General features: G+C 50.5%; 13 protein-coding genes across 43 annotated transcripts in view; 6 read left to right on the forward strand and 7 right to left on the reverse strand.

Annotated features, from left to right (window-relative positions):
* The first annotated feature begins 585 nt into the window (after window positions 1-585).
* Window positions 586-5780, forward strand: RUNDC3A (RUN domain containing 3A). The gene is made up of 10 exons (XM_059489086.1): window positions 586-752; window positions 2229-2344; window positions 2483-2616; window positions 3224-3309; window positions 3434-3523; window positions 3602-3682; window positions 3781-3946; window positions 4136-4293; window positions 4445-4582; window positions 5092-5780. The coding sequence occupies exons 1-10, from the start codon at window positions 646-648 to the stop codon at window positions 5270-5272; spliced, it is 1257 nt and encodes a 418-aa protein (XP_059345069.1). The 5' UTR covers window positions 586-645; the 3' UTR covers window positions 5273-5780.
* Window positions 5781-5882: 102 nt separating this feature from the next.
* On the reverse strand, window positions 5883-12341 carry SLC25A39 (solute carrier family 25 member 39). Of its 4 annotated transcripts, XM_059489091.1 has the most exons (12): window positions 12245-12341; window positions 9547-9655; window positions 9397-9456; window positions 8887-8931; window positions 8134-8243; window positions 7944-8011; window positions 7708-7832; window positions 7394-7567; window positions 7191-7300; window positions 6974-7055; window positions 6804-6893; window positions 5883-6724 (listed from the first exon to the last, which is right to left on the reverse strand). In XM_059489091.1, the coding sequence occupies exons 2-12, from the start codon at window positions 9641-9643 to the stop codon at window positions 6606-6608; spliced, it is 1080 nt and encodes a 359-aa protein (XP_059345074.1). In that variant the 5' UTR covers window positions 9644-9655; window positions 12245-12341; the 3' UTR covers window positions 5883-6605. The 4 variants fall into 4 exon arrangements, with proteins under 4 accessions (XP_059345074.1, XP_059345075.1, XP_059345072.1 ...); XM_059489092.1 differs by lacking the exon at window positions 8887-8931; XM_059489089.1 differs by lacking the exon at window positions 12245-12341 and having other exon boundaries at window positions 9547-9791.
* Window positions 12342-26577: 14236 nt separating this feature from the next.
* On the forward strand, window positions 26578-69843 carry MAPT (microtubule associated protein tau). 12 transcript variants are annotated; one of them, XM_059489071.1, is made up of 17 exons: window positions 26578-26728; window positions 44508-44596; window positions 45846-45932; window positions 46924-47010; window positions 48433-48498; window positions 50824-51645; window positions 53614-53660; window positions 54550-54708; window positions 56666-56792; window positions 57258-57308; window positions 57713-57978; window positions 61291-61383; window positions 61531-61623; window positions 64714-64795; window positions 64947-65059; window positions 66448-66580; window positions 67100-69843. In XM_059489071.1, exons 2-17 carry the CDS (start codon window positions 44551-44553, stop codon window positions 67102-67104), a joined length of 2277 nt encoding a protein of 758 aa, XP_059345054.1. In that variant the 5' UTR covers window positions 26578-26728; window positions 44508-44550; the 3' UTR covers window positions 67105-69843. The 12 variants fall into 12 exon arrangements, with proteins under 12 accessions (XP_059345054.1, XP_059345051.1, XP_059345055.1 ...); XM_059489068.1 differs by lacking the exon at window positions 66448-66580; XM_059489072.1 differs by lacking the exon at window positions 66448-66580 and having other exon boundaries at window positions 57815-57978.
* A 341-nt stretch (window positions 69844-70184) lies between these two features.
* KANSL1 (KAT8 regulatory NSL complex subunit 1) lies at window positions 70185-139106 on the reverse strand. 3 transcript variants are annotated; one of them, XM_059489059.1, is made up of 15 exons: window positions 138743-139106; window positions 127709-129077; window positions 92010-92151; window positions 88565-88669; window positions 85074-85189; window positions 83537-83726; window positions 80456-80621; window positions 77426-77608; window positions 76967-77125; window positions 76532-76683; window positions 75217-75332; window positions 74574-74631; window positions 74095-74207; window positions 72627-72873; window positions 70185-72186 (listed from the first exon to the last, which is right to left on the reverse strand). In XM_059489059.1, the coding sequence occupies exons 2-15, from the start codon at window positions 128992-128994 to the stop codon at window positions 71908-71910; spliced, it is 3312 nt and encodes a 1103-aa protein (XP_059345042.1). In that variant the 5' UTR covers window positions 128995-129077; window positions 138743-139106; the 3' UTR covers window positions 70185-71907. The 3 variants fall into 3 exon arrangements, with proteins under 3 accessions (XP_059345042.1, XP_059345041.1, XP_059345043.1); XM_059489058.1 differs by having other exon boundaries at window positions 75217-75335; XM_059489060.1 differs by lacking the exon at window positions 76967-77125 and having other exon boundaries at window positions 75217-75335.
* A 9292-nt stretch (window positions 139107-148398) lies between these two features.
* Window positions 148399-172329, reverse strand: CDC27 (cell division cycle 27). 5 transcript variants are annotated; one of them, XM_059489375.1, is made up of 19 exons: window positions 172106-172329; window positions 167623-167698; window positions 164970-165117; window positions 163859-163984; window positions 162852-162949; window positions 162220-162374; window positions 161884-162098; window positions 161263-161377; window positions 159190-159305; window positions 158970-159069; window positions 158607-158814; window positions 157511-157680; window positions 156095-156247; window positions 154581-154789; window positions 153691-153808; window positions 153334-153462; window positions 152561-152635; window positions 151659-151839; window positions 148399-149734 (listed from the first exon to the last, which is right to left on the reverse strand). In XM_059489375.1, the coding sequence occupies exons 1-19, from the start codon at window positions 172130-172132 to the stop codon at window positions 149652-149654; spliced, it is 2502 nt and encodes an 833-aa protein (XP_059345358.1). In that variant the 5' UTR covers window positions 172133-172329; the 3' UTR covers window positions 148399-149651. The 5 variants fall into 5 exon arrangements, with proteins under 5 accessions (XP_059345358.1, XP_059345357.1, XP_059345356.1 ...); XM_059489374.1 differs by having other exon boundaries at window positions 157511-157683; XM_059489373.1 differs by having other exon boundaries at window positions 159190-159323.
* Window positions 172330-176740: 4411 nt separating this feature from the next.
* Window positions 176741-181696, reverse strand: LOC132084277 (myosin light chain, embryonic). Its single transcript, XM_059489347.1, has 7 exons — window positions 181529-181696; window positions 180703-180730; window positions 179976-180125; window positions 179268-179441; window positions 178792-178869; window positions 178041-178084; window positions 176741-176948 (listed from the first exon to the last, which is right to left on the reverse strand). Exons 1-6 carry the CDS (start codon window positions 181613-181615, stop codon window positions 178056-178058), a joined length of 546 nt encoding a protein of 181 aa, XP_059345330.1. The 5' UTR covers window positions 181616-181696; the 3' UTR covers window positions 176741-176948; window positions 178041-178055.
* Window positions 181697-184451: 2755 nt separating this feature from the next.
* On the forward strand, window positions 184452-189603 carry LOC132084276 (parathyroid hormone/parathyroid hormone-related peptide receptor-like). Its single transcript, XM_059489344.1, has 13 exons — window positions 184452-184523; window positions 185397-185502; window positions 185900-186010; window positions 186128-186252; window positions 186391-186485; window positions 186783-186957; window positions 187297-187450; window positions 187599-187659; window positions 188196-188262; window positions 188500-188598; window positions 188846-188983; window positions 189069-189110; window positions 189283-189603. Exons 1-13 carry the CDS (start codon window positions 184452-184454, stop codon window positions 189601-189603), a joined length of 1566 nt encoding a protein of 521 aa, XP_059345327.1.
* A 2120-nt stretch (window positions 189604-191723) lies between these two features.
* DDX42 (DEAD-box helicase 42) lies at window positions 191724-207814 on the reverse strand. Of its 3 annotated transcripts, XM_059489399.1 has the most exons (19): window positions 207773-207800; window positions 206907-207063; window positions 205809-206035; window positions 205047-205197; window positions 204409-204470; window positions 203384-203420; window positions 201825-201974; window positions 201499-201603; window positions 200821-200940; window positions 200270-200446; window positions 199647-199775; window positions 199325-199424; window positions 199073-199120; window positions 198496-198593; window positions 197384-197660; window positions 196685-196911; window positions 195377-195487; window positions 194779-194880; window positions 191724-194245 (listed from the first exon to the last, which is right to left on the reverse strand). In XM_059489399.1, the coding sequence occupies exons 3-19, from the start codon at window positions 206027-206029 to the stop codon at window positions 193070-193072; spliced, it is 3291 nt and encodes a 1096-aa protein (XP_059345382.1). In that variant the 5' UTR covers window positions 206030-206035; window positions 206907-207063; window positions 207773-207800; the 3' UTR covers window positions 191724-193069. The 3 variants fall into 3 exon arrangements, with proteins under 3 accessions (XP_059345382.1, XP_059345381.1, XP_059345383.1); XM_059489398.1 differs by lacking the exon at window positions 206907-207063 and having other exon boundaries at window positions 207773-207814; XM_059489400.1 differs by lacking the exons at window positions 203384-203420; window positions 205809-206035; window positions 206907-207063; window positions 207773-207800.
* A 67-nt stretch (window positions 207815-207881) lies between these two features.
* Window positions 207882-218315, forward strand: CCDC47 (coiled-coil domain containing 47). 3 transcript variants are annotated; one of them, XM_059489046.1, is made up of 13 exons: window positions 207882-207982; window positions 210137-210402; window positions 210524-210631; window positions 211135-211309; window positions 211492-211613; window positions 212157-212222; window positions 212950-213051; window positions 213876-213986; window positions 214290-214375; window positions 215069-215127; window positions 215640-215749; window positions 215920-216087; window positions 216717-218315. In XM_059489046.1, exons 2-13 carry the CDS (start codon window positions 210142-210144, stop codon window positions 216795-216797), a joined length of 1449 nt encoding a protein of 482 aa, XP_059345029.1. In that variant the 5' UTR covers window positions 207882-207982; window positions 210137-210141; the 3' UTR covers window positions 216798-218315. The 3 variants fall into 3 exon arrangements, with proteins under 3 accessions (XP_059345029.1, XP_059345030.1, XP_059345028.1); XM_059489047.1 differs by lacking the exon at window positions 207882-207982 and adding an exon at window positions 208135-208153; XM_059489045.1 differs by lacking the exon at window positions 207882-207982 and adding an exon at window positions 208355-208555.
* A 947-nt stretch (window positions 218316-219262) lies between these two features.
* On the forward strand, window positions 219263-231009 carry STRADA (STE20 related adaptor alpha). Of its 6 annotated transcripts, none has more exons than XM_059489051.1 (12): window positions 219263-219310; window positions 219860-219939; window positions 220908-220965; window positions 225721-225823; window positions 226309-226430; window positions 226540-226648; window positions 226766-226889; window positions 227322-227493; window positions 227997-228101; window positions 228249-228490; window positions 229168-229210; window positions 229597-231009. In XM_059489051.1, the coding sequence occupies exons 4-12, from the start codon at window positions 225772-225774 to the stop codon at window positions 229747-229749; spliced, it is 1122 nt and encodes a 373-aa protein (XP_059345034.1). In that variant the 5' UTR covers window positions 219263-219310; window positions 219860-219939; window positions 220908-220965; window positions 225721-225771; the 3' UTR covers window positions 229750-231009. The 6 variants fall into 6 exon arrangements, with proteins under 6 accessions (XP_059345034.1, XP_059345033.1, XP_059345035.1 ...); XM_059489050.1 differs by having other exon boundaries at window positions 219860-219915; XM_059489052.1 differs by having other exon boundaries at window positions 219263-219285; window positions 219860-219915.
* On the reverse strand, window positions 231002-236038 carry LOC132084078 (E3 ubiquitin-protein ligase RNF113A-like). The gene is made up of 10 exons (XM_059489054.1): window positions 235939-236038; window positions 235492-235568; window positions 235288-235392; window positions 234678-234785; window positions 234297-234406; window positions 234003-234109; window positions 233425-233514; window positions 232740-232833; window positions 231836-231942; window positions 231002-231452 (listed from the first exon to the last, which is right to left on the reverse strand). Exons 1-10 carry the CDS (start codon window positions 236036-236038, stop codon window positions 231373-231375), a joined length of 978 nt encoding a protein of 325 aa, XP_059345037.1. The 3' UTR covers window positions 231002-231372.
* A 1976-nt stretch (window positions 236039-238014) lies between these two features.
* On the forward strand, window positions 238015-248515 carry LIMD2 (LIM domain containing 2). 2 transcript variants are annotated; one of them, XM_059489139.1, is made up of 5 exons: window positions 238015-238144; window positions 244099-244235; window positions 245889-245933; window positions 246326-246465; window positions 246894-248515. In XM_059489139.1, the coding sequence occupies exons 2-5, from the start codon at window positions 244194-244196 to the stop codon at window positions 247051-247053; spliced, it is 387 nt and encodes a 128-aa protein (XP_059345122.1). In that variant the 5' UTR covers window positions 238015-238144; window positions 244099-244193; the 3' UTR covers window positions 247054-248515. The 2 variants fall into 2 exon arrangements, with proteins under 2 accessions (XP_059345122.1, XP_059345123.1); XM_059489140.1 differs by lacking the exon at window positions 238015-238144 and adding an exon at window positions 242276-242314.
* Window positions 248516-250062: 1547 nt separating this feature from the next.
* The window catches only part of MAP3K3 (mitogen-activated protein kinase kinase kinase 3), a 33980-nt gene continuing 6821 nt past the window's right edge, over window positions 250063-277221 (reverse strand). Inside the window, exons 3-17 of the mRNA XM_059489138.1 lie at window positions 275747-275836; window positions 274457-274497; window positions 271417-271516; window positions 270693-270806; window positions 269355-269475; window positions 265327-265460; window positions 264485-264546; window positions 264026-264093; window positions 263703-263795; window positions 262689-262880; window positions 259978-260126; window positions 258111-258242; window positions 257345-257474; window positions 256487-256664; window positions 250063-254092 (exon numbers count right to left, since the gene is read on the reverse strand). Of these exons, the coding sequence (XP_059345121.1) occupies window positions 253864-254092; window positions 256487-256664; window positions 257345-257474; window positions 258111-258242; window positions 259978-260126; window positions 262689-262880; window positions 263703-263795; window positions 264026-264093; window positions 264485-264546; window positions 265327-265460; window positions 269355-269475; window positions 270693-270806; window positions 271417-271516; window positions 274457-274497; window positions 275747-275836 (1833 nt within the window). The 3' untranslated portion in view covers window positions 250063-253863. The remainder of the gene's footprint in view (window positions 254093-256486; window positions 256665-257344; window positions 257475-258110; window positions 258243-259977; window positions 260127-262688; window positions 262881-263702; window positions 263796-264025; window positions 264094-264484; window positions 264547-265326; window positions 265461-269354; window positions 269476-270692; window positions 270807-271416; window positions 271517-274456; window positions 274498-275746; window positions 275837-277221) is intronic.

Consider the following 277221-nt stretch of genomic DNA (forward strand, 5'->3'; position numbering starts at 1 on the left):
AAAACGGGGATGGATGCAGGGCAAGGCAGGGGGTGCTGATCTGAGCCTGGGGTGGGCAAAAACCCCTCAAAACCCCGTGGGGTGGGCAAAAGACTCCCCCAAAAACCCCGTGGGGTGCCGGCGGTGGGCAAAAGACCCTAAAAAACCCCGTGGGTGCCGGCGGTGGGCAAAAGACCCCCAAATCCCCGTGAGGTGCCGGGGGTGGGCAAAAGACCCCCAAATCCCCGTGGGGTGCCGGGGGTGGGCAAAAGACCCCCAAATCCCCGTGGGGTGCCGGGGGTGGGCAAAAGGCTCCCCAAATATCCGGGGGTCGACAAAAGACCCCCTAAACCCCGGGGGCGCCCCCTCCCCGCGGCTTCACCCAGCAGTGTCTCGCCACGCCGGGAGGGACAGGGGGGGACCCACGGGGGGGACCCCGGCCCTCCCCTCCCTGCCGTGCCCCCGCCATCCCCCGGAGGGAGATTTGGGGGGCCGGGGGCGGGGAGAGCGAGCATCCCTTTGGGGGGGGGGGCGGCGCACGGCCCGTGGCGTGGGCACCGGCGGAGCAAAGCGAGCGCGGAGCGGGGCCCGCGGGCCGGGGCCGGGACCGGGGGGGTCCCCACGGGGGAAGGGGCATCGCCCGCGGCCGCGGCGCCGGGGCCGTGCATGGAAGCGAGCTGGGTGCCGGCTGCCATGGCTCTGGGGCTCTCCTCCAAGAAGGCTTCCTCCAGGAACATCGCCGTGGAGAGGAAAAACCTCATCACCGTCTGCAGGTGGGGGGCACCGCGAAATGGGGAGGGGGGGCGAGAGGAGGAGAGGAGAGGGGGGAGGGAGAAGCGACCACCGGCGCTGGGGATGGAGGGGATGGGGGGCGGGGAGGGGCCGTGCTGGGGAGGGCTGGGGGGTTCATCCCTCCCCCCCGCCGCCCCCTCGCCCTTTTGGGGGGGTTTGTTGCGGCTGCGGTCGCTTTTTGAGGGGGGGAAATTCACGTTTGGAAGGGGGAGGAGGAGGAGGAGGATGGGGATGCGGGAAAGGGGGGGCGCGGGGCCGCGGGGCTGCTGCGGTGCGGGGTTCTGGGGGTTCCAAGGGGTTCCAAGGGGTTCTGGGGGTTTCCAAGGGGTTCCGGGGGGTTCCGGGGGGGCTGTGGGGATCTACAGGGGCTGGGGGAGGGTCGTGAAGGGGGAGACAGAGGGCGGGGGACGCAGTGACAACATGGAGGCGGCCGGCGCGGGGATGTCGGGGGCCGCCGGGGATGTCGGGGGGATCTGGAGGGTGAGGGGGGCGCTGGGGGCAGCGGGGTGCGGGGGGGGGCTGGGGTTGGGGACCCCCATGCGGGCGGGGGCCCAGGAAGTGACGTCAGGGCCCCGGAGCGGCGGGGATGGGGGATGAAGGATGGAGGATGAGCGTTGTCATGGAGACTCGCGGCTGGACCGGGATGGGGGGGCAGCAATGGGGCGCAGGGACGGGGTCTGGGGGGCTGGTGGCTCCTGCCGGGGCGCGGGGGTGCGGTGACACCCCCGGGGGCCCGGTGAGGGGCTGGGGGTGCTGGAGCCTGGCCCAGGGCCGGGGGGATGTGGGAGGTACCCGGGCCTGGGCAGCCTGGCAGGGACCCCCAGGGCCTCATTTGGGGTCTGGGGACCCCAGGGCTCCTCAGCGTGGCACGGAGCACCTCCACACCCCACTGCCATGACATGGGCACCCAATGGATCTCCTTGCCATGGCGTGGGGGCACCTAAAGACCCCGTTGTCACCACGTGGGGACCCTCTGGATCTCCACCAGGACTCCTCCAACTGCTGTGCCATGAGGCACCCGCAGCCCTCAGTGCCAGGATGGGGACACCCTCCAGCTGCTCCTCCAGGCAGCTGTGACCCACAGAGCCCACAGAGGGGGCGATGCCCCCTGGCAAACGCCTGCCCCGTGCACGGTGCCTGGTCCATGCCCTGTCCTCGCTGTCGCTGCGCCCCGAGCACGAGCGGCCGGGCGGAAGGGGAAGCCATCACCGCCCGCGCACGGCCGGGAGGAAGGGGGCCTTTGTTCGCCCTTCCTGGCCACTTGCACGGCGGGGAGCAGCGGGGTCCCTGGGGACGCGGGGACAGGGGGGTCACCGAGCCACAGCCCGGCCCGACGCCCTCTTCCCGCTGCCGGGAGCGGGAGCCAACAGCTGCAAAAGAGCTTTGCTGAAAGCCCCGAGCCTGCCAGGGCTGGGGGTGTCCCCTCCCTGCTGTGACACCGTCCCCTCCCTGGCCAGGTTCTCGGTGAAGACCCTTCTGGAGAAGTACACGGCAGATCCCATCGATGACTCCTCTGAGGAGTTCGTTAACTTCGCCGCCATCCTCGAGCAGATCCTCAGCCACCGCTTCAAAGGTAGTGCTGGCCCCAGGGCTGTCCCTGTCACATCCCCGTGTCCCGTGGTGGATGGGGACACAGCAGGGAGGGTGTCCAGCTCTGCTGGAGGGGCTGTGCTGGCACTGCAGCCCCTGAGCAGCCCGTGGGTGCCCGCAGGCCCTGTCAGCTGGTTCAGCTCTGATGGACAGCGCGGGTTTTGGGATTACATCCGCCTGGCCTGCAGCAAGGTGCCCAACAACTGCGTCAGCAGCATCGAGAACATGGAGAACATCAGCACCTCCAGGGCCAAGGTTGGGAAGGCACCAGCCCTGTCCCTGTCCCTGTCCCCTTTTCTATGCCTGTCCCTGTTTCCATTCACTCCACCCTGACCCTTGGACATGGACCCATCTACATCCCCACCCCATCCCATCACATTTACATTCCCACCTTCATCCCCATTCCCACCCCATCCCCATCTCCATCCCATCCCCATCCCCATCCCCATCCCCATCCCCATCCCCATCCCCATCCCCATCCCCATTTCTATGCCTGCCCCTGTTTCCATTCACTCCACCCTGGTACATGGACCCATCTACATCCCCATCCCATCCCATCCCATCCCATCCCATCCCACCACACCCCATCCCATCCCATCCCATCCCATCCCATCCCATCCCATCCCATCCCATCCCATCCCATCCCATCCCATCCCCACCCTCTGTCCCCCCACCTTGCTCCCCTCCCCTGCCCTCCTGCAGCTCCCTCCCACACCACAGAGCCCCTTGGGACACAACAGCAGCTGTGGCTCCCCATGGTACCAAAAAAGGGGCTGAAAGCCACTCCTGGGGGTGGGTGGGGATGTGGGGACCCCCGGGGCAGCCCCCCACCCTCAGGAGTGCCCGGGTGCTGCCTCGCAAGGGCCGGGCGTGGATCCGCGTGGCGCTGATGGAGAAGCGAATGTCCGAGTACATCTCCACGGCCCTGCGGGACACTCGCACCACCAGGTGAGCAGCCCCGGCCCTGCCGGCCACGGCCACACCTGCACCGGGGTGTGTGGGGGTGCTGGGGTGGGTTTGGGGGTGCCAGGGTGGGTTTTGGGGGGCACAGCCAGCCGTGTGCTCCCCACAGGCGGTTCTACGACGACGGGGCCATCATGCTGCGGGAGGAGTCCACGGTGCTCACGGGGATGCTCATCGGGCTCAGCGCCATCGACTTCAGGTAGGGACAGGTGGCACAGCGGGACCCCTCAGTGACAGCCTCGGGGTTCCCTGACCTTCTCCTGCTGCCTCTGCTCAGCTTCTGCCTCAAGGGAGAGGTGATGGACGGTAAAACGCCCGTGGTCATCGACTACACGCCCTACCTGAAGTTCACGCAGAGGTAGGAGCTGGGCTGCCCTTCCTGGGCTGGGGACCCCCCTGTCTCTGCCCCAGCACCCTGAACCCCTGAGAACCCTGCTGAGCCCCCACAACCCCCAGCTATGACTACCTGAGCGAGGAGGAGGAGCGGGGCAGTGTGGAGAGCAGCACGAGCGAGGACAGCTCACCTGAGCACCCCTACCTGCCCCTGGTCACCGACGAGGACAGCTGGTACAACAAGTGGCGCAAGATGGAGCAGAAATTCCGCATTGTTTATGCCCAGAAGGTACCAGGCTGGGGCCATTGGGGTGTCAGCTTCCCCAGGACGCTCCAGCCTGGAGCATCTCTGTCTCAGTGGTGCCCTCAGCCTTTCATCCTGCTGCTGCGGTGACCCAGCCGCTCCCTGTCACTCTGCATGGCCCTGGGGACACTGGGGTGGTGGCAGTGGAGCACCACTGATGGTGGCCTCCCACAGGGGTACCTGGAGGAGCTGGTGAGGCTGCGGGAGTCGCAGCTGAAGGACCTGGAGGCGGAGAACAAGCGGCTGAAGCTCCGGCTGGAGGAGGTGATGGTGCAGAACCAGCTGGAGAAGAGGGAGCTGGAGGGCGTCATCCTGGAGCTGCAGGAGCAGCTGTGAGTGGGGACCCACTGCCGGGGGGCTTGGGGGGCTGCCCCACAGGCCCTGGGTGTCCCAGTGCCCCACACATGCCATGGGCCCTGTCACCCAGCAGGTGCCCAGCACTGGTGGCTGTGCCAGGCGCTGAGCCCCCGCCTTTGATTGCAGGACGGGGCTGATCCCCTGCGAGAACCCACAGCTGGCCCAGCTCTCCAAGGAGATGGTGACACCCCTGGTCAACCAGTGGCCCTCCCTGGGGACCTTCAATGGCAACGAGAGCGGCTCGGACAGCAAACTCTACAGAAGGTAAGCTCACGGTGAGGGCAGAGACCTGCCAAGCGCCCTGCCCTGCCCCGGGGGGGGGACACGGGGTGAGGGAGGGGCAGAAGAGCTGTGCCAGCCCCGGGGGCTCAGAGCTGTCCCCCCTGCAGGCACAGCTTCGTGAGCACCGACCAGCTCTCGGCCGAGAACAGCCTCAGCTCCGACTCCCAGCGCCTGGGCGAGGGGCAAGCGCGAAGGGGAGCCCTGGGGCCTTGGGTAAGACCCCCGACCCACCATAGGGCGCCCCCGGGGCCCAGCACGTCTCCCCACATGCACCTGGTGTCAGGACCCTCCAGCAGCCCCCGGGGCTCAGCATGCCTCCCCCCGTGCCCCCCGTGTCAGGACCCTCCGGCAGCCCCCTCCTCGTGGTTGGGATGCTGCCCCAGCAGCGCAGGGACACCCCGTCGCCCCCGGAGAGGCGGTGCCTGTCCCCCCGGGGTGGCAGGGCAGGGACACGAGCCCGAGCCCCCCGTGACGCCCCTCTCTGCCCGCAGGGAAGGACCCCACGCCCTCCATGCTGGGGCTCTGCGGCTCCCTGGCCTCCCTGCCCAGCTGCAAGTCCCTGGCCAGCCTCAAGTCCAACGAGTGCCTGGTGAGCGACAGCACGGAAGCCAGCCCGACCCGCAGCCCCAGCTGAGACCCCCGGCCCCCGCGCCGCCCCCCGGCCCCGCCTGACGGCGCAGGACTGACCGAGCTCGGCCCCCCTCGCACCCCGGGCACCACGAGGGACTCGCCGCTGATCCCACCGGGGAGGCTGGGGACGGGCAGCCCCCTCCCCACCGGGAGACCCCACCCTGGACCCCGGCTGGAGACACGGACCTGCTGGGATGGGGGTGCAGGACTGGGGGAATGGACTGTGCCACGGTGGGGGGACAGTGGCAGTGACAGCTGCTGGGGAGTGAGGGGGGGTCGGGCCAGGCCCCTCCCAGGGTGGGGGTCTGTCGTGGCCCCTCTGTCCGTCCTGCTCAGCCCCCGGTGCCCACCTGGCCTCCCCCAGCTCCCCTGCACTGTGGGGGCCGCCTGCCCCCCTTGCAGCAGCATCCCCACAACAGGGGGAGGACTCTTCTTCCCCCTTCCTCCCCGTCCTCCCCTGGGTTTTGAGTTGTTTTGGGTGATTTTGGTTTTTATTTCTGCCCCATCTGCCTTGTTGGAGCAAAAGGAATCAATAAACGCAGCAAGCAGAGCTGGCCTGTCACCCACCTCCCCAGCTGGGAACAGACCCCTTGTGCCCCCCTGCCACAAGTGTCCCTACAGCCCCCCAGCACACAGAGAGAAATCCTTCCACTAAGAGACAACTATTTTATTTAAGAAACGAGGAAAAGTCCCCTCCATGAGTCCCAGGGTAAGGAGGGCAGTGCCCAGAGCTGGGCAGGGCCCTGCAGTGGAAGGATGGGGCAGGGGGGCCACAATGGCCCCCCGGAGCAGCAGTGAGGTCTGTCCCCACACCGGGTGGTCTGACAGGGGATGGGGACATCCCGAGTGGGAGGAGAGGTCCAGAGGCAGGGAGGGGGTCCTGACGTGTCCCCATGCCATGCAGAGCCAGCAAGGCGAGGCTGTGTGTGAGTGATGGTCAGGAGGGGCAGATCCCCAGGCAGAGCAGGGCTGGGGGGCCCAGGCAGGCAGAGAAGGCCCCGAGCTCTGGGGTTTGGTCCTTGCCACAGCCCCAGCTGCATCTCCTGCCAGGCCAAGTCTCCTGGGACACCCCATCCTTGCCAGAGTGTCCATGAATCCAGCAGCAGCATCTGTCCAGCCCCAAGGGATGGGTGTGGGGGGCTCCATATCCCCCCAGTGTCACAGCAGCAGGCACAGATGTCCCCAGAGTGGCTGGGACAGGGAGTGGGGCAGGCTGGCCCTGGCTCCGTGTGCGGGCAGCGGGAGGCAGAGCAGGAACGAAGGCACTTGGGCTCTGCACGGCCGAGTGCAGATCCCTGCTCCTGGGACACCTGGCTGGAGCAGGGCTGGCACTGTCCCCTGGGCACGGCCACGGCCAGCCCTGCCCCAGGCCTGCTCACAATCCCCGCAGCTGCTGCTCCTGGTTCAGCTTCTGGAAGAAGCTCTTGCCAAACTCATAGGTGCTGATCATGATGGCGCAGGCAGGTGCCACCTTGATGACACGGGGCAGGAACCCTGCAAGGACAGCACTGTGAGCCCTGGGGTGACACCAGGGCACCCAGAACCCCAGCAGGGAACCAGGGCACACCCTCACCTGCAAACAGGCCCCGGGTGCCAGACTCGGCGCGGATCCGCTGCATGAGCAGCCAGGTGGAGGAAGGCTTGGAAGGCCTGGAGGCTGTGACTGTGGGGAGAGGGGAGCAGGTGAGGCTTGGGGGGCACCCCTGGGCAGTGCTGGGTGCCCCCCTGGAGCCAGCCCCTCACCTGGGTGCACCTCACTGTTTCCCAGCTCGATCTGCCGATGCGTTTTGACCACGTCGAAGGGCAGCGTCAGCACCGCGGCCACCTGTGGGGTTGGCACTGCATGGTGAGCCAGGACCTGGCGTTCCTGCCCAGTGCCAGCTCTGCTGTCACCTCCCAGCCCCACCCCTCCCTCCCACAGGCGCCAACCCCCCAGGGAGCCCCAGCATCCCAAACTCACCGTGCCAGAGATGGCCCCGGATGCGAAGCTGACCGTGAACGTGGACCCGTCCAGCCAGGCCTGCCTGCAGAGCCACGACCTCACCAGCTCGTAGTTAAACCAGTACAGAGCTGGGGGAGAGGGGACACCAGGGCTACCACTGGGCACCCCCCAGCAGCACAGGGCTGCCCTGGGCCCCCACACCCCAGTGCCCCCCAGCATACCCGAGAAGGGGACGTCCCGCAGCACGGTGGGTCCCCAGCCCCTCCAGAGGGACAGCCAGCCGTCCTGGGCCACTGCAGACTGGATGCACACACGCAGCTCGCGGTAGCTGAGCTGCCGGGACTGCATCTTGGTGCGGATCAGCTCCAGGGGGCTGATGACTGTCACAGCACCCACTGCAACACAAGGGACACGGGGAGTGAGCTCTGTCCGCTCCAGCGGCCGTCCCAGAGCCACCAGCACCGTGCCAGGAGAGCCAGCACTGAATGTGGGCACTGAGCGGGCATGGGGGACCCCAGAGAGGAGGGGCACTCACGCCTGGCCAGGGCCCCAGCCAGCAGGGGGATGTAGTGGTTCCAGCTCCCCACCCGGGTGCGCAGGTAGTCCCGGAGTTGGTCGTAGGTGGTGAAGTAAATGACGGTGGCTGGCACGGCCATGACCCTGCGAGGAGGAGAAGGGCAGTGAGGGGCACAGGGCCTCCCTGGGGGCTGGCAGGGAGCTTGGGACCTGTATTCCTGGGCAGGTGGTAGCAGCCAGAATCCCCAGACTCACAGGGTGGGGGGCAGGCCGCTCCACAGAGATCTGATGCCCTCATTGCGTGTGATCTTCACAAAGGCATCCTGGGGAGAGAGCGGAGCACCAGGGACAGCAGTTACAGGTGGGAGAAGGACAAACAACCCCCAGAAAACACCCTGATACCCCTCTGGGGTGGGGAGGCCCTGGCCATGCCTGGGGCTCCTACCAGCGTGCCAGTGAAGTGCCCAGGGGCCTTGTACCAGGCGGTGCAGCTGCTGCCGTTCTGGCAGACGTACAGGTGGTCCATGAGCCCGTTGCAGTAGAGGAAACACTTCCCTGAGGAGGAAACAACAGCACTGCCATCACACAGGAGAGCCTTCCCCTCTGCCCCATGCCCTGCACACCTGACCCCAAAGCTGCCACATCTTCCAGGAAGGAGCCAAACCCTCAGTGCCTGAGCCCAGTGCGGACCAGCCCGAGACCAGGAGAGGAACAACCCTGCACAAGGGTCTGATCATGGCCAGAACCAGGGCCATGGGGACACCCAGCTCCATGGCAGGGGTGGGCACACAGCAGGACCCACTGCCAGCACCGGGAGAGGGTTTATGTCTCACTTGGTCTTGGCTCTGCTGCCTTGGCACAGTGGGGACGTCAGCACTGGCCCCTCCACTGTGCTCCCAAGCCAGGCACAAGGGACACCAGTTAGGAAAAATCCAAGGGGACTTTGATGTGGCAGCAGGACAGAGTGACAAGACCACACACAGCCAGGCCAGCTGCACAACAGATCCCCATAGATGAGGCACAGCCAGCCCCAAAGCAGGGCTGCAGGGCAGCCTGGGCTGGGGACAGTGTCAGCCCCCACAGTGCAGGGATGTCCCCACAGCCAGAGGAGCCCAAGCCACCACCAGTGGAGAAGCAAACCAGGATGAAGGCTTGGGAAAGCAAAGCCACTGGCAGCAGGAGCCCCCGGCGTACTCACATGTGGCCGGCTGAGCGCCCCAGGGCACTGACTGCGCTGCCAACACTGAAACACACAATGGGACACACTGAGCAACCACAGGGGACACGCCACCACCCGGGGCTGGGCGGCAGGACAGCTCTGTGGGTGACTGCATGCCCCCACAGCCACTTCCCAAGCAGTTCCTATTGTCACCAAACCAGTCCCTTGGGGCCAGCCCCAGCCCAGTGACCACACAGGAAGGGGCAGAGCCCAAGGGGAGCAGCATGGAGACTGGAACAAAGGGCAGCAGCTGCAGCAGGCTGAGCCTCTGGAGGGCTGGGGGCTGCCAGGCACGGGGCTGTGAAGGGGCAAGGACAGAGCCAAGCACCAGCCCAGCTCCCCCAGCAGGGCCCCCGGGCCCGTGGTAACCTGCCACCTCGCCATGGCCCCACGCTCCAGAGCAGAGACCCTGCCACCAGCTGTGCCAGCTGAGACACCCCTGCCAGGGGACTGGCTGCAGCCCCCCGCCCTGCCCCTTTGGAGGGTTACCTTTGGAGAAGGGGGTCCTCTGGGCCTGCAGCCGGATCTTCACCACGTCCAGTGGCGTCACTGCAAAGACACCAAACACACCATCCCTTAGCCGTGCCAGCCCCGTGCCAGCCCCCCACCCTGGCACCCACCTCACCACACCATGCTCACCGAAGAGGGAGGTGAGGATGGCCCCTGTCCCCGAGGCCAGCATCTGCTGCAGTGGCGTGATGCCCCCGCCGGGGCTCGGTGCCAGCTTCTCAGCCATGGCACTGTCCCCCTGCAATGCAGAACAGAGGATGCTCCAGCCTGGGGGGTCCCTGTCCAAGGGTGAGGTCCCCTGGAGCCCCCCCAGCATCCCCAGCCCAGCAGAGTGTCCCACAGGTGTCCCACGCCCGCCGTGCTATCGCTGCAGCACACGGCACCGAGGGCCCCCCACAATCAGCGTGGCCTGGGGGGGGACAGGGACTGGCTCCCAGGGCCAGCCCAGCCCTGATAACGCCCCCTGGCCCCACACTGGCAGCAGGCCCAGCCTGGCTGCAGAGGTGGAGACAGTCCAGCCTTCCATGTCCTTGGGGAAGGAGGACTGTCCCCTCCCTGCACTCGGAAAATTAAGGAAAGGAAGGAACAAAGTCCAAAGACCAGCCATGCTGTGACGGTGACAGCCTCCCCAGCTCTGGCTGGGGTGGCAGCAGAGCCCAGGGCAGCCAGGGCAGGACACCAGTGAAGGGGAGATCCCCCTCGTGAGTTTGCAACAAGAATCCCAGGAAGGGTTTAGGCATCTGAAACCTCCTGCCCGGTCCCGCTGGGCTTGGCAAGGCTGCAGCCTCCAGGGCTGGTGTGCTGCCCTCGGGAAGCAGGGGATATCACACCCTTCCCAGCGAGAAGGATGTGGAGAAATGACCCTCGGCACATTCAGCACCAGCTGCTCCCCCTCGCTGCGGCCTGGGGATCATTATGACGCTGGGACAGGGCCATAGCAGGAGAGCTTCCAGGCTCTGGGAACCCAGGGTTCTTTAAAGCCTGGGAATGCAGCAAAAAACCTTCACCATCTGACTCATCAATTCGCAAGGTCAGAGAAGTCATAAATCTCTCCTTTATGGGCTCAGGAATTGTTGGGTGACCAAGGCTGCAAGTTGGGACAGGTCTGTCCTGAAGCCACACGTGCCAGCCCCCCCGGGAGCTGGGTCTGTCCTGGCACAGGCCCCAGCCCTGCTGGGAGAGCTGGATCCATCCCAGCCCTGCCCGTGTGCCAGCCCCACGGGGAGCTGGGTCTGTCTGAGCCCACACCCTGCAGTGCCCCAGGATGTGGGCGCTCTTTGGGCACCCATCACGCCGTGGCAGCGTGGCACGTGCCCCGCTGACCCCACAGCCATGGCAGAGCCGTGCCACGGGCAGGGCGCTGCCTCCGGATCCTCGCCGTGACCCAGCCCTGCTGCTCAGCCTGACGCAAGCCAGGGGAAATCTCCTGCTCCCAGCTCTGCCCCACCTGATAAACTCTCTCCTTGTGACGTGCCCCAGCACAGCCCCGCTGCTGGTGCTGGGCACTGGGGCACCTCCGGGGCTTCCTGTTTGTGTCCAAGCTCCCCTCTCAGCTGGGAGCTGCTCCCTTTTCTGTGCAGGGTAAAATACACCCCTAAAGCCAGAGCCCTAAAATATACCCCCAAACCCAGAGCCCTAAAATATGCCATTAAATCCAGAGCCCTAAAATATACCCCTAAATCCAGAGCCCTAAAATATACCCCCAAACCCAGAGCCCTAAAACATGCCATTAAATCCAGAGCCCTAAAATATGTCCCCAAACCCAGAGCCCTAAAATATACCCCCAAACCCAGAGCCCTAAAATATGCCATTAAATCCAGAGCCCTAAAATATGCCCCCAAACCCAGAGCCCTAAAATATGTCCCCAAACCCAGAGCCCTAAAATATGCCATTAAATCCAGAGCCCTAAAATATGTCCCCAAACCCAGAGCCCTAAAATATACCCCCAAACCCAGAGCCCTAAAATATGCCATTAAATCCAGAGCCCTAAAATATGTCCCCAAACCCAGAGCCCTAAAATATACCCCCAAACCCAGAGCCCTAAAACATGCCATTAAATCCAGAGCCCTAAAATATGTCCCCAAACCCAGAGCCCTAAAATATGCCCCCAAACTCAGAGCCCTGCTCTGCCTGGCCTGTCAGTGGGGCTGGCTATGGCACGGTGACAACAAGGGGGAAAACAAAATTAATGCGAACAATTCCCAGGGACGGGGCCTGCGGGGGAGCCCAAGGGGCTCTTGCCGGGCTGGAAGGGCCCAGCTGAGTCCAGCCCCGAGCCTGAGGGAAATCCTTGGCCCTGGGCTGCTCCAGCCTCGGGGGGTTGAAGCGGGGTGCCCACCTTGCAGCCCGGGGGGATCCCCTCCTGCTGGGGCACAGAGCGCTCTGCCAGCAGCAGGGACAGCGCTGCTGTGTCCCCGAGCAGCCTGGCCTGGGGCAGGGACAGTTCTGCTGTGTCCCCGAGCAGGGACAGTTCCTCTGTGTCCCCGAGCAGCCCCGGCCCCCCATCCTGGGGCCGAGCCCCTGCGCGGTTTCTCCCCCTGCCTGGAGCCTGCGGCCCCCTGAGGGGTTCGAGCCCCCCAACACAGGGCTGTGCCCCCTCCCCTGGCCCTACACCTCCCTCTCCAGGATCTGCAGGCCCGGGGTGCGCCCCCTCCCCGTGAGGGGAGCCCGGGGGTCCCTGCGGCCGCCTCCACGCCCCCCCCCCCGCGGCCGCACGAGCCCCGACACCGGGGGAAACTGAGGCAGCGGCCACGCGTGCCGGACCACGAGCGGGGATGACGTGGGGGGAACGGGGGTGTCGGGGGAAGTGCCGGGGGTTCCGCCCCACCTGCTCATTCCAGCCAGGCTTGGCGCGTCCCTCCGGGACCGGGAGGCGGCTCCGCGCCGGCGGCGCCTTTAAGGAGCCCCATGGGCGCCCCTCGCCCTCCGCCGCGCTTCCGCCCGCCCCGCCCCGCGCATGCGCAATGAGCCCCGCGCACCACTGCGCCCCCTGCCGGCCCGGGGGGGCCGCGGCACCCAGGAACAGCTGGGACAGGGAAACAGCTGGAATAGAGAAACAGCTGGGACAGGGAAACAGCTGGAATAGAGAAACAGCTGGGATACAGACACAGAAACAGCTGGGATAGGGAAACAGCTGGGATAGAGACACACCTATAACACAGAAACAGCTGGAATAGAGAAACAGCTGGGACAGGGAAACAGCCGGAATAGAGACACCTGGGATACAGACACAGAAACAGCTGGAATAGAGAAACAGCTGGGACAGGGAAACAGCTGGAATAGAGAAACAGCTGGGACAGGGAAACAGCCGGAATAGAGAAACAGCTGGGATAGAGACACACCTAGAACACAGAAACAGCTGGGACAGGGAAACAGCTGGAATAGAGACACCTGGGATACAGACACAGAAACAGCTGGGATAGAGACCAGCCTGGGATACAGGCACAGAAACAGCTGGGATAGGGAAACAGCTGGAATAGAGACACACCTAGAACACAGAAACAGCTGGGATAGGGAAACAGCTGGAATAGAGAAACAGCTGGGACACGGAAACAGCTGGAATAGAGAAACAGCTGGGATAGAGACACACCTAGAACACAGAAACAGCTGGGATAGGGAAACAGCTGGAATAGAGAAACAGCTGGGACAGGGAAACAGCCGGAATAGAGACACCTGGGATACAGACACAGAAACAGCTGGAATAGAGAAACAGCTGGGACAGGGAAACAGCTGGAATAGAGAAACAGCTGGGATAGAGACACACCTAGAACACTGAAACAGCTGGGATAGGGAAACAGCTGGAATAGAGAAACAGCTGGGACACGGAACAGCTGGAATAGAGAAACAGCTGGGATAGAGACACACCTAGAACACAGAAACAGCTGGGATAGGGAAACAGCTGGAATAGAGAAACAGCTGGGACAGGGAAACAGCTGGAATAGAGACACCTGGGATACAGACACAGAAACAGCTGGAATAGAGAAACAGCTGGGACAGGGAAACAGCCGGAATAGAGAAACAGCTGGGATAGAGACACAGAAACAGCTGGGATAGGGAAACAGCTGGAACACAGATACAGCTGGAATACGCAAACAACTGGAACACAGAAACAGCTGGAATACTGACAGAGATGGAATACAGAAGAACCTGGGATTCAGACACAGCTGGAATACAGACATAGAAACAGCTGGAATAGAGAAACACCTGGAATAGAGAAACCCCTGGAATACAGACACACCTGGGACACAAACACCTGGAACACGGACACCCGGTACACACCTGGTACACACCTGACACACGCCTTGTATGTGCCTTGCACACCCACCGTGCTGAAGCCCTGGGGCTCTCACCCTCACCATCCTGAGCCCACCGGGGTTGCACGCTTGTCGTGCCAGGGCCAGCATCAGGCTGGGACACGGGCACTGTGCCGTGCCAGGCCTAGTGCCACTGTGCTGCCTGCAGAGGAACAAAGCCTCTCAGTTCCCAGAGCACTGTGAGCATCACCCAGCATGTCCCCGTCCTGTGCCGCGCTCCCTGCAGCTCCGCCCGGCCCTCTGAGCAGGGGGTGAGTGCCCTGCTGCTCCCACCTGGGCCTGTGGGAGCTGGCATTAATGCTGGGGGTCTGGAACCCCATCTCTGCTCACTGCAGGCCCTCACGTGGAGCCCTTCCCTGTGTTGGGAGCGCTGTGTTTCCCATGGAGAGCACCAAATCCTTCCGGCTGAGGTGCTGATCTCCCTGAGGGGCTCTTATTTCTGCTTGTAGTTAAATTCGGGTATTTTCTCGGGAGGAGTTTCTTCACTGAAAGGGTGATTAGGCATTGGCAGGGGCTGCCCAGGAGGGTGGTGGAGTCTCCATCCCTGGGGGTGTCCAGGGAATGGCTCAACACGGCGCTCAGTGCTCTGGCCTGGTTGATAAGGTTGATGGGTCGCAGGTTGGGCTGGATCATCTTGGAGGTCTTTCCCAACCTCAGTGGCGCTGGGAGGGTGGGAGGGAGCCTGGTGCCGTCAGCCCCTCGCTGTAATCTGGGCTGATGACAGCAGATGGCTCCCGAAGCCCCTCGGAACCCCGCCCGGACCCCCGGCAGCACAGCTGGGCTGCACAGCTGGAATGAATGAGATAACAGCTCCAGGGCTTCGTCCTTCAGGAGAGCCCCGCAGGCCAGAGCTCCTGGTGACTCGTTCGTGTGACAGCATCACTGCAGGAGCTGCTGTGGTGCTGTGTGATGCAATCCCTGCCTCGGAGCCCGCTGAACTCCTGCCCTGACAAACTCTGATAAACCCTGAGCTGGTGCCCATGGCCTCTCTGCTGCCCGGGCAGTGCCATCCTGTGGGAAGGACGGAGCTCTCAAGGACAGGTGACGTGCAGGTGCCACAGCAGCTCTGCCTGTTGAACAGGAGCAGCTCAGGGCTCGGTTTGCAGTCTCAGGGTGTTGGAATTTCACCTGTTTCACCCAGAGATGTGCCCCGTCCCTTTGCAGAGCTGGCAGAGCTCTGCTGGCTGCTCTCCTCCAGGAATGAAGGCCCTCCTGGCACCTCTGAGAGCTGTCAGCAGAGGGGGAAGCCAGTGCTGGGAACTGCCCTTCCATGGCACCAGGTCCAAGGGAGTGTTGGCTTTAAGAGATGTGAGCCCAGGAGCCCGATAATTCCCACAAGGTCCCGTAAGTGAACACATCCTGTGCCTCCCTGATGAGTCAGCTCTGCCTCTTAGAGACACGGGCTTTAAATGGTCTGAGAGCCTCTTGCAGCTGGCGATTTAGAGACGGAATAATGATTAATTAAAGATATGTCTGTCCTTAGGGGTGCTGGGTCTTGTATCTTCTGGTTTAGGCGCTGGGCTTGGTGTGGCTTCCGCACAGCTGAAAAGAGACAGGAATAAAGTTTTCTCAGATGGGCTGGGGTCAAGAAGGACCAGTGAAAGATGGTTTAAGCGCCTTGATTTTTTTTTTTTTGGGTCTCTTCATTTGCTAAAGAGGTCAGGGTGAAAGGGTGAGTTTGTTTACCCCGAGCTCAGCCCTGCTGAGGACCTGGCTGGCTCTTTGTGCTGAGTCACGGCCCGCTGGCCGCCTGCGCTGCCCAAGGGAACCTTTCTGTCCCCAATTCACATCCTCGCAGTCCCTGCAGTCCTTGGCAGGCTGGGCAGGGTGAGCCGTGCTCCCATTACTGCGGAAATGAACTGTTCAGTCACTGTCTGTGAAGAACGCCATACACTTGTTTGCAAAATCTTTAAAAGTTTAATAGTAATAAAATGGTTTAAAAAATTAGTAACACAGAGTAACAACAATTTGGACAAATTGAATTAGGACAATATGAGACAATAAAAACAAAGAGTTACGGACGTCTCGGTACATTTTTCTGGGCACCACGAGCCCGAAGAAGGACCCACATTAACAGGGGATTAACCCTTAAAAGCAACAGCCTGTTGCATATTTATACATGATGCATAAATTCCATTCAAATACAGGATCGTCAACTTCTTCCTCCGAATCCTAACAGGACCTTCAAGGCGGGATTGAAGTTCGTTTCCTCTGATAAGAAGGCAATAAATTCCCTTTCTCTGAAAGATTCAGGCGTCCCGTTGCTGCTACCTGGCTGCAAGCCCTTTCTTTTAAACAAAGCACCTTACATAGCACCGTTTCTACTTTAACAATTTTTATCACCTAAACCCATATTTAAGGGAATTAATACAGCATCACTTTCTAACACTACGCACATAACATCCACTTCAATATTTGCCAAAAGCCAATCACAAAATACACGCGTTTTTCACCCTGTCCAGGCTGAGAGTCGTGCCTGGTTTGCGGGGAAGGAGCCGGCTGAGCCCTGGTCCCGATGATACTGGGGAGGTTTGCGTGAGCCCTGCTGGCTCTGTCCTGCCGTGACGCTGCTTGTGTAACGCTGCTCGCAGCTCTTACGAAACCCAGCCGGTGTCCTGGGCCAGAGCGCTGCTCTGTGTGCCCGGGGCTCCTCACCGGGCAGGGTCACACCTGCTCTGTCAGCTCTGGAACCATCCAGCCCCTCTGGTCGCATCCAAAATCCCGCTCCGAAAGCAGTTAGCCCAGTTCCTTAATTTAAGTGAACTTTAACGCCCAGGTTGCAAAAGGATCCGGGTAGTGCTTTAATGGAATTAAGCCAGTGCAGAATTGGAGTATTTGCTTCAGCCGGGATCATTATGGTTTTGCAAAAGCCAGGCTTAAGCTGAATTAAGTGACTCAAATGAAGCAGCTTGTGGCCAGAGGAGGCCCTAGGGACATCAGACTTGTATAACCCAGAATATAACCCAGAATTTCTAATGCAGGTGAGACCTGCAGAGTGATGTTCTGCCTTCTGTGGCACCTGCCAGGGAAAACCTTGGTCGTTATGAAACAGGGGACAAATCTCACCCGGGAGGTAAATAAGCCTGGTCTTAGGGATGAAGATACAGGTAGACCCCCATGGTTTGCTCCCTAAAGGATTCCTTTATAATTTTGTGTTAAAATAGTTTCCTGGGAGGAAAATAAGCCTGGTCTTAGGGATGAAGATACTGGTATGGAAGATAAAGACCCCATGGTTTTGTTTGCTCCTTATAAAGGAATCCTTTAGTTTTGTGTTAAAATAGTATACACCTAGCAGCAGTATGGGCCAGGAGTGTGGAGGAAAGAGGAGCCTGGCCTCAGAAAAGTAGGAAAAATTCCCAGATACGTTTTCCAACAAACAAAAGCCCCTGTGAACACGAGGAAGGTACAGAAGAGCTCAGTGCAGTAATTAAACTCTGCATCAGCTGTCAGCCTGCTGCACATACAGGTAAGAGATGTGCCCTTAGAGAGCTTCTCTGCAGTTCCTTTCAGCTGGGGCAGGATCTGCTGATCGCCACGAGCTCTTCCCACCCAGGGCTGCACTTTGGGACTTGGGCTGCTCCAGCAGTTCTGGAGACATCTCAGCATTGCTGCAGCAATTGGTGCATTTCACTCTTGGCTATCCTTTGCCAGCAGATCTAAACGGCCTGGATGTGGCTGTGCCTGGCTCTGGCTAACCATGCCTCACTGCCCAGCCCAGGATTTCTTGGATCCAGACAGGATTTGTGCTGGGAACCCAGGCAGATGTAAGTGGGAATGGAGGTAACTTCAGGAAGACAGAGCTGCTGTCCCACATTGGGCTTGAGCTGCTTGCACTGCAAATCATCTTGTTTTCAGTTGTCTCACAAGGACGGATCCCCTTGTAGCACTGTAGTGTTTGTTTTACAATTCCCAAAGCTGTGATAGATTTTTGAGGGGAGACGTGTCTAATCTAGGAAAATTCTCCAGCTAAATTACAGTGGGTACTCTTTAGGCAGTTTAAAAATGGGCAGAAAAGAACCATTTCTCTGGTTTCTGATGGCTTGCCTATTACTGTTGACCCGAAAACAAAAAACCCAACTATCTCATAACATTGCATGTTCATAAATCAATTTTTTGTACAATTCTAATCTGTAAGTTTGCCGTTATTGATGCTGTAGTAAGAGAAGAGCTTTGACACTCCATAAAGCTTTATTCCAAACCAAGACAGATCATTCCCAACCTGGTCTACTTTAAAAAGCAGACTGGTGTTGCATGTGTGGGCTCCTGGAAAGACCTGTTTGTCCTTGATTTGCACCTCAGTGGTTGTCAGGAAAAACTGAAAACTGTATCCTACCCTCCTGCAGTTTCTCTATTAAATGCAATTATTAGGGATAGTAACCATCTTAACACAAGGTACCAATTCTATCGAGTGATCTCCGCTGTGTCCTCAACACTCCCCGGCCCGGCAAAAGCAGCAGCGGCGCCGGGCCGTGAGCGGCGGGGGCATCGCGGCAGCGCCCCCTGCCGGCCGGGGCGGGTGCGCAACCCGCTCCCCGCACAGAATGGGGCGGCCGAGGGGGCTGAAGGGCTGATTAGCAGTACTGAAGTGGTGCTGAGCGGATCCTGAGTGGCTTTGAGATGGTGCTGAGCAGATAATGAGTGGTGCTGAGGTGCTCCTGAGATGGTGCTGAGCAGATACTGAGTGGTGCTGAGGTGCTCCTGGGATGGTGCTGAGCAGATACTGAGTGGTACTGAGGTGCTCCTGGGATGGTGCTGAGGTGCTCCTGAGATGGTGCTGAGCAGTTACTGAGTGGTGCTGAGGTGCTCCTGGGATGGTGCTGAGCAGTTACTGAGTGGTGCTGAGGTGTTCCTGAGATGGTGCTGAGCAGATACTGAGTGGTACTGAGGTGCTCCTGGGATGGTGCTGAGGTGCTCCTGGGATGGTGCTGAGGTGCTCCTGAGATGGTGCTGAGGTGCTCCTGGGATGGTGCTGAGGTGCTTCTGGGATGGTGCTGAGGTGCTCCTGAAATGGTGCTGAGCAGTTACAGTGTGGTACTGAGGTGCTCCTGAGATGGTGCTGAGCACATACTGAGGTGCTCCTGGGATGGTGCTGAGCAGATACTGAGTGGTGCTGAGATGGTGCTGAGCGGATCCTGAGTGGTTTTGAGATGGTGCTGAGCAGATAATGAGTGGTGCTGAGGTGCTCCTGAGATGGTGCTGAGGTGCTGAGCAGATACTGAGTGGGGCTGAGATGGTACTGAGGTGCTCCTGAGATGGTGCTGAGGTGCTCCTGAGATGGTCCTGAGGTGCTCCTGGGATGGTGCTGAGGTGCTCCTGGGATGGTGCTGAGGTGCTCCTGGGATGGTGCTGAGCAGTTACTGAGATGGTACTGGGATGGTGCTGAGCAGATACTGAGATGGTCCTGAGGTGCTCCTGGGATGGTGCTGAGGTGCTCCTGGGATGGTGCTGAGGTGCTGAGCAGATACTGAGTGGTGCTGAGATGGTACTGAGTGGTGCTGAGGTGCTCCTGGGATGGTGCTGAGCAGTTACTGAGTGGTGCTGAGATGGTACTGAGGTGCTCCTGAGATGGTGCTGAGGTGCTCCTGGGATGGTGCTGAGCAGATACTGAGTGGTACTGAGGTGCTCCTGGGATGGTGCTGAGGTGCTCCTGGGATGGTGCTGAGCAGATACTGAGTGGTGCTGAGGTGCTCCTGAGATGGTGCTGAGCAGATACTGAGTGGTGCTGAGGTGCTCCTGGGATGGTGCTGAGCAGTTACTGAGTGGTGCTGAGGTGCTCCTGAGATGGTCCTGAGATGGTGCTGAGCAGATAATGAGTGGTGCTGAGCAGATATTGAGTGGTGCTGAGCAGATATTGAGTGGTGCTGAGGTGCTCCTGGGATGGTGCTGAGGTGCTCCTGAGATGGTGCTGAGCAGTTACTGAGTGGTGCTGAGGTGCTCCTGGGATGGTGCTGAGCAGTTACTGAGATGGTACTGGGATGGTGCTGAGCAGATATTGAGATGGTGCTGAGGTGCTCCTGGGATGGTGCTGAGCAGTTACTGAGGTGCTCCTGAGATGGTGCTGAGGTGCTCCTGAGATGGTGCTGAGCAGTTACTGAGTGGTGCTGAGGTGCTCCTGGGATGGTGCTGAGCAGATACTGAGGTGCTCCTGAGATGGTGCTGAGCAGTTCCTGAGTGGTGCTGAGGTGCTCCTGAGATGGTGCTGAGCAGATACTGAGATGGTGCTGAGCAGTTACTGAGTGGTGCTGAGATGGTGCTGAGCGGATCCTGAGTGGTGCTGAGGTGCTCCTGAGATGGTCCTGAGATGGTGCTGAGCAGATAATGAGTGGTGCTGAGCAGATATTGAGTGGTGCTGAGCAGATATTGAGTGGTGCTGAGGTGCTCCTGGGATGGTGCTGAGCAGTTACTGAGTGGTGCTGAGGTGCTCCTGGGATGGTACTGAGGTGCTCCTGGGATGGTGCTGAGCAGTTACTGAGATGGTACTGGGATGGTGCTGAGCAGATATTGAGATGGTGCTGAGGTGCTCCTGGGATGGTGCTGAGCAGTTACTGAGGTGCTCCTGGGATGGTGCTGAGCAGTTACTGAGTGGTACTGGGATGGTGCTGAGGTGCTCCTGAGATGGTGCTGAGGTGCTCCTGGGATGGTGCTGAGCAGTTACTGAGTGGTGCTGAGATGGTGCTGAGCAGTTCCTGAGTGGTGCTGAGGTGCTCCTGGGATGGTGCTGAGCAGATACTGAGTGGTGCTGAGGTGCTCCTGAGATGGTCCTGAGATGGTGCTGAGCAGATAATGAGTGGTGCTGAGCAGATTCTGAGTGGCGCTGAGGTGCTCCTGAGATGGTGCTGAGGTGCTCCCGAGATGAGCAGTTACTGAGTGGTGCTGAGGTGCTCCTGGGATGGTGCTGAGGTGCTCCTGGGATGGTGCTGAGCAGTTACTGAGTGGTGCTGAGATGGTGCTGAGCGGATCCTGAGTGGTGCTGAGGTGCTCCTGGGATGGTGCTGAGCAGATACTGAGATGGTGCTGAGCAGTTACTGAGTGGTGCTGAGGTGCTCCTGAGATGGTCCTGAGATGGTGCTGAGCAGATAATGAGTGGTGCTGAGCAGATATTGAGTGGTGCTGAGGTGCTCCTGGGATGGTGCTGAGGTGCTCCTGGGATGGTGCTGAGGTGCTCCTGAGATGGTGCTGAGCAGATACTGAGATGGTGCTGAGGTGCTCCTGAGATGGTGCTGAGCAGATACTGAGATGGTGCTGAGGTGCTCCTTGGATGGTGCTGAGATGGTGCTGAGCAGTTACTGAGTGGTGCTGAGGTGCTCCTGGGATGGTGCTGAGCAGTTACTGAGTGGTACTGGGATGGTGCTGAGCAGATATTGAGATGGTACTGAGGTGCTCCTGAGATGGTGCTGAGGTGCTCCTGAGATGGTGCTGAGCAGTTACTGAGTGGTGCTGAGGTGCTCCTGGGATGGTGCTGAGCAGTTTCTGAGTGGTACTGGGATGGTGCTGAGGTGCTCCTGAGATGGTGCTGAGGTGCTCCTGGGATGGTGCTGAGCAGTTACTGAGTGGTGCTGAGATGGTGCTGAGCAGTTCCTGAGTGGTGCTGAGGTGCTCCTGGGATGGTCCTGAGATGGTGCTGAGCAGATAATGAGTGGTGCTGAGCAGATTCTGAGTGGCGCTGAGGTGCTCCTGGGGTGGTGCTGAGGTGCTCCTGAGATGGTGCTGAGGTGCTCCCGAGATGAGCAGTTACTGAGTGGTGCTGAGGTGCTCCTGGGATGGTGCTGAGGTGCTCCTGGGATGGTGCTGAGCAGTTACTGAGTGGTGCTGAGATGGTGCTGAGCGGATCCTGAGTGGTGCTGAGGTGCTCCTGGGATGGTGCTGAGCAGATACTGAGATGGTGCTGAGCAGTTACTGAGTGGTGCTGAGGTGCTCCTGAGATGGTCCTGAGATGGTGCTGAGCAGATAATGAGTGGTGCTGAGCAGATATTGAGTGGTGCTGAGGTGCTCCTGGGATGGTGCTGAGGTGCTCCTGGGATGGTGCTGAGGTGCTCCTGAGATGGTGCTGAGCAGATACTGAGATGGTGCTGAGGTGCTCCTGAGATGGTGCTGAGCAGATACTGAGATGGTGCTGAGGTGCTCCTTGGATGGTGCTGAGATGGTGCTGAGCAGTTACTGAGTGGTGCTGAGGTGCTCCTGGGATGGTGCTGAGCAGTTACTGAGTGGTACTGGGATGGTGCTGAGCAGATATTGAGATGGTACTGAGGTGCTCCTGAGATGGTGCTGAGGTGCTCCTTGGATGGTGCTGAGCAGTTACTGAGTGGTGCTGAGGTGCTCCTGGGATGGTGCTGAGCAGTTTCTGAGTGGTACTGGGATGGTGCTGAGGTGCTCCTGAGATGGTGCTGAGGTGCTCCTGGGATGGTGCTGAGCAGTTACTGAGTGGTGCTGAGATGGTGCTGAGCAGTTCCTGAGTGGTGCTGAGGTGCTCCTGGGATGGTCCTGAGATGGTGCTGAGCAGATAATGAGTGGTGCTGAGCAGATTCTGAGTGGCGCTGAGGTGCTCCTGGGGTGGTGCTGAGGTGCTCCTGAGATGGTGCTGAGGTGCTCCCGAGATGAGCAGTTACTGAGTGGTGCTGAGGTGCTCCTGGGATGGTGCTGAGGTGCTCCTGGGATGGTGCTGAGCAGTTACTGAGTGGTACTGGGATGGTGCTGAGCGGATCCTGAGTGGTGCTGAGGTGCTCCTGGGATGGTGCTGAGCAGATACTGAGATGGTGCTGAGCAGTTACTGAGTGGTGCTGAGGTGCTCCTGAGATGGTCCTGAGATGGTGCTGAGCAGATAATGAGTGGTGCTGAGCAGATATTGAGTGGTGCTGAGGTGCTCCTGGGATGGTGCTGAGCAGTTACTGAGTGGTGCTGAGGTGCTCCTGAGATGGTGCTGAGCAGTTACTGAGTGGTACTGAGGTGCTCCTGAGATGGTGCTGAGCAGTTACTGAGTGGTACTGGGATGGTGCTGAGGTGCTCCTGGGATGGTCCTGAGATGGTGCTGAGCAGATAATGAGTGGTGCTGAGATGGTGCTGAGCGGATCCTGAGTGGTGCTGAGGTGCTCCTGGGATGGTGCTGAGCAGATACTGAGATGGTGCTGAGCAGTTACTGAGTGGTGCTGAGGTGCTCCTGAGATGGTCCTGAGATGGTGCTGAGCAGATAATGAGTGGTGCTGAGCAGATATTGAGTGGTGCTGAGGTGCTCCTGGGATGGTGCTGAGGTGCTCCTGGGATGGTGCTGAGGTGTCCTGAGATGGTCCTGAGATGGTGCTGAGCAGATAATGAGTGGTGCTGAGCAGATATTGAGTGGTGCTGAGGTGCTCCTGGGATGGTGCTGAGCAGATACTGAGATGGTGCTGAGGTGCTCCTGGGATGGTGCTGAGGTGCTCCTGAGATGGTGCTGAGCAGATACTGAGGTGCTCCTTGGATGGTGCTGAGATGGTGCTGAGCAGTTACTGAGTGGTGCTGAGCAGTTCCTGAGTGGTGCTGAGGTGCTCCTGGGATGGTGCTGAGCAGATACTGAGGTGCTCCTGAGATGGTGCTGAGCAGTTACTGAGTGGTGCTGAGGTGCTCCTGAGATGGTGCTGAGCAGATACTGAGATGGTGCTGAGCAGTTACTGAGTGGTACTGGGATGGTGCTGAGGTGCTCCTGAGATGGTGCTGAGGTTCTCCTGAGATGGTGCTGAGCAGATACTGAGATGGTGCTGAGGTGCTCCTGGGATGGTGCTGAGCAGATACTGAGATGGTGCTGAGCAGATACTGAGGTGCTCCTGAGATGGTGCTGAGCAGTTACTGAGTGGTGCTGAGGTGCTCCTTGGATGGTGCTGAGCAGTTACTGAGTGGTGCTGAGGTGCTCCTAGGATGGTGCTGAGGTGCTCCTGAGATGGTGCTGAGCAGATACTGATGTGCTCCTTGAATGGTGCTGAGATGGTGCTGAGCAGTTACTGAGTGGTGCTGAGGTGCTCCTGAGATGGTGCTGAGCAGTTACTGAGGTGCTCCTGAAATGGTGCTGAGCAGATACTGAGTGGCGCTGAGGTGCTCCTGGGATGGTGCTGAGCAGTTACTGAGTGGTGCTGAGGTGCTCCTGAGATGGTGCTGAGCAGTTACTGAGTGGTGCTGAGGTGCTCCTTGGATGGTGCTGAGCAGTTACTGAGTGGTGCTGAGGTGCTCCTAGGATGGTGCTGAGGTGCTCCTGAGATGGTGCTGAGCAGATACTGATGTGCTCCTTGAATGGTGCTGAGATGGTGCTGAGCAGTTACTGAGTGGTGCAGAGGTGCTCCTGAGATGGTGCTGAGCAGTTACTGAGGTGCTCCTGAGATGGTGCTGAGCAGATACTGAGGTGCTCCTGAAATGGTGCTGAGCAGATACTGAGTGGCGCTGAGGTGCTCCTGGGATGGTGCTGAGCAGTTACTGAGTGGTGCTGAGGTGCTCCTGAGATGGTGCTGAGCAGTTACTGAGTGGTACTGAGGTGCTCCTGAGATGGTGCTGAGGTGCTCCTGAGATGGTGCTGAGCAGTTACTGAGTGGTGCTGAGATGGTGCTGAGCGGATCCTGAGTGGTGCTGAGGTGCTCCTGGGATGGTGCTGAGCAGATACTGAGATGGTGCTGAGCAGTTACTGAGTGGTGCTGAGGTGCTCCTGAGATGGTCCTGAGATGGTGCTGAGCAGATAATGAGTGGTGCTGAGCAGATATTGAGTGGTGCTGAGGTGCTCCTGGGATGGTGCTGAGGTGCTCCTGGGATGGTGCTGAGGTGCTCCTGAGATGGTGCTGAGGTGCTCCTGGGATGGTGCTGAGCAGATACTGAGATGGTGCTGAGCAGATACTGAGGTGCTCCTTGGATGGTGCTGAGATGGTGCTGAGCAGTTACTGAGTGGTGCTGAGCAGTTCCTGAGTGGTGCTGAGGTGCTCCTGGGATGGTGCTGAGCAGATACTGAGGTGCTCCTGAGATGGTGCTGAGCAGTTACTGAGTGGTGCTGAGGTGCTCCTGAGATGGTGCTGAGCAGATACTGAGATGGTGCTGAGCAGTTACTGAGTGGTACTGGGATGGTGCTGAGGTGCTCCTGAGATGGTGCTGAGGTTCTCCTGAGATGGTGCTGAGCAGATACTGAGATGGTGCTGAGGTGCTCCTGGGATGGTGCTGAGCAGATACTGAGATGGTGCTGAGCAGATACTGAGGTGCTCCTGAGATGGTGCTGAGCAGTTACTGAGTGGTGCTGAGGTGCTCCTTGGATGGTGCTGAGCAGTTACTGAGTGGTGCTGAGGTGCTCCTGAGATGGTGCTGAGCAGATACTGAGGTGCTCCTGAAATGGTGCTGAGCAGATACTGAGTGGCGCTGAGGTGCTCCTGGGATGGTGCTGAGCAGTTACTGAGTGGTGCTGAGGTGCTCCTGAGATGGTGCTGAGCAGTTACTGAGTGGTACTCAGGTGCTCCTGAGATGGTGCTGAGCAGTTACTGAGTGGTGCTGAAGTGCTCCTGGGATGGTGCTGAGGTGCTCCTGAGATGGTGCTGAGCAGTTACTGAGTGGTGCTGAAGTGCTCCTGGGATGGTGCTGAGGTGCTCCTGAGATGGTGCTGAGCAGATACTGAGGTGCTCCTGAAATGGTGCTGAGCAGATACTGAGTGGCGCTGAGGTGCTCCTGGGATGGTGCTGAGCGGATCCTGAGTGGTGCTGAGGTGCTCCTGAGATGGTGCTGAGCAGTTACTGAGTGGTACTGGGATGGTGCTGAGCAGATACTGAGGTGCTCCTGAGATGGTGCTGAGCAGATAATGAATGGTGCTGAGATGGTGCTGAGCTGATCCTGAGTGGTACTGAGATGGTGCTGCGCAGATAATGAGTGGTACTGAGGTGCTCCTGAGATGGTGCTGAGGTGCTCCTGGGATGGTGCTGAGCAGTTACTGAGTGGTACTGGGATGGTGCTGAGCAGATACTGAGATGGTGCTGAGGTGCTCCTGGGATGGTGCTGAGGTGCTCCTGGGATGGTACTGAGGTGCTCCTGAGATGGTGCTGAGCAGATACTGAGTGGTGCTGAGATGGTGCTGAGCAGATACTGAGTGGTGCTGAGGTGCTCCTGGGATGGTGCTGAGCAGTTACTGAGTGGTACTGGGATGGTGCTGAGCAGATACTGAGATGGTGCTGAGCAGATACTGAGTGGTGCTGAGGTGCTCCTGAGATGGTGCTGAGGTGCTCCTGGGATGGTGCTGAGCAGATGCTGAGTGGTGCTGAGCAGATGCTGAGCTGGCGCCGGGCGGTGCCGAGGCGCGGCCGCTCCCCCCCGAGCCGCGCTGCCGCCATCCCCACGGACGCTGCGGGCCGTGCCCCTCCGCAGCGTGTGCGGGGCGCGTGGCCGGGCGGAACTGGGGATGGGAGCGGGCGGCAGGGCTGGGCGAGGCGGTGTCCCGGGGGGGGGGGGGGGGGGGTCGGTGTGTACCGGGTGTGAACCGGAGCTGGGTGTTTAGCGGTGTGTGTACCGGTGTGTACCGGAGCTCCATGAGTACCGGGGCTCGGTGTGTACCGGGTGTGTACCGGAGCTGGGTGTTTACCGGTGTGTTTACCGGTGTATGTACCGGGTGTGTACCGGTGTGTACCGGGGCTCGATGCGCACCGCGGCCGCCGCAGGCCGGAGCGGGCCGGGCCGGGCCGTGAGGAGCGGGGGCATCGCGGCAGCGCCCCCTGCCGGCCGGGGCGGCGCGCGCGCCCCCGCTGCCCGCAGACAATGGGGCGGCGGCGGCGGCGGCGGGGGCGCGCGCGCGGGCGGGGCGAGCGCTCCCCGCGAGAGGCGGGGGGCCCGGGCGGCTCGGCGGCGCTCCGCGCACGCGCGCGCGCGCTCCCGCCCCGCCGGCGCGGCGAAGGTTCCGGAGCCCGCGCGCGCCCCCGCCCCGCCCGCGCCGCCGCCGCCGCCGCCGCCGCCGCTGTCACCGTCACCGCCACCGCTGTCAGCAGCCGGCTCCGGTGCGGACACCCCCGCAGCAGCGGCAGGTACGGGGAGGGGAGGCTGCCGTGGGCTGGAGCGGGGCGCTGAACCCCCGGGCGCGCTCTCCCTCCGCCGCGTCCCGCGCGGAGAACGGGGAGGGGGGAGAGAAAAAAAACCAAAAAAAATCAATCAAGCCCCGAGAAGCAAAATCCGTCCATTTCATCCCAAAAGCGAGGGGAGGGGCGTGTCCCGGTGCCGGCGCCCCGGGGCTGCGGCAGCGCGAGGCGCGGCCCCTGCGGCAGCGCGGGCGGCCGGGGCAGGTGCGGCAGCGAGGGATGGAGGGATGGACGGATGGATGGATGGATGGAGGGATGGAGCGATGGAGAAGGGCGGGTTTGGGGCTTGCTCCCCGCTTTGCGCCCGTTTCGGCCCCGTTCCTCCCGGCAGGTGGGGCCGGGGCTGCGGCAGGAGGGGCGGCAGCGCGGGGCCATGTTCTGCAGCCGCCTCGAGGGGGGAGGCAGCGGTGATTAAAAACGGCAAATTAATCAATAATGGCAAACCGTAACGAAAAAGCGTTTCGAATTAAAAAAAAAGGGAAAAAAGGAGCTGCACACGCCCAGCCCTAAATTTTGCGTGGGGGGAAGCGTTATTGAGGTCACGGCACCCCGGCGCTGCCCGGCTTTGTTGCACCCCCCGGTGCCCGTGTCGAGGGGTTCGGTGTTTAACGTGAGCGGGGTGGGTCCCATCCTGTTGAATCCCGGGTGTTTTCCAGCCCCAGGATGGGGATGCCCATCCTCGTGGGTTTGGGGCTGGGATGGGGCTCCATGCTGGTCCCTGGATGTGCCGGGCACATCTCAAGCATCCCAGTGCCATGCTGGGATTGCCCTTGTCATGCTGGAATTGCCCCCTTGTCCCTTCCATCTGCCTCTTCCCATGCTGTCTCTTCTTTCTCGTCCCCAAATCCCACCAGGTGGGGCATGGAGCTGCCCCCCCCTTTCTGGGTTTCGCCTTTTTTACCCGTGCTTGTTGGGTATTTCTTTATTTTAAATATAACTTAGCTGGGAAAAGGGAAGTTTCCTGGCCAGGTGTTTCCAGGAGCACACACCTGCCCTCCTGCCTTGGAGCAATTCACCCTGCAAGGAGCAGAAACAGCTCGTTCCAGGTGAGGGATGGAGATGCCTGCCTGCATCCCCAACTGCCACACGAGCACAAGGGAGGCTTGGCTTAGGGAAGACGATTTCTCCTGGTGTTTTTGGACACCTAGAAACGCAATCCTGCAGGGCAGCTGCCATCACTTCAGAGGGAGTTTCTCCTTCCATTTGCTGCGGTACCACCCCGCGAGGTGCAGCTCCATTTGCTGCTCGTGCTGGAAGGAGCAGCTGAGATGAGCTAAGCCGTCACCATTTGTATGCAGAGTATTCCCGAGCTTCCCCGGCGTGGATGTGGGCAGATGTTGGATGCCTGTGTGAATCAGTGGAACAGAATTTGCTGCTGAGGATCGTTAATGTGCCTTGTCCAGCAATGGCTGCCTGCTTCCATCCGTGGAAGGGGTTTTGGCTCTGCTGCCAGCACCTCACATTTGGGGTGTTTGATGGCTTTCAGTTTTCTTGGCATTATTTTTTTAGGGTGGTCAATCAGAACAGGTCTCAGTTGGGCGTTTGCAGGCTGCTCTTGAAGGGGAGAAGAATTAAAACCTCGTTCTCTTTAGGAGTCAAGAATTGCCTAACCCAGTTATGCTTTGTTCGCTCTTGAAACACAAAATGCTTGGTTTTCACCCCAAGATGAGCAGCTTAAGGAGAAAAGAAAAGTGTTGGCTGATTTACGTATGATTTGTAGAGGATTTGAACATAGAATTGTGGAATGGTTTGGGTTGAAAGGAGCCTTACCATGTTCCATCCCCCTGGCATGGGCAGGGACATCTTCCATTAGACCAGATTGCTCCAGCCTGCACTCCAAGCTTCCAGGGATGGGGATCCGCTGGCAGATGGTTCACACCTGATTAAAGTATTGCATTTTCTCATTCTTGGAGTAAGGTGCAGGTGGGGTTCATTTTTTGAGACCCGGGGAACGCGATGCCCATCCCACAGATGGTGTCACAGATCAGAGAGGGATGTTTATCCTGCAGGGATTAACTGGGGATAGCGGTGTTGGGAGCTCTGTGTGCAGCTCCCTGAGCAGGGGATGGGTCCAGCCCCTGCAGGTGCAAGTGCAGGTTTGGTGTCTCCCTCTGTCTAGCACTGTGTGAAGTATTTACAGCTCTGGCTTCCAATTCGGGTTTGCTCACCCTTCCCACTCCCCTGTATCCCTTGCTGCCCTCAGCCTCTGCCTTCCCAAGGTATTCCATCCAAACTGTCCCATCCCCTCTGTGCTTAAAGAACTGCACCTTCAGGAGGACCAAGCAACTGTATTTATTTCACTTATTTTATATATGAAAAGGGAATGCTGTAGCTTTGTCATTTCCTTCCCCAAAAACCGTGGTAAATTCTGCTCCCCCGGGCAGTCCTCACAGGATAAAAAAAGAGAAAAATGTGGCACTGTAGCTGCCCTTTCTCGGTGAGGAAGAGCTGGGTGTAGCCAGTCAGGGATGCTCGTGGCACGCTGCTGAGGTGGGTGTTTCATCTTCTGCCTTTTGTGCTCCTCTGCTGCATTTCAGAGAGCCGTGTTCCTCGTGGAGTGCTTGTTGATCTGTGCAGCACCACGGGCTTTTTTCCAGCGTTTTCCAGGCGTGGGGTTTGGGTACCACTTTGCTGGGCAGTGCTGAGGGTGCAGCAGCAGGGATGGAGGGAATTTGTGTCACCTTTGTGTCCCCACGTGCAGTTTGGGCTCCGCAGCATTGCAGGGCTGATGGAACGGCCACGTTGGGAATGTTTTGGAGCTGATGTCGATGCTGAAGCTCCTGAAATGCTGCCTCCATCAGCACGGGAGTGACAAATTGTCCTGACACATCCTGCAGCACAGCCGTGGCTGGTGGGCCCGTCCTGGTGCCGGCTGTGCCCACCCCAGACCTCCACACAAATCCCTCTGGGTTGGCAGAGCGTGGAAAATTGGATCACGAGGCACTGGCTAAGGGGAAATGCTCAGGGTGGCCGGTCCCTTTCTTCCCAAAAGCAAGATTATTCAAAAGCTGGAAGATCTGAGTTTGTCTCGAGCAGAATAATCTTATTTTGTCAGCGCAGCCTGCTGATGAGGCTTGGCTGTGGTGCTGGTGTCCTTTGGGGCAGTGCTGCTAATTTAGCTGTAGGAATGCTCTGACACTTGATGAATGAGTCCGGGAGGAGCCAGGGCAATGGTTTCCACCTGGCTCCCAGTGTTTTCCAGTTTGCTCAGTGGGCTTGTGGCTTGGCTGCTTGACTCCTAGGCTGTGTGCTAAGGTGAGGGGCTGGATTGAGAGGTGGGAGCTTGCAGTGCAGTGCCTGGGGCTTGTGGCGTCCCTCTGGGAGGATGTTGGGGCTGCTGGAATGTGGCAGCAGGGTTTGAAAGGAATTTAGGGGGGTTGTGGCTCTGCACGCAGGTAAAGCAGCCAACCCTGAGCAAGATGGGCATGGCTGATGCCTTCTGGCTCGTTCTGAGGTCTGCAAACCCACGAGTGTGTGGAAAAGCACTGAGAGCCCTTTCTTGGAGCAGAAGGGGCCTCTCTGGCTGTGTTGGAGTAGCTGAGGGGATTGTTCCCCTCTGTACCTGTCCTGCAGCACGGGGAGCCCCAGCTCAGCATCCTGGCTGTTCCCAGCCTCAGCTGAGAGGAGCAGCAGCTCTCTGAGGGCCTCTCCCTCCTGCTGCAGTGGCTGGGCTGGCTTTCTAGGTTTTTCTGCCAATGCAGTGTAATCTCTTCCTACCTCAGGGGCTCTGCTGGCTGGGCTGTGCTGCTCAGGCTCCAGAGCTGGCTGGGTGGTGCCTGGGGCTCACCCCAAGGGCAAATCCCAGGGCTGGGGATGCTCATCAGTAAATTGGGCAGTGCTGGGTGCTGCCTGCCCGTGGAGATGGAAAAGGAAGCGATTGCAGAAGTGGATTGGGCTGCTGGTCCTGCAGAGCAGCACAGAGATGTCCCCACTCCCCTGGCAGGAGGATTAGGGTGAGTGGTCTGGGGCAAAGCAGGGTGGGCTTGGAGAAACCTCCCTGAGCACCAGGATTAGGGTGAGTGGTCTGGGGCAAAGCAGGGTGGGCTTGGAGAAACCTCCCTGAGCATCAGGATTACTGTGAGTGGTCTGGGGCAGGTGGGCTTGGAGAAACCTCCCTGAGCACCAGGATTAGGGTGAGTGGTCTGGGGCAGGTGGGCTTGGAGAAACCTCCCTGAGCACCAGGCTGGCTCAGATGTGCCTTGCCAGAGGTGCAGCCCCCACGCTGGATCACTGCTGGATCACTCCAGGGTGATGTGGAGCTCCTGCTCTGTGCAGGGCTGTTCCCTCCTGGCTGCTCAGCATGAACAGCCCTCAGTCCCAAGCTGTCTTTGCAGCTCACCCTAGGATGTGCTGGATGCAGCAGAATTGGGGCCCTTTAGGAAAGCCCTTGCGAGGTTTGTAAGGTGGGTGAGCTCTGCTGTGAGGGACTGAGTGAATCCGAGTCTCTTTTGGATCTCCCTCCTCCATCTGTGAGCTGGAGCTTTGTTTTACACTGAAATCTGCTGGTTGTAGGCTGGGTTTTTTTTAAGTGCCTGTGGAAAGCATGTGTGGTTTACACTGGAGTCTGGAGGAGAAGTATCTGTGCCTTTAGACTTGAGTGGGTTTTCTTTGCAAGTCTAATGAGCTTTTTTGCTCCTCAGAAATCAATCCGCTGGTTTTCCCTTTTCTTTCCTAGCAGACCAATTAGTGAAGGTGGTCATAACACAGGGCCTGGCTCCTGTTTTCAGCGTCTCTTCTTTAAATACCCAGGGAAAGGGAGCACCAGGGGATACCTTCTGTGCAGCTAAAAGGATTATTGCTGCACTTGGGCTAATTATTTCCATCTTTGCAGCCTCTCCGCTCTACCTGCCCTGACCTCTCTGCCTTCCCTCCGTGCTGTGCTGCAGAGCAGTGGGATTTTCTCACTTTGGCCAGGGGTTTGTCCCCAAGAAGAGCTCAGGTGTGTTTGGACAGTGCCCCCAGGCACAGGGTGAGACTGTGGGGATGTCCTGTGCAGGGTCGATGATCGATTTGGTCCCTTTCAGATGGGGATATTCCATCATCCTGTGATCCCCAGCTCCGGGTGATGCTCCAGGCAAGGACAGAGGTTGGTGTGGGGCGTGGAGGGGCAGGAAAAGCTGTGTTAACTCTTCAGCACATCACGAGACGCGATGAAACCACTCGTATTGAGGGGTTTGAATAGCACGTGTGGGACTTGAAGGGCTTTGTGCCACTTATCAGCTGCACTTTGTGGCTCCCCCGCAGCCCCTGCCCCGGGCTGTCTGCCTGGAAGTGCCAGATGTAATTTCAGATGGATTTCATCAGCGGCTCGAGTCAGTTGCCGCAGAATGAAATTCCATGAGGTGTTTGTAAATGACTCGAAACATCTAAAGAAGCCTCTCCTGTGACTCCTGAGGACATCCAGCTCGGCCTGTTTGGGGAGGGCTGGAGATTCGCTTCTGAGATAAACCAACTGCTTTCCGTGCCCCGCGAATGAGAGTTTGCGCTTCTGAAGCTGAAATTGGCGCAAGTAGGGGAGGTGTTCAGAGTGGTTAAATTGTTCCCTGTCCTAGGAAACATTTTATCTTTTCTTTGATTAAAGGTTACTTCAATCCAAGGTTTGTTGGCACGGTCTCAATGGGGAGTGTGCGTTGTGCTCAGAAGCAGCTCTGCTCCTTCTCTGCGAGAAAAAAATGTCATTTCACCTGGGCTTCCTGGGGCAGGAGCACATCTGGCCAGCTGTGCAAGGTCTCAATGTGGAGCGTGTGTGGTGCTCAGAAGCAGCTCTGCTCTCCTTCTCCGTGAAATGGAAATTTCACTTCACCTGGGCAGGGGGCACATCTGGCCAGCTGTGCAAGGTCTCAATATGGAACATGTGTGTGGTGCTCCTTCTCTGTGAAATGAAATGTCATTTCACCTGGGCTTCCTGGGGCAGGGGGCACATCTGGCCAGCTGTGCACGTTCTCAGCCAAACCACGAGCAGACCAGCGCTGCCACACTCAAATTGAGAGGCCAAGTGATGGGCAATGAGGCTTGTCCTGCCTGACTGCTGTGGATCTCAGGATGAGCCTCAGGCAGACGGAGAAGTGGCTGTTCCTGCTTTTTGCGTTAGTTGGAGATCACGGGATGAGAGGAGAGAGGAGACTGTCCCAAGAGAAGGGATAATCTGCAGGGATTCCTTCCTGGAGGTTGCTCTGTGTTTGTGCCCCCTCAGGGTTATGTGAGGAGCCTTTGTATAAAAATGACATTTATATCTGCAGCTGTGCTTGACTTTGGTATGGTGACAAGAGAAGGGGATGTAAGATTTGGAAATGTGGCTGGTGCTGACCCACCTGGTGCAAAGTGCTGACTCCTCCCTGCAGGAGCCAGTGCTTCATTACCCTCCTCAGATCCTGTTTGATGGGCTGAGAGTGGCTGGGATTGAGTTACCTGTGTGCTTTAAGGTGAGAGGAAACTGAGTGATGTGGCAGAACTGGAGCTTGTCGTGCTCTCTGCTGGCAGCTGTAGTTTGTGGTGTTCGTGAGCCCAAAGCTGGGATTTAATCCAAAATCAGAATTGCCTTTTGTGGTTGATTTTCAGCTCCCACCGACTCAGAATTCAAGGGCAGATTCCACCCTGAGCAAATTCTGCCCTCTGAAGTTACTGCTTATGTGTGGTTTTACCTCCTGCCTCATCAGCATGACAAAGGGTGCTGCCTGGAGCTGCCTGGAGGGATTTGTACGAGAAGCTTTTAACAATGGACGTCTCCAAATTGGACAGAAAACTCCACGGTTTTCCCTCAGCATTTCCCGGTGTAATAATGGACAGCCTGGCAGGCGTGAATAGGCAGAAAAAAATAAATTGCTGTTGCGGGGGGGGGGTGAAAAGGAAAGCAGGTAAAATCTGTTCAAACTATGGCATGGCTTGGAGTCACTGCCTGGGAGAGCAGATTTAGAGAGGATGGGACCAGAATGAAGATATTGGGACCAGAATGAGGACGTTGGACAAAGGGAGTGACTCTGAGGTTTGTGGAGCCCTGCAGGTTCTGGTGGTGGGTGGGTGATCCAAAAAGAGCAGCTGTGAGCAGGAGGAGTCCCTGGTTTTGTTCTCATCCTGAGCAGCATCTTGGGCACACCTGGGCCTGCTGTCCTGTCTGCTCTCCTTGCTCATCCATCTCTCCTGCTCCTGCCCCCTCACCCTTCCATATTAAACCCTGCCTGGCAGCCCCAGCTCTGTGCTGGTGCTTGCCTGAGAGCATGGTGGGGACCCAGCTCCGTGCAGAATGTGGAATTCCAGCATCAGGAATTGCTGAGCTGCCTCTTTGTTTCATGATTTTGGAGCTTACTTTGCCTGAGTTCTGCTTTTACCCCCCCATGTCAGTAGTAGCTGGATTACTTTGCCAGCTCCTCCCTTCCCCCTGGTTCCTCCAGGCAGGAGGTGAAGAATGAATACTCTTTAATGTGAAGGCACTTTTTAATGCCTAATCTCTCAAATATGTCACTGCTTTTGTGTCTAATAGCAGGGCTTATTGTCAGGGCTGTCTGAGGCCCGTGCTCAGCTCCAGAGCAGGTTTCATTACCCACTGCTGCTCACCTTAGCAGAGGAGTTTTGGACTTTTGGGCTTGTTTGCTCTCTCAGCATCCAGGAGCCTCTCCTTTTTTTTTTCTTAAAGGGAAAAATCCTGCTGTGGCGTTTGTGGTGTTTGTGTCCAGGTGAGCAGCACCGGGGAATGCCAGGCTTGGGAGGGAGCTAGGAGTAAAGTGACTTTTTTGTGTAACGATTGCTGCAGCCAGGAAAAAAAAGCCGTGAATGCCTCTCCTCAGAAAAGGGGCAGCTGTGTGGGGTGGGTGAAGCTTTTGGCTCGGTGGGGACAGCAGAAGGCTCCTGCCTCCCTCGATAAGGGATGACAAAGCCGTGGCTTTAGGTGTGGCCGGAGCCTCTCCAAACAGGCTGGCTCCATTCATCCACGATGAAAACAAGCAGCGCTGACACACCAGCGGCCCTGCATCTTCCAGCCTTTGTTTTAGTGACTGAGAGAGAGCCCGTGACCCCGGGGAACGTGAATGGAGCCCTGGTGAACCGAGAGCAGGAGCGAGATTATTTTGGGGCAGGAGTGATGCTGGGAGGCAGGCGGCCCCTTTGTACATGGCACACATGTGACAGCAGAGCTGCATTTAGAGCTGAAAGAGGATAAAATCCCCGAGGAGCCTGATTGCACCTCGTTTATTTTTAACTAATGTACTGGGGGAGATTGAGCTGGAATTCTGAGACTTGGGGCAGGCTTAAATTCGGACAATTTCGCTCATCCCTGTGAGGGGAAAGGTTGGCACCAACTGGGCTAATTCCTGGGGAAGATGAAGTGCATGTGGATTATGATTTTTTTTTTTCAACTTTCTCTTCCTTTACCCTTTGGGTTAGGAGGGGAAATAATGGTTTTACAACTCTTAGGCTGAATTTATGGTGCGTGTTCCCATGTGGACTGTCACTTAGTCACAGTGCCTGCATCTGCTTGTGCTCAAATCTGCTCGTCGGCCCCATAAAACTAAAATCAAGACAAGACAGATTGCTGCTTGATTGTCATCCCAAGTGGCCCAAACTGGGCAAAGACCAGCTGGGGAGAGACATCCAAGAGCTCAGTAGGGATGTTTTGGTATAAAGGTTTTTATTTGCTGTTCATCCTTACTGTAAAACCCTCGTTTGTCCTGTGCCTCAGCACGAACTGTGCTCCCTTGTTAGGAGAAATAAAGGTACAAATGCAGCTACTGTCGGGTTTTTGTGTTAGAAGGAAGAGCTCTGGCTCTCAGATTCTGTGATCTTGTGCAGGGTGTGGGGAGCCACAGCCATCTCCCATCACAAGTCCCTTGCTGTTCATGTCATGCAGAACATGGGCAGAAACAGTCACTGGTGCCTTGTTGATCCTTGTGGGATCAACAGCTCCTGGGAGCAGGGCTGGAGCTCCCAGGTGCTGCTTTTGGGGTGCCCACCTGCTTCCCCTGGGCTGGCATGTCCCTGTCCCTCCCCTCCCTGTCAGAAATTGAGGATTCTCTCATCCCCACACTCAGCTCTCCTGCTGATGTTTGTCTGTTTGTTTGTTTTCTCTCTTGAGCTTTTCCAGATTAGGCTTCCCCCCCCCCCCCCCCGCGTTTATCTTCTTACTGACCTGATAGAGATTTAATAAAAAAATGGAGCTTTTTGTTTTAGTAAATACAGTTGTGAACATTTTAGGGAACAGCGTTTTTCTGCTGTTATGCAACAACATAAAAAGCAAAACAGAGACACTTGATGAATGTCCTATTGTTTGTTGTCTTTTGGCACTAAAGAATGAAAGATGATGTTGAGGAAACACACTGTGACTTTTGACCTCATCTGAAGGGCCTCTGAGTCATGAAAAACAAAAATAATTCAGCAGAGCCAGACAGGAGCTAAAACAGGCGTGACAGAGCCTGCTCTGGTGGCGTGGTGGCTGCTGGGGTGAGGACAGGTCCTGCTGGAGCCCCGAAAACTGGTGAGATCTGACGTGTTTGCTGCTTTCTAGGCTAAGGAACCAGCGTGTCGGGAATGGCTGAGCCTTCCCTCTGTATTTACAGAGTGTCCTGGTGAGCTCCTGCTGCATTCCAGATCTGCCAGTCCCCCTGGGGAGCTGGAGCTGGGCACGGGGGCCAGGGACTGGCTGGTGCCCAGTTTGGGGTGTCAAGTGGCTGGGAGTGATGGCTTGGTGAAATGAGGACAGTGCATGGAGTGTAGGGGAGGCTGGAACTGGGCTGTTCCAGGCTGGGAATGTTTGTTCCAGCCTTGCTGCTGGACACCCTGTCCTTCCCCTCTGCTCCTCTGGGATGTGTCCCTGATACAGCACCCTGGAACCCACTGCTGCAGTCAGCCTTGGATCCTGCAGGAGGAAAGCAGGGATGGGATCCTGCAGGGATTGCAAAGCAGGGATGAGATCCTGCATGAGGAAGGCAGGGATGGGATCCTGCAGGAGGAAAGCAGGGATGAGATCCTGCAGGGATGGGAAAGCAGGGATGGGATCCTGCAGGAGTAAAGCAGGGATAGAATCCTGCAGGAGTAAAGCAGGGATAGAATCCTGCAGGAGTAAAGCAGGGATGGGATCCTGCAGGGATGGGAAAGCAGGGATGGGATCCTGCAGGAGGAAGGCAGGGATGGAATCCTGCAGGATTAAAGCAGGGATGGGATCCTGCAGAGATGGGAAAGGAGGGATGGGATCCTGCAGGAGGAAAACAGGGATGGGATCCTGCAGGAGGAAAGCAGAGATTGAACCCTTCAGGAGGAAGACAGGGATTTTACCCTGCAGGAGGAAAGCAGGGATGGGATCCTGCAGGGGAAAGGCAGGGATTTTACCCTGCAGGAGGAAAGCAGGGATTTCACCCTGCAGGATTAAGGCAGGGATCCCTGGGGAGCCTCACCTTGGCTTCTCCCCTGGGACAGGATTTCTGTGGCTGCCAGAGCCATGCCAGCCACGGTGGCGTGACAGTAGCTGCAGCAGATGGTGCCGTTGTCATCGTTTTATTTTCTATCTGTGTGCTGAAACAGCTCAAAAATAACTTCACATATGATGGCCCAATCCATGGAGAATGTTTTCCTGGCCCTGAGAAAATCTCCTGCAACATCAGTGGCCACAAGGCTCTCCTGGTTGTGTCTCATGTGCTCTGGCTGGGATTGCTCACTAGGCTGGAGCTGTGGCATGAAGAATCTTTCATATTTAATATCTTCATTACTGTGGCAGCATTGAATATTCACAGAACTTCTGTCAGGGTGCAGCAAACGTTGTCAGCACTGTGAAATCAAAGAAAGGGGAGCAGCTGAGATCAAAGTAAGCAATAAACACACACCTTGTGTCTCGAAATGTCTTTTTCAAGCCTGAGGCAAAACTTGGTGGGGCTCAGGTGCAGCTGGGTGGTGGCTGGTGCTGGCAGTTTTTGCAGTCCAATGCAGACTGTTTGACCCACGGTCCTGTGAGGCTGTTCCCTGTATATCTCATTGACAGGGTGACTTTTGGGGTATTTCTCAGCTCTTTGATTGGCTGAATTACGTTTCAGGGAGCTCAGGATGGGTGCAGCAGTGCTCAGTGCCCTCCCAGATGGGCTGTACTGGGGGAAATGGGGGTGCTCTGAATCCACCAGCCTGGCCCCGCCTTGGGAGCTGGTTTGGTACCCACTGGAGCATGAAATAAGTTCTGTCAGCTTGTTTCTGGCCTCGTGTTAATGAGGAAGATTGTGGTAGCCATGAGACCCTGCTGGCCACAGGAGCTGCCCTGTGTTTGTGAGGTGGCAATTGTCCCCAGAGCAGGTGAGCCCTGCCTGTCCCCAGAGTGCTCTGCCAGCAGCTCTGTCCTGGGCACACCCCTGACACTTCCAGTGGGCCACACAGGGGAGTGTGGCAGTGTCAGTCGGTGGGGATGGATGCTTTTCTGCTGTCCTCCCTTCAGGCGGTGCAATCTCTCCAAAAGCCATTTCTGCCTCCTCACGGTGATGTTTGCCAGCCAGGGTAAAGCAGGCACTCGATGGGGCAGAGCAGCTGCTGTGCCATCCATTGTCCCAATTCATTAAAACTCCAGGGACATTTTTGGGGAATTCTTTTCCCTCTCCCCATCCCTTTTGGTGGCTGGGGCAGCAGTCTGTGACTCTGTCCTGGTGCCTGGTGTTGCAGCCACATCTGGGCACCATCCCAGCCTTGGGAAGGCAGTGCTGGGGGAATATATCAGCCTTCCAGCACTTTCTGTGCAGTGAATAATGGCTGCTACAAGCCCCAGAGCTGTCGAGCCTGCCTTAAACCTGCAGCAGCAGCGGGGAGGAGGCTCTGGTTTGCAGCAGGTTGGGATGGGAAGAGTCAAAGGGAATTAGCTGGTAAATAAGATCTGCCTTCTCTCTGATCCGCTCTACGTGTTCAACTGCTTAAAGGCTTCCCAAGCAAGCAGGATTTTGGGGAGGAGGAATTTATCCCCCCCATCGACCATCTCGGGGCTCGGCGGAGCTGCAGGATGCTGTAGCAGGGGGTGGGAAGAAGAAATCCTCAGGCAGAGCCTGGCAAATCCCTGCCAAAGAGGCTTCTCTCCCCTCTCTGCAGAGAGCCTGCTGGGCACGCTGGGCTGCTTTAAAACTGCTGCTGCCTCCTTTTGTGCTGCCACCTAAGCCCTGCTGAGCAGAGCTCTAATCTACCTAAACTCTGGGCACTTAGGGGCAGCCTGATTTTCGTATCATGTCGTGGAATGAGCTGGGTGATCCGGAGTGCCAGCACCTCCCTGGGCCGTGCCCACCCTGAAATGCCCTCTGAGAGCTCACGGGGAACGCTTGGGGGCTGCACTGGTGCTGGGAAAGGTTGGTCAGGCCAGAAGTGAGAAGGAAATAAGGAATGGGTGGAAGATGAAGGAAGGAAGATCCATTTAATGCCAGGAGATGCTGCAGGTGGAAATGGAGATGCTCAGGCTTTGAGGTGAAGGTGGAGCAGGTCACAGCTGTTTTATTGGGGCACAGAGGGGACGTGCAGGCAAACCCATTCCCCTGTCCTGCAGCTCAGGCCGTGGGCTGGGGTTTTGTGCTGGATAATCTGGTCTCTAATTGCTACCCTGCCCCGAGGCAGCTGCTGAACTGGGCCTAAGCTGATTTGGGACGGCAAATTCTGTTAGTTTAATGCTCAGCAGCCCTGAGGAACTTACCAGCATGTGAGCGAGTGTTCCTTGGCTTTTCTCTGGCCACGAGGCTGCTCTGGGGACCCCCGTGGTGACCCTGGCAGGGCTCTGGGCTGTGAGCAGCTCTGATTTGCAAGGGCTGTGTTGGGGGAATGGAGTGACAGGAGAAGGAAATGGGTGTCCGTGCTGCTGTGGTGAGACTCCTGTGCCCCAAAAGCTGTTCTGCTGTGAGCCCAAAAACCATCTCGTGTCTCTTTGAAAAGTGTCCGGCCCCTGGAGAAAGGGGCAAAAGTTTCACACCTCCAAGGAGTTACTTAAACTATAATAACTATTAAAAAAAAGAAAAAAGAAAACATGCAATTTTGGGACAAGTTCTTTTGCAGCTCTGTCCTGTTGCTGCAACAGGCATTATTTGCCTTTGAACCTAAAAGAAGTTTTCCATCCTCTTGAGTAGATATCCTGAAATTCCATGTAATTTCTCAGCTTGCTGCATATTAGTGCCTGCAATTAATGAGATCATCGTTCATATTCCTTCCTCTGTCAGCTTCTGGGAAGAACAGTACTTGGAGAAGAGCACAAAGGAGATGAAAAGGAAGTTGCTTATGAATTATGAACAGCCTTTCAGGCTGATGTTGTTTCACGGTGCTGTCACTCTGTTTTAATTATGTAATTCAGACGGAATGAAGCTTTTCTAAAGCCCTGTTTGTGTTTGATCACCTTTCAGAGGTAACTTAGCTTAGCTCGTGTTTGTTGAATCTTCATTTTTGACAACAAGAGCAAGTGCTTTGTGCCCCTTCTGATTAAATAATGGGGAGGGAAGATGCTGAGCAGGAGACAATAGCCTAGAGGCTTGGGAGTTACCTGGGTGATCACTTGGGTATTTTGTGGATATTTTGTGGATATTTTATCAGGTTTTTGTGGGTATTTTGCGGGTATTTCGTGGATATTCTGTGGGTATTTTGTGGCTCCATGAGGGGTGGAGCTGCATGGGAGTTACCTGGGTGATCACTTGGGTGTTTTGTGGGTATTTTGTCGGGTTTTTGTGGGTATTTTGTGGATATTTTTTGTGGGTATATTTTGTGGGTTTTTGTGGGTGTTTTGTGGGTTTTTGTTTTTTTTTTGGTATTTTTTTGTGTATTTTTTTTGGGTATTTTGAGGGTATTTTGTGGGTATTTTGTGGACATTTTGTCAGTTTTTTGTGGGTATTTTTTGGGTGTTTTGAGGGTATTTCGTGGGTTTTTTGTGGGTATTTTGTGGCTGGCATGAGGGGTGGAGCTGCTTGGTGGGGCAGTGGTGAGTCCCAGAGTGCGCAATCCCAGCCAGCATCTCCCCGGGTGTTTCACCCTCCTGCTGCTGAAATTTCCTTTTCCTTTTCCTTTCCTTTCCCTGCTTTTTCCTGCCCCTGTGCCCCAGGGCCCCCGCAGCACCCGCAGGCAGCTCTGCCAAGGCCGGGTTTATTTTGGGCTGGGCTGTGTAAATCGAGCCCCTGCTCCAGCCTTGTGATCCCAGAATTGTCCCTGCCCTGCTTGGGGACAGTCCCGGCCGTGTCCCCTGTGCTGTGCCCACTGAGGGGCTCTGGGGGGCTGTTCCCCTCTCCTCTGTGCCAGGGCTGGTGGTGCCTGGCACAGATTGGGTGCTCCCGGACCTGCCCTCTCCTCCATGGGGCACCTTGGGCTCACCTTGTCCGCGGCCCCGGGGTTTATCTCCCTTCCACTTTGTGCCCAAGGGTTGAGAGTTTGGGCTCTGAGGGTGCTGGAGGCTTTGTGTGGGGATTTTGGGTTCCCCAGGGCTCTTCTGGGATGTCCTGGCTGTGCCCAGCCCTGCTGCCTCTTTGCTGTAGGGCAGGAATTGCTGCTGCAGTCTGGATGTGGGGCTGGGGACCGAGAGCGCCTTTGGGCTGAGCTAATTGTGGCCTTCCAACGTCTATCTGGGAAATGGGAATATTGAAAATATTTCCAAGGAGCTGCTGTGATGGGACAAGGGAATGGATTCAGACTGAGACAGTTTGGAGTAGATATTAGGAGGATTTTCTTCCCTGTGAGTTTGGGCAGGCTCTGGCACAGCTGGGGCTGCCCCTGCGTCCCTGGCAGTGCCCAAGGCCAGGCTGGACACTGGGGCTGGAGCACCTGGGACAGTGGAAGGTGTCCCTGCCATGGCAGGGTGGCACTGGGTGGGCTTTGAGGTCCCTTCCAACACCAGGAAGTCTGGAAAATGAGAGGTTTGGAGGAGCTGTTAATTATGGGATGGGCTGTTGCTTTTTAGATAGTGTCCCTGGTTAAGGAGAATGGTTCTGCTGGGGGTGGATAAGGTTCTTTGGAGGGTTTGTGCTTTATCTGCCATGAGGAGGGTGCTGTTCAAGTTTATCTCTGTGCAGCTTTCTTTGCTCTAATTATGCATCACTGAGCCATTTCTTCAAGGCGGGGCTGGTTTTACATTTTTAAGAATATTTTAGAATATTTTTTTTTTTCCCCCTTGATGTTATGTTTTTCTCTGAGAAGGATTTCCCCTTCCCCCATTCAAAAGGAAAAACAAAGAGGATTATCACTGTGGGCTTCTTTCAGAATTTTCAGTCCATCTTTGAGAACGGGAATTTAGAATTTTAATAAGATATAAATTCTCTCTGGTCATAGGAGTTCGTTACCTGAGTGAAAACCCTAGGCCAAGCGGAGGCTTTCCCTCCCTCCCGTGCCAGCTGGGGATGGTTTTGCTCCCTTCTGAGGGTGGCTCAGGCACGGGGGGCTCTCAGGAGCAGCATAGGACGCTGTGCTCCATCTGCTGGGAGATGTTTCTGCTCTCCAGAGCCATCCAGGCCCCTGTGTCTGGAGGAAGGGGCACTGGGGCGTTCCCTGGGCTGCAGCTGGGCTTGAGGTGCCCCCAGAGTGTTTCAGTGATGGACCTGCATGCTCTCAGTCGTGTTTTCTCCCCTGTAACAGGGAGGCAGCTCTTGCTCTCAGATTGTCTCTGAAAAATTAATGTCAGCGTCCTCCCGAGCTGCATTGTGCCGTGCCATGGCGGGAGTGGGGGCTGGCCCTGAGCAGGGACAGGCAGGGAGCAGCATCCCAGCTGCTCTGCACTGCCCTGGCCCTTCCTTTGTGCTGCAGAGCCCTGGCACTGGCTGGCCAGGGCAGGCAGGGGACGCCAGCCCTGCCCACAGCAGCCTCTGCTGAACCACAGCACCAGGGCTGCAGCCCTGCATGCCCAGAAATGCAAGGACATCCCCAGGCTGCAGCCCTGCATGCCCAGGAGAAGTGCAAGGTTTCCCCCAGATTGCAGCCCTGCATGCCCAGGGGAATTGCAATGTTTTCCCTGGGCTGCAGCCCTGCATGCCCAGGAGAAATGCAAGGACATCCCCAGGATGCAGCCCTGCATGCCCAGGAGAAGTGCAAGGTTTCCCCCAGATTGCAGCCCTGCATGCCCAGGGGAATTGCAATGTTTTCCCCTGGCTGCAGCCCTGCATGCCCAGGAGAAATGCAAGGACATCCCCAGGCTGCAGCCCTGCATGCCCAGGGGAAGTGCAAGAACTTGCCTTGGCTTCAGCCCTGCATGCCCAGGAGAAGTGCAAGGTTTTCCCCTGGCTGCAGCCATAGAGAATTGCAATGTTTCCCCCAGGCTGCAGCCCTGCATGCCCGGGAGAATTGCAAGCTTTCCCCCAGGAGAATTGCAAGGTTTCCCCCAGGGGGATGCTGTCCTTGCAGCCAGCACATGAACCTTCACCAAGCAGTCCCCTCTGCTTGGTGCCCCAGGAAATTGTCCAGAAAGGCCAGAAAGGACCAGATGTGGGCAGACACCTGAGTGCTGGTCTCCAAAACACACCTGGGAGGGAGTGAGGAGAGGAGGCAGAGTAAGGAAACAGCATCATTTAAATGCAGCACAGCAGATTTGGGTGTTTTACACTCAGGTTTGTGCCTAGGTTGCTTTTTAACACTATATTTTAGCATTTCAGTGCTGTAAATAATATCAAGCATCAGCAAAATGAGGCCTGGATATAATCAATATGATCCTTTCAGCACTTGGCAACCATATATCCAAATAATTAGGGCCCACCAATTAGAGCAAAAATTAGATACTTAATTCTTTCTTATTTTATCCCTCCATTTTTATGGGTGATTTCATTCCAGTGCAGCCTTGGTTCTCCAGTCCTGTCCAATGGCTTTGTAGCTGTCTAAGGCAGTAATTAAATTGCAGAGTCATCTTGCTAAGGCTTAAAAAAAGCCGGGTGAGAGATCTGGTTACTGGCCCTTGTGTGGTTCCATACATGCAGTTAATTTATTGCCAGCAGACAAAACCACAAGTTTCCTCCTTGCTGCTGGAAACCTGAGCTCCACTGCTGAGCATGTGATCACTCTAATAGCTGATTATTAATCACTGCCGATGGCTGTAATTAACCAGCTCTTAGCTAAAAGCTCTGTCTGTCCATCCAGCACAGAGCACCCTGCACCGGGGGCAGATAATGGTTGTTGGAGGTTTCATTTCCTTTTGCAGATCGAGGGCTGGGAGGTTTGGCACCTTCCTGCTCCCACCCCTGCCCTGTTTGCTTTGCTCTGTGCCATGCTGGGGCTCTCTGAGCCCTGCAGGAAGGGTTTGGGGTTAGAGCAGGGGCTGTGCTGTCCCCTCACAGCCACAGCTGAGTGAGCCCCTCTCCCCAAAGAGTCCAGAATCCATCCTTGGATAGTCCTGGTGTCCCCCCATCTGTCACTTCTGGGTGGTTTTTAAGGTGATGGGTGTGTTGTGGTAGCTGTGTATCCCTGCTGGTGTGCCCACAGGGGTGGAGGGATCCCCTCCCACAGCAGCATCACCCCTCACCAGCAAATCCAGCTCTTGGCAGACTGGTTAAACTGGGAAATGCAGAGTTTGGAGCGTGCACAGGAGTCAGCCAGCACTTACCCTGCTGCTCTCAGGGGCAGAGCTGTGCCAGAGCAGCGTCCTGGGTGCACCAGGGTGCTCATTTTGCTTGGCACATCTTAAATACTCCTGGAACCTGAATGCAGCTGGCAGGAGCTGCCTCTGTGTGTGCTGTGAGGGATGCAGTGACTGGCACATGCTTGTGCAGGACTGCCCAGACCTTCCCTTGGCTCCTCTTGGGTCAGGTTTTGCCTAATGGGTGTCAGTTTTTACTCTCCTTTTCAGGTACCTTTGCTGAGAGGTGGCAGAGCAGCCTCAGGACACCACCATGATGGAGGATCACGCACCTGGCCAGGAAAAACACTTCTCGTCAGGTGAGCACGTCCAGGAGGTGCTGAAGGACCTGCCTGGGCCAAGGAGGGAGAGGGAGAACACCCTGGTGGTGTGAGGGGACCTTGGAAGGACGCTGAGGGTCAGCCAGGGCACCACAGGGAGCCCACAAGGTGCTCCAACATGCGCGGTGCTGGCAGAATGCTGCTCGTGGATCTCACTGTCCATGGAGCAGAACAAGCCCAGCCTAGGGGGGATCCCACTGCTGCAGCTTTGCGAGTGTGTGCTGGTGTCCACTCCTCAGTTTGCTCAGGAAGCACAGCGCTGGTTTTATGTGGGGTGATTTATTTGGGGTCACTTATTTGGGGTCACAGCTTGCTGCCTGCTTTCCTCACCTGCACAGGGACCTGGGGACAGCTGAGCAGGGAGCTCTGGGAGTGGGGGCCATGACAGAGTCCTCCTCACCGTATTTCAGACCTGCATTCCTTCAGAAGCTTTTCCTTTCTCATTCCACCGTGCTCCACAGCTGAGCTTGGAAACCCGCACTGCCAGCAAACCTGGTGGGACTCACTCCTGGCTATGCTCCATGTAAACATCATCTTAATTTCCTTTTCTTGAGGTGCTTTGGACGCCTCTTTGGCCAGATAAATGGATGGCCTCTGTCCTGGAGAGCATCCAGAGCCTCCATTCGTCCTGGCTCTGCAGCACTGCGGTCCGACAGCTCCTCTCAGCTTGTCTCACACACCACAGGCTCACAGGGATTTCGCTTCTTCTTCCCCAAATCACTTTTCCCAGCTCTCATTATTTGATTTGCCCGCACCCTTGCTGAGGGGAGACTTGTGCCTCTTGCCCTGCTCTTCCAGAGGACTTTTGCCACCGTTTCTTGGCACAGAACATTGTCCTGCTCCAGCCCTGTCACAACCACGGGCTGGTTTGCAGTCCTGGCAGTGCTCAGCCTGCTCTGGGAGGGAGGGAGGGAGAGGACAACAGAGGCTCAGAAGCTGCACATCTTTCCTCCTTATGTTGCTGAGATCTCCTTGCCTGCTTGTGCCATGCTTTGCTGTTTCTGCCTGCCCGGTTCACCGGGCTTTTCTTTTGTTTCCTTTTGTTCCTTTTGGTGGTCACCCTGGTGCTTTTGGTTGGCATTTTCACGCTTTGCTTGCTTTAAGCTCAGGTGGTTTTCACTCTCCAGCTGCAGCTTCTTGCAGCTGTGGCTCTGGGCAATGAGAGTTGGTAACCCCAGGCCCCAGGTGATAGCCAAGGACCTGTTGTAAGTATTTGAATGTTTTCCAGGCTATCCCCTTCAGATACCAGTCGATGATGGATCGGATGAGCCTGTTTCTGAAACTTCTGACGCTAAGAGCACCCCAACTACGGAAGGTGGGAGCTCTTTGACTTTCTGCTTGGGAACCACCATGGATGGGGTCGTGGTCAACCTCACCACAGAGTCCCCGTGCCGTGTCCTGGTGGGGTTTCTCAGGAGGAGAATCCCCTTTGTTGGTCTCGTCGCCAGTGGTGTTTGAATGAGGTGGATGAGGTGCAGAGTGGGCTGGAAAGCAGAAAGGTGAATTGTTCTCAGGAAGATGCTGGTGGTTTGTGTCCTGCAAGGCCCTGGCAGTGCAGTCCTGTGTGGAGTGACACAGCTTTGTGTCACTGTGCCCCCCAGGTCCTGAGTGCCTCGTGGGTAGAAAGGCTCTCATTCCAGAGACTTGCTCACTGTTGTAATTACCTTCACTTTTTGCTGCTTTAATCCCAAGAATCTGCCTTTGGAGAGGTGAGGTAGAGGCTTTAGCTTGCAGAATTGTTCTGAAAGGAAGGAAGGCTGGGCAGAAATGCTGAGCAGTCCCAGCCCTGTCCCACTGGAGGCGTGGGCTGAGTGATTGTTGGGAAAGTGCCTCAGGAAATCAGGACACAGAACCCATCTGGTGCAGGAGGGGATGTTATCCTGCTTTGCAGTTGGAGTGGGGCTGCCAGGACGAGCAGCCAGGTGGAGCTGGGTGTCCCTGTGTCCCAGAGCACGGTGCAGCCACCCTGGGCTGCTTGGTGCAGTCAGGGGAGCTCTTCTGTCCTGCTCCAGCCCAGCCGTGTCTCCATGCAGGATTGCTGCGCACCGGGGGCTGCTCTCAGGGCTGGATTTCTGGACAAAAAGGCCAAAAATCCTTCAGAAGCCTAGGGAGAACATTGTGGCACACTGTGTGCCAGGGGGCAGCTCACGGTGTCCCCGTGGCTCTGGCTTTGCTGTGCCATGCTCAGTTGTTCCCTCCACCAGCTCTGAGTGCTTCTCTGAGCAGCAGAAAGTTCTTCAGGCCTGTCCTGGCCTCCAGAGGGCTTTGCCCCCCAGCAGCTGTGTGAAAGCTGTGTTGTTTTTCAGATGCCACAGCACCTTTAGTGGAGGAAGGAGACCACGAGGAGCAGGGTGGTGCGGAACAGCACGGGGAGATCCCAGAAGGAACCACAGGTGAGGGAGACCAAGGTGCAGCTTCATCTCTTGCTGCAGGCAGAGCAGAGAGCTGGACTGGTCGGTGCTGTGAGACAGCACCACCAAACCTCTCACAGGGACACTGCTCCCGGTGCTGCTTCCTTCTTCTGCAGAGCATTCCTCACTCAGAGCTGTCCTCTTGCCTTCCCCCATCCTCGGGGAGCTCGCAGCCTTTTCTTCTCTCTTCCTCTGCTCCACATCTGACCATCCTTCTGCCTGGTGGCTCTGTGGTGGCTCTGGCTCCCACCTCCAGGCTCCCACCTGCAGTTCTGGGTTGTTGCTGTGCCAGCAGCCCCTGGGTGCCTGTCCTGCAGCTCCTGGGCTGTGCCCAGCCCCGCGGGTGTCTTTGGAGTGGCAGGTGAAAACCAGGCCACTGCAGCAGCGCTGTTGAGGGTAATGCAGAGGGAGTGAAGGGACTGATTCAGCCCTGTGGGCACTCACTGCACCTGGGCCTGGTTTTCCAGGGAAGGACGGGGCCTTCCAGAGGCAGAGCAGGGAGTGACTGTGGCAGTGCTGTGTGTGGGAGGGCAGGTCTGTGTGTGAGAAATGGGGACGTGTCCCCTGTGCCATAGCCAGTGGAAGCATCAGGCAGGACCTGAGAAAAGCAGCGGGTAGAAAAGGGCTTCTGCCAGGGCCAAGCACTGAAACAAACTCACAGCAGTGAAATCTCTGCTGCATCCACTCCCCGAGGTGCTGGCCGAGCCCTGGGCTGAAACACGGGGGCTCTGGTGCAAGATCTGACTGTCCCAGTGTATCCTGAACTGCTTGGAAACCAGAAGAAGTGCTAGTGTGACTGGAGAAGTGTGGCATACCAATATCACTGTTTAAGCTAGTTTGAAGGTAGCCATAGAATAAACTGAAAAAAATGCTGGTGGAGACAAGCCATCATCACTGTGAAGAAAACCATGCTCCTCTGATGTACCTGTAGTGCTGAAATTCAGGATTTCTCTAGATTTGTGTCAGGCTTGGAATTGCTGGTCTCACACAGCCTTGGCAGGGTTCACAGGTGGGTCACAGACACCAAAGAAGGTGAGCTCAGGTAAGAGACATTCACGGGAGTGCTGCTGGCCATGTGGAGGCCGGGTGGGGGTAGAAGAGGATGTGCATCCACGAGTTTCCTTGCTCCTTAACAGCCTGTTTTCTGCCTGGAAGAGCTTGTGCTAACCTGCCATTTAGGATGTGGAAGCTGGTGAAACACTGCTCTGCTCTGTAGAGCAGGGGCTGAACAGATCTACCCAGATCCATCGTCGGTGTGGGGAGATTTCCTTTCTGTGGTACAGCAGAGATCCTGCTCCTTCTGCTGGGCAGCCTCAGCAGGGAGGCACATTCCTCCTCCAGGCACTTCACCTTAACTCTTGTTTTGACCATGTTTTTCCCCTTCTTTCTCCGGCCTGGGAGCAGCTGAGGAGGCGGGCGTGGGAGCCACTCCCAACCTGGAGGACCACGCTGCAGGAGATGCCACTCAAGGTGGGTGAATTGTCTGCCACTGGCACCAGCTGGGGCTGCCCACGTGTGCAGCTGGTTGGTGGTGCCTTGGGGGTTCTGTTCTGTGAGGAAATGCTGTGCCCTGCTCTGCAGCTGTCCAGTTCTGCCTGTTCCTGGCAGAGCAGGGCCGTGCACACGCGGGATGTTCCAACACACTCATTCCAGCTCCTCATACACCACATTTCCCTCTCAGATGGCCAAAGTCACGGTGTTTGTTTGTCCAGCTGTAAAACCAGGGCGTTCTCCAGGCTGGGAAAGCTGATGGACAGAGCTGGGATGTGCTGGGGCCGGAGGAGCTGCTCACATTGAGCAGAGGCAGTGCAGGCCCTGTTCTCCCACATGAAACCAGCAAATTGTTTAATTACTGTGACTTTGCAAAGTAAAACAGGACTCAAATCTGCTCACTCTTCCCTAACTTCCACATTAAGGGAGTTTTCTCCTCATCCCAGTCTTTGGGAATGTGGGTGAGGAAGGCAGGCCTAGTGGGCAGTGAGTGTTCTGTTCTGTTCTCACAGCATTCATTTTGTGTCTGCTTGGAAGGGCTGAAAATCACCCAGGGACCATTTGGCTACCTGGAAAGTTTCTCTTGACTCCCCTCAGTTCAGACTTGATGGAAAATTGGTTTTCCCAAAGCCCCCAGTGCTGGTTTGATTCCATGGGGCAGACTTAGGGGTTGGGACACCCTGTGCTGTTTCTGTCCTGCCTGCACTGCACCCCACAGCACTAATTTATTGTGCTGCTTAAAATCTTACTCAAAAGCCATTTTGTGAAGCAGTTTGCTGTGCAGCAAACACAACAAATGCAGTTCCTCTTCATGGCTCCATTAGTGCACTTAGACATCCATGTCTTTTACAGAAGTAAATAGGTTTTGCCTTCTCAGCTCAGGGCAGAATTCAGGTTGTTGCTTCTTTCCACACAGAGATGAGCACAATTCTGTGCACTCTGCTCCCTGCAATTAGAATAAAACCTTTGCTTGCCTGGCCAGTGGTTTTTGGACTGTCGGCTCTTCTAAATATGAAATAGTGGCTCCATTATAGAAAAGAAATCAGGATTGTTAGTGGAGGGGTTGAAGTTCTCTCTGCCCTGGTTTTAGTGCTGTTTCTCACCAGGTTTTTACCAAGCCTTTTCTGCCCTGTCCTGGCATCTTTCAGCTGTCACATACGAGCTTTGGTGTGGTTGTTTCACTTAACTGTGATGTTCTCTTTAATTAGGAAGGACACTGATGAAAGACCAAGTCGGTCTTGACTTCATCTTTTCTTATTTCAGTCTTGTTTGTTAATCTGCCAAAGCCACAGTTGTGATCTCAGGGCTCTGATTTAGGCTCTGTCCCTGATCAGTGCTCAAACAAAGAGTCCTTGAAGCTGAACCAGCTCATAATGCAAGAGGCACATTCTGACAGGGCTGGTGGCTCCAAAGCAATGTTCCCAGGTGGATCCTCCATTGCTCAGGGCATCTTTCCTTCATCTGGTGGGATTTCCAACAGGAAAGCTCCAGCTCAACTGGAAGATCTGGCTTCATGCAGCAGTTGTTGGGTGGGATTGTAGAGGTCTGTGTCACGCACAGAGCAGTGACAGAACAGAATCCCCTCTTCCACACACACACACCATAAAAGAAAGGAGAATCAGACAAATCTTGGACAAATCTTTGTCTCTGTGGCCTCAGGTTCTGGGGCTCAAATGTCACCCAGCCCAAGCGATGGCAGAGCAGCAGCACTGGAGCTCTCGGGGGTCCCAAACTGCTGTGGCTGCAGCCACGTTCTTCTCCCCAGTCCTTGCCCTGCTCTGGCATGGCATGGGAGTGCCCTTCCCAAGCTCCTGGGCAGTGGGAATGATCCAAGGGCAGAGCAGAGCTTGTTTGAGCTCAGAAGCCAGGGCTGTGTGTGCCTGAGCATCTCCCAAGGGGAGGGGAGGCCAGCAGGGCTCTGTGAGGTCAGGAAGGAGGGCAGGGCTCTGGCCCTTGGGGCAAGAAGAGGTGGGCACTGACCACCAGACTGATGGCCCAGAGGTGGCGTTGGGGAAAATGGGAATGTTCCTGTCTTCTGGAAACCACTACAGCTCGACCAGCTCAAGCAGTGCAGGGTGAACCCAGCAGGAGTCTGATCTCAGGTGCTGTTCCTGATTCCCGTGGGGATCAGAGCTCTCTAAAGGCACAAGCCACTCTAGGAGTGAGTTTTCTGTTCAGTGTGTGGGGGGGTGGGACTCGCTTTTACCCTTGGTTGCCAGTGGAAATGCTGAATCTCTCCCGTTCCGTGATGTTTGACATGCCTGTGCTAATTTCTTGCCCATGCTTCACACCCCACGTCTCCAGCTCCGGGCGAGCCGGGCTCTGCCAAGCTCCAGCCTGGCCCTCAGGAGCGTGTGGGAGAGGCAGGGAAAGGTGCCAGCCAGCCCCCAGAGCAGGGGCTGGGCCCTCAGCAGCCGCCCCTGCCCCGTGAAGCCAAAGCTCCAGCAGCAGCTCCCACCAGGATCGAGGTTACCATCCCCATCCCCCTGGACATGTACCAAAGCTCTGGAGGCAGCAGTGCAGAGCCAGAGCTAGGCCTGGCAGGAGCAGGAGGCACAGGTGACCTCAAGGATGGACCTTTGTGTGCCAGAGCCACCATCAAGGAAGGCTCTGGTGGACAGGAGAGGGATGAGGGCCGGGATGTTGATGAAACTCCTGGGCAGGGGTTGCCTTCCCTCGTGGATCAGCGCGTTTCTCCGGGACCTGAAAAGGGCTCGTGGCCAGCAGCTGCCCAGGAGACTCGTGAAGAATCTGATGGAGAAAACAAGTCCAAAGGTGTCCTCAGAGACACCCCAGGAGAGGCACTTGTGGTCGAAGCTGAGTCACATAAAGCAGGAGAGGACCAAGAGGAGAAGCGAGAGCTGCTGGGGGGAGAAGGAGGCGCAGACACCCCCCTGCCAGAGCCTTCTGGAAGTGTCCCCCAGAAAGAAGCTGAGCCCAAGGAGGGAGAAGACTCTGGGCCCGTGCTGGAAACAGCCAAACTCGCTGCTGAGGCAGAGGATGGTGTGAAGGATGAAGATGCTGCCCTGGGAGAGGCTGTGCCAGCCTCGGGTGCCCGCCGGCCGCCCCGGAGGAAGCCGGGTGGGATTGCCACGGACAAGGGCAGCCGTGTCCCTCTGCTCAAAGGTGTGTGCTCCAGCACTGCAGTGCTGCCACCGGGGCTGCTGCTGCTGCTGCTTGGAGCTGGCCTGGAGCTGTGACTGACCCAGAGCGCTGCTGCTCCCTGCCTGCCCTCCCTCCTCACTCAATCCTGGCCTGGATTGACAGACCCCCTGTGCTGCGGTTCCCCGTGCCTTGCATGGTGCTGCCGTGTCCCTAATCACGCTTTTTTCACCTGTTTTTTGTTTTGATTCCCTTGGATCTGTTGGGTGGGCGCCTTAAGTCCCACCTGAGAAGAGGAGGACGCGGACGTGGCTCTGGCATGGTGGCGTGGGGCTCACCTGGCGTGTGCAGCTTGTTCCAGCAGGACACGTGCCATCTGGTTTGCATGTCTGCTCCAGTAACTCTTGGGGCCGGCTTCCCTAAAGAGGAGGGAGGAGGAAAACAGGCAAGGATGGCAGGTCTAACCGTGGAAAGGCTCCCACGCTGCTCCTGTTTCTTGTACTTTCCCCTTGTATATCGCTGCTGACGGCTGCTGGAGGCAGCAGGGCCTTTTCCCACTGCCAGGCATGTCCATTGCTCTTCCAAAGCATCCTGCTGCCACCCCAGCCCTGGATGGGTGTCCCTGGGTGTGCCAGCTCAGTGCTGGCTCTGGGGGCTCGGCAGGAGCTGCCTGTGAGGCATTGAAACACTGTGTGGGGCTGGGAGGGCAGCCTTGGGTAGAGCTTTGAGCTCACCGCTCAGTGCTCGAGCATCCCTTAGACCTTTCCCTTGTGTCCTCCACCTCTCCTGGGTTCAGGAGTGTCCCAGGGGCCCAGCTCAGTGGCCAAAGGCAGGTTGCTGTGAGCTGTGGTGAGGAGCCAGGGCAGCAGCACACGACACGCTGGTGTCTCACCTGTTGTACCTCAGCCCTGGCTCTCCAGAGCAGGTCCTGGGGGCAGCTCTGCCTTTTCCCCCAGCTCCACACATCCCACAGGCTGGCTTGGCTGCTCCCATTGGCCTGGGGATGCTGCTGGGCTTGGGGCTCAGGCAGGAATTGTGGATGGAGCTTTTTCCCCCGGAGCCAGAGCTCATCACTCATTTCTCCTTGTTCCCTGCGGGATCTGCAGTGTGCAGCTTCCCTCGTGGGCTGCAGGCACTGGCATGGCTTGCACTGGAGCCTGGCACCACAGCAGGGTGGGGAGGCACTGCCCAGAGCCAGCCAGCCTCTGATTCAGGAGGAGAAGTTCAATTATTTAATGGTCTTTCCCTTAAAGGCAGAGATGCTTGGTGGCTGCTTGGCTCCAGTTCAGCTGAATTTGGGAGGGCTCAGGGCTGGATTAACAGCATTCATGTCATCAGCAAAGGGCTGATCCCCCAGGATGCGTTTCCCAGCGCTGGGGAGAATATCAGCAGCTTCTCCTCCCAATTAGTTGAAGACGGGGTGGAAATGGCTTTGTAGTGAGTGCCTCAGAGTACAAACTTTATCCCCTCCCCATTCCTGATCTCCTAATTAGAGTGACCCAGGTGGAAGGGGCACGGTGCTGGGAGGCAGAGAGCAGCCTGCCAGGAGAGGTGGGAATTATCAGCAGCCAGGGATAAAAGTGCTCTGCAACACCAACTGAAGGACCCCTTAAACGAGATCACAGCGCTGCTGGACTGGGGCTTCCTCCAGTTTGGGTCCCTGTTTATGTAATTGTTAGAACAAGTGGGTGTTCCAGAGGGTTGAAGGGAACTTTCTGTGCTGAACTGGGTGGATCCTGCAGGAGCTGGGTGGAAATCTGGGCGGAATTCTCCCTCACAAACCTCCCTGGTGTGTCTGGTCCCCAGTGCTGACTAACACAGCATCATCTGCCGGCTCAGAAATGTGATGTGGAGTAGTGCAGGGATTTGTGCAGGAGGCGGTGACACCGTCACATCTCTGAGAGCTGTATTGAGGGGCAGGGAGCACCCCCAGCAGGGTCTGGAGTTTCTGACCAGTCCCAGGAGGTGTAACTGTGTGTTTCCATCTGTCAGGTCGTGCTGACAAGGAAGGGACCGAAGCTGATGAAAAGAAACCCAAGGTAAGCTAAAAACCAAAACCAGGGGTGACACCTGTCCATGTTCTGGCTCCTCTCCTGCCCTCCTGCCTCTCAGGAAACCTCCCCATTATGTTCCATTTTTCCATTTGTTTCAAACAATAAATTTGTTTTTATTTTTCCTTCCCTCCCCTGGGTTTGGATGGTGCAATCCATGGGTTCTTTGAGGGTGAGGAAATGATCCAAATCTGAATCAAGCACGTGGCTCATGGGCTCGGGTGGGAGGTTGGAGAAAGCATTTTATCAGCCCAGGGCTGAAAAGCAGCAGCTGACCTTGGGGCAGGCTCAAAACTGCACTGGGGACAAGCATAACTGTGAAAAGAGCAAAACATGGAATTAAAACATTAAATTAAATAATCCAGATTGTAGAATACCCTGAGTTGGAAGGGATCCACAGGAATCATCAAATCCAGCTCCTGGCTTGCCCAGGACAACCCCCAGAAAGATGCTGTGTTGTGCTGTGGGTGAGGAACAGAGTTTAGTAATGGGCAAATCCCAGAAGTTAAACAATATCTGTCACTCTGGTAATTTGGAGGAGGTTTAGCTCAGCTGGCCATTATCCTGGTTAGTGCCTGGGTGGGATAATGGACAAGCTGAGGGGAAAGGCAGCGGGTGAAGAGTTAAAAATGAGGAATAGAATCACTTTCTAACACTAAAATTGGTTATTTCTCTATGTACAGCCCTGGCAGTCCCTACCCCACACCCAGCTCTGTATTGCACCTTCTAATCCCATTTAATGTCGCCGATGGATCCCATTTTATTTCCCTGCCATGCTGATTTTCCTTTGTTGGTTTTTTTTGTTTGTTTGTTTGGTTTGTTTGTTTGTTTGTTTTTTTCCCATTTCATTTCATCTCATTTCATTTCTACGTCCAAGAAATCCTCACCTTGCCCTGCCAACCCCTGTGGCTCCAGTGCCCCCATGCAGCACGCAGCCCCTCCGAAAGCAGCGCCCAGTGCCTCCAAAGCACCCTGCAGCCCTGCCAGTGCCACCCCCCGGCCTGCCAGCACAGGAATGCAGGAAAGCAGAGCCAAGGTAAGGGACAGAGGCCAGGGCAGCACCTGAGGGCGTTCCTGGCATTCCTGGCTGCTGCAGGTCCCTCCCTGTCCCTGGAGAGGGGAATGTGCTCCCTGCACCCGGGTTTGGTGCTGGGAGGGCACAGCACACAAAGGGCTCCGTGCTGCAGGTGTGCCCCCGTTCCCCTGTCCCTTTGTGCCCCTCCTTGTCTGGCAGCTCTGTGTCTGTGTTTCACAGGTGGGTTTGAGCTGTGCCAGAGCTGCAGGTGCTGCACATTCCGTGGCCAGTCCTGCAGGGTGAACAGAACCTCAGAGCTTTCTCCCTTTGTGCCATTCAGGCACGTCAACACACCCATGGGGAAGGCACAGGGGGTGCAGGCCACACAGAACCTGGAATGGTTTGGGTCAGAAATGAGATTAAATCTCATCCAGTGCCACCCCTGCCATAGCAGGGACACCTCCCACTGTCCCAGGGTGATCCAAGCCCTGTCCCAGCCGGCCTTGGGCACTGCCAGGGATCCAGGGGCAGCCACAGCTGCTCTGGGCACCCTGTGCCAGTCACCGATGCTGTATTTTTACATATATGCATTACATTACGTACATAAATACATAAATACAGAATTTATCTTCTGTACAAAATTTTGGCAAAACGGGTGAAACCAAAGGATGAAATTCAGAGAGCAGAGGTGTAGCCAAGACAGGTGTGAGGGTGCAGTGCATGGCATAGCTAAAGCCAAGGGCTCATCTGGGAAAGGTCACAGCCTTTCCTGTGCCCTGCCTGTGGATTTGGGACACAAGGTGTGAACAGGCACATTCCAGGTGTGGGGAATCCCAAGGAAAAGTGGGAGGGGTGGCAGGCCATCCCTGGCTCTCTGATGCCAGGGGTGCCAGCCTGTCCCTGACGCCCTGGTGTGTCCCCAGGGGTGGCACCCTGTCCCTGGCTCTCTGATTGAGGGGTGGCATCCTGTCCCTGGCTCTCTGAGGGGTGCCAGCCCATCCCTAGCTCTCTGACTGGCAGGTGCAATCCTGTCCCTGACGTCCTTCTGTGTCCCCAGGGGTGTCACCCTGTCCCTGGCTCTCTGAGGGGTGCCAGCCCATCCCTGGCTCTCCGATCCCAGGGGTGCCACGCTGTCCCTGACTCTGATCCCAGGGGTGCCAGCCTGTCCCTGACATCCTGCTGTGTCCCCAGGAGTGCCAGCCCATCCCTGGCTCTCTGATTGAGGGGTGTCACCCTGTCCCTGACTGTGTGACTGAGGGGTGTCACCCTGTCCCTGACTCTGATCCCAGGGGTGTCACCCTGTCCCTGACATCCTGCTGTGTCCCCAGGGGTGCCACCCTGTCCCTGGCTCTCTGAGAGGTACCAGCCCATCCCTGGCTCTCTGATTGAGGGGTGCCACCCTGTCCCTGACCCCCGCTGTGTCTGCAGGGGTGTCACCCTGTCCCTGAATGATCTCGGGGGTGTCACCCTGTCCCTGAGTGATCCCAGGGGTGTCACCCTGTCCCTGAGTGATCCCACAGGTGCCACCCTGTCCCTGAGTGATCCCAGGGGTGCCACCCTGTCCCTGACTCTGATCCCAGGGGTGCCACCCTGTCCCTGAGTGATCCCAGGGGTGCCACCCTGTCCCTGAGTGATCCCACAGGTGCCACCCTGTCCCTGAGTGATCCCAGGGGTGCCACCCTGTCCCTGAGTGATCCCAGGGGTGCCACCCTGTCCCTGAGTGATCCCACAGGTGCCACCCTGTCCCTGAGTGATCCCAGGGGTGCCACCCTGTCCCTGAGTGATCCCACAGGTGCCACCCTGTCCCTGAGTGATCCCAGGGGTGCCACCCTGTCCCTGAGTGATCCCAGGGGCGCCACCCTGTCCCTGAGTGATCCCAGGGGCGCCACCCTGTCCCTGAGTGATCCCAGGGGTGCCACCCTGTCCCTGAGTGATCCCAGGGGCGCCACCCTGTCCCTGACGCCCGCTGTGTCCGCAGGGCCCGGAGGCGCGCGGTGGCTCCAAGACGGGCTCGGCGCGCGCGGGGCAGGCGCAGCGGAACTCCACCAACGCCACCCGCATCCCGGCCAAGACCCCCACGGCCCCCAAGACCCCTCCCAGCTCCGGTAGGTGACGGTGGCAGCGTGTGCTGGGCGCTGGGTGCTGCCGCTGGGCAGTGCCAGGGGTTCATGGCACACCTGGCGCTCTGAGCCCTCCCTCAGTGCCTGTGCTCCTGCAGTCTCCGGTGCGTAGCCGAGGCCAGTTGCTTTGTCCTGTGGGATTTCCTCAAATCTGGAAGATTTAGGCAGCTCCGTTTTTTTTTAAATCCATCTGCTCGTTTTCTCTCTGATGATATTCACAAAGGGCAGGGGCAAGAGGATCAATTCTTCGATTACACGAGTGGAGATTAGCCAATTATGCTCAGAGAAGAAAACCCCAGAAAGCATCAGGCATTGTGAATTTCCATTAAAATGGTGCATTTCACTGGATGTATACGTATATTTCGTACTTAACCAGAGCTGCATAAAACCTTAAATCAATTAATTTTCCAGCTTTATTATGTTTAAGCATCTTTCTCATTCACTAAACAGGCAGAAAGGAGCAGAAAAAGCCACCTCCTGCAGCAGCAAAGACTGAGAAAGGTGATGTTTAAGGGTCTTCTTTTTTTCTTTAATTTCCTTTTCAAATTGGGGACAGTGCTCAGCGATCAGCCTTAGTTAATTGCAGAACATAATTTTGTGAAAGCGCTTCCAAATTTCTGATAGAAAAGTGGTTCTGAGTGTCTTTTGTCTGTAATTCGCCGTGCCACGCTCGGGTGGGGAGTCTTACTGAACGATCCAGGCGGTGGAGACCATCTTCCTTCTGGGATAATTAGGAAATTGCCTTTAAATCGCAGTTTTTGCCTTCAAAACGGAGTAGCAGAGAGCGCAGCCAGCAGCCTCCCCCCGCGCTGGGCTGTTGGGTGGGCTCTGGGACGAGGCAGAGCAGCCCCCAGGGGCAGCAGGGGAGGGGTCCTGACCGGGGCCGTGCTCTGTGCAAACTGCAGGTGAGCAGCCCAAGTCTGGAGACAGAAGCGGTTACAGCAGCCCCGGCTCCCCCGGGACTCCGGGCAGCCGTTCCCGCACCCCCTCTCTGCCCACCCCACCAGCCAGGGAGCCCAAGAAGGTGGCAGTGGTCCGCACGCCCCCCAAGTCGCCGGCCTCCGCCAAGACCCGCGTCCCGCCCGCCGCCGCGCCCATGCCCGACCTGAAGAACGTCAAGTCCAAAATCGGCTCCACCGACAACCTGAAGCACCAGCCCGGAGGTGGCAAGGTAAAAACGCGGGCTCTGCTCCTGCTCTGGGGGGGACGGCGTGTGCTGGAGGCTCCCTCTGGGCTGGCACGGCCTCGCCGGAGCTGCAGCGCTGGGCATGGGCATGGGCAGGGCTCCAGCCTGGCTCCGCTCCTCCTGGAGGGTTTTTGGGGTTGGAATTCCTCGCTCAGCTTGGCCTGCAGTTCCTTGCTCAGCTCATGGAGAGCTCATGGTGAGGATCTCATGAGGGAATGGCATTCCCTGGTGGTGCCAGTGCCCAGCAGGCTGTGAGCTGCGGCCCTGAGGGGTGGCAGGGTCAGGGCTGTGTTTCTCAGTGCCACCCTGTGCCCGCAGCAGGGCACAGCAGGGTCTGTCTGCTCCTTCTGAGGGTCTCGGGCTCGGACCCCACATTTTGCCCACATTGGGGTTTTGGATCCAGCTCTGTTGGCAAGGTTTTGGGTTGTGTTGTGCCACCAGGTGCTACACAGTGCAGGGTGGCACGGCCAGAACTGGTGGCACTTTATCCTTTCAATACTCCCAGAAAAGTTGTTCAATGAGCAAAGTGACCTCTGGGCTTGGGAATGAGGGTCTTGGGTTAAATTCTGCAAGCCTGGCAGGGGACAGTGCCTGTCCTGGGGTGACACTGCGTGTCCTAGGGTGGCATTGGCTGTCCTAAGGGTGGCGCTGCTTGTCCTGGGGGTGGCACTGCCTGTCCTAAGGGTGGCACTGCCTGTTCTAAGGGTGACACTGCCTGTCCTAAGGGTGGCACTGCCTGTTCTGAGGGTGGCACTGCCTGTCCTAAGGGTGGCACTGCTTGTCCTGGGGGTGGCACTGCCTGTCCTGAGGGTGGCACTGCTTGTCCTGAGGGTGGCACTGCCTGTCCTAAGGGTGACACTGCCTGTTCTAAGGGTGGCACTGCTTGTCCTGGGGGTGGCACTGCCTGTCCTAAGGGTGGCGTTACGTGTCCTGGGGGTGGCACTGTCTATCCTAAGGGTGGCACTGCCTGGCTGCAGACCTTGCAGAGCCACAGCAAACGTTCCCTGAGTGCTGTGCATGGCATTTTGTGTGAGCAGGTACCTCGGTGGCTCTGGATGCCCCCCTTTGGCACGGGGGGGAGGCTTTGGGCTGGCTCCTCTGCATCCTGGGAAGTGGCAGCCTGCTTCTCCATGGCCTTTCCAGGCATTTCCCACCGTGGCTGGCACGATTCACTGGCTCTGTGCCACCATCCAGGGGGGCTCTGGAGCCTGGGCAGGGCTCTTGGTCATGAGACAGCAGCACATGAGCGCAGAGTCCTTTTTTGGGGGGGCTCAGCCCTCCTGCCCACTTAGCACAAGACATGGGTTTTTCTTCCCACCCCCACAGACCCTGCTCTCCAGGGATTTTGGAAGGAACCCTTGTTTACTGGAAAACAGTTAAATTATTTGCTTGTTCTTTTTAAATCCAGCTTTTACAAGTTGCTTTTTTTTTTTTTTCCCCCTCTCTGCCTCTCTGTTTGTTGTTGTTGCTGAAAGAGTAAGGACAGCTGAATGTGGGACAATCCCTCGCTCTTTGCAGGGCAGAATGGCTGGATGCTCTGCTGGGGATTCTGCAGAGTGCTCCCAGCAGAAAGGCTGCGGCTGGAGCAGAAGGGGCTGATCCCAGACATTCGATTTGAGGCTCAGAAATGGGTTTGGAGCCTGCTCTCCGTGCAGATTCCAGGCTGGGCAGGCAGAGGAACAGCCAGGCCAGGTCTCTGCTGTGCTGCTGCTTGTCTGAGCCCTCGTGCTGTGGCTGCATCACCCCGTGTGGCTCTGGCACAGCTGGGCCCTGATTTGTGGATTAGGTGATGTAAACTGGGACAATCCTGCTGGAGGCACACACCAGCAACCATGGTGCTCCGTGCTGGAGAGCCTGGGCACTGCAGGGAGCTCTCCTGGCAGAGCAGGCTGGGGCTGGGATGCTGGATGGAGCCCAGGAGCCTGCCCAGCTCTGGGGAAGGTGCCACCAGCAGTGTCTGTGCCCGCGGAGGTGACACTGCTGGGGACTCTCGTGGTGCCTCTCACCTGTGGGCTGTCACCCGCATTTCCACCTGTGGGGGCTGTGCAGGCACTCCGGGCTGTGTGGGGCAGGAGCAGGGGTTGTCTCCACCCTGGGGCTGTCTGGAAGAGCTGCTCAGGTGCCTGAGGTGGCTCCAGGGCAGCTCCTGACACAGCCAGGGGGGGAAACAAGCCCTGGGTGGAGGCAGCTTTGTGAGCACAGAGATCAGCGTGCAGGGAAGGCTCTGGGGCTGCAGAATGTCCTAACAGTGGTGCCCATGTGGCCCCAGCCCTTCCCAGCCCCACTGCCACCCACCAGGGACGTGTTAGGAATGTGCCACAGCACTGGGGTGGGGCTGCATCCCTGGGATGGGGCTGCATCCCTGTCCTGGGGCTGCATCCCTGGCATGGAGCTGCATCCCTGGCATGGAGCTGCATCCCTGGCATGGAGCTGCAACCCTGGGATGGGGCTGCATCCCTGGCATGGAGCTGCAACCCTGGCATGGAGCTGCAACCCTGGGATGGGGCTGCATCCCTTGGATGGGGCTGCATCCCTTGGATGGAGCTGCATCCCTGTCCTGGGGCTGCAACCCTGGGATGGGGCTGCATCCCTGGCATGGAGCTGCATCCCTGGCATGGAGCTGCAACCCTGGGATGGAGCTGCATCCCTGGCATGGAGCTGCATCCCTGGCATGGAGCTGCATCCCTGGCAGCATTTCTGGCTTTCTCTTGGCAGCTGTGGAGGGAGTGTGAGTGCAGAGCAGAGCTGGGTGTCCCTTCCCAGTGCTGGACACTCAGCTCCTGCTCCCCAGGATAAATTCTGTTTGCCCAAGGCCGGGTGTGCCTGGCCCAGAAGGGAACTGTGGTACCAGGCATGGAGCTGGAGCTGGGCAGGCGTTTTTCTCTCAGCTCCATCCCTGGTCATTCCACTGGTTGTGCAGGGGCTGTCTGTGATCCCTGCTGGGGTCTCTGGGCCCTGCTGGTGCCCCAGCCCTGCCTCCCAGTGGGTTTGCTGTGCTGCCCATTGAGTTCCTGCTCTGTTCAGTGGAAGGATCCAGGCTGAGCTGTTTGCTGGTGTTTAGCCTGGTACCCAGGGCTGCAGCACTCCCCAGCCTGTCCAGTCTCGAGCTATGACCTGCCCACCTCCACCTTCCCTTTCCAGCCCAGGAACAGACAAATCTGTGCAGCAAGGCAGAGATTTAGGTTTTTCCTTTTTGCTGCTGGCGCTGGAAGGCAGGTTCCTGGTTTTAGGGCTGTAACACATGGTCAAGCTGCAGATGGTCATGTTGTTTCTCACGCTCTTTTCTGGCTACTAAAGGTGCAGATAATTAATAAGAAGCTGGACTTTAGCAGCGTTCAATCCAAGTGTGGCTCAAAGGATAATATCAAACACATCCCGGGCGGAGGCAGTGTGAGTACCTTCACACTTTCAATGCTCTATCTTAGTGCTGATGATAACTGGCATGTTGTGTACACTGAACTGCCAATGCTATCTGCAGTGTCCCTGCCAGCAGATAGCTATTGGTGACGTGCAATGACTCTTTTCTGGCTACCAAAGGTGCAGATAATTAATAAGAAGCTGGACTTTAGCAGCGTTCAATCCAGGTGTGGCTCAAAGGATAATATCAAACACATCCCGGGCGGAGGCAGTGTGAGTACCTTCACACTTTGAATGCTCTGTAATAATCCTGATTTTAGTGGCATGTTGTTACACTAATCACCAATGCTATCTGCAGCCACGCTGCTGTCACATAGCCATTGGGGACGTGCTGTCATTTAACCCCTTTAACCCAAAAATGAACCCTAACGAGTCCTGGACATGCCTGCCATGGACAGAACTAACTGCCCCATGTCCAAACCACGTCTGTAACCAAAGATCCCAGTAACCCCAGGGCTCTGCACTGCCTGGAAGCCTCCTGGGCTGTGGGATGGGCCCTTGGCACTGGGTGATGCAGGAGATGGGTAGGTTTATGAGCAGACCAAGTCCTCATTGCTCAATGTGCTGCTAAATTGGACATGATCCTGCCCAACATGTGAACGTGCCCGTTCCCATCAGGCAAGTATGATCCATGCAAATGTTGAGTTTCTCCTTGCTAATGAATGTGTCCAGCAGCGCCCACGGGGGCTGAGCCTGAAGTATTGTTGAGCTAATTGATTTGAGCACTGGCATTTCCAGCTGTTCCCACATAAATACCAGACTCAGCTTTCAGTTACTGTGCCAGAAACCTGGAGAAACTCCACAGAGGTCGGTGGGTTTACAGTTTGGGTCCAGGAAAGATGCTGGGCTGAGAAAGGCACATCCCTGAGGCCCCAGGCTGTGTCACTGGGGCTTGTGGGGCCTGCTCTGAAGTGTTCCCCATGGGTTTTCCTTGATCTCTGTGGACGCCCTCCCTGAGAATCTGAGCCTTGCAGAAGGCTTGGCAGGTGAACACAGGGACACAGCTGGATTTGCAACCTCTGGCTTAAATTTGGGGTCACTCTGCAGCTCCCTCCCAGGCCAGAGGAGCTGCTGTGCAGAGCTCAGAGCCCTGTGAAGCAGTCCCATGGTTGTTCCTGTTCCTTGCTCTGGGCTGCCCAGCGTGAGCTGGGCCAGGAGCTGGTGCTGGCCATGAACCCCCAGTGCTGTGGCTGGTGATGAGCTGGTCCCTCCTTCACAGAGCTCACACCGTGGGCCTTTGCAGCTGCTCTGGGTTGAGAATTACCTGGATTTTCATCTGGGGGCTGAGATCCCTCCCCAGGCCCTGCCAGAGCTGAAAACCCCACGGGCTCTGTTTGATCTGGCTGCAGCAGCCCTGGGAGCAGCAGGGGCAGTGTCAGGCTGTGCTGGCCCTCCTTGGGAGGGGGCAACAAGAGAGCCCAGGGCCTGAAACCCACGGCACAGCCCCTGCTTCCCTGGCCTTGGTGCCTGGGCTTTGAAGCTGTGGCTGCTCTGCCCAGGGCATGCCTCAGGCAGGAGTTGGCGTTGCTGGCGCTGAGGGTGGCATCCCCAGGTCTCTGGCACTGCTTTCCCAGGCAAACGGCTCTGTTCTCCTTTTTCTTTCCTGCTAAAGTGGGAAGGATCCTTCTCTGCTCGCCAGCAGGATGGGAAGGGATGACAGAGTCCTGTCTGTCACAAAAGGGACTGGGAATGAGAGCACAAAGTTCCATTAATTGCTGATTGCTCATTCTGGCAATGAGAGGACTTTCAGTCCCAGGTCTCAGTGGCGCCTGAATTGCTGAGAGACCCTTCAGGGTCACAGCTGGGATTACAAAGGCCCCAGCTGCCCTTTTTGGGTCTGTTTCCTGCTTTCCAACCAAATCCAGCTCCTCTCCTGCCCAGGTGCATCAAACCTGTGACCTTTCCCTGCGCTGTCCCCACGTCTGTGTCACGGTGTGCTCCCAGACCCTGAGGGGTTGCTTTCCTCCCTCTCTGTCTCCTGTCAAACGTGCCCTTTGGTCTGTGTGAGCAGCAGAGACAAGGCAGGGCAGCAGGGCTCTGTGCCTGGGGCTCTTGCTCCTGTTCCTGGCTCCAGGCTGGGCTCGGGGTTGTTTCTCAGGGCTGTGACAATCACTGAGGGTGCTGGGGCCAGCTGAGGACTGCAGGATGCACCTTCCCCTGGGGCTTTGGTGCTGGGATGGGGAGCGGTGGATCCTGGTGATGATCTGGGGGCTGTTGGGAGGAGCAGCTCCTCTCACAGCTCCCTTTGGTGCTGGCCCATCCTGCTGGGGCTGCTGAGAGCATCACACTGCCGGGGAGCACAGAGAGCAGCAGATGCTCCCCGGGGAGGCCAGGCTGTCCCCAGAGCCACCCTGAGCTGTGGATGGTGCCGTTTCTCCTGCCCAGCCCCACTCACCCAGCAGCAGCTGCCCCTCGGGGCTGGGGGAGCCCCCACCAGGCTCCAGGGGGACCTGGGGGGCTCTGGGGGTGTTTTGTCCCCCTTGTCTCCTGCTGCTGCCCTGCGTGTGCCTGCCCCGAGGCTCCTCCCTGCTGTGTGGCTGCTGCCCAGCCCTGCAGCCCCGCGCTGTCCCTGTGTCTGTCCCGTGTCCCCCTGTCCGTGCCACGAGCGCTCTGGGGACGGGGGGGGATCCCTGCAATGCTGGAGCCCAGCTCAGAGACATCGTGGGCAAAGCACAGCAAAACAGGGCTTGAATGTCACAAAATGCTGTTGTGGTTCAATACTTTATAATTGCCATTTTGATTTCTATGATGTCAACTCCAGATATTTAGATTTTGCTTTGCTTTTTTTTTTTTTTTTTTTTTTTTCTTTTAACCCTTATTTCCATTACAGCATTTTTCAGAAATGCATATTTTGGTCACTCTTTTGAAAGTTCTGTGCACATTGATCATTTCTGTTCTTTCAGTTTTTGTGGACATAAGCTTTATGTTTTACACCAGAAAAGGTATTTATTTTTTACGTTTTTCTCTCTGGTATATCTCCTCCTTTTGGATGATGTGTATGCAAATCTTAAATTAATTACCACTCCACTTTCTCTCTCACTTCGAGCACTTAAAAATTGCCTCTACTCCCCCCTCTGTGGAGAGGTGATGTCGTGCATGCTGACATGTTAAGAGGCTCCTGCACACGGGCATTAATGATCTCCCATTTCTGATGGCAGTTTCTTTGGTGTCATTAATCCTCCCGGGGCTGGAGCTGTCCTTTCCCTCCAATCCAGCTCAGGTGCTGCTGTGTGTTGTGCTCCCCCTCCCCAGCTGCCCGTGCTGGCCACCAGCTCATCCCCTTCTCCTCTCTCCCACGGGCAGGTGCAAATCGTTTACAAGCCAGTGGACCTGAGCCATGTGACATCCAAATGTGGTTCCCTGGGCAACATCCACCACAAACCAGGTACCCCTGGGGCTCAGGGGGGTGTGAGAGGGGCACAGGGCTGGGCAGGGGCACAGGGGGTGAGGGAGGCAGTGACTGCAGCACCCCAGTGAGCCCTGCAGTGCTGGGTGCTGCCCCAGCTCCTGAGCCACCTCTCACCCCTCTCCTGCAGGTGGTGGCCAGGTGGAGGTGAAATCTGAGAAACTGGACTTCAAAGATAAGGTGCAGTCGAAAATCGGGTCCCTAGATAACATCAGCCACGTCCCTGGAGGAGGCAATAAAAAGGTAAAGGGGCCCTGGGGACAGGTGTGTGCTGCTGTGGGTGTGAGGGGACAGGGGACAGAGTGGTGGCGCTGCCCAGGATGGCCCCTGAGTGAGCACCAGCCAGGGGCAGCCTCTGCTGTGGTTTCCTGCTCTCTCTGCTGCCTCTCAAGATTTTTGTGTCTCAAACCCTTCCCACCAAGTGTCACCACCAGCCAGTCCCATGCTGTGCTGCTGCTGCTGCTGTGACACAGAGCTGGCAGCTGCAGAGGTGCAGCATTAAAGGCTCAGCTTTATTTAGAGCAGGTGACTTTGCTGCAAACTGGCCCTTCAGGAGGTGATTTCTCCCTCCTGACCCAGGGCTCTGTGAAGGGAGGGAGTGTTTGGGGGATTAAATGGAGAGACAAAAGGCACTCGGGTCAGGGAGGTGAGCTGGGGCTGAGCTGTTCCCACCCAGGCTTTGATGGTGACTTCAGTGAGTCTTGGCCAAGCAAAGCAGCCCCACAGCCAGGCTTCAAGGCCACCGAGTCCCCAGCAGCCAGGGGGTGAGGACATCAGGTGAGCACAGAGCTGAGATCCAGCCTGGCCACACGCAGGGTTCAGCTTCCCCGGGGAAAAGCGGGTTTTGTCTTGCTTGTTTTTGCAGCACTTTTGTCTCAATGGGAGGGGAAGGTTCTGTTTCAGCTCCCGTATTTTGGCACTTTGTTCTTGGCCACGTGTTCTCTGTGCAGCTCCAGCTCTCACGTCCAGCTGGCCTCTGACTGCGGGACCGCTTGACTTCCTTACCCTTCTCTCTGCCGTGCATCAGCTCCCCTGTGCTTCACTGAGCCTTTTGCATCGGTTTTGTGATCCAGTGATGGCTCTGTCGCATCCTGCCACATTCACTGGGCCATAGTTTGAAGAACTTGCCCTCTGCAGGGGAGTTTTTTGAGTTTCTTGGCAAGGCTTTGACCCAGCAAAGCCTGCTCCTCCCCTGCCTAAACCTGGAGGAGGTTCTGGGTGTGACTGAGTGCAGCTGCAGCTCTGCTGCCCCTTTCCCATGTCCCCAAGCCCCCTCCTTGCTCTGTGACACACAGATCCACACTGGGACTCACAGTCCACAGATCTTTGGGCTGAGCTCTGGTTCCTGTGCTGGGTGTGCCGTGAGGAGCTGGGTGCTCTGTGCTCTGCCCAAGTCCCTGTGCTCTCCTCTGCTGTTCCTGGAGTTTTCCTCCCTGGCTCCAAAGGCAGCCACTCTTCTTTCTATGAGTCAGTGAATGGCCCTGTTTTTCAGATCTTTTTCTCCCCAGTTTTCTATTTCTTTTCTATATTTTTTGTCTTTTTCCTTCTGGCTGGCATTTCTTGGATCATGGTTTTTGTTGCTGATGCATTTTTTGCCCCCCACTGCCCTGGGTGGGTTTCTTCACCTATAGAGAGAGAAAGGCAAGGAAGACAAGACCTGGACCCCGAGCCCAGACCCCGCTGGGCTCCAGGCCCTGGTGCTGGAGCCACTCAGCCCCATGGAGAGCCAGCCCCCAGCCTTGCACTCGGCTGGGGAGGGCACCTGTAAGTAGCAAACCAGATCCAGGTCAGCGGGAGAGGGGTTTGGCTCCTGGGAGCAGCTCCGTGGGCTGAGGGGGAGCTTCATGTGCCACGTGCCCCCATGATCTCTGCCAGGGGAGTGGGAGCAGCCCAGGTTGTGCCCTCTGGAGCCAGGACCTTGCCTGGGGAGGATTTGGCAGCATCCAGGTGCTCAGGTCCTGCTGTCGTGGGGAGGATTTGGCAGCATCCAGGTGCTCAGGTCCCGCTGTCGTGGGGAGGATTTGGCAGCATCCAGGTGCTCAGGTCCTGCTGTCGTGGGGAGGATTTGGCAGCATCCAGGTGCTCAGGTCCCGCTGTCGTGGGGAGGATTTGGCAGCATCCAGGTGCTCAGGTCCTGCTGTCCCCTCTGGTGCCACACCGAGGCCTAGGGCACTGGAAACACTGAGCTCTGCTGCCACCTCTCAGCAGCCGTGTCTGAGTGCACACCTGGCAGGTCCCCCTGTCCCCTGGCCATGCCCCTGACCACCCTCCTCTCCCTCACAGATTGAGACTCACAAGCTGACCTTCCGCGAGAACGCCAAAGCCAAGACCGACCACGGCGCCGAAATCGTCTACAAGTCCCCGACCATCTCCGGAGATGCCTCCCCGCGCCGCCTTAGCAACGTCTCCTCCACCGGCAGCATCAACCTGGTGGACTCCCCCCAGCTGGCCACGCTAGCCGACGAGGTGTCCGCCTCGCTGGCCAAGCAGGGCTTGTGATCGCGGCGCGGCGGCCACCAGGAGAGAAGACGAGGAAAGGAAACGAAAAAGAAAAGAAACAAAAATAATAATCTGGCCTTCTTCCTCTGTTCCTTTTACAGCTGCTTCCCCGTCCCTAACTGGTTAATGATTTAACCTGCTTTTACTGTTCATTCAGCTCTAGCTCCAGGACTTCAAAATCAGTGACACTATGAGGTACAAAACCTCCTCTCCCCCTGCTCCTCGGAGCGCACAGCCCGTCCCGTCGCGTCCCCGCGCTGCCCCCGCTCCTGCCCTCGCTGTCCCAGCCCTGCCCGGGGCCCCGGCGAGGCGGGGAGGGGGCCCGAGGGGCGGCCACAGCAGCCCGGGGCAGCGGGTGGCGCTCCCGGGACGGGGCTGTGACCCGGCCCAGCCCGTGTCCCGCCGCTGGCCAGGGCTGCGGGGAGGCGCCCTCCCTCCCTGCCTGCCTCCTCCCCGCGTTAAATTTGCCTGCTGATTTGGAAGAAACCTTTTGTTTTTATTTCCGAAAGCCGAGATGTGTATGAAGATAACGGCCAGGTACCCCCTAACCCGCTCTCAGCTCCGGCAGCTGGAGTCCCGGCGAGGCCGGGTGCCCGCTCCGAGGGGCCCCGGGCGGCCGTTCCCCTCTCCGTGGCTGTGCTGGAACCGCTGAGTGGATGAGTAGAGGCTTTTCCCCATTCCTTTGGCAGCCCCTCGTGTCGTAGAGTAGATTTGTCTGTATATGCTTGGACCGTGCCAGGGTGATTGTTTTCATAAACGAGCATGTGTTTGAAAAATAAATGCTGTAAGTAGTTTTGAGCTGCCCCGCGCCGGCTCCGGCCGTGCCCAGCCCCGGTGCCGCAGGAGGAGCCCGGCACCGCATGTCTGCCGGAGGAGGGGCACCCACAGCGCCAGGGCTGGGATGGCTCCTGGATATGGGTGCAGCTTGTGACATTTTTGGGTTGTTCTTTTTCTTTCCCTGCAAGGTCAGCTCAGCGATGGCGGAGGTGGCAGCTCCATGGCTCTGCTGTGCCGGTGGCAGCGGTGAGACCCCGGCAGGACGCGGGGGAGGCGGCAGCAGCTGCCCCGGCCCGGGGCCAGCGGCTGCTCCCTGGCACTGAAGCCCCTTTGCGGGCGCTCCCCGGTGCGAGTTGGCAGCATCTCACCCCTCACACAGCACTGACCGCCCCAGCACACTCGGGGACAGGAGCCACTCGAGTTATTGCTTTGGCTGCTCCTGTTCCTGTGGCTCCCTGGGAGCACGAGGGGTCCCGTGGCTGTCCCTGCCTGCCCCTTCCCTCTACAACCAAAGAGGCCGAGATGCCACCAGAGCAGCTGTGTGTCCTCCTGCCCTGTCCTCCTGTCTCCCCCAGGGGCCCCAGCCGAGCTCTGGGGGTTCAGCTGGAGCTGGGAGGGCAGAGGGGCCCCTGCACCCCGGGCTGTGCTGCAGGGAAAGCCGTGCTTTCCCAGCAAGGGCTGCAATCCTGGTCCGACAGGGCTGGCGGGGGGTCAGGGCCCCTGGTTGTCCTTGGGGTGGTGGCTGGGTGCCACCGAGGCTGCCAGAGCAGCTGTTCCTGGGCAGAGCAGCAACTCCTCCCCGGACAGGACCTGTGGGAGCTGTGAACCCCCTGTTGCCCCTGTCCCTCTGCAGGGCTGGGCTCCCGCAGGCCTGGCTGTGGATGGACGTGGTCTGGGGGGTCCAACCCTTCTCTGTGCAGCCCCAGGAGCTGCTTTGTTGCTGGGGAGAGGCTGGTCCAGCAGCACCATCGTGTCCAGCTTGTCACTCGCTCCGTTCACTTGACTCCATGATTGTAAGACTCTGTGCTCCGTCCCTGACTCTGTAGCGCTGTAGGAGCCGCCGCGCTTTTTGTCCTTTGTAGAACGAGCAAGTTGGGAGAACCCTCAAAGCATCACCTCCTTACCCCTCTGGGCTGCAGGACGGGGTAGCTGAGCTCGCCCGTCCTGCGCCACCCCTGTCCCCTCTGTGCAGCCCCTGAGGGACACCAGCACCCAGGCTGGGATGGCCTCGGTGTGCAGTGAGCAGCCCCTTCCCACTCTGAGTGTCCTCAGCCCCGCTCTTGTTCCCCCCGGGGGCTGTGGGGAGCCAGGACAGCCCTTTACAGCCACCACGTCACCCGCTGTCCCCTCCAGCAGCCCGAGCCACGTCCCCTGCCCCAACCCTGCCTTCAGACCCAGGCCCGAGGCTCCGGCGAGCAGCCGGACACAACCCGACCCCCGGCTTTTCCTTTACTCCACACACATCTTGGGTCTGAAAAGGGTTAAAACCGGCACTGATTTAAAACAAAACAAAACAAATCGTATTTCTGCACTCCAAAAGATTCTGCGTGTTAGCCAAGGTCGGTGCCAGCCTGTGTGGTGTTGGCAGCCCCGTGCCCCCCGCGCCGGGGAGGGGAGGGAAGGTTTGATCTCAGCGTATCATTCTAGCTTAGCTTCTGTCTGTGGGTGTCCATAGTGTATCGTGTGTTTAACAACTGGTTTACACTGTTGCCGTAAAAGTGAATTTGGAAATAAAGTCATTACTACGATAATGGTAATTGGCACCTCTTTTGCATGGGGGGATGTGGGGTGGGGGATCCATCCACAGAGTCATCGACAGGGGCAGGGATTGGGTTCCAATTTTTTACTTTTTAAGCTCCCACACTTCTGCCTGCTGGAGCCAGAAAGGACATAACAGTGCTTCCCTGGAGGAGAACCAGCAGCACCCAGTTAACCCCAGAAATGTAAAATAACTCCCAATCCCAGAATTGTAAAATAACATCACACAGCAAAAAAGAGGCCACTGAAACGCAGGAGGGAAGCAGTTGATCTGAGTGCACTGAGGGCCCCTTCCCTGTCCCAGCCCAGCGTTTCACACTCATCAAATGGAATATTACATTTTAATTTTTTTTTTAATCTTTTCTTCTTTTTTTTTTTTTTATAAGCACATTTGTGCTTTGCCAACAGAATCAAGACATTAACAAAGATCAGCTTCTCGGAAGAAAAGCATTTCTATATAACAAGGACATTACACAGCTCAAAGCAGGAAAAGAAAATATTTACAAAATACAAGGTGGGTTTTTTTTTTGTGTAGTTTTTATAATGCTAAAAGGGTTATTCAGAATTTTCAACCTTATAAATAGAAAAGCACTTCTGCAGAGGGATATGGTAGCGCCGTTGTCTGTTGGGTTTTTGTTTTAAAGAAACAATGACGGATCCTTTAACCTAGAACAGAACCAAAACCACGAGATCATGTTGAAAATTGTGAAAACCCCGACCATGAAGCAGTTCAGCGACTATTCCTTTACGATTACAAAATGGAAAAAAAAAAAAAAAAAAAAAAAAAGTCCTTTGTATTTTTTTTTCCCGTTTTTTTTTTTTTTTTTTTGGTGATGTGATTATACATAAGACAGGCACAATGCTAGCAACAGGACAGGGCCCAGGAGCCACACCGTCGGGAGCGGGAAGCGTGACACGGGGACGGTGCGCGGGGTCCGGGATCGCTGCGGGTGCGGAACCGGGCGGGAGGGGACGGGGAGGAACAACGAACTGGGCTCAAACTCAAAGACCTGTCAGGAGGGGGCACGGCGGGCGCCCCGAAATGAAACGGAACCGGCACCGGAGCTGGGACGGTGCGGGAGTGGAGCGAAGCTGTGGTGACCCCGATCCCCCACCAGGAGCTGCCTCCATCCTTCCCTCTCTGCGCCCTTGTCTGACACGAACCCACCTGCGGGACCCCCGGCCCGGCCTCGCTCACAGCTCCCCCAGCCCCACCCCAAAGGGCATCATCCAAGTGCTCCGGGAATTCTGCTCCTGCTCAAAGCATCGGGGGCTCCTCCCCTCCCTGCCCTCGCCACACGCCCGGTGTGCACAAGGTGCTTCCCCCCAACTCCCACCCCTGCCATGCCAAGCTGAGTGTGGAGCAGCCACAAGGTCCCTCCTTTCCCCCTGCCAGGAATGCAGCCAGAGCCAGGCTGCTCCAAACCAGGGGAGAAGGAAAGGGAGAGGTGTCCCCAGGGGCAGAGCGAGGACCAGGGAGGGACAGAATCCCCCCCTTTGGATACCTGGAACTACAACCTGGGGCAGGAAAACGCAGGAGGGTGAAGTGCAGGTGGGCACTCTGCAGGTGAGGACAGCCAGACAGTGAAGGTTGCAATCCCAAGACATCACTTTTCACCATTAATTTCACTCCACTAAAACCTTTCAGGGTGGGGGGAGTGGGTTAAGAGAAAACGACACCCTTTTGGTGGGAAAAACTATCCCTGAAATCTGCTAGTCAGCTAAATCCTGTGCTCTAGTTTTATACACCTAAAGGAGGGAGGAAAAGGGAGGGGGTCTGGTGGGCTGCTCCCCTCCCGAGGCTTCACTCCGCTGGGAGGAATCTGGGGGCTCATTCATGTGACGAGGAAACATGGAGAAGGAAAAAAAAAAAAAAAAGAAACAAAAAAAAAGAAAACAAAAAAAAAAAAAGAAAACAACAGTTTCTAAACTCCTTAAATTCACTAAAAACTGTGAAAATTCCCGGCAGGATGTTTGAATATCAAACGCAGATTTTGGAAGCTTTAATGCCAAGAGTTAGTTCTGTGTGTTGGTTTGCTCATGTCTCCCGTGTGTCTCTATCTGTGCGCTGGCCGCAGGACTGCGGAGCAGGAGGAGGAGGAGGAGGAGGAGGAGGAGGAGGAGGAGGAGGAGGAGGGGGGGGCCAGCGGGGCTCGGCTCTTGAGGCTGGGCAGGCTGGGCGAAGCCGAAGTGCCATCGCATTCCCGGGAGGATTTGCTGCCCGACGTGCGGCGGGTGCAGCGCGAGAGCCGGTCCTGGGGGTCGGGCTGCTCCTCACACTCCGTCCGGGGGTCGTACGAGAGCGGGAAGGTGCGGCGCTCCCAGGGCTGCACGGCCTGCGGGAGGGAGAGAGGAGTCACGGAAAATCCCCGGAAAATCCCCAAAAGCTGCGTGCCCTCACTCCCCGCACGGATCCGGAGCTCGGAGCTGCTCCTGGTGCGGGTTCCCAGCTCGGAGCAGCGTCTGGGAAGCTTCAGCAGATGTGGAGAGGACACGGAGCCAGCTGCTGGCAGCGCTTCCCGTGCCCTGATCCCACCCGGGCCAGCGCTCAGGCACTGCCCACAGGCGGCTGCCAGGCTGCTCCCCATATCAGGATCACCCGTGTCCTCACACCAGGGTCACCTGTGGTGCCATGTCTGCCTCCCCACACCAGGGTCACACCAGTGTCCCCACACCCAGGTCACCTGCAGTGCCACACCTGTATCCCCACACCAAGGTCACACTTGTGTCTGTCCCCACACCTGTGCCACCTGCCCTGGCCGCAGCCAGCACCCACCTGCTCGTCCAGGCCGGCCTCGGGCGTGGAGCACCGCGTGTCCTCGCTGGACAGGAGCCGCAGGGAGTCCCGGGACAGGGGGGTCAGGGGGGCACAGAGCAGTTCGGGGCTGATGGGGCTGCGTGGTGAGTGGGTGTGGGACAGCTCCAAGTGGGAGTGGTAGTTGCCCACCTCAGGGGATGCTGGCTGGGGAGTCGAGGGGTTCCCCAGCTGGGGGGTTGTCCGTCCGTCTGTTGATCTGTAGGACCTGAGACAAGAGTAGGTTTGAGAGCCCAGCCGTGCTTCCCCTTTGCTGCCTGATCCTACCCCAGGATCCTTTTGCCCTGGGAATGCCCCAGCCCAGAGATAAAATCCACCCAGGCCCATCCCTGCCCCATTTCAGTGTCTGGGCGCATCACTGGTGCTGCTCTCCTGAGGTTCTGTGTCCCACACATCTCCCACATTCCCAGTGCTGCACAAACACCACGATCAGAAGCTCCCTATGGAATCAAAACTCTTCCAAGTGTTTCCCCCTCCTCACAGCAGGTGACCCCTGGCAGCAGCTCAGGGACTGAGTGCAGGGAATCAGCAATGCTGGAAATGCAGCAATTTCAGCAGCTGGCAGTGGGAGGAGCACAGTGAAACCCTGAGACCTCAGATCTCAACCAAGAATTACAGAAGTCTGAGCTCTGACACAGAGTCCAGATAAAAAGCCACAGGCTACAAGCAGAGAAACAATAACTGAGTTCCCAAATCCACATGCAACTCTCCAAGATGAAATGCAACAGCAAGTGGCCATCAAGGACTTCATAGGTAAGAAATGGGCTAAGGAAACAGCAGAACATCCCACTCTCCAGGAGCACTGGGAACTGCAGCTGCAGAGCAAATACAGCAGCAGCACCAAGTGGGTTTGCCACAGGCCAGGTTTGCACCTGCAGGAACCCCCACAATGGCAGAACTGAAACCAAAGCAGCATTGAGGGCAGGGACAGAGCTGTGGCTCTGCCCCAGAACAAAGTGACTCCAGGCAACCAAACCCTGGTGATGGAACTGAGAAGAGCAAATCTCTTCTTGAGCACGTTTATGGTGAGATCAACAGCTGGGAACAGTGGTGGTTTTAGACACCCACCCACTCATAAAGACACAGCAGGAAGGGAACTGAGTGCCCAGTGCCAGTGTCCCTGATCCTGCAGAACGATGGCATTGCAAGCCCTGTGCCTTCCCCTGGACTCTGGGCTGGCACAGCATCTCCCACACTTCTGGAGCAGCAGAAATGTGGAGGAAGCACTTGGTGCAGCTGTCTGCAGCCAAACTGGGCTGCGGCTTCACCCCCACCTAAGCAAGGCTGTGCCCCCTCCCACACGGGGCTCCTCAAGCTGGATGACACCAAACTTTGCAGCACCAGCAGCAGCTTTCAACCATTTGTACGAATCCCAGTGAGCACCCAGTGCTGGGCATGTGGCCCTGAGGGCAGGAGGGCAGGGCTGTACCTGCTGCCCCGGCGCTGAGGGGGGACACTCGTGCTCCAGAGCCACCGCGCCCGCTCCATCTCCTCACACTTCCCGTGCCGAGCAGCGAACGCTGAATCTGACAAATCCTCAACCTGGAAAGGGAAGGGCAGAGGGCTTGGTCAGAGCTTTCTTCTGTAAAACAACCATCTCTGTATAGTTTTTCCAGCAGTAGTTGCAGTGAGAATTTAAATGTTTATCATTGTGTTGTAGAATGTCCTGAGTTGGGTGGGAGCCACAGGGATCATCCAGTGCAGCTCCTGGCCCTGCAGACACCCCAACAATCCCACCCTGTGCCCCAGAGCTTGTCCAAACGCTCCTGGAGCTCTGGCAGCCCTGGAAAGGCACCGACCCCAGCTGTTGGTTCCCTGCTGAGGTCCCTGCCTCTGTTACCTCCACAGACACTGCTCATTTACCACCAGCCTCATCCCACATTAATTGGGAAATAAAATCCTTCTTACCTCCTCGTTGTCCTCCTCAGGGTTGGTTTTCAGAGCACTGATATCAACTTCACGCCAGCTGCAACATAACCATGGGCATCACTCAGGGCACAGCTAGAACCAGCTGCACATCCCCCTCCCCTCCCAACACTGGCTTCTGGGAAAGGGAAAATTCCACCCTGCCATCAGGAGCAACACACTTAGGCTCAGTTTGAAGCACCAGACCTCCTCGGTGCTCTGGTAGCACAGCTGGAGCTCCCCAAGGGCAGAGGAAGCAGAGCAGAGGCTGCTGCATTTCCTTCTCTTTCTCCCACACACTCCCTCCTGCCCTGCTGAAACGGGCCAGGGAAGAGCAAAGATGAGCAGGAGTAAGATAGAAGGAAGTTGGGGAGAGGCAGAACTGCAAGGTTAACCCAGCCCAGGCAAGAGCTGGGAAACCACTGGGACCTTTGACTTAGCAGCAAGACAAGGAGACAACCAGGACTGACTTTAAACTGAGCAGAACTGAGCTGAGCAGTTGGCTTTGATGGCCAAGGGCCCCTCACAGAAAACACTCCCTAACTTAGCCAGTCTCCAGCAATGGCATGATCAGTTTTCCAACCTTTCCCTTATTACCAAGAAGAAGCAAAGCACTGTGCTTTCCCCTCTGGGGCTGGGGCAGTACCTGGGGGTGAGGATCTCCTTGTACTGCAGCTTCTCCACGCGGGTGGTGGCAGCCACGGACATGGGGATGACGATGTTGTTTATGTCAAAGGAGCTCTCACCCCTCCTCCTCCTCGGCTGCTGCAACAGGGAGAACCATGTGAGAAAGGGATGTGGGGTCTGGCACGTGGGAAAGTCATCACAGGAAGTCATTGATGGGAAGAGGACAGAGTGACCTTGTCTGACCTACGGACACTTCAGAGCCAACATCAATTTGCATCAGACTAGAGATCTCCTACTGCTTGCTCCAAGTCCTCTCCCCAGCCCAAAATCTACAGCAAGGAAACCCAGATCCCAAGGATTGACCCTGTGGTTGGGGAGCCCCCACAGACCCGCAGCTGCCTGGGACGCTTCAACACAGGAGCTCCATCCCTGAGGCCAGAGTGTGGAGCCCAGGGCCTGGAATCCTCTTGCTGAGGGAGGGAAACCTCTTCATCTGGCATTTCTGAACGAGCTTGTGAAAGCACAGCAGGAAAAGCAAGAGAAAACCAGGGTGTGTGTGCAGAGCCAAGGAAAGGCCTCCTTGAGGTGTCAGAGCTGCTGAGATGGGCTGTCCTCTCCAAAACACCAAGCACACTCAAGCTGAACCACCACCGGGTTCTTCTGACACCCTGATGTCACAGCTGGTGATGGAACAATTGAATTCTGCAGTGAAGGAACCCAGTGGGGACCCAGATGCGCCCATGGCAACAAGCCTGGAGCAGGGGGCTCAATGAGTCCTGCTCTGCTCTCCCTGGGTCACATCCAGCTCAGGCTTTGGCCCCCGCTACCAAATGGGGGAATGGGGCGGGGGGCAGAAAGAAGCCAAATCCTTCACTGGACACCTGTGAGCTCAGCAGAATTCAGTCTTTCATTGAAGGGCTTCTGCTGACGTGGGAGGGAGGTTCTGCTCACTCACAGAGCTCATGAAGGTCCCACACCCTGCCACCCTCAAGCACTGTGGCAGTCTGAGTGTGCCCCAGAAGATGGTCAGAGTTCAGAGACTGCTGGAGATGGTGCACAGGTGGAAGATCCCCACTACCACTGCTGTGCCCTGGCCCTGTGACCCCAATCCCATTCACAGCATAGTGACACCGAGGGGAACATTCACCAGCAGCTGCTGAGCTGATGGTGAACCTGGAATTGCAGCACAGCCAACACACCCAACACCCACCCAGCAACCCCTACAGCAGCTGAACCAAAGGGTCCAGTGTGGCAAGAGGAACAATGAGCACTCCCAGCCCAGAATCTGTGTAGCAACTGAGCCCAGAAGCCCTGGGAAGGCAGCAGATACTCACAGCAGTGCCAGAGGTGCCCTGGGAAGCAGAGCTGGCGGGAGCAGAGCCCTCGGAGGAGGTGGAGAGCTGCCGAGCTATGGGGCTGTGAGGGGTGGGGGTCACAGCTGCTGACAGGTAGCTCGGGCCACCGACGTCCGTGTGGTGCTTCAACACTGCACAGGGAGGGGGAGAAAACGAACAACAACATTAGCAAAAAAACCCAGCCCACCCGAGGGGTGGCGGTGGAAAGGACCATGTGCACTGAGGAGCACTTTGCAGGAAAGAGAAGCACCTTCTGAGGGGCTGCCCTGGGGAAGAAGCAGGTTAGAGCACACGAGGCGTTGCTGTGGTGGCGGCTCGGCCCGAAGCAGTGCGTGCCCCCTTCTGTGGGGCAGAGAGGCTGGGGATGCAGCAAAGCCCAAGCTCCCCCCGAGACGCCTGCCCCTGGGGGCCTACCTTCACTCCTCTCAGATGAGCAGTCTCGCAATCGCTTTTTGTCAAAGGCAGGAGGCTGGGCAGAGCGCTCTGGCGCTCTCTCGGCCTTGGACACGGCCGAAAAATCGTCTAAAGGCGGCCTGTGTGCCTTGTCTGCTTGGGCTTTTTGATGGGAGCGCTCTGAGGAGGGGAACAGAGAAAGAGCTATGAAATGCCTGCTTTCACCTCTCTTTCTGCTGGCACAGGAGACTCGGGCACAGTTTGCCCACACCACGGGGGTGGCTGGGGAGGTGTGCTCAGACCTGTGGCACTGCTGTGGGCATGGCTGACACCGAGCACGGGGAGGTCCCTACAAACCTGAGCTGCACCTGCACACAGCTCACCTGCAGCCCTGCCATAGCCCTGCCTCACCCCTGGGAGCGGGACAGAAGGGCATCCTCCTCCTCCTCCTCCTCCTCGTGGGGCAGGGGCAGCACTTACTGGCCGCGGTGAAGAAGGAGTTGACCAGCTTGTGGCGGTCCTTGCGCGCGGGGTCAGCCAGGCTGGGGGGCACGGGGGCTCTGTGCTTCAGCGACAGCTTCTTGGGGGCTTTAGTTTTCTCGTAGGGCTTGTTCTGCCACTGGGATTTCAACATGCTCTGGAAGTGCAGGCTCGTCGGCACATCTGCAGGGGGACAGAGCATTAATTGAAATTAATCATGCAACAAAGAGCTGTGGCCCCATCAGCCTCCCAGTAAGAACAGCCCCTGATGAACACGCAAGCACAGATTGTCAGACCCAGGCTTCCTCACACTCTCCCCACGTTCAGGAAGGACCTGCAATAGGTCTCAACATTTCTAATCTGCAGGTCTTTGTGAAATTCCTACTGGATTCACAGCCCAAGCATATCCTGGCAAAGTTTTCTAAGTCAGAAAACTCTAGTGTCTTCACCTCTGTAAGTATCTCATGTGGTGCTACCTCAGATTTGACCTCAAAGAATCTGACGTATCTCAGCACCAAATCTGGGCTGGAAGAGAGAAATTCAGCCTAAATCCTCAATTTCAAGTCAAGCCAGAAGCCAGCCAGGCACTGCAGCATGTTAATTTGCCTGATGTGGCACCTCAGCCATGAGAAATTGTGTGCGACCACACCTGAGAGGCCCCAAGAGCAGGAGGAACCCCTGGCTGGTAGCTGGACCCCTGTCCAGTATTTCCCTCCCAATTTCAGGGACTGGAAAGCCCCAGCAGATCCAGGCAGGCAAAGAGGATGGAGCTGGCAGAGCATGGGCTGGAGCTGGGGGGGACTTGGCTCCCTGGAAAAAGCCAGGACAGCTCCATTCCAAGTACCCTGGTGGTTAAAGCTGCCAGCCAGCCCCTTGCTAAGGAAGGGCAGTCACAGGGTGCTGGCAGTTCTCTGGCCATCACTGCTGCCTGTGGGGACATGTCCCAAAAACCAGAGAGGGGCCAGGCCAGTCCTTTAGGGATGCTGCCATCCACTGGGGCGGCCAGACTTGGGGAAAATGGCCTCTGCTCTCTGCTCATCTTTTGCTTTCTCCTCCCAGCTTCCATCCCACACCATCTGTGGAAGGAGGGGACAGGTTGAAGGGAGGGGGAGCAGGCCAGGACAAAACGCTGCCAGCAGGAATGGAGTTCTCTGCTGGTTTGGCAGCAGTGCCAGCATCCCTCCTCCCCCTGCTCCTCGGGAAGCAGTGCAGGGCTCCCAGGGACCAGCAGATGGCAACCACAGTGAGCCCAGCGCTCATCCTCCCTCCAAGGTTATTACATCATCCAAAAATTCCCAGCGAGAAATCAAACCAGAAAAAAAAAAAAAAAAAAAACAAAAAAACCCCCACACCCTGAAAGGAAGGGGACAAAGAGGACAAAGCACAAGGACAAGGGTTCAAGGCCTCGCTGGCTGGGTCCTGCTTGCCAGGGGAATAAGTGAATAAATGATCTTTTCCTCCTGCAGTGCCTGGCAGTTTTGCCCTTGGCAAACTGCTCTGGAGATCCCGGCTGGCACCCAGAGCCGGCTCAAAGTGAAAGTCAGCACATGCTCACAGCTGTGCCCTGGGCAGCAGGAACCCTCAGCGAGCCCTGCACACCCTGGGTTCACCCCACAGGTGTGCAGAGACACCTCAGAGCACACCAACAGCACCAGGCACTGCCATTTCCCCACCTGAACATGTTACCTGCCTCTCCTCTAGGACAGAAATCACCCCCATCCCAAAAATCAACCCTAGCCAACTGCTTGAAGCATTAGTGAATAAATAAAGTTCACCAGTACTGGATAAAAATGGGGTTTCCTGCACAGGTGTTTAAGCTTTACACCAATTAGTTTTAAATCCAAAGTTTTTTAATCTTATGCAGCCAGAACTGATCTTCTGCCCTGTGAGGCAGCTGCAGGGAGCTCTGAAAATGGGAAGAATATGGGATAATTTGCCTGGTGCCTCTGCTGCAATAGCACCCAACAGGTTGTCTCCCCATTTCCCAGGATATTTGATTTACCACTATAGAGGATCACAAGTGCTGTGAAATCACAAAATAAATTCCTGCTTCAGGAGTTCATTAAGCTCCTTGAGCACTCCTGATCAGAGCTGTGTCTTTGGGAGGGGAGGGATCTAGCTAAAAATAGCCCCAATTTACTATTTTAGTCTGGTTTAAATATAGTGCTAATGAAAGAGGCCACACTAATTGCTCCCAGACACTCCCTGCATTTCCCACTGTCACAAAAAGTTTGTGAAAAGCTGAAATTTAAACCCAAGCACACACATTAGCTCAGTGACTTATCCCAGAGCAACCATGTGACACCTCCATGGGAAGCCAGGCCACACACCTTCCTGCCAGCATGAGAATCCCAGAATGGCTGGGGCAGGGACACCTTCCACTGTCCCAGCCTGGCCTTGGGCACTTCCAAGGATGGGGCAGCCCCAATTTCCCACCCCAAGCAGCCATGAACTCTCACCAAGGGAAGAAACCATGTGATCCAATCATTTCCCAACTCTCCTGATAAAAGCACCAGTTGAAGAACACTCTGGAAACTACTCTTCCCTTGGGAAAAGTCCCTACACATGGAATTTGTGAACAGCCCACGGTCAGAGCTGGTTAATTATTCCTCTCTTAATGCTGATTAACCCTGAAGCTGTAACACAGGAAATTAAGTGTCCTAACAGGAACATCCCCTCTTGCTGTGCCCACCGAACCATGGAAGATCATTTTCAATTCCTCACGAGGTCAAAAGGATTTCCTGTGACGAACCAATCCACAAATCATTCTACAGAGATGGACAAACTCATGGAAGCAAATATTTCCCAAGTGGTTCAGAGCCCCAGAGGCAGGTCCCAGGAAGACTCCCACGCCTTGGTTTCACTGCTGTGAGTGAGGCTGCAGGTTGAGATTCCCAAAACTCAACAGAGCCCGGGTGTGACCTCCTGATCTAGCCAAGGCTCCCATCTCCAACCCAGCTGCAGATGAACAGGTTTGGCTGTGGCCCAGCAGATCTGCCCCTCCCCAGAGGCAGCAGGAGCCGTGCTCACCATCTGGGAATGACAGGACAGGATGGATGCAGGAGTCCAGCTGCGAGAGGCGCTCCAGCAGGGGGGCATCGTACTGGATCTCCAGCGTGCTGGGGCTGCGGCTCCCACACAGGGCACACGAGGGGTTCACGTCGCAGCTGCAGCGCGCCAGGCTGCCACGCTGGGCCTGAGGGGACACGGGGACACGTCACAGCCAGCCCAGGGACAGACCGCGGTCCCCGGGACAGCTCACTGAAAACACCCAAAAAGCAGCGTAATTGTCTGAACGTTCCTTCTGCATGTATATATAAATACATACTGTACATGTATATAAAATAGCTAAAATCAACCTGTATTTTATAGACTATAGCTACCTTTGATTATCAATAAATATATAATAAATTCATTTTATTTCTAGATTTATTTAGATAAATAAATCTAGAAATAAATCTAGAAAATTTATCTAGATAAATCTCTAGAATTTGTTATTAAATAGCTGCTACGTGACATTTTAAAACACTGTCAAATTATTTATAATACTAAATAGCTGTTATGTGACATTTAAAAAATATTGTTTAAAATTATACTTATTATGCGTAATATATATAGTATATTCAATATTAATTATCTACATTCAATATTAATTATATAGTATATTCAATATTTATTATATTCAGTAGTATATAGTATATATAGTACATTCAATATATAGTATATTCAATATTAATTATATAGTGTATTCAATATTAATTATATATATAATATGCAATTTATATATATATAATTTATATACATATGCACACATACACACAGCCCCTTTTTTTCCTCTTGTACAGAATTTATATATATATATAGATAATATAATTAATATAGGTAATTATTATATATATAGATAATTTTTTTAAATATATATATATATATATATATACACACCCTTTTTTTTCTACCTTGTACAGAATGTGTTAATTTAGTTTGGCCTCACGAGAGGATGCTTTCACTTTGCATAAACACAACTGAAAACTACGACTTACCAGCACAGACAGTTTAACAGCTGCTAAATTTGACTAAAAGTGTTTAATTTTATCTAGGTTGAAACCTCATTTATAAAAACCATGAGGCAGCACAATTCTGCTGTCAGAGAAGGGGCAGAGAAGCCATTTTTAGTTCCAGTGGGTCAGAGCCATCATTATATGCCAAGAGCTGACACTTGCAGGGACATCTACAGAGTGACAAAGGTGGTTCTCAACCTTGTTCCTTAATGCAGGACAGAGTCACAATTCACAGATTTATAGACTTGATAAAGACTTAATTTGTGTGAAACCACTGCAAGCAGACACACAACTGGATATAAACTCCATGCAGAGAAAACAACCCCTGATTCCCCACCAAAATGGAAGAATGGATCAAACTGGATCCTGCAGAAGCCTGTTCTGAGTCAGAATTATTCAAATAATTTCCATGAATGACTTGAAGGATGGGAGAAAATATCCACAGCAAATAACACTACACTGGGAAGGGCTGCTTGAAATAAAGATCTGGAAACCCACTCCTGGTTACAAACTTAGAGAAATTATTTAAAATAAATCACATGTAATTCACTGAGGGCAAATGCAAGAAGCAAAGGCAGTGCCCAAAGAGGAGGAAGGGGTAACTGAGCAGTTATGCTGCTACCTCTGGAAGTTCTGCCCAGAGGATGTGGAGGTTGTGATGGATCCAAAAATGAGCATGAATCAGCAGTGCTCTACCACTGCTGGGAACTAATTATTTAATAAAAAATAATAAAGTTTAAGCCCACAGGGCTTTCTAACCAGGATGGCTGTGCAAGGAGAGAAGCAATCCTGCCACTGCCACTCTGCCCACGTGTGAGCTGAAGGGCTGCCCCCAGCTTTGGGCACAAAATCCCTTAAGTGTGTGCACCAAATTGTGAGGAAAACAATAAAAACATTACAAGATCAAAACCTCCACAATGCAGGTGGCAAAGTTCAATCCACAGCCACTTTCTGCTGGGCAAGGGAGTGGAGGGAACTGGACATGGCATTTCTGGAGCACAACTTGGCCATGACTCAGCTGTCTCTGGAATGACTGGAGGAGGGCTCAGAAATCCCCTGCTCTCTGCTGCTTTCATCCCTGGAACTGCTCTTCTGAACCATCTCTGATTACCAAATGTATTTGATGATGACAACAACAAAGATCTAACACAGAATTTACAGCCAATTCTTCAAGCACTGAGTGCACAAGGCAGCATCCACCACGAGAATGTTCAGCAACTTCCAAATCACTGAAGATCCTGCAAGTAATCACTGCAGAGCTCTCCCAGAAATACCCCAGATAAAACTGAAGATAAGTGATCAGTTAAAGCTGACTCAGCTGAGGAAGAATCTATTTTGCTCAGAAAAATGCTGCTTTTGGAGCTTCTCTTTAAAACATCCGCAGAGTGAAAACCCCCCAGCCCTTGTGGGAAATTTAGACTTGAAACACTTTGTCTCAAAGGTAAGTGGATTTTTGCCATTATGGTTCTGCATGCACAAATAAAGATCCTTATTTCCTTCATTTCTCACTATTTTCCCTCCAACTGACAGTTTATGGTATTCCTAAGAGAAAATAAAAAGAATTAAACATGGCCCTTCTTCATGCAGGCAATAAACTGCATTTCCATTGAATGAATTCTGCATTAGGGAGAGGAGTATAAAAAATAGTAATAAAGAAAACAAAACAGGAAGAGACAGGGCATTCATCCCACGTATGCCTGGGATGAATGTGGTTTTCCCTTGAGCAGCAGCAATGAGTTCCTGGGGCTTTGCTAATTCCTGTCTCAGAGTTAAGGTTTCCTGATACTTGACTTCTCAGGGCTTCTTTCTCCTGCTCAGACTGTGCCACACTGACCTACCTGGCCTTGAGTTCACCTCAGGTTGGTTGGCTTAAGAAAACTCATGGGTTCAGCATCTTCCCTCCCCAGTGACAGCAAAGAAAAATCTTCCAACCCGTTACCACCTTCTCCTTTGTTTTTCCAACAGCCTTTACAAGCCCTGCTGTCCTGCTCTTCCTTCCTGTTGCTTTCTCCATCTTTACAAGACAAATAAGAGCAGAAAAGACCCGACTGACCTTTTTGGAAAGGGGCATGATGGTGCTGGGTCGGACGAGGCGCCGCTTCTTGCAGCTGAGGACGGGGCGGGTGCGAGCGGCCACGCACGTCCCGTCCGCGGGGACCAGCGACAGGCGCTGCCTCTTGTGGAGCAGCTCCTCGGCCTCCTGGCCATCTCCCTGAGCGTGTTCTGCCAGGCCAGGCTGCAGACTGCCCCACAGGAGAGGAGAACAGGAAAACCCCAGTTATTCACACAGCAGGTTCGTGGTTTTCACCTGAGCGAACACTCCAAGCTGAGTTTGGAGCTCTGCAGCTCATGGCACAACAGGATTTATTAAACCAACTCCATTTTTTGCTTTTACTTCTGTCACCTTCCACTCTCCCACGACTGAACCTTTGACCAAATACCTTTGGAAGCTCTGAACAAAAAAAAAAAACCACTGAAATCCACAGAGCAAAAGCCACTCTAGACCAGAACAGCTTTAACCCTAGAATTCAGCTTCCTCCAGAATGAGAGTTTGGGGAATCTTTAGACAAGAGGTTTTCTGAGTCTAAATGCCAGAGAGCATATAATTTTATAGAAAAAATATTTAACCCCAATGTAAACTTGGTTCTGATGGATATTTGAGATCTCTACCTGTGCCAGCTCCCAGCAGTGACCCCAGAAAGGTGCAGAGTTAACATCAACCTCTGCGAGGCACAAAGGCTGCAGCAGCCCTGGCATCAATGCCCCGTGCCCCGAGCAGATCCCAGCGCAGCAGCACCTCATCTACAGAACCTTTTCATGTCTCTTCTGCAAGTGTTTCATTTCTAAAAATGCAAAACATTAAAGCCCTGTGGTCCAAGGCTGTGCAGTTCAAAGGCTACAGGGATACAAAGGGCTCTGTTACAGCCTGCAGTGTTCCAGCTGCAGCCACGGGCTCCTTGATCTGCTCGCATTACATCGGTGCAGGATCCATCCCTCCCTCCCTCCTTCCCCTTTCCCCTCTCTTTTTCCCTGCCTCCTCAAGGCACTGAGCAAGTGCAACGTTTTTCAAGGGTTTTCAAGTGGTTCAACCCTGTAGCATCAAGGAATGTCTTTCACTTGTTTTCATTTACCCACTTCAAGACTTTGTCAACAAAAGCAGCCCGGAGAAATGAAGAATTTAGGAAGTTTTACTCCCCAAATCAACGGGATTCCTACATAACTCCAATAAAGTGGGTCAGTGGTTACAGATAATTCTGCAAGCAGGGCATCAGTACCTTTGAATCACACAATTTGCAGATGTATTAAAACTACTCATAAAGAAACAAGTTTTGCCCATGCTCAGTGCACAGCTGCCTGCAGGGCTTGTTCATGTAAACACAGCTCCGTTTAATTCCATTTTCAGCAAAACAATGCAGCAGAAAACCTCAAGCAAGCAATCTCCTCCAAAATGTTTCCAGGCATGATCTACTACTGTACTTTTTTGAAAAAAGACACCATCTGTACCATTACCAACCAGCTACAGCCTGGCTTCCAACGGGACATTGCAAAGATCATAAAAGCAAACTCTTCCAGAATATCCAAGAGCTTACGTGTTAATAACTCCATTGACAGGTCTTGGTGCTCCACAGGGCTTGGTGGGATGGGATTCAGGAGTATTTGCAGCAGAAATTCCCAAGCTTTCTAGGGGCTGGGATCCAGACACACTCTAAGGAAGGGTGAGAAAAACAGAAATAAATAAAAGCTTCTTGAATAGCCACAATTAGTATAACTGGGTTCTGGTTGAGGATTCTGCACTGTAGCCATGGATTTCCACACAGGACTTCAAAGCAGGGTTCAGAAGTCACTGTATGAACAGGAGAGCAGGGACACAAGGAGATCTTAAGGAGAGCAAGAGCATGGATACATGGCAGCTCTTTCATTGCAAGATCCAAAGGACTTTAATTCCCCTCAGGCAACCAGGAGCATGAAAGGCTGAGGGCTTTAAGGAGATTTTAGCATTTTGTCTCCATGGTGCAAACAAGTTCATCACCACCTGTAAAGCTCTGCAGTCTCTCCTGCAGTTTGGTTTCTGTTCTGAGCCATGTGGCTGAAAGCTCCTGCCGAAGCACTTTGGGGCAAAACAGGGAGGGAGGGAGAGGGGAACTGACTTGCAAAACTGAATTTGCATTTTAACTTACTACCTGTGCAAACAGAGTCCTAACAGCATTTTAGGGAGTGTTTTAAATGAGCGTGAACCCAGGCTGTGGGGCTGGGATGGGAGCAGGGCGAGTCTGTAACTCTGAAAGTGCTGCATAAACACAAAGCTGGAAATACCTTTTTGGTAGAGCAAAGTGAGTAAAAATTGAGTTAAAAACACTGTGCTCCCCAATCCCTTCTGCCTGAGGCTCTGCAGGGAGCAGCGGGATTGTCACCAAGCCTCCAAGGACACAGTGGCCTTGTACCTCCCACCAGTGACATTCCTGCTCCCCACCCTGCAGCCCACCAGCGTGTCCAAACCTCTGGCATTCATCACCTTCAGCCCCTCCCATGCAGCCCCCTGTTTCTGGTGTCAGACATGCTCCTCCCTGGGGTTAAACTTCATTTCTTCCTCTGTGTGGTACTTCCTACACTCCCTGCCCTGTCCCTCGCTGGGGTTCCCCCTTTGAGCACACACAGTGGTGATGTGGTTCAAGCACCAAGAAAAAAAGGCAAAAGCAGAGCTCTGACACCACACAGATGGTCAGCCAAGCCCCCTGCTTGGCCCTGACTCCATCCCAAACCCATCTGGACTGTGGTGATTAAATCTTCCCAGCAAACACCCCCCAACTCAATAAACAACAAAGCCAGGCCATGGCACTGCTGGATTAACGGTTTCCAGAGGAGCAGACACCTGAGTCACCCAGGGAAGGGCTGTTTTTAACAACTCACACAACTTCTGCCTGGGCCTGCTTGAGGAACTTTGCAGGGGTTTTTACACTTCTGCTAAAAGAGATGTTTCTCCTATGGGGGAGCAAAGACAGGATGAGACCAACTCTGCCACGCAGAGAGACAGAGGAGCGAGATCAGCTCACACCTGAGACATCAGGTAAACCCAGCAGCCCAGCCAGGTGAAGTCATGCAGGAGCTGAGCACTTTCCCTCTGCTTTCCAGAGGCTTGGCAGGGCTGAGCCTCCACGTGACACCCGCCAGAGGCACCCCTGGTGCAGCAGGGCGGGTACTCATGACTCATAAGCTCTTTTGAAATCCTTTATTTTCTTCTACAGAAAGGGTCTTAAAGGAGAACTTCTTCTCCAAGAGCTTGCTCTGTCTTGGTGGCTCAAGATAGGAACAGAGGGACTCAGCTTCCTGTGGAGAAGCTGGAAAGATCAATCCAATGTGTATTTATCAGGAGCAGCCCAGGCTCCCTTTATCACCCTGGGATGGGTGTACCCAGCACACGAGCAGAGCCAACACCTCCTGCACTCTCACTCTTTGCCAGCTCCTGGTGCACCTCCCAAGGCCGTGCTGTCCTCCAGGGCTGCCTGGGATCCAGAGCAGCATCCATAGCACCAGGGTCACACCCTGCTCCTGACTGAGCTCCTCTATGAGCTTTGGGTCTGCAAGTCCAGGTCCTTTGGATCCCTTTGGAGGGTGTGGAAGATGCAATTGTAGCACATCTGCTGTTGCACATCAGGGCAGGAAAGCAGCTGTGTGCAGATAGGTCATGGGCCAACACCAGGAATGTCCCCTGAATTCCAAAAAACCCTAACAAAAGCAGGCAGGTTCAGACCTTCACCTATTACTGGAAATATTTAATTAGGGGGCAATATCAAGCGCAGCCCCTCACTAGACAAGCAATCCAAGGAACCAAAATCAACAGCCAAGTAATGTCTTCAGGGCTTCATGTCATTTCCATCTTCAGACAAAACTATTTATTCACCCACTGAGCTTCCATTTCCCAGAAGATATTCCCAGGCCTTATTTGCAAAGCCCTTCCCTCCACTGGTGATAGGATTAGTTCCTCTGGGGATTATCAGCCCCATCCCACGTAGGAAGGCGATGCCCAAGGACACGGATCCGAGGCACTCACGGGAGGAGGAGATCCAGGGGAGCTGGGCATGGGACAGGATGGATTCCTCCCTCTGCTCCACGCTGCAGATGTGTCTCTAACCCTGCCAGTTTGGGGGGAAAGGCCTGGAGGGTGCCAAAATGATAAGCAGCTCTCCAGGAAAGGCCCAGGAGATCCCTTTCCAGTAAGAGCCCTCAGTCTCTGGGTAATCTCTGGCTGGAGCAGATCAGGGCTCTGACTCAACATCCTGCCCTAATGAGCAGCCCTAATTAAGCACAAAGCCAGGGGCTGGGTGCTGGAGGCGGCAGTTCCAGGGGTGACACTTCCAGCAGTGTCACAGACAAGCTGGGAGTGTGCAGTGATGTGGGAGTCCCTGTGCAAGGAGAATAAACACCCTTTCCTTCCTAAGAAGGCACACAGGGCGGCAGGAGTGGCCACAACAAAGTGCCAAGTAGAACCTGCACAAGTTTCAGGGACCACAAGTTGCAAACCCTCCATTTTAATGCATTGCTGCATCCCCCAGGATCCAAGGCAATCACAGGCAGGATGAACAGTACGATCAAGCCTTCAGTCTGTGCCCTACATTTCTGTATTAAATAATACATACCTGGCACTCTGCATAGTTTCCAGTGCATCTCACTGCAATCACTAGTGCCCTTTCCAAGGGGGAATGCTCAGATGCTCAGGCAGATATTAAATAGCCACATCTTTAGCAGCCTTTGCTAATCATGCTGCACTCAGTTTGAGGTACTTTTTTTGCTGGAGGGAACGGATTAGTTAGGATTTTGAAGCTTCACAAAATGCTAATGCATATTACAAAGGTACCCCCAGGAACTCTGTTCTAAAAGGTGTTTAAATCCTATTGTTTATTAACCCCAAAACAACACAGGAGGGGGTGAGCTGCAGACCAAGATCAGTGATTCCCACCTGGAGTCACGGAGAGGAGCTGCCCATGAGCCCAGTGCCATGGTTTGAGCATCCCTGTGCCCCACAGCTTGAGGGATGAGCTTTCCCTCCCCAGACTGGAGCACTCAGCCCCACGCTGGCACTTACCAGGCGCTCAGCCCCAGGCTCCAGCCTGACCTCAGCTCTAACAGGACGGGAGGAATCATCTACTGCAGGGTCAGGGGGCGAAGCCTCACCAAGAACTATCAGCCCCTGCAAGAGAGGAACAGCAATGAACTGCAGATCCTTTGGTGTCCACAGGGAAACTGCACCCTCATTGTCCCCCACACCCCCATGCTGAATTCCTTCCCACCACGGCTTCCAGATGTGATGCCAAAGCCAATCCCTGCTGCCTGGCCTGCCCTGGCATCTCAGCTGAACTCAGAGAGGGCTGGAGCCAGCTCACAGCCTGTCCCCATCCTGCCCTCCCCTGCAGAGGGGAAATTGCCCCACCAAACAAACAATTCTGAGCTGCTGATGAAAATGAACCACCTTGTTACTCTGAGCAGACTTCCCCCTGCCCCCCAAAAAGTGATATTTACAAAAATTCAATAAGGAAAGAAAGAAATTGCTATAAACCTGGTGGGACAAAGCACACTGTCTGAGCACTGTTTTATCAGGTTTAACAGATGCTGTTCTGTTTCTGTTTAACTGAGGCTTAACCTAAAGGCAGGACTGCTTTGCTCTCAGAACAACACAAAGTGAAATAAAATCATTGTAATTATGCATATTCTGGGCTATATTATAACAAAGCAGGGCAAAATGTGCACGGGATCAGGGAGTTGATGGAACCTATCAAAAAGAGCTCAGGACAAGGACAAGCCCCAGCGAGCAGCATCTGGTGAAACGAGGAACTGTGAAGGGGCTGCTCAGATCAAGAACAGGCAGATCATCAATTCTGGAGGCTGCACAGTGTGTCACAGCAAAGTGAGCCTGGAGGGAACCTGGGCATGTTATCTGCAGAGAGGACACAGCCACAAGGCTTCCCTGCTATTTTTAAGTGTCTGCAAACAGGGTATTCCACAAGCAGCTCTGAGCACACGCTCCCTGATTTGGTGTTTTCCTCCCCTTCTCACCAACTGAGCTGATGTGAATGTGCTGAGAGCACAATTCCTGCTGAGACTCCCAGGCAGCAGTTTACCCTCAAAACACAGGGTTATTTTTGACTGCCTCGTCCTTCCCTTGCTTTGATCTCACACAGCAATGTGTCTTTCTTGAAGGGTACACTGGGATGTAAACTCTAACATATAAAGGTAATTAAACTAAAAAAAGAATGTAATAAAATTTCTCTGAACTTTAGAGCTTGTAGAACTCTGAATTCCTGCAGCAGCTACATTTTAACCTCCTTATGGCCCAATCAGCTGGAGTTAAGTTATATTGATAGAAAAAACAAGGTGTTTCCAAATTCTTTAACTATTTTCCTCGTACAATTTGAAGCCAAATCCATTCCAACAAGCTCCTGTGTTACTGAAACACAGGGCTGTTTCTCTAGTCTCCTATTCTTGTTCCAAGCTCTTTTAAGATGTCTGTAGTTTTTCATTGGTGCAAACAGAATCTGTTTTACAACATCCCAGAGCTCAATGACATCAAGATAACAGCTGGGTGCAAGAATAATCTCCAGCAAGCTCTATCAGAGATGGGGTATGTGATACTCATGGTTCAGACCTTTTTCTTCTTCAGGCAGAACAGCCACTACCCAAAACTCTTAATTTCTGAATGCCTCTGCACCTTAAGCAACATGTTTTATCTTGAATTCATGTACTGGGGTATCACAGGTGAGTTTTGGTTTGAACAAATCAGAGATGAGCCTGTTGGCCAGAACCTCCTTTCAGACCTTGAAGCAGCCTTATAAAAGCCCAGGGGATGCTTGTAACCATTATCAGGCCATTTCATGAGCCTGTCAAGCTGCCATAACCTGGTGAAAGCCCTGAACCTTCCACATCATTACATGAGTTTTCTCATTTTTTAACTTCTACCATATAAACCTTCAGCTATTTTGTATTTTGTACTTAAAGCCATGCTGCACTGTCAGCTCTAAGACAGAAGGAAGATGATTCTTTCTGAAGAATCATTCATTTGCCCACTCCCCAGAAGCCTTCTGCCCTAATCTCAGTAATGGATTCTGCTCACAAGCCGTGCTCTTCCACCTACTCATTTAGAGCCCTCACTCACTCAATTAAGCCTGTTTTTCTGCACAGCTGCATCAAAGTCCAGCCTCCCTGCCCTGCTTTCTACCCCCTGGAAGCCTCTCCCCACCACCCCAGAGCAGCACACATCTTGGGAAAGGCATTTGCCAGGCTGAATTCCTGAGGATCTCTCAGTTGATGCAATACCAGGGGCCTTCTTGCCACAAACTCCAGACATTCCTTCCTCCAAGGCCTGACATTTAGATGTGCATGCCTGAACAAGTCTCCATAACAATCCCTTCCTCATCCCTTCTCTGCTCTCCCCCATTCTCCCACCATCTGAGAGCAATGCTAAAAAAAAAAAAACCTTCCACAGAGAAAGGTCAGCACCAAAAAATGATCTTTTTTTAAGGAACAGACTCAATTTTAAGCCTGTTCAGATAGCATCTGAACTAACTTCCTCCACAGGCCACTCCCTTTTCCACTAAATCTCAGCTGTTTTTATCCCCATCCTCAGCTACTCCCAGAAAGAAAATGGGAAGGTTTTAGAAAAATATCAGAGAGAAAGGCTTGAGTGATGGGGAACAGCATCACACATGCAACAGCACCAAAGACTGACTCTAAAGCAAGGTATTGCTCCCTTCACGTTATCATACTGAACCAGGGACAGGAATTACACTCAGCCCATGCCAAACTGCATTACAATTAGTCACAGCTTTGCAATCTGCTTTGGGAGAGAGGCAGGAGGGAAAAGTATCAGACTTCACATCTGCACTCTCTGGTGTCAGAGGGAGCCATCAGGAGGCAAAGCAGAAGCACAGTGCCCAAAGGCCTCCTACCCCATCCCATCCTGCCCTATCCTGCTCCATTCCTGCCCTGTCCTGTTCCATCCTGCTCCATTCTGCCTCATCCTGCTCTATCCTGCTCCATTCCTTTTCCATCCTGCCCCATCCTGCTCCATTCCTGCCCTGTCCTGTTACATCCTGCCCCATCCTGCTCCATTCCTGCCCCATCCTCCTCCATTCCTATCCCATCCTGCCCTATCCTGCTCCATCTCACTCCATCCTGCTTCATCCCATCCTGTTCCATTCCTGCCCCATCCCACTCCATCCCTGCCCCAGCCTCCTCCATGTTCTGCTCCATCCTGCCCCATTCCACTCCATCCTCCTCCATTCCTGCCCCATCCCACTCCACCCTCCTTCATTCCTGCTCCATCCTGCCCCATTCTGCTCCATCCCATCCCGCCCCATCCCATCCCATCCCATCCCATCCCATCCCATCCCATCCCATCCCATCCCATCCCATCCCATCCCATCCCATCCCATCCCATCCCATCCCATCCCATCCCTACCCCATTTCTGCCCCATCCTGGCTCCATCCTGGCTCCATCCCATCCCACCCTGCCCCGGCCCATCCCCACCCCTCACCTTGTTGGCTCTGATCTGTTTGTAGATGTCCGTCTGCTGCCGGATGCGGTACTCCAGGTCCGACACGTGGGCCTGGAGCCAGTTCCAGCGGCTGACGATGGCGGCGCGGTCTGCTGCCCACCTCCACTCTGCCCTCCGCCTCCTGCAACACACACACACACTTATTCTCAGCGTGGTTTGAATTACACAGCACACAGAAATCCTGGAGAACTGACAGACAGAGCAAAAGCTGCGTTCTGGATGGCAGGACTGATACCATCTCACCACTGCTAATAATTACAGAGGAATTACAGATGTGCTGCAAGGGCCGTGTGTCTGCAGAGCAATATTCCAACATCTGCTGGCACCCACTGACTCAAGTCTTCAAAAAAAGTCTCTGGCATCAGTCCCCAAATCCACCTGAACACAGCTCATACCATGTGGCCACAATTAAACCTCAGTGACAAGTTCACAACCGCCACTGCTGGGGTTTACAAGGTGGAGAGGAACAGGGCCAACCTTGCTGCTCCCTGCAATGGTGTGCTGCAAAGCAACCCTGATTTCTGCATCTGATGGATAGACCAAGCAAATAAAGTAGCCAGGAAATAAAATCAAATGTAATCAAACCACCCTCAGTCCCTACTGCTGCACTCCAGGGCAGACAGGAACACAGAGATGGTGAGGAATGGATAAATCCACAACTCCACTCTCCATGTTAAAAGCCACAGTATCATGAAAATATACCCTAAGCACACTGATTCCTGTGGATAAACATTAAGGTTTCCCAGAAAGGAGGAAAACCCCGATATGGTGTGGAAACAAAGCATCAGCAGAAAGTGCTGACAACTCCAATGTTGCTGCACAAAGCCTTTGCCACATCTGGATGCTTAGCAATTAAGAAATTAATCACAAAATAATTCCCTTTGCCCATCTCCCCCCCTCCTTCTGTGGAGGAATTTTGAACCAGCCAGAGCATGTGGGGCAGGGGAGCCACAGCAATGTCCAGATGTTTCCTCCAAAATCAAACCAGAAAGTCTTCTGCTGAGATTAACCCATTTCAGAGCTGAAACCAGCCACGACAGCACAAGCAGCACGAGGTAAATGAGGTTTTGTACTGAGGCAGCCCCAGCTGCAAAGATGGGAAGAAGCAGAAATCGAGTTCTTCAAAAAATCTGCACCTCCTGGCCCTCTGACCTGATTCAGGCATAACTGCTACCAAATGCACTTACCTAAAAATGAAATAAATACAGAAAAGTCCCAGGGTTATTACAAGTTTCAAATCAACCCTGAAAAGGAGGAGTTGGTTGCTTCAAACTGCAAGTGAAACTCCTGCATTTAGAACAAGACACGTTATCCATATTCCTGCTGGACCCTTGGCTGTCCCTGCAAAGCCACGTTCCCACAAAGAGGCAACAGCAGCCACCGCCTTCTGCCCTCCCAGCCTTCTCCAAAACACCTTCAGGGGTTCAGATCTTTCCCTTTGTAAACCCAGATTTCAGCAGTTTGCTCTTTGGGGAGCCACAGAGCCCTGGGAATTTTTAGAAGGAAGTTTTTAGAATCAAATGCTGCTGAGAGTACACCCAAAGTGCCAATTCCCTAAGTTTGCCTCTCCCAACATTACAAAGCACCTCTGCCTGCTGGAACACTGGCCTGTGCTGATAAATACAGCCTATTCTTTTGCTCAGATTACACAGAAACTGAGATTAAGTATGAAAAGAATAGTTTAAAACTCATTTAGTTTCTTAAGTGCCATGGCAGCACACAAGCAGCAGCAGACCTGCTCCTCACCTTAAAATCAGGACACATCCTAGCCCAGAAAAACCCACTGGATTTGAACCAAAAATAACCCAAGGAAGCGAAACACAGGAATGCACACTTCATCCTCTGACACCCTGCGGCAGCACTGGAGGAGGGGAAGAGCAGAATGATGGCTCAGCCACACTTTCCAAAACAGCACCCAGTGTAGTGGCTCTATATTTAGAACTGAGCCTTTCCCAGCTCGGTCCCACCCTTCCCTGCGAGGTGCTGGCAGCAACACCATGGGATGGATGTTTCCTCATGGGATCAGCTCTGGGACAAGGACCCACGGATATTCCGCAGCTTTAATGCCTCTACAAGCATTTGTGAAAATGATTCTTTTCTTGTCTAGCTTTAGAAAGGAGCAACCATGCACACAAAGCAGAGTGTGATGTCCTGCAGTGACCACAGGGGATGTGAAACCTCCAGTTGCTCTGGGGGAGAGGAAAACCCTGAAAATCCTTTCCTTTCTGTCTAAATCTGAACAGAGCCTACAAGGAAAATGGAGAGGGACTTTCCACAAGGGCACAGTGTGACAGGACAAGGGGGAATGGCTTTAAAGTGATAGAGGGAAGGGTTACATTGGATATTGGGAAGAAATGCCTCTCTGTGACAGTGGTTACACCCTGGCACGGGGCACAGGGATTGCTTAGTTCCATCCCCTGCCATGGCAGGGACATCTCCCACTGTCCCAGCTGCTTTCAGCCCTGTCCAGCCTGGCCTTGGGCACTGCCAGGGCTCCAGGGACAGCCCCAGCTGCTCTGGGCACCCTGTGCCAGGGCCTGCCCACCCTCCCAGGGAAGGATTTCTCCCCAATATCCAATCTCAGCCTCAGTTCCAAGTTCCTCAGGCAGCCCATCCGCCCACCAGCCCATGCTGCTTTCTGCTGAGTCCATGCAGCTGAATTCCAACCAGGCAGACAGAGACAGCCCCAGCAAACGGAGGGAATTAGAGATTAGCAGACTGATTTTTCACCAGGAGACTGCCCTACTAAAGGCCCAGCTGCAAAGTGAGCAGAGCAGGCCCACCAGCTGCTGCCAAACCATCCTGGTAATGACATGGAGCAGCAAGGAAAAATGGAGCTAGAACTGATGATTTCAGAGCAGAAAAAAGTTACAGGCTGGAGGGGAGCTACAGTATCAGATCCACCTCTAGGAATCAGCAGAATGAATGAGAAACAGCCTGGAGGGAGGCTGAAACAGGGTCTGGAGGGAGATTGCTTCTGCCACTTCAAGCACTTGAGCAAACCCAAACCATCTTGATGTTCAATGAGGAACAACAGGTCACGCTGCAAAAAACAGTAAATGCCAGAAGAGAGAGAAACTCAACACAGAAACACTGAGGAGCTGTGCAGGCAGCCAAGCAGGCTGAGAGCTGGGACAGCCATGGGAGGGTCCACTGGAACCAGAAAATGCCTTTGGCACTGATGCCAGGAGGTGGCACAGCCCAGGGCAGCTCCCAGAGCTCGGACACTCACAGATTAATGCCACAACATGAGGCAATAAACTCCAGCTTTCCAGGCACTTCCCACATGGTTCCCATCCTCCACTGTGTACTGGTGTACTCCCAGGGGCTCTGCTGTCCCCTGGAATGCAGTCACCTTCCAGGGCAGAGGCCACGCTGGATTCACTCTCCTCTTTCCTGCACAGCTTTGGACAGAGGAAATCATGTGAGAGTGATGAGACTTTCCCCATGGGACACCCAGCTCAGCCTCCCTCACCTTCCAGAAGCAAACTGGGAATGTTTCAGCCCTTCCCACAGAGGAGCCTCACCCTGGCATTGGGACAGAGCCCAGAGGGTACAGGATGGGACCTTTCTTCAATAGGACAACCAATTCAGCTGCTATATTCCACTTTGCTCATGTCCCTGTATATTCTTCACATTCATTCTTCAGCTCACCAAAGTTTACTATTATTATCATTATTATCATTTTTTGGATCAATGCAAGACCAGATCAGCGTGTGGAGCAAGAGTTAAAGCTCTGCCAAACCCACTCCCATGACTACTCTGAGGGAGGAAGAGAAAGCCCCACAAGGCTCGAGAACAATCTCATTAGCTGCTCGTAACATTTCTGCCTGCAAAGAAGCCAAAGTGAACAATTTGTTCAGCTCAACACCCGCCCCCAGCCCTGGACAGAACCATCAGCTTTGAAGGGCTCTTTATTCCCAGCATGTGCTCGGCACTCTGCTCAATCTCCTTCCAACCTCCCCTTGGCTCATTCATTCCCATATTCACACAAATCCAGGACCTCCACGGGCTGGGAGTAAAGGCTTATTCCCACTGAAAAGCCCTCACTGCTCAGGGAAAACTTGGGAGCACAAATCCTAAAGCATGAGCAGGGCTGAGCCAAGCTCCTGCCCCAAGACAGAAGTGCCCAGTTTCTCAGCAGTAAACTGAAAATCACTGGTTTTATTTTTTTTTAATTTTCCTCCTGTTTGTAGCTCAGACAGCCCTGCTGGCTGTGAATCACCCCCTGCACAAACGGTGCCACCAGCCCTTGCTGGGGTCTGCAATGGAGGTAAGGTCCCAGCTCCAGAGCACTGCCCAAGGCTGGACCAGATGGTCTCAGAGGGCTTTTCCAACTGAAAGCACTGCAGGACTCTGTGCAGGTGGAATCCACAGCCCCAGGTGCTACACCAGGCTGGTGACACAGCATCCCATCCCATCCCATCCGCCTCGGGGTCGGGATCCTGCCCGGAGCACCAGGGTGACTCACGGGGACACTGAGTCACTCCTGCCTTCCCCAGCCCATCCACAACCCCCGTGCAGACACTGAACCTCGAGAGGACAGGCAGCGGCTCCCACCAAGGCCTGGAAATGGCAGAACGCTCTCTCAGAAGTTCTTCTGTGCTGTTTCAAATCCAAGTGTCCCACATCTTCACACCATGACATTTATGCACTGCCCCGAGCATTTATTCAGCTGACTGTCTGAAAAACAGCCATTCCCAGCTCTAGCTGCTCTTGAGCCCTCAGCAGCAACAATTGTTCTGTGACAATAGCCAATAATCAGGATTTTATTCTTGCAGCTATGCCAATGCAATACTTTGGGCCATGTCTGAACCCTGTTTGGCACCCATGGACAAAGATGTGAGGAGAGAAGGGGAAGGTGAAGGACAGGAGCTTGGATCAGAAGTGTGGTCACCACCAACTGCCTGTTACACCAGGAAAACCATCTCTCCAGAGGCTCAGCAGAGCAGTCAGCTGAAAAACGCCATGTTTTGAGGGAATTTATTGTGCCCATTTTTCAGTATAGTTCTCCACACCCTCATGGGCACAGAGGCAGGCAGAGCAGAGCAGCTTGAACTGTTTGTGTGCAGACTCTGCCTGATCGCCATCACGCCAGAAATTAAGGCAGTTTCTTACTCCCTTGCAGCTAAATCCAGGAATGAAAAGGTGACACTACACCAGGCACCAAAGTTTGCTCCAACTGTGTTCAGTTCATTGAGAATTTTCCCCTTAAAGCTCTGGTTAAAGATGCTGTTCTCAACATTACAAACTATGAACCAAGAATGCCCACTTTTCCCTCAAAATGCCTAAAATACAATTGTACAAACTTACAACAAACATCTTCCAGAAGCACATCCTTCTTTTTGCTGAGAAGGACATCAATATTATAATTTTGCTTTATCAATATGATAATTTTGCTAACAGCAGCTTCCCAGCAGGTCTGGGTTGTATCATTACCTTTCATAGACCAAGATTTTTCACTAGGAGTTAAAACTCTTCTACAAGAAAGCACAAAGTGGCAGAAGCACAAAGCCAAGGTGGGATCTCACCAAGAGATTTATAACTTTTTTCTGGCAAACTCAGGAGCTGAGAGCCAGTGACTCCTGTTCACTAAGAGGATACAGCAAGCGATGACAGAGGTTTGACATCATGAGCACAACCAGCAACAAACGCAGGCCATTATCTTGAATATTGCACTTCTATCCTAAAGCTCTGCTTGCTGCCAAAGCAAAGCCCCAGCAGAGCAAAGCAGCTCCTGGTCTCCCTTCATGAGATCACCTCACTTGGCAGCATGGGACGATGTGACTTTCTGGACTGCTGGAAAACAAGCTTCCCTGAGAATAATGCCATTAAAACATCAAAGAAGAGAAGGAAGGGGGTGTTCAGCGTTCTAAGCTCTTCAAACAAAACTGAGCACAACAGAGAGGAGACAATTACGGCACAGAGTAAACTGTTGGAGAAGTTATTACACTTGTACCACAGCAAAGCCCTTTGTATGCAGCAAATAGAGGAGTTTGGTGTCCAAGTGGGGGAGCGCTCGCTGCAGCCCATTAGTGCCACAGTCCCCGGGGAACAAGAATAGAGACTATGCAAATCGGGATCCATTGTTAAAAGGGAAAATTTATTTCACATTCCTGAGCAGCAGTGTTCCTGGAGCATAACAATTGGAGAGGCCCTTCTGCTGAGTACGGCACATTTTTATGCTCCGCAGTAAATCAATATTCCATAATACAGAAACTACAGAAATTACAGCCAGGGTGAGGATGGCAGCCCTGAGCTTTGGTGAGCAGCACCAACACAACATTGTGTCAGAACAGGACTTACCTGGGACCTGCTTTCACTGTTCAGGAGAGTTACTGAAGCAGAATTTACGGAAGGATTCTCAGGATGTTAAAGCTTCCAGCTCATGCCATAAGGTGAATGGCACCGACAAAGGTGTTTCCTGACTGTGCTGCTCTCGATCTGAACAAGTGCCACCACACCTGTCTCAGTGTCCTGAACTTCCCCACTTGGGCAGTGCCAGCAAAACAATCTCACAATGAGACAGCCAGGAAAAAAAGTGGAGTTAATCTCAAAGCAAAGAGCTCTTCCTTGCAAGAGGGGAACTGACTATTCCTTCAGTATCTACCAAACTTCCCAACAACAGAGCTCACTGCACACTGACAAAGGATGCACAAACTTGTTTTCAGCTCAGCCACTTCTGATCACTGTCACTCCAGGCTGGAAGTGAGCAAGGCAACAAATAAAACCTGCTTTCATTTTCCTCTTGGTTTATCTCACAGGAGATAGAGCCTTCCTCTCAGCCCCCACCCAGTAAACACTGACAGAGGAGGGAGCAGCATGGATACTCCCATCTCTCCAGGCATGAAAAAGCAGCTTCAGTCTCTTCACTCCTCATTATGCAGCCGTTAAGACCTGAGGTCAAAGGGTGTTTTGTCATGGCTCATGGGGACCAGGGGGGCTTTTGTTTAACGCCACAGGTTCTGCAGCCCAAGATCAAAATGAAGCTTCGGGATAAGTGATTACACTGAAACAGGCTCAGCTCCAGGCCTGGGAAATTTCTGCACTGCTGGGATGACCTCACCCTCCTTATCTGCTCTTTCATGTCCTGGGAGGAAGAGGAGAGAGCTCAGCAAACACGTCTCCAAATGCAGAATTCTGACACTGTGTTCCTGAATGCAGCTCTAAGATCACAAAACTACACTGCTCTCTACCTGGAACACAAAAGCTCTAAACCCTCCTCACAGAAGTCTCCTAAAAAGGTTTTTTCCCAGTTTTCCTCACAGTACATTAGAGCAAGGAGGATTTTAAGCCCACACAAAGTCATCAATCAAGAAGTCCAGAGAAGTTTTGACTCCCCATCTCTGGAAATGTTCAAGGCCTGGGGCTCGGAGCAACCTGGTCCAGTGGGAGGTGTCCCTGCCCATGGCAGGGGGGTGAGACTGGGTAAGCTTTAAGGTTCCTTTCAACCCAAACCATTCTATGATTCTAAAAAATATTTTTGCTTGAACCACATAATGACATCAGGACAAACCAAATAGAAGCCAGGGAAGATTTCCAGTAGGAGCAGAAGTTCTCAGCAGGGCCAAACATGACTGAAATGGGCTGGGCTTGGAGTAAAGGAGAATGCATAGTGGATTTTAGGGGACAAAGCAGCACAGAAGCATCAATGCAATACTGCATCAGAGGTATGAATTCACCAAGCAGGTGCAGTCCCAAGGCTCCCTGCCTTCCAGGGGAGCAGCAATCTGCTTCCCAGCCTTTGGGAGAGCACTGGGAGCAAGTTCCACGAGCACAACCCCACTCAGGGGCTTGCCCTGATTTCCAAGCCTTCAATCCCAGCAGCTTCAGAGTCATAGCAAAAATGAGATTTCCCTTTCTTTTTTGGCTTGAAGCATGGGGAGGTCATCCCTGTTCAAAGCACCAGGAACACCATGTCTTTTAGGGAAAGAGAACACCCAGTGATGCAGATATTTTCTGTGGCGCTCTGCTCATTTGCAGCCCCTCTTAGCACAAGTCCCCACCCCAGCCTCTCCCAACACAGTTCCCAGCAAAGATCACCTCTTCAGTCCAAATCAGAGCAAGAATAAAGCTACACATCAATATTAAATCTGAAGGTCATTTCGTCAAGGGAAGGGGCAGCCGTGCTATTTCTGGCACCAATCCAAGGAAACTTTCCTCTCTCAACCCAAAGAGCCATTCCAGTTAACACAGCAATAACACATTTCTGGCCTCCAAGCCCTTTATCTAAGAAATGGGATAATATAATCCTGGCTGAAGGACTGCTGCATAGTACAGGAGCATGGAAAAAGTCCAGAGAGAAATGGAAAGGGAGAGCAGGAGACTGGTGTGAGTCACGCTATGCTGGGTTTTGCCTGGAGCCAAAGAAATGGTGGAAAGGGGACATGGAGTATGGGGATGGCATGGGCAGGGAGAAGGGCAGCTGCTCCCAGCCAGGCAGCACCAGAGGCAGCACATCAGAAGGTAAAAATGATGGATTTAGCATTGTGCTCCACTGCAAAGATGCAGAAAGATTTCATGGTACTGGATCAAATCTGAGACTGACATCCCAGGGGGAGCTGCTGGTTTGGGGTGGGTAAACTGGGGGCACAGGAGCAAGGAGCTCTGCCCAGAGCTCTGTCCTGGGGGTGGCTGGAGATGGCCAAAATAAGGCTGTGAAAATCCAGTTGTATTTCCATGAGAAGAAAGGAACAATCTGCATTGTTCGGCCACGTGAAACCCCTTTTATCAGCCACGCTCTGGCACACAAAGGACTGAAGAAACACTGGATTCAAACATCAAATGGGAGCCACAAAAGAGCATCTCTGCTTTCTAAGAAAGGGCTGAGCTCTGACCAGGTGGAAGAATCTTCCAGAAGAGCAACTCTGGCCACTAATGAAGGGTTTTCAGGGAGCTTCCCATCTCATCTGCATTCAACCACCAGCACATGGTGTCACTTCCCTCCGCTCCTCATCACAGCTTTGGCACCAATGGCTGTCTGTCAACACCCGTGAATTTCTCAGGCATTCCTGGCTCCTTTATCAAGTTTTCCATCATTTAATGAATCTCATTTAATAAATCTGCAAATCCCTCTGCATGGTCCCAGAGAGCACAGTTTAAGAGCCACTATTTCAGCCTGAACTACCTTCTGAACGTGTTTGCCAGAAACAATTTTAAACCCCAGCAGTTTGTGGGCAGTAGAGAGGAGCATTTCACCCAACACACGGCAGAGGTGGCACGAGCTGGAGGCTGGAGCTGAACAACAAATGTTGGGTGATTTACTAGGAAGTGATGGAGACAAAAAGGAGCCACTGGGCAGCTCCTCTGAGGGCTGCAGCTGATGCTGTGGGTCCCAGCCTGGCAGGGGATCTGCCTTTGGGACAGGGACCGAACCCTCTCAGGTGGCTGAAGGGGAGCTCAGCTCCTGCCAGAGCTCCACCTGTGCCCTGCTCTGCTGCCAAACCATCCCTCAACACAACCCAGCGAGCGCCCTGTGAAACAAGGGCCTCCCCCAAACAGAGCTGCAGCCACAGGAGGCCTCTGCTGCTCTGGGCTCACAAAGGCCTTAATGTTTAAACGTACAGATCCCCTATTTACTGTGCTGAAAAAGGCAGGGAGTAATTCAAACCCTGGGAGCACAGGAGCGCTGGAGGGGGAAGGAAGGGGGATCTGGGTGAGGCTGCAGAGCTGGGGTGGTCGATGCTCACACACTGAAGGCTGGGGTTTGGACATGACCCATCCAAATCACGGACCCTGTTTGCTGCACGGGACCCTGAGAGAGCCCCCAGCACAAGGACAGCCCCACCAGTGCCACTCCTCAAGGACTCCTTGCAGAAGGGTTTACACAGTGACTCTGGATGATGAATGAACTCTGCAGAGTCCAAGCACATAAAGTCACATGTGAACATGCATTTCTCCTACAGAGCCAAAAGGCACTGGCCCACAAGAGAGAACACAGAACTACCACTGAGAGCACAGTTAAGGGTTAACTCCAGGTAGGCTCCAAGGAGGAAATCCACATCTCACCTGGGAGAAAAGCAAAGAACAAACAAAAAGGAAGAAAAGCAAGAAGCTGATAGCAGAGTCCATGTTTGTGTATCCGTGGAGGGAATCTAATTCTTATTTCCTACATCACAAAGGAAGCCTTTCCCTTAGGGAATAGGACACTGCTGAGGTGGAATCCTGACTGAGGGCTCTCATCCATCTTCTGCAACGTGGCAGAGCAGGGGGGAAGAATAAAGTCTTACAGTTTAAAAGGCCCAGAGCTGGGCCCCCAGCCCCACTCTGCTAATTCCCTGCTCCATCACAGATCTGCTGTTCGATCCTGGCCATGGTACTTGACATCTTTTTCTCATCTATTAAATGGCCAGAGGAGTTCTGGCTCACGGTCAAGAGGCTCTGTTATCTGTGGGGTATTTATTGTCCCAGGCACAGGATCACTTTAGAGTGGAATGGTTTTAGCATCACAGAAGACATTCCACTGTAACCATCAATTTACTACCCTCTCTCTTTTCATTAATTAAACACTGCCAAAAAGGCTCCCTCTGATCAGACCCACACTCCCTCCCAGGCACAGGGGAGGTGGGTGAAGAAAAGCAGAACAAAGGGAGGGGTTTCACCTTGTGGCATCTCTGATCCTATAGCTGCCCTCCCCACTGCCAGGCTCTTCTGGAGCAAAATATGTGTCACAGACACACACACACACACAAATTTAGGAGTGATTATATGGGTTTCATTTCATTTATTGAGATTAAAAGCAAGGGGTCAGCTGCAGGTTAACAATGCACTCATGTAGTAACTCTGTTGTTTGGGCTTTTTATTAGTTTAGCTACATGAGGCATCTTCAGTGTGAATTTGGGGAGCAGGACTGAGCAGCTGTTCCCATGTTACAACTGTTACACCCTCCTGAATGTTTCCTCCTTCTCTCCCTGCAGCTCAGGTTCTTCCCAGAGACTCTGGCTATTCCCTAAAGCTGGGGAAAGGACACGCTGTGTTCAGCAATTCTTTTTGTCCCCTTGTGCTCCATTTTCTTTCTTCAATGTCTCAAAAAAACAGAAGAAAAAACAAACCACAAACAAAACTCAAAAAGCTGCAGCTATTTCTCCCCTTTAGTAATCCTGAATATATTTATTATCACGTCTGACCTACAAAAGAAAAGATGACCTGATCTACAGAAGCCTGCATCAAGCGTTATTTTGCCTTTTTGCTGTTTTGTTTTTAAAATCCACCCTTCCCCCAGAGCTCTGATTTTGCAGCAGTTGAGACTGGACAAATACTTCTGAAGGAAGTGGCAGAATTTCCTAGATGTATCTGCTGAGAAAGCCTCTACCCAGAGGCACCAGGGAAACTGAGGAGGTTTTCAGAACGCTGCCATCCCTTCACAGCCACCTCTGCCTGTGGAACATTCAATTCTGGGCAAAATAAATGAGGCTGGGCAGGAGCAACCTGGTCTAGTGGAGAGTGTCCACTAGAAGGGGATGATCTTTAAGGTCCTCCCAGCCCAAACCATTCCATGATTCCCCAAAATCAGGCCCACCCACGCTGTGTCTCAGCCCATGAGTGCCAACAGCCATCACACTGCTCCTGGGCTGAGTTTGGGACCAGCTGCAGCAAATCCAAGCCTTAATCCTTGCACATGAGAAAGGAGAGAACGCCAGGGCAGGAGCTGAGGCTGCTGCTGCTGCCCACGACAGGTGTGGAGGCAGAACCTGGATGGGTGACAGGGCCTCAATGAGCCCCTTCATGCCCGGCAGTTCTGGGACAATGAAACCTCTGTCCAAAGCCTCGGAAATAAAGTTCCTCTTTGTGAGAGTTGAACTCTGACAAGCAAGAGCTGCAACCCAAACCCGACTCCACCTCCTGCCAGGACTCAGACAAATCCCAACCTCTGAGTTTGTGCTGTGTCCTGCCTTGCCATGACCAGGAAATTCTCTGCACAGCCCCAGTGTGAAACCACTGAGGTGTCACCAGAGACACCCCCTGATCCCAAAGGGCTGGAGCTGACAAACTGAACAAAGGGGAACGGGAAATAAGTCTGGTCACAATTCCAACACTCCTCTGCAGCCACTGCAAAAGGGGTTGTGCAAACATATTTCATAAATAGGTCAGAGAAATGAAAAAGCAGATGACAGACAGATGGCACGGCAAAAGGAGACGAGGAGGAAGAAGGGGGCAAGACCATCTGAGCCAAGAGAGGAGCAGCCAAGGAATTCTTCAATGAAATCCCAGTTGGATTAAACAGCTCCATGCTCCAAACTTTACAAGAGGTAAAACACAAATAGGAAGTCCACTTTATTTTCACAAGGACCCCATAGATGGAAATCACACCTCCAAGCAGCAGATGCTGTTCACCTTCCAACACCTCAAATTCAGATCATTCCTGGGAATGGAGCCAAAGTGCCCTGGTAATTAGGGTCTAAAGGACAGCATGAATTAAGGGCACACCAGCTTCAATGCTAGCAAAGCTCCCACTAGCACCAACACAACCTTTGTACAAACTTTACAAGAAAAACATCACCTGGTGTGTGTTAAAGGAAATTATTGTACCGGAACATTTAGTGATCCATCAGACTTTATCTCATCTGCAGACACGAATCCCAGAATGGTGTGGGTTGGAAGAGACCTCAAACCTCACCCAGTGCCATCCCTGCCGTGGGCAGGGACATCTCCCACTGTCCCAGGGTGCTCCAAACCCCAATGTCCAACCTGGCCTGGGACACTTCAGGGATGGGGCAGATGCAATAAACCCCTCTCATGGCAGAACCAGACATGCCAGAACTGCAACACACTTCGTATTTCCTGTACACATTAAGTTTCTCCACGTCTAAAACTCCACATATGTAGCATAAAATGTGTTTAAATGCTTAAAGATAACTCTCTTTGAAAAAATCTTTGGTACTCGACAGGTTCTTGACCAAGCCATCAGCACGGTTCTCACCCACAGAGCACACAAACCACATCCCAGATGATGAGTAACTGAAAGGACAGACCAGGAACAGGAGGCATTTTGAGTAGTTTCTGCAAAACAAAAATCTAAATAAACCTTGATTGAAGGAACAAAAAGTAGTGAGATGCATCACTGACAGCAAGATGGTTCACTGATACTGACAGCAAAAGAGAGCATGAAAACACTCTTAACACTTCTGACTGTATGCAGCTGACACAAAAGAATATAGGGCAGAATTGTAGTATTGGAATTTATGGGATTTTTTTAAAGATGGAGAGAAAAATGAGTTTGGATCACTAAGGAAAAGCACTGTTGGATTACACCACTAAGAAGCCTTCTTTAAAAAAGAAGGGAGGGGTGGTAAATGATCTATCAACAAGCCAGAAAATTTAAAGTAAAGTTTTAAGTAAATGAGAACAGATTTAAAAAGCCATCACATCTCCAGTTCAAATTCAGGCTCTGTTCAGATGGCAAGAGGCTACAGGATCACACCCACAAGAATCTGGGTTTGCTCCATGGCTTCCCAACCCAACAGGCAAGTGAGGAAACAAGAACTGATGCCTACAAGACCAACCTAAGCAGGAAAAGAATGGTTTCAAAAATCCATTCCAGCTCAAGCAAACAAGCCTTTACTCAGCTAAATCAGCCTCCACAGTGATGTCTTCTCACATAAATGATCTCATCTGGCCTTATGATCCAAGGCAAAAACAAGTATTCTTGACACCAGCTCTCTGAGCTTGCTTGCTTTCTTTTCCTGCCAGTTCTCTCAGGATCATTTTGTCTTCTCCCAGCAATGTTTCTGTCCCATTGCCCAAGGCCCTGCACCACTCCATCCATGTCCTGCTCCTTCCAGGCCAGCAGCTGGAAGATCAACACACACCATGTGCTTGTTCAGGAGAATTTAAGCACAAAACATTTTCAGTCCCAGCAAAGTGTCCCCAACCACCAGCACCCAGCAAGTACTCACAGCACTCAAACACTCAGCCCTGCTCATTCTGGTGTGGTTCAAAGAGCCAAGTGTGTGGATCACTCCGTGGAACCAGCCCCATTGTGACAACCAGAGCTCAGCTCTGCACCCACAGCTGGCAGGGAGGAGGCTTTGGACCTAAACACCTTTCAAGAGATGCTCAGGCACAGCCAGAAGGTGCATCTGCCCCTCCAACCTGGAAATCCTGCTGGAAGGGGATGAGGAGCTCACACCTGCTTCACACATTATTCAGAGGACAATAAAGAAACTAATTATGTTTGGAAAGTCACAAGTTATTTATAGCATGACAGCAAATTTGTTGCCAGGAGAGCTTCAAGCAGGTCAGGGTTACAGTCCTGCAGTCACCTGCACAGGACAGCCTAAAATACCTGGACTGGCCTACACTTGAAATAAAACTGAGTTCAAACACAGCTAGGGCCTTAAAAGCAATCCTCCAGCACGTATTTGCTAAAAATCTTAATGGAAACATCATTTAAAGACCTTTATCAGAAGAGACAGAGATAAGGGTCATGTAACCTGTGGGTGTCTGATTTAGTACAGGTGAGCTAGGCAGGGAGACATTCAAACACATCATTAGAAAACAGGGAGGTGGAACAGACTCAGAACAAGCACCTCCTCTTGCAGCAATGCCAGTTCTTCACCACAGCTCCAGGCGAGTCACCCTCCCAACACCCCAGTCAAAACTCTGAATCACACCCTGAGACAAGAGCAAACAAGGAAAGTGTCCAGCCCCCATTCACTAGGGAATCTGATTACTCACATTGTCCTGCAGCTAATGGAAAAAGAGACACGGTGTGACAGAGGTGACACAGACAGACCTGCAAAATCAGTGCTCAGTTTTCCCTCCAGCACCCGCAGAGCAACCCATCACCAGCATCTGCCTCCCTCCCTTTCTGCTGCTCACTCTGTTGACAAAACCCAGAGCCTTTAAAGATGTATTTAGTAATAACTGAACTGGTTTTTTTTAAAGGAAAATGAGGCCTCTGTTGATTTCACAGGGCAGGACAGGCCGCGCCCATCTTCAGCTGTTCTTACAGAAAACGTGTGCAGAAACATTATCAATTAGATAATTGATCAATTGACAATGCAGCAGTGGAGCATCTCTGCATCTGCTCTCCATGCACTTCACAAAGCTACAGAACAGAAAGAGGGACAAAAGTGAGGGAATGGGGAGGGAATTTAATCAACATCAAAATTTATCATGCAGAAATTCTGTTCAATCGCCTGCTATTCCATGATGAAGAGAGCTCACCATGCCTGTCTCAAGACAAAGTGGATAAATCCTGGGGCAGTGAGTAAAACCTGTGTTTTTCTGTGTTTCAATGCTTCTCCTGGATATAGTCTTCCTTTATAGGACAACATCTTCTGCTTCACAACTGAAAAACCAAGAAACTAATTGCTTCAAAACAGCAAAGAATTCCAGAGTAACTATTCCAGACTTTACAATGCTGGTAGGAATAAATTCTCAGTGAATATGGCTTCAAAAAGCACCCTGTGCCCTCTCTTCCTCTTTCAGCTCGCTAAAATAAGACTTAAGAGGAAATCTGCCAAGACACCAAAGAAAAAGCCCACCTCTTCTGCTAAGGGAACTAAGGGAAGCAACAATAACCCTCAGCAAAAGCACAAAGATAAAGGTTTTTAAAGCTGCACCGCAATCTGAGGGAGCCAGGAACGGTTCTCAAGGATATTTAACACCCCATGAAGGGTCCTCCTGCCCTGGGAATGACAGCAGCTCCAAGCTGCCCAATCCACACAAAACAGCAGAGGGCCTTCTGCAGGTCCTGACAAAGGTATCTGCAGAGTAATTCAAATTTAAAATATTTTAAAACAAAAATAATAAAAAAAAATAAAAGTAATAAAGGAAAAAGGAAAAGGCTGTGGCTGCCCCTGGATCCCTGGCAGTGCCCAAGGCCAGGCTGGACAGGGTTTGGAGCAGCCTGGGACACTGGGAGGTGTCCCTGGATGAGCTTTAAGGGCCCTGCCTACCCAAACCAGTCTGGGATTTTTTTATTCTGTAACTGTGTTTCCTTCAGCTACTCAGCTCACCTAATTCTGCCCTTTGCCTGACTAGATTAAGTAATTACCAGCAGCGTGGCAGCAATGGGAGGACAGTGGTTTCTGGAACATGGAATGATGCCAGAAAAGCTTTGGGATCCAGTTCCCAAGCAGAGGGAGGGGAAGCTCACTGCTGCCTCATTTCACAGCAATGACATCAGCCTGAGCTCCCTGGAAATCTGAAGCCTCTCTCCAGGAGGATGGATCAGTGCTGGGCTCAGAGCGGTCACGGGGCTGCTGAGCACATCAGGTGATTCACACACAAAAGGGATTTCATCTTCCTCCACCACCAGCTATTTATTCATATATCAGACATTTATATCATACTTGTTACTGTGCGTATAGATATATATATAAATTATTTTATACATATATAATTATTATATATATAATATAACGTCTCTCATGACTGAGTAAACATCACCTAGAAAAGTTTAAGGCTTAACTGCCGGGTTAGTTCATGTTTGTGCAGTGCTTTCAAGATTAAAACACTCTGTGTGCTAAGCATTATCATCAAGTCTAAGAAGGGCAGACTTGGCTCTAGGAGAGATACTAGAATTACATACACACAAATTAAAACACTTGGATTCTTTCCAGACCAGATCACTCCGATTTTGTCTTTCTGCTTGTCAGTACACAGCTCCACAAATGTCTGCTTTTTGGAGACATGGGGCAGAAATCCACACAGTCAAGTTCCTAAAGGCAAATAATATCACAAACCATTCCTAAATGGCAGAAGATTATCCTCAAAACAAGAGGGAAAAGAAACAACCTCATTTTTGTCATGGGATACCCACAGAGCTTGAAAAGTCTCAACTTTAAGGCCCATAAAATTTTTCTGACCTTCACAATGAGACACCAAACCCCTTCAATGAGAAACTTTAGCGAAAGAAAAGATCTAAAAGATTCAACCAAAGTATTATATATAAAACATTGAACATTTATATAAATATTTATGTGTAGTAAGTTCCAAATCGAGATTCAGGCAAGAAGCAATCAAATAAGCTTCCAAGTTTCCACAAAAAGCATGGCAGTCTCATGGAAAGCCACAGCAAGTGGCTCCAACCAAACACCCAGCTCAGGTCTCCTATCTGAACAAGCCTCTCTGTATTGTGCTGGCAGCTTCTGGAACAGAGTTTAGTCTTTAATCAAAGTTTATTTTCCTCTTGCAGAACACTGAGTACTCACATATCAAAAGCCTTGACAAAATTCCTAGGGCTTCACATTTTTCTTTACTCCTAATGAAAACCAGCCTGGCTGGAGCTGTGAATCTTGTCCTTGTTACTGTGATTCCCAAATCCTGGGATATGGGGCTGCTGCTCTGGGTGCCCTGGGGAGCATCTGGGCACCACTGGCGTGGCTCTCACCCATCCCAAACAGCAGCATGGCTTTATCCTCCTGTGCAAAATCCACCAATTTATGTCACCACAAGTGACACCACAAATGTTTTGCATGTTTGAACCCCAAATTTGTGATTCAAGCCCTCCCCATGGACAAACAGGAGCCATCCTTGGCCTCATGAGAATAAAAAGATGCTCAAGTATTTCCAATCACAGCAAAAAGAAATAGTTGCTGAGGCCACAAATTCCAGCTGCAAGAGTTACTGAGAGACGTATTAACACTGATTTTCCCAGAAAGGTGTGCACCAGTGAAGGATGTAACAGCTTTTATACATTCTCACATGCAGAGAGACATCCAAGTGCTCATGGCACCATTTAAGCATGGTTCTCTATAAAACAGCTTCACTACAGACTCTCTGGTGTTTAAGAGGGAAAGAGCTGTGAAGTAAAATCTTCCCCACGCAGTAAGAATGCAGATATCACAGAGTCTCTCTCCCATATGGATTCTGAACTGTCTACTAAGGAAATTAAAAACTACCCATTAAGCTTTCCTTCTCTGCTTTCAGAGAAACTGGAACAGAAGCAGGGGACTGGCTCTACCCAACAGCTCCAGAGCTGCTGGGGAAAGGTGAACACACAGCTTTGGGGTATTTGGCAAGGCGAGAGCAGAAATAACAGCAATTTATTTCAGGAATGATCAGAAGCACTTTGAGCCATAAGAAATCATCCTCCCAACAGCAGCACCCCCATCACGTGCCCAGTGCATCCTGCAGGACAGAAATTCCTGCTGCGTGGAAGGGAGGAGAATCCACCATGGAGTGCATGGAGTTCAATCTGTGCTGGCAATTCCCAGGAGCTGCAGCTCTCAGGGAGGAGGCTGTTAATTCAGTGCACTGCCAGCTCCAGCAGCCTGGCACACCATGTACCCCTCCTTCAACTCCACACCAAAGCTCCCTGTGAAAACGGGAGATTTAACAGGACACACATGCACAAATCTTCCCCCTGTGGAAACTCGGCTGCTATAAAGGGAGACCATGTTCTGTTACCTGTTCTGAGAATTCTGTCTCCCAGTGACTAAAAACTCCACAAAACCACTCAAATGCCACTGCCACCCTCCTCCCAAATTCCCCCACTCAGGAGCACATCAGGTGATTCACATCCTGATCTTTTTCAGCTTCCAACTGCACCCAGATCCAGAGACTCCCACAAAAGGAATGGGGAAGCCATCAAGTTCAGCTGAACACTCTCCAGGAAATAAAACCTTTGCCGGGGTCTTATTAATTATTTTGACAGGCAGTATTTCTTGCATCAAGATCTTTGCTTTTATGTCCTAGGAGTTAAAGGGATGTCCAGTCTTTATGTCCAAAGTTAGAGCCCAGGTATTTGAAAGAGGTGGTGTTTGAGACCAAGAAGATGACTGATTAGCAGAATTTTTGGGTTTGTTGTGTGTCCCCCAAAAGGACAGAGAACTAGTAGCCTCTCTCCCAAACATCAGAGCAGTAACAAAAAGAGGATTAAAAATGACCAGAATTTTAATAGAAGAAATCTTAGTAGAAGAACATGTCTGTAACTGGAGCACATTACAGTGAATGCAAGAAAGAACTGCAGAGCTGCAGTCTGGATGGTCTGATTTTAAAAAGCACACAACTTCAAAGCACTGAGATATGTTCTGCCATGAAGCAGCACTGAACTTGGCTGCCTTCCCTCCTCTCTCCAAACAGCAACAAAGCAACTCTGTTCTCCCCCAGCAGACAGCAAACACTGGCACATATTTGCAGGGAGACACCTGTTAGGGCTGCGAGAGCTCAGGGAGTGCACAGAGGTGGCCACAGTGACCCAGTGAACCTCAGAGCACCACCGTGGCTCTTTTTGATCCCAGCTCTTCCTCAGCTCAGTGCAAGCAGTGTTACAGACAGCACAGATGCTTTGTGTTCACCAGGGAAGAGTTACAAGAGGATGTTTAGGCACATTCCACAGATAAAGTCTTACCTCCCAGAGCAGCACTTTCCCCTTATTTCCCTAAGGAAAAAAAAAACAAAATGCTGCAAAACCCACTTGGGCTTTGGTCAAGGATAATTTATACTTATTTTACTTTAAAGAATCATCTGTGCATGCAAAATATGCCAACTATTCCTGCTAAGAGCCTGTGAAAGCCTCATCCTTGAGAATATGGGGCAACAGGCAATGCTGTTATAAATGCAGCTTGAGACACAGAACATGCACAGGCAATATTTCCTCTCCAGTATATCCCCTTCCATTTACAAGTGTAGCAGCAGATGCCTTCAGAGTCTCCAGTTTGGAAGAAAAAAGGGGAGAGTAAGGCTGATGTGAGCTAAAAAGCAGCAGGTTTTGGGCAAAACTTTCCTCCCCAGAGACACCAGTCCATGATATAGGATGTTGACCTTCATAAGGCAACAAAGAACTCATGGTTTACGTCCTTTGATATAAAAACAGAAATTACAACAAAAATAAAAGCTCCGAGAAATCTATTGGACCTTATAAACAAAGTCCTGGACAAACTAGTAACTGCATTCAGTTTAATTTATTAAGAACAAAATAATTTGCAACCACTTAATTTCATCAAAAGGCTGACTAAGCAAGGCTTACAGGCTGTTTTCTTACTGACAAGTCCCATCTTTAAAAGCCCCTTTATCTAACAGCTCTCTGCTTTTGCCACAGCAAGTCAGAAAACTGAGATAAAACACTGGTGGTGCAGAAGCCAGAAACAAAGCATCAAGATACAGGAACTGAACCATGTTTAAACATTTTGCATCCTGCTATCCACATAAAGATAAAAATGCTAGAAGATGTTAAACCTTGTGTTTCAAACTTTAGAACAACCTCTAACCAACATGGATGAACTCTACCACACACATTAAGATTCCATATTCAAGCTCTCAAAACACGCTAGCTTTTACCCAGTGACCTACACCTCACCTCCTGCTTCTCCTAAAATCTGCTTTAATAAAATTCTATTAAGATTGCATTGAAAAAGAGACTGCAGATTTCCTCCTTGCAGCCAAGAAACTTAACCATACCTGTAGCTACAGAGATGAGAGCAAGGGCCTCAAACTGCTGGGGTCTAAATCAGCACAGAGGCTTCTTTAAAATGTTGGTTGGTGTGTACATACACACACACACTCCAAAATGCTTTCAAGCCTTTCAGAACTCACCATAAATTCACACAAATCATTCACAATTCCCTATAGCTTAAAAACACCAGAAGATATAAAAAGGACTGTACGTCACATGTGAAAGAGAAAACAAAACCATTTTATTTTGGAACAGTCGGATTCAGCTGCTGTTTGGGAAACACATAGTCAATTCCATTTATTTCTGTGACTCAGGATTCCTGCAGCCTGCTTCTCTTCCCAGAGATACCTGAGTTATCCCTTCAGCATTTTCCAGCTTTTTGCTGGGCTGTTACACAGCTTTATGTGACCACAGTCCTGCAGCTCATGCCTGATGATTAACACAATCCTGCAGAAGAGCAGAATGCTGCTGATTCTTTGTAAAAGAGCTCCCCAGAACGCAGTATTAATTTAATCTCATTTAAAACAGATTCAGCACTTCATTCTGCAAGGGAGAGATGCTTCCTACTACGTCAAGGCAGCGAGCAAGAAATCAAAATAATGAGTTCAGAGCCACATTGCTGGGTTCACACAGACTGGAATTCCATAACGTGAAAGAATAAACTGCTGTCTTGAGCAATTAAGCAGCATTTTCAATTCACAAAAGTACAACCTCCTTGGGTGTCACTAAACACCACACTGATTCCAAGCAACTCAGCTGCTCTTAATAAAAAAAAAAAAAAAAAAAAAAAAAAAGAAATCCGATTTCTTGCTGGCAAGGTGAGTTACTGGAAGGCTCTTTCCTTGTCAAGGACAATGCGGGTCTGTATCGAGCAGACGTGGCAGGTTTGCCACTGCTACACGGCTCCTCCCTGTTGTAAAGGCAAACAGGGGAGCTCCTGCCTCACCTGCAGGAGCACGGGGAGGGACAGGGAGGGGAGGCAGCACACACAGGCTGGGAAGGGACAGACAGCAGCAGGGAACCATGCCCTTGACACCCAGGGCTGATTTTCAGCTCCTCTCCCTCCCTACATACACAGCCCTGGGAGGAGGAACCTCTGCAAAGCAATAACCCCCATGTAGCCATGGTATTTTGTGAAAAATCCTTTCCTTAGGGTTTTTCCTCCTGAGGCCTCAGGAACAAAATGTAAGCAATGGTTATCTGCTGCTGTGGGATGCAACAGGTGCATCTGGGATTGGTCTCATGTGGTTGTTTCTAATTAATGGCCAATCACAGTCAGCTGGCTTGGACTCTCTGTCCGAGCTACAAACCTTTGTTATCATTCTTTCTTTTTCTATTCTTAGCCAGCCTTCTGATGAAATCCTTTCTTCCATTCTTTTAGTATAGTTTTAATATAATTTATATCATAAAATAATAAATCAAGCTTTCTGAAACACAAAGTCAGATCCTCATCTCTTCCCTCATCCTAAGACCCCTGTGAACACCATCACAACCCCAGAGCTGGGGCAGCCCAGGAACCCACACCAGCAGCTCTGTGGGGCTGTGTCCCTGCTGGCACTTTGGGGATGAGGCTCTCTCTGCTCTGCCCCAAAACAGCCAAAACCTCACCCAAGAAAGTTAAATTGAAACCAACGCATCAAACTCCCTCTGGGATGAAAGCCAACACTGCCCCATCTGAGATACCCAACTCCATGGTCCACAGAGCAGGGGAAAAGGGAGAAGCTCTTCTGTAAGATCTAAAGAAGATGAGAAAGCTCAGGGTAAAAGGTAGAAAGAGAAGCCATGGGAACAAGAAGTGGTGAGAAAACACCAAGAACTGAAGTATTTTAGGCTATAAAGAGATGTTATATCTTAATTGTGTCTGTGAGGACACATAAAAATGGCCTGTATCCCCCCATTTCAGCCATATTTCCCAGAGCCAAATCAAAACCACCTTTCTGTACCACCCCCATCCCTCCAGAAGTGATTCATGTCACACACTCTGTTGGCTGCTCCACCAGAAATTTATTTTTCTTGGATAGATTTTCCTCAGCCCTTTCAATCAGGTTCAGCCAAGACACACTCTCTACTCCAGGACTTTTCACAAGGACTAGATAATGCTTGTTTCATGCCAAGACACAAGGCAGGAGACAGAACAAAAGTATCTGCAGAGCAATCAGGCCACTTTCTACCTTCTGAGCAAACTCCACTGCATTTCAAGTGCCACAGTTTGGAGCACCTCATACTCTAATTTTATTTTCATGCTGTGTGAAGTCTGCAATAAATATCCAGCATTTCTATAAGGAGTTGGAAAGGGAGAACAGACAGAGAAATATCAGTCTGCTTCTTTAATTTGGACCCTTTGCAACCAACAGTTGCAATACTGGGCGCCAATTTGCAAGAATGGATTCTTCCTGAAGACAGGATATTTTTAGAAGATGTTTTGATTGGTGGCATTGAAACATCTCATCCAAGCAGCAGAGCTTCCATCGTTATCCCAAATCTCAGTCTCTCAAAAAAATCAAGACATCAATCTCATCAGGAGGATTTTTTATCAAAGATGTGTTCAGGAGGGTTTTCCTGTTCTTTTGGGGGAAGAGGGAGTGGGAGTGAATGGAGCATTACTCACCCTGCAGTCATCACTTTCTAAGAGTTGGGTTTTTCTAGAGATGTGAATACTAGGCCTTTTTTTTCATTTAGTTTTTTTATTTACAAGCAGAAACAAAGCATGTCACACTCACATATCTAAAAGCCAGCTTAAGAGCCAAAAAACTGAACTGGGGCAACTTTCAGTAAAATAATAATCCATGAGGAAAGGCAGCAAACGAGAATAGTTTGGAGTATTACAACATCATCCAGACCTGAACGCTTGGAAAAACTAAAAATGGGTTCACACAAGGAACAGAACAGAGGTTCTCAACCTATGGGGACTTTATAAGAGCGCTGCAAAGAGGCTGAGAGCCCTCCAAGCCCCAGGGATGCTCCCCATCCATCTGAGGGTACCCCAACCTGAGCTGAGGGTTCCCTGCTTTGGGACTGCATCCTTCCCCCAGCCCATCCAACTCCCTGCACGTGTCAGAAGAAAGCCAACAACACATGGGAGGTTTTCAAACACATTCACAAACTCTGGAGCCAAGAGTTTCACAACAAAAGCCAACACAAAAGTCATTGTAGCAGGAACAAAGAGCCGTGGCTGCGAGTCCATTACTGCACAGCCTGCAAGGGTCCAGAGGGCCAAGCAGGACCTGCAGCCAAACCATTACACATCTGCACCTCCCCACATCTAGAGGATTCCCAGCTCTGGAACAGATATGAGTTTTTTTTTTCATTAGAAGAGCTGGAATGAGCTGTGGTAAGAACTGGAACTGTGATCAGCCAGTGTAGCTCTGCACTGTCAGCTCCCTCAAAGGGCCAGGGAGTTCATGACTACTAGAGAGGGTGGGATTTTTCCATCTAAATAAAAAAAGAGCCTTGGTAAAAGGGAAAATGTCCCTCTGAAATCATCACACAATCTTGTGCAATAAATGCAGCTTTAGAAGTGACACTGCCCAGCTCTGAGCTAACAGGCAATTACAGTGACTGGAAAAGAGAGATTTTTGCATGGATTTCTACATTCTCCATGACCTCTCTGTGAAAGAAGACAACACTTTTCCATCAGCTCTCTGCCCTGGTGTGTGTCAAAACCTGATCAGAGGTTCGATGGAGATGATTAATCCTGGAGGGGGCTGGGCAGCTGCTCTGCTCTCTCTGTGGCAGGGAGGAAGAGGAGGAGGAAGAGGAAGAGGAGGGGAACTGCCTGTCTCCTGTCTCAGACAGCAGCATGAGCCACAGCTAAGGAGATAACCACAAATTCTCAGAACCCCCTTTATCCCACCAAGTATCAGCTAAATAAATAAACCAAGATGCTTTTGGACAAGCTACTCTCAGAGATGAAGTGAAACCCAGGAGAGCTCCATTACTTCAATTAATACTCCCATTTGTACCAGGTCAGCAGTTCCCAAGGGCAGCCAGGACAGACACATCCCACTATTCCTCATCCAACAAAATCCCCAATGGCTGGGCAATGAGCATCCAACTCACTTTAAAACTCCAGCAGAGCTCTGTAGGACCCAACAGTAGAAAAAGAAAAAGAAGGGGAAAAAAGATAAAAAAGAGAAAAAAAGAGAAAAGGTTTCCCCGGATACGCTTTCTTGAAAATTTTAGTTGCAGTCTCTCAAACTGGAAGGAAAATGACACAGTTCTACAGAATGACAGAATGGTTTGGGTTTGGGAAGGGGCCTTAAAGCCCACCCAGTGCCACCCCTGCCACGGCAGGGACACCTCCCACTGTCCCAGGCTGCTCCAAACCCCATCCAGCCCGGCCTTGGGCACTGCCAGGGATCCAGGGCAGCCACAGCTGCTCTGGGCAGCAAAGTTTTCTCCCATGCCTAATAAACTGAAGTAAAACCAATTTTTTTTCTCCCCAGTATGACAACTGCAGCAAGCCCAGAACAGGAAGATCACTTTACATACTAGTTTGACTAGCTGAAAAATTCAAACACCTACATCAGAGAGGGAAAAAAAACTCCTACCAGAAAGCTCCAAAAAAGAGGAGGGGGGGGGAAACTTCAATTATGTAAGGCAAAGACTGAAAGTAGCCAAGTGCTCTGCATGCAGATGGTTGTTAACAAGCAGACAAGAAGTAGATGAAAGGGGTTTTGAGGAATGCCACGACATCAGAGGAAAACAATAAAGAGAGGATTCCTCCAGTAACACTGGGCTCCAGAACAGACCCTCATTAGTGGGGACCACCTTGTTAGGCTGTGAGGGGCTGCAGAGGTTCCCTCCCTGCTGGAGTCCTGCAGTCAGTGCTGCTCCGAGCATCATCTACAACCAGAATCCTCACAGGCGTGACAACAACGAACAAAACACCCACTGCATTTCCTCCTCATCCTCCTCTTTCAAGGAGCTGCAGGACTGAGCACTACAAAGTTTTCACTCTGAGCATCTTTTTATTGTGGGAGCAAAAGAGGCACAGGGGTCTGTGCAGAGCTGGGTGATCCTCTTCCAACTCCAGATATCCTGTGATAATTTTCACTAAAGCCATTAAAACACTCAATCAAGTCATTTTTCCTTTAATTTTTCAGAGAGGAGCACCTTGTCCTAGTACACAAATTCATTGCCCAAGCACAAGAAAACATTGGCACAACAACCAACCCAATTTGCAGAGCAGCTAATCTGATCAGGGCTTACCTGTACCCAGCCTGGAGGGCTTTGGTTTCAGGAGTTTAACATAATCAAAGCATGCCTGGTACAGAGAGAAAAGGGGGGAAAAAACAAAGGCAGAGCTGTGCCACTGACAACTGGGATGGGTCATGAAAATTTTCTCTCCTCAGAGGATCCCATTTTGAAATAAATACTATCTCAAGAGGCAGCATGCAGGAGAATTAGCTGCAAAAGGAAACGGAACTCTTTCCGTTCAAGACCTGGCCATGAATACTCGAGGAGGGGCACTGGGGCAGGTCTGACAAGTGAAAGATTCACACAAAAGAGTGAACCAGCACAGAACCGCTGTAACTGGAGACAGATGTAATTCCAGCCTGTTAGGAAGAATTTAAAATGCAGGAAAAAGGCAGCCAAAAATAAGAAAAACCAGCAGTTACACACTTCATAAACCAGGTTAACATCTAACACACAACACAATGCCAATCAGAGCCTTCAGGTAAGATTTTTTTTTACAAGTATTACTTATTAAAAGTAGGCTTAAATAAGTCAGAGTTAAGCTGGTTCGGGCTTCCTGCCCATTTCCAGAGGCAGGGAGAGGGGGATGGTAGGGGGAGAGAGAGGGCTGAGTATGGAAAGCAGTCTTTAGGCACAGTATGAATCACCACACTGAGGAATCTTCCTCAAGTGGCTGGCTACTACTCAAACAGATTTATTTTATTTAAAATGGGATGATTTTGACCAATACGCGCACAACGATTCTTGGAGAAGTCATTACACGACACTCAGCTGTGTCCATCACAATGAAAAATACTTGAAAATTAATTTGTATCAATTTAATCCACCCTGATGTAGGAACAGTGGTTAATGCCTTGGGAGATTTCCTAAGGTGCTTTGTTTCTTAACATTATTTTCTGCTGTCTCAGTATAAACAGCACCTTGCCTTTGACTTTCAGAAATCTCTGCTAATGGCAGGAGAGCCCCCTACGACATGAAAGGAGCAGAGAGAGAATAATTTTCTTGTTTTAGCCTGAGACAGTAAAAGGCAACACCACAAAATGTTGCATACATGGAGCAAGAGCCCTGCAAGTGGTTCTGCATTCAAAATGCACATCTACAGAAGGCTGATTGTCTCATTTTTTTGAAATAGCCAGCATGGGAACAGCAGAAGTCACATGGAGAAGGGCTCCAATTCACACAAAAATAGGCAGATTTAGCTGCTGCGATTTTTATTCATGCAACTGGCCCAGCCTAGGAATAGCAACGGCTGCTGAACAGAAATATTCTGCCCCTGGCCACTGGGATGGGGGAGAAAAAAGTCACTAGAACAGGAAGAGCCATCACCTCCTGCATCAAAGCACAGGGAGCAGGAGCTGGGAGCACAACAGGTTAATTTTGTCAGAGCAGAGCCAGGAGCACTGAGCACTGAAGCACCTTCCAACCCAGGTGTGCCCTGCTCAGACAGATCCCTGTCGCGATTTCTGTCCATGGCACCACAAAAAAATCCTCTCTGGTTCCCTCTCAGGAGTGGAATGGATTTGCTAATGCAACATCACCAGCCCTCAAACAGCCAAAGCTCAGCCCTGGGTATTAAAGGGGAGCCACCAGGGAATTCAGGAAATGCACACTGAGCCTATGAGCTGCCTCAAGGCTTCTAAAGGAAGACATCCAATTTTATCTCAGCTAAACCTACAGCCCCCCATGAATGCCAGTGGGTAACAGCTCCAAATCTTTAACACCATGGAAAGAGCTGAAGCTCCTACTGCACACGGGCTGGGATGAGAGCATTTTGGAGACAAAATGTTCTTTACCTGGACCAGGAGAACGAGCAACAGCAAATATTCCCAAGCTTCCCCTACAGCACCAGAAAGACTTTGTGGCAAACATTTCCCAGATGACTGAAGCTCTCTTATTTTCCTGTTTGCTGGCCAAGACCAGTTCAATGCATGGATGGCTGCTCACTCCAGGCACTACATCAAACCCTTCTCTGCCTCCCATCACACACATTTCCCTCCAATTCACACTGCTTTCCATTAATATTTGAAAGTCCTCCCTTACACAAATAAAATTCTTGCAACATTTCTTACAACATCGTTATGTGTTACTATGGAAACTGCAAAAATGTCACAAAATACAAAAGCCTAAAGCTCTGCTGCATGAGGAGAACCCTGATCATCCTTAGTTCCCTCTTTGGGTAATCTGATGATCAAATGTTTTGAGCCTAATATTAAAAAAGTCACTATTATAGGGGAGGGGGGGGTGTTTTAGGTTTTTTTGGCATTGCTTTAAATTACTGAATATTTCATTAAGCCAGCAGCCAAACGAAGTCACAAATCCACCCTGTAAGGAGGCACTTCTGAAGCAGTAAAATGACATTCAAAACTCTCTGGAATTCCATTCTGAGCAGAGTAGCTGTGGCTGGCCCTGGATCCCTGGCAGTGCCCAAGGCCAGGCTGGACACTGGGGTTTGGAGCAGCCTGGCACAGTGGAAGGTGTCCCTGCCATGGCAGGGGTGACACTGCATGAACTTTAAAGTCCTTTCCCACCTAAAGCATTCTGTGATTCTGTGAGTGCATTCACAGAGGCAGGATGCACAGACCGAACAGACAGGAGCTGTACCTCTTTAAAGCAGAGAATCAGGAGTTGTGCAGAGAGCACCCCGTGCTCATTCATAACCAGCAGGGACTGAAGTGCCTCAGAAGCAGGCGCGTCACGGGATGTGCCAGCCGAGCTGTGCCACCGCTATCGCAGGGAACATCTCGTTTTGCACTGAGACACCGAGCTTGCACACGAGCACGGGCACAGAGCAGCCATCTGTCAGGAGCTCACCTCACCAACCTGACAGATCCTGGCCCCATGGCAGCCCCAAACACACACCCTGGGGCTGCTCTCCCTGCCTGGGGCTGCCCTCCCTGCCCTGTGCTCTCTCTCCTTGCCCAGATCTGCTCTCCCTGCCCGGGGTGACCCTCCTGGGGCTGCCTTCCCTGCCTGGGGCTGCTTTCCCTGCCCAGGGTGACCCTCCTGGGGCTGCCTTCCCTGCCTGGATCTGCTCTCTCTGCTGGATCTGCCCTCTCTTCCCATGGTCACCCTCCCTACCTAGGACTGCCCTCCCTGTCCAGCGCTGCCCTCTTTGCCTGGATCTGCCCTCCCTACCCAAGCTGACCCTCCCTGCCCGGCACAGCCAGGACAGCACTGGCATGGCACACCTTGGCACACGGGAGGCACACTTTGGCACAGAGCTCAGGCTGGTTTGGGAGGGGCAGGAAAAGGGAAAACACCCTCCACACGTGACCAATCTGCTGCAGAATTTTGGAGCCCGTAACAAAAGCGGTGAACAGGAAGTCTCAACAGCACGAGACTCTGACTGTCCCCTTTTAAACATTCTCCCTCAGCAAAGCAGCGTGCCCCTCAGTGCTGATGCAATGCAGTGAAACAGCACATTTTACATTTTACAGGAAAATCCCAGGCATCCTTAGCAAATCCTTAACTCGGCATGCCTGTGCCAGGTACCCTTCCCATAAATAGCTTGTTCAGTGCTGAGGTCAAGCCTGGAGCAGGCATTCCAGAAAGTAACCTTATCCCAGGGAAGGTCAGAGGGGGGGTGAAAAGAAATAGGACAGAAAAAAAAAGAAAAAAAGGTAAAGAAAAGAAGGAGCTGGATCTTACTTAAGCAAACCATTCCAGTACTTCAAGTGAAAGCAGATCTTTCAAATGCAGAGAGCCACAACCAGAGACAACTCCAAATGCACTGGAGAGTTGAATCAGTCCCAGTTGGCTCCAGAGATGAGAAGGGCAACTGCAACAAACCCAACGGCAATTCAAGCTTCTCTTCCCACTTCCCATCTGAATTCCCAGTCACTAAACAGGCCCTCACCTATTAATATTTTTAAGCCCTTCCTTTCATTCCAAAATCCAGCAAATAAAACCTAAGCCAATTTTTTTAATTCTCCCCCACCGAAAGCGTTTTATCTGAGGATGGCCCAGCAGAGACACCGAGCTCTCCAAGCCTTTGAAAGGAGACACTTGCAAAACGCCCCACATCCAGGGTGTGCCCAAAACACACTCCGTGGAAAAATCTCTTGGGGTAGTGCCAGTTTAGCAAGAAAAACATTTTCCCCCAGCTGGAAGTGTAGCACTGCTGAGCGAGTGCAACCAGAACGGATCTGTGAGAGGAGAGAACAGAAGGGGGGGTGCCCAAGTCACTGCAGAATGAAACCCCAAATCTTTGAGGAAAACACCTGGGAGCACCTTTACAATCAATTCCACGCTCACCCTTGCTCCACTTGTAAGCTCAGCCATGCAGTCGCTTGTTGTCTTCTGTCAGTACCAGCATGAATAAAAATGCAGCTCTGAGCTGGGTCAGCTTGCAGATGCGGGTGTAACACAGTGTAAAAGTCTTTTCCCATCCCCCACAGAGGTATATTAGCCTTCAATATTGGAGATTAGCTCTAAACAGGGCCCCTTTCCCTCGCTCAAACACTGACTTCAATTTCAGAGGCTGCAGCAAAGCAGATAAGTACCACACTGGGTTTTCAACACCAGTTCACATTCACAAACTTCCAAAAAAATTTTTTTTCTGCTGCTTCAGATGTTGCGACAGGCTTTTTCAAATGAAAAGTAAAGTAAATATTTATACAACCCTATTCACAGTGTCAGCCACAACTCCTAGAAAATCTGAACTAGAGCCTGTTGTTCCTCGCTGCCCCACTGGGTAAGGGCTGGAGAGACAAAAGAGCAGCTTATTGGCAGCAGCAGACACAAATCATTCCCAGCCCTCTGCATTATCTTCCATACACCAGGCCAGCCTGACAAGCAGGGAGAGAAGACCTGGCTCTGAACAGAACAACCCAAAACGCTGCAGGGGCACTAAAGGCATCTGCCAGGAAGATGCTTTGTCTGCATTCAACTCCCCACACGCCCAATTCAAACCTTTTCCTCCTCACAGCACTGATCCAAATGCTGTTCCTTGCACGTGTGACCCACCTCTGAGTGCTGCTTCACAGAACCTCAGATTGCTCTGGGGTGGAAGGGGCTTTCAGCATAGATAAATAAATTTAAACCAAAGCACCAAACTCCCTCTCAGATGAAGGACAACCACGCTGCCTTATCTGAGGTCTGTGGATGACCACTGACCTACACCAAACCTCCCTGCCATTCTCCACTGAGGTCTGCATGAGGATCAAGGCTCTAATAAAAGTCAGAAACAACTTATTAGACACCCATAATATCTGTAAAAAGTGTACTAGGACCAGCATCTCTTTGAGAAATAACTGACTATTCTTGTTTGCCCTCTTTCCTTAAAAGCAAGAGGGACTTGGAGTGTCCTACTTACTTCAGATACCTGATTAAGCATTTTTGAACGATCAGCTGCTCCATTGTTCTGCTTTAAATGCTAAGCAAAAACATTTCAGGATTTGCTCTCTCTTTCTGAAAGAGCTTTCAGGACTTCTCTCCTGACCAACACATCACTGCTGAGACTAACAACTCAGACAGCACACAAGTAAGTTCTCATAAACAGCTAAAAAACAGAGTTAGGCACCTTGCTGTCATCAGCACCTTCAAGCACAGCTAAAATTCAACAAAAAACACCCAAAGCGTCAAGTAGGTGACTGAAAAGGTGATAAAGAGACAAACTTTTAGGATTGCTCTGCATAAATCATTTAATGAAACATGTTTGTGACCACTAGGAAAAGTTTGCTTAGTCCCCATGGTGTGTGATTTGATTTCTGAATTATGTGTGGGAACTGCCATCTGAACCATAATTCCATAAAGTCATGGATTTGAGAAATATCATTTAATGGGCCTTGAGATACAGGCTTCATTATCATTTATCACTTGAAAAACATAATCAAGGGAAAAAATTTAAAATCCCTAAATCCCATTTCTCAGTCAGCTGATGCACCAACTGCAGCCACCCCTCAGGCAACCCCCAACCCAAATGCCCCATGCATTCATCTCCAACACAGGACTTGGAAATCAGTGCTGGGAAAGAAATGTTAATTACTACTCCAAGCCAGCGACTCTGAAATCCCAGCAGCACAACGTGACACAGTGCAGGGAGGAGACAACACACGGGCTGTGAAATGATTCACTGCAACACCAAAGTGCACAAGGTGCTGGGATTTCCCTTCAGTAAATGGGAATAATTAAAGTGTGCTCAGGCATCGTGGCCATAGGCATCATAACAACCACAAGTGAATGCTGTAGGGACTGTCTGACCCTTGGAAAGGCTCTGTGGGAAGCCAGGGGTGTGAGAAGTTGGTCACTAGGAACTGCAGTTCCCTCTCAGCAGCTCAATGCAACTGCCAACCAAACACTGACTTTCCAGATAAGAAAACCCGAGCTAAAAGATAAGTCCCAGTTAAATATTTGGTTTCATTGCCTTTTCAGAAAATTTTTCCATGGTACAGACTCAAGTTGAATTAAGTCACCTACCACTCACCAGCTCATGTCTACATCACTGCATAGCACAGGTCACCAACCAGCCAAAAATAATTGACAAATTCTGATTAAACTTGTCTGCAGGCAAATCCAACACAACCAAAGAAACCACCATTCTGAGAAGAGCAACTACTATAAAAGTGTACAAGCCACATGAAATATTTCCTATTTAAATGTATTAGCACAGGGACACAGAAACAACAGGACTTTGGTGACTTTCTAAACTATCACTCAGCCACATAAACCAGGTTTCAGCCAGCAGCCCTCCAGCACTGGGAAGAATTCCATGTCCTTCTCTGAACCATGTTTCACAAGCAGTTCCAGCATGCTGACAGCAACATAAAACCATGGAATGGTTTGGGTTGGAAGGGACCTTAAAGCCCATCCAGTGCCACCCCTGCCACGGCAGGGACACTTTCCACTGACCCAAACTGCTCCAAGCCCTGTCCAGCCCGGCCTTGGGCACTGCCAGGGATCCAGGGGCAGCCACAGCTGCTCTGGGCACCTGTGCCAGGGCCTGCCCACCCCCAAAGGGCACCTGGGCTCTTTCACAGTCGCACAGGTTTCTCAGGCGCTGCTGCCTCCAGTCACACCCAGCCAAGGAAGTTTGGATTCTCCCACCTGCCTTCCTCACTGCCTGGCAAAGGCAGAGCTGTTCTCCTGATCCTCCCTCTGCACTGCTCACACCCCAGGCAATCTCAGCTGTGAAGCAGACCTGTGCATTGCTACCCTGGCAGCAGGCACAACCCAGCACGGTGGTCCTTGATGCACACAAAGCAAAGCACTCGGCACAACCCAGCCCTGCCTGCACACACCTGCCTTCCCCATGGGCAGCCTGAGAACCAGGAGCACCTCCTTAAACCAAGCCCATGGCTGGCAGGGCTTCCCAAAGGTGTAACAAATCCCTCCCTGCTTTGTTTATGCATTACATGATGGCCTGGTTACGCACCTGAATGACAGCACCTTCCTGGGCAGCAGGTCTGGGAGTGCTTTAAAAGGACCTACCAAGCTCTGATACATCCCTAACACTACTGGAATGAAGAATTTCTCAGGGAGATGGTGCTCTGTGGCTGAGATCAGGCAGGTCAGAATAATACAAATGCTTCAAAGTCTGTCCTTGACCAGATACCGGGTCTGGAATGTCACCACACCAGAAAAACTCAAAGGTCAGCTCTTATCTAAGCATGATGTAAACGTGTCTTTGTCTCTTTTGGGTGCTCCTGCTTGAATCTCTGAGGTGGTCAGTGACATGGCCACTCATGGCCAGCAGGCTCTCAGCCATTGCTGGTGCCACAACTCTCACTAAAGGTCTAGAAGCAAATATACAACAGGTTTACAACAACTAAACAACTTTTTGGAGGGAAAGCAGGGGCATCCAGAAGCAACGCAGAACCAAGGGACGGTGACTGAGCAATGAAGAGTGTGCAGAATCACAGAACTGCTGGGGTTGGAAGGGACCTCTGGAGATCACCCAAATTAGGGTCTCCTAAAGCTGGTTACACATCCAGGTGGGTTTGGAATGTCTCCATTCCACACTGACATATTCCATCTCACTATCAAAATTAAAATAATCAGGGCTCATGTCTTCCTTCCTAAAGAAGTAAATTCATAAAGACAGAAACTCCAGCTCTCCTTGAGCAGCCTCTGCCCTCACACAGATGTCCAACATGGCTCTGCACCATCAGCTGGCCCAAGGCAGCTTCCCAGTGGAAAACTCGGCTCTTTCCTTCCTGCTCCTAGCACTGCTGGAGAAGAATGGTATTTACATGTGCTCAGAAGCTTGTACCAGCTCTGAAGGGTGACTTGAGGAGCTCCACTAACAAGCACCAACAGGCACTGAGGCTCAGCAGTGCCAGAGCTTGGCCAATGTCACAGCACCCATCCAACAGGACGGTCAGCGCAGGGATGGCTCATTCCTGAATGGCCACAGGCACCAACTTTACACGGGCTTTGCTGGGCCTGGCCCAGATGCCAGTGTGCACACACACCATTCTGAACCCAGAGACAACAGAGGGATCAGCCTTTTTATTAGCTTTCGAATCTTGGGCTTTTTAAGAGCACTCAGAACGTGAAGGCATGACTAACGCAAGGGGCGGAAAAGTCAGCGCAGAATTTCACGCACCGTGTCTCTGAATGCTGCACTTCCTCTTGGGATTAAGGAGTGGCAAGGAAATTTCACTTTGCTAGACAACACGTGAAGCCATGAAACCCACAATATGGGAAATTTAATATTATTTTGAACAGATTTTTAGTCAAATGTCTCCTCCAATAACTACTACAAGACTTAGAAATACAATTCTATTACTAATCCCAACAGTAAGTTTGTGGATGTTATAAAACAAGAATAAAGTTACTAAATTCTTGTTTCTAACAGCACAAGAACCCCTTTATGTCCACCCAAGAGATATCACATGATCAGCCAGCTACCAGCTTTGCACTGGGAGAAACCCAATCTCAAACCACATTTACAACTTCACATGCAGAAATTCATCCTGCGTCACCCTCCCAAAACATAATGTGACATTTAGCTGGAATTTGATATTCAAAAGCTGTAACATCTGGTTACCGGCACTCATCCACATGAGCATGTTCTCAGAGGATGCTGGAGTTACCAAGGGCCCACAGTTCACATCCACCCAGCTCAGTAAAATCCGTGTCACACAGCCCTCCACCAGTCACTAACACAGTCTGGACAAAAGGTATCCAAATCCATTCAGAGATTTCTCCAGAGAGATCTGAACAGCCCCAGGGCAGTGCAGGAATTCAGAAGTCCTGGTGACTATTTCCAGCCTGGATGTGAAAGCCATTGGCATTCCAGCCAGGACCTCTGTGCCCATGCTGGGACCTTTTTGTTGACCATAATGACACTTCACAGACTGAGGTTCAACACATCCATCAGGGTGGAAGAGACCATCTACTGATGCAAGCAAGATTTCACACAGACTAAACTCAGAACACAGCCTTTTAAAAGATTTTTGCAAAAATATGCAGTCCCAGGGAAAATTCTGGGTCTGGAACAAAAAAACCCCTTCTTCCCTGACCTGTCTCAGGACCTTTTGCCTGAAGAAGGATCTTCCTCCTCCACACGCACACTGACACCTAATACTTATGCAAACAGCATCCAGTTAACAACATAATTATGAAGCTGTTGTCATCATTTAATGCAACTCACAGACAAGAAGAAAATTCCCAGCAGTAATTTCCCAGATTCAAGAAGGGAACACACTCGTTTCACACTTCCGCTGGCACTTGAACCAAATCCTTTCTGAGTACTTTTTTCCAGACAGTCCATTTAACAATTAAAATAATTCCTCAATGGTAAATATGCTGTCAGCTACACAGATTCAGACTGGCCTTACTTTACACAACAGGCTTACAACAAATATTCCCATTGTAAAACAACAAGCATTTCCTTTCAGGAGACAGGACCAAAGCATCTTGGAGAGAAACATTCCAGGTTTGTATCTGCAGCTCACACTACTCCAGCCAGCCACTATTTCCACAACCTGCTGCTCCAAAAACACCAAAGATTATTTCCAGTAAGCATGAGGAAACTTATCTTCAGTGCTCTACGTGCTGCAAACCACACCACACCGGTTTTAACAATTCTTTGACGCAACACTGTCCAAAATTTAGGGTTCCTGCAAAAACTGTATATTTATCTGCCATCTTGCTCCCCACCAGCAAAAGGCAACAAGTGAGTGCTACTTACAGTGGTACGTGGGGTTGTTCTGGGTCTGCTTTGGTCAGTTCCTCCTCTTCAACGTCCGACTCTCCCCCCGAGCTGCTGTCAGTGACATCCGAGTCGAAGGCCTGCTCGCTGCATCTCAAGTTGGCCATGCCACTGGCCGTGAATCTCTCCAGTTCCTCTGATATTGAATCACTCTTCAGGAAGTTGCTCAGGCCTTCCGAAGTAACTGTCTCGCTCGCAGCTTTCCTCAAGGCTGCTTCTGCTTTTCTGGTCAGCATCAGCTGGCTCCGATGCCTCAGGGGGTCCAAGGCTGGAAGCTTGCTCAGCGTTTTCTCCAAGAAGCCGCCCAACTGCTGCTGGATGTGTCTCTCCACCTGCTTGGCCTGCACCACCTGCAAGCGCTTCTGCAGCCGCCGGGCTCGGCTCTCGATGTCCGCCTGCCGCCGCAGCAGGGCCCTCGTCCTCATCTCCGAGTCCAGAGCGCTGTGGTGAGCGGGCAGCACCGAGGGCTTCTGCTCCTCCAGCTTGCTGCTGCCGACACCGGGCACCCGCGCGTCCCCGCTGCCGCCCTCCAGCACCCACTGCTGCTCTGCGGAGTTCAGGGAGGGTTTATTCGCAGTGCTATTATTGCTAAAGGGAGTTGCGTGCTCTGCGTCAAGGCTTCTGTGTGGAAGAGTGCAATTGGTCAAGCCGGTCTTCAAGTCCCCCAATTCAGAACCTCCTGTATTATAGTCAACAGTCTGGAGGGCAGCAGAAGGAGAAGCACACTTCCCACCATTCAGAGAACTAGAGTTTTCATGGTCTGAATTGGTACTTTTGGCCAATTTCTTGGCCAAGCCATTCACAGGCGCTTGCGGGAGAGGTGGCTGGCTATTGGTACTCATTGTTTTTAGATTCTCCAAAGTGAATTCCAACACTGGTTGCCTCCCCAACAGATCACTTGTTTTCAAAAAGGACTGAGATAAGAGAGAGTGAGATTTAAGGACTGTCTGCTTGTTGAAGACTCCTTGCAGCTTCAGAGGCTCTTTTGAAGAGACAGATGTTACATCCGAGCAGAGATAAGAGGCCACTAGCGGCTGCAGCTTGCCCAGCTCTTCCTTGGTGGGGTTGTTTCGGAAATCTAGACTGGGATCCTCCGGAGCAATGGCTTTCCTTTTGGTGCCGTTGGCAGCCAGGAGGATGTTGTTGGCGTTGCCGTTGCTCTCGGCACTGCCAGGCGACAAGGTGGAGGACGGGGGAGCCAGCTTGAATCGGATGTGGTGAGCTTCGGCTGCTGCGTCAGTGAGAGCGGGCGCCATCGCAGCCATTCAGCACAGACACACGGGAAGTCCAGCCTCTCCCGCTGCCGAGGCCAGCTCCACTGCCTCCCACTGCCGCTCCCGAGGGCAGCCTGCACGGGGAAGGCAAAACACACGGTCAGGCGCCGCGCTTGGGGCAAATAAATCAAAAACCGCTTTGAAAACGGCAGCGAGATGCGGACGCGGCGCTCGCGCTTCGCCACGCTGAGCGCGGCCTCCTCCCCCCCGGAGCCCCAGCTGCTCAGGAGAGCAGCACCAGGGAGCAGAAACAGGAACGCACAGCCCTCCAGAACCCAGCATCTCCCACAGTTGGTGCCTGGCTGGAACTGCGACTCCCATCTTTCACAGAACCCTTCCAGGCCTCCATGAAAGCTCCAGCCGTGGATGCTCCTATTCCTCAATGCCAGCAGCTCACCAACTTCATCATTAAAATCCCTGAGCTACACCTAGGAAATAGCTTTCAGTGCTTCTACTGCCAGCTCAGGGGTCTTAAAAATGACAAATTTGACTATAACATGTAACACAGACAGGGCTGAGGGGAACAAATCTCCATATGCTTAAACTCCCAGTGGCTGAAGGAACCCCACTGCTTCCCTGAAACCGGGATTTCAAGAAAGTCTCTTCCCCCGTGTATACGAAACCTACTTTCCCAGAAGTACATTTCCGAATGAGCCAGGTGATTTCCAGTGTGAGCAATTCCCATTTCTCTTTCAAGAGCATGGATAAAAATTAACCCACACACACACAGAGGAGTTCTACACTGACTGTCAGAGTAAGTCTGGGTTTAACCCAACTAGAGCAAACAAGTAAAAAGAAATAACTAAAGAACTAAAAACTCTTCGTTTCTCTACACTGCAGCTTCTTCCCATCCATCTACAAGTCTCTGGTCATTCACCCACCTTCCTTACCACTAAAACTGTGTTTTTAAATGTCTTTTTAAATTGCATTCAAATAACCCACAGCACCAGCTGTGCTGCCAGTGAAACAGTTACTTGATTTTCCTTTTACTGCTGAAGTTATTTAGCATTTTCATAGGATATTTCATGTCAACTTAATAATAAAAAGTTGCCCTGATCTCTTGCCTGATATGCCAATCCTCTAATTTCACATAAATTTGCATAAGCTTGTTGTAGCTCTTCATTAACACACCCCAATGACCATATTAATGCACCACTTTACAGGAAAAGCAAGGACTAGCTGAAGTTTTAAAATATGTTTAACAAGGAAAATTTCATAGCCAGTTTTGTTTCTGGGCTCATCCAGTTGCTCCCAACATCATATTCAGGTGCTCCTCTGTAACAGGGACCAGAAAGACTGAAAATCAAAGTACTAGAAACTGAATTTTTGTGAAAAGTCAAAGATGAGTTAGAGAAACAAACCCATATTCCCATGGAGGGAAGGCTCAAAATTTGCTCTGTGTGGTTTCCAATGAGTACATACATTGGTCAACTGTCCAGCCCCTCACCAGGTCCAAAACACAAACCCTCCACAGTCCTGGAATCCCAAAATGATTTCCATCTGTTCATCCTCCAGCCTGGACTGGTCCTGAGGGCTGTCCCTACCCTGCTCACAGTCCCTCTAACTCACTCTCCATAAAATCCAGTTAGGTGACAGAGGAGAAAGAATACACTCCCAGAGAAATCCACTTTAAAAAAGCTGTTGCAGCAGAAATATCGAGATGCTGGAGGAGGGTTCAGGCTTCCCAAGTCCCCAGCTCACAGAACTTACTGTATTCTGTAATTGACTACACTTTATCCTTACTAAAAAAGGATCTGCATGTCTAAAAGTTTAGGCCACACTCACTGAAAACGGCTTTTAGTCACCATTTGGGTCCATAAATAAAAACTGAACATGCCTATTCAGGGAAGAATGAAAAAAAAAAGGAACTTGCAGGGAACTTTCCACTTGTAACTAAGACACCCTTGGGAGAGGAGGGAGGAACACTGTCAGAATAAAGACTTCCTCCCCTCCAGCCTCCTTCCAAGACCTTCACTAGAGACACACAGTGGGGATGACTGCCCCTAACAGGCTCCCAGCTCTGCAGAAACACCTGGGTTTCCCTTCCAGAGGGAACTCTGGCTCAGGGCTCTCCATCACAGCTCCCACCAGACATCCACAGTGGCTCTGGAAACACCCAAGTGCAAAAAGAGCAGAAACCCCTCCCCTTGGAGCTAAATGACTCTTCATGAACAGCCAGGAGTCTGCAGGAGATGCAGGCTGGAGTGAGTTAATTTGTAGGTCATCAGCTTAAATTAACAGAAGTGGGAAACGGAAGCAAAACTTTGACACTGCTTTTTCCTCCGGGTTTGCAAACCCACTTGGAAACAGCAAATCCTCCTGCTAAGCTCCTGCAAACCTCCTTGGCTCCACTTTTCCTTGAGTGGACAGCATTTGGAGTACTCTGGAAGCCTGGAAAGCCTCCCCTAAGAATAAGGCTTTGTTCTAGTAGCTTAAAGATGACCTCCAAAAAATTATTGGGCCTATTTTTTGTATTTTATTTAAGTCCTTATAAACTCTCTGTGCGCTGGACAGCACTGGCTCCTCTAACACTGAATTAGACCTCAACTTTTATGAGCAACCCTGGAAAAGACATTAAGGAACATTTGTAAGCATGTTCCCTCCCTCTGTTTTTAGTGTTGTTATTAAAGCTGTATTACACTTATCTGGAATTTCTTCTTAACAGGGAATTGGAAGGGAGAAGGGGTTAAGGCATCTCTGAGGAAGGAGAATAAACAAAAGGAAAGGTCACTGAATGGGAAGGTCATTCACAGTCTGAGGAACTTTCAGAGCATTCTGCTAAGTCTCACAATAATTCCAAGAATTATCCCCAATCTGTTGCCTGCTCCTGGGACCCAAACTGTGCTGGCAATTTCTACTGAAACTGCCGTCACCCATCAGCTTTAGCAGATCCGTGTGAGCACCCACAGTCTCTTTTCACTGTTTCCCTGCCAAGGGTCTTTAATTCCCAGCCCTCAAGGTGACACATGTGTGACCAAGAGGCTTCTGCTGTGGCACCAGCCCTGCTGTGAGAGAGCTGCCAGGGTGACTGGACACTGCTCCAGCTCCACCAGCACAGCTCAAGCCCAGCCCAGCCTCCAGCAGCCCTGGCACAGCCCTGTGCTGGACTTGGCCTGGCCAGGTCCAGGAGGAGCTGCCTCTGGAAGGCCAGCGTGGTGTTTACAGCCTGTCTTTAGCTAATCCCGAATGAACATTCTTCATTTTCCCTTCACAAGTAGAGCACTGCCAGAGCACTCAGCAGTAATTAACAGAGCCAAGATGAAAGGCTGCAGCAAGCAGGTAAAACCAGGGTAACCGTAACTCCCCAGGAGTGCAGGGAGGCAGCAGAGCCACCAGGGCTCCTCGGGGGACTCCTGACCCATCACTGGAACCCTGAGCAGAGGAGGAGTGGGACACAAGGCAGTGATGGGAGGAACACACCCAGTCACACTACACTTGGAGCAGGACCAGGTCATGACACCCCTGAAAACAATCCCCTGGCCTGCTGACTTATTCAACACCCTGTGCTTCTAAAACTCAGTTCTACAATCAGACATTGGAAGGAGAACTGGGTTTCCAAGCACATGATTTTGTGTGGCACCCCAGAAAACAAGCCCAAAACAAACACAGGAAGTTTTGGCTCTCTGAATTCTTTGTGGAAGAAACCAGGCACTGTGCTTCCAGTGAGGGCCATGAGAAACATGGGGAGCTCTGAGGCACCAGTTTGCCTCTGGAAGGGCTGTGTGTGCTCTTTTCCCAGACATCAATCCCACCGTGGCACCCACCTGGCTCCCCCACCTGTGCCCTCCATCCCTCCCTGCACTGCCGGGCCTCACACGCCCACCTCACACATTTACGTTCCTGGATTGTGGTTTAACTCCCTGACATGACCCCAAACTCTGCACTACTGCACCCTGAAAGCCCTTCAGCCCAAGCTGTCCCCAACACCCATTTCCTGAGCACACAAAGGTGCTGCTAGAAGCAACAAAAGCAGAGTTACCCCGAAGGAAGTGAGCATTATACCAATTCCCACTTCCCCTCTCCTCCCCCACTACAAATCAGCAGCGCGGCCAACTCTTGAGTCCGTGTGGTTACAAATATGTTTCAGTCAAAAAACCAAAACAAAGCACACGAAAACCCCCAAACTTGGTAAAATAAAGTCCCTCTACACTTCATTTTGCAAGTAAAACACATCATCTGTGCTAACCTCAGCAGATAACAACACACAGCAACTCCCTGAGCCCTACAAATATTTTCCACATCCACAATGTCCATCCACCAAAGTTACAACTGTACATAACAGATTCTCTACGTGCCTTTTGTTATCACCTCTCAACATTTTGTAGTTGTAAGACAGGTGTTGACCAATTTAGAAAGGGATTTACATGAGAAGCAACTCTCAAAGCTTTAATTAAGGAAACGTGAGGACGATCACCTTATTGATAAGCCAGTTATCACGTGCAGACTGTGTGCTTGCAGTGACCCACATTTGGGAAACAGGCTCTTTTCTTTTAAATATTAATTCTAAAATGGTCAAGAACATACACAAGAACCACAGATTTTTACAACATACACATGAGTACATTCCACAGCTATTAACACTACAGACTTGCCCCTAATCTCCCAGGGAAAAATAAGAATTTTAGTAGTAAGAACATACCAGAAATACTACTGAGCTCCACTTCTGTTTGTTTCCAAAGAGAAGCTCTCAAGATTAAACTAAAAGCTGCTGTTTCTATTTCCTTGTCCACATGAGTGGCAGGGTCTGGTCAACTCTGAGATCTCTTCTGCAAGAATAATTCTCTCTTACGCCTGTGAACTCTCACTGGATATAAATAAACCAAACCAATTGCATCATCTGAGGTAAAGGAGGTTTCATCAATATGATGTCAGAAAGAAAAACTGAAGCCACAAAGCAAGATTAACTGTCATCACTGCCAAAAAAATCTGGAAAAGTGAATAATTAAAAGCAAGAATGCCTTCACCTGGAAAACTAAGTGGCTGGAGATAAAAATACCCATTGCTGTTAAGCTACTCTTCAGAACAAAGTTGCAGTTTAGTCAAATCAAAAGAAATATGTTTCAAAAATAATAATGGGACATCTGCAGAAAGCAGCAGCCTGTCAGAGACAAAAAATAAAAAATAAAATAAAATTTTAGAAAGCTTTAATTGTGAAATCTGGGTCTCCCCCATCCAGTATCAGAAAGATTTTGTTTTTCTTTCGCATAATCTGGGCAAATTGCCCAGGAAATATGAAAAACTGAACTCAGGACTCAGGGAGCAAGTTAAACAAAAAACAGAATTGCCTTTTAATTTTAAAGATACATTTTCATTCACTTGGTACAGCCATACCCACCTTTGCTCAAATGCATATATAACTGTTTCCAACACCCTCAACACCCCACTGCCCCATAAAGCGGCACCACCTTAATACTTCATATTTTATATTTAGTATTTTAGAACAAGGCATTGGCTGTCACTACAAGAAGTATTTTGGAGTGCCTCGGGATAAGTGGCCATACCCTTAACAACCCCCTGCTCCACAAAGTAGCACCATCTTAATACTTCATATTTTATACTTAGTATTTTAGAACCATGCTTTCACTACAAGAAGTCCTTGGGATAGCTGGCCGTGTCCTCAAGAGGAAATAAAATAAAATAGCCCAAAGGGGAGCAGAGCTAAATTTCCCAGAGCAGCAGACCCCTGCCCACGCTGGCAGCCAAATTTACAGATTTTACTCTGACTGGAGTTCAGCATCCTCAGGACAGAGAGCTCAGCTGACTGATCTCAGAGGAGAGCACAGCCCAGCACGGCTGACACCAGCTCCAAGCAGTTTAATCAAAGGTGATGCTCACTCACACATCACAGGCTCTTTTCCACGGCCCTAATTACAGCCTGAGCTGGGCTTGCTCTTCCTCATTTAGTGCAGAGCAACCTGGCAGTAACCTTCCCATCACATCCTGTCGCTGCAGACCCTGACAGGAAGTTGTAAAGATTTCACAGAGATGCTTCCTAACGTTTGAGAGCTGAAAATTAGAAATCTTTAAGGTCCACCTTCTGCTAAGGCCTCTGAGGCCTGAAGCAGCTCCCAGTACAGAAATATGTATTTCAATTAAACTTTCCTTTCCACCAAATGTGAAAAAAACAAGTTTGCAGCAAGATATTAACTCAGGCACAGATGAGGATGAGGCCTGCTCAGGCTGACAGCTACCCCCATTTCCCCTCTTAAGATTTGATTTTGTTACCTTTCTCCCTCATCTTATCAGATAAACAGCACAGTTTCATCACTAAATTCAGATACTGCACTGTCAGAACTCCAGAATTAAGTCTTCCCAACTATTAACATCTCCCATTTCTCCATTTGTCTCACTCTCCAAACTCTGGCAGTCACCTGCTGGCTGCACCTCGTGGCAGAAGAAATCCAGACTGGTTTTCTAACTTTCTTTAAAAACCTGAACGAGACCTTACCCAACCTCTCCTCTTCCAAAAACACAGCTCTGAACTCAGGCTGATGAGGACATGTGCAGGGTTTAATGGAATTATGTTTACTCAAGTTCTGCATCACCCAGACTCTTGCTGATTTGGGTATGACAACTCCTGGCCCAGCTGAGAAAGAACAGAAAGCTTTTATTCCAATTTAAACGATTTGTCACAGAAAACTGCATCCTCCAACAAGCAGCCAAACTCCTGTTTACGGGGAAGGATTTTCAAACCAAGTCTTTGCTGCTTTTCATTCCAGATAGACATTGTATTCCTGGAAGTCATGAGCAGGGACATGGTATTTATAAAATGCAGCAACGGAAACGCTGCTTCTCAGATCACCTGCCACTGCAACTGCCCAGTGCTCAGAGCTCTTGTTAAAGGAAGGATAAACACTGGAAAGAGAGGCAGGCATGCAGAACTTACTCATTATTTGGTCTCATCACCGTGTGATCCACCTGAGACCCTTCCAGGAATTAAATTCCCATTTAGGCCTAAGTTGACCCACCTGTTTCTCTCACAGTCCAGCTTAAAAACAAACAGAAAAATGCAAAATCAGGTGCTGTTTGGGTTCAGGCTGAGATACCACTGACCTACTCTCAAAAAATGGTGCTAGAAAAAGGCAATTTTCCATAAGAGGAAAATTGTATGGAAGGGGCTGAGGGGAAAGCTCAGAAATAAAAATATGTGCTGCTTGCCCTTTCTCCACTCCCCAAGCTTTACCCTTCCCCTTGCGCTGGGCCTAAGAATCCCCAGGCCTTATCTTTACCTTGCTGTCCATTGAGTCTCATCCTCCCTGGAAAAGCCTTTTGAGGTTCCTGAGGACAGGCAGCAAGTGGAGCCTGAGCAGGGAAGGGTGGAGTGCTGGAACTCCAGAGACAGGCTTTGTTCTGGGCGTTCATTAGATAATGGCAGCGGCCTTCACCAAAACACGAGTTATAAACAGGGCAAAAGGAAGTGACTTTGGTCACAGAACCGCTCAGTTTTCACCCCTGCCTCGCATGATGTCACACTCTCACCAGCTCTCCGGTTACCGGATGATCTCCAACAGCAAATGGGACTGAAATACAGCTTTCAAAAAAAATAACAGGCAAAAGAGGGGAAAAAAGGCGCAAGAGAAACCCACAGCCACATCTGCCTGGTCATCTGCTGCTTTATCACCTCTGACGAGGGAACACAAGTCATTCCTCATTGCTAAATCATTACAAATCAGCTATAACAGTACCACAACCAAGTTCCACAATTAACTGCTCCTGCAGCATATCAATCCATTAAGCCCCACACAGCTGTGCTACCTTGGCAGTGCGGCTATACAGGGGAAAAAAAAAAAAAAAAAAAAAAAAAAAAAAAAAAAAAAAAACCAAAAAAAAAACCAAAACACCGTCCCCATCCCCACTGCCGCGCCAAAGCCGGGCCGCCCGTCCCTGGTGCGCGGGGGCGGGCGGGGAACCGGGCCGGGAACCGGGCCGGGAGCCGAGCGGGGACCGAGGGGGAACCGGGCCAGAAACCGAGCGGGGACCGAGGGGGAACCGGGCCAGGAAACGGGCCGGGAGCCGAGGGGGAACCGGGCCAGAAACCGAGCCGGAACCGAGCAGGGAACCGGGCCGGGAACCAAGGGGGAACCGGGATCGGTACCGGCCCGGGGCTCCCCCGGCCCCGCTCTGCTCCACCGCCCCCTCGGCCGATTTAAAACGCTGCTGACTTCTCAATTAAAGAAAAAAAATAAAAATATATATAATCAGCTTGAGGAGCGTCGCTGTTCCCGTGCCAGAATGAAAATCCATGAGGATACGCTAAAGCAGGGAAGAGCATCAGAGGTTCCTCCATGAAAACAAAGGCTATAAAAAGGACAAATATGGTTTTAAAGAGAAAACGCCTGCACGCAGGCAGATGCCCGGGCTGGCAGGGGTTCGGGGCACACACACAGCCACGCTCAGAGCCCGGGCAGCCCCGGTGTTTTATCATCCCCCCGCAGCAGCGGCACCGACCCACGGCGAGTCCCGCCCGGCCCGGGACCGGCTGCTGCCTCCTCACCTTATTTTCAGAGCCACAAAGCACCCCGAACACAACACACGACATGATGTAACCAGCGACACGGCCGTGGCCCAAAGCAGTTCAAAATATAATGGTCAGTCAAAACAAATAAAAAACCTGCAGTTCCTCCCATATCCTGACCGGTTTCATGGAAAACTACAGTTTGTCATTCAAGTGCATTTTACATAACAGGGAATATAATCTATGGAGTGCCTGCCTTCTGCTCCACCTGGACACAAATTCAAGCAGAGGAGAGATGACACCTCGGTTTGGAAGGTGGGTCTGATTTTTGGGGGAAAAATAAGTTTAGTTCCCAATATATTTAGCTGCTTTATTTTTTCCTCCTACATAACCCCCATTTATACCCCAAATGATGGAAATTTCTCCGTAACCAAGCACTGGAAGATGCTAATCCCGTGATGGAAGTAAACACACGTATGGATCACGGAAAGCATTTCAGGATAGCCGGACTCCTCCAGCTTGTTTAGGGGGGAAATAATCCTGGATCGGCAGGGCCGGTTCCAAATAAATAAAATACAAAATATGCGGCTAGAAAGTAAATACAGGGAGACGGTTTTGGAGCTCGAAGCCACCTGGAAAATGACGCTATTGTGCACCCCGGGAGAAGGGAGAGCGCCCGGTGACACGGCTCCCGCCGGTGACAGCCCACCGGGATTACCGGCACCGCTCCGCTCCTATTTTCCAGGCGGATTTGGGGCCGCGGGACCTGCTCCCTCCACGCGTTTTGCAAGCTTTGAGGTTATGCAATTTAATTTTTTTTTTCTGTTTACTTTTAAAACTTCGCGTGTGCCCCCCCACCCCAGCCCCCCTTTTCCCACCAGGTTAGGGAACGCTGCCCCCCCTTCCCTCCCTCCCGTCCGTCCCTTCCCCTCCCCGGGGGCAGCGGCCACGTGAGAGGCCCCGGCCCGACCCTGCGGGACCCCCGGCGCCGGGATTTCAATGTCGAGCGGCGCCGCCGCCCCCCGCCCGCGGCGCCCCCCCCGCCCCGGGGAGACGCAGCACCGGGGGCGGCGGGCGGGGAGGGGGGGGTGCGGGGCGGCTCTCCTGCCACGACCCCCGCACTTTCCGCCGCACCGGGGAGGGGAAGGGCAGCGCGGGGGGGGGCTCGCAGAAGTTGGGGCGCGGCGGCGGCGGGGCCCGGCGGGGCGCGGCGGCTCTAACAAAGGGGCGGCGGGGGAGGCGCGGCGGGCGCGGGGCGGCGGGCGCGGGGCGAGCGGCACCTACCACGTGACGAGCGGCGAGCGCGGTCCGGGCGGGCTCGGCCGCGGCGAAACGGGCGCAGTTCGCAAACAAACCAAGCGGGCCCCCCCGGGACGAGGGGCGGCAGCCGCGGCGCCGCCACCCCCGGCGCCCCCCCCGCCCGCCCCGGCGGAACGGGGGATGGGCTCGCCCGTCTCCCTCGGCGGCTGCAGTGCTGGGGGTGGGGGGGGAGGGGGGGAGCGGGGCCCCCCCGCCCCCGGGTCGGAGCGCTGGGGCGGAGCGGGCGCTGCGGCGCTTCTCGTCGGCGCGCCCGGTCCCCCCCTGCTCCGGGCGAGCGCGGCGGCGGCGCGGCTCGAAAATGGCGGCCGGGCTCCTTCCCTGCCCTCCCCCTCCCGTCAGCCGGAGAATGCACCGGGGGGAAGGAGGAGGAGGACGGCGAGGAGGCGGGGGGGCGGGGGGCGCCGCCGCAGCGCCCCCGGCGGCCGCGCCGCGCAGCGCAACCCGCGCCCGCCCGCAGCCGGGGGGCCCCGCCGAGCGCCCGCCGCGGCCGCGCGGAGGAGCTGCAGTGCGGGAGGGGAGGGGAAGGGGAGGGAGGGGAGGGGAAGGGGAGGGAGGAGAGGGGAAGGGGAGGGAGGGGCGGGCACCGGCACCGCCGCCGCCGCCGGGGAGGGAGGGCGGGGAAGTGGAGGGAGGGGCGGACCCGCCGCCTTTTGTCCGCCCGCCGCGGCCCCGCCGCTGCCGGACACCGCCAGGGGGAGCCCGCGGCGGCGCGCGGGGCACGGCGGGAGTTGGAGTCCGCCCGCGGCCGGGGACACACAGGACACGCAACGCCGCTGGTTTAACGCTGCTTTAACCGTTTCTTGCCCAAAATCCAGGGTTCTGCCGCTCTGCCATTGCGAGCGAACTCCCGGGAAAAATCAAACAAACAGCCTTCGCCGGTTAAGCGTTTTCCCGCAAAACTGCACGTCACGCTCTCCCGCGCCCAGTGCAGCCCCGGGAGCTCGCTGCCGGCCCGGCCCGCACTGCTCCTGCCACGGTCCCCGGCGGTATTGCCGGGAAACCTGCCCAAAGAAAATCTGCCGAAGCAGCCCCCTGTGCCCCAGCCGGACTCCGGGGCTGTCCCGCAGCCCCCAGGCAGGGTCTGGGCCCGGGGCACGCAGGGCTGGCAGCCCGGCCACCGATGCTCCTGCTGCCCCGGTCCTGCCCTTCACAGCTCCATCACACAGGACACACCAAGAGCAAGACAGAATTCCTTTGGGACCGCACAAACCATTTCCCCTCTGTGACCTTCAGCCTGGCCCCTGGCAGGCGGTGACACTGACTGTGCCCAGCACAGAGCCCGGCACGCTCAGGGTGCCACAAACCCGCTGCAATTCCTGCCAGGCAAAGGCTCTTCCTTCCCTGCTCTGGCTCTGCTGCCTCTACAGCAGGAACGCAGCTCTGCCAAGGAAAAAGTGCTTTATGCCATGATTTGTCTGCAAAGAGAAAGAGTCACAGCAGTGCCAGCTGTGCTCACCGCCACCGAGAGATGCACTGAGTAAAAACAAAACCTGTCCTGCTCAACTGCAGAGCTAGGTAAGCAGGAACCCTCCTTCCAGTACGTGCTATCCTGGCCTGCACTATGCAGCACACACACGCAAGTTTATTTCCTCCTCGTGATTCAAGCCCCAGCACCACACAGGGCAGTTCAACACCACAGAAGCAACTGCAGAATACCCTGAGCTGGGAGGGATCAGAACTCCTGCACAGGAATCCCACCACGTGCTTGAGCAATGCTCCCTTCCTCTAAAAACCATCTGGAGATACAGAGTCAAGGCACTACTGTTACTCTTTAAAATCCAATATATTGCTCAACAAACCGCACCACAGCACTCTCATTACAACTGGGTTTTCTGGGCCAGGAAATTCACATTTCATCATTTTTCTAAGGGTGTGTGCGACCCCCTGGGCTTGCAGCCAGAGACACCCAGAGGTCTCTGTGACCACACAAATGCTCAAAACACAGCTTTACCTAAGTGTTTTTCCAAGAAAAATATTTAGCTAAGGACAGCAGCGAGACTAACGCTGGTTTTATGCCCTAGCAGGGAGCTGCAGACAACCAGCTCCACTCCTGGGCTGTCCCTTGCAGTCCCAGCTGTCCCCTTAGTGATGGCCATTCCCCATCCCCACACTCCTGCTGCACACTCTCTCCTCATCTCGTCTCACTTGGAGAGAACTTTAAGAACCCAGGACCCTACAATGGCATGCAAACCTCTGGTATTATTGGTGTTTTAATCTACCTTTAATTCGAGTTCAGCTAAAAAGCAGAAGCAGGTACAAATGCGGTTTTATACTGGCACGGAAGAGTGAGGACAATCTGTTGTGAAGAAAATTAAAAGAAATTCCTGTGCAATAAAGCTTCTGATCAGGATTTTCTGCTGAGGCACAGACCAAGAGCCCAGATTCCAGCTTGACATTCCAGTGCAGGTCTGGATTTTCCTGCAGCACAGACACAGCTGCAGCTTCCATGGTCCAGCCTGATCTGGAGAAGAGTAGCAAAAATTGCTGTGCAGTATAAAATTACACAGCTTTGGCCTCTTCTATGGCCCTGCCAGTCTCAGCTTCCCACTCAAAACTGTGCCACAACTGGTCACTCCTAGACCAGCCACCAACCTGTCCCTCACACGGGATGTTCCTGACCTGGAGATGCCCCCCATGAACAAGAGCAGCTGTCCCCACTGAAACCCCATTTTTACAGCATCATCCTTTGAATTGTCCTCTTCTGCCAAGCATCCAGAACACTCAAACCACAATAGCTGGTGAGGGCTGTATACCCAGCTACTCACACCTTATTGTTACCTCATCTTTCCACCTATTAATCCTCATTATTTGCTCTGATTGGATCATCCTCAAAAATTGAACAGTCTCTATACAACAAGTACATGCATATCTGTACATAAAATAACTCTTAAGTGTTATTATTAACAACTTTTGAGCCTAAAACCATGCTATTTCAGTTTGGGAAACATCCTGAACGTGGGAAAGGTGGATGGACACTATAAAACACATATTTCCTATGAAATAAAAACCACATATTTCCTATGAAATATTTCCTATGAAAAATCCAGCATGGGAGAATCAGAGCCCAGGCAACCACAGGGAAATGGCAATGGGAAGGAGAAGGCAGCGAGTCCCTGTTCTGTGAGCATGGCACAGCCAGAGCTGGAGCAGCACATTCCCAGGGAGAGCTCCCCGATCCTCTGCCCCCACAAACCTCCTTCCTCTGAGGTGCTCTGGGTCACGAGCTCCACAGAACCCAAGGGCTGTAACTGAGCCGGTCTCTTCTGTGCCAATAAAACATTGCAAAACTGTGACAACACCAGCTGCCAGGAGCTTGAGCTCCTGGGGGAGACGGTGAGAACAGCCCTCAGACAGGTCCTGGCAGAGCTGTAGAGCAATTCAAGCTGCGACACGTTCAACACACTCCCAAAAATCAAGGTCCAGCAAGACCCTCCCCTCGAGAAGCAAACGCCCCTCAGCAGAGCTGCCGGGGGATGCATCGGACACACCGACGGATGGACAGCCCGACAGCTGGACACCCCGATGGCCAGACAGCCTGACAGCCAGATGCACTGATGGCCAGACAGCTCGACAGCCAGACAGCCCACTTGGAATGCTGTGATAGATTTACAGGACACACCGGACACGCCGATGGCCGGGCAGCCCGACAGGGCCGGACACCCCGACGGCCACACAGGGCCATACAGGGCCAGATATCCTGATGGCTGGACAGCCTGACAGGGCCAGACAGAGAGAGACACCCTGACAGGGCTGGACACCCCACAGCCAGACAGCCTGATGGCCAGACAGCCCAACGGCCGGACACACTGACAGCCGGACACACTGACAGCCGGACAGCCCCAGCAGCACACCAGGCACTGCTCCTTCCCTCAGCTCCTGCCAGCTCACAGCAGGCACAAAGGAGCCAGAGCCCTTCCCTGCCCTCCCAAAGCAGCCCCATCTCCCCATCCCACAGGGCCTGCAGCTCTCTGAAACCTCACTGGGCTTTCTCCTCCACAGCTTCCCAGACTGCAGCATGAGACTAAGGAGCTGGCATTGAGGATGGGGACAAATGGGACACTCACAGGGCTGACAACACCCCAGTGCCCATGTAGATGAGGCTCCACACAGCCACACGTCAAACCGCAGGTGGCACTTCGGAAATGAAGACCAGGCTGCGGAGAAGTTATCTCCTAATTCCCACCAGTGTCAGCAGGAGCTGGAGCAACACAGATTTCCAAGGTATTTCACGATAGCCTCCAAAACCACAACAGGGAGATTTAATTCCAATTTTAAAGCCCACAAAACAACTCTCTGTTATTCTGTGTACAAAGAGCAAGAGCTTTGCTGCTGTGTTGGCCAACTGGAGATCAGATACCACAGCAGATTTGTGGAAGGTCAGTGTGAACAGATTGAGATAAGATTTTTGGTTTTCCCATTACAAGAGAATTTGTCTAAATTCAGCCTTAATAATTGGCCTAAAGTCAGGCTGCTTTGGCTTGTAGATTTATGAAAAGAAGGAAATATCCTTCCCTTTAGCACATCTCTTCAGGTTTTATTCAGATGCACCAAACTCAATTCCTGTACCTGAGTGTTTAGGACACACTTTTAATGTGCAATAACATCAGCAAGGCAAGAGATCACTTTTCTAAAGAAGCACCAGCAAAGCCCCACCAGGCTCCACTCCAGACCCAGGAGCACCACGGCTGCCTCACACACAGGGAAACCAGAAATATGAGCAGGAAACTCCAGCTTCAGACCTTTGGTTTTCACGGGACAAAGCCAAGACCCCTTTGATAGGTGTACACAAAACTTTTGATACTATAAACACATATACAAACCAGATCAAATCAGCAAGTTAAAAGGACCTTATAGTGTAAACCTGGGGTTTAAGGATGAACACAATAAAGAGAGGAAAAAAAAGCAGGAAATCTTTCTTTTTCTGGGCAAGTCATGCCTTGATGTCTCGATGCTGCTGCACACAAGGACAGGTAACACCTGTAAATACACACACATGCTCCCAAGAGGAGACTCCACATCTCTTCACTACAGGCACTGGAATGGCTTTGGAGAGAGAAACACCCTGTACACACACAGGATGAATCCACACTTCCAGCCATAACACCAAACCTCCATTTTAAACTTCTGCATCAGCCAAGAAACTACGTGCAGGGCTCCAGCGTCATCCTGCACGGTCGGGAGCCAGCCCAGCACCTGCCGAGGCACCTGAGCACCCCCGGGCGGGCCGGGCCGGGCCGGGGAGCCCCGAGCAGCGCGGGCAGCGGGGCACAAGGCACGTACCTTGCTGGGCATCCTGGCCAGGCCCATCCTCACACCTGCGCTCCAGGTGGGCAGCACGGGGACGGCCTCCGGATCCTCGCAGCCTCCGCCGACGCCGGCGGGATGTAAGTTTCTTATTTATTGACTCGAGGAGGTGGGAAAGTGCAGGAGCTGGGGACAGAAAGGGCTGTCACAAGGGGGGCCCGCCGCCCCCTCCCACCGTTACCTCCATCCCGCCGCGGGCCGGCCGGCGGGGCCGGGCCCGGCGGCGCTCGCAGCGCGGCCCGGGGCGCGGGGGGCCGGGGCTGCCGCCACCCCCGATCCTTCTCGAAGCCCCCCGGGCCCGGCCTCGCTTCCCCGGGCTAAAATGGAGGCGCGGGGCGGGCGGGGGGGGTCCCCGCTCCGCACGGAGCCGGCCGGGCCCGGCCCCCCGGGGCAGCGCGGCGGGGCGGAGCTCACCCGGCGCCCCGGGCCCGGCGCCCGCCGCGACCCTGCCCGCGACCCCCAACTCCCGGGCGGGAGCGGCCGCCCGCCCCCCCCGGCCCCGCCGCGGCCCGGCCCCCGCGGCCAAGTTGGGGGACGGCGGGGCAGGGGCCCGGGGCCGGCGCTGCCCGCGGGGCGGGGGCCGCGACCCCCGGGCCGAGCGCGGCCGCCCCCCGAGCCCCCGGCCCGCTCCGCGCCCCCCGCCCGCTCCTACCTGCGCCGCTCCGCCGCCTTCAAGCGGGGACCTTCCGCCCTCCCCCGCGCTCATTGGCTGCCCGAGGGGCATGGGCGCGCCCCATTGGCTGCGGCCGCGTCAATCAGCGCGGTGGGCGGGGCGGACGGTGATTGATGCCGTGCCGCCGCTCGGCCCCTGCCCCGCGCCCCCCCCTCCGCCCGCCGCCCCCCGCCCGGGACCCCCCCAAACCCCGGTACCGGCCCCGAGAGGGGGGTCCCGGGCGCGCCCCCGGCCCCCGGGGCGGCCGCGGGTCCGGCCGGGCCGCGGGAGCGGCGGGCGGGGGGCGAGGGGGCGGCCCCGGGTGCGGGGCTCGGGGGTCACGGGGCGCCGGTGTCCCGCAGGTGGCACCGGGGCAGGAGCCGGGACACGCGGGGGGCGTCCCGCGGGCCGCAGGCCACTCGTGCTCCGTGCGGGGCGCGGGTCCCGCGGCGGGGAGGGACCTGCCGGGGGAGCGGGAGGTGCCGCGGGACGCCGAGAGCACCGGAGCGGGTGACGAGGGCTGCGGGGACACCGGGAACACGGATGGCAGCAGGCCCCAGCCCACAGGTGACACAGGGCCCGTGTCCCCTGCGTGCCTCTGGGCCTGTATCCAGAGTCCACCCAGTGCCACCCTGCCATGGCAGGGACACTCCCGCTGTCCCAGGGTGTCCCAGTGTCCAGCCTGGCCTTGGGCACTGCCAGGCATGCAGGGGCAGTCACAGCTGCTCTGGGCACCCTGTGCCAGGGCCTTGCCAAAATCTGCGTACAGAATTTCCTCCTCACGTCTATAATCTAATTTTCTCCCAGTTAAAGTGGTTCCCCCTCTTGTTCAGTCTGCCTGTGTAAAAAGTTACTCTCCCTCTTTTTTTTCTCAGCCCCTTTGAGGACTGGAAGGAAGTTTGAGATGCTCCAAACACACTCTGAGAGGTGCCCATGCTGATCCCACACTGAGCAGCTGCAGTCACTGTCCCCACACAGACACGGGCCTTGCTCTCCTTCCCCAGGAAACATGAAACAACCAGGTTGTTTTTCCTGGTTATCCAGAAAAACCCAGACTAACACCTTATTCTGAGGTGACAAAGTTTAAAAGCACTGGGATCCCTGGCTTAGAAAAACCCAGTTCTGCTCCATTAAAAATAAAGAGCAGTTCATGCTCTAAAAGTTGCAGACTTGGACAGATGGACAGAAAATGAGATGCTGCAGCACCACAGTCAGTGGTGAACAACAGAACAAGCCTTGCTAAGATGTAGGTGTTCCCAAACAGCTCCTGGTGCTCAGCACACAGCTGTAATTCAGCTCTAGAACGATGGAAAATCCAACTTCACCACTGCTTTGCCTTTCTCTGAAGGCACCTAAAGCTCAGCCTGCCTGAGCAAAGCCTGGGTCCAGCACCGGGCAGAGCCCATGGGGGAGGCTGCAGAGGGACAGCTCAGCTCTCACTGCACTCAGCAACCCCCAGACACAGGAACACATGTCCAGGAGCAACAGGAGCATGGGGGAAAATAGGGGGAAGCAGCTAGGAATGGGTTAATCTCAGTGTTTCTTGTACAGCCAAACTCAGCTCTCAGAAATTACCAATTAGGTTGGGCAAAAATGAGCGGTAAAAAGTTCAATCCAAGATGCCTACAATGCAGCAGGAGGAATTTCTGCACAGCCATGAGCCTTCCTTCCTGGCAAGCTTTTCCTCCAGCTCTGGAAGTGTAAGAGACTGTGGTAATTAATTTCTCTGCTGAGCAACAGCAGCTACAGCCACAGAGAGGGGGCCTGCTATGGAAGGCAGAAAAAAAAAAAGAAAATAAAACTAACCTGCTCCATACCTGAGAGATTCTTGAAGATGGGAGGTGAGGATGAGCAGCAACATCTCTGGGCACCAGGAGGGATTTATCCCCAATATTCCATCCATCCCTGCCTTGGGCAGTGGATGGACACGTGGCAGGACACATTCCCTGTGTCCTGTGCCTCCATCCTTGTCCCCAGTCCCTCTGCAGCTCTCCTGGAGCCCCTTCAGACCCTGCAAGGGCTCTGAGCTCTCCTTGGAGCCTTCTCCTATCCAGGTGAGCACCCCAAGGTGTCCCAGCCTGGCTCCAGCCCTGGAGCCTCCTCTGGACTCATCCCAGCAGCTCCAGGTCCTCACAGCCAGGTCACACCTCCCACCTCACCCAAAACTCCAGCCAGCACCTTGCAGCCCACCTGGAAGCTGTGACAGATGAGGCTCAGGTGGCACAGGACAGAAAAGAGCCCTGCACACCCCAAGGTGCCCTTAACCTTTCCCAACCTCTCACTTGCCCAACTCCTGAAGGGCAAATCCCACCCCTGACCCAAAGCACCTGGGGCTAAGCCTGCTTTTAAAAGTAATTTATTTGGATTTTTTCCACATCCTTTCATGAATTGCAAATATATTAACAGAAAAGAATTTTTCCCCCCTAGGACTGTACAATTTTTGAAATTAAAAAAATCAAGAAAAGCAAAAAAAAAAAAAAAAAAAAAAAAAAAAAAATTAGGAAAAAAAGGACAAATTACATTGTTTCAATGCAAATAGTAACACCACACCCACACTTTGCATTCTTCCATAGTTTTGTTGTAAGAAAATGACAGTTCCCTAATTCTCTTCAGTGAACCCTTGCTCACCTCCCTGCCAGTGTCTCCATGCTCAGCCTCTTCCTCTCTGTCCCTCCTCAAAGAGGCAACTTTTAGTCCTTCAATACTAATTTTGTGTTTTTCTTTAGAATGTAAAATAGCAGCAAGGGCTAAATGTGACCCTGGATTATTGGGAAAAAAAAGAAAATACCTTTAAGGTAGGATGACCATACAAAGCCAGGAATGTTTTTATGTATTAAATCTTCCAAATAGCACAAACATCCTTTGAACATCCCAGCTCAACCAGGAGCTTTTTCCAAGGGGTTGAAAGTTTTACTGCAGTTTTCAGGGAACAAATAAAAAGGAAAAAAGGCCCCACAATTCCTGGATCTCAGGTCCCCACATGAACAACATTTGTTATGGAAAAGTAAATAGCACCTGCTTCCTCCTGCTTTTTGTTTAGAAAACATGCTGGGAAGCGAAAGGAAGCCAATTAACACGGTAATTAGTGGCATTGCACAAGTGCTGCCTGCAGACCTTACCAGGAGGGGCTGCTCAGACTCCTCTGCTCAGGGATGTGCTGGGAAGGTGCCACGAGCTGGGAAACCACAGCAGGAGAGGCAGGAGCCCCAGGAGCAGCTCCAGGAGGGGAATCAGCACCCAGAGAAGCCGCAGGAATGAACCCCTGTGAGAGCCTCACTCCAGCCCACATCCATCCCCAGGCAGTCCCAGACCCAGCTGATCCAAGTGCAGGGCACAGAGCTCATTTTACCTCTTCTCATTCCTCAGATTTTAGAGGGATTTTTTCACCCTCTGAGGGGAACTGAAGCCTATTTTTCACTGCCCATCTTCCTACTTCAAAAAAAACCCCCACCACACCACAGAATTCTATTTTTGCTCAGAACTTGGGGATCATTTTTCAAAGGATAAAGGTGTCCATGTGGCTCTTGACCAGAGAGAAGCTGAGACAGAAGAGGTGCCAAGTGGATAAGGACAGAATTCAAAAGAAATTGAAGTGTGAAGGAAACTAAGAGACACCTAAAAACCAATAGATTAAGAAAAAAAAATTAAGACTGATCACAACAAATACAGTGCTATGAAATTTGTATCATTCCCAATTTATTAGGCATAAATTGCTCTTTAAAACTGCTTGTATCATACACTTTCTTTATCATCACTGCACAAAGGGCACCAATTGCTGCTGCAGAATGCTACAGAGAGCAGTTTGGACTCACTAACGTGGCACAGCTTTCTCCTCTCAGAAACAGACCCTCGAGGAAAGGAAAGTGTTCCTAGAATGGGAAACTGAAAGAACAGCTTAAAAAAATAAGGAAAAAGACAAATAATTGCACATTTTTGCATCCTGCTTGGACCACACTTTGAAAACTATTTTGTAAAGTGATAGCAGACCTAAGGAGATACTGATCTGAGACAATTATTTGATGCATTTGACCAAGGTTCTGATTGTATTAAGGCTTCCAGTCTTCCCACTCTCACAGGATTAAGGGTTTGATGTTTCACATTACACTTGTATCTACATTTCTCTCTTGATTTTTTCCCTTTATTAATTTTTATTCTTCAAAAGGGGAAGAACAAGTCAAGGGGTGCATGAAAAATGAAGCAAGGTGGTGCTGACAGAAATACAAAGTAAACACTGACCTTTCCAAAACCGGGTGAATAAATTAACTCATGGTTAGAACATGAAAGCATTTGATGAAAGCTCTGATCCTGCAATGTGATTCTCCTGCAGTTGCACCCTGGGCAGGGACAGGGCTGTTTCACGTGGCCTGACACACGCCCAGTCCTGCTTGCTCACTGGAGACACTGCAGCTTTAAGGTCATTGACACTCCCTGGCATTTCAGTTACACTACAATATGCAAAAGTCTTGAACAGCCTGTTTGTCAACACTGTCCTTGGAGAACTTGGAAATGAGGTTCAGCACTCTGCTTACCAAGAAAGACCCAAACTAAGACACATTTCTGGAAAAAGAACAAGACACCTCGTCATTAGTACTATCCCCACATCTACTGGCTTCCATACATCAAAGCACAAGTCTGTCTTCCATGATATTTTTTTCCAGCAAGGGGGGGAGTTCAAAACCAGCATTTTCTCCTCAGTCACTGCCATAAATGTGTAAGAGCCAACTAGTCAGACTCAGCAGCAGCTGGATATTGCACTGCCATGAACTCTGCTAAGTTCAGGTCTGAGGTGCACTCGTGGTGTCAGTGGAGAACAACGACAGTGCTGGCTCAGAGATGTAGAACCCAGGATGCCAAGGAAGGGGAGAACACGACAGTACCAGTCACACACACTCAAGCTCAGACACTGGCTCTTGGAGGTTAAAATTCATCACTTTCCACGGCGTGGAGCTGCGTGTCATCCGCGTCCGTCATGCTGCTCTCCTGGGACTCGTCTGTGCCCACTGTGGGGACAAAGAGACCTTGGGTCAGGGGCTGTCCCCCTGCACAGCGCCCCTGCCACCAGCCCAGCCCAGGCAGGGCAGCCAAAGCATTCACAGGAAAATTCTGCTTCCCCCCAAATCACCTGAAATTAAAGTAATTTGTCCCATGTACCCCGAGAGGGTCGTTCAGCTGAGGCTGTGGAACTCTCCCACACTTTCTCTGCACAGCCTGGGAAGCTGAACTGTGACACAGCCCAACACTTATTTTGTTTATGCTTATTGGACAGATTAAGTTGTTAGGCTTTTTTTTTCCTTTTTTTATTTTTTTTTCTTGTTTGGTTGGTGTTTGGGTTTTTCCTGCACTGCTCAGGTGGGGCTCAGCAGCTCCAGTCTCTGTCTCCATCTCCTGGTCAGAACAGGCTCAGCCCAGGGAGCTGGGGCTCAAAATCACCCCAAATACAACTGCAGGGAGAGAAAAACTGGATACTTCCAGAAGTGCAGTGCAGGGTAAAGTTCCCATGTTAAAAAGCACACAGGACCAATAAAAACCAAGGTGATATACAGTTATCACCTTTCCCTATTTTTCAGTTGGAATTGCAGGACACAGCCATTTGTCTATTGGTAAGAATCCAAATCCTGCTGTATTTCCTTCTTTGTGGGAAGAAAATTAAATTGCTTATTAGCATTTATTTTTTATCTCTATTTCAGCCTGCAGAGAGGTCAGTATTTATGACTGTCCATGCTTTATGGAATTTAAGTTCATAATCAAAAGCTGAGAGAAGAAAAACCTGGGCTGTTCCTGTGAATTACTCCCCATAGTGTTTTATTTTCTCTTGATCCAAATCCAACTGCTTCCATGACCTTCATCAAAAGCCATCTTTTATATTCACCACATCAAGTATTTTGATCCAACATCCAGTTTAACTTTTCAAAAACCATCTACAGACAACTCTAGCTGCCATTCATTTACTCTGAAGTTATTTGATGCTTTATGATGGAATATCTGCAGCCCTGGGAATGCCTTGCTCTCCTGGGATACTCTTAAACCACCCATGATTTGTATAAATTTAGAGTTACCACAATCTCTGTCCTAGTACATCTAAAGGAATTTCACAACCCTCCACCTCATAGGCCTAGGGAACTTCACCTCAAACTTAAAGATAGTTAATTAGACAAAAGCCACAAAGTCCCACCTAGGCCATTTACTAGAAAAAGACAACAAAGAAACTAATCACTTTTGTGAGGTGTTTCACCAAGAGCAAAAACCTCTTGCACCTGACTCAGTTTTTCTCTGTTTATTTTGCCTTACATTAAACCTTTTTGTTTCCAACACTGCTGATTTTACGCTCCCAAAGGTAGCTGAGCTATCTTGAGTGAGTAATAGACCCCCAAGAGCTTATGAGACCTGGCTGGATGAAGCTCCTATTACTGGACAATGAATGAATTCTGAGTGAAGAGCCTCCAGAGCTCCTACTCACTGGGCAGAATGTTTCACCTATTGAAGCTGGCCCTATCCCTAGGGTTCAGTGGCAGAGGCTGCAGCACAGAAATGTTAAAGCTGGCCCTGGTCCAGTGCTCAGGGCAGAGGTTCCAAGAGCACAGAAATGTTTCACCTGTTAAAACTAGCCCTCTCCAGAGCTTAGGGCACAGGCTGCAGCACAGAAATGTTAAAGCTGGCCCTGTCCAGTGCTCAGGGCAGAGGCTCCAGGAGCACAGAAATATTTCACCTGTTTAAGCTGCCCTTGTCCCTAGGGTTCAGTGTCAGAGGCTGCTCCTAGGCTGGAGCACAGAAATGTTTCACCTTTAAAGCTGGCCCTGTCCAGGGCTCAGAACAGAGGCTCCAAGAGCACAGAAATGTTTCACCTGTTAAAGCTGGCCCTCTCCAGAGCTTAGAGCAGAGGCTGTAGCACAGAAATGTTAAATCTGGGGCTCCTGCAGCACAGACCTGACTCGTAGGGGTAGCACTCGCTGATCTGCTCCTCGCGCGTGATGGGCTCCTCGTCGTCGGGCAGGTAACGTTTGTCTATGGCCTCCTTGATCTGGTTGTTGGCTCCTTTGGGATCCAGGTCCATTGCCCAGGAGAAATTCATTAGGGCCAGATGTGTCTGACCCAGCTTTTTATAAACCTGAACAGAAAAATGGCAGAAAAAGCTGCATTTATATAAGGCTGCTACTTGAAGGTTTGGGCAATGAATGTTCCACAGTTCAGTGATGTTTTATGGAAAGCAACAGAGGGTGGATATGAAAAACTTATTATGTGAGCCCCAAGGGAAATAAATATGTGTTTCTACTTAAAAATAAAAATAAATAAACTAGCAGCTAAGAGACTCTTTATAATTAAGGGCAGATGGGGAAGTTATTTATCTGTGTTGAGGATTTAAACAGTGAAAATTTGTCTAGACATGGCCACTCATGTCAGTTTAGAGGTCCAGCTACTCCTGGACAAAGCCCAGTGAACACATTTCAGCACAAATTCTTTTACCTCTCTCCAGTTCAAACAAAATAAAGAAATCTTGCTGATAGAGAGTTCTCCAGGTCTGTGTTAGAGGGAAATTTTTCTTGGTGCTCCCAAGTGACCAGACACTCCCCAGCAGAAAGTTACAGAAGTTATTTAAAGCTTTTTAGCAGAGGTGGTGGTGGGAAGGAGGATTTCTGTCACTAGATCACTGCTCTGGCATTTCACACAAGAAAGGCTGGAATGTAGCTGCTTCTTGTTCAGTATTTAAAGCTTTGGGAATTTTTAGAATACTGCTCCAAGTGGAAGCATCTTAGTGACAGGCATCAAATTTTCTCATTAAGTAGCAAAGGAAATTAAAGAACTTAGGATCACAGTGAAGTTTTACCTACCTTTCCTATTAAAAAGTAAACAAGAGACTCTTTGGGAACAATCTGTTTCAGTTCTTCAAGTTCTTGCAAAGCTGACTGAAAGGTGGGAGAGAGTGTTTATATTAGGCATTTGAAACCAAACACTTTTAGTGAAACTTCTACTTTACTTTTAAATTAGTTCTTGATGCTGGAGCTGTTTGCTGTGACAGTCACCTGGCATCATTAAGAAATTCAACTGAAAAATATTTAGTTTGCAGTTAGAAATAAAAAAAAGTTTTAAGTAAAGTTTTCCCTTTCAGTGTGCACATATTTCTGAGGCAAGTTTCAAACAGACTTGGCTTGTCTTCTGGAGCCAAAAAACACTGGCCAGAGGAAAAGCTGCTGGATAAACAGTGTGGGAAGATCTGTTCTAAACAGGGTTCAGGTCAGCAGGGAATCAGCCCAAAACTGCTTCACATCTGACTCTGCACTCCACAACACAACCTTGGAAACAGCTGGTTCTTATTGCTGTAATTGGATATGGAGCAGTTGGCTGAGTTTTCTTAGTAATTTAGTATAAATTCATGATAGTAGGTCAGACTAAAATAATAATTTAAAAAGCAACACCTGATGGCCCCAGATTTTATTACAATCAAAACATTTAATGCCACCCTGCTGAGGGTGGCACTTGCCAAAGGAAATGCTTCCCATGTCCCAGGCTGCTCCTGCAAGCCCTGGTGACCTGTAAACATTCCCAAGGCACCCCCATTCCCAGCTACAGGAATTTCAAGGCTGCCACGAGCACCCAGACTGACCTTGTACTTCTCATTTGCAAACAACACCGAGGCTCTGTGGAATTTGCATAGTGGGTTCTTGGGGTCGATGTTGATTGCTTTGTTCAAAGTGTCCAAAGCCTTCTCAGATTTTTTCAGTGCGTGTTGGACCTGGCACACAAAGAGAGAGAACAATTCCAATAGGGGAAAAATAACAGCTCATCTGCTGGGCAAGGACAAACCCCTCTGAGCATGTTTGCTTACAACCTGCTCCTTTAGGAAAGTATTGGCCCACTGCTAGACCAAGTCTGATTTTTGTTCTACAGGAAGAAAAATCCTCCTCACCCCCTCTGCACCCCAACCCCTTCTCCCCACCCAAGTGAAGTGCCATGTACTTACTACTCCAATGTGACACAGCAGGACTGAGCTCTGGGGGTTGATATCAAGTGCTTTCTGGAAATGCATTTCTGCCAGACCGAACTTCTCCTGTTTGTAATAAATCATTCCCAACCCGTACCTGCAGCACAGAAACAATTCTGGTAAGTGGCACTGGATTTTAACCAAATTGGTTTTTGTCAGTGAATGTGACATGGCAGGAATGGTTTTTAGCCTTGCCAACCTCATCTAGGGTGGGAAGGAATTTCCTGGGGGAAAAAGCTGTCTAAAATTTTATTTATTTTTGTTATCCATTGGGTGGCTGAAGAACTGATGTGTGACACACAGCAAGACTGGCTAAATAAAAGGACACAAAAGTTATTAACACTATCACACTTACAGATCTAACTTTTACTGCTTTATATATTAAAAAGTTGTAAGATACAAAGTGTGTCCTAAGGTATGAAGAGACTGAGATCTCATCTCTCCAACTGCAACTGAGGACACATAATGCACAAAGAATGCTGCCCAACAGGACAAAATAATGGGGTAATACAGCCTAAACCATCTATGAAAACAAAAAAAAAAGTGAATTTTTTGCCTTCCTTGTGAAAGTAGCCCCCCATCTTCTGCAGGAATGGCTTTGCTGTTTTCCAGGAGGGAAGAGTGGAAAAGATGGAGCTGCCCCATCCCTGGGAGTGTCCCTGGCCAGGCTGGATGGGGCTTGGGGCAGCCTGGGCTGGTGGAAGGTGTCCCTGCCATGGCAGGGGGTGACACTGGACAGGCTGTAAGGTGCCTCCCAACCCAGACCAGCCTGGCTCCATGAAACCCCAGCAGAGCAGCAGCCAGGAGCTGCTCCTCCAGAGGGAATCCTGCAGCCCAGGGAGCAGCAGGGGTTATGAGGACAGACCTACCAGGCGTTGTAGTGCCGGGGGTTGACCCTGATGGCGTTTCTGAAACAGGCCAGAGCCTTGTCCAGCTCCTCTGTCAACACAAACTCGTGGCCCAGCAGGGTGTAGGCATAGGCATAGTTTGGATCCACCTGGATGGCCCTCTGGAAGAACTTGATGGCAATGTCGTGCTCCCTCTGCAAGCTGAAGCAGTTTCCTGCTGCACACCAGGCCTGGAACAACAGCAGGGCAGGAGCAGAGCCCTTTTTACTACTCTGAGTGACTAAATTTGAGCTGAACACATTTATCTACACTGATTTAAATAATTATAAATAACCATAATATTAATTATATTATAATTAAATATATATTATAATTAAATAATTATAAAAAAATAAATAGGAATAAATCAACAGTTAGTTCAGGCTCATTCCTGTGAGGCAAGTAAGGCTAAATACACCTTCTAAAATAAATAAATGAATAAATAAGCAAGCTGAATTACAGAAATGGAGAATCCATGGACACCCAACAAGTCTGCACCAATTAGATCCTTTGATGACTAATGACTAAATCTTTTGAAGGTGTTGAAAAGGCCAGAAATAAAACATCTTTGATATTTAGGAATAACAAAGGGGGAGATGGTACTTTATCTCTTCAGCTCCCTCCAAGTGACAAATCTGGAAATCTGCAGAGGAAGAATTTTAGCAACAACCTCCTCTTTCCCTGCTGCTCAGCATCCATCAAGACTGTAAATACCACAGCCCAGGGTCTCCCACTTCCCCAAATTTTTAGCATCACTGCCAAAGCACATAACTATTTTCCACTGCTTGGATTAGAATCTGCATTTCCCTCTATCCTGACTAATCTTACTACAACCACCAACTGTTCACTGAGGTTGTTTTCCACTCTTAGACAAACTAACAGGATAACATGAATTGGATTTCCTCCTCCACCAAAAAGATTTCCAATATCCTCTGCAGTTTGCTTAATTCTTAAGAGCACATTTATCAACTCACATATTTTATTTTTACTGTGGCACTCATTGAAAGATTTCTGGGTTTTGGCACATTGTGACTACACTACCACACACCCTGCAGTTTAATGGACTTTGGTATAAAAAAGTGCAACATCATGTCTGGAAATAAACTCTAGAACAAATATTTTAAGTGCCAGTGAATTAACTACAGCAATTAAAAGGTACAGGAGAAAGATATTCCTTATCTCTGCACACTGGCAGCAGCAAGAGTGACTGACTAACCCATGATCTTCCTGGTTGAATGCTGCCAAGGCAAATTTAAATAACCATTAACAGATAAAAGGTTTCAACCTGTTCCACATTAAGATGATATTCAAATTTTAAGGAGCCATTTCAGGCATCAGCAGTTCAACAGACAACCCTGCCAGCTCCCTCTCCAGTTTTGTTCAGGTGTGTTCCCACTGGAGAGTACACTGGATTAGAGCTCAAAGTTCTGTTCTGAATCACTGATTTTACCACGTACAATTCCCCTCTTCTCAATCAAGCCCACAGCATTTTATACCTCTGGTGAGTTTTTATCCATGTCTGTCAAATCCTTAGAAAGAACTGAAAGGGCAACATCTTTCTGCAGATGCCAGAGTGTTGTTGAATAGATTTCCATGCCTTCTACCCTGTAGTTTTCAATCCTCCTCACTTCTGAAAATATTCTCTCAGCCTGAGAACAGAAATGAAACTTAAAATAAAATTCCACCACCAAGGCAGAGCACAGAGGTCAAGGACCAAGGCCTCACACCCAGCCTGAGCATCCTCTTTGCTTTTTAAGTGTTCTACACAGAGCTGCAAGCCCTGAGCTTTCCTTTCAAGGGAAGGAAGTGACTGGATCCCAGGATACTTTGCCAGCAGGAATGCAGCCAGCTCTCCCTCCTGCTGACTCAGCTGCATTCCTGTTTCTGTCCGTGCTTGAGCGAGGCAAAAACATCATCCACAAAACCAGAGAGAGCGCAACAGACTTTTATGGGCCAGGTATGATTGTTAACCATCCAATAAAGAGTGACAGGATAGGGGGTGATGGTTTTACACTGCCAGAGGGCAGGGTTAGGTGGGATACTGGGCAGGAATTGTTCCCTGGCAGGGTGGGCAGCCCTGGCACAGGTGCCCAGAGCAGCTGGGGCTGCCCCTGGATCCCTGGCAGTGCCCAAGGCCAGGCTGGACAGGGCTTGGAGCAGCCTGGGATGGTGGGAGGTGTCCCTGCCATGGCAGGGGTGGCACTGGGTCGGCTTTGAAGTCTCCTTCAACTCAAACCACTCTGGAATTTGGTGATTAAAATCTCCAGCCTCACCTTTGTAAATAATCTATGAAGCACCCAGCATCTGTTCCACCTGGAAACAGACTGTGCACAGCTCAAAACCTCCCTCTCCTTTGTCTCCTGCATACATTCTGTCAAGGAGTGCTTTAAAAACTTAGCAAACAGGCACATCAGCTGTCAGGAGAACAGTGCCAAGGAGAGGAACTGTGGGATTACCCTGAACTGCTCACTTCTGATTCTGGAGCAGTTTGGCATCACCTCAGCTGTGCCAGTGCTTCATTTGTGAGGTTGGGAGGGAAACTGGGTCACTGATGTGATCAGAATTAACTACAATGGAGAGAAGTTTTTTGGTTTAGAGATCAAATTGTTGAGTGATCTATTCTAAAACAGCGCAATGCAAACAATTCCCTCAGCACAGCAGGAGATAAGAGACAGGATACACAAGGAGGAAACCCCAACACTTGGACACAAGAGGAAATAACATTAAGAAAAAATTTAGGAAAGCTCAATGAGAAAGCAGATTCAAGACCCAAATCCATTCCAGGTGTAACTTTTATATTGATCCATTTACCACAAATGCAAACTTCTCCTGGATTTTACAGGAGACCTGCAGGTTTTGTGTAAAACTGCCAAAGCAAAGGGAGAAGAGGAAGACCTGGCCCCCATTCCTACCTGCATGTACTCTGCCAGCTCAAAGTAAGCTCTCCCAATTTGGCACAGCACCCAGCCTGTGTTGTAGTGGTGGGATGGCAAATGGCTCAAAATATTGATGGCTTCTTTGCAGTTGTATGAGCACAAGGCTAAATAACCTTTCCCCATGTCCCGGAGAAGGCTCATCAAACCTTCTAGGAGAAAAACACAATAAATAAAAGTAGGGAAAAAAAAAAGACAGTGAATAAGTGTTCTAAATAAGTGACACTTATTTAGAAGTGCTAATCCCAAAATCTCTCCCTTGTGCACTCCTTTTATGGAAACCTTTCAGGAGTTTCCAAACAAGGTTCATATGCTCTTAACATTATATACTTAATTAATATGAGCATGATATTCTGAGTATCAGCCTCTGTAAGGGAAGCTAGAAAATAAGGAATTCTTAAACTCTGGGGCTCAGAGTGAGTGGAGTTCTGCATTTCCAGCAGCTATTCAAACATTTCTTTAGGTCTGAGCAGTTCCCACAAGCCTGGTAGCCATGGATACATCCTCTTGCTGCCTGGAAACATTACTGAGCCAAAAGAGGGGAATTCAGCATTTTGCTCAGGATTTTCTGACAATCTGAATAAAGATTTGTTTTTAAACAAATGGGAAACATCAAGGGAGAACAGACCACATAAAGCCCATGTTAAAAGGTGACTGGGTTATGAGTAATTCCTTTGGATCAGTTTCCAATGATAATACTGTCATAAATTATATACTTTAAAAATTTGAAGTTCTACTTTATAACAATGTAACACAATCATAATAATATTACTTATTCTATTATAATAATTTATATATTACATAACAATTAAATAATACTTTATATACTTTAAAAATACTTTAATCATTAATAAGGACCAGAGCTTGCAAGATTTATCTGCTGACAATTACCACTCTCAATATTCTTCACATGTTTCTAAGTTATCAAGATGTTGAATTAAATCAGTTTTTATCACTACACAAAGGTGAGAGCTGCATGCTAAATGAAATGGGAAAGAAGCAAATACTGAAGCAACATTAAAACCCAGATATATCAGATTTTACTCTACTACAGATCAACAGTGCTCAAACAGACCTGCTGCTGCCTTCTGTAGCGTGAAAGCTTGGATTTGTGGTGCAACAGTGGAAATTTTCCCTTCTGAAATGATGGAAGAGTCCAGTTTGGTGATTTCCAAACTGTCATTTAAGTTTGGTTGAGTTATTCCTCCCTTATTTGTTTTACTTTTTGTTTTTCTGTTTGGAATCTTAGGCGGAAACTTCATTTTTAATTTTTTGCTATTTTCCTGCAAAGAAGAAAAATAAGAGTTACATACATAAGAATCTTTTAAATCCAGAAATCTAAATTTGAGAGTAGCTGCTATGAATACGTGGAAATTCCCAGCTGGGTCAGTGGAATGGGTGAGAAAGGCAGGGATTGGCAGCACTGGGGGTTTGGTACCTTGGTTGTGGAGCTATCACTGGTGAAGAGGCGAGAGCTTCGCCGAGGCAGCGCGTTGGGTGGAGCAGCAATGGTTGGGCTCAATACCTGAGGTGTTGTACTGAAAAGGAAAATTTTAAATTACACATTGGAAGGTATACATTTCTTTGCTCCACTTTTAATAGTAACAGCTTTTAGATTTGCTTTAAATAAAAATGCTGCAGTATTATGATTGTTTTACCTTGTCTGGGGACCAGAGCTCTGTGTTTGTGCAACAAGGACTGGAGTGACTTCCCGGCTGTTCCCACTCTGGGAGAAAACAGATTTTGTTCCAGCCTGGCTGATCCTGCTGACAGCCTGCACAACACAGAGTTTCTACAGGTTGGTTATTATGTCACTCAGGAGTCTCCATCTCTGCTGTGCCAAACCCAGCCCACTCCACCCACCAAACACTGCACCAGGAGAAACAGAATTATTTTAATAAAGGAGAGGGTTCCCCCATGCCCAGGGAAAGCCATCCAAAGTGCTTCTCCTTCTACCTGTTAATAACAGCAAGTCTACAAAGGTCATGCACATTATTTGAAGATATAGAATCTCCATCTAATGGCAAGAAAGTGTATGTTAAAGTGCTTGTGCAAGCAAGTGTATGTTAAAGTGCTTGTGCAAGCACAAAAGGGAATTAAAATACATCACATTTAAAGGCTTTTTCCTGCAGAAAGTTGTAAAAAAGAAACCGCAAAAAATAAAAAGAGATTTTTAAATTATCCTATTAAAATCCCATTCAGAAGCCATTCACAAACTGCACAGCAACTCAGCCTGTTTTCAGAACAGATCCTCCTCTTCATATTTTTTTAAAAAAGCTTAAAAAATTATCTTTCTGCCCACTCCAGGGACAGACACTCAATTCAGTGATGGCTGCTTGGAAGAGACACCAGAAAAGGACAAGTGGATCAACACCAGCCCAAGCAATGTCACTTTGTGCATTATCCAGCCCCTGTCCTTCTGTTCCTGTCCCAGATTCTGTCACCAGAGGATGGTTTAGGTGGCCAGGAAACTTCCTGCCCACTCAGACAGGAAGCCCTTGGATTCATCCTAATGCTTCACTCACTTATGTAAGTGTTTCCTAGGAAACTGCCTCTGTTCAGCCACAGCTCCACCAAACCTTGTCTGACACAAACTGGAAGAGCAAAGTGGAACTGGCACAGTCACTGCTTGCACTGCACAAAGCATGAACCAGAATTTAGGATGTTTATTAAAATGTATGTAATGTTTGTGTTTTGGTAGTGGCACAGCTCCATCTGGGCAGGGCCTAAGTGTGGAGTAGTGAAATTTACACCTCAGTGCTGCTGTGTCTCACTCAGCAAAGCAACAAAACAGCAAAATTGACTTGATTTCCCAAAGCTCTTCAGCTGCTGGAAGAGCTGCACCTTACAAACTTCATTCCCATTTTCAGACTCATGGAAATTTACCTTCCTCTATGTGCAGAGTCCAGCAAAAGCCACTGTTTGCAAATGGTCCTGAGCAAGCACAGGGTGGGAATTGGATCAGCCAAACAAAGCACATTCCTCACTGACTGTTTTAGCACAAGTCCCAAATTTCCCTTTCACAATGGCACAGCATCAAGATTTGTCCAGAGCAAACGTGGCAACTCAAGTTCTAATTTTTGAGATTCAACACTATTTCAAAATAGTTCCCCCTATAAAACACCAACACTCTTCATGCAACTTGTAGATTTACTAAAAATACAGGGAAAAATCCTCAGGTTTTTGTTTTTAGAAAGGAACAAATAGTTCTTCAACTGTCACCAACATTCCACCTCTCATTTATCACTATGGCAACTACAGCAGTTTCTTCCTGAGTGAAGCAGGCCTTTTTTAGTTTTAGCAAGACTTTGCTGAGTGAAACAGCACCATCCTCTCAGTCCTTCACAGACCAGCAGCAGGATTTTTATTATTCAGGTCCGTAAACTACAACTCAAGAACTACTTGCAAGAGATCAGTAGCTCTCTTGAGGCTTCAGAAAACAAATAATATAAATAAAACAAACAAATTCCAAGTCTTCACACTCCACCCTGCAAACTGAAAAGTTGGAATCTCCTGTTGTTGGGAAGCTTCAGTGTCTGTACAACCCTTTGTGATGGGAGGTGGACAGAACACAAGAGATCTTCCCTAGGTTAGTCCAGCAACCACAGCCTGGGCATCTGGGGGGGAAAACTTAGCTCCCATGTTTTTTCCTCTGTATTTTGGATTCTTCTTTCAAGTGCACTGCAGTGCCAAGCTCTGAGCAGAGCAGCTGAGCTCAGAGTGCAAGGTACCTTCTTTGAAGGTGCTCCGGTGGATGGCACATCGATGACAGAGGAGGAGTTGGTGTAGTTCTGTAAATAGGATCCATCTCCAGGGCTTGGGGTTTCTAGTGGCAAAATTCCAAAGCTGAGAACAAACCAGAGAGGAAGGGTCAAGTGTGTGAATGTTAGAGCTGGAGAGCTGGTCTGATGCAGGGGTTAAAACACAGACTCAGAGCATGGAATATCCTGAGCTGGCAGGGACCAACAGGATCATCAGGAGCTGGACTTCAAGAAAAGCTCTTTACAGTAGCCTTTCATAGTAAAGTTTATTCCAGAGCAGCAGCATATTCCTTCAAGTGACACTTGAAGGAATATGATTGATATGATTGACTCAAGATATTGCTTATTGCCATGTTCTATGTTCTCGAATCAACAATTCCTCTCCAAATAACCAACTGCTTGTTTAAAAACCACAAAAGCTCAACACTAGGAGCAAGAGCAGTCCCTGAAGTTGTCTGGGTTTCCCTTGCACAGAAATTGTCCCACCAAGTGTGTCTGAGTGTGCTGTGCAGCCCCAGCCCTCCTGCTCCAAAGCCCAAAGAGCAGCAGCAGCTCAGCCCTGGGCACAGGTTGGCCATGCCAAGGACTTACCTTGGAGTGAGTGGGCTCAAAGCTGCAGGTCCCCCCAGTAAACTCCGTCCAGTTTTTGGTTTATTTTGAGCCTGTTTGGACAAGATGGCAGTTCCTGACCCCAGAGGGACAGAATCTGAGGAAATCACAGCCGAGTCAATGTAAGACATGGAGGAATCTGAATTCAAGGAGGAATACTTTGAATTGGAGGACTCTAGGTTGATTCTGTTCAATTCCTAAAGAATAAAAGGCAGCTCTTAGGTACTCAGGGTATAGTTTAATTAACATTTTTCAGTTAAGCTGGATAAATGAGCTGATTTCAGTAAACGATTTTACAATGATTTGAGCAAAACTCACAATTGTGTCCTGGGGTGTCTCCATGAGGACACTCTCAGGCTGTCTATGGGATATGTTGTGATTGGACACCACTGTTGTGCAAGTGTTGGGCAGACAGCTGCTGAAATTCTGTAAGGATGTTAATTTAAATGTTTGGTCAGGGTCTGGCTTTTCACCTGTAAGAATGGAAAGAGATTTAATAATTATTCCTGGGTCTATACACTGAATATTCAGTCTGAATCAAGGACAGGGGACAAAGGATTTTAGAAGTGTTTTAAAACATTTGGGTTGGAAGGGACCTTTAAGAACATGTCATTCCAGCCCTCTGCAATAAGCAGGGACACCCTTCACTAGACCAAGTAACTCTCTGTACTAAAGCAGAAGTATTTTCTACTACAAAACCCTTGACAATCAATATTTTTAATAATTTTCATATGTTGTTTTTTCAAGCTATTCTCAGAAACAGGCTCTAAGTGTCTACTAAATGTAGGCTGGAAAGCACATTTGGATTGTTAGACCCACAAGTGTATAAATAATGAAGATGGAAGAAAACAAGACAGAAGTTTTAACAATGGCAAAGTATTTTAAATTAATTGTCGCTCACACAAATCTCTCCCAAGAATTACATGAGTAAAACAGTTCTGCAGACTCACCTATTTCACATAGTGATTCAAAAGGGGACCAGAGGAAAGGATTTAAACTAAGGCTCTTTTGGTAACATTCTGATCCTTTGGCAAGCCGGTCTGTCTTGCTGCAAAAAGAATGAAACAGTTCACAGGGAAACTTCAGAACAGCATTTTTGTCAAAGAGAGTTTTCCAGAAGAGGAGTTGAAAAACAAAAACATGTTGAGAGGCATAGAAACATTCCTCATCTTTCAAGCCCAAGAAATACTGAGTTCTTTTGAAGTTACTTGACATATTTAGACACAGTTGTCAAAAAAAGTTACATAAGCACTAGAATAGCTTGAGAATTTTCATTTTTAGGAAGATGCAGTTCTTTGCAACAGCTTGTTTCTTTTTTGCCAACAGTAACCTGATTGCCAGCCTTCCAGCCTTCTTAAGTATCTATGGATAATATTTTTGCAAAGAAATCAGCAGCTAAACTGAGCACTTAAGTATTTGGCTACAAAGAAATAATACTGAAAATAATGAGAATAGATATAGAGAAGAATCCAAGAGCCCAACTACTCCTATTCAATCAATCATTTACATTGACTGAAACCTTTCTTGCATCTTAACAAAATCAAAACATGATTGGCAAGTTATTCTGCCTGGTACCCTCAGAATTTTGATTTGAGGGTTAGAGCTACACATGTATAACACAGATAGTAAAAATCTAAATGGTAACACTGAGAAACAGGCTGAGAGTTTTTCTTAGGGAAGAATTCAGAGCAAATCCAAAGGTATTTAAAAATCTCAGACTTTTGGATTGCATTCTTACCCACCCAGAAAAGAGGAATTTGTGTTTTCAGTCTTTGGGTGAAAATGAAAATTAACCATTCCCAAATCAGACTGATTCCACAACTCCATCATGCTCCAAAATGGTGTAACCCAGGGAGAGGTGTCTTCTCTAATGACTAAGGGTATGTTTGACTAAACCTGGGCTTGGTCAAGTAAAAACCTTCCAACCTTATTGGACAAAATGAAAAAGCAACTTTACCAGTAGACATGTCCCAGTAAGGAGAGTGTAAAGCATGCAGAATCACCAAACTCCATTACAATGTCATCATGGCTTTTCTGTTTATTCAACACTCCACCAGACAAGATCTGCTCTCCTTCTGCAAGCCTTTTTAAAAAACAAGAGGTTTAAAGGGGTTACAAGGCTCACAGTACTGGCACTCCAGTGTTTTCACCCTGCTGCAAACAAAAACAGAAATCCACTGTCAGTGTGCACAGGTTTTAAACCACAAACCAGTTCCTGCAAATGAACATTAAGTAACCCATGGATTCCTCTACAACAGGGAGGTTCAGGACTCTGCAGTCAAACAGCTCTACTGGGAGGGAAGAAAAACAAAACGAACCCAAAAGCACAAAATTCAGCATGACTTTTCCAAAAGTGATCAATCCCAGCATGAAGGACAAGAGAATCTTCATTTGATCTTTGAAGGTGCTTTATCTAAGGAGCTTAATTTGGCTTTGTTTCCCAAAGAAATACAATCTGTAAGGCCCCCCATGCACTGAGTTAAGAGCCAATATTGGAACATGGCAGAGTTCATGGATTTTAAAGCCTTTCTTTCTTGCAAGAAGGGCTCAAGAGGAGAATAAAGGGTCAATCTGCACCTCCTTCACCTGCAGGAGCAGCAGCACTCACACAGAATGGGCCACTGGCTGTCAGGCTTCAAAATTACTTTATACAACTGCTGGGGTGGGAGGCATTTTTCAGGCATCTGAGCCAAACACTCGAACAAACAAATCACCTTTTCTTGCCACCACTTGAAATTTTACTTGTAGGTGTATGCTTCTATGAGCACAGAGCATCCCCACAAGAAAATAAGGCAGAGCTGTATAAATGAGCCCATATAAGATCTGTTTTCTCTCTACACAGCTTGGCAATTCCTGTCTAAGTTACTCAACAACTTTTAGAGGTTTTTGCAACATGGGTTAATGCTCATTAAATCCATATCTAAAAGCAAAATAAATTGAACTCAATCTTTTGTGCTGAAGGACCAATGAATTTCTAGTTTATACAAGACAACATCTTCCAAAGAGAAATCCAAGCAAAGAAATAAATCCATTTGTAACCCTGGACAGAACATGAAGGATTTACTTACTTGCTGAGGTCCACACAACATTTTGCAAGCAGGTATTTACACTGTGGGGTGGTACAGCTGTGTCCCTTTAGGAGCCTGTAAGCTTTGTAGGCCTTTCCTGAGCGGTAGTAACACGTTGCCAGTAAAAACAGTGCTTCTTCTGAGTGAACTGCAAACAAAACCATCAGTCAGGTGTTAATCACTTTAGTACAAAAAATTTGGGGGCAGGGAGTAAAAGCCAGTTGTGGACGAGATGGAATCAAATGGGTATGATATTAGAAATTCATTCCTGAATGAAGTTTCTTTATCTGTTGGTGATTACCAAACTTCCTATGCCATTTCCTTGGCTAGTCAGATGAACTCTTAACATCTACAGCTTTGAAGGAACTTTGATCCTTCTGGCTACCCAATCTGAATAAATGATGAGCCAGCTTGCAGTTAGAACAGCAGCAAGCCAAGCAAAGCAGCCAGGCCAGAGCTGCTTTACCAACGCTGACTTGGCTCAGAGTGTCACCACACTGCAACTATTTAGAATTAATGTCTATTTCCAAATTTTCTTCCACTGCAATTATATACCATACTGAGGATGTTCTACTCAAAGAGCTTGAGTTGACATCCAGACCAGACCCACTCATGATTACACCATAAAGTACAGAATCAACCCCTGAAGTAACTTTAATCCTTTCTGTAAACTCACTGATTTTGTACATCCATGGTGGCTTAACCCAGTCTGTACCTCCCCAAATGTTACACTCAAATCACCCTCACACAATGATATTTTAAATCAAAAGCTGTGTATGAACACAAGCAACTTCAAACCACTTAATAAACCCACATTACCTTTATACTTTTCAGAAGACATTACCCTGCAAATGGAATTCAGCATTAAATACACAATTTTGATGTTTGTTCATCCACCTATAGGGAAATCTTTAGAAAAATCAATATGAGCCCTGTATAAAAATCTCTTTGGGAATCTGCCCAAATCCTTTGCTTCACTGAAAACTGACTATTTTAAGTTTTTGTCATCACCCAAACAGTGACAATGGAAACAGAAGACCCAAACAGAGGGAATTTTATTAGCCTTATCCTAAAAACACAGAAGACCTTTTTGAGAATTCAAGTTAAATCAATTTTTTATCCACTACTTTAACAGATTTTGAGAGTTCTGAGAAACTACCAAGCCACAGATGTCCTATCAAGGACAGTAATTACAGGTAGACCTAAAACAAGTTTCTCTCAGGGTGAAATCACTCCTGCCAACATGGAGCCACTGTATTCAAGGTCTGCAGCTTCCACTCTGCAGTGTAACCACTTATTTTAACCAGGAGCCAGATGTTTTGCTAGCAGTTAATTGCTTGCACCAAGTGTCAGCATTCATGCTGCTTTCTCTCAGCACTGCTGGCCACAGAAAAAGACTGTTTGAAGTATTTTTGCAGAGAATTATTCTGCAAAGATGTGTCACTATCAAGTCAAGTATTTTTCTCCTGGCTGCTGCAAAAAGTGGATTCTCTTTGTTCCAAAATCCTTGGCAATTACCTTCAATCTACCATTTCCCTGCCCCTCACAGTGTGTTGTGTTCAGGGGAGCTCTGTCATCCCTACAATACTATTTTCTTCATAAACACCTGGATTATCAGGTTCCATAATACTCTACACAGCATTTCTCATTTCAGCCCCAGATCAAACACCCCAGATTCCATTTGTAACCCTGACAAAAGGAAAATGAAGCCTTTATTTCTCAAAATTTAGGTCTGTGCTTCCATTGTTAAGAACTGCATTGTGGGCATGGCAGGCAAAATATTTCACTACAAAACAGAGCATGAAACAGCTTATACAGTTTAATTCAAACTATCAGCTCAGGTTGTTTAACATGAGAAATTATATGACACTTGTATTGGGGTTTTTTGTGTTAGTGGTTAGGGAACAATACCTTTTAAAACAGAGAAGGAAAGCTGACCACCAGTATCAAGGAGAAAGAAGTACAGAAGAACAAAAATCTTATCTGAGGTCATGGAGAAAAGGTTAAAAAACAAAAGGTGCTAGATCACACCAAAGAAGTGTTTCAAGGAGCCAGAGAAAGTATACATTTGTGTTACTGCTGCCTGCTCACTGTCCAAGATAGCCCAGCTTTACAATGAACTAACAATTAGCAGGGATTCAGCAGCAGATACCTGTTCCATATGTTCTGATTCTCACTGTCTCAGTTTCACAGTGCTTTTCTCTCACCATCACAAGACTCTCTTTGAGCCAATCAACATATCTGAGCAGCATTATCAGCAAAGACAGCTTTCAATGTCAAGCCAATTTGTAGAATTTGTGTGCTGCATCTATCCTCAAGTGCCCTTGGAAGAATACAATGCTTGAGGGTCATTAAAAAACCCCCAACATTCTCCCATTTGGTATCATAAACCAGATCACTGTAAACACTGCACTTAAACACACAAATCTGAATTTAATTTTAAGGAGATTTTACTGTAAAATAACATTGCTGCTGTTACATGATTTGATTTTTCCAACCTAATTGCAAGGCATTCCTCTGCTTTCCCCAAGCCGAAAGCTAAACTTCATTATGAGAACAGGAAGAAAATAAAGCAGGAGCAGAGGCTCACAAAACCCAAAATAAAGTTGAGAAAAAGCATTTATAAAAAGGTTTATAATTGCAAAGTACACACCTTCAGCATATAACCTTTCTGCAAGGAACACGGCATCGCGATAGGCGTAGTGGTTCAGTGCTTGCCAGATAGCAGCCTGCAAGGCAAGAAAACCATCTCCATTTAGCTCTGAAAATGCAAAAAACTCATCACCTCTTCCTGGCAAAAGGCAAAGTTCAGCTTGGTTTATAGAGCTATAAAATTAAAGGGGAGGATTAACAGGCCAGCCAAGTTGTATTTGTTTCAGGTAATAGGAAGGAGGGTTAAAAAACCCCAACAAACTCTGCACTGAAGTCATGTATCAACCTCAGAGTGTTTCTCACTCATTACCAGCCACAATCATCCAAACCCCTCAGAAATTACTGAGTCTTAGCCTGGTGCACAACTCAACACCACACAACAACACCTTCAGTGAAGATAAAACCAAAATCCAACCCCAGCTGGTCAGAGTATCCCATTAAAGCATCACCCCAGGATGCCAAACCAAAGCCCAACAGGCCCAGAAACCTCTCAGTGCTGGTCAAGATGAGACTTGCAATCTAGAATTTCTCTAATACTCATCAGCAACCAAAGACAAATAGAATTTGCTTCTAAAACCCATGAGACACTCCAAAACAAAAAGAAATATTCCACAGGGAAAACAATACTGTCCTGCAGTGCTATTCCCAGCTGGAAAGTGCCAATTTCATCTACAAAAAAAAAAAAAAAAAAAAAAAAAAAAAAAAAAAATCCAAACATCACAGTTACATGTACCATATGCTACTTCTTCCAACACAAACTTGACAAACACAGGGTGTGAAAACTGTGCAAGTCCTCTTCACGGGAAGCCCACACAGCCGTCATGAACAGCACACACCAGGGCTCCCAAGTACTACAGGGAATGTTATAAACAATTCTCTACAGAGAATCTTTTTTCTCCTATCAGTAGATCCAAGAATATGCTTAAGAAGTCAACAGGTGCTTTTAAGCTTGTGTGAAAGTACTTGGACGTATTTAAAAGTGAATTCTCTTAGTCTGATCATTACAATACAAACACACTATTGTTTCTCTCTGGTTGTATTCCATGTTTGAGATAACTGAGCCTCAGAGCCTCCTGAAGTGATTCCTCCCTGCTGCCTTGAAAGGATCCCAGGCTGAAGGTGGTTCCACGCCCTGCAGACAGAGCAGGACAAACAGGGAGATAGAAGGTCAGGGTTACAATCTTTTAAGCCATCCTGAAGCCAGAGCGGCCCAAGGTCTCCCATTTCTCTTGCTCCCAAAAGCAGCTCTTCCTTCACCAAGTCACAAGTGACATTTAGATGAACCCAGCCAAGTCGTGGCAGGTTAAAAATCCTGTCTTTGCAGGGCTGTAACCCAGCCAGCTTACAAAACAAAGGTGTGGGGGTGGGAGTGGGAAAATCAGGGTCATCTGACTGCTCAAACCAGAGCAAGTTGCCAGGAACAATCCTGCCAAAGGCTAAGAGGGGACACGAGGGATTTGGGGCTGTGTCACAGCCACTTTGTAAGAGTTACACTACACCCTGGCTCAAATAACAATTCTTGTGGAGCAGAGTCCCAGTGAAAGCAAGAAACAGGCTGGTAGAACTCCTGTTCTCTAGCAATTATCACTTTGCAGCCCAAAATGTGCCTCCTGCCCTCAACTGACCCGTGCTGGAGCCTGGATCCTCACACACACTCTCCTAAAAGAGCAGGAAGAGGAAGGGAAGGCAGCAGGGAATCAGCCATACCTATGCAGCAACAATTGTCCATGAGAACAGATGTCTAAACCATGAGTGTGCCTCAAAAAACAGGATTTCTTGCCCACTGTCTACAAGGATTAATCTCAATATAGCACAGTAATTTAGTTTGTTCTAGAAGAAGCACAGTGCATGTACACAGCACTATGGTACACAGTTGCTAAACCACACCAGAAGAATGTTCTTAGCTGCCTCATAGGAAGGAGAAAAGTTGGAAGTGTTTCCACATTTTATTCAAGTGTGCTTGCAGAGAGGATAAACCTCCAGGTCCTAATCACTCTTTTTAAAAATAATTAATTTGAAATGCAAAATTAACAGGGAATTCTAAAACTACACAGCCCTGCAGCAAGGCATCTTCAGAAAGGAGAGCAGGAAAATAAAATCAGATTCAGACAGGTCCATCTTCTACCCAGAAAATCCTGTGCATTGTCCAAGTGTCACTTCAAATCTAAGCCAAAGAGCTCTGAAGAGATGTTCTCTTCTGGCAGTTATCCAACCTTGGAAATTGTTTTCCAAGCTGTTTAGCCTATATTGCCATGCTAAGCAGATTCTGCCATGGTTTCAGTCCTCAGGGTGGGCAGGGAGGAGAAGAGCTCTGGGATGGGCTGTGCTGCATTCCCCATTCACACAAACTCTGCCCCTGAACCAGCACACGTTGGTCCTGCAGCTTGCAGCCAAGCTCAAGCACCATTCCAGTGACTCACAGATGATCACCTTGAACAGCTAAATTCCAAGCAAAGTGCTCATTTTCTTTCCAAGACGTTTTTCAGAAGTATTTGGAAGGCATCCAGCCTGTTTCTTAGCACATGGGACACAGTTTTATGTTGGAGCTGAAGGGTTTTAAATCGACCCTATCAGGAAGTACAGCACAGGGCTGTAAACTCTGGCACTCTGTTCAACTTCAAAGAATTTTAAAAGTTAGCAAAAACCTAACCAGTGGCCAGAATGCCTTCTGGGACACGAATTTCATGTAATTAAAGCACAACATTTATAAGGCTACATACAAACACAAATTCTGTTATTTATCTCTCACGCTGTGACAAATAAGTAACATCACAGCTGTGAGGATGTAAGGATGACAGTTTTTTCCTGGAGTGCTGAGCCCTGTAGACATCTGAAAGGCTGGGAGAGAACAGACAAATAGACAGGAAAAATCTCTGCAATGACAAAAATGAGAACTAGTGTCAGCTTTCCCAATCATTTCATTTAAGTAAATTATAAAAACGGAGCTAAGTACGTGGACTTCAGCTAAACTGGGAATTCAGAAACACAACAGACTTTACCCAGTCACAAATAATTCCTAAACTTACCAGCACTCCTGTAAGCAAGGAACAGCAGTAAAACTGACAGCAGCAGAACTACTGCTAAAGGAATGATCTGTCATTTAAAAGCAGAATCAAAATAAACGTAGCCAATCTAAATAAATATATTCAACATAGCATCAAAACATCCAAGTTGGGAAGAGGTTAAGAATGGAGAACAGCATTAGAGTGGTCTTTACCTTGCTGAAATACCACAACAAGACCCCACACTTCTATCAGAGAGCTCTCAGGAGAGCAGATATTTCCACTTCGTCAGTCCAGTTAGCACAGCACTGGAAACATTTGGTATTGTTTCCCGTCAGCTTCACTCATTCACACCGCAGTGCATTCCTGCTTCCTTTTCTATTGTAATCCCATGTTTTCCTAGAATGCCCAGCTGGTGCAAAACAACCAGGCCAGCTCCACAGCCAACACCATGGTGCAGGATGGCCTCTGCAGGACAGGGACCAGCTGGCCAAAAGCATTTCCAGCACTGCACTGACCCCTGCTCTCAGAGGGGATGAGGAGAGTGGTGCCATCACCAACACAAACCCTACAAGAATGCCCTCACTGTCACCATCTTCCACAGACACGGTCACGTCAGCAGGATGGTTTTCCACGGGAGCCTTTCTTCCCCTTCCACCTTTTCATTAGGAAGAAAAGAGCCAAAAGCAAGAATTCTCACTATGCCCATTACAGAACACAATCGTGTTCTAGCAAGACACTGCTGCCAGGAACCTCTTGCCGTAACTAGAAAAAAAGCCCAAAACATCCTGTTAAAATGCTAAAAATATATTTTAAAAAAGAATGGCAATATGAATGAGACGACTGATTAATGAAAATCATGAATAGTTAGAGAATGGCCATACAGGAACTGCGGAAAGAAAAAGCAGCACTTAATTCTGTGAATCACGACTTCTGGAAGGGAAGGCTGAGCACAAGAACAGGAAACCCATCAGAGTAACTGCAGGGAGACTGAAACACGAGACAAAAACGGAATTTACATTCTTTTCTCCCCTAGGTCTCCCATCAACCCGAAAAAACCAATTCCTTGGGAAGGAGGAACGTCCTTCACTCGCACCACACGGAGGGATCCGAGCACGCTGCGAGCATTTAAACACGACACGGCAGCGAACGCAGGAAGGTGAGCGAAGTATCAACAGGTCTCCCGGGGGACCCGCGGGGCCTTTCCTGGGAGCCCAATGGGCTGAGGAGCGGCGGGGACACCGACACCGACCCCGGGGGGCAAAGGGGCGAGCGCGGCCGGCCCGGGGATGGGGACGGGAGGCTGGAAGGGGAAGCCCGGCGGGCTCCGGCAGCAGGGAGGGCGGAAGAGCTGCAGGTCCTGCGGGCCCACCGGCCGAGGGGCCGCCGGGAGCGGCCCGGAGCCGCGGCCCCGGAGCGGGCGGGGCGGCCTAAGCCGGGCCGGGCCAGGCTTTGGGGCCTGAGCCGCCCGGGGGTCGGTACCTGGACGGGTTCCTGCAGCACCGTCATCCTGCTCTCCCCGGCCTCCGCCTCCTGGTCGTGGAGCCCGAGCGGGGCGGCCCCGGTCCCGGCCCGGCTCAGAGCGAGTCACGGCGGGGCCCGGCCCGGCCGCGGCTCATTTGAACCCGCACCGACCGTTACCGGAGCGAGCGAGGCCGGCGGGCGCCGAGTCCGCCCGAACCGGCGGCGGAAATACCCGAACCCTCCGCCGGAAATAGCCGAAGGCTCAGGCGGAAAGAGCCGAGCGTCGACGGAAAACAGCTGGGAAAGCCGCGCTCGGCAGCCGGGAGGAAACTCGGCGCCGGAGATGGCCGAACTGGGGCGGAAATGGCCGAGCCCAGACGGAGATGGCCGAGCTGGAACGGAGGTGTCCGAACAGAGGCGGAGATGATCGAGCGAGGACGGAGATGGACGAGCGTGAGGGGGCTGGTGAAGCCCGGCCGGGCCTGTGGCTCGTCCCTCAGAGCCCCCAGGGAATGCAGAACTCGCACTTGGTGCCACAGAACGGGCTCTGGGGATCCCCAGCTGTGTCAGGAACCCCCGCGTCTCTCGGGGCGCTGGTCCGAGGGCTCCCCCTGCCATCACCAGCGCGTCCTGAGCCAGCCCGGCCCCCGGCTGGGTTGGGCTGGTGGTTCCTGCGACCCCATTCCCATTGCCGCGGTCGGCACGGCCCAGGTCCTGTCCCTGTCACTGAGGGGTCCGTGCTGATGGTGCTCCCCACGTACATTCAGGCACGATATCGCAAAATCGCAGGATCATGTGAGTTGCGAAAGACCTCCCAGATCATGAAGTCCAATGTCACAAGACCAGAGCACTGAGTGCTACATTCAGTCGGTCCTTGGACATCTCCGGGCATGCGGACTCCGCCAGCTCCCTGGGCAACCCCTTCCAATGTTTAACAACCCATTCTGTGAAGAAACTCCTCATGATGTCCTCATATCCAGGAGTAAAACTGACAGACTGCAGTGTAAGTACATTGCAGGTAATTTGCCAGTTACAACTTGGTTGTGTTTGAAAGTGCAATATCTGGCACATAGAGCTTTAGCAAAATAATGGAATAAAGACGCACAAGTAAACACCAATTTATTAAATATACTGACCTGTCAATGGCCACCTGCAGCTAGCAGAGGCCTTCCTTCTCCAAATCCTTCTGTGGGCTTGCTGAATGAGCCATAGCAGCGCCCCGATGCACACACACCTACACACGGACTCTGTGCTCCATCTCTGTTCAGTGCTCTGCACTTGCACTCGGGCCCCAAGGTCAGATCCTGATGTGCTGCCAAACACACCTGGGCAGGGGCTGTATCTTTATGTGAGAACAAAAGCTGTGTGTGGAGCAGGAGGGCTCAGCCTGCCTCCTTCCCCTCTTTCTCTGCAAGGTGTAGTTACAAATTTGTTACTGGCAGCAAATCTGCGGGTGTTTGCATTCAGGGTGTGAGCAGGCAGGGCTTTCTTCAATCCTTCACCTGAGACAAATAACAAATTTTAACTGCAGAGCAGTGCTGTGCCCTGGGATGCACACCTGGTTTCCTAATCAGGTTGTTCCAAGCCATTGTGCCAGACAAAAGGAGGGTGTGAGTAACATGACAGTGAAGTCAGAAGGCCTTTGGCCTCACTCACTGATGATGATGATGGTGGTGTGTGTACGTGGTCTGGGGCTCCAAGGAAGGAGCCTTTCAAGGAGCACAGTCCATATTCACCCTGCTCCTGATCTCATGCACTGCAGATAACTCCTCCTGGGGATAAAAGCTGGCTCCATCTGTCTCTCCCATTCCCCGGGGCACAGAACTGACATCCAGACCTTCTTTGGTATGAGAATCTGTCTTATCACAGCCTGAGGAGATACAGGCCCTCCAGAGCGTGGGGGCTCCTTGTACCTCTCCTCAGAGTCCCTTGGAATTCATGTAAAACATCCAAACTGTAAAAGGTCAGGGTTTGCTGTTGTCTCTGGACATCTGGATTTACAGAGGCTCCTCAGTCCTACAGTGCAGTTCGGCCTGTGGGGTCACTCACTGGCACCCAGAAATGTTTTTATAAATGTCCATGGGACTAAAGCTGCTTTCTCTGGGGAATCCTCAGCTTTTCCAGAGGAGGAGGGGAGCAGCCTTGCCAGGAGGAGGCACAAGCAGAGGTACAGACATACATACAGTGCCTGTTCAAGTGCATCATTCCAACCTGCTTTGCTAAAAACCAGCTCTGCTTTATCTTAAAGACACGCAACAGGTCCCTAAAGTAAAGTGTGGCTGGCTCTTCCCTCAGGGGCTGGATATTTCACATGGAAAACTGTTTCCTGTATTTGTCATTTCCCACTGTTTGCCTTCTGTCTGTCTCTTCGCAGGTCTCAGTTTGGTTTTAATTTGGTGTTACTCCTTTCACCGTGGAATCTGTGGGCTCAAACACAAGGCCTGTGCTCTGCACAGGGGAGTGAGAGTGCAGCCTCTTGGCTTGCAGGGAGGGATGTCACAGCTACAGCAGGAATATCACAGCTAGCAGAGATACCAAGGCTAGGAGGGATCTCGTGGCTGTACGGGAAAATCATGGCTACAGCAGGAAAATCATGGCTACAGCAGGAATATAATGGTTACAGCAGCAAAATCATGGCTACAGCAGGAATATAATGGTTACAGCAGGAATATCATGGCTACAGCAGGAATATCGTGGCTACAGCAGGAATATTGTGGTTATAGCAGAAATATTGTGGCTACAGCAGGAATATAATGGTTACAGCAGGAATATCATGGCTACAGCAGGAATATTGTGGCTACAGCCTGAATATCATGGCTACAGCAGGAATATTGTGGCTACAGCAGGAATATAATGGTTACAGCAGGAATATCATGGCTACAGCAGGAATATCGTGGCTACAGCAGAAATATTGTGGTTATAGCAGAAATATTGTAGCTACAGCAGGAATATCATGGCTACAGCAGGAATATTGTGGTTATAGCAGAAATATTGTAGCTACAGCAGGAATATCATGGCTACAGCAGGAATATTGTGGTTATAGCAGAAATATTGTAGCTACAGCAGGAATATCATGGCTACAGCAGGAATATTGTGGCTACAGCAGGAAAATCATGGCTACAGCAGGAATATTGTGGCTACAGCAGGAATATCATGGCTACAGCAGGGACATTGTGGTTATAGCAGAAATATTGTAGCTACAGCAGGAATATCATGGCTACAGTAGGAAAATCATGGCTACAGCAGGAATATTGTGGCTACAGCAGGAAAATCATGGCTACAGCAGGAATATTGTGGCTACAGCAGGAATATCATGGCTACAGCAGGGATATTGTGGTTATAGCAGGGATATCACAGCTCCAGGGCCCCCAGTCCCTGCTGTGGATTTCCTGTGTGAGCTGAGCCAGGTCCCCACCTCTCCTCTGCTCCATTCCTCTCTGCCACAGCACGTTCTGCTGCAGGAGCCAGTGCCACAGCAGTGACAAGGACAAACGTGACCCCAGAGCGAGTGTGCAGCAAGCAGGGTCCCTTCTGGCCCTGTCACCACAGTGTTCTAGGGGGTTAAAGCACAGATAACACATTAAAAACACGAGGTGCACAGATCCTGTCCCATGGAAGCTGTGGGAATAGCACAAAGGGGAGATCAAATCTAATCTTGCATCTATAAACAGCTTATGTTGCTTTTTATGAGCGGTTGAATCAAACAGTGGGAATTGGAAGCAGCTGTTACTCAGTCACTGCACAGGAACGAGCGAGTGGCAGCTGAAGCCAACACATTGGAGCAAAGTGCCTTCAGTTTCTAGTCAAAGGCCGAGGGAGGACGTTGGAATAAGGAACAAATCAAAGGAAAGTGTTTTCTGCTCCCAGGTGTTCTGCTGATGGGAAGGCTGAGTTATGTGTCATGAATTATTCACTGCTTGTGGTGGTGCTCTGAAGATTGCTTTGCAGGTAGGAAGAGGGGGAGAGAGAGGCACCAGCTTGTATCACACAGGCCCCAGACAGTTCCTGGCTGGAACACACCATCTGCCTGGAGAACAACCATCCAGGGACCCCATCCTGGCAGGACATTACCCACACCCCATGAGGGTGGACCTGGCCCAGAAATATCTGTTCTTTCCCCATTTTTCTTCTCCCTTGCTGATTCAGCACGAGTCAACTTTCTGAAAACCTTCAAAACTAGACTTTTGGATGTCTCATTGATACAGAACAAAGAATGATTTTCATGCTTTTCTGATGTTTTGGGGTTTTAAGGGCCTCTCCCTCTTTCCTCCAGTGCTGTTCAGCCTGGACCTGGAGGGAATGTTCGTGGGACAGTGTGATGAAGAACGGATGGCCTACAGTTTTGGAAGAGGATTGGTTTTAGTGCAGAGAGCAAATTAGGAACCTCCCAAAACCAAAGGATGTGTCTTTGATGCAAGCTGCCCCTTGGGCTCTCCTTGCTCCAGGTCTGCATCAGCCAGAGGCGACCAGGCTGCAGCCCAGCTCCTGACCAATGCCAAAGGTGGGGTGAGGATCCTCATTTACAAGTCTGAACTCTTTGCAATCCTGCCTTTTCCCCCCTCTCCATGGAAGTACCCTGTTACCAAGGGGTCTCCTCCACCCACCGTGTCAATAAGTAGACCCAAGCCAAAGCAGACAAACCATATAGGGGAGGAAGGAATGAAATTTAATGAAACAAATATCACAGCAAAAACCTGAAAAGAGTAACTTGAGGTTTAAAACCTAGTTGCAGATATGTCACTGAGTACCAGGCCCAGGCACACACACGTGGTGGCCAATGATGGCTTAGGCAAAACATCCAGGGAAAGGACATGCATGGAGGAATCTTCTCTTCTTGGTGGGTTCAAGCATTCCTGAGAGCCTGGGAGACAAATGGGAGAGGTGTGAATGCAAAGAATCTTTGGGATGAGAGTATTCAGAATATTCTTTCTCAGATGAACCCAAAATGTCAAAAGCTGTAATTCAATACCATTTTAAAAAGAGTTTTATATGCAAATAGTTACGTGAAGAATTAAATCTCCTGTCAGTGTGTGCCACCCAGCCATCTATATTGCTGAGCTGATGAACAGGAACCGGTGAGAAATGGATTAAAAAGGAGATAAAAAGGAAGCTGAACATTCAAAGTTCAGACTTCTGTCTGTCTGCATTTAACCTTCTTATGTTTAAAGAGATTTTGGGAGGAGAGAGATTTTTAAATGTTTAATTTGTGTATTTAGCACTATCTGAAGGTCATTTTTACCCTTTTTTGCCCCCTGGCCTCCTGCCTTTTATATAGCTGAGAGGCAGGAGAAGTGTTTAAAAAATTAAATAGATAATGAAATCATAAGAAATTGGCGGGGAAGCTGGGGCCAGGCAGCAATTTGGATTTTCTTTTCAATTGAGTAGATTTTAGAGGGATAATTCAACCTCAAAGAAACCTCATCCCCTTAGCAATGTTTCTTTGTTTTCCTCAGGCAGATCTTAAGGAACATGAAAAAGTTTAACAAACATCCGTGGTACATTTTCCTTATTCTTTGTAACATAATGGGAATGTTGATATTTCTCAGTTTGGAAATTTCCTCTCTAAGTACTAAATATTTTCTTAGCATCGAGTCATTCACTGATGCAGGTTTAAAAATATTGATTTCCACAGGCTGCTGTTGACCCCCTCAGCTTCTGGCATGTTAGAAAACTTGGCACCCTAAACCACCTTTTTCTTTCCAAAAAGAGACTCCACCCAATTACCCAGACCACAAAGGACCATCATAGTTGTGATTCTGTCCTGATAAATTTTAATTGGCAGGAGTTACAAATGAAATTCTTGTCATCAACATAACTTTTGTGCCTTCAGAGCTGGGATTATTCCTGTGGCATTAATCCACTGCAGGTTTGGGTTTTGGCTTCCCTGCCCCTGGCTGTTACTTGCAGGATTTCCAATTTTGGAGTGAGCAGCAGGAGACACCACTGAACTCACCTGAAGTTTCTCCTTTCAGCCAGACATGATGTGCTTGACAAAAGCTGAGGAGAAATGAGAATGTGAGGGGTCAGGACATGCTGTGAGCTGGGAGGAGGCAGCAGGGGGGACCCCAGCCCGGACCCCCAGGGATGAAAGGGATGCTGTGCCAGGGCTAATATTCCTCTTTCTGTTCCCACTGTTTACATGCTATCCCCAGCCTGGTCAGAGTGATGCCAACCCCTGGAGATGAGCCAGTACCATTATCCCCATTTTTCTGAGGCCAAGGGAAATGGGTCCCCTCTTTTCCTCACTGCTCTCTGCTTTTAAGGGTTCCTAAATTTAACCACCTCCTATTCCAGATTTTCACCCTCTTGGAGCAGCGAGTGATCCAGGTCTCCAAATGTTCCCAATTAGCCTCTGCTGGGAAAGATGCTGGCTTTGTTTATTTTCAATAGATTGCAACAAAACAGTGCCAAAACTGTGGATAAAACAGCCCTGAACTCCTTGGAAACATGCTGTCTTCAGCTGCTTTTCCTGGAAATCACTGGCACAAGCACCTTGTTCCCACCCCAGCTGACATGTCTCAGTGCTTTTTTGGAAAGGCTTTGGAGGGTGGTCCACCAGTGTCACAGAATCATGGAATATTAAGGTTAGAAAAGACCATTGAGAACATCAGGTCCAAGCAGAGCCCTTGCAGAGGATGCATTTTGCACCCTAAGACAAGACAGCCGTGTCTGAGATGGCCCCAGTGGGAATGTCCTGCCCTTACCTTCATAGTTGATACAGCCATTGGCATCTTCCTGCCCTGCCATGAGCTGCTCCACCTCACTTTCTGTCATCTTCTCTCCTGGAACAGGAGGATGGAGAGGTGAGGGAAGGATTTTCAGCCTGACAGGACTTGCCTTTCTTCCAGATAACCAGAGACACCAGAGGGAGGAGAAGGGCATTAAAGCAGAGCTGTGTGCCACTACTGAGGAATGCTGGTGGGAGATGGTGGAGAGAGAACCACACTGCAGCTGTTGTCTGATTACTGAGGCTGTTCCGGAGTCCCCATATTGCCTGGGTCATGCATGAAGCTGTGCCATGAGGTGGAAATGGCCACACATTCACAACCAATGACTCCTACAAGAGCCTGTGAGCAGCAGAGTGAAAAGGGCCTCTGTGATGTGTGACACCCGGCAGCTCCCTCAGCCTCTTGCCCAGACACAGCTCGGGGCTCGCGCCTTGCCCCCGGGGCAGCCTTACCCAGCGTGACCAGCACGTGGCGCAGCTCAGCCCCCATCACCATCCCGTTGCCCTCCTTGTCAAAGACACGCAGCCCTTCCACAAAGTCCTCGAAGGTGCCCTGCTCCTTGTTGCGGGTGAAGTGCTGCAGGATGGGCAGGAAGGTCTCAAAGTCCAGCATCTTTGTGTTCATTTCTGGAAGAGGAGGAGATGGGGTCAGATATGAACCCTCACAGGGCTGAATTCAGCCTCTGAGGGTCTCCTGATTAACTCTCTTGGTATCTTTTCCATCAGAGAAACCCCATGAGGAGACAGAACTATTGTATTAGAGTTGAGATTGGAAGATCCTTATGAGGAATGAAGTATTAACATAAGGGGACTGCACAGACACCCCTGATATCAGCCCAAAACTAAACCATCAGGTGGGTCATCTGTCATCACAGTAATGTGACCACACCGGGACTGGTCTGGTTATACCAGTTTGCACCAGTTCAGTCTGCTAAGCATCACTTGCCACCATTCCTGTGTGAGGACTGCCTATCCCCTAAGTCATCCCCCATGGTATGGAGAAGGGAGTGAAGGAATCACACAGGAATGAAGCCTGTCTGCATAATTTCCTTCCCAGTTCCTTCTCCTTGCAGGGTTCTTCCTACAGGGAATGTAACCCTCTACTTGCTGACAGGGAGCACAGGAATTGTTTGTCCCACCCTGTCCCCAGCTTGCTGTCACCTTCTGGTTTGGGCCTGCCCAGCACCTTGAGGACCTCAGCGTTGGTGGGGTTGTGGCCGAGGGCCCGCAGGACGTCCCCGCACTGGCCGTAGCTGATCTGCATCGTCCCCGCAGGCGTCCGGTCAAACAGCCCGAAGGCTTCTCTGAACTCTGCAGGGAACAAGAGCTCAGAGCAGCCCCATTCCCACGCCAGGGAAGCACATCGTGCCCGACAGGCAGGGAAGGGACAAGGGGACAGGGACAAAGGACAGACAGACACGTGCACGTTGTGCCCTCTGAATGCATCCAGCCCCGAGTGAGCTTGCACAATGTGGGCTGAGGTTTGCCAGACTCCTTAGAGAGTCACTTGGCTGCTTGAGCAGGTTTTGTCACCTCTGCAGAGCTGGCTGGGTGACCTGCTGGATCCCTGCACTCTCAGCAGCTGGCTTTGCTGCAGGACATCCGTACTTATCCCCTTTTCCACTCGGATCTCCACTCTCTGGGGCTGTCCCTGTATTACCAGAGGCTGTTGCTCTCACCAGACTCCCTGACTTTGACCCAGGCTGCATCTTGCACTATGAATGAAAAATACCTTTTCCCTGCCAGGCTCTGGATCCTGCTGGCCTCTCCCGCAAAAGGGGGTTTAGCGTGTGGGGCCTCAGCTCTTAAGTCTGTGGTGAAAACTACCTGGAAAAAGGATTCCCCATTTCTAAAGCCATCTCCGAGAGAAGCTGAACTCAGCACTTACCTTCAATCTGCTCTGCCGTGAATTCAATCTGTAAAGAGAAGGAAGCAGAGCTGGGCGTAAGAAGTGGACTGCTGCTGGAGGGAGCAAAGGAACTCTCCCCTCTGGACCTCTGCCCCCCCAGGCTCAGAGCAGGGGGCCATATCCGTGCCATGTCCCATTTCTATATCATGCCATGTCTGGCTGAGCTGTGTCCCCGACTGCTTCTGCCCTTGCTGTGGAGCTGACATCCCTGTGGAGAGCACAGCTAGCAGCAGCAGGGTGGGATGCTACCTGGCAGGCAAGGAGGGATGCTCAGACCACAGTCAGGATTATTTTGGGTATAAAGGGCATTATTTTAGGGCCTGATCGCAAGTTCAAGTGATTAAACAGCCTCCATGCTGAGCCTGCTCTTAATAACTCTCCTGCCACAGCTATGGCATAAAAATTGAAGTATCCTGAGGAATCATGGAAAAAGTGAGTTCCTGTTGTGGAGCTGTCAGATAAAGGATGCTCTTATGTGGGGGAGGCAACACAGGCAACAAAATACTTTGTGATGGAGACAGTGGGTGGCAGAGCAGCTTTTTACTGCTCCTGAGGCCCCGACACGGGGGGGGGTTTGACTGCAGCCGCAGCTCTGGGAGTGGTGTCCTGGTTCCCTCCACTGAGACATCTCCCCAGCGAGGACAGCATCAGTCCCAGCCTGCTGCATCCACACAATCGCATAATTTTCCCCTCCCAAGGCTGGCTTGCAGCCTGGCTAATGCCGTTTGCAGAGCGCTTTGCATCGCCTGTGCCTGGCAGATGACAGGCACAGAGAAACACGGTGACGTCTTCATTCCTCACTCACCTTCACGCTCTTGGGATCGAAGGCAGGCTCCGGGCCGGGAGCTGCTTTGGCCGCTTCCTTCCTCGGGTCGGGTTTCTTGAGCGGCATCGCGCCGGGATTCGCGGAGGTGCGGGATGAGTCGTGCCGCCCAGCGAGGGAAGGAACGGAGGGATGAAAGGCAAAGGCTGCTCCTTCCCTTATATACGGAGCCCAGTGCTCACCCTGGAGGGGCAGGCCAGCTGCTGGAGCAACTGCTACTTACTATAAAAGGAAGAAAACTCAAACGAGAGGGGCCCCAATTTGACAATTGCCCATTGTCATCGGCTCCTGGCTCCACGGAGCCACCAGCCCCCCCCCCCCAGCTGTACAGGGGGGACATGTCCCCCTCCAGCACCTGCACCGGGTGGGCTGCATGGGGGCTGCTTGCTAAATGATCGCTGAAACCTAAACGCGGATGGCCACGGGGGCCAGGCAAGAAAATAGCAACAGGATGGCTGATAAACCTGCCCTGATAGGCACGGTGAAATGCGCCTGTCTGCGGGCAGGCTGCGAGGGCCAGCGCTGCAGAGCCCTTCTAAGAGCAGGATTTACAAAGTGCTGCTTCAAAGGAGCTCACAACTCTCTGAACACTCCCTTGGCCTCGTGCTCAGGGTCTGCTTTGTCCAGTCTCTCCCCAGGGGTGAGCTTGAGCCCTGGAAAAGACCAGTGTAGGTGCTCACCTCCCTCAGGGGTGGCTAATGAGGAGATGGAAATGATGGCCAAAGCACAAATCTTTCCCAGCTTTGCACAACCCATCCCAAGCACCTCCCAAACCTGCGGGGCAGATGGAGTCTCCATTTGGCTCCTCTCCAGACGCTGGGCAGGCTCTGGTGGGAGATGCTCCTGCTCTCACCCTCCTCTCCCAAGTGAGGGCTCACAAAGGCACAGAACTCACTGAAGTTCAGCATCCCAGAAAATGGGGCTTGAGGGTTTTACTGAGACATTCTAAACCATCAACTTAGATAAGATGTGTGGGGCACCAGGGCAAAGGAGGAGTTATGGGGGTCATTCTGGAGGAGGGAGCAGCCACAAACTGCTGGGAATTCTCTGTGTGCCATCATCTCCTCATTGCTAGCAGAGACTGGGGGGCTGAGGGGGCTGGATGGGTGTCATTTGCAATCATTGCTTTCCAGAGCTCTCTAGAATATAGTCATTTAGCAAAAAAAACTCAACATGTTTTGCTAAGTTTGAACTCAGAGCCTGGGTCAGGAATTAAATTGCCCCTGAGCTGCCTCCCCCTCAGCATCCATCGACACCAAAATAACCTCACCTTAACTCCATCTTCACCCCCCAGCAGCTTCTGGGTCAGAAATTAGACCCAGCAGAGCCTTCAGAAAACATTCATGGTTCAGTCTGACTGTTCGTCCCTTGCTCACCCTCTGTGCCTGTGCAGCATCCCAAGGAGCCGCTGGCAGAGCTGGTGTCACACCCACGCCGTGGCTCGGGCAGTGGACACAGGCAGCTGCAGACAATGTCCCCAGTCCCTCCTTGATTTTCAGCTGAGGGCCACCGTGGGGCTCGTTTTGCTGTCTGATTCCTCAGCAGGAGCAGCAGCCCCTCCTGAGCCCTTGGGGTTTGCTGTGTTCCCTTGGCCAGGCTCTGACCCTTATCACACGGTCAGGGGGCTCAGGCTGGGAGCAGAGCAAGCTGCCTTGCCAGGAATACCCCAAGGAAGGCTTGGGGGGCTCTGCTGCTCTGTGCAGGACTGGGGCACTCACAGAGGCAGCAAGAGCCGTGTCTGAACATGGATTGTGTGCGCCCGGGGAGGGGCCCAGGCTGGGAGCTGCTGTTCCAGGGATTTGGCACTGGGCTGCTGAATTCCAGCCTCATCCCACTAATGACAACCTGCCTGGGGAAAGAGGGCTCCCCTCTCTCTGTGCCTCACTCTGTGCCTGGGGGGACGCTCGGGCTGCTGGGGGTCACAGGGTGTTGGAACTGGCTGGGTGATGAGAGCAAGCTGGGCATCAGCATGACCCTGAAAGGCTGGGGACAGCCCTGGGGCCATGCCAGGGGGGATGCAGGTGACAAGGCATGGTGACAGCTGCAGTGGGACCAGCTCTGACCTGATGCCCAGTGATGGTGTGGGACCCCATCTGGGTGGCTGCTCCCTCCACCCCCTGCCCCAGGATGGAGCCTCCAGCCCCTCTCCCGAGGACACTGAATGCAGATGTGCCCTGAGGTCACTGTGGGTGCCTGGGAGAGCAGGACAGATCCCAGCATATCCCTAAAACACACCCCAGCCCCTGGAGAAGGAAAAGGGTTAAACTGGCGTCTGCCTGAAAGACATCCCATCGCAGGAGCATCAGCTCGAGGTGCGGCTCACGTGCTTGCACCCTCTGCCTCCCTGCCTCCAGCCACCTCGCTGGCATTTCCCCCACCTTCCTCCCGCTACTTGGGACCAGTCTGGGGCCAGAAGGGACTTAGGAGCATGGGGGCCGTGGGGGAATGCTGTGACAGCTGAAAAATGAGCCACCGAGCAGTGAGAGAAGTTTCTGAAAAGAGAAGAGGAATCTGCCTTGAATGAAGAGGATTTTAGCACCTTGGGCTAAGCCAATAAACCTCTGCCATCCCCATCCGAACGGGAATTGTTTGCACACGCTCCTGGAGCTGCTTAAAGCAGGCAAGACACAAAGAGAAAATAGGATCAAGCATGGTGGGGGAGAAACCCCCCTGCCTGGAGAGCCTGTGAGCAGATCCCTTTAGGGATCCCACAGGGACAAGGAACTCACCCAGCCCTGATCTCCCAGGGACGGGCTGTGCCCCCAGTGCCCCCTCACCTCAGTGGGGCTGGCAGCCAGGAGGGTGCTCCCAGAAGATGCTCTGTCCTGCTGAGCACGCCAGCCCTCTCCACCACTGGCAGCCGTTCTGCTCCCTGAAGTCTCCATCCGAGTGACACGGTGGCACCATGGGGACATCTGGCACTGTGAGAGGCATCCTGGTGACTCTCCTCTGCTGCTGCCTCCTGAGCTCGGCTCTGGTAAGTCTGCGTGGCCCCGGGGCTCCCCCGCTCCCTCTCCTGGCTTTAAATGCTGTGCCGCTGGCCCGGGCAGGGCTGGCTGTGCTCCCGGCTCTGTCCTGCTCTGCAGAGCTGCTGGGCAGGGGGGGAGAGCATCTCCACTGCTGCTAAAAGCTTTCCAGCAGCCATGGAGGCACTGCAGCGTGATGGCTTTTCCATTTCTTGGACACATCCAGGGCAGGGGTCAGTGCCCCGGAGATCGGGGGAGCGGAGCGGGCGCATTACGGGCACTGCAGGAGGGGCTGGAGGCAGAGCTGGGCACAGCCAGTGAGACTCCCACAGCCAGGCCCCCATCCTGCTGATGCACCCCCAGGATCCCTCTCCTGCCCCCATTCACCCACCCGGATGCTGCTTTGGGGAAGAGCATGGCTGGGAGTCCTGGATCTCCTCTCTGGGGCCAGATTGGCTGTTCTCACTGGAGGCAGTCTGGGGAAAGTGACCCTTCTGCATCCCAGCTCCTGTTCACTTCCAAAGCTGTGTCCCCATCCTGGTCAGCTCAGCTTTGTCCAGCTCAGCACGGGCAACAGGGACACCCAGCACTGCTGGTGGTGGGTGACAGGGAGCTGGGGCAGAAGCCCCACTGATTTCTGCATATAACCATGAGCAGGAATGACCATGGAGAGGGTGGGAAGGGGCTTGGGGTCAGCATCAGCTTTGGAAGAGGGAAAAATGAGAGCAGGAATGCAGGAAGAGCTTTTTTTTCCCCTGTGTTGTTGAATGTACCCAAAGCCACCCAAACCTGACTCTCCTGGAGAGGGTTGGGAGAGCACAGCCATGCCATGACTTGAGCCAAGGGGCTGTCACTTGGGTGACACTTGGGTTTTGTCTGGGCAGGTCGATCCTGATGATGTTCTCACGAAAGAAGAGCAGATCTATCTCCTGGTGGAGGCCAAGGAAAAGTGTCAGAGGGACATAAAGGCCCAGCTGGAGAAGATCAAAGGTATTGTCCCTCCCCTGTGTTTGGGTGAGCCAGCCCTGGTGGAGCTGGTTACACCATGGGGAATGCTGTTCTCTCTGTGGGGGTGGGATGGGGCTGAGGACACTCAGCTCCTGGGGCTTTGTGGAGCTCATGGCACCATCTGTGCTCTGGGTGCAGCCAGCACTGGCTCCAGCATTTTCCAGACAGCTCCATGTACACCAGAAAGGAGAGCTGGGGAGGGGCCTTGCCCCATCTGGAAGAGGTGGGATGTGTCCCCTGGCTCCCGGCAGCTTCTCCCTCTCCCAGCCCAGGGGAATCTGTGGCAGAGTTTTCCTCCCCCTGGTCCAGCACACACCTGGGGAAGCCAGAGGTTATGCTGAGGCTTGAGATGTGAGATGTGTCTTTGCTCTTTGGCCAGACCCCAGCTGCCCTCCAGAGTGGGATGGGATCATCTGCTGGCCAAGGGGCTCCCCCAGCCAGGAGGTGTCAGTGCCTTGCCCTGATTACATCTACGACTTCAACCACAAAGGCAAGTCTTGTACCTGGGCAGAGAGTGACCTCACCCTGGTGACAATCCACGGAGCAGGGACAAGTCTGGGCTTCCCACGGGCCCTTCTGCTGCCACAGTGCTCGTTGCTGTTCCCAGGTCACGCCTACAGGTACTGCAGTGCCTATGGGACCTGGGCCATGGCTCTCAGCATCAACAAGACCTGGGCCAACTACACCGAGTGTGCCCTGCTCTTCTCCTCCGAGAGCCGGAGCCACCAGAAGGTGACCTTGTTTGTCCAGGGGTGTGATGGGGGCCAGGGGAAGTGCTGGGGGCAGGGGCTCTTCCCTCCCTGCTCCTCAAACCAGCCCTGCTGCCCCTGTGCTCTGGCAGGGAGGTGGAGCTCAGTCCTTCTCTTCCAGGAGGTGTTTGACCGCCTGCACCTCATGTACACCGTGGGCTACTCCATCTCCCTGGCCTCCCTCATCGTCGCTGTCTGCATCCTCTCCTACTTCAAGTAAGGAGAAGCCAAAGTGGGAGAACAGGAACCCATCCCATTGTCCACACACATGAGCCTGGGGAGGGGGCAGCCCCCAAAGGAATGGGAACAACCCCAGACCAAACACAAACATCAGCCAACTTCCCAAAGCCCCAAACATCCCCAGTGTGACCAGCTCCTGATGTCTCCACCCTTGCTCCCAGCTGTGGTTTCTGTGCCCAGACACCCCAGAGCCCCCTCTGAGAGCCCCCATTGCCTGAGCCCGAGTGTGGTTGGGCAGCTGGGGTTTGGTTGGGTCACATCCCTTCTCTGCAGGCGCCTGCACTGCACACGGAATTACATCCACGTGCACCTCTTCACCTCCTTCATCTGCCGGGCCCTCAGCATCTTCCTGAAGGACCTGGTGCTCTACTCGGGCACGGCGCCCAGCGATGCCGACAGGAGGGAGGACGACTTCAGGGCTCCCTTGCCAGGACAGCGGGCACACCTGGCAAGTGGTGCATGGGGGGAAAGGGGGATTTGGGAGCCCTGATGCAATGGGATGTGCTTGGGATTCTCCCAGGCTGGGCTGTGCTGCTCAGGGGGAGGGGATGAAGGTCCAGTTTGGCTCTGCCCAGCTCCTCCCTGTCCTGGAGACCAGAGCCACAGAGTACCTTGGCCTGTGTACAGGGAATACCTGTCCTGTGGGAAGGAAGATGCTGGAATATCCCAGAGGAGATGCAGGTCTCTGCAAGAAGAACATGGGGCACAGCTGGGTTTTGATGACCAGAAAGCAAAAGCCACCAGGTTTTGCTTTTGGGGACCAGCCTGACACAGGCATCTCCCACAGGTTGGCTGCAAGGTGGTGGTGACTCTGTTCCTCTATTTTCTGGCCACCAACCACTACTGGATCCTGGTGGAAGGTCTCTACCTGCACAGCCTGATCTTCATGGCCTTCCTCTCCAACAAGAACTACCTGTGGGTCCTCATCATCATTGGCTGGGGTGAGCACAGACCCCAGCCCCAATCGGGAGCTGTGGCATGGCCGAGCAGCACTGAGCACCCTGGGAAGGGCAGTGGGATGCAGGAACTGCTTGGATGTGCAAAGGTGATGCTCCAACCCTGCTCCTCACTCTGTCCCTGCCCTTCCAGGTCTCCCTGCTGTGTTTGTGTCCATCTGGGCCAGCGTCAGGGCCTCGCTGGCAGACACACAGTATGTACACCCACCTTCTCCAGGGCCTCTGGGAGGGGAAGAGTGGCTGCAAATGCCAGCAAAGTATCTGTGGGCACCAGAGCTTTATGGAAATGAAAATTTTCAAAAAGAACAACAGGATGGAACACATATTCAAGGCTTGTTCATAGAACTGTCAGTAATGCAGAGTGATAGTGGTTTTGGGAGGATGGTGGATGCAGGTTTGCAGCATAAATTGATCAATAAACAGCAGAGATGGATGCTAAAGGGCACATTCGGGAGTGAGACATTTTAAAAGGAGAAAGGCCATCGTATGAACAATAGGGGTTTGGGATGAAGTGGCCAAGGAGCCCTCAGGAACATTAATGCTCATTTAAAGCTGCTTTGCCCCACCATGATGGTTATAAATGCTTGTAGCCACAGCTCAAGATTTACACAAAGCCCATTAAGGGGTGGAGATTGGGAGTTGGGGGTGCTGGGGTGGTTAGGGGTACAGGGAGCCATCCTTCCCAGCGGAGTCAGGTTTCTCCAAGGAGTTTCTTTACTGGTCTTCTCAGGTGCTGGGACCTCAGTGCAGGGAACATGAAGTGGATTTATCAGGTCCCCATCCTGGCTGCAGTCGTGGTAAGAATCCTGTGGATGAGCCTCCAAATTCCTTTTGGGGAAGGAGGTCACTGGAGTTTTGTCCCAGCCACTCCAGCACCCAGGGAGAGCCCAGAGGGATCCAGGGGCTCTGCTCCCTCCTGCTCTGACCACAGCATCACTGCCATGTCCCTGCCTACACCTCACCCAGAGCTGCCTGTCTGTGTCCCTGGGGCTCCTCGGGCAGACCCCACCACCACCCTGGGTGTCTCTTGGCAGGTGAACTTCTTCCTCTTCCTCAACATCGTCCGGGTGTTGGCCTCCAAGCTCTGGGAGAGCACCACGGGCAAGCTGGACCCCAGGCAGCAGTACAGGCAAGTGCAGCAGCACCAAAGCCTCGTGTCCTGCCTGCTCAGCCAGGATGGCTCCCCGAGGAGGAGGAGCAGAGGTGTGGGAAGGGCTGCAGGAGTGAGGAAGGGTGGCAGGACAGCGGCAGCCGCTGGATTGAGGCCTGGCTCTGGAGTTCTGAGCTCTTTCTGCTCCCACCTCCAGCCTGGCCATTGTGGGGCTGGGAGCTGCCCTGCAGGCCCTGGGGAATGGCTCTGAGGTCTCTCCTTTCAGGAAGCTGCTCAAGTCCACGCTGGTGCTGATGCCGCTTTTCGGAGTGCACTACGTGGTGTTCATGGCCACGCCCTACACCGAGGTCTCCGGGCTCCTGTGGCAGATCCAGATGCACTACGAGATGCTCTTTAACTCCTCCCAGGTGGGCTGACACTCCCAGCACGGAGGGATGTTCATCCAGGGAGGCTCAGGGACCTCACACTCCACCTCTTTTGGTCTCTTGGCAGGGTTTCTTTGTGGCTTTTATCTACTGCTTTTGCAATGGGGAGGTAAGTGGGAAGAGTGAGGAGCTAAGCTCCCTGTTCCAGCCCCAGGCTGTGATAACCAGAGCAAAAAGCTCAGACGCATCCCTCTCAATAGGATTTGGAGGGAAAGGGAGGGAAAAGGGCCAGGCAAGGCGGTTTTGCTGTCCCGGGCACAGCACCCCCTCTGCTCCCCCAGGTGCAGGCCGAGATCAAGAAGGCTCATTTCCGCAGGCTCCTGGCGCTGCACCTGGGGCAGCCGGCGCGGCCCGGGAGCTGCTGCTGCGCCGGCCGGGGCTGCCGGGCCCCGCAGAGCCTCAGCACCAGCCTGGCGGGGCGGGCAGCGGGCGGCACCCGGGGGACGCTGCTCCCGAACCGGCCCCGCCCGCCCGGCTCCGTCCCCGGCTCCATCCCCGCGCAGGAACTGAGCCAGAGGGGCCGGGGGGAACACACGGGGGATTTGACAGAGCTGACTCAGTGCCACCCCAAGCCCAGCAAGGAGCTGGAGACGATGCTGTGAAGCGGAGGGTGGATTTCTCACCTGGGCCTGGAAGGAAGCTGATCCTCACACTTCGGGCTCTGCTTACACTTGAATGGAGAGCCAGGGCTGGGACAGCAGCCAGAACAACCCAGCTCCCTTTCCATCAGAACCAGGGTGCAAAGGGACCACGAACTCTCACTCCTCATCCACCCCAGCCCAAAAACAAACCATGAAACCTCATTCTCCTACACGTGCAAGTGACTGATGTGATCTCTGTGCATGCAAAGCCTTGAGTCCTCACCAGGAGACACCACCGTGCTCCCTCCTACCCCCACAAGTGGGAGGTGACATCTCCAGGGGGATAAAGGCCATCCCATGAGCCAGATCCTGCCTCGGACTCCCCCACCCAGCACCAGCTCCAGCCTTGTCCAGCCAGGGGAGCACAGAGTGCCCGTGGGGCTGTTCTGCACCTCACCCTGCCCTCATGGATGGAGCGAACACCAACACACTACCACAGACTGGAGCGGGAGGCACTGGGACAGGGTGGGATGAAGGAGGCAGGAACAAACTTTATGGCCTGGAAGGGTGCAGGGAACACTTGAATCCCCAACACTTCATCCATTACCGCAAAGGCCCCTGCATGCAACTGTCCTGGCCCTGTCATCTCACTGCAGGTTATGAAGTGAATAAAGAGTCTGCCTGGCTTGTTTCCACCTTGTATTCCAGCCTGGTCTGCTCTCCCTCTGCCCCTGCCCTGCTGGGAAAGCTCACTGGGAAAAGGCTTTCCCAAGGAGCTCTGTTGAGGGCAGATAAATTAAACAGCATGGTGGTGGTGGCATGGAGCATCTTCTTCCTACACAGCTCCTCAAGGCAGGAATTTCTTGCTAAGGACAGGCACCAAGTAAATAACTGTGCATTGCCATATCTTGCTGTGGTGCAAAGTGAGTCATAGGGAATGGAGGGACAAAGAGCCAGGAGCCACGTCAGGGAAGGGCTCTGGGCTGTACATATTTAAAATCATCTCTTGGAAGGAATTAGATGCTTTGGAAGACACCAGAGCCCCTGTCAGGGCAGGTGGGATGCTGCTCACACTGCTCCCTTGTTCCCAGGGAAGGAGCCAGCCCTCCCATGGACCTCACACAGCCCTGCAAGCTGACATCTGTGCTCCCTGGCACTGATCAATATTTAATCACTCTCTTCCCAAGAGGCTCCTGGGAGGTGGGAGAGGGGTGAGGAATTCCAATAATCCTACAAGGAGCAGAGGGAAGTGTTAACAAGAAGGGGAGAACCCCCAGCATATCCTCACATGGGGCAGTGAGCTGGGATCAGGGAAGGGAAGGGAAGGGAAGGGAAGGGAAGGGAAGGGAAGGGAAGGGAAGGGAAGGGAAGGGAAGGGAAGGGAAGGGAAGGGAAGGGAAGGGAAGGGAAGGGAAGGGAAGGGAAGGGAAGGGAAGGGAAGGGAAGGGAAGGGAAGGGAAGGGAAGGGAAGGGAAGGGAAGGGAAGGGAAGGGAAGGGAAGGGAAGGAGCAGATGGCAGCTCAGACTATGGGGCTATTTTTACATTTTGTTTTGAAACTCCAATCTTTAATTGCAGCAATGAACCTTCAGGGTGAGAAGGGGAACACAGGAGCTTGTAAAGCCCTGCCAGTCTGCCCTGAAACACTCTTGGCTTCACACTGAATGTGCAGAGCTCAAACCAGGGCAACAATTCCTGCCCAGACTGTGGGGATGGAATTCTGGAAACTATTTTAAAATAAAACTCCAGCAGATCAGAGCTGGTTTCTGAGGGGGCCCAAACAATCATGTGGTGTCTGAACTGTAGCCAGTTCAGGTGGCAGATCCTGGGACTGTTGCTGGGCTCTCTTTCCAGGTCTGCCCAGGACCCCATGAAAAGCTGGGGGAAATGAATGACACGCTCTGGGCTGTATCCTTTCCTCTATAAAGTGGTGAAAAATCTGTTCTCCAGGAGACCTTGAAGCTAAAACAGGGTTTGTGAAACATTTTGGGGTGAAAGATACTAAGAAAAAGCACAGGAAGTATTTTATCAACTACAATCCACAACTGCTGGTGAGACAGACACAGTCAGATCTCCAGACTGTCAGCTCTCCATTCGCACATCAGGACAGCCAAAGAAGAGAATAAAAAGCACATGCTGCATATTTTTGTACCAGTAATAAAACATTTACTAGAGCAAGCAGAAAGTAAATGCACAGCTGATAAAGAAAACATCACAATGTCACAAAACCCTGACAGCTTCTGGTACATCTTCCAGTGGAAACGAGCCAGCGGTGGGTGCTGACATGTCCCAACTGAAAAGTTCTTCCCTACCTTGTGGCAAAAAAAAAAAAAAAGAAGTTAAAAAATGGGAATACACACAATGAGTTAAAAATGGGCAAGCAAGATTTTACAGATTTACTACATGTGTCCAAAACAAGGCCAGATTTGAGCTGTTTCTTTTCATTAATTGTTTTCTGAGTTCTCCCTAAAGGCTTCTGAGCAACAGATCCCTGAATTTCTGAATCTTCTTCCTTTAGCCACACTTCCTGGGGGGCTCCAGCCTCTGATTGTTGAGGTCTATCTACATTGTCTTCCCTTTTTTGTTTTTAATTTGAAGAAAGCACTCAACCCTCTCAGAACAGAGGGTGCATAGGCACAGCAGAGACACAGGTTTGCTATGCAGGCTTCCACCAGAATGGAGGATATTAGAAAATAGAAGGTTCTTCAAAAGAAAAAAATATCTGGGCAATGGGATTGGAATTAAAGTACTGACCACAAATAAGCCAGGGAGTCCAACCTACACTACAAGTGGATTTGTGGTTTGCTGGGATGGAGAGGGATCCCTCAAACAGCTCCACACACACCAAAAATCCCCAAAAAAACAAAACGAAAAAGGAAAAAAAAAAAACAACCCCAAAAAATGAAACCAACTTGCTCTGCCCCACCTTAGCAAAGCAAATTGATACATTCTTAGTGGATGAGGAGAGAGGTAAAGGGTAACCTGGAGACCAAATTATTTGGGGATAATGTGTGAAAAGGAGATGGAGGAAGAACTCACCATACTGACCAAACTGCTTCAAGATTAATGTCTAACAGGCAGGTCCTGAGCATCTCTATGTGGACTGGACTGGTTTGTAAATGTGAACGCTGGTTAAGAAAAGACTAATTTATACTTCTATGGACAACAGTTTCTTAACGTTCCAAGGATGTGGAACACCTTTTTTTTTTTCTTTTTTGTCAAGAAGATCTGTTTAAATCCAGCAGAGTCACTCGAGCACTGAATGTTTCAAAGCAGAACCCAGGGAGCTTTATCAAAATGATTTCTTTCACTAAGTGTTGTGTGCACTTCATTCAGGGGAGTCTGTCCGCAGATGAACTCGCACGGGGGTTCTCACAGTTTCCTCCTCCTGCCCCAGCTGCTCAACAACCAGTTCCCAACAACCCCCAGAAATCCTCTGGAAAACGACACCACCACCTGCAGAGATTCCAGGCTGTGAAGCCCCAGCTTTTAACTGTCCCACCGGCTCTTCTTCCGTTTTGGGGGCTCTGGGACAGCAAAGCCATCTGTCTTGTTGTCTCGGCTGTTGGCCTCCTTCCTGTTCTCCCCATTCCTGCTCTCGCTGTTCCTGCTGTCGCCGTTGTTGCGGTTGGTGCCCGGCAAGTCGCTGAAGTGCCGGCCCTCGCCGTGGCGATGGACGTCACCGTGGCGGCCGTCGCCGTGACGGGAGGGGTCACTGTGCCGGCCGCCGCCCTCGCCGTGGCGCTGGCCCTCGCTGAAGCGCTGCCCATCGGTGTAACGCTGGCCCTCACTGTAGCGTTGGCCATCGTAGCGCTGGCCCTCAGTGAAACGCTGACCATCATTGAAGCGCTGGCCCTCATTAAAGCGCTGACCATCGCTGAAGCGCTGGCCCTCATTAAAGCGCTGGCCCTCATTAAAGCGTTGGCCATCATTGAAGCGCTGGCCCTCGGTGAAACGCTGGCCATCGTTGAAGCGCTGACCATCGTTGAAGCGTTGGCCATCGTTGAAGCGTTGGCCATCGTTGAAGCGCTGGCCATCGTTGAAGCGCTGACCATCATTAAAGCGTTGACCATCATTGAAGCGCTGACCATCGCTGAAGCGCTGACCATCGCTGAAGCGTTGGCCTTCAGTAAAACGCTGGCCATCGTTGAAGCGCTGACCATCATTGAAGCGTTGGCCCTCGTTAAAGCGTTGGCCATCATTGAAACGCTGACCATCGTTAAAGCGCTGGCCCTCGGTGAAGCGGCCACCACTGCCCTCCCCTCGGCCACCAGCACCCTCCCCTCGGCCAGCACTGCCCTCAGCGCGCCGCGGGGCCTCGCCGTGCCGACTGTTGCGGCTGTCGTTGTACCGTTCTCTGGCGATGCCACCGCTGCCGCCCTCCCGGCTGCTGGCGCTGCTGTTTGTGCTGTTGAAGCCCTGCGCTCCGGTGCTCGGGAAGGGGGGCACGCTGCTCAGGCTGCCCGTGCTGGTGAAGCCTGGCACTCCCTTTGCCGCCGCCGTGGCTGCCATGGGGCTCTCGGGATTGGCGGCGCTTTGCTGCGCCGAACTCGTCGGGACGGAGTTCAGGCTCCCGGCGCTGGTCCAGCCGCTGGCACCAGCGGCAGAGCTCCCAGTCTTTTGGTTATTTAAACTTGCAGCAACAAAGTGACTCTTGTACTGGGACTGCAGGAAAGGGAGAGACAAGAGAGAGCAGGTTTGGGTCTGTGCTGCCCCACACAACACGGAGTCATTGTGCGGTCACAGGCCCACCTTGGATTTTGGGGCAACAGAATTCCTAGAAAAAGTCAATCTTGGAGTGATTACATTCCTCCTGTGCTTATGGACACAGAGTTAGTAACAGGCACCTCCTACCAGACAACACCAAGGGAATTCTTACATTGTGGGGTTAATTTTTACACTGAAGAGAAAGAGCTTCTGTTTCCCCTTTTGATTGCAATTACCCTACTGCTGAAAAGAATCAAGCCCAGATGCAGAATCCAGAAAGAAAAAATAGCAAAGAGGCAGCAGAAAACAAAGTATGTTTGGCAAATTTGTGCAAATGTGTTCAGTCCAGCCTGTACCTAATTCCACCACTTGGGACTGCCATGCTGAGTGCGCTGCAAGTGACACAGCCACAACCACCACGTTCAGCTTCCCTGAAATAACAGGGCTGCTTCATTTTCAGGGGAGAAAAGGAGTCCAAGCATGGAACCAACCTGGAAAGCTGCTTTCATTGCTGTCAGCCTGTCCCCCATGGCCCCTGTGGATGGCTTGTAGGCCTCATAGTTGCTCATCACACTGTTGTTGTTTCCACGGTCCTGTGCAAAAACACAATGGGATAAACCTCTGCAATTGCCCTCACAGACACACTCAGTTCAACCATTGCTCACACGTATCCTGTCCCTGCACTCAGGAAATACACCCACTAAGGATGACAGACTTCTGGAGAGCCCTGAGCAGTGGAATAGTTTGCTCCATTTTTTTTTCCTGCCAAGAATCAGATTGGAAATGGCTGGAAATTTTGAAGTAATTTATTAGCATTTATTTTACAGCATCAGTCTATTTTATGAGGAATCTCCAAACCTTCTGGATCACTCTAGCTCTAAAAAAAAGCAGCTCTTAACAAGAGAAGAACAGCACAGGACACTTTCACTTGAGATATATGATCCTAACTCTGAAAGATGCTGAGTTGTGAGAACTTTTAAAGCAGACACTGTAATCCAGTACCAAGATTTTTTAAAATTAAAGAGTAATCAATACTAAGTGAAAAAGTTCCAAGAATCTGTGAACAACCTCTTCAGCATCTCTACTTACAGTATTTTCTGAGCCCAGCCCGGGGCGCTCACGGTACCCCAGGCCACCACCACCAATATTCAGCTTCTTGCCCTTCCCTCCTTTAAAACGGGATTTCCGGAACCACGGGTTCTGTAAGAGAGGGACAAGTGCTTCTCAACACAGGGGAATAAAAAGCTTCATAAATGCATGTAATGAGGCTGAGAAAAAAGGGATACTGAGCATTGCAAAAGGAAAATGTAAATACTGTTTTCCATTTAACCACACAGCTGCTGTAGGCAGTTGTGCCATGTGGGTCTGATGCTTTGAGTTACAAATGCTTTCTATGAAAACTAATTGTACACCTTCAACTCTCATTCAGGTTAAGGTTTGCATTCTAATAAACCCAGGAATAAACACAATTTCCAATGCCATCACTTGGGAGCTCTGCTCTTGCTCATACTTTGGTTTCAGTGATTTAGCCCAGTGCTTGGCTAAGGAGAAATGAGGGTCTGTCAGCAAAACTTTCTGTTCCAAGCAGTGGCCTGGGAATGTCAGCCCAACCAGACCTGCTGTTTCCAGGTGTTTAAATAATAGTTGGCTGCACCTTTTTTATGCCCTGCAGTCTCTCCAAATGTGAGTAAGTCAGTTGGCTTCCTACATGCTCCTCTCAAGGCAGTCAGGGAAGCTCTGCCTCACTAATTCTGTCCCTTCTGAAAATGCTGCCTTTGTCAGAAAAGTATTTACTTTTGGCAGCTGCTGTCCAAGCTACTTGCTAGTGTGTCCACAGGCCTGCTAATCCATCTCTGAATCTGGGAGTTGCCAAAAAGCCTGGGCTCTCTTGCAGCTATAAAGGCAGCAAAATACAAGAAATTAAAGAGTTGATAAGTTCAGTGGCACAAGCACAATTGCTGCAGCTACCTGTCATGCCTATATATGCAAACCTGCCAGAGCACTGCCAAGCAGGTGGAATGATCAAGCAACAACCCTTTCACAGAGGGAATGTCCCTGTAATTGTTTTCTAGTTTAGCTTTCAACTAAGCTGCATCTCCCAGGTGCCTGCTATAAATCTGACTGTAATGAGACACTGGAATGCTCTGCTGGCATCAGCAGATTACAGCTCCTCATTTCCTAGGCAGTGCCTGGCCCCAAAATAGATCACATACTGTGTTACCAAATCTTCATGGATTCTTTCAAAGGCCGTTAAAACCACTAGGAAACCTACTTTAAACCAGGACAGACCCCCAAAAGGTCACTGCTAACACACGATGGAACCAGCAACATGAGCCGGCTGATTTTGTGCTGAACCTGGAGCGAAACTTCCTCACCTCGAGTTCTGCTGGTTCATACCTGCATTGCCAAATCCAGCAGCTCTTTGGAGACGTGCTGGTTGGCACCCTCCAGGTTCCTGACGAGGTCCCCAGCGAAGTTGCTGTCCTTGGGGGTCAGCAGGGTGTAGGCCACCCCCTTCTCCCCCGCGCGGCCGGTGCGGCCGATGCGGTGCGTGTGCGTGTCGATGTCCCGAGCCACGTCGTAGTTGATGACAGTCTTGATGGAAGGGATATCCAAGCCTCGAGCTGCAAGAAAAAGCAATGTGGTGGGAAGTGTCATTATCCCAATTAACTCAGAGCAATTCCTCTGGTACCAGGGTATCACCCTGCTCTGGTTCTGCAGGCAAAAGGTACATCAGCTGATGAATGAACAGCAACCACTTCTTAAGACACAGCTTTTCTTTCTGTATATTAAAAAATGGCAGGCTGTAATTTAGGCATCATTAAGAGACTAAAAATAACTCCCCTTGCCAATGCCACGTACTGCACAGGCACAAAGTGAGACTCTTGGGGGTGTCTGTGTAGGGTCAGGAGCTGGGCTCCATGGTGCCTGTGGGTCTCTTCCAGCTCAGGATATTCCATGGTTCTGAAAAGCACCTGGAACTGTTTGATTGTTCTGCAGGCGCGGAACCCAAGCTGGTTGCCTTCCCCTGAAACATTCTTGCCTTTCTGCTGATACCCACAGCTTGTCTGAGCTGCTTTCCAGAAGGTCACATACCTGCCACATCAGTAGCTACCAGGATGGGGATCCCCTTTTTCTTAAATTCTGAAATGACTTTATTCCTCTCGCTCTGGTCCATGTCCCCATGGAGCAGCCCCAGGTTATGATCCTCCTGCTTGAGGTTATTGGCCAGTTCCTCTGCGTTGGCTTTCTTGGTGACAAAGAGGAGGACGCTCCCCGAGGACGTGAACTCCACCAGGCGCCGCGTCAGCCAGTTCCACTTGCTGGGCCCAGAGGGGAAAATCTCCACAATCTGAGTGACATCTTCATTTGCCTAAGGGCAGAAATGTCCTCAGAGTCAGGAAGGTGAGAGCAACACACAGATTTCCCACACATTCTGCATCACAAGTAATACAGTGCAGTGCAGCTTACAGCACCAACTGCAAGTTTTCTCTGAAAGATTTCATTTTGACACATTTTAATATTTCAAGGATGATGCTCCTATTACACAGTAATAGTTTAGATCAATGAATAGAGGCCCTGTGACTGAGCTGTGAAAGCTGTTGCTTTTCTTAAGCAAAATCAAGGAATTTTTTTCCCGGAAAGAAGGGGCTTCAGGCAGTCATTTCTTTTGTTTTAAAGGGATCTGATGTAAAAACCAAAAAATGCAGAGAACTGGTTGAAAGAAGGATGTTCTGAAGGCATCTTGTGAAATTTCTCAACAGTTTCAATATATTATTAGCAAAGTTTCTTCCCAGCAAGTTTATATCTGCCCACTTTGTCAGCTTCCTACCAGATCCCAGCCTGCTGATAGCTCAGCTGTCACTGTCAAGCAAGTCCAGCATCAACATTCCCATGTAAACCATGGGACAGAGATTTTAACTTTTAAATTCTTCACTGCAGAAGTTGCAATGCCTTTTTTATGCTTTTGAGACAAAACTGAAAGATACAACCACTGATTCAGCCTAATAACAAAAATAAATCCTCACAGTGGAAAGGTCAACAAGATAAAAATAGAAACCCACTATTTCTAAAACTTTCTATTTTTGCTAAGCACAAATTATTTAAACTAACTATAAATGATGATTCATGCAGTTTAACTTAAATTTCAGAGAACAGAAACAGAACAACTCCTTGCTCTGAGTGTCTCACAAGTATTATGGCATTACCTCTCCAATGTCTCCTTGCACAACCCGAATTGGGTCGATCAGGATGTCCCGAGCCAATTTCTCAATTTTCTTACGGAACGTGGCACTGAACAACAGGGCTGGAAGACAAACAGGCTTCAAATGCCTTGAAGTAGAAATTTCCTTTCAGAACTGTAAAAACACTGCACAGATGTTGTGAAGGAGGACCTGGATTCCTGAGTGTCAGTGAACTGAAGCTGAGGTTTTATGGGTTCTAATAGAAATTACCAACCACTGTTAGAATACCACAAAATGGAAATACATTATATGGCATCTGAAATATTGATAATACAGGGCTCTGCTGTGAACTTTCTCTCATGGCAGCTCAGAACACTGAATTTCAAGGCATATGAACATGAATTCAGCTAATCATCTTTGCTCTGAGTGCAGTCGGAGAAGGGATTACAGAGAGATGAGTTGAATGCCCACATGTCACAACTGCTCCCTCCCAACAGCCCACGCTCAGAATAACACCAGTGGACTTTGGCACAAGTCTCCTGGTGTGGCTGTGTCCAGAACTGGAGATCCAAGCTCTGCTCCAGACTCACTGTTTACTCACTCTGTCTGTCAGGACGGACGTGGCTCGCGATTGATCTGACCTGGTATTCTGCAAAGGAGAAGAAACACTCTGATCAACCCTGTAAGCTCATTGTTTAGAAAAATTAAGTCAAAATGCAGTTTCATTGCTTTATTTAACATATAATCACAGACAGAATGAGTGATTCTCATTCACTATTTAATTTTACAGACCCCCTAAGCTGGGATTGAGCACCACTGCTTTCCAAAATAGTGACTTTGGTTCAATACGTACCAAATCCCATATCAAACATTCTGTCAGCTTCATCAAACACAAGGTAAGTGACTCTCTGCAGGTTTGTAGCTTTCTTTTTCACATGATCAATCAAACGACCCTAGTAAGAAAAAACCCCAAGTTTTTAAAGCACCTTTAAAAACATGTTAATATATACAACCACCTAGCTGCTTTGCATCCTGACTTACCAGAGACTACAGAAAACATCTCAAGGCTTCAGTCTAGAATTAAGTGTCAATATTTACGTCAAAGGAACAGATTTTTACAACGTTTTCCATGCTGAGCAGAGCAAAGCCCTGGCTTTGGTGGCCACAGTACTTACAGGTGTGCAGACCACGATCTCTGCCCCCTCCTGCAGGGCCTTGGCTTGCTCCCACATGCTCCCTCCTCCGTACACAGCCACCGAGCGCAGGTTGTAGGCTTTGCCAAAGCGCTTGCACTCCGAGTGGATCTGAGGGTGTGACACAGACACAGCACAGCTCACATCTCACAGCTCTGAGACTACACACCTACCCTGGAAATGCAGCATGGAGCCTGAAATGCACTCCTCAGTAACTTAATGGAATGATTCCAAACTCCTCAGGGGTGAACGCTTCGACACATGTGCATAATTTCCAGTAACTTGAGAAACCTACTTAGGCATCCAACAATAATTTAACCTGCAGGTTCTATCCTTCTGCACATACAATTTGTCACAATGCATACACAGCATTCTTGTACCTAAAAATAATATAGGAGCACGGTGCAAAAATTTAAAATTTTAGGTTTGTCATGATTCTTCAAGAATAGCATGGTAAGAAAGAGCTATGATTTGGACCCAGGCTACTCATGCACAAAGTAGTTTTTTCAAATACTTTCCTGATGTTATCTGGTAATTTCTGCCAAGAATTTTGCCTCCTTCTCCAAGCAGACTGGCTGGTACATGCAGGAATGCTACACACCCACCTGCTGGCAGAGCTCCCTGGTTGGGCAGACGATCACTGCGATGGGACCATCCCCTGGTTCCAGCTCCTTCTGATCCATGATGTGGATCAGCATGGGCCAGATGAAAGCAGCTGTTTTCCCACTTCCAGTCTTGGCTATGCCAATCATGTCTCTGCCACTTAGTGCCACTGGAACACCCTAAAAAGAAGGAGATTTGAAGCCCACATTATGCACATCCTTGTGCTGGACAATACAGGAAAACTCAGGTAACAAGGAAAGCTCAGCTCAAAAAAATCCTGAACTTTTCATACATTTCTCTAGGCAAGAGACATTACTTGAATGTTCTTCATTCACCAAAACAATAAAAAAGGAATATGGATATATTTATAGTGGTCATTCAACAAGGAAAGAAGTGGGCAAACTTCTATTTAAAAAATACCAAAGCTATTTTTCTAGAAAAACCCACTCTGCAGGCAACTAGAATTGCACTTGTCTCCTCCTCATGTGGATGAGGGAGCTTTGCATGTGTTATTTTCGTTCTCTTTACAAGTTTGAGAAGTAACAACACTCACCTGACATTGGATTGGAGTGGGTTGGGTATATTCAGATTTCCTAATCTGATGCATAAGTTGCTCATCAAACCCAAAATGAGCAAAACTACTGCCAGGCCTTGGAGGAGCAGCCCCAGACACCTTGGAGAGAAAAAAAAAAAAGATATTTTTGAGAGAAAAACAAAGAGCAATCTGTTAAAAAAACCCCAAAAACGTCTCTCTCTGCCTCTGAAAAAGAACTATTCTTTTTGAGAGGACATTAAATTTAACGGGGTGCAAATTCCAGATGTGTTGTGTGAATAAAGACTTTCAGGTATAAAAATTTAATTATCTGTCAAGCGACATGAGCTACTAAACATTGTTTTTACCTTCTTGTGTTTAACTGGTGTTCTACCCCAAATAATTCCCTTCACAGAGGGTCACCCCACTAACACATCAGAAATGGCAAAGAACTAATTTCTGCATTTATTTCCAGTTTGAACTCCTAGCTCTGGAGCTCTTTAGTCCAAGCAGCATTCCTCACTGCCCACTTTCACAAATCCATAGGAGATTTCCAAGAAATCAGCATCGCTGCAGGTGTCTGAGAGGACTGGATCCAAAAGCTGGAGTTCCCAGTGAAAATCCTCATTTAAACCAAGATAGGCCAAAGCTGAAAGGGAGTTCAAAGCTGCTGGGAGAGCAGTTTTGTCACCAGCTTACCCGGAGATTCAGCTTGTGCCGCAACTCCACCACCTGCTGCGGGGTCAGGCTGGTGATCTCCTCATGCTCATCATAGAAATTTTTCTCAAATGGTGGGTATTCAATCTGCAATGTAATTAATTCATTACTCAGTTAGTCCAGACTCAAGATTCATTTGTTTTCTGAAGTTCTTAACTGTCTGCCAGAACTCTTGCTTAAATGAAGCCATTTCAAGGAAATTTAGTATGATTTACCAAAGAAAGCACTGAAATATTACAGGGGCCTCCTCAGCTCCTGCTTTCTGGAGTGCCTCAAACAGAACAGAACAGACCAGATGTGCCTCCTACCTCTGAATGGTCAATAGGTGGAAGAGGATCAATGATTTTTTTGGAAGGTGCAATTGGATTCCCATCACTGTCATACTCCAGGTTATCCTCCTCCTCCTCCTGCACCACACCAGCCGTGGGGTTCTCTGCCATGTAGCGAAAATACGCTTCCTGCAGCAAAACAGAGCAGCAAACTCACACACCACAGCATGCAACACTTCTGCTTGAAGGGATGTATGTGCTAAGTGGCTGTTTGCTTTCATACCCACTGAGGAACAAGGTAACTACTTCCACTAAAATTGATTCTTCTAATAAACACCAACAGATATATACTGAAGGACAAGAAGTGCAAATGAAGAAAACGACTCCAGTGTCAGCTACGCCACAAAGTGCTCCTAAAAGCCAAACTTCTCTTGTGTCTGCTAACAACTCCTTCTACCAAGTCTTGTTATGTTTACCAACAGAAGGATCTATTCTTATTTCCACAGGAACAAAGCATAAAGAACAAAACACTGTAGGTTTCTAACCAGAAAACACATTGTTACTAAGCATATGATACTGATTTTTTTGAACATGCTATGCCAAAGATAGTTTCTTGACTTCCCCTAACTAGAGTTCAGGAAATGAAGAGAAATCTATTTTTCATTGAGTCAACACAAATGTGAAAGAAAGTATTTCAGAAGAGTCCTTCAAGACAAGCCCGAGTTAAGATTCTGCCACCCTATCATGTGCCATCCTCACAGCTCACTAAAATGTTTGTGTCTCAGATTCTCACTGGCACACCAGTGTGAGACTTCCTCATAGAGAAAACACCAGTCTTGCTTGACTTGGAGCAAATATTTAAGATCAGATTTGTAAAGCAAGGCTCAATTACAAACATGTATATATACTCATGTGGATTTTCCATTTTCCTGGCCAGTCACCCCTCAGTCACAGAGCTATGCACACAATACACTTGAACAACAGCTGCCCCCAGGCATAAAGTCACCTCTGCTCAAACTCTGGCACAGCTACACTGGAAGCAGAGGCCTTCAAGGCCACACAACCCTGCCAAGCTCTGCATTAATGCAAGTAACACAAGTGTTAGTAACTACAACTCAGTAGGAAGGTACATTCTGAAATTAAGTCTTTTCTCTTTATTATTTCTGCTGTGATACTTATAGTGATAGTGATAGTTATAAAGCTCAATGAGAGGTGGAGCTCCTCTGAAAACAGGGATCAAAGAGCCTGATTCTTGCCCTGAACAGACCCCACATTTCACTGCAAGGAGCCTCCACAGTCCAACAGCCTCTCCCTGGTGTCTGCTGGAGCTGATCGTGCGAATTGCAATGTGTAAGATCCTCAGACACTGAACTTAACTTCAAACTGACTGAAAGAAATCTTCATCAGTGAATGCAACTGTCTAATATTCTTCTTAAAACACCTGGAAGGGTAGAGAGCAAGGTAACCACTACAGCTTCCTGCTGAATTGTCTGGATACTGGAATTTTGTTTGTCCCTAGCAGTTAGGTGTTTGGAGAGGGAAAGTTAAAAAATACAAAACAACAAAAAAGAAGATAGAAAGACTGCATAGGAACTCACTTGGTCATCTTCCTCTTCAATGTCATCTCGAATACCCCTGGAAAAACAAGCGGAGAAAAACTTCCCTGCAAGTGTTCCACAGACTCAGCTCAATAGTTTCATTTGATTAGTGCTGAGCTCCAGATCTCGTGGAAGACACAACACTATCAACAGGGCAACATTTATATTCCCAACCCATGGAGTTTTCATATCTGGTGCCAACCATAGCAGTGACCCTGCAAAGACTTCTCTTTACTTCTAGCACTGAGACTGAAAGATTAGGATTCCATCTTCCCAGCAGAAGCCACATCAAAGATCATCCTGGTCTAAGCTCTTGATGCTACAGAAGTCCCATAACTGAAGAGGAATATGAGCCAGGAAGTGCAAATCCAGTTCAGAACTTCCCAGGTGGTGATTTGGATCCGGTGTTCTGTGTCAGGACCACGTATAATCTGATCAACCCCATGCAATGTAACTTCTATCAATATATCTGACATTTCTATCAAGAATTAACAGCATCATTATTTTCCTTAGTCAAAACAAATAGATAAGCTGCATGAATTAAAACTGTTTTAAACTCCAAATGTCGTGTGCTATCTCATCTATCAGCTTTCATGTCTAAAACCTAGTCCAAGTTTAGAAGAGTCTCCAATAGTCCAGGTACAGCAGCACTGACTTATTTTGCTCACATAAATACAATTTTAAGCTAAACCATTGTGATCTCTCCAAGGGTGTGGGAAGCAGAAAAACTACCCAGGCTGATCTGGAAAGTGGCAGGAGTACAACGTGTTGCCCCGATTTCTGTGACCTAGAAAGGCTTCTGGCAGGGATAACTCTCAGTATTGTTGCAGTTTGCCATGGATTCTTCCCTATTATCCCATTTTTAAGCACAAAGCATTACCCACAGCATCTCAAGCACAGGTTAATGATGTTTATTAGGTATATCCTACACTGCCTAATGAACAACCATCATCAACAAAATGCTCAGAATTCTCCGAGCACCATACAGGACACAGCAGGCATGGGAATGATAAAAGAGAACTTACTTAACGTTCTTCTTTTCCTTGTCTTTATCTTCAAGTCTCTTCATGTCTCGAGCAGCTTGATCCTAGCAGGTCATAAAGTTGTCACATGTTAAAAAGACCAAGATGGTAAAACATGGAAGGGGAAAATGTTCCTAAATAATTAAACCATTATGTCACAGAGAAAACACTTCTTGGACTAATTTTTGTCTTGTTCCATTTGTGATTCTGCTAAATAAATTCTCCTACTAGTACCTTTGACTTTATATACTACTCTAAGCTTGTGACAGTGCTATTGAAAAAATAAATCCCTCATATTCCTCCTGAATCCAACTAAAAATAGAACTGTAGCTAAAAATTAGCTCATGAATACAAACAATTGCCATTTAGGTAGTGAAAAACACAGAAAACCTTAGTTTGATATTCAGAAACAAGCAGAGCTCTATGTGACATCCTCAAAGCTGTTAAATAGTTAAATTACTGCAAGTCACATCCACTCTCTAATCCATTTCTGAGGTCTAACTAACACCATCCTATATAAACCACAAAGTTAAGTGGCATTTTGACTCCAGCTGCCAAAGCCCTGAGTGACATTTGCTGCCCCTGACTGCACACAGGGACAGCCACAGCAATGAATAAACATTCCCCAAGCTGGCTCTTGCCTCCACTTCAGCCATGAATGCCTCCAGAGGATCATCATCACTGTCAGAGTCTGCTGATTTGGAATGGAACTGCTGCCGAGTGGGGGAATTCTCTGCAGGAATGTAGGGCAATTCCACATTGCTGGAATCTTCCTCTTCATCCTCAAAGTACCTGAAAAAAGTGAACAACAGCCCAGTCAGCACATGGTTTATAGCACTGTGCTGTCCTTCATGGTTTCTGGTTGAGTCAAGGTACCCACATGGACAACAGAAGCCAGTATGGACACAAGCGAAGATGTTGAGATTTATTTATTTATTTACAATTATTCCTGTTAAAAGTTCAAAGCAGGGCAAGGAGGTATCATAAAATTGAGTCACTCTTCATCTTTCTTGTAGGCTCCTTTACGTACTGGAAGGCCACAATTAGGTCAGCCCCAAACTTTTCCAGGCTGAATAATCCAAACTTTTGCTGCCTTATTTATACATTTATGCAGCCAAGTAAAGAACTGTGGAGATCAATGTTTCCCTGTGCAAAACACACCCAAATTTATCCTACTTGGCTCCAACTCTGAGAAGACCATAGAGTGAATAAAATATGTTCTCAAGAGGGGAAAACTGGAGGAGGAAAGCTTCTGCAGGCTACTGTAGCATCTCATATTCTTCTAAGTACATTATTCTCTATTTATTTACATAAATGTCACAGATATTTATATAAATAAACCTCAGAAACATGAAGCCATTAAAATCTAGAGCTACATAAACATGAGAAGTGACCGCACTTACGCATTCTCCTCATCAAAATTGGCTCTCTTTGACCCAATTTTGTAGAAGGAAGGCAGCTGCGGAGGCCCCGATTTCGCAAACGCTGCCGAGGAGCCGGCGGTGCCGAAAGCGCTGTGGGACTGCTGAGACAGCTTGGGCTCCTCCTTCTTGCCAGGTGTTATGGCAAAGCCACCAAACCCAAAGCCTCTCTTGGTACCAGGTCCACCTTTATTCCAATTCATGGTGACCTGTTAAAACAAGGAAATAAATTAATGCTCTGATTCAGGCAGTTATAGGTAATTGTCGTGATTTTTCTTGTTAGGTGATCACTTCAGTCATGACACAGGGGCTTGTGGAACTCTGAGTGATAAGAGTTTAATCTGTTTTCCCAGAAAGGATGAGGCTCTGGTCTTTTGTCAGTAGTATGAACATACCCACAATTCCAAAGAAGAATAAAACCAAAGTGCTTGTCTTCCAGAGCAGGTCGTGTCCTTCAAGGATTACTTAAACACATTTAAGATATTACCTGTCCTGTTTGCAGTCTAAGGGAAACAAACCCAAGGCCAGAACTTTGAACACCAGGAGGAACAAGAGATGAAAAGATAGCTCCGTGCATATTTTGCTGCAACCCAGCAACCTCCAGAGAAATGGGCCCAGAGCAGCACAAGGCCTGTGTGAGCCCAGGCACATCTCTGCCAAAAGCCAACTCAAATTGCCTCTTAAACCACCTTCAGCTATATATATAATCTCTAACATATTTATATGCTCCCCCATCTCTTTTTTTCAAACAGTATTTTAAACCCTCCACATAACAATGTCTGCCCAGAACTTGATTTTCTAAGATGATGACTGAACTGATATATTAATGTTTACAGTTTCCATTCTTGAGTCATTTAGTTACCTGCATGGTCAAGTAAATCATACCTGTAAGGCAGGAAAGAGAGCAAGACAACCACTGCTTTCCAATGCTTTATAACTGACTGTCCAAAGGGTACAAGTCTTATTAACCAAATTCTCACACTGAGAATCTTCAATGAGATCAGAACTCACTGGCAAAAAAACAACTTCAAAACAATCTGAAGGTAAATAGTGCAGCTGGTCCCTGTGCTGAACATTTACCAGAGTGGGGCTTGCTCCATAAATCTCGAGTCAAGACCAAAGCTCAGCAGCGGATTTCGGGGGAAACTCTGCTGTTCAGCTCTCCATGGCAGCAGCTGACCATGGAGTCCTGGTTTCCCTCTTGTCCTGACCATCCGTAGCTTTTACACCTGCGGATCTGTGACACTGGGAGATCAAAAACTACAACAGAGGGGTGAGAGGTGGAACCACATTTCTGCTGTCACAGCACAGTGGGAATCTTGAAAGACTGTTAAAATCTGATTGAAATAATTCTCCCTCGCTGTACTTATCCACCTTTTTCCCTCTTCCGCTACCTCAAAAATAAGGCAGACCACTTTTTTATTGCCATACAGCAGCAAAAATACAAACCGCGGTCAGCTCGCCCACTCGCCAGCAGCGAGCGAACAGGGAGAGGCTCCCCCAGGACGCAGAGAGCGCAGGAAAACCCCGGGGTTCGCTGCCCTGTGGCCCCGTTCCGCGGGACGGAACTCGCGGGACACGGAGCCGCCTGCGGCGCCCGAGATCCGCGGGCACGGCCGCGATGCGCCCCGGCCGCTCCCGCTGCAGGGAGGGACCCCCGCCCGCCGGGCCCGCCCTCCGCAGGGCACGGCAGGGACCGGGCGGGGGGCGCAGAGCCGCGGGCAGGCGCTGTCCGGCACACCGGGCCCTGCGCGGGGCCCTTCCCGCCCGCGGAACGGCGGTGCGGGCCGGGCCCTTTGTGCGGGGCAGGCCCGGGCTGCCCGCGCCCGCTCCAGGCCGCGGCTGCGGCGGGTGCCGCCCGCTCCAGGCCCCGCAGGCCGTCTCGGCAGGACCCGCCGCCGTGGCCGGCCCGGCCCCGCTCCCCTCCCTCAGCGCCCCGCACTCACCGCAGCCGCCGCCGCCGCCACTTCCCCGGTTACCGGGGCGGGGGGTGGGGACGGACGCACGGACGTGCCCACGCACTGTGCGTGAGTGACGCGCGGCGGCCGCGCGTGCCCCGGCGCACGCGCAGCGCCCGCCGGTGAAGCGGCGGGGAGTGAGGGCGGCGGGACCGGGCACCGGCGGGAGCGGGACCCCGGCAGCGGAACCGAGACACGGTAACGTCAGCGGCCGCCCCGGGACCGCGCTGCTTTCCCGGGGGGTTCCCCCCGTCACGCGTGTGTGTACCCGCACACCCCCGCACATGCGGCGGGCCCGCAGTGCGCAGGCGCCCCGGTACGGCGGGCGCGGAGCGGAGCGGAGCGGAGGGGGCCGGGCCCGTGACTCAGGTAACGCTGCCCCGGCCCCGCGGCCCCGCCGGACGGGACTCCCCGCTCCCACCTCCTCAGGCCTCGCTCACTCCGGGGAGCTCGGTACCGGCAGGGCCCCCGGGAGGAGCCGCCGAGGGCACCGGGCGTGCGCGGCCTGTGCTGCGCCCCGCAGTGGGCACGGGGGCGGCAGATCGCTGATTTTATCTCGTTAACCTTGACTCGTGTTCCGGGAAGGAGCGTCCCTGGAGCGGGATGGCGAACACCTACCGGGGGTGGTGTCCCCGGTGAGGGCCCGAGCTGCGGGGGACGGGCGCTTCTCCACAATCTGCCGCCGAGCTCGGCTCTGGGCTCGGGATTTACCGAGCACGCCCGAGCCGGTGAATGTGCAGCACGGGCAGCAGCAGCAGTGCTTGCCTTCGGGTTGGTGGAAGTAGTTTCTCTTGCCAGTGGGGTCTGGGCAGCCGGTGTGGAATGGGAGAATGAATCGGTTCATTGGAGAATGAATCGGTTCCTCGGTGGCGTGTGGGTCGTGGAGGGCCTGCCGAGGATGTTCTGCTTCCTGGAATTTGAATTTGGAAGCCCTTCTGACAGATTGCTGACCGAAGGGGGTGCTCCGGCTCTCACCCACCTCTGGTTCAACTGTTTCCTTCGAATTGGCTGCAAAAGCTTATTTTGCATTAAGCTATTTGGAATTGTTGGGTCTTCTGAAGGTGGATGTGCTCAAATAGTCTTGGAGTTGTTAATGTGAAATGTTAGAGTTTGGTCGAGCAGGTGGCTCTGTTGTCCTGTCATTTTCAACAGCATGTAAATTCTGTCCTATTGAAATAATATTTTGGGGGAGGGGTTCCTGCTTAAATTCACATAAAATTGTGAGATTCCCTCACAATGTTCCAAATTCCTGGGCCTTGCAGAATTTTCCATCCTGATTAAGGTTCTGTGACTATGTTCTGAGCAGGTTTTTGCTGGAGTGAGGAGTGTTTGACAAAGGTGTTTATTTCAGTCGTCCTTGTCATTCATAGCAGGGTTCCCTGCATGAGGCACTCAGAGGAACGCTGGTCAAATTTAGAAACAAATCATTTCTATTCTAAGTTTGTGAGAGAACACTCTGATTAACATTCAGGTTCCCACTCGGATCTGGTTGCTGGAGGGAGTAAAATGAGCCTGACAGCAGAGCCTGATGCAGCTGATCCTCTGTGCCTGGTTGTGGAGTGCAGCTGGGGGGTTCTGCTGCCTTTTTTGGACCTTGGAGAAGGTGCTCCAACCTATAGGGGAGGTTGGGACTGTTCTGAACTCAAGCAGAAGAGACAAGAAGGCAAAACAAGGGGAACTGACAAACTCTGCAGGGTTCTGGCTGATGTGGGGAGAGCTCTGGGCTTGTGAGCCCCAGTTTACTCCTGTGTTCTGTTTTTTTTTTTTTTGGCACAACTTCCAGCAAAAGGTCTTTGTCTCTATGCAGAAATCACGATGGGATACTGTGGGAACTTAGTTTTGAGTGTGCAGCCTAGAAAAATCACATCTGTGATTTTGGACCAGCAGAGGCTGTCAGAGCATTACTGTTTAAATGAACCAAGTGCATTTTAAGATTTACTGCTGCTGTTACACATTTAATGCTCCAACTGTGCCTAATTGCTAATTATTAACAACTGTAGACACAGAATGTGGTCTTGGAAGTGAGCTGGCTGGGAGATGCTATTGGAGAGTCAGTTTTGTAGCAGAACATCCCTGCTTTCCATCTCAGCTCATTTGAACAGTGTGGCCAGAGGTGCATTTGCTGCTGCCACAAGCACCAGAGTGCAGAACCTCTCCTTCAGAGTTATTTTTTCTTGTACCAGTACTTTGTTCTTTATAGAGATGGCAAGATCAGGCACAGGTTTATTTCTCTCTCTGGTCTGACTCGTGGTGTTTTCAAATTGTGCATTGTGGGTTGGGGGTTACTGGAAGTGTGATATAACAGAACTGACAAGGACTTTTTGCAATGATTGATTTGATTTCTTTTTCCAGTGAAAATGAAGAATTTATATATTTTTATCGCTGTCCTGTTCATCCCATGGAGCTTTACTTTGGCAAAGTATGATGAATTCGAGGATGGAGATGACATTATGGAATATGATGATAATGACTTTGCTGAGTTTGAAGATGTGAGTGAAGATACAGTCACAGAGTCTCCTCAGAGGATCATCACTACAGAAGATGATGAAGAAGAAGCCACTGTAGAGCTTGAAGGTCAGGATGAAAATCAGGAAGACTTTGATGATGCAGACACACAGGTAAGGCCTTGCCTCCTTCCTCAATGTGTTTCCTAATAGTGTCTCTGCACCTTTCTTTTTCTTTTTGGATTTTACTTGCTGGGTTTTGGATTTTCATGCTGTTTGTGATTTCATCCTTCAGGAAGGTGACACCGAGAGTGAGCCTTATGATGATGAGGAGTTTGAAGGGTATGAAGAGAAACCAGATGCATCTCATAGCAAAAGTAAAGACCCCATAACAATAGTTAATGTAGGTATAACTGTTGATCCAGTGTCTATTTGGAGTTTCATCATTTATTTTCTTAAGACAGTATGCCAGGAATGTCACTGGGGTACTGAACAATGAACACAGTGTGGTTTTAGCTGGTCTGTGGCTTAAGTGTCAGATTAGGACTTGTCAACTCAGTTGATTTTTGAAGCCAATCTCTCTGCCCACCCTGCATCACCTTTTTGCCTCCCAAAATTGTCTTTCACAGAATGATCAGGTGCTCAAGGTCTGCATTTTTATGGAAGTGAGTACTTTTTTTCTGTTAAGCAGGTATTTTGGGAATGCTGTTATCAGTTGTTTCCTGGATGATTACTGTGCCCCAGTAAGCCAAGTGCTTTATGTAGGCTTAGCTCTTCCCTGTTGCCTTTGTGGAGCTTATTGCTGTGTTGGGGATGGAACTTCACTACTCTGTGTTTCCCAAATTTTTTGTGTATTAAAATCCACTTCTTCAATATGTGAATCACAGCTTCTGTTCCCTTACACAGGTCCCTGCTCACCTTCAGAACAGCTGGGAGAGTTATTACATGGAGATCCTGATGGTAACAGGTCTCCTGGCTTACATCATGAACTACATCATTGGCAAGAACAAAAACAACCGCCTGGCTCATGCTTGGTTCAACACTCACAGGGAGCTGCTAGAAAGTAACTTTGCTCTTGTTGGTGAGTTCATAATGACAAGGATCCATTTTTAGTATTTGAATAAAGCTGGGTTTAGTCTGGCTTTTAGGCTGTAGAGAATCCTTCTCTGTACTGTGGTATTGTGAACTGTAAACATTCTGCTGAACTGTGGTGTCTCAGTTTGTGAGTTTAGATTGAGGTTCTTTCACTGTTGTTTTCCTCAGGGGATGATGGCACTAGTAAAGAAGCTACAAGCACAGGGAAACTAAATCAAGAAAATGAGCACATATATAACTTGTGGTGCTCTGGAAGGGTGTGCTGTGAAGGAATGCTCATCCAGTTAAAGGTAAGAATTTGGGAGTTTGTGGTGCTGTTTACATGTCACCAGTTGTTCGGTTCTAGAGGCTTTTCCATTCCTGTGTGGGCAACATGGAATCCCAGCTTGGCATTTGTGCTCACATGCAGACACAGAGTTCTGAGTACACACACATGAGCAAAAACTGGTCATCTAAAGGTCTGTACAGACCTCTCTTCTGCCCCTCAAAGGTGGCACTAAAGAGCAAGTGCTTGCAGGAAGAGAGTAAAAACCAGAGGTGTAGTGTGAACAGAGGTAACTGTAGGCTGAGGAGCCTATTTGCCACTTAGAGGGATAAATGGACCAGCAGGAATTCCAAGGAAGAAGAGCAAAGACAAATACAAAGCCCTGGACCTGGGCTGGAACAGTCCCACAGTTCCTGCTCTGACTTGAATGACAAAGCCCTGAGCAACTCCTGCAATGCAGAAAGTGGGCCTGCTTTTGAGCTGTATTGGTCACACAGGGAAAACTCAGGTCAGATATTAGGAAGGAGTCTTTTAGTGTTGTCTGTTCAGCTGTTTTGTGTGTTTTCAGTTTCTCAAGAGGCAGGACCTGCTGAATGTCCTGGCACGCATGATGAGGCCGGCGTCAGACCAAGTGGTGCGTACTCAGCCCTTCACATTAGCTCTGATAAACTGTTGCATTCCTTCAGTTCTGCTTTGCTGCTTTTGATTGTTCCAGGTGATTTCTGTACTATTCCATATCTTCCAGTTCAGTAACTAGTGAAACAACCTCAAAGAATTGTTTGTATTTCTTCCCTGCCTGTGAAATGCAAACTGCTGATGACTGGAAGTTGCTTTATCTGTGGATTTTATCATTCGAGTGGTTTTGTGAGTCTGTCATGATTCAAGAGGTCATATTGATAAGAAGTGGTTTTACAATCTGAAATACTTAGTGATTGTTCATCTGTCTGTTCAGTCTGCCTGAATAGGACTGCTTAAACCCATATGTTGGTCTGGATATTATATTCTTAACGTTACCTTTTGCCTTCCAACTTGCTCATAGAGAGCATAAGTACCAAGAGAGGTTACATTTGGAAGAACAGTGACTGTGTGCACTGTGAATACTCTTCCCATGCATCAGTAATTGTATTTACTTACATCAAAATATTTAATTGCAAATTATTTTTACAACTCTGTTGTTTTAGTCACTGTCATTACAGCATGATACTGCATGGTGTGCTCAGTCTTTAAGACATACTAAAAAGCTTTAAATCAACCACCTTTTTCTTAGCTGTGTCTGTCTTTGCTTAGTCCTTGTTCTTAGGAATCAAAGTATCAAACAAACATTGAAATCTGACCAGGGCTAATAACATTCTGTTTCACAGCAAATAAAAGTGACAATGAATGATGAAGATATGGACACGTATGTGTTTGCTGTTGGAACCAGAAAAGCACTGTTGAGACTTCAGAAAGAGATGCAGGACCTGGTATGTACATGCACGTTGATAAATAATAGCATATAAGAATCTAATCTGCATATTCATTGTTTTCTTGGGAAAACCTGTGACTGATCTGTTGGAATTTGTGTGGAAAAGATATTTCCATTTACAGATTAAAGTTTAATGGAATCAATAATGAGAAATGCTCCCCCCATCAGACCTGCAGGGAAAGAGGCAGTGGAAAGCAGCTTACACCTTTCTTTTGGGGTGTAGTTGGTTTAAGTACAGATTTTTGTCAGCAAACATGAGTGTCATTTCACCTCGTTTCATTTGCACAAAAGACTTCAAGGATTGAAAAGTAAACTTAATTAGTGATACGTGATGTGGAAAATTTAGGTTTAAGTCATCTGTTTTTACATTATCATGAAATTAAAACTTTCCATATGTTCAAGCCATGAAAAGAATTGCAGAGCTTGCCCAGAATCCAGTGATAACAAGTAATGTTAAAAAAATCTTTTCTCTCAAGTAATAGCATGGTGTGTGGTTGGTAGGATGCCAGTTTTTTTTCTGTTATCAAACAATGTAATATAAATAAATGCCTTAATCCACTTTGAACACTCCAGAATGTATGTATTAGAATTGTTTTATCTTCTTCCTTAAAATGCTGACTTCTGTAGGAAAATACTTGCTTAAAGACTGTTGATGCAGTGTGCTTTACTTTGTTTGAAATGTCCCTAGCCAGGATGAGTGAATGAGTGTAGTTTTTCTTGTTTCTTTTCAGGTACTTTTTGAGGCCCCTCTGTTCCAGAACAGTTTATTCTGATAAGATACTTACAGGCCTGTGTTTATTTTTCTTTTTCTCTTTGAAACAGAGTGAGTTCTGCAGTGATAAACCTAAGTCTGGTGCAAAATATGGGCTTCCAGATTCGCTGGCCATCTTGTCAGAGATGGGAGAGGTCACGGAGGGAATGATGGATGCTAAGGTAAACTGGAATGAATTAATACAAATACTCCTTGGTAATCCTGGCATTTACAACTTGTATGTTCTAAAAAAGTTAAAAGTTCAAGGGGAAAATTCATATCTTTATCAGTGTCACTGTGGCAAGCTGGGCACAGCAATTTCCTGAGTGATATATAGAACGTAGAATGGTTTTGATTGGAAGGGACCTTAAAAATCATCCAATCCTAACCCCTGCCATGGGCAGGGAACCTGGCAAACCCCTCTGGAGTGGGTAGGCTGCAGCTGGATTGGTGTGGGGAAAAACTAACCCCTGTTTCTCTTTCAGATGATCCATTTCCTCACACACTACGCTGACAAGATCGACTCCGTCCAATTCTCGGACCAGTTCTCCGGTCCAAAACTTATGCAAGAGTACGTATAAAGCTGTCTGTCAGCAACACACAGGCAGCAGCTCTGCTTTTCCCTGAGCCTCCTTGTCCAGAGGTGCTTTAGGAGCTGCTTCACAATTGCCAGGTGGTGGGTGATGTGTCTTATCTGAATTACCACGTAGGTTTTTGCACATGCCTGTGTATTATGCTCACAGGCATATAAATAAATGAATATAAAGGAACACATTTGGATTTAAATATGAGACAGCTTATGTGTATACCTTGTACTAAAATTGTTGAGGATCTGTGAAATGTAGGCCTGAGATTTTCACATTAGAATACTGTGGGATTTTGGGCAGTGAATAAACTCTTGAGAAAATATTTTGTTCTCCTAAAATATTTAGAGATCTTTAGTGGTATAAACAACAAGGGGTGTGTGAAGCTGAAAGTAATTCAAAATACACAGGCCCTCTTAGTGCTCATGTGCCCACGTGACATTTGAGGGGCTGATGCTGTATGTTTTCACACTCATGCCTTTTCTCTGCCAGCTTTTGAGTAAAACACTTGTGGAATCTGATTAGTTTGAAACTTAACTTTTGGTTATAGCCAAGCTTTTAATGTTTATGTTTTTCAAGTACTTTCCAAGTGGCTTTTGGTTCTTGATGGCATTTCAGACGAATGTTAGTTACTTTGTATTTTGCTTCACTTTTTCCAAACACTTGTTTCTTTCCTCCAGGGAGGGCCAGCTTACAAAACTGCCCGAAACTAAAAAGACACTTTTGTTTACATTTAATGGTAAGGGCTCTGTTGTCTGTGTGTCTGGGGGAGTGTGTGGCTTTGTTTGGGTAAGTTACATGCTCACGATCTCTCACCTGTGGAAGATAATGTGTGATGAGTGACTTCAGTGCCTGTAGCAGGATCACTGGTTGATAAACAGAAGGCAGCAATACACTGGGGACTGAGCAGCATATTGTCCTGATAACAGGACACTCAGTCCTGCTGTTATTGACCTCAGCTCACAGTCCTCTCTCTCAGGGTGGTTTGTTTTTAAACCACAAGCCTTGCAGTTTGAACATGCACAGGCTCAGTTGGTTTACCTGGTTTGAAATAAAAGTGGCCTGTTGGGAGAATTCTAGAAAATAATAGATCCTCAAATCTCTTAAAAATTGAAGTCTATAGCTCTAAATGAAGCTTCCTAAAGAGCAGGATAAGAGCATCTTTATTTCATGAACAGTGTGAGCCATAAGGGCAGCAAGCAGACGAGTACTGCCAGTCTGTGTGAATAAACAAGGAACTCTTTATTTCAGTGCCTGGTTTAGGCAACACTTCCCCAAAGGACATGGAGTCTTTGCTGCCTCTGATGAGCATGGTTATCTACTCCATTGACAAAGCAAAGAAGTTCAGGCTGAACAGAGAAGTAAGTAGGGCCTGGTTTTCTGTCTTCTGACATGGTGTGAAATTGGAACCATTACCCCTGGCTCCTTATGGATCCACTGGATCCTTCTGTTTCTGTACGACTGGTAGAGATCCTGCATCCTGCTTGTGGGGAAATCACTACAAACTGCCTTTGCTTCTCTCTGTGCCAAGGGTAAACAAAAAGCTGACAAGAACAGGGCTCGGGTGGAGGAGAACTTCCTCAAGCTGACTCACGTGCAGAGACAGGAGGCGGCGCAGTCCCGGCGTGAGGAGAAGAAACGGGCGGAGAAGGAGCGAATCATGAACGAGGAGGATCCCGAGAAACAGCGGCGGCTGGAGGTGAGGGCACCTTCCCCTTGCTACAGGCTGCTGGCACATCTGTCACAGACACATTTGCTGAAAAATCCTTTCCTTAGGATTTTTTCTCCTGATAAGCTCAGGAACAAAATGACAATGATTATCTGCTGCTGTGGAATGCAACAGGTGCATCTGTGATAGGTCTCATGTGGTTGTTTCTAATTAATGGCCAATCACAGTCAGCTGGCTCAGACTCTCTGTCCAAGACACAAGCCTTTGTTATTCATTCTTTCTTTTTCTATTCTTAGCTAGCCTTCTGATAAATCCTTTCTTCTATTCTTTTAGTATTGTTTTAATATAATATATATCATAAAATTATAAATCAAACCTTCTGAAACATGGAGTCAGATCCTCATCTCTTCCCTCATCCTCAGACCCCTGCAAACACTGTCACAGCAGATCCCTCCTGGGAGATCTCCAGGGCTGCCTGGAGGGATAGTAGCACTGGCAACTTTGATTTCTATTTGCTGCTCCTTTCTTAAACACACAAAGGCTCCCGGTGAGCTGTGAACCTGGTGCTGAACCTGGTGCTGCAGGGCTTTGTTGTTTGGTTCTGCAAGGATCTGCTTGAGATCACCTGTGTTGATTCAGATCCCTGTCCTTGCCTGCAGGAAGCTGCTCTGCGGCGTGAGCAGAAGAAGCTTGAGAAGAAGCAGATGAAGATGAAGCAAATCAAAGTGAAAGCCATGTGACTGTGCTGTGAGAAGTGGCTGGTGTCACCTGTGGAACTGTAATTCACAGGGTACAAAGACCATCATAACTCCATAATCCTCTGATTCCTTGAACACTAGTAACCATTAAGAGAAAAGTTCTTGCATTGGTGTTACTTATTTAAGTATTACAGCAAAATGTGTGGAGAGCTTTGTCTCGGCAGTTCTGTTCCAGGTGGTACAAAGTTTTGCTACTTGTCTGTTAAAAAAAAAATTGCAATATTCTTGAATGCTTTTTGTCATTTGTTCTTTCAAAACAGAAGATTGTAAACCTGTCCATGTGTGCTGGTAACATATTCATGCTTTGGTTTTAAACTTTGGTTTTAGTTATTGTGAGGGAAAGGGGGAAAGGGGAAAAACTTAGGGGGAGGCAAACTGCACAATAAACATTTACTGTGTGCATTTATTTGCATCAAGGCACAGCACTTAGAGCCTTCCATACACAGTATGGATTCTTCAGGGATTTAAGCCCAGTAGAATAGAAGTTCTAATAGAAGTAGAAGATTTTTTTATCTTCATTTTTTTTTTACAAACAAAGGCCTGAAGCAGTATTAGGTCAGCTGTGGGCATGATTGGCTTATGTGTAAAACATAGAGATGGTTGAACCAAGGGAATGGAATACATGGACAGTTTCCTACTTGTTTGGATGCTGCAGACTTAACCCAATGTGGGATCTGTGATGTCAGCACAGTGTTCCTTCAGGAGTGAGTGCATGGTGAGTTAGCAGTTCAGCCAGCTTTCCTTCAGTATTTTTATCAGTTCAAGTTTGTCTCAACCCCTTCTCTCCTGATCTCAGCAGCTGCTGCCCAGCTCACTTCAGCCAGGAGCCAGATCTAGTGGAGTACCTGCAATTCCTGATCTCCCTAAGCCAGTGAAAACTTTCAGAGGATATTCCTCCTCCTCATCTGGTCCGTTATCTCTTCAGGGTTTTGAATCTAAATGGGAAGAATGAAGTGAATGCCCTGTGCAAGCACTTCGCTGGGAGAGCTCTGCATTTTATAAATGCTTCCTGTCCAGAAGGCATTTTATTGTTGCTTGTAACAGACTTTTAACAGTTTTGTGGGGAAACAATGTCCTGCATTTTCTTGTTCAATACTTCATGGAAACTTGGTTCTGAGGCAATAAGAATTAGCTGCTGTTGAAACAGCAATTGCTTAAACTCCTTGTTCCAGCACGGGATACTTCACCCTGATTGAAATGCAAATGTCTGTAACCTGATACATGCAAATACATTAATTTTATAATGGTTGGTAAAATTATTTAAAACCAAAACTAATGTAGATTATGTGAAATTTTAGCACTATTTAGCTTTAAAGATTAATATGTTATTGTTCCACAGAGTTCTTTGAAAGGAAATACTAGTTTGTGCTCTTTTGAGTAAGTGGACAGCTTTCCTGAAGTCCCATCTAGTTGTGGGCCATGGCAGCTAATTTTGTAATACAAACATTCAAATGAACAATCTAATGAAGAGTAAAATATAATTGAAACACTCCTGCTTTACTTGGCTTGTCTCAGTGTTCCTTTCATTCAGTAGACTCTGAAAGGCTCCTTTGTGCTGGTGAGTTTTGGTGTGGGTTGTTAGCAGCAGGAGGAGCTGGTTCCTGCTCAGGAGGGCTGCAGGAGCTGTGTCCCCCTGGGCAGGCTGGGCTCACATGGAGGATTTGCCCCGGGATTTGCATCAAAACTGGGCACAGCAGGGTCCCTGGTGGGGCACAGCCTTGGCCACTCTCCGAGGGACCCACGGAGTCACAGGACTGATTAGTTTGGAGATCTCCCAGATGATCCAACCTGTGATGGTTCCCTGCGTTGTCACCCAGCCCCAGAGCACTGAGTGCCACGTCCAGTTGTTCCTTGGACACTGCCGGGCATGGGGACTCCACCAGCTCCTGGGCAGCTTGTTCCAATGTTTAAGAACCTATTCTGTGGAGAAATTCCTGCTGCTGTCCATCCTGAGCCTGCCCTAGCCCAGCCTGAGGCCGTTCCCTCTGCTCCTGTCCCTGTTCCTGGGAGCACAGCCTGACTCCCCAGGCTGTCCCCACAAGGTCCCCCCTGAGCCTCCTTTGCTCCAGGCTGAGCCCCTGCCCAGCTCCCTCAGCTGCTCCTGGGGCTCCAAACCCTTCACAGCTCTGTTCCCTGCCCTGGACGATCTCCAGCCCATCGGTATCCTTTTAAAGTGAGGGGACCCAGCACAGGGGGTCAATCCCTGCAGACCACACGTTTTGACAAGCCAGGTGCCATTGGCCTGTTCAGCTGCCTGTCAGCCATCACCCCCATCTCTTTCCCAGTGGGTCTCTCTCCTGCCCGCCGTGCTGCGCGCCTGGATGTGGCCAAGGTTCAGAACCCTCTGAGGGCCCCAACATGGCGCCGGCTCCTTCCCCGCTGCTCGCGGGAGCTCCGCCCGTGACGTCACGCGAGCGCGCCCGCGCGTCACTTGTCGGCGCGGTGACGTCACGCGCAGCGTCTCTCGCCGGTGAGCGGCGGCCGCAGCCTGAGGGGTCCGTGAGGGGCCCGGGGGGAAACGGGACCGTGCGGGAGGGTCCTGGAGCGGAGCGGGGCCGTGCGGGAGGGTCCTGCACGGGTGAGGGGCCCAGGGGTGGAACGGGGCCGTGCGAGAGGGCTCCGTACGGGTGAGGGGCCCGGGGGTGGAACGGGGCCGTGCGAGAGAGCTCCGTACGGGTGAGGGGCCCCGAGACGGAGCGGGGCTGTGCGGGAGGGTCCTGCACGGGTGAGGGGCCCGGGGGTGGAACGGGGCCGTGCGGGAGGGCCCCGCACGGGTGAGGGGCCCCGAGACGGATCGGGGCCGTGCGAGAGGGCTCCGTACGGGTGAGGGGCCCGGGGGTGTCGCTCTGGAGGGCTCCGGGCAGCTCTTGCCGGAGTTACCGCTGTCCTGGGGCTGTCGGGCTCGGGCGGAGTTCGGGGGTGTCGGTGCTTTTTGAGGGGTGCTTACCGCTCTCCCGGTGCCCTCCGGGGCTGCCGAGCCGCGGGGTGTGAGGCCCGCGGGCGGCTCGGTGCTCGCCGGGGTGACGCTGCCGCTGTGCCCGCAGGTGTGCCGCCCTTTCTGCTGCGCGTGTCCCACAGCGGCGGATCCATGTCTTTCCTTGTAAGTAAACCCGAGCGCATTAGGGTGAGTGTTGAAGACCTTCCAGCTTCCCTCGTGTCTCGGTAGAACGGGTCTGGCGCTTGTGCAGAGTGGCCGGGCCTGGAGAGCACCATGAGGGCACAGGAAAACTGATTGTTAGGGTTGATGAGAGGACGTGGCTTAAAAACCCTGCACTAAAGCCTTTATTGCTGGCACATTCACCAGAGGGGCTCTAATGGGCTTTGCAGTGAAGAGAAAGGGCCATAAAGCTGCTTATTTTCAGTCGTTCTTTAAGAAGTAGCCTCCTCACCCGTGTCACAGTTTATGGAGTTTTTTTCGTTCACTTTGCTTGCAAAGCTAAACAGCTTTGTTTGATTCCGCTTTTCAGCAGAAAACGAGGAAATTTCTAGCAGCAGAATCACTTCTGATGCATTCAAATGGTATTCTTAGATGCAAGTTTTGAGTCGTCATCACCTAAAGACTCATTGGTGCTTTCTAGGACTGGCTTCTCATGCACTGAACAGCATCAGCTGTGTATTTAACTATTTTGCTAAGTAGCAAATTCTGCCATTGCAGTGTTTGTGATTGATGATATAACCAAAATATTTGAATTCTCAGAGATACCACCTCTTTGTAAATAGTGAAAGCATTTTTGAAACCTTTTACACCTAAAAAACCAACTTTGATTTGGTTGGATGAGGGTTGCATACTGATTATTTTTCCTGTATATGCATGTATAAAATCTTATTTGAATGAATTAAATTATATTAACTTTATTGCAAGTGCATGTTAATTGGGAATAACAGCAGCACCTGTGTGGTTGCTGGGTGCATGTCATTGGCCCAGAAAGGGAATATCTTGTCCAAAATAAGGATGTCACTGCTGATACAGCAATAAATTTCAGACCACAACAGAATCATTGAATTTGGGGCTTTTTTCTTGTGGGGAAGGGGAAAAGAAACTTTTCTCTAGATGGAATAACTGATTATGTGGAGAATTTTTATTTCTTTCAGCGTTGGGTGTCTGAGAAGTTCATTGTTGAGGGATTAAGAGACTTCGAGCTGTTTGGAGGTAAGTTTTCCTCTTGTTAAATGACATTGCTAGAAATGTTTTATTTTAGCTGTAAAGCTTGGTAATTTCATAGTAAATTTTATCACTAAAAGAGATGGTTAAATCTCAATGTAAATTCAAGCTGTCTAAGCCCAGAAATTTAACATGGAAGTGTCCAAGATGTAGCAAGTTATTTGGAAATCATTTCCATATTGATAACAGTTCTAAGATAGTTCTGTATTGCTTAGCATAGCCACTTTTTTTTTTGTATGCAAAAGATGTTTTGGGGTTTGGGAAGGTTAATTATAATTTTTTGAGTAAAAATGGATTTTGAAGCTGCTGATGCAGGAACTGACAGGTTTGTGCTCTGCTTCAGCATAACAAACAAAGTTGCCCTCTAGGATGCAGAATTCCTGATCAATGACACAGAAAACAAACAGAGCATAGGAAATATGTCTAGATTTTGAGCTTCCAGGTGGAGTAAAGGAATTTTTATTACTTTAAATAATATTAATGATTTCTTCTGTATGTAAGAGTCATCTTTGAATGTGTTTATAATCATAGAATTCAGGTTGGAAGGGACCTTTAAAAATCACCAGGTCCTACCCCCCTGCAATAAGGGACATGACAGAAGGTTAATACTTAGGAGTTATAATAAAAAAAAAGTCACATTTATGTCAAAAATACAAACAGTAGCACTCTGTGAATCTCTTTGATCCTGATGTGCTGCAGTTGTGTGTGCAAATTAAATGTCTTCCTATAAACCAAAAAAAATCATGTATATTTGATACCCAAAAGGGTCATCCAGGGTCATTGACTTAGTTTTCCAGCTATATTTGAATGAGTGTCTGTTGAACACAACATGGTGAACAATGAATTTCTTTACTCCAGAGCAGCCTCTGGGTGACTCTCGGAGAAAAGTAAGTGACTTGTGCAGGCTGTGGTGCTGTGGTTCATTGCATGGAGATTATTCCTTGTGGAAGTTTGATTTTTCTTTTTATCTTAGTTATATATCTCATCTCTGTATTTAGCTCTACAAGTGTGGAAACAGGTTTCACCCTGGAGTGGAGATTTTGGTGTGTGGTTTGCAAACTATATGTGATAACTCAAAAATTTAAACTTCATCTCTTGGATTTCTATTTGTTTGTCATTCTCCTCCCCCCAGCCCCTCAAGGGTCTCTTTTTGAGGTGATTTAGTTCTGATCCTTCAGAGAAGGAAGGAAGAGTTTCGTTTTATGGAACTTTTGAGAAGTGTTTGTTCTGCAGGCCCTGACTGCTCACTGTTTGGTTCATAATGAGCATTTAACACATCAAATATCACAATTAACAACAGAGTATCTTAATGTAAATGATGCCCCACCTCCCCACACCACAGGTGTGCAGGTGTTGCTTGTAGTTTAAGATAATTACAAACATGAATTAAGTGTGATTTGATCATAACCGTGTCAGTTCAAGTTGCTTATAATTGATTTTTCTGCCAGTTTAGTTTACTGGCACAAAGCAAGCTCAAAGTAGGAAATGTATATGGAATGTTTTATGTAAAATTGAGAGCAGGATTGGTCCCAAAAGGAGAGCAGGATTGGGCCCAAGGGAGAGCAGGATTGGTCCCAAAAAAAGAGAGCAGGATTGGGCCCTTTAGGGCAGGATTTGTCCCAAAAGGAGAGCAGGAATTGGTCCCAAATAGGGCAGGATTGGTCCCAAAGGGGAGCAGGATTGGGCCCAAAAAAAGAGAGCAGGATTGGGCCCTTTAGGGCAGGATTGGTCCCAAATGGGAGCAGGATTGGGCCCTTTGGGACAGGATTTATCCCTTTAGGGCAGGAATAGCAAATGTATATGGAATGTTTTATATAAAATTGAGTAAATTCACACCTTTTTTGAAATTACTGAGTGTTAGACATGCTTGGATGGAAGGAAATTGAGATTAGCATCTGTTTTGGTTTGGTTATTTCCAAGGGTTTTCTTGGGATTTACACACCTGCTGATTCTCATTTTGATCTTTTTACATTTAATAAAAGCCTTTTTTTTCACCAGAGCTGTAGAGAAAGGCACATAATTTGGGGAGGGGGGTGGGAGGAAGATTTTGTTGCTTATGCTGAAGTGAGGGAGGGAGTGAGGAGATGGAGGGGAAGACAGCAGAACAACACTGATATTCCCTCTTCCTAACTCAGATGAATGTCATTTGGCAAATGCAGATCCTTGCAAGCATCACATAAGTGATTGTGTTATGGCATTTTTAGTTGCCTTTCAAAGATTAATTTTTTTTAAATCTACCTCAAATTAAACTGGACTCCCAAGCCAAAAGCCAGCTCTAAATGAATGTCATGCCATAAAACTGGTCATATGGGACTTCATTTTGCAGCTGCTTTTGACCATACACCAAAAATTGTCCTGTGTGAAACCACTGAGGAGCTTTTTTGCAGTACCTCATAAATGACATTTCAGTTGAACTTTCTTTTTTTAAACTGTTGTATGATGTTGATAAATCTCTGGTTGAGCTCCTTTTGCATTAACTCTGTTATTGGTCACTGCTAACACGATGAGAGGTGAGTGAAGACCTCAAACTGGAAGACTTTTCAACAGGGAATTCACAGTATTTTTTTCATTACCGCACAGCCTACACCATTAATACTAAATTTATTTAATTCTTTGCATCTGTTTTGTTGGCTTTTGCTCTCCCTGGAGTGGACTTTTAATAAAGCAAACCACTTACATGTTGCTCAGTGTCTCACCAGCTGTCACTGCTCCATGAGTGCTTCCAGCTCCCTGCTTCCATCTCCTCGGTGGTGCCTTTGTGCTTCAGAGGTTTCTATCTGCCTGTGTGTCTCTCCTGGCAGTCTTGCTGTTGCCAGGACTGTGTGAAATTGCTGAAAGAAGTCATGGATGATAAAGCTGAGATCAGAATGGACAGGCCTCTTCAGCAGGAGTTAGAAATCCTGAGTGGGAAGTTGCTGCCTGTTCTGAGCCAAGAAACAGCACTGTGGTGTTCATTAAAGGAAAGGATCTGGGAATGCTGCTCCCAGGAGCTTTAGCTGTGCTGAGATGGGACTGAGTTGTTTGTGCTGAAATTATACCAAAGCACCACAAATCTTAATTTTTGCCTTTTCCCTTAATGGAAAATGCACCTATTTTAAATGCATCTATTTTAAAGGTAGGCAGGTACCAAAACACCACAAATCCTAATTTTTGCCTTTTCCCTTAATGGAAAATGCACCTATTTTAAATGCATCTATTTTAAAGGTAGGCAGGTACCAAAACACCACAAATCTTATTTTTTGCCTTTTCCCTTAATGGAAAATGCACCTATTTTAAATGCATCTATTTTAAAGGTAGGCAGGTACCAAAACACCACAAATCTTAATTTTTGCCTTTTCCTTTAATGGAAAATGCACCTATTTTAAATGCATCTATTTTAAAGGTAGGCAGGTACCAAAACACCACAAATCCTAATTTTTGCCTTTTCCCTTAAAGGAAAATGCACCTATTTTAAATGCATCTATTTTAAAGGTAGGCAGGTACCAAAACACCACAAATCTTAATTTTTGCCTTTTGCTTTAATGGAAAATGCACCTATTTTAAAGGTAGGCAGCATGCTCTTCAAAGCCAGTTGAAAAGGTAGAACATAGGAAGTGTGGCTCTAATTTACTGCCAAAGTACACTTAGCACCCAGAGGTAATTCTCAGCAAACTCCTGGCTGTGCTCTTTGCACTGCATTTACCCTGGGCTGAGGGTAGAACAGCAAGTTCCCTGTTTTTCAGCTGTCACTGTGTTGTTTCCAGTGATGGAAGTAAAGAACAGAGTCTGCTGTCATGGTAGGAAAAGGCACAAACTTTTTCTGCTTCATGTACCATGAGAAAGGTCTGATAAAGGGCATTTGCAGTTGATGAAGAATGAGGTGGAAAAATTGAGCTGGTGTTCCAAATGCCAGGAGGAGTTAATGTGCTGGAAATTGGAGATAACTAAAGACAATTTTAGATACCACATAAATTTTAATCCCCTTTAAATCACTCTCCTTGTGACTTTGGACATTTGAAGGAGTTGGAAGGTATAAAAGAACTTGCAAGAACACTGAAGTTTGTCATCTGCAAAATCCTGCAGGAGAAGATTTCAGTGTGTGTAAATGAGGCAGAAAGCTTTATGTCAGATGGAGTGAGGGAATGCTGCTTCCCTGTGTGGTCTGGGGGTGCTTTTTATCCCTTTTTTTTTATTTAGAAGCACTTATGCTTTGCAGTTTTTGCTTTCATTTGGAGCTTGTTTTTTTCATGTGTGTCTGATTTTCTTCATCACTTGTACCATTCAGCTAAGCAGCTTCAGCTGTGCTGGGCTTATCCCAGGTGAGCAGCTGAAACCTGCAGCATCCACCAGGAACACCAAGTGTTACAGTGCAGAGAAGGGCTAAGAACAGCTTCCCTTGGCTCTGGCTCAGGCCACAGGGTGGTGGCACACAAGTTTGTAATTATGAGAGAAAGGCAGTGGCTGTAAAGCAGAGTTTAGGCTGTCCTGGGTAATAAAAATTGGCTTTATCAAAATATCCCTGAATAAATTCTCACTTACAGTGATTAAAAATCTACTTGTTACGTGTTTTGTAACACAGATGTCTGGATCTTCTGAAATGAGGCATCTCCTGAGTTTCAGTTGATAAATTTAAGATTATTTTGACAGCAACTAAATCCTCTTCTGTATTCCTGTTATTTTGAAGTGTATGATAATGTGGGGCAGATGATTTTTCCAGCAGGTGATCTGTATTTCCTTTGACCTGACTTCATTTTCTTTCCTCAGACAAATGAGGCGACCTCCGAGTCGATAGCTGCTTCCCCTAAAAGGGACACCATGAGCAACTTCCTGCCAGACAGCAGCTGCTATGAGTTGCTCACTATCATAGGTAATTCTTGAGGACTGGGGGATCAGAGTCTGCTTTGTAAATAAAATAATTTCTGCAGGTTTGTCCTTTTCTTGATTGATTGCTTATTTTTGATATTGGATGTCTGCATCTTTGGTTTTAAAGTGAGATGCCAGTCCTAAAGGTTTTCACCTGAGAGGGACATGTAGTGGGTCAGTGATGCTGGGGGTGCAGTACAGTCAGCAGAGGCAGCCTGAAACCTGTCCTTGGTGCTCCTAGTCACTGTTCTTGCCTCAGTCCTGAATTGGAAGGACAGGATAATTCTGCTGGTTAGGAGGATTCCTCTCAGTGGGATCCATGCCAAGGAAGGTGATATGGAAAAATTACTCTTTTTGATGGAACAATTACTCTTTTTTTACAAGGTGAAAAGTAGTGAGGGTAAAGATTACCCAGAAGTGTCAGGGGCTGGAGGAGTTCTCTCAGTGCTTCCAAAAGCATTACTGAAGCTTTCTTGCTTTCTCTTTCAGGCAGAGGCTTTGAAGACTTGATGGTTGTGAACCTGGCCAGGTATAAACCCACAGGAGAGTATGTCACAGTCAGAAGAGTGAACTTGGAGGCCTGCACAAATGAAATGGTCACGTTCTTGCAGGTAATCCCACTCATCATGCAAGCTTAGAAGAAGGCAGTGAGCAGTGCCCATCAATATGCAGTCATCTTTCTGCATTTACTAAATTGAATCAAAATAACTTTTATTTTAGGGAGAACTTCATGTTTCCAAACTCTTCAACCACCCTAACATCGTGCCATACAAAGCAACTTTCATAGCTGACAATGAGCTGTGGGTAGTGACTTCTTTCATGGCCTATGGTGAGTGGAGAGGAGGGGGTACCTTTTTCTGACCCTCATGTTGTGTGAAATGAAATTGAAGAACTGAAGTGTCCTTGGGGCTTTTGTTCTGACAGGTGGTGTTTTGTTTCTTTCTAGGTTCTGCAAAAGATTTAATCTGTACCCATTTTACAGATGGGATGACTGAACTGGCCATTGCTTACATTCTCCAAGGTGTCTTGAAAGCACTTGACTACATCCATCATATGGGCTATGTGCATAGGTATTGAAAAACACATTGGTCATTTTCCTTCTGGTGGAAGTTCTTGGGAATAATGCTCAGAGTAGAGCAGAGGATGAATCAGGAGACACAGAACAGCATTAAGTTTTGTATTACTTTGCTGTTAGAGCAAATCAGTTTGATACTCATGGAAGTGACATCACTGATACTACTAAGCTGCATGAAAGTCTTGTTGTGGAGCAAATTTATCCCACATTCCATAACATTTAGTCCTGCATTTCTCCTCACCACAGAAACATTCTTTGTGAACTTGCAAAGGATATGAATAGAATCCTGTTAATTGATTTTGCCCAGCATCCAGAGATAGTTGTTAGGAGTCAGCCTCCTGGTAGGAAGCTGATCAGGTACTGCCCTGTGCATTGAGCTGTTCAGTAAAGGCCAGGGAAGCTGAGTGTTTTGTTCTTTTTTCCCCAGGAGTGTTAAAGCCAGCCACATCCTGATCTCTGTGGATGGGAAGGTGTACCTCTCTGGGCTGAGGAGTAACCTGAGCATGATCAACCATGGGCAGCGGCTCAAAGTTGTTCACGACTTCCCCAAATACAGCATCAAAGTGCTGCCTTGGCTCAGTCCTGAGGTTTTGCAGCAGGTGTGTTTAATGATGTGTTCTATCTGTAGAATTTTGTGAGCTCTTAGGGCATGTTGGAGGGGTGTAGAATGGGAGACATGAGAGAACTTGCAGAGTTGCTTTCTTGTGATGAGCTCTAGCCCTAGTACATGAATGCAAGGAAGAAGAACAGGGAGAGACTAAAGGAAACAGATTTGGGGTGAAAGGGCAAGTGGGTAGAATTTGATCTAGTTGACTCAACTGTTAAATTGTAGGCACCTGTACAGGTTGTCTCATTAACAAAGTGTTACATCAGATGCAAGTTACCCAGGGCAGATGCCATCCCTACAGGCTGGCTGATTCCAGTTACATAAATGTTACTCTTAAACCAAAAAACCCTCACCACTATAAACCAGTATATCTGTGGCTTGTGCTGTTCCTGTTTTAAACATTGGGTTTTTTGACTTGCAATTGAAACCATGGGTATTCCCCATTCAATCACATCCAAGTCCCTGAAGCTAATTTTTCTTTTCCTTTTCGTGTAGAATCTGCAGGGTTACGATGCAAAATCTGACATTTACAGTGTGGGGATAACGGCCTGTGAGCTGGCAAATGGACATGTCCCATTTAAAGACATGCCTTCCACTCAGGTAAGGTTTGCAAGCTCATTTCTCATCCTTCATCCTGGCACCTGGAGCTGCTTTCCTGCTCTGGGGTGTGAGCACAGAAGGGTGTGCAGCCTGCACGAATGGGAAACCTTAACTGTGCTGTTGCTTGTGCCCCACCTGCTGTTGCAGATGCTGTTGGAGAAGCTGAATGGAACCGTTCCCTGCCTGCTGGACACCACCACCATTCCTGCAGACGAGCTGACCATGAAGACCTCGCGCTCCAGCGCCAACTACGGCGTGGGGGAGAGCACGGCCGTGAGCAACGCGCGCGCGGCCAACGGCGAGCCGGCCCTGCACCCCTACCTCCGCACCTTCTCCACCTACTTCCACAACTTCGTGGAGCAGTGCCTCCAGAGGAACCCTGATTTCAGGTAAAGCCCTGTGAGAGCTGCTCTCCCCACCTGTGCTGTTCTAGGGCTGGGTAAACTCTGGGAGTCAGCAGATATTGTTTACAGTTTTCTTTCCAAAAGTGGAGTGGAGTGAGGATGTGCCCCGTCTGTTGGGGAGAGCAGTCCAAGTGTGTAGAATGAGCAGTGGTAACACTTTGAGCACTTCTGTATGAGAGCCTGAGGAATTCCTTTGCAGCCTTCCTTGGAGGATGAGTGGTGCTGCACATCAGGAAAATAAACAACTTCTGTTTCTGGCCCCTGTGGGACAGTGTTTACCCAGTTCCCATCACTGCAAATGGCTGCTCTTCAGCCAGCAGAGAGTATTGATGGGAAGTGATCAAAGCTGCATTTTTCTTTGTAGTGAGGGCAATCTGTAGCCATGACAGACTTTTCAGGGGTGCCCCACTGCTCAGGTGGTCCTTGGCCACATGAAGGGGGTGCAAGTATGTAATTTAAAGGTTAAAAGAAGGAGGTTGAACTCCTTACATAAAATATTACATGATTGTAAATGCTTACTACTGCTGAAAACAGGGAGATACCCGACAGCTGAGAAATGGGAGAGGCAGGAAGGACCCTGCTCTTTTCTTATTCCCACTACCCAACTTCAAGCACTGACTCACATTCTTGTCTTCTTCCCTCGTTCTTCCTCCCTTCCACAGGCCAAGCGCAGGCACTCTGCTCAGTCACCCCTTTTTTAAGCAGGTAAGGAACTAATTTAGCTACAGGGAAATGCTTGGCTTTGTCTTGCTGAGGGTGGGGATGTTGAGTTGCTGAATTTCCTATGATCAGGAAGATTAAGTCAGTTTTCTGACTATTTGTAGTGCAGGGTGGGGATTGTCACATCTGGGGAGGTGCTTAGGCTGTTCTTGAGGCATCTCTTATCTAACACAGGTTCTTAATCTGCCTCTTTTGGGAGCCACAACAGCTCTTCCCCTGCAGGCTGCTGAGTTCTGGGGCGAGACAGTTCCAACCTGCTCCTTAAGGAGTCCAAAGGGTGCCCTGTGCATTTCCTGTTGTTTCTGCCTGCAGAGCTGGGTGTGCAGCAGCACCTGAGCATTCCTGTGTCTCATTCTGTCCTTCCTGTGCAGATCAAGCGCCGCGCTTCCGAAGCACTCCCTGAACTCCTGCGCCCTGTCACCCCCATCACCAATTTGGAAGGGACACTGCCCCAGGATCCCAGTGGCATTTTTGGGTTGGTATCAAATCTGGAGCAGCTGGATGTGGATGACTGGGAATTCTAGAAAAACAGGGACTACACTGAGGAGGAGCTTTCTGGACATTGTAATTTATTGGTCCTGTTCATAAAAGCTGATGAATATTACACACAGGAGTTTACAGGTCCTTGGGAAGGAACTTCAACTGCCTGTTTACTTAAGAAGTAGCCTGGATACAAATGGACAGACCTGAGCTGGAAAAGGATCAACCCAAGGAGCTGTGGAGTATTCCAGAAGGTGCAGTGCCCAGGGCCCCCATTCTTCCAGCTGAGCTCTGGTAGAGCACTTGAGGGTGTTGAGTGAGTCTGTGTAGTTATGGTCTCTATTTATGTGTTTCTAACAATCACTGGCTTCCTCACAGTTGAGGCTGCATGTCCCTGCCCTCTTTGGTTCTTTCTCTTTTAAGGGTGCCTTAGAGTTGAGGGGAGGTGGGCAGCTTTTAGTTTTGGGCATTCTCTTAGAACTAGTCAGGTTCCTGTAACAGTGTTGTCATAGGGCAAGTTTTAAGAGGGCAAAAAAGGGATTATATTCTTAGTTACTGCTTTGTGATGGAAAATGGGAGATCAAAGACAAGCTGATGCCATTCCAGGCACTCCTGCTGCACTGGGCATTCCTCTGCAGCACTGGATCCTTCCAGTCTGGAGAGGGCTTTTGATGCTGAGCACTCTGAACTCTGGGTCAGACAGGGCCTTCCAGCCTCCCCTTCCAGCTTCCTGGGTCACCAGAGCAGTGTGGATGCCTGGGCAATGTACCAGCTTTTTTATCCCCTTCAGTTGAACTTCATGTTAGCTGGGCTGGTTTCACAGCACGAAACACTCTTACCTGCCTGTTCTCAGTGACTTACCCTGGCACAGAGGAGAAGTGAATTGATTTTCATGCTGATCCTCTTGCTCACAACTCCTGTACAGAATTGAACTTTAACCTCTCCATTGCTGTTCTGCCTTCCCTCACTGACAGGTAAAAGCTGCTCACGTGGCTCCCTGTGATTCATGGCTGTGTGACTCTGCCCTGCTGCTGTGGCAGCTCTCCCCCATTCCGTGGTGTTTGGTTTGTTTGGAGGTGTATTTAAGGCTTTTAGTTTGACTTTTTTTCCAAGGACCATGGTGCTGAAGGTCATCTGCTCTTTACTGAAGCACTGAGAATCCTTGTATAGGTGCAGTTGATGGGAGTAGTGGTGCTGGCAACAGGTCCTTCTTGTGTTTATAAATTGTACTTGAACCCAGATAAAGTTTGTTACTCTAGTTTTTTTTCCAAAACAAATAAAATATTTCTGAAGTTGTTTTTTAAGTCTGCTGTTTGTGCAGGATGATGGAATGAATCACAGAGGGTGACAGGCTGGCTGTGCATGCTTGCTTTTACCTTAGTTTGATACAGCTCACCAGTTTATGGCAACTGCCTCATGCTTCAGAAACATATTTCAACTAAAGCAACAAGCTGCACACACCTGCACTTGTTCCTTTCTGAAAGTTTCAGTAAAATTCTCCCAGTTACAGGAATATTTGTTAAGGCCAGGCCCAGTTCTACTTCCTCCCTCTGATCAGGTTTGGCTCTTGATTTAATCTTACTGTTAGTAAGAATATATTGATTTCCTGGCTTGTTAGGAAGTCTTACAAACAGGGCTTTATTAAGTTATGTACAAAATGTATTCTGCTACTGTGGCTCCCCTTCTTGGTCTGACTGTTGCTCCTCTTCTTCCTCCCCTTTGTGTTTTTCCAGTTTTGCCATGAGCTCTGAAAAACAGAACAGGCACAGTGAGGCTCCAGGTGCAGGGGCTGCCCCAGAGCCAGGGGTCCAGGTGCTGTGAACACCCAGGACCAGGGCAGCTCCCAAAAATCCCTCCTGCAGAGGCTCAGCTTGGAGCCCCTCTGTTGGCTAAGTCCAGGCAGGAGCTGTTGCAGTCATTCCCTCAGTGCTTTACTGACCACACAAGCTGCTGCCTCTGCTCTCCAGCTGCTCCCCAGGTTCCCCGCCTGGGCGAGCACAGATGCTCAGGCTGCATCCACGATTCACTATTTCCTGACACTAACTGTGAATGCAGCTCAGGGCCGGGCCCAGCACCAGGAAGGAGCTGCTGCCTTTGGTGCCCAGGTGCTCCCCCAAAGCCCCCCAATACCTTTGGCAGGGTTGAAGACCCCGTTGGTTTGCTTGTCGCAGACGTAGCAGCGCTGGGATTTGCGGTAGTGCTGCAGAGCACAGCTCTCACAGAAGTAGTGCCGACACCTGTACGGACACAGAGAGGTCACTGCAAGTCCCCAGACACAGCCACTGTGTCCTGGAGTCAGAAACTGCTCACTGCTGGTCACAGGAGCATCAAGGCTGAGAGCATTGAGTCCAGCCTTTCCCCAAACGCCAACCTGTCACCCAAACCAGAGCACTGAGTGCCATGTGCAGTTGTTCCTTGTTCCCCAGGGATGGGGGCTCTACCAGCTCCCTGGGCAGCCCCTTCCCCTGCCTGACAGTTCTCTCCATGGTCCCCAAGGGAGGCAAAAGTGAGCTGCAGGCATCCCTGTCCCCATGGAAGGTGTTTCAGCATTGCTTCATTGATGTGTAGTGACAGCACAGAGCCACCCATGAGCTCTTCCAGACACAGGACAGTGTTCTGAGTGAGAAAGGGCTGTCTTCAGCCTCCTCCTCATCCTCACCAAGCTCCTGGCTTCCCCATGCTCACATTTCACTGCTCAGGCAGTGCAGCTGCCATTCAGTGTCAGGAGGAATGATGGCGTGAAAACAAAATCTCAAGGTTAAGGGGGAAAGTTGAGGCAATGAGGCAGCATTTGTGCAAATCTAAAAAGTGCTTGAGTAAGTGCTTGAGATCCCTTCCAAGGGGATGCTCCAGATGCAGCTGTGAGACTCCCTGGCTCTCAGGATTCCCCCACCCACCCGAAAGCCAGGGCAGACAACAAGCAGGTTCCACCCACAGCCTGTGGGCTGGGTTTGTCTTTGCCTCAGTAGTGAATGAATGATTCCTGAGCTGCTTTGACAGCACACGTGGCTGCTGGTGCCAAACCACCACTTACTTGGTGACCACGGGGTTCTTGAAGGAACCTCTGCAGATGAAACATTTGAAAGGCATGTCCTCCTCATCACTGCTCACCTCGTAGTTCTCGTCATCTGCAGAAGAGAAAGTGAACCAGAGTGGAGTGAGAGAAGAAGCCAGCCCAGCCAATGTGTGGGGCACAAAATAATAAATAAGGGGAGAGCACAGCAGGTGGGCTTCCATCTCTGCTGGAAACAATGGAGCTCTGGCATCTGGGTGTTGCTGATGTCAGTAACACGTGTGGCACTCTGCTATAATTAGGGCTAATGAGCCAGCAGGCCTGTTGCTCATCTCAGGAGAAAATTCTTTTCTACTTCACCCACTCACTGCTATAAAGAGAAACATCCTCCAGCCCCCTCCTGTTTTTTAGACTATCTTCCAAACCAGCTGCCACCAAGTTCTGGCTCCAACTGAGCAGAGAACAGCCACCATTTGCACAGCAGCACTCATGAGCCCTGAGTGACAAATGACATCCCACCTCCTTGGCATCAGGGGGACAGACAGTCCCATCTCCCAGCTCCACACAGCAGTGCTCTGCTTCCCAGAGAGCCAGGGGCTGTCTGAAGGCAGCAGCTCTGCTCAGCAGTGTCAGTGCTGCTGCCCCCAGCTGATCCTGCAGCAGGAGCTGCAGTTTTGAGCAGTCCCCTGAGGGCACGGGGCCGTACCGTTGACGCCGTAGCGGCCCTCGTCCAGCTCCCGTTCGATCTGCCAGCCGTGCTTGTAGTCCGAGCGGTCGTGCAGGAACTTGCAGCTGTCTGAGCAGCACAAACAAAGAGGAAGTAAGAGGCTGCAAGGGCAGAATGTTATCAGGACACCTAATTCCAGGGCAGCCTGAGCTCTGCCCAGCAGGAGAAATCTGATTGCTCCATCTCCAGGGCAGCACTAAGCTGCTGGAGCAGGTACAGGATCCCGCAGTGCTGACAGGCTGTGAGTATCATCCTCTCTGTGCCACAGGGATGTTTCCAGCAGTTGTGCACATGGGAAGTGGGATAAGGAACAGGAACACCCATCCCTCACATGGTGCACACAATACCTGTAAGAATATGGGTCACTGGAACATCCCAGAGGTCCCTTCCAGGATCCTATAACCACTAATTAGAGGCCCTGGGCTTTCAGAAGGGATGGCACGAATGCCAACGTTACACAAACAGCTCTGCACAGAAAGGTCTGTGGCTCAGCACCCCAAACACGGGGTCACAGCTGGACTGGATGCCTTGGCACGCCTGGTGCACGGGGCACTCACCCCCGAAGCCGCAGAAGCCGGTCTCTTTGTAGTCCTTGCAGATGTCGGGCTGGTAGTCCCAGCGCACCGTGGCCCGCAGGTGCTCCGGAGCACGGATGGGGCCTTTCCTGAAGGGGGAAGAGAGGTTCAGCCCTCTGCCAAGTGGCCCTGGAACAGGGCCCTGGCCAGGACCACGCACCACACGGGTCAGGCAGAAACTGGCAGTGAGAGCAGAGTTCCAGCCCCAAACGCTGCCTTTGGGATGGTGCCTGAGCTCCTCTGTGGTCACAGACGCCGAGGCTCGTCCCAACCCACCTCACCATTCCTGAGGAGGCATTTCCCATCGATGTGTCCTTGGGCTTCACATACTTCTGGTAGTTGTTAATGCCACGGTAAATTTTATCATCCTCCTTTCCTCTCAGCTCCTAGGAGAGCAAGAAGAGATGATTAAGGATCAGGAGAGCTTCATGACATGAATTAATTGCCACCACTCTGACACCAGTCTTCCTTCCCACCTTGCCTTCCTTAACACCAAGATGCCAATAAAGGCACAAAATTCCCTATTTGCACAGGTTACACTCCTGAACTTCCAGGGAAGATGAGACTCTAACTCTTCTAGGTGTGCAGAAGGGGATGAGCAAAGCACAGGCTCTCCTGCTGCAGAGCAGGAGCTCCTGAGGAACAGGGCTGACTCACCTCCTGGATTTTCTGGCTGCGCTCAAAGATGGCCTGAGCATCCTTCTCCTTCTCTGTGTCCAGTTCATACACTGCTGTGGCTCCCATGTCTTCTGGGCCAACAGGTTTCTGAAAAGCAAGGAAACTTGTAGCAAGAGTGGAGGGAACACCTGGACAAGACAGAGAGCTCCTGTCTACCTGGAGGGTTGTCACAGAGCAAGAACTGGACACATCTGCTTTATCCCTTGGCATTTGCTAGGGAGAATTCACCACAGGCTCCAGCCAAAGATGGTCTAACGCTGAAAACACAAACCCAACAGCTGAGCAAACCTGATCCAACTGCTCCCTCTCCTGAAAAATCTCTGCAGTGTTGGGAAAGTCCAGCGGCATCCTGGAGTTTTAACTCCCACCTCTAAAAGGGAAATACCAACCTTTGATGGCCTCCCATGGAGGAAGGAACTATCAGAGTAAACCCAGCACAAGGTGCTTGGCTATTAAGAGGGGATAAGGAGGTGCACTGATAAGAAAGAATGTCCAATCCTATGTTTGGAGTGGCAGATTCTGTCTGTGAGGAGTGGGATCCCCAGCCCCACTGAGCTGACACTCCAGCCCCCCTGCTGCCTGTCCTTACCGCCGACCTGGTGGATTTGTAGGTCACCCCGATCTCCTTGGCAGGATCCTCATCCTCGCTGCTGCTCGGCGCGTAGTCCGGCCTCTCCCTCGTGCAGCGCCTGGTCTGGGGGGAAGGAAAGGCTCCAGCGCTGTCCTGGCCGAGCCTGGCAGGCCCCCGCAGGCAGCCCTGGGCGGAGCAGGAGCCCTCTCGGGGCTCCCTTACCTTCTGGATCATGGGGTTGGGGGTGTCCCGCCGCCGCTCCTTGCGCACCACGGTGCTGCCCTCCTCCCCGCTGCTCTCTGCGGGGAAAGCCGGGCGTGAGGGCACAGCTCGGGCCTGAGGCAGCCCCGGCCCCGGCGGGCTGGGGACGCCCACGGAGACCCAGCAACGCCACCCTGGCAGCGCTCCCGAGCTCCGGGAGCCTCGGGGCCGCGACCGTTCCCTGGGAGCCTGGGCAGTGTCCCACCACCTTCCGGGGGAAGAACCTTCTCCAAATACCCAACCTAAATCCCTGTGACACAACTGCAGGGGTCCCTCACGCCCTCGGGCTGGGAGGGCGGCCAAGCCCCCGTGCGGGCAGCGCTGGGGGCTCCACCAGGCCCTCCCTCGCCTCCCCGCTGCACCGCACCGCGCCGGCTCCCCGCGCCGCCCGGGTCCCCCAGCCCTCACCCCGCTCCTGGTCGCTGCCGGGCCGTTTTCGCCGGCCGCTGCCCGCGGCCCGGACCCGCTTCTTGAACACAAAGCTGCAGACGCCGCTCTCCTCCGCCATCCTGTGCCGCCGAGCCTGCGGTGCTGCACAGAGCGGCGCCGGAGCGGCCGGCGCGGGTGGCGCCCCCTGCGGGCGCGGAGGACTCAGCGCCCCGGGCGGGGCCGGGGGTCCCGGGGGGCTGCTCCGGACCCTGAGCCCGGCTTTGAGCCCGGACCTGAGCCCAGCTCTGAGTCCCGCTCTCTGCACAGCCCCTGCTCTCTTTACAGCCCCTTCTCTCTGCGGTGGCTGTTCCACCGCTGGTTCACATCTGGAGTGGAATTCCTCATTTATTTGCACTCGATGGCAGCGAGCCTCTTCAGCACAGATGCTCTTTGGGCAACGCAGAGTGACAGAGGTGGTAAATCACGTCACTGCTGTCTCCTTGTCCAGTAATTACTCCCATGAATTCCTCAGTCATGTTTTTTGTTCAGGGAATCACAGGCAAACTGCACACAGAACACCTGTCTCTGCAGCTGGGCTCAGGCTTTGGGCCACCTCCAGCCAGCGTTTGGCTCTTTGCAGTGGCACCACACTGTGTTCAGGAGCCAAGCAAGAATATTTGTTCCAGCAAAATCATTTTCAAAGATATTCCCATCACTCCATTGTATATTTTCCTCCATTTATGGCCCACAGGAGGGCTTTGAGGGCTTAAGGTAAAGTCCTCAGAGCTACAGGTTATTGCTGCCTCTCTCCTGACCCATGGCCATTCCAGCTTCCTTGGCTGGCATGAAACCACCTCCAGGTTCTAACTATTAATATTTATATTAATTTCTAATGTTTTGCCCTGTTTGTGGGGAAATTCCAGCCCCCAGACACCCTGGGAAGCTGCTCTTATAGTCCAGGCAGTGTTTTTGCTCAGCCCACAGGACCCTGCTCTGGCAGATCCACCACTCCCACACTTGGCTCATCAGCTCTCCATGGAATAAACCCTGGGTTTCTGAAACCACCACAGATCAGTTTTACCCCCCTGGAGGGTGAGAAGTGGGGAGCACTGGAATCCTCCTTTCCTGCTGCTGCCTGATATGATCCTTCCTATGCAAGCAGTGAGCTGAGGTGTGGGAAATGCAACTTTTGCAGATGCTGCAGGGATGGATCCTTTGGGATGACACGGGATCCCTTAGTGGGGTCAGGATGGATCCTTTGGGATGACACAGGATCCCTTAGCAGGGTCAGGATGGATCCTTTGTGATGACACAGGATCCCTTAGCAGGGTCAGGATGGATCCTTTGGGATGACACGGGATCCCTTAGCAGGGTCAGGATGGATCCTTTGTGATGATGCGGGATCTCTTAGCAGGGTCAGGATGGATCCTTTGGGATGCTCCAGGATCCCTTAGCGGGGTCAGGATGGATCCTTTGGGATGCTCCAGGATCCCTTAGCGGGGTCAGGATGGATCCTTTGGGATGACACGGGATCCCTTAGCAGGGTCAGGATGGATCCTTTGGGATGACACGGGATCCCTTAGCGGGGTCAGGATGGATCCTTTGGGATGACACGGGATCCCTTAGCAGGGTCAGGATGGATCCTTTGTGATGACGCGGGATCCCTTAGCAGGGTCAGGATGGATCCTTTGGGATGCTCCAGGATCCCTTAGCAGGGTCAGGATGGATTCTTTGGGATGACACGGGATCCCTTACCGGGGTGGGTGAGTGCCACGCAGAGAGAGCCCAAGGCCGTGTCCAAAGCTTGGGGCGAAGCCAATCTGCACACGCAGCTCATAGGAGAGAGGCTGGAGGAGCTAATTAGCGGGGGGGTAATTGCACCCTGTGCCAGAGAGCGGAAGGGTCGCCCCGGGGCCGGCGCTGTGGGATCGGGGAGGCTGCGGGCGGCCAGGGAGACAGAGCTGGGAGCCGGGGGAGCGGGGAAGGTTCGGGGTTAGAGGTTGGCTCCACACAAAGGAGCGAGCGGCTGGAAGCCGGTTCGACGCCGAGAGCCAATCGCTGCTGCGGCCCCGCGATAAAAGGGCTCGGAGCCGGCGCGGGGAGCGCAGGAAGCGGCTCCGCTGCACGGCCGCGGCCTCTGCGGCGGGACACGGGCGGCAGAGCCCCGGGCACGGCACAGCACGGTACAGCACAGCACAGCCCCGGGCACGGCACGGCCCCGCCCTGCGGACCCTCCTGCTCGGCGGTGAGCTCGGCTCGGGGGCGGCGGGAGGCGGCGGCGGCGAGACAATGCCGGCCCCGGCAGCGGGGCTGAGGGGCTCGCCCGCACCGGGGGTCCCGGTTCCCGAGCACGCCGGGCTGGGGGGGCCGGGGCAGGCGGGGATGGAGAGGAGCGGGGATGGAGAGGAGCGGGGAGAGCCCCGGGGAGCGGCTGCGCTGCTCAGGAGCCGCCCCGCACTCGGGATCGCCCCCAGCCCCGCTGCACCGGCAGCTGCTCGGCCTCGGGGGCGGGAGGAGGTTCGGGCTCGGAACGGGGCACAGCAGAGCCTCGGGGCCGGGGATCGGGGCTGAGGACCCGAGCCAGCGCCCCGTGCCCGCGGGGCCCCGCAGAGGGGCCGGTAGCCGTGAGGCGAGCAGGCCCGTGCTGGCCGGATCCGCTCCGGGGGTGCATTTGGGGGCGTATTTCGGGGCTCACGTTCCCGTTCGAGCTGTAGTCCCCTCTTTGTTGTGTGCTGCAGTACATGCCGGAGGGCGGCTGGACAGATCCGTTTTATTAAGCTGCTCAGAAAGAGCAGAGATGGAAGAAAAACCTGTTAGATCCCGACTCCCTTATCCCTCTCGGTTAACGCCTGCCGGTTCCCGATGTGCGTCTCCTACCGCCTCATCCAGGCTGCGTTTAAACCTTTCCAGCGACAGGTCTTTCATCGCTTCCCTGGGGAGGCTGTTGCATGACTGTGAGATTTAATAACAACACAAATGCCCTGCGCTCTGACATAACCCTGAACAGCCAGGGATCTCCCAGGGCTCCACAAAGGAGAGCAGCTCTGTTTCCGTCGAGGGGAGGGGGGCAAAAAAAGGGAACAGGAAAAATGAAATTATTTATCCACTGCCGCCCAAAATTAGCAGTAGATTTAGGAATCAAGCCCAGGTCTCGCAAGTCCCAGTCTGGTGCTGTAACTACTGTGTTTTGAGCCAGCCTGATCTGTCTAATCCCCTTGGATCACTTCAAACAAGCTAAGATCATATTTCTGATCAATTTTCTGCTGATTTTTTCATGGTGTGGGTAACAGTTCTGGAAAAAAGTTGATAATCCAGCCTTGAAAATTGGGCTTTGTCCACCAAAGGCGTCGTGTGAGGGCTCTCACAGGGAAGACATCTGGTGCCTCAGCTGAGCTGTTGTGTGTTTAAGGCCAGGAGTAGCACATCTGCAGCATTATTAATGTCGATTACAAAATAATTGCAGGGCAGTCGACCAAGCTTAGTCTGACACAGCCCCAGTGTTAATGTCCTTTTTAAATGGGAGTCCTACAAGAAGCAAATTCCCAGTTCCAAACTGAGGGTCTGTCAGAACCAACCTCTTGGGCTTTGCAAAGTGGTGGAGGCATCTTCATTCTTAAACAGCTTAAATCCAGGTTCCTGACCTTTTTTGGGCAGCAAAAATCCCAGGAGACTTCTCATTAGGGAAGGGAATTTCTCTTTTGGTTTCCTTCAGTGGGTAATTCCTGAGAGTCTTCAATGGCCCCTCTGGTTCTGGAGGGTGATGAAGTTTTTCTTTTCCTTTTCTCCCACCCTCAGCTCTTGCAGGGTTTTGCCAGGCAGCTGCCATGTCCCCACCAAGGCATGGCTGCTTTTCCCTGCCAGTTAAGTAATTTTTATCTGCCATCTGGGGGTGTTGCAGTGCTTACCTCGCTCTTAGCAAAAGCCCAGGGATGGAAAACATTAAATCTGGACAAAAGGATTATTGCAGTATCAATGTTAAGCACACTTTAGACATATTTCTCACTCCTGTGGTGTGCCCATAACCCTCTCCATATGTCCAGCTTGGGGTTTTCAGTGGTAAGATCCCTCAGCATCCTCTGATGTGCCTCTCCAGGGATTACTTTTCCTGGTACACTCATTGCTCCACTGCAATCTTGTGGATTTCAGAGAGCCAGATCCTATCCTGGGCTCTATGGCACCTTGGATCCTAAAAGGAAGGAGAGAGATGAAGGCTGAAAATAGCTGAGGCAGCTCAAAAAGAATGATATTTGGAGAGATTTAACTACCAATATTATTTTGATTGTGTTTTTTTCTTATACAATCTGCATTTGGACAGCAAACAGCAGTTTTTGTAGGGTTTGTGTGGAGGCAGGGACCATGGAAAGGGGTTGTGCTGTGTTTTGTATTGCCTGGAACTGGACCCACTCCTGTTCTTGCTGCATCTGAAGCAGCAAAAGCTTTTTGTGGGGTCTCTGGGGGCCCAAGAGATGGGCTCACCCCATGGAATCAGAGAATCCTTCAGGCTGGAAAAGCTCTCTCAATCATAGTGTCCAGCCATTCCCACAGCACTGCCAAGGCCATTGCTAACCATGTCCCCAAGTGCCACCTGCCCATAGCCTTAAACCCCTCCAGGGATGGAAACCACCACAGGAAATGCCAGGGCAGAGTCTGTGAGTAACAGGTGATATTCCAGGAGAGGAAATCAGCCAAGGCAGCACTGAGAGGTTGTGTTGGAGGAAGGAGGAAATTACAAGCAATTACAACTCCATTAACTGGAGCACAAGGAAAGGTTGGTTTCTAGACCAGGTTCTGGGAGAGTAATCAGATGTGCTGTTGGGAAGCAGAACAAAATTCTGGGTGGTTTTAACACAGGTTGTGTCAGGCTGGCTCAGTGTCTTCCTTGGATATGATAAATGGCTTCTGAAACAACAGGGCCCCAAGGAAATTATTATTTTAGGTGGAGACAGGGAAAAGAGAGCAAAATGCAAGGAAGACACTTGGATTCTTCTGCAAGGAGGGATGTAAGGACAGAGGTTTTCAGGGGCGCTGGAGTTTTGTGTCAGAATACCGAGGTCTGAGATCTCCCAGATCAGAGCTCACCCGTTTGCATCAGGCCACCACAGTGGCTGTGGCCACAGAGAGCCCGTCAGGTGAGAACAGCTGAAAAAGAATCTGCTTCTCCTGCCTCTCCGAGTGCCTCGCCGTGCTCGGGGTCATTTCACGCCCTTGGAGGAGGAAGGGGGCCCGGATCCCCCAGGCCGTGCTTTGCCTTTGGGGAAGCCTCCTGCGATGGAGCAGCGATGCCTGCAGTAAACAAACCCTTCCTAGGGCTGCTAATGGGAACCATCTGGCAGAGAGGGGGCCCCTCGCCCTCTGCACTCGTGCTCCTTCCCTGCCAGAACCCACCGGGCCGGGAACTGCACCGGGAATGGGCTGGGAACGGGCCGGGTCAGCACCGGGATCCAGCCCTGCCGGGCCTGCCCCGGGAACGGGCCGGGCCTGCACTGGTTCTGCCCCGGGAACGGGCCGGGCCCGCACTGGTTCTGCACCGAGAACGGGCCGGGTCAGCGCTGGATCTACACCGGGATCCAGCCCTGCCGGCCCCTCTGCAGAAGGGAACGGGGAAAGGCTCCCTGCACCCTCCTGGCTGCAGGAAACCCGATCCTTCAGAGGCAGGCTGAGCTTTGGGACTGCCCTGGGGCCACCCCAGATGTTCCCTCTCCCTCCATCTGCCCCAGGGTCAGGCAGGAAGGTGAGGGGGGATGCAGGAGGCTGGAGGGGAAAAGCTCTGTGATGGAGCAGCGTTGTTTTCCTCCCCTGAAACTCCTCCCTGCTTGGAGCCATCAGTTGGTACAAGGAGCAGGATGAGAGAGGCTGGAAGGCAAAGGGGTTCTCAGCTTGTCCTGAGCCAAAACTCTCAAACTGCTGGCATGACCTGGAGAGGAGGACAGTCCTCACTCCTGCTCTTCCCAGGCTGTGCACCTGGCTGAGGACTTTAGGGAGCAGAGGTTTGGGACACTCAGATCTGGCAGTTCTGGTGCCAGTCTCCTCTGGCTTTGCCACACGTGCCTGCTGCACCCTCAAATCCAGTGAGCCCCGAGGCTCCCCGAGCCCTTGTGAAGGCTTTGTAGCATCAGTGTGGCAGCGTGTCCTCAGGCTCTGCCCGTGTCACCACATTCCCCCTCTCCTGGAGGCTGCTGGTGGCTGCCTTGGGCCCCAGCCCCAAGCTGTGCTCCTGAGAAGAGCCATGACAGCAGCCAAGAGCCTCCAAGAGTCCCTCTTGCAGTTTCTCACTTGTTCTGGTTCCCTTATCGCCCCAGCACACCCTTCCCCTTTGAGATTTCTGCTCTTGCCTCCTGCCCTGCAGCAGGAAGGAGCTTTGAAGGCTGAAGCTGCAGCGAGGGGCTGGCTGGAAGAACCAGAGGGTCTGTGCAAGGTGGGCAGAGGGCCTGGGTGGGAAACATCCCTCCATGGGGGGGATAAAGTGGGTGGAATTGAAGGGAAAGGGGTTTGGGGACATGAGGAGCAAAGAAACAAAGAGTGGGTGGAAGTAAAAATGGGTTTATCGGAGAACCCCTGAATGGTTTGGGTTGGGGGGACCTTAAAGCTCATTTTGTCCCACCCTGTGCCATGGGCAGGGACCTTCCACTGGGGCAGCTGCTGGGGTGTGGGGAGTCTGGAAATACCCAGGGAGAGAAGGTGGCTGGGTTAGGGGAGGAAGATGAGCTGCAAGGGAAAGGAAGCTGGGGGAGGACAAATATTTGTAAGAAAGGCTGGGGTGAAGGTGAAAATCAGGTGAAAAGGGGAGGGTTGTGTGTGTGTGTCAGGGGTGTGTGTGGAGTGGGGACACCACGTTTTGGGGTCCCTCATGTTCCCTGCAGGGGCTGTGCTGGGCTGCAGGACCCGACAGACCCCAGAGGCACGAGGAGAAGGTGCTGTCCCAGGAATGGGGGCAGGGGGGGCTCTGGGGGTGGCCCCCAGCAGATGCTGGGCTCAGCAGCAGCTGCCTGAGAGCAGGAAATAACAACCAAACCGCAGCGAGACGGGAAATGATGCTGATAGAGCAGGGCTGGGCCTCAGCTGGGGCTGGGAAACCTTTGCAAGCAGGGCTGAGAGGGGCACCCACCAATGCCCAGGACCTGGGGAAATGCTCTTTTCAACTCTGACAGCAGCCATGAATTTTAGGTGCTTTGCTGATGTAACTCAAGCCTGCTGCCAGCTGCTGGGGGTTTGGCAGCCAAAGAGCCTCCTAAAGCTCAGGACAAGTTTGCAAATGTCCCTGTGAGGTGGGCATTGAGGAAATGCCCCTGCCCCAAGCCCTCCACCCTGACCTGGCTCTGCCCTGGGGTTTTCTCAGTGTCTAGCCCAGTCCTTGGGCAGCAGGAAGGTTTTTGGGGTGGCAATATGAGGCCAAGGGGGTTCAGTAGGGCAGGAAAGCAGCTCCAGGCAGAGGCAGGTGCTGGTTTTCCAGCCTCTAACTCATCCTCATCATTGCAGAGCCACCCCTTCCCCCTGCTTTTCTCTGCTCTGCTCCTCCCTTGGCAGCATCACTCAGCCCCACAGCTCTGTCCTCTGTATTCAAACCAGGGCTCGTCTTTCACGGGTGTTTTGAGGGTAAAGTGTGGTGGGGAAAACCCCTGAGGAGCTGTCAGCAAGCACCTTTTTAGCTCTTTTTTACCAAAAGGGGTGATTTGCAATGCTGGTGTGTTTTTTCCTGTGCTGTTCCCAGCCCTGTCAGCCTCGTCCTCGCAGGCACATCACAAGGGCTCAGCCTGAAGGCACCAAAGACAAAATCCCCATCAGTGGCTCTGCTGAGCTGGGATCAGCAAGACTTTTCTGGGCTAAAATTAGACTAAAACCACAGTCCTTCCTCCATCAACACCATTCCTTGAGTGGTGCATTAGTGAAACACGGGGTGCTGGTTTTGCTGCCTTGGTTTGGGGCCAGCCTTGCTGCCAGTGGTCATTGCCTGGCAGGTGCTTCCACCTGTGGGTTTGGGGTACAATCCATCCCATCACCTTCCAGCTGTTCAGAGCCCCAAACCCTCCAGCTGCTATCCCAGTGTTCCAGACCTGCATCTCCCATCCAGTTCCCTGTGCCTCAGTCTCTGGGAAGGGCTGATCTGAGCCTGGAGGGAGCTTTGAGCACACCCCAGCTCCTGCAGGGCTGCTGGGGTTGGTGATGAAACCAGCCCCACTCCTGATGACATTTCCTTTCCAGGTGCTGCAAGAGCTCTGTCTTTGACACCTCTGCAGGGAACCTCGACCCACGGCCTTCAAGCTGAGGATTAAACAGAGGGAGAAGGGGAAGGAGCCATGTTCCAGGCCACGGGAGCAGCCAGCCCAGCCCCAGCCCATGTACGAGGGGTTTGTACCCTGGGGTTTGTGTGGGAATTTCAGCTGGGTTTGGGTTCTCAGGGGGCAGGGTTGTACACAGAAGCTCTGTTCCTGACCTGACATTTCAGGGTGACCAAAGGCACAGCCACAGCTACTCAGAGAGCAGAACTGGGGACAGGAATGTTCCAGCAGAAGGTGCTGTTTGCTGAGCATGCTGGACGCCAGCCTCAGGCTCTGCTCCATCCTCAGCTCCTGGAGCTGCTGTCTGTCTGTTTGTTTGTGTTTCCACGGCTTTCTGTGATCACAATTGAAAGCTTTCGAGCAGGAGTGATTGGAGATGGAAAAACATCAAGGTTCAAGAACATCTCCTGCTGGGACAGGATACGGCCCTTCCCCGAGGGAAGATCTATCAGATATGGAGTGGAGAGCGTGCCGGGCTGGCCAGGAGCTGCCGAGAAGTGACAGCAGCCCTGGGCTGCTGCAGCCTTGGGAACGGATGTCTCAGCTCCAGAGAGGCAGCTTTTCCTCAGCCCTGCTCAGCTGAGCCTGGAAACAGCACATTAAACCCTAACCCCAGGAGAGCAGCTGTGCTTGTTCTCCCAGTGCCAAGGGATGCAACTGGTTTTACACAGCCTGAGCCTCCCCTGCCCATGGCCCACTGTTGACTTTGGCTCCTGCTTCCAGCCTCGTGGGACTGGGAGGAAAATCACAAAATCGTGTCCCTGACCTCAGGCAGTGAGAGCAGCTGGGAAACCTCTGAGGAGGCAGCTCAGAGGCGAGGGGAGAGCTTCCTGTGCCTGCCTTGGACCAACTGTTTCCAAAAATACAAAGGAGAAGGGATGGGGAAGGACAGGGCAGGAGGAGCAGGGGGTGGGGATCAGCCTGGGGGCAGAGAGGGGCAGTGCTGGGCAGGCAGAGCCAAACTGGGTGACATCCTGGGGGCATGTCCTGGGGTCACACTGCCCTGACCTTGGGAACAAGGCATGAGGGGATGAGCCAGCCCTGAGCGGTCACCTCGCTGGAGTGCCCTTGGATCCCGACTTTGGGCAGGAGGGAGCACTTCCATCAGTGCCCAGGAGGGTGGAACTCCTGGGGTGGCTGTCAGGGACCCAGCAGCTGTGGGGTGGGGGCAGGATGTGCACTGGTGAGGGGAGATTTGGAAGGGATGAGCTGTTGCAGCTGCAGGGACACAATGCAGAGAGACCCTGCCCTGAAACCTGGGGCACAGGTAGAGGCTGCTCAGTGCTTCGGGCTGTGCCCTGGTGCTGCAGGGCTGGGCACCACCTGCCCCAAAAATCACTCAGAGCTCTGCCCTGTGCCCTCCCCACACCCCCAGGCACTGAACTGTGCCTCAGTTTCCTGCGCAGCCCTGTTTGTGAGGGCTGAAGGGGAAAAGAGGAACTGGAAACAAAACCCCAGCCCCAAGAGGCTCTGGGACAGCGAAGGGCACCCAGCTGTGCCCAGGGGGAACAGGCCAGTGCCCCCTGAGCCTGGGCATTGCCCCTGAGCCCTGTGCACCTCCAGCAAAGGAATTAATGATCCCCTCCAAGGGGCAGGAGCAGCGCTGCTGTGTGGAGCTGCATGGGCCACAGGTGGTGGTTTACAGGTGCAGGCACAGAGGGGTTTGATCAGGGTCTTGTGCCAAGCTCTCATTTTGCTTTCTCCTTTTTTTAGGAGGCCAAAAGCAGCTCAGGAGGCAGCACAGTGCAGCGCTCCAAGGTACCTTTGCTTTTTCTACACCATAAATCATCCCAGAGTGGCCTGGGATAGAATGGACCTCAGTGCCCACCCAGTGCCATGGCAGGGACACCTTCCACTGTCCCAGGCTGCTCCAAGCCCTGCCCAGCCTGGCCTTGGGCACTGCCAGGGATCCAGGGCAGCCACAGCTGCTCTGTGCCATCCTGCTGGTTCTTGGCAAGGCTGGAAGGGCCAAAAGCCCCCGGGCCAAGCTCCCACCCAGCCCAGCATCAGTGGAGTGGCCCAGGGAAGGTGAGGGAGATGGGGCTGTCTCTGCTCCCCAGGGCTCTGGTGAATGGAGGGCAGTGGAGGGATCCAGGTTGTCCCAAACTCCTTCCTCATCCTCTGTCTCCCTGTGCTCTGCCCTTGGCCAGTCCTTCAGCCTGAAGGCACAGGTGAAGGAGATGTGCACTGCCTGCCAGAAAACCGTGTACCCCATGGAGCGCCTGGTGGCCGACAAATTCGTCTTCCACAACTCCTGCTTCTGCTGCAAGCACTGCCACACCAAGCTCAGGTGAGCCAGGCTGTCCCTGTGGTGGGACAGGAGCCACTGCAGCTCTGCTGAGACCCTCCCATCATAGCCCCTTGTCTGGCCTGTAGCCAAAGCCCCCCAGCCCACCCACCACAGCAAAGGTTCATCTGCACACCTGGGCCCAGCTAAACCCTACCTGGTGTGCAAGGAGAGATGTTCCCCATGAGAGCAGCCCCAGGAGAGCTGAAGGAGCCAGAGCCTCCTTCTGGAGGACTCAGAGCTGAGCTGAGCTCCCCTGGGACCCCCCATTTCTACTCACAGCAGTCCCCAACAGCCTCTGCTGGTGGGAGGGAGCTGTTGGCCCTAAGGGTCCCCTCGTGCATGTTGTCCTCTCTGCTGTCCCGGTGTCCCCAAGCCCCCCTAAGCCCCCCCAGTGTCCCTGCCTGGCTAACCCTGCCCTCCCTCCCCAGCCTGGGCAGCTACGCCGCGCTCCACGGGGAGTTCTACTGCAAGCCCCACTTCCAGCAGCTCTTCAAGAGTAAAGGCAACTACGACGAAGGCTTCGGGCGCAGGCAGCACAAGGAGCTGTGGGTGCACAAGGAGGTGGAGAGCGGCACCAAGTCGGCGTGAGCGGGGCCAGCCCCGCCCCGGAGCCCCGCAGAGCCGGGGCAGCTGAGCCGGGAGAACTGAGCTGATGTAGAGCAGGACCTGGGCCCGGGCAGAGGGGGAGCCCCTCTCTGGGGGTGCTCAGAGGCTGTAAGGACAGGGCAGGGGTGAGCAGGGTGCAGCCCCCAGACCTGGAGCCCTCTCTCTGCAGGCCCCTCTGCCCAGTGAGATCAGAGCAGGAGCAATGCCCCCCATGGGCCCCCCAGTGAGATCAGAGCAGGAGCAATGCCCCCCATGGGACCCCCAGTGAGATCAGAGCAGGAGCAATGCCCCCCATGGGCCCCCCAGTGAGATCAGAGCAGGAGCAGTGCCCCCCATGGGACCCCCAGTGAGATCAGAGCAGGAGCAATGCCCCCCATGGGCCCCCCAGTGAGATCAGAGCAGGAGCAATGCCCCCCATGGGCCCCCCAGTGAGATCAGAGCAGCATCAATGCCCCCCATGGGCCCCCCAGCCCTGTTGATCCATGTCAGCCCTGTCACCATGGAAAAGGGATGAGCTGGGGGCCTCTCCAGCTTGAGCCACTGCAGAGCTCCCAGCCACACCAGCCCTGCCCTGCTGGGGCTCTGCATGAGGAGGGTCCCTGGTTTACATCAGCTCAGTTCAGCTGGGATGGTTCAGCCTTAAGGTTTCACAGTGTCTGTTTTTTATATTTGCCTTCCACTGGTACGTTCTGCGCTGGAGCCTCCTGGCAGCTTCGCCTGCGCGCCTTTATTTTTGTAATACAAGGTTTCCCAGCCTTCCCTGTCCTGTCCTGTGTTCCCAGGGGCCCGGGGAGGGGGTCAGGTGTGCCTCTTACTGCCCAGGCAGTGTGCAAAGAGCTTGTGTCCTTGTGGGATCAGGGAAATATTCCCTAATAGGAATATTTCCATATTCAGGGAATAGGACACGTACCCTATTCCCTGGATACCTGAGTGTGAGTGAGGCTGGGGGAAAAGGGGAGGAAGGGAAGGCAAAGACGCAGCCCTGCCTTCGTTGGGGAGTGCTCAGAGGGGTCCTGCACACGAGGAGGACAAGGCAGAGGTGACCAGGCTGCAGGCTCCTGACCAGAATCCCCCCTGGAGCCCCCAAGTTTTTGGGAACTGAACCAGGATTTCAAATTCCACATCAGTGTTGCCCTGCGAGCTGCACAGCCCAGCTGGAACCTTCCACCAGCTTCCAAATGGAGCCCAGACCACCCTCAAAAGGCATTCCCCAGCCTGGGGATCCCCCAGTGCTGGATCCAGCCCTTTGCCCTGATGTGTCTCACCCTCTCCCTGTGCTCTGCCAAGGGCAGGATGGGAGCAGTGCTGGGCTGGCCTCACAGGTCTGCCCTGGACCCACCCCACATCCAATCCCCTGGTTTGGATTGCACAGTCCCTACAAATTAATGAGCCCAGCAAGCCCTGCCAGGCTGGAGACACAAATGCAGGAAAACCAGAGAAAGTGGCTGAGTCTGGTTTTAATTATTATTTACCTCTTTCCTCCAGGCACACTTTGTACAGCTGTGCTCAGGAACCCCAATTTGTCTTTCAAATTCTACAGGAATTGGGCTTTTCAGAGCCCCCACACAGAGCAGCAGTCTTGATATCAACATCCCTGACTGATCCCATCAGCTCTGCCGAGCACATCCTGTCTGGGAGAAGCCAGACACAGCCATGGAAACAGGAGATAAGGATGAAAGAGGGAGGAAGATGGGGATGGGTAGTCCAGAGGAGGAAGAGATTGCACAAATAGCCCCTGGTCTCCATGGTGCTCCCCCTGCTCAGGACAGCAGCTCCACAGTGACACAGGTGACATCTGGTTTTGGGGACAGCACTGGCTGTGTGACCACAGGAGCCTGATGTTGGACAAGTTCATTCTCCTTTCCACTAAAGGTCTGTTCAAAGGGCTCCTGGGACACACAGCCACCACAGGGACTGTGCACACAGACCCTGCCAAGGCTCTCATGGGGCTTTTGGGATTCCCCCCCCAAAAAAGCCACCCCTGAGCAGCCCTGCTGAGGGGCTGTGATGCTGCAGGCTCAGGGCCCCTTCCCTGGCCCCTTCCTCCTTCAGAAGGCTCAGAAAATGAAAGCAGAGCCCTCAGTTCCACTTCCTGCCTCTGGCTGGCCTCACTTCCCATCCCCTCAGCTCCCAGGCTGCTGACGAGCAAGCGTTTTAAGTGCAGGAGGATTTTAGGGGGATAGGGAAGCACGGAGCCCCCAGGTTTTTAAAGTTGGGTTTTCAGTTAGAAGGAGAACATTAAACCAGAGAAATAATGATCTTTCCTTGCCTCCTCCTCCCTCTTTGGGAAGAACTCCTCAAAGTGAAGGTAACAAGGAGCTCCCAAGTTGCTCCTTTGGCAAAGGCAGGAGCTGTGGGCTCTGACACACAGGGGGGTTCTGGTTCCAGGAGAGATTTCTGGTCTGACACAGCTGCACCTGATGGGTCTCATCTGTGCTGGCACAGCCCCAAGGGTCACACCTGTGCTTGGTTCATGGGCAGAGTTTCTCCTGTATCAGCTGGTTCCTCCCCTTCTGATCCGTTCACGTTTTACACTGACAAATATTCCAGTGCTACATCCCAGGAAAAGGTGACTGGAGGCTGCTTGTGGTGAGGGCTGGGGAGGCCAGCTGCTCCTCAAGGGACAGAGTGGCACCCAAACATTGATTAGGTGACAGTGACAATGAAGAGAAAAGCTGCATGAACAGGAAAAAAATCAGCCTTTCAGCAAGGAGAAGAGATGAATTTTATAGCAGCACTATTCTGGTTTGTTCCTAACACAGCAAGCTGAAAAAAAAAATCAGACCTGGAAGTATTTGGAGATGTGGTTACCCATTCTCCTGCCCTACTCAGGGACAGCAAATTCCAAATCACTGGTGCAGTCAGTGCAAGACATCCAGATTCCTCCACTTCAGCTGGAAGGGAGCTCATAATATCATCCACTTGTCTGAAACACAGAGGCTTTCCTTCTCCAAACTGTCACTTTTTCAAAGGACAGTCACAAAACCAGGCTTTCATATAAATGATAATTTTATTGTAAATAAAATGATACATTGGCCTGGCTTTGCACTGCAAGCCCCCGGTCGGTAAATAGAGACTACTGGGTCAAGGTCTTCTGCACAATCCAGGTTAAAGCCCTTTCTCCCTGCTTTGCATCATTTATGGTGATGATAAAATCCTTTTCTTCCTTTTTGAACTGCTCCTGGCACACCTGCCTTTTCCCTCCTGGTCAGTCCATGTTGGTAACTGGTGCCAATGGGAACTCTTTGGAGCAGCTTCCAGTCCTTTGGAATATTATTCCAAATTAGGCAAAAAAATCCCCACCCCAAAACCCCATCCAAATTGATGCAAGCTAACTGCCACAGAATGGGCAAAGATGGGATTTTCTGGAGAACAAGCAAATAACCTGGAATGCACAGAATCGTCACACCAAGACCAAAATGTCACTGCTTTGTTTCCTCACTGCCTCAGGGACAGCCACATTCCCCCAAGTTCCTCTCCAATGGGAATCTTGGACATTTTCCTGATTAGTTTTAAATGTTTCAGGACATTGGGACTCCGGTAAGAAATTCTTTGTCAAATATTCTCCATTTCTGCAGCACTTTCCATCAGGGACCCCAATACTCAATATTCCCTATATATCCCTCCCTGGAAGGAACAGCAGGAAATCCAACATGACATTTAGAATTGACACAATAGCTTATTGTCAGCCTGGCACTCTTCCTCCACTCTTGCCTAAATGAGTTTATTCCCAGTTTTTTCCTAGTCTGCCAGGATAAAGAGGCCAGATATAATTCAATTCTGAGGTATAATTACATTTCTGTCCACTTGAAACTCTTTTGCTGCCAGGGCTGTTAAAAGCCTCTGGTATCAATGTCAGCCCCAAGTTATTAATCAGAGCAGTGGACTCAGGAATCCAGATCTTCCTTTTCCACAATCAAGAGGGCTTTGAGGAAACAAAGAGGCATTTTGGCTCAGCTCTACTCATTATAAACCATCAGCAAATTCTCTGCAAAACCAGCTGCTTTTTTTCCTTTTTAAATTCATAAAGGCGTCAAATTTATTTCCCCACCTCCCCCCCCCAACCCCATAACAGTCGATATATATAAAAATCACCAAATATGATCTTTTACGATATAAATTAAAAAAGAAAAAAAAAATAAAATGAGGCATCACCGTTTACATGATGTAAAAAGAGCTAAAAAAGAGCGATATAAACTACATTCATAAAAGTGCATCTCCAAACATACAGGCAATGCTTTGGCTTGTTCCTGTGCCGAACGCGCCAGTCCGAGCTGGCCCCGTGTTCTCTGTCACTGTACAGGGGGTGCTGCTCCCTCTCCCTGCCAGCCTGGCCGCAGGGTTTGGCACAGAGGAGGCACAGCCAGCCCAGGGAAGGGCTCTGAGCCCTGGGGACAGCACTGAGCCACCGTCAGTCCTGGCTGCTCCTGCTCCTGCTCCGCTCTGGAAGCGCCTCCCGGCATGCGGGTGAGGTAAAAGCCACGACAGCTCCTGAGGATTGAGGTGCTCGGACAGAAGTTCTGCCCTTTCCTCACGCCCTGTTCTCTCCCAGATCACAGCAAGAGGAAAAACAAAGGGAGAAGGTCCGGGTTTGGTGAGGACAAGCCAAGGACAGAGGGATGCAGATGTCACGGTGCTCCTGATTCCTGCAGGTGATGGGCAGGGCATGAAGACTCCAATCTTTGGTATATTTAGGATGCAAGGCTTGAAGAGCTGGTGCTGATCCCCTCCTTTTGTCAGGCAGACTGCAGGGATGGTCCCACACTCCCAGCAGAGTGGTGGGAAAGCTCCCCAGCTCTGAGCTGCAGTGTCACAGCCTCACCTCCCCTCATGGCAACACTCAAGTGCAGGCCAGAAGTCAGGCCAAGGGCCTGGACAACTTGGAGTCAAGTTCCTGGTTGGGAAAAGATCAGTTGAAGTGCTCTCACTATAATTAAATAAATTATGGAACAAGGGCTTTCATAAAAGGGATCCCCTAAGTGCCCACAAGTGGGACAGTGCATCCTTGGAGTAGTGCAGGGAGCCTGGAAAGGAAACCAACACCAGTTTTTATTGGCTACACTTTGCTCTGGGTTTGGCACAGAAAAAACATTTCGTATCATTAAAGCTTTTCAGGACTTTTGGTTGGTTGGGGCTTTTAGGGTTCTTTTTTTCCTCTTTTATTTCAACACAGTATTTTTCATGTGTTGAAGGAGCTTGGTTTCATTAAAACTTCCTGCTATTAGTATTCACTTAAAGACTTAATTTTACTGCATTATGAAGCAATTTTCAATATTTTATGGGGGAGAACAGTGGAGGTGTGTGGAACCTTAATATGGTTTCCAATACAAGAGCAGAACACCTTCATTGTTGCCCTATAAAGCAATATTTTAGTTAATTAACATTTGCTTTTCTTAGTTTCATTTCTCAGAGATAACTTAGAATCACTCCATGAATCCCCAGCACTTAAAACCTGCTGGTCTTTCATGAGTGAAATAAAGATAAATTAGTGCCCAAATCAGCACAGAGGATCTGAGGCCATCAGTCCTCTGACCTGTGCTGTGTTCCAAGTGCACAATCACTTGGATAAGCTTTGCTGGTACCTGCATGGGGATCTCCAGGTAATTTTAGATATTTGCTACCATTTAAAGTGTTGTCTGAGGTTCTCTGTTTGACTCGAGTCCTACAAAAGCTTATTTAAGTTAGGCCATAACATTTTTATGGAACTCTTAAATGATCACTTGCACACATGTAATTCAAACAATGCACAGCAAGGCTGAGCTTGATTCCAGCTCCCTGTGCACAATACAAGTGTCCAGGTAATTCTCCCCAAGAAACCCTCAATTTTCCATTTTCCATGTGCTCAAAGAAACTCTGAAGTAATTTCCTGGGTACCAGACTGACTATCTTTGGTTAAAAGGATGGTAAAAAGTTACCAGCCAAAGAGACAGATGCAGGAGGAAGCTGAATTCCCTTCCAGAGGGGTTTTGTTTGGACCCAGCAGCCCCAGAGAGAGGAAGCAGGAGCACAGATTTGTTTGGTATGACACAAACTAAGTGGCACTGTCTGAATGCTGGGACAGATCAAACCTAGCTCCAGATTTTCCAATGTTAATGGGAGAGCCCTTCCCTCAGGCCCCGGAGTGATTGCATTCTGCTGAAACTTGTCTGATTATCCTGACATTTAGCTGGAAAGAACTCCCTCACCCCCAGCCCCAAATCCATGGGTTCATTATAAAATAACACTATTCACATACTTTTGAATCAGTATCTTCTGAACACCTTCAGATGCTGAATACTCAAGAAGAAAAATATACCATACTATAGTGGGCATGACACATGGCTTTTTGCTGGATTCAGGTACTGGAGACACCTCTGGAGCCCCAGGAGAGGAAAACCAGGGACTCCACAGGCAGAGCTGGTCTGGAGGCTGGTGCATGTTTCTGTTTTAGACAGAGTGGAGCTCTTCCAGCTCCCACATGGGTTCAGATTTCTCCTATGTTCAACCAGTGATGACACTTGTCAGATTCCCCTTCCTGCAGAAAACACACAGCCAGCTGCAAGGTCACATCTAGATAACAAAATTTGGGCAAAAACGCAGCTCTGCTTGGACAGCTGTCGGCAGGACGAACATTAATCCAGCACAAGAAGGAATCAGGCACGAGAGCAGACCCAAAGTTCCTTGGCAGAACTTCCCAAAGGACTAGGCCTAGCTGAGCTGGCATTCCGAAAATGCAGCACCACAAGGGGCAGTTGCAACTGGACAAGACAGGGCACGGCGAGCCCGGCAGGAGCTGCGAGCGAGGGAGGTAATTCAGTACTGGAGCTGTGCAAACTGGTGTCTGAGCAGCTCTTCAGCAGAGGGTCTGTGCCTGGCTTCCACAAAGATCTGCTTTAGGAAGTCCCGGCAATGTTCTGATATGTGGGAGGGCAGCTGGGGGTTGGTGGGCTGCGTGGCGATTTTGAAGATGGCTGCCATGGCCTCGTACTCTGCCCAGGGGGGCTTCTCTGTCAGCATCTCCACCACGGTGCAGCCCAGGCTCCTGCAAAGCAGACAGGAAAAACCAAATGAGAATTCACTCAGTGATGCCCAGTGCTCAGAGCCAGAGCTGCCAACAGCTGCTTTCCCCGTGCCAGGAAAGTGTCATGCGTCCTCTCCCCTTTGCTCAAATCCTCCTCTCAGGAAACATTTGTGTTAACAGGGGACAAGAGGTGCCAGTGGGACATCCCTGAAGGCACCATCTGACCTTGCTGGTCCTCCAGGTGCTGCTGCTTCTGTTGTACCTCAAAGGCACTTAGAGAATCACAGAGTCACAGCATGGGTTGGGTTGGAAGGGACCCTCAAGACCATCCTGTTCCAACCCCCTGTTCTAACCACCTTCCACTAGAGCAGGCTGCTCAGAGGCTCAACTTGCTGAGTTGCAAGGTAGAACTTCACAGTTCTTTTTAACAGACTTTTTAACACTCAAGGTTCAGTGAATCAGAGCTTGCTGACCCCACAAAGCCATTTCAGCAAAATCCCTTCTCAGTCACAGCCTCAAAATGCCCACGTTGGGAAAAAAAAAACAACCTAATAATATCTCCACAAGAAACCAAGCATCAGCCAAAACATAATTGAAGTCGTAACAGTTCCAAAGTGGGAAGGCAGTAAGTTAAATCCCTGTGGGACAGATGCATCATTACCTTAAGGAAAAATTCCTTGTAAAGTTAATGGGGCTCTGCAGGCTACTTCAGGGCAAGGACGTGATTCTGGGGACATGGCTGAGCCACCTTTCTGAGGCAACGTGACTCCAACACCTTCCAGGAAAGATGGCTGCTGTAGCACTGCACTGACTGGGGTTTATTCAAAAAGGATTAATTGCTTCCTCCAGGCCACAGATTAAGTAAAAGCCATTAGTGAGTTTTTAATATCCAATCCTGTGGTTTTATCACATCTTTACATTAAAAAGGCAAAACTGCCTCCTCTACCTTAAAACTAAACCTTCTTTTGAGGTGAAATGCAAGGAAAAGGATGTTGAGAGGCAGACTTGCATCAACTGCCAAGATAAGGAGGAAAGGAATTAAATGCAGTGAATATGCAAGAACTGATTTCTCGACAAGGTTTAAAATCCAACGTGAAAATTTTACAGTTTTCCAGCCATTTCAGGCTTACTAGAAGAGAGTACAGAAAATGCAAACCATGTGTGCTGAAGTGCTGGGGGTTTGCTCAAAAGCAAGCAGGGATATATTATTGTTTAGACTGATTTATACCGTTTAAGCAGATCCGGTTTCTTTAAGATATTCAGCAAACAGCAGGAATGTTTTTCATGTCAAGTCACTCCAGCAATAACAAATAGCTCACATATTCTGCTATTTAGGAAAAAGAAAACTGGAGAGGGGCCTGCAGCAGTGGCACAGAGCCAGGTGGATGGATTTGTTACGTTTCTGAGCCTCTGGGCCATACACATCCACCCTGGGAGCAGCGCTGCACTGGAAAGTTGTGACCCCCCCAAAATAATGATTGGGATTGTAGGAACTGGAGTCTGGCCAACAGCAGCGACTCTTTGATGGGAATGGACCAATGTCAGCACCAAGAGGAAATCCACAACTGCACCAGCCCAGGGGGAAGGGCACGTGCTCCACTCTCTCCCCAGCCATCCCAACTGGGAGAGTCTGCAGGACTTAACTCTTTACAGACAAGACAAGTTTCAGCTGTGTTTCCACTTGCTGCTTGTACAGGAAACAGGTCCTGCTTGGCTCTGGAGGCACAACCAGACCTTTTGTCCCTGTTGTTTACTTAAGGTTTATAATCTCACCTTTTTAAGGCCCCCAAAATTAACATATTGGCACAGGATCATTTTGCTCTTTTGAGAGAGGCTGCTCCTTGGCTATGCCAATAATAGCACAGCTACAGTTTCCATTCATGCAGATCACCTCTGATCTGACCTGGATCTTTTCTGTTATTCCAGGTTCGAGCATCTTTCCTTTAAGGCTAAAATTCTATTAATCTCCAGTACATTTTAAGCATAATTCTCATTTTATATCTAAATGAATGGGCTTTCCCTAGACAACTTTCAGTTGTTCTTCTAAGGGATACCATAAAATCAGAGTCTCTTGTGTTGGAAGGGACCCACAAGGATCATCATCCCAATTCCTGGCTCTGCATAGGACACCCCAAGAATTCCACCAAGTGTCTGAGAGCTCGAGAAAGATGAAAACATTGCACCAGCCAGAAAGCAAAAAAACAGCTATCAGTTTGAGCGAGGAATGAGTGGAAAAACGAAATGTGTTGTTGCGTGTTAACACCGCAAAGCACAGCTGGCAGAAGATTATTGAATTCAAACCAGTGGCTTCAATTTTCTTTAAACTTCTCATCCAGACACGGTGTGAAGCTGGATGCTCAGATGGCAGAGGGTGCCGTGTGTGCAGAGATCTGAGGGCAGCAAGGAGAGGCTCACCACACGTCTGCCTTCCTGCCGTAGCCCTCGCCGCTGATCACCTCCGGGCTCATCCAGTACGGGGTGCCCGTGACGGAGCGGATGCCGGTCCCCGACATGCAGATTGTCTGCAGCCTCTTGCTGGCCCCAAAGTCCCCGAGCTTCACGTTCCCAGCAGAGTCACGGAGAATATTGGCACCTGGACAGAAGCAAAAAAAAACCCAGGACAGCTGTTTTCATGAGATCCAGCTGTTGGATCTGCAGCCTGCAGAATGATAGCCAAGCACAAATACCCGTGCTCATGGTATGGCTCTTTCCCCATTAAGCCTCAGGTGACCTGCTAAACATCATTTCTTTAATTCAGGTTGTAGACAAGCCAATTGCTAATGGCTGTAAATGGGAAAAACTTCAGGGAAAAGCACAAGGAAGTGAAGGGGGAGGGAAATGAGAGCTGAGTCAGCACCAGCATTGTTACAGTGCCTGTAAACAGCTCGACCAGCCTAGCAGGGCCCCCAGGCCAAGGGTTGAGGGAGAACGGAGCTGTGTAGAGAAGGATTTTATTGGGATGCTGCTTTGTGAGTGCAAGCATTGCTTCCTGGTCAGCTGGGCAACAGATGTAGCTAATTAAACCCCTTTGAACTCCTACAATAAACAAGTCAATCTCCACTTGGTCCTGAACATGAAACACCACGGAAAAAGCAAACTTTAGAGCTTAGCTTTTATGTGGACACAAACTGAGGTTTAGACACCAAAACCAATTCTTCCTCCAAAACGGCAACGAGATCGAGAACCCCACTGTTACCATTATCTGGAACATGCCCACATGAAACCCTTCTGCTCTTGTGCTGGAGAGCTCTCCTGGCCTGGCCCTGCTCTCACCCTTGATGTCCCTGTGCACGATCATGTTGCTGTGCAGGTACGAGACGCCCTCGAGGATCTGCCGCGTGTATTTGCGCGTCACGTTCTCCGTCAGGGCTCCGTACGCCTTCAGCTGGTCCTTCACTGACCCCTGCCACAAAGCAAAGGGAAAGAACTGGCAAAGAGGTGGCAAAGCAGACCCTGCAGTGTCCAGTCAGCTCCCAAAAGCCCTGGGTGTTACACACCAGCTGGCCCTGCAATGAACTCTGCCCTCTGCTAAAGGCTTTCCATGAGCATCTCGCCCTAAGAAGCCTTTTTAAGAACAGCAAGGCTTCATGGCAAAAACAGCCTAAGGAAGTTCTGTCTACTGGTACAACTTGTTGTGAAGACAAGCAACAAAATAGCTCAGCAGACTTATCTGGGTCAAAAGCCTCGCTTTTGGAGAGTCAGTTTTAGCCTTGCTGTACCATGATTCTGCTAATTCAGTTACCAGGATTTCCATGTTGGCCCGAGTCGTTTGGGGCACTTTGGTAGAACAAATTTAGACTGAAGAAAAGAACTGTCCTTAATGACTGTCACAGAGAATGTATTTCAAGTAGAAGACACTTAAGGAAAAAACCCAAGAGGCTATTTGGGCATAAATAAAATGAAAGTGGTGGCATTATGAGCGTGAGCAGGCACAGCCCTAAGAGGGTCTGAGGCAGATGACATAGTCAGAGGGATCACAGCAATTAATAAACCAGCTAACAAACCCAGCCTCCTCCCCTTCTGACTGTGCTGCTCTTACCCCTGGCATGTACTCCATGAAGATGGTCAAGGTCTTCTCTGCTCGATCCCTTAAGCAGCCATAATACTGCACAATACGGTCGTGCTGGAGATTCTTCAGCAGCTGAATTTCACACTCCAGAGCACTCACCTCCTGTGGATGGAGGTGAAAATAACATTGCAGCCTCAGGAAATGTAGAATAAATATAATAAATAATAAATTTGTCATGTCACTGGCAGGATGAGACCACTACTACATTGAGAGTGTAATCCATGACATCACTTTATCTGCTTCTTGGAAAAGGCAAACATTACCAGGGCTTGCTGTTCATTTTTACTGCATTATCTGCAGGTATTGGTGTGGAAGCTTTGATAGAACACAGGTTGTATCACACATGGATTTAGTACCACAAAAAACTTTGCTTCTTGCCGTGATTCTGTCATCTGCATGGTGGCTGAAAGGATTCTCCACCCACAACACAGGTAAAAGCTCACTTCTTTCACTAAGCTGTGGGCAGGGAGTGTAATTATGAAGCAGCTCTGAAAACAGTTACAGAACTGGAACTTCAACCCACTGGAGAGCAAAACAACAGGTGCTGAGAGCTGCTAAGTTTCTGTCAGCCAGTCCTGTTCTGATCACACTGATGATTTACTGGAATCAAGCCCTACAAACAGCTTCCTCTCCTATTTACTTCAAAGAATCTGCAGCTCTGCACATGAAACTGATCCTTTGCTTTGCTCTTGCCACAGACAACAGGGTATCACAGTGCAAAGATGTTATCCAACAATTTCAGATGGAATCACAAATGTTTGCTGCTCAGAAAAAGTATCAGGTTCTTGCTGAATCCAGGGATTGAACAGGAGGAACATCAAAGGTATATAAGTGTGAGGATTTACAGAAAAAGGAATGTTTTCTCCCCAAATTAGTCCCATTTTTACCTTTCCAGCCCTGCCATGGGAAGGTATCAGGTTCAGCTCTCTCACTCTGGGAAAGGATGCAGAATCTTAGAGCAAGAACCTGGGTGTTGTAGGCACACATGGAACCAGTGGAAGCTGCTTAATCAGACCAAATAATAGTGTAAGGTTTGCAGTTTCAGTGCCTTCAAAATATATTTCAGCCTGTTCCTCCTTGGCTCAGAGTTACTGTCTGATTTACAACACAGACATAGTGGAACTTCCCAATTTAGGACATATCTTGGCACCAATATCCCATAAAAAATCAGAATAATTGAATCTTCATGGATCAGTTATTCTAGCTCAAAGTGAATTTGTTCAATATTGGGAAACTGGTACACTGTTAAAACACTAGCAAAGAACCCAAAAGCCATTCCAGCTGCATCCCCTGTGCAGGAAGTTGAGTGCTGTCCCCTAATTTCAAGGTGCCTTTCCCATCTCCAGTGTTGTCACATCACTGTTCTTGATTCATTTACACCCCACAGCTCCATTTGTTTTTAAGGACACAGAGAATTCAGAAGTGAAAATTGGTAATTAAAGCACTTCATACAGGGTGCACCATATAAACCCAGAAGTGGGTTTTGCATGTGCAAGCAGCTTTTTTTTAGTTCAAAAAAGAAAAAAAAACCTACTCTTGCTGGATTTAGTTTCATTCACATCCATGTCTAACCAGGAACACAGGGCAGTCTAGTATTCCTCAAGCAACCTGGCAAAACCCCAAAAAGCTGAGAAAGCAGAGCCAAGAATGAAGCAAGAAAATGGATTTTAGTTTCAAGCTGAAGTTAATAACACAGAAAAGTCATTTTTAAATCTATTCTCCTCCACATGACTCGAAACCTTCGTACGAACTAAATAAGACGCCAGCTTTCAAGGACAGACGGAGAGGGACATCGTGCAGGACCTCAGAGGGTTTGAGGAGCTGAGCTGAGAATTACCTTGCTTGTTTCAGGGCTCTCTGGATCAAACTGGACCTGCTTGGCTGCCAGCTCTCTGCCCGTGTCCACGTCGTAGCACAGGTACACGCGGCCGAAGGCGCCCTGGCCCAGCAGCTTCCCCCGGCGCCAGTTCATGGGAGCACTGGGAGCTAAAAGGGAACAGCAGTCATTTCTCCTTTCATTGCACTCTTAAAAAAAAAAATGGGCTTTTCAAGGACCAATCTCTATTATACAGGACTGAAGCAAGTATTCTGTAGGTGAATAAACACGAGGTGCTCTCCCAGAGTAAGGAGTCAGTTGTCGCAGACAACTTTTATGAAAAATCCTTTCCTTAAGAATTTTTCCTCCTGAGAAGCTGAGAAGCCTCAGGAACAGAATGTAAACAATGGTTATCTGCTGCTGTGGAATGCAACAGGTAGATCTTTGATTGGCCCATCTTAGATGTTTATAATTAATGGCAAATCACAGCTGGCTCAGAGAGAGTCCGAGAGAGCTGCCTTTGTTATCATTCTTTCCTTTCTATTCTTAGCTTAGCTAGCCTTCTGATGAAACCTTTTCTTCTATTCTTTTAGTGTAGTTTTAATGTAATATGTATCATAAAATAATAAATCAAGCCTTCTGTAACATGGGATCAGATCCTCATCTCTTCCCTCATCCAAAAACCCCTGTGAACACGGTCACAGTCAGTGGCAGAGCTCGGAACAGAATCCAACCATCCAGACTCTCAAGGATCTGCTGACTGATGTCCCATTAAAATGACACCACAAAACATTCTGCAAATGTGTTTTACAGACCAGTTATTCAATGGGGTTGGTGAAATTTCATTCCACCAGCAGGTGGATTCTACAACATCATTACTTTAAGAGACAATGCAGCAATTAAAGAGCAGCTTCCAACCCTTGATCTGAAGTTATCACATGCATCAGATGAAGAAGAGCTGGATTAGCCTTGCTAAATCAATCCAGCCAGCTGGGAATGACTTAAGCTTCTGGGACAACTTGAAGGACACTACTCTGAGTTTCTTTGCCAAGCTAGTTTGGGGTTAACCTCTGTAGGAAGGATTTTACTGCAAGGCTCTCTCTAACCATAAAGATTAGAAGTCATGATTACCTACTAGACATGGATAAAGTAGGGACTGTGTTAGCACAGTGTGGCTATCTTTACCTACTGAACAGTTAATAAAATTACCCAAGAGACCCAGGTAAAGCAGCATCTCCAACAGCCCAGCAGGAATTTCCATCCTCAGGGCAGTGGGAATTCTCACATTCATAAGCAGCAGTCTCCTGACCCAGAGATTAATACCTGAGCCCAGTTATTCAGACTGCCCTTAATCCCAAAGCATATTACTCAAAGACAAGTGCTCTAGCTCCAACTTTGAAAGCAACACTACCACACTCCTGCAGTTCAATACATCCAATTATGGTGGATCTAACAAGAAACTCTAAAAACAAAGACAAGAACCAGCCATCTGAACAGTGTGAAAATACAGAAGAGCTGAGAGATTTGCTTTGACATGTCTAATTTAATCAGATTTACTGTCAGGCAGTATTTTAGTGTGTTCCTTATTCTTCATTTTGATCCTTAAATTACTGTATGGGATATACAAAGTTCTTCAATAATGACTTATGTTCCACTTATTTTTTATTTTTATAATAGAAAGCTGTCCAACAAAACAGCTCAAGGATGCCATTAATATAGAAGTAAATCCTTCTACTAAGGAGCAAATGAAATACATACAGAATAACTGTAATCCTGACTGAAAATGTTAACATAGCAAGAAAATAAACAAGCTTGTCTGCCTGTTTTAAGAACCCTGTAGATCATGTAGATCAAGCAAATTTTTACCTCTTAGCTGAATTTGCAATGGTTTCTAAAGGAAAGAAGAAGAAATCTGAGAAGAAAAGCACTTGTGGGTGTGACAAACAAGTCCCAAAGCACAGCCAGGGCACGAGTGTGACAGTGTTCACAGGGGTCTGAGGATGAGGGAAGGATCTGACTCCATGTTTCAGAAGGCTTGATTTACTATTTTATGATATACATTATACTAAAATGATACTAAAAGAATAGAAGAAAGGATTTCATCAGAAGGCTAGCTAAGAATAGAAAAAAGAAATAGAAGAAGAAATAGAAAAAGAAAAAATCATAACACAGGCTTGTGTCTTGGACAGAGAGTCCGAGCCAGCTGATTGGCCATTAATTAGAAACAACCACATGAGACCAATCACTGATCCACCTGTTGCATTCCACGGCAGCAGATAATTACTGTTTACATTTTGTTCCTTAGGCCACTCAGCTTCTCAGGAGAAAAAAGGATTTTTTCTCCTAAGGATAAGGATCCTAAGGAAAGGATTTTTCAGGAAATATCACGGCTACAGAGGAGGTGGTTGGAATGGCTTGTCACAACCAGGACACACCACGGCTACACACGAGGTGGTTGGAATGGCTTGTCACAGCCAGGACACACCATGGCTACAGAGGAGGTGGTTGGAATGGCTTGTCACAGCCAGGACACACCACGGCTACAGAGGAGGTGGTTGGAATGGCTTGTCACAGCCAGGACACACCACGGCTACAGAGGAGGTGGTTGGAATGGCTTGTCACAGCCAGGACACACCACGGCTACACACGAGGTGGTTGGAATGGCTTGTCACAGCCAGGTTGTGGCACTGCACCGGCTCTGGAGCCCTCCCTGTCCCCAGAGCCCAGCCTACACTTGGTGGCCATGTTCCTCTCCTGCACTCCCAGCGCGTTCTCGCTGTCGGCGCTGCGCAGGCGGCCCCGCGGCTCCAGGTACTGCAGGGCCAGCCCCAGGTTCTCCCCGTTGGTGCTCAGCGAACGGCTCGAGGGCACCAGGGTGAAGAGATTCCCTTGGTGACGTCGGATCCGGGGAAACGTCCTCCGGCCTGGGGAGAAGGAACATCCTTAAATAAATGTTTGCAATGGGAGGTGAGGGCTGGGGGCTGAGCAGTGGGGAGAAGGGAGAGAAATCCCAGGTTCTGCTCTGTTCCCATGGAGCAGAATCTGCTGCCAAACAGATGAGGTGCAAAAATATAACAGCTCAGGGCTGTTGCTGCCTGAGTTGAGTACAGCCCTGGATCATTCCCAAAGCAGAAGGCAGAGAACACTTTGTAATGCCCTCAGTGCTGTAAGATCTAAACTTACCTTCCAAAGGAAAAATCTGGTTTACAGGCTCCGAGTTTTGTTAACAACTACATACAAAATGACTTTCTAGATAACAGACTTGCAAATGACTTTCTGTGCCCGGACTTGCAAATAAAAACCATAAATAAAGATTATGCCAACTTGCACCTCCTGAAATTTTGAGAGATTATTTTGCATAAAGCCATCTGATTGAGCAGAGATGCAATTCTTTAAGTCCCTGCTATATTTAAAAGACCCAGAAGCAAGTCTGCAATGCAAATTAGCAAAGTATAATGAATCTCTGTGGTAGGAAAGTACTTATATAGGGCTAAGTCTAACAATTATGTCCTCAATTCCCTACTCAGCCTGGATAACACCAGAAAGGACAAAGAACTACAAAGTAAACAAAAGAATTACAAACAACAACCATGAAAATGTGGCATCATGCAGCATGAGTCTCAGCACTAATTGCAAGGACCAGGCTCACCAAATAGGAGTTACCCTTGTGTAGAGGTTGCCACTGCCTCACCTTTTTTCCCCAGCCTGGAATGGGAGGTGTGGGACCAACTGTGAGACCAACTCACCATCGTTGTAGTCCTTGTGCTGCATGGAGACGTTGTAGCGCCGAGGGTAGGTGCCACCTTTGCCTGCCTTGTCATAGATCTGATTCTCACGGTCTGCCAGGAGCAGCAAAGACAAAAGTGAGGCTCCTTCAAAACAATGTAACTTCCAATAACGGAATTTTCCTGTAACAGCAGGTTCTTAGGAAGGGGCAATAAATAACTTCATAGCCTTTCCATCATCGTGTCCCCACTTCTTCTATTTATACAATCCCAGCAAGCAGGGAGGGCGGCCAGCCAAGAGCAGAAAGTGTCTGGGTCAAATAACCTTTGTAGCAAAGACATACCTGAGAACTCCTGCCTGTTGTCAGGAAAGCTCTGTGCCCTTGACATCCGTGACTTCCGAAAAGAAGGGCTAATAGAGAAAGAAGGCGAGAGTAAGTTTTGCTGTTGTTTGGGGTTTTTTTTTTGTTGATTTATTTTCTAAATGAACAAGTAGAGCCTTGTCTAGAAGAGATTTAAATACCCTGCAGCCAGATGTTCTCAGAGGGGCGGCTCCACACAGGCTGCTCGCTTCAGAACTTTGTATTTATAACTTAAAGCTACTGAAGCACCAGTTTGCAGGTCTGTGGTTGTGCCAGAAAATAACACAGCCTTAAGACATAGTTAATGCTCTTGTTAAAGCTCTTGTTTCCCTCCAAGAAAATGTATGAGATAGAAAAGAGGATTTTATGTAAGTACAACTGGCATTTCCACCTGAGCACTCACGTTCTCACCAGTTTGTACATTTGTACCTGGCTGCTCACCTGTCCAAGGACTGGCAGCTTCCTGACACCGAGTTTTCAGCACTGCTTAGAGGATCCAGCATCTGCAACACAGAAGAAACCACACAGCAACATGAGTGCAGTTCAGGAGAGGCTGTGACAGAGAAGCAGAGCCCATGAGTGTTTGCCTGCAGGATGTCCAGCTGAAGAAGGGAGTCTAAGCCTATTTAAATGTATAATTTTCCTTTATCTCCCACAGAAATTAGGTTCATATAAAATTTGAGGAACTGCTTTAGTTGTTGAAGGACTCTGCTGTGAAAAATGCAAGCTTTAGCAGCCTTGTGCTGAACTGATCCTAACTGGCTCCAGGAACAGTCTCTGCTGGTGCTGCTGCCTCCACCTGCAAGTCGCCCTCTGGCCTCACTTCCCACTTTTCTGAATGGAGAGCAGAGTTTCAAAAGCAAGCGGGTCACACAAACCTGGTAATAGGAAACCTTGTCACATGTGTGACAGCACCAAAACTGCTCAGTCAGAGCTGGAGGGGCAATGCCCAGAACAGGGAACGGCTTCTGGCAGCCCAACAAAGGCTTTGAACTTACACAGCTACAATCTGAAGCTGTTTAAATGCACAAAGCAGCACTTTCATAAACCCAGAATGGTCTGAGTTGGAAACGACTTTAAGGGTCATCCAATTCCACCTCCTACCATGGGCAGGGACACCTTCCACCAGATCAGGTTGCTCTAAGGGATGGGGCAGCCACAACTTTCCGGACAACGCGCGCCTCACCACTTAACGGTGTGGATGCAACCAGAGCCAGTGAATATTTGGGAGAGGAAAGGAGGGCCCAGATGCCAGCAGGACCCCTGGGCAGGTGGGTACTCACGCACTGCTCGCTGGTCTCTGGGATGAACTCGCCCTCGCTGTGGATGCTGGTGTAGGAGCCCTGGCGGGCGATGCGCTGCTGCCGCTCGGGGACGTAGCCGGGCGGGGGAGAGCTGCGGCCCGTGTTCTGGGAGCCTGTGACAGGGACACACTCACCCTGCTGCTGGGCACTGCTGCAGCACCCACCCTGCCACAGCACAGCCCTATCCCCCCACAGTAACTGCAGAGTGAACCCCACAGCCTGTGAAACCAAACTGTCTGATGTGCACCATCCCCACCACAGCACAGCCCTATCCTCCCACAGTAACTGCAGAGTGAACCCCACAGCCTGGACAGACATGAGACCTGTGAAACCAACCTGTCTGATGTGCACCATCCCCAGTGCCTCCATACCAAACCTCTATCCTCCACAGTAACTGCAGAGTGAACCCCACAGCCTGGACAGACATGAGACCTGTGAAACCAACCTGTCTGATGTGCACCATCCCCAGTGCCTCCATACCAAACCTCTATCCTCCACAGTAACTGCAGAGTGAATCCCACAGCCTGGACAGACATGGGACAGGGAAACCAAACTGTCTGATGTGCACCATCCCCACCACAGCACTGCCCTATCCTCCCACAGTAACTGCAGAGTGAACCCTACAGCCTGGACAGACATGAGACCTGTGAAACCAACCTGTCTGATGTGCACCATCCCCAGTGCCTCCACACCAAACCTGTATCTCTCACAGGAACTGCAGAGTGAACCCCACAGTCTGTGAAACCAACCTGTCTGATGTGCACCATCCCCAGTGCCTCCACACCACACCTCTATCCCCCCCAGAGTGAACCCCACAGCCTGGACAGACTGTGAAACCAAACTGCCTGATGTGCACCTGTACTGATGTCTTAGATGATAAGTAATTATTGCTGAAGCTCCTGATAAAGCAGCCATCTATTTCTAACCTCTTCTGCTCAAGCTTCTGAGCATAATTCCAGTTTAATCATCTGTTAGTGGCACTACCTAAAGAGTTTCTCTTGTGCTACCTACTGAGAGAAACTTCACTCTTAGGGTTTATTTTTTCCTTGCAGATCTCAAAGAAGATGAAACTAGATACAGGAAGAAAAAAACCCCTTTTTTGCAGTGACCTATCCACCTGCAGCTGCCACCAATTCCCACTGTGGGCTCCAAGGACTGCTGTGGTCCAGGCCAATCTGCTCCAGGTCACACATGAAGCCAGAGGCAGCAGGTGGAGATCAGCCCTCAAGCTGTGCTCCTTACAACACTGTCTTTAATTAACTGTGTGTACTCAGGTGCTAGGAAAGATGGGTAAAGATCAGCAAATATTCTCCCAAGGAAAATATTTTCTATAGAAGTTGTAATAAAGAGCGAAGGCGAAGAGCTGGGAGAAGTGAAGAGCACAAAACTTTCAGGGGGCTGCAGAAGGAAAATGAACAATGCTGGCATGGCTTAGAGTGCAAGAGGGAGGAATTACATGAAAAAAAAAAAAGGGATTAATAAAATCATAGGGTCATTAAGGCTGGAGAAGACCTCCAAGATCACGAAACCAAGATTGTCAAGCGCACAATCCATTGCTCAGAGCTACCACCTGCTGTCCCAGGCAGCTCCCAGGGCTGGTGAGCCCTCTGGAGGGGTGGCATAACCCTGGCAGGGCCTGGGCTGCCCCAGCCCTGGAGCACTTTCACTCCTTCCGACAGATGGCACGGGCAGAGCCAGCCCGGCCCGCTGGCACCGGCCCAGGGGCTGCTGTGGAAAGGCCCCATCCCTGGGCAGGAAAAGGAAGTCGGCACTAAATCCATGTATATCAAAGGAAGTGAGTGGAAAAAACACAAGCCCTGCCAGAATGCTTAGTAATTTTTTTTTTTTTTTTTTTTTTTTTTTTTTTTTTTTTTTTTTACTTTTAAATAAAAGTTATCGTTACTTCCAAAGCTCTGAGCTGGTGACAAGAGGCTGAGGCTGTTTGGAGCTCAGGAACCACACAGGTCCCTCTCCTGCCTGCAATAAGCTTTATTGAACAATGCTACGGACTTTAATTGTGTGACATGGTATGAGTTGGAGAATATTAACACCAGCAAACAGGGCACCTTCCTCTTCCAAACCAAAGACAGGAAAAGAGAAGGAAGAAGAAATTGATGCAAACCAAGCTATTGCCAAATTACCAGCAGACCTCTGACACAACTGGAACTCTCATAATGTAACAGCCTGGTGCTCTGACACGTTCAGAAAATAAAAGCAAAGGTTTCCTGACTGATGAATGACAAGTTATTCAGAAAGCATCCATAAGCTGGGATAGGAGGAAAGAGTGTGAAACTGGGGCCCCTTATCACTGCACAGTTCACCCATGACAGACACTTGCTACACACTCTGTTGGCTTTGGCACCATTACCTGGATACCTCAGAATGTCAGTAAAGAAAAATATATATAGATATATTTTAAATGAAATAAATTTGGCATTCAATTTGTTTTTTATAGAAGAAACATGGTGTTCAGACATGCATGGATACCACTTCTCAGGACCAAGGAATGTTGCTCTTTTTATGCCTATTAACTTCAAACTAGGAAGGATAGCAAAAGTCTTTTTGTCCCTGTTTCAGTCACGTACTTCACAAGCTTTCAGTACTTTGTTTGTTTGCTGCTTCATAAAAGCAAATTGTACAGAAGAGGATCAGCAAACTCTCCACAGGTTACAAGCAGGTTTGTTAGACAAGTCCCACACCAAGAACCACTGCTCTGGTTCACAAGTCCTTCCCTTTGAGCTCACTCACTGTTACCTCTGCTCAGAGCAGTGTGGATCCAACTCTGGTTTGGCCTCCCCAGTATGGAGATTGTTGTGGTTTAAGCTGATTTATTAATTAATACTTTTAACTGCAAATGCTGATCTAAAATCGTGTAATAATTCTGCCTCAAGTTCACAGAGTTAATGGAACTGAAACACTCCTTTGCTAGAGTGAAGAACTTGCAAACAAAACAATTCTGACATTCCCAGCTCCTGGCACTGCCCTGTGTGACTTGCATCACTTGTCCTCAGGCATTGGCTGTGACAAGCCCCCAAATATCTGCTCTAACAAACAGAGTCATCCTCTGCTTCTGTTTCCAGCAAAATTTACCCTCTCTCCTTTCTGAAACAGAAATAGTTTATGCAGAGCAGCACTTCAGGCTCTGGCCTTCACACCCTCACCTTCCTCCTGCACCTTCACTGCTCATGGAGCCTCACACCAAGGAGTCAAACCCTAAACCTCAGACTTTTCTGGGATTTTTTTGGGGCCCATAAATACTTGAAGGTGTTTTACATGTTTTAGTTTTTCATATAAAGGTTAACAGCTTTGAGAATCATTCACAAACAGATTTGAATTGTGCTGCCTGGTTAGAATAGGTTGTAACACAGAAATTGGGAGAAATCAGACAAATCTGCCAAAGATGGAAGTCATAAAAACTACAGAAGTCTTACATGAACCTTTCCCCCAAACAGGAATTCACTGGGCTAACAGAAACCCAAAGAAACGAGACAAAGGTACATATTACTCTGATTTTTTAAATTATCTTTTGTGCACCTCTGATTTTGTCTTGTGCTGATAATTCTATTAAGTGAAACTTGAGGCAACTCAGAATGCAGGACACTAGCTGGATATGCAAGAGTAATTCCCAGCAAAATGCTTGATTGCAGGAGTCAGGAGAGATTTCAAAGCCCAACATAAAAAAAAAATCAAATCTAGGTTACGTGAACTGAAATTGCCAATCTAAATAAAAAGCTCAATAGACTCACATCAGCTTTCCAAATTTCTAACCACAATGGCTCTGGCTTTGGGACATCCCCTTTAGCAGCTCCTCAGCTGTTCCACAGTTTAGCAAGGAACTTTGAAACATTCTACTGTAAACATATTAAGAGCTTTTGAAAATGAACTGCCTTGTCCCAGAATAACCTTTCAGTTTCTCATGGCTCTCCTAAATGCTCTACCATAAACACTAGTGCCCAAAAGCTACATTTCAACAAACAAAAACATGTAGAAGTGACAAAAATACTCACTGACAGACAGATGCCTGCTTCTGGGTTCTGGCTGCTGGTAGGGTGTGCTCACATCCCCTACAGATTGGGAAGTTTTAATCCTGACTTGCTTGGGCAGTCCAGAGTGGGGTGAAGAACTGCTCTGTTGGGTAAAATGGAAAGAATAAAACAAAATAAAGTGAGAAGAAGGAGCTCAAGTAGTCTGGACACAGTTAAAAAAAAATATTATGCTTAGTACCAAGAAAGTGCTGAGCAACAGTTCTAGAGCCTGAAATCTTATTAATTCAGAAAATACAAACAAAAAGACAGCAAAAGAGCCAGGTTTACAATTAGGGTGTAAAACAGGAGTCAGAGAACTAGAACAAGTGCAGCTCAACTCAAGTGCATGATTTGCAGGTCTGTGTCTGACATTATCTGAGGGGCTCCTGTCACCCCCTGAGACCAGAACACAGAAGCACCTCAAATTTCCATCAGCCACCTTGGCCAGCAGAGATAAATTCTGAATCTTGCACTGTTTCAGAAGCAACCTGACTCCCCACAGCATTTAAAAAGTAAATTCATAACTCAGACTAAGTAAAAATAAATTCTGGAGAGTTTAATAGCACCAACAGTCAGGAGATGCCAAGATGAATTTATTCATCCTTCTCCTGAACTTACACAGATATTATCTAATTAAAGATAATTTTTCCACAGAGCTCTCATCTTATTCAAAGCAAGAAGAGGAATGAGACACCTGAAACCTCCCCCAAGCCACTGAGATTCTGTGTTAAAGCAGGGGCTCAATACCTGCAGACACTTTCAATTTTAACCTTGACCCAACACACCTAATTTTACAAGAAGGTGTAATATTCCCCTCCTCTTGAGCTACAGAATTTATCTTATTTGAAAAGAACATAACCAAAGACACCTCAAGGAAATAAATTCTGACTTCCGAAAATTATTTGAACATGACAGGCAAAGGTGCAACAACTCAAATACTTTAATTCAACATTAAATTACTGGATGGTTGCACATTTAATGAGTGCACACACTTGAAAGGAGTAAGGAAAGAGTCTGATTTAAGTCACATAAACTCCACCACGGGCAGGTCCATGGGAGCTGGATAAAGGTGCTAATGAGGTCACCCTGCTTAAAAAGCTGCAATGTTTTAGCCCCCAAACAGCTGCTGAAGTCAGGGAAAAAAACCCAACACAAAAAAGACACATACAGCTGAGCCAATGCAAAGAGGATAAACACATGCATTTGTGCCTGGGAACAGTGATTTTATAATCCCTGTCACACTCAGTTAATGCTGCCATCATGCTTCAGAGTCTTAGGGGTAAAGCCCTTGATTTTGCAGTCCCAGAAGTTGTTACCCACATGGTTTCTGTCCTGGGACAGCAACAGTATCCTCAGGCTTTTCACATTTGAGCTCCTGTCCAAGAGATCCACAGCTTTATCCAGGTCATCTTGGTTTTTCAAAGGAATAGAGAGCTGCACGATAAAGAGCATGGAAGAAAATCATTAGAAAATACAGAAAAAAACTCTACTTCTACAATGGGTTGTTTAAATACAATGGGTATTTAAACAAACATTAGAAAAACACCAGACTGTCAAACAGGATTCTGATTGCTCAGTTATTCCACAAATTTTCATCCCAAAGCTGTCTTAATGTCCTTTTTAATGAGGTTTTCCTCCCAAGTCAGAGAAATATCTGACCCTAATGCAAACTCCTCTAAAGCATAACCCACAAAATATGAATTGCTACCTGGATTTGCTGTTTGCAAAGAGCAGGGACTTGTCAGCCCCTGACTTTCTGATGAGAAAATGGTCTCAGAATACTTATAAATCCAGAACTAATGATCAAGTGAAAATTTGGTTTCATGTAGAGTGTCCTAAGCAACACAGAACAAAGGAACAAGATGCTGATGTTTGTACAACACACCCATCAGTGAGATGCTTTATCAAGATCAGCACATTTGCCTTTGGATCAGGGATTCAGCAACGGTATGCATTAAAGAAAGACCCAAAAATTAAATTTCCATGTGGGGAATTTGTGCTGGGGAAAGGAGGTGTCACACAGAGAGCCCTGAAAGGTCAGTACCTCGTTGTTCATGTAGTGGAGGTCCAGGGGCTGCCCAAAAGCTGTTTTCACTTTCTGCTGCACGTCTTCGTAGCGCACGGGACGGACAAACGGAATAATCCTGGGAGGGAAGAGAGCCACTGCCTCATCCACAGATACACTTGATAATGCAATCAAATCACACGGCTGAACCACTAAAACCACATCTGAATGGTCTCCTTTCATCCACAAGCAAGTAGGGAACCTTTCAAATTTAAATTTGTATGTATTATTTCAATAAGGAATTATTGATCTCTGGCCCATTTCCATACAGTTTGTCAAAATGCAATATTCAGCTGGAGATTTCAAATAGAATCCTTTGTCCCTGGGCAGAAAAGAATCCTTTTTTTTGAATAAATGTCTTTCACATAACAGGATACAAATGCCCTGTGCACCTTGGCTTAAAAAATACCACCTGCTCTGGCACAGATGAGATTCTGCCACAAAGAGCTGGATTGTGAGCACCAATTAACAAACCTGTCACGAGGCAGAAATAACAGGATACAACAAGGTCTCCCCTGAGCCTACTCTTCTCCAGGCTAAACAATCCAAGATCCTTTTCACACATGAACTATTAAAATATCTGGTTATACTTTTTATCCTCAGCTGGAAGATGAGCGTTCTTTCCGATGCGATTTCTGCTAGTTAACTTTCAGAAAAAAAAAAATCTTTTGCAATGAAAAAACTTTCAGGTTTTTTATATTTCTTTTGCTACATCAGCACACTACAAATGATCAAGGGACTGTTTGGACTTCCAAGCTACTGAACGGACCATGGAAACTCAAGACCTGTTCTTGTCCAACTCAGTGAGACCCTGAATTATCTCACAGGAGATTGTGGGGAAAGGGAGGGAGAGGGGCTTTGTGTAGGGGCCAGAGAGAAGCTGTGGATGCCCCTGGATCCCTGGAAGCGTCCAGGGCCAGGCTGGATGGAGCTTGGAACAACCTGGGACAGTGGGAGGTGTCCCTGCCATGGCAGGGGTGGCACTGGGTCTTTGAGGTCCCTTCCATCCCAAACCATCCTGGGATTCTCTGGCTCTGGGATGAACCTGTGCTTTGGAGAGAAGGTTCAGTTTCCCAGTCATCCATCCACACAGCCTCATCAGCCCTGGGTATCATTTCAAGAGATGCAGCTTTTGTTTGAAATAACCCTTGTGTTCCTCAGCCCTTCCCATGAATGGTTTTTTTACCACCAGACCTACAACATTCAGCTCTTTGGAAATAATTGTCCTTGTTAAAAAGCTGCCCACAATAACATTTTCTACATATTCCTAAGAAACCCATACATGAAATCACAGTGCTCTGGCACCACACAAATGCCATGTGGCTCTCAGTCCCTTATAAAGGCTCCCATTCTACACTCAATGCTTTCAAAAGCAGAGCTGTTCTCAGGTGCCACAAATTTTATTAGTTTAAAAACTCTGTGCACTCCTCTAACACAAAATCCTGGACTGCAGGGTTTAAGGAGCCCATTCCTGCCTGACCACCTTAAATATTTGTGGTTAGATCTGGCAGCTCCTGTGAAACCAAGCACACACACTGACATTCTGGTGCAAGCTCCCTGTCTGGAACTGCACACTGTGCTGGGAGCAGGGAATTCAGGCGAGCACAACTGCATAATTACACTGACACACAATCAACCTTTTCATTTTAGAAATAAAAAAAAACCAAAAAAAACAGGAGAAAACCCTTCTGCCCCCTGGAATGCACCCAGCAGACAGGCAAGATGATAAGCCTGTGGTGACAGCAGAGTTCCCCTGTGCTGACACAGTGTGACAAGGAATTGTGACATGTCCCACTGTGCCTCTGTTGTTGTCCCCACAAAGCCCCTGACACAGAAGAGTGCTGAGCAGACCTGGCTGACAAAGCAGGAAGCAAATCCCAGTGATGATTACCTGTGAAACTTCTCCCACAGCACAAGAAGTCACTGACAGAATTCCTCACACAGGATTACAGTGAAAGAAACAGCTCAAGTTTTGAGGAAGAGTAGAAATTATTCCCCACAGCCTGCTTTGCCAACAAAGAACACTTCTGATTTCCTAACAGAAATCCCAAAATCTGACAAAGGAGGAGCTTCAACAACCTGGCCAATAACCTCTGCTAGAACAGGCTGTGAGGATCACTACAAACAACTTGTCCTGTGCCATTGACATTAAATTTACATTTTATGATGAAATTGTGAACTACTTCATGATGGAAATACTGCCTGGCCTGAGAGAAATCATCTCCCAAGATGGTACACACATTCATGCTTACAACCCAATAAATATCTTCCAAAATATGGACACTATAGCCCAGCAGCAAGATGATGTTTTCCCTCAATGAGAGCAGACCCAGAGACCACAGACAAGCCTGGAGCCCTCCTGAGTTCACACAGCCACGAGCCATTAAATGTTTCAAGAGTTCATCTTGAATTGATGGCAAATAAGAGGATTTTTGGGACCTACTTTGAAATATTTCAGCAATTTTATCCATTGTAAACAATGCTGTAAAAACCGCAACTGCTATTTCAGTTATTTCTGGTTTTTTTTTCTTGTAAAAGAATGTCTCTCAAAACCAAATATCAGAGGAAATAACAAAGAAGCTTTTACACCAATGAATAATAAAAATCTTTCTTTGCTGTATCTATTGCTCAATCACAGCAGGGCAGTGATAGTGACAGGGCATCAGAAGTGAGAAATTAGAAAAGAATGATGCTGATTTGATCAGCTTCATTTGGTTTCAGTTAAATGAAACAAAATAGGAACATATCTGAAATAAGACTTTCAGGCTTAATTTTTTTCAGGCTGGACATCTTTTAAAAATGCTCACTTACAAATAAATGTTATGGAAATAAATCAGTGTTTATGACACACTGATCTCTAAAAATAACCAAGTTGGGTGTGAGCTGTTTGTTGTTGCCTTCACTGTGTGATTTCCATTCAGGAAAAAGGAAAGCAAAGCCAACAAAATATTTAAGCTAAATTACTGATGACTAAATTATTCTGCCAAGCAAAGAATCAAAGCAGTGAAGGCCAACTTACCGTCTCTCCCCATTATGTTCAAACTTTATCCTGACATCATTCTGCAGGAGAAAGAACAAAAGGTGAGCTCACAATCAAACTCTGGCACACACAACAGCACACAAATGCACCATATTATGATTTTAGTATTTTAACTTTCCCCATGGAAGCTGAAGCAGACTGTGGAAACAACGGGCTGATACATGAACACAGCACGTGAGGAACGGAGAAACTGCTGAAGGAGAAAGACAAGGAAAGGGGTAAAAACAAAGCTGTAATTTTTGTAAACTGACACTTAAACAGAGGACATTGGAATAATATTTGAAAAAAAATAATCTATCTTTAACACTGCATGGAAAAAAACTGAAATTCAGTCCTAATTGCTTATTAATGTGAAGGTAATTTTATTTAAGCATGCTCAAAGCATGCATGTCAAGAAACAGAGAGGGAACATGCTGCATTTTTTATTCCTACTCCTATTTTTGAATTTTTATTCCCATTTATTATTCCTTACTCTTAAGACATGGACTAAATCTCTGCTTTTGCAAAAATGCAGCCCCTGAAACTCAGAGTTACAAACAGGCTGATTCTGTGTCACCTTTTAAAGTTCTAAGGTTTCAGCAAAGGGATCATCACCACCATCTGATAGTTAAAAGCACTGACTGTGCAACCTGTGCAGTCACTGTAAGCTCAGAAGATGCTGGGTGGCATGCAAGAGTCAACAAGCTGAACTTTCAACTCTGGACACCGAAGTTCAAATCCCAATTTAGGTCAGAAAGATAAAAATAAAAGGGAAAAATCTACTCTTGATAAGACTCCATCATTTCTGCCGCACAATTTATGTGATTGGAATAGATTAAGCCATCTGTGAAAGCCTCAGACAATAGGCAATCATACATCTAGGAACTTCAAAAAAAAAACGTGGCCAGGAAATGCTCTTTAGCTGGAGGAAGTTTCTGGCAGGCCCAGTGGTCAAGAATGCAGCTCAAAAGGACCCACGGAGTCCCTGGGAGCACACGGAATTCCTGCAGTGCTGGACCAGGGAAAATGAACTTTCCCAATCCCAGCAGTGACCAGCTGCAGCTGGGGCACTCACATGTCACTTTAAAGAGTGGTTTTTACATGTAGGAAGAGAAAAAACTTAGTCTAGAATTACTCCAAAATGAAAAAAAAAAAAAATCAAGAGAACCCATTTAATTGATCAATAAAGGAACAATGCACAAAACAGCACAGGAATAACATGAAGTCACTGCACAGAGACATATTACTAATTTATAATTGCTAATAAGGAAATGAAGTTGGTTTTCTTACTGGAATTTTTTTTTCTTCCACTGCAGAGGCACACTGGTTCATTATTGCAGGGCTGCCCAAGAGGGGGGGACTGCTGGCATTGTGTTTTTTCTTTAAAAAAGAATAAAATCACTTTAAAAATGGAAATATGACTGTGAAATCAGAGAGTCACTTGCTAAGTGTGGCTTACCAATTTTTAGCTGTGCAGACTAAACCGCATAAAAAATACATATGGGGAGTATGCAGTATACATATATGTATAATGTAATATATATTAAGTATTTTATTAAACTACATAAATGTATAGCATATCTAATATATACAGTTTATGCAGTATACATATATGTATAATGTAATATATATTTAATATTTTATTAAACTGCATAAATGTATAGCATATCTAATATATACAGTTTATGCCGTATACATACATGTATAATGTAATATATATTAAATATTTATTAAACTACATAAATGTATAGCATATATAATATACACAGTTTATATGACATGATATTCATGATATTTTTTATGAGGCAGAGCAAGCCTCATAAAAAATACACATGGGGAGAATGCAGTATACATACATGTATAATGTAATATATATTAAATATTTTGTTAAACTGCATAAATGTATAGCATATCTAATATATACAGTTTATGCAGTATACATACATGTATAATGTAATATATATTAAATATTTTATTAAACTACAAAAATGTATAGCATATCTAATATATACAGTTTATGCAGTATACATATATGTATAATGTAATATATATTTAATATTTTATTAAACTGCATAAATGTATAGCATATCTAATATATACAGTTTATGCAGTATACATACATGTATAATGTAATATATATTAAATATTTTATTAAACTACATAAATGTATAGCATATATAATATACACAGTTTATATGACATGATATTCATGATATTTTTTATGAGGCAGAGCAAGCCTCATAAAAAATACACATGGGGAGAATGCAGTATACATACATGTATAATGTAATATATATTAAATATTTTATTAAACTGCATAAATGTATAGCATATCTAATATATACAGTTTATGCAGTATACATACATGTATAATGTAATATATATTAAATATTTTATTAAACTACAAAAATGTATAGCATATCTAATATATACAGTTTATGCAGTATACATATATGTATAATGTAATATATATTTAATATTTTATTAAACTGCATAAATGTATAGCATATCTAATATATACAGTTTATGCAGTATACATACATGTATAATGTAATATATATTAAATATTTATTAAACTACATAAATGTATAGCATATCTAATATATACAGTTTATATGACATGATATTCATTATATTTTTTATGAGGCAGAGCAAGCCTCATAAAAAACACATATGGGGAGAATGCAGTATACATACATGTATAATGCAATATATACTAAATATTTTATTAAACTACACAAATGTATAGCATATATATGATATGA

The sequence above is a fragment of the Ammospiza nelsoni genome, chromosome 26 (assembly GCF_027579445.1).
Source record: "Ammospiza nelsoni isolate bAmmNel1 chromosome 26, bAmmNel1.pri, whole genome shotgun sequence".
In the NCBI taxonomy this organism is placed as follows: Eukaryota; Metazoa; Chordata; class Aves; order Passeriformes; family Passerellidae; genus Ammospiza; species Ammospiza nelsoni.

Excerpts from the sequence above, each read along its gene's own strand:
- RUNDC3A (XM_059489086.1), top strand. The coding sequence starts at position 646 with ATGGAAGCGAGCTGGGTGCCGGCTGCCATGGCTCTGGGGCTCTCCTCC. Across the intron at positions 2,617-3,223 it reads TCAGCACCTCCAGGGCCAAG|GGCCGGGCGTGGATCCGCGT; the intron begins GTTGGGAAGGCA and ends CTGCCTCGCAAG. Across the intron at positions 3,524-3,601 it reads CTCAGCGCCATCGACTTCAG|CTTCTGCCTCAAGGGAGAGG; the intron begins GTAGGGACAGGT and ends GCCTCTGCTCAG.
- SLC25A39 (XM_059489089.1), bottom strand. The coding sequence starts at position 9,733 with ATGCTGGGGGGGCTCCAGGGGACCTCACCCTTGGACAGGGACCCCCCA. Across the intron at positions 9,457-9,546 it reads CATCCTCACCTCCCTCTTCG|TGACGCCACTGGACGTGGTG; the intron begins GTGAGCATGGTG and ends GTGTCTTTGCAG. Across the intron at positions 8,012-8,133 it reads GGCACTTCACTGGCACGCTG|GATGCCTTTGTGAAGATCAC; the intron begins GTAGGAGCCCCA and ends CTCTCTCCCCAG.
- MAPT (XM_059489068.1), top strand. The coding sequence starts at position 44,551 with ATGATGGAGGATCACGCACCTGGCCAGGAAAAACACTTCTCGTCAG. Across the intron at positions 44,597-45,845 it reads GGAAAAACACTTCTCGTCAG|GCTATCCCCTTCAGATACCA; the intron begins GTGAGCACGTCC and ends AATGTTTTCCAG. Across the intron at positions 45,933-46,923 it reads GAGCACCCCAACTACGGAAG|ATGCCACAGCACCTTTAGTG; the intron begins GTGGGAGCTCTT and ends GTTGTTTTTCAG.
- KANSL1 (XM_059489058.1), bottom strand. The coding sequence starts at position 128,994 with ATGGCTGCGATGGCGCCCGCTCTCACTGACGCAGCAGCCGAAGCTCAC. Across the intron at positions 85,190-88,564 it reads AGCCTGGGGCTGAGCGCCTG|AGTGTGTCTGGATCCCAGCC; the intron begins GTAAGTGCCAGC and ends ACCCTTCCTTAG. Across the intron at positions 74,632-75,216 it reads AAGGAGATCCTCACCCCCAG|CTGGCGTGAAGTTGATATCA; the intron begins GTACTGCCCCAG and ends GTTATGTTGCAG.
- CDC27 (XM_059489372.1), bottom strand. The coding sequence starts at position 172,132 with ATGACGGTGCTGCAGGAACCCGTCCAG. Across the intron at positions 159,070-159,189 it reads AGCTCTGGTCCCCAGACAAG|TACAACACCTCAGGTATTGA; the intron begins GTAAAACAATCA and ends TTTCCTTTTCAG. Across the intron at positions 149,735-151,658 it reads GTGCTACCCCTACGAGTCAG|TGGGCACAGACGAGTCCCAG; the intron begins GTCTGTGCTGCA and ends TTGTCCCCACAG.
- LOC132084277 (XM_059489347.1), bottom strand. The coding sequence starts at position 181,615 with ATGCCGCTCAAGAAACCCGACCCGAGGAAGGAAGCGGCCAAAGCAGCT. Across the intron at positions 180,731-181,528 it reads TCGATCCCAAGAGCGTGAAG|ATTGAATTCACGGCAGAGCA; the intron begins GTGAGTGAGGAA and ends TTCTCTTTACAG. Across the intron at positions 178,870-179,267 it reads CCACGTGCTGGTCACGCTGG|GAGAGAAGATGACAGAAAGT; the intron begins GTAAGGCTGCCC and ends CTCCTGTTCCAG.
- LOC132084276 (XM_059489344.1), top strand. The coding sequence starts at position 184,452 with ATGGGGACATCTGGCACTGTGAGAGGCATCCTGGTGACTCTCCTCTGC. Across the intron at positions 185,503-185,899 it reads CCAGCTGGAGAAGATCAAAG|ACCCCAGCTGCCCTCCAGAG; the intron begins GTATTGTCCCTC and ends CTCTTTGGCCAG. Across the intron at positions 186,011-186,127 it reads CTACGACTTCAACCACAAAG|GTCACGCCTACAGGTACTGC; the intron begins GCAAGTCTTGTA and ends TGCTGTTCCCAG.
- DDX42 (XM_059489398.1), bottom strand. The coding sequence starts at position 206,029 with ATGAATTGGAATAAAGGTGGACCTGGTACCAAGAGAGGCTTTGGGTTT. Across the intron at positions 199,776-200,269 it reads CCAGGGAGCTCTGCCAGCAG|ATCCACTCGGAGTGCAAGCG; the intron begins GTGGGTGTGTAG and ends TCACACCCTCAG. Across the intron at positions 199,425-199,646 it reads AGATCGTGGTCTGCACACCT|GGTCGTTTGATTGATCATGT; the intron begins GTAAGTACTGTG and ends TTTTCTTACTAG.
- CCDC47 (XM_059489046.1), top strand. The coding sequence starts at position 210,142 with ATGAAGAATTTATATATTTTTATCGCTGTCCTGTTCATCCCATGGAGC. Across the intron at positions 213,987-214,289 it reads AGGGAATGATGGATGCTAAG|ATGATCCATTTCCTCACACA; the intron begins GTAAACTGGAAT and ends TTTCTCTTTCAG. Across the intron at positions 214,376-215,068 it reads GGTCCAAAACTTATGCAAGA|GGAGGGCCAGCTTACAAAAC; the intron begins GTACGTATAAAG and ends TCTTTCCTCCAG.
- STRADA (XM_059489048.1), top strand. The coding sequence starts at position 219,904 with ATGTCTTTCCTTGTAAGTAAACCCGAGCGCATTAGG. Across the intron at positions 221,865-225,720 it reads TGGGTGACTCTCGGAGAAAA|ACAAATGAGGCGACCTCCGA; the intron begins GTAAGTGACTTG and ends TTCTTTCCTCAG. Across the intron at positions 228,491-229,167 it reads CAGAGGAACCCTGATTTCAG|GCCAAGCGCAGGCACTCTGC; the intron begins GTAAAGCCCTGT and ends TCCCTTCCACAG.
- LOC132084078 (XM_059489054.1), bottom strand. The coding sequence starts at position 236,038 with ATGGCGGAGGAGAGCGGCGTCTGCAGCTTTGTGTTCAAGAAGCGGGTC. Across the intron at positions 235,393-235,491 it reads CCAACCCCATGATCCAGAAG|ACCAGGCGCTGCACGAGGGA; the intron begins GTAAGGGAGCCC and ends CCTTCCCCCCAG. Across the intron at positions 234,786-235,287 it reads ACAAATCCACCAGGTCGGCG|AAACCTGTTGGCCCAGAAGA; the intron begins GTAAGGACAGGC and ends CTTGCTTTTCAG.
- LIMD2 (XM_059489139.1), top strand. The coding sequence starts at position 244,194 with ATGTTCCAGGCCACGGGAGCAGCCAGCCCAGCCCCAGCCCAT. Across the intron at positions 244,236-245,888 it reads CCAGCCCAGCCCCAGCCCAT|GAGGCCAAAAGCAGCTCAGG; the intron begins GTACGAGGGGTT and ends TCCTTTTTTTAG. Across the intron at positions 245,934-246,325 it reads GCACAGTGCAGCGCTCCAAG|TCCTTCAGCCTGAAGGCACA; the intron begins GTACCTTTGCTT and ends GCCCTTGGCCAG.